The 288,358-nt window shown below is 35.8% G+C and overlaps 8 protein-coding genes across 8 annotated transcripts; 4 read left to right on the forward strand and 4 right to left on the reverse strand.

Moving 5' to 3' along the window:
* Positions 1-16,233: 16,233 nt before the first annotated feature.
* On the reverse strand, positions 16,234-22,744 carry LOC128990853 (uncharacterized). The gene is made up of 4 exons (XM_054413470.1): positions 22,191-22,744; positions 21,462-21,599; positions 18,330-18,591; positions 16,234-16,503 (listed from the first exon to the last, which is right to left on the reverse strand). Exons 1-4 carry the CDS (start codon positions 22,731-22,733, stop codon positions 16,301-16,303), a joined length of 1,146 nt encoding a protein of 381 aa, XP_054269445.1. The 5' UTR covers positions 22,734-22,744; the 3' UTR covers positions 16,234-16,300.
* A 13,148-nt stretch (positions 22,745-35,892) lies between these two features.
* Positions 35,893-68,493, forward strand: LOC128988809 (uncharacterized). The gene is made up of 11 exons (XM_054410469.1): positions 35,893-35,993; positions 42,190-42,228; positions 44,601-46,430; positions 47,529-47,639; positions 50,524-50,630; positions 51,140-51,254; positions 52,550-52,729; positions 56,492-56,619; positions 64,906-65,083; positions 66,794-66,974; positions 68,153-68,493. Exons 2-11 carry the CDS (start codon positions 42,214-42,216, stop codon positions 68,335-68,337), a joined length of 3,030 nt encoding a protein of 1,009 aa, XP_054266444.1. The 5' UTR covers positions 35,893-35,993; positions 42,190-42,213; the 3' UTR covers positions 68,338-68,493.
* Positions 68,494-70,387: 1,894 nt separating this feature from the next.
* On the reverse strand, positions 70,388-93,811 carry LOC128990112 (uncharacterized). Its single transcript, XM_054412366.1, has 6 exons — positions 93,726-93,811; positions 88,105-88,302; positions 80,226-80,678; positions 77,971-78,027; positions 76,556-76,683; positions 70,388-73,794 (listed from the first exon to the last, which is right to left on the reverse strand). The coding sequence occupies exons 2-6, from the start codon at positions 88,283-88,285 to the stop codon at positions 73,513-73,515; spliced, it is 1,101 nt and encodes a 366-aa protein (XP_054268341.1). The 5' UTR covers positions 88,286-88,302; positions 93,726-93,811; the 3' UTR covers positions 70,388-73,512.
* A 3,981-nt stretch (positions 93,812-97,792) lies between these two features.
* LOC128990545 (ubiquitin-conjugating enzyme E2 J1-like) lies at positions 97,793-128,981 on the forward strand. Its single transcript, XM_054412954.1, has 5 exons — positions 97,793-98,004; positions 101,694-101,899; positions 112,808-112,998; positions 119,813-119,930; positions 127,785-128,981. Exons 1-5 carry the CDS (start codon positions 97,968-97,970, stop codon positions 127,989-127,991), a joined length of 759 nt encoding a protein of 252 aa, XP_054268929.1. The 5' UTR covers positions 97,793-97,967; the 3' UTR covers positions 127,992-128,981.
* Positions 128,982-133,105: 4,124 nt separating this feature from the next.
* On the forward strand, positions 133,106-143,683 carry LOC128990267 (uncharacterized). The gene is made up of 3 exons (XM_054412583.1): positions 133,106-133,194; positions 135,604-135,679; positions 141,796-143,683. The coding sequence occupies exons 2-3, from the start codon at positions 135,668-135,670 to the stop codon at positions 142,576-142,578; spliced, it is 795 nt and encodes a 264-aa protein (XP_054268558.1). The 5' UTR covers positions 133,106-133,194; positions 135,604-135,667; the 3' UTR covers positions 142,579-143,683.
* A 17,309-nt stretch (positions 143,684-160,992) lies between these two features.
* On the forward strand, positions 160,993-193,398 carry LOC128990894 (CDK5RAP1-like protein). Its single transcript, XM_054413537.1, has 9 exons — positions 160,993-161,407; positions 168,395-168,643; positions 174,469-174,679; positions 183,514-183,659; positions 186,935-187,143; positions 188,620-188,904; positions 189,306-189,455; positions 189,710-189,847; positions 193,219-193,398. The coding sequence occupies exons 1-9, from the start codon at positions 161,107-161,109 to the stop codon at positions 193,327-193,329; spliced, it is 1,800 nt and encodes a 599-aa protein (XP_054269512.1). The 5' UTR covers positions 160,993-161,106; the 3' UTR covers positions 193,330-193,398.
* Positions 193,399-194,504: 1,106 nt separating this feature from the next.
* On the reverse strand, positions 194,505-238,699 carry LOC128988539 (homogentisate 1,2-dioxygenase). The gene is made up of 10 exons (XM_054409914.1): positions 238,576-238,699; positions 213,253-213,388; positions 201,228-201,358; positions 200,428-200,608; positions 199,283-199,362; positions 198,914-199,013; positions 197,908-198,131; positions 197,248-197,374; positions 195,924-196,105; positions 194,505-195,638 (listed from the first exon to the last, which is right to left on the reverse strand). The coding sequence occupies exons 1-10, from the start codon at positions 238,585-238,587 to the stop codon at positions 195,510-195,512; spliced, it is 1,302 nt and encodes a 433-aa protein (XP_054265889.1). The 5' UTR covers positions 238,588-238,699; the 3' UTR covers positions 194,505-195,509.
* A 4,150-nt stretch (positions 238,700-242,849) lies between these two features.
* LOC128988920 (macoilin) lies at positions 242,850-278,354 on the reverse strand. The gene is made up of 14 exons (XM_054410701.1): positions 278,161-278,354; positions 272,702-272,843; positions 268,436-268,562; positions 265,774-265,903; positions 262,792-262,858; positions 257,957-258,074; positions 255,125-255,335; positions 253,416-253,610; positions 252,600-252,758; positions 251,903-252,058; positions 248,733-248,853; positions 247,947-248,121; positions 247,116-247,333; positions 242,850-245,041 (listed from the first exon to the last, which is right to left on the reverse strand). The coding sequence occupies exons 1-13, from the start codon at positions 278,238-278,240 to the stop codon at positions 247,119-247,121; spliced, it is 1,896 nt and encodes a 631-aa protein (XP_054266676.1). The 5' UTR covers positions 278,241-278,354; the 3' UTR covers positions 242,850-245,041; positions 247,116-247,118.
* Positions 278,355-288,358: the final 10,004 nt, after the last annotated feature.

A 288,358-nucleotide genomic window follows, 5' to 3' on the forward strand; every position in this document is an offset into this window, starting at 1 on the left:
CTGGCTAAAAGTAAACCAAATGCGTGTATTGATCACTGTTTTCAAATCTCTGGCACAGCTGTTTTAATTTCAAAAGATGTAAACAAATTAAACCCCATGTTGTTTTAATGGGAAAAGTTTTATTCTGTTGCGAATTTATGGTAAAAAAATAAGAAAAATGAATAGTTTTCCCTCAAAATTCACGTCAAGACCTTTAAAATAAGACCCCTCCCATCCTTCTACGGCCATCCAGTCACTCACAATTTCTTTACAAAAATTTGACTTACGGAATTATATATATATATAGATTTAGAAATTTTCTTCTGGCAGAATTCACATTTAAGGAAAATGTTGGCACGTAACGTTACAAATCTGGGCATATTGTTGTTTCGTTATTACTCTATACCTTATGGTTATAGAGATCCATAATGGTGTTACATTTTTAACCTTAACAAATTGTTTTATTCTTTTTCTGTTTTAAAATCAAGAGTTTTTTAAGATTAATATTGTCTACTATAGTTCTATCCTATCCTATATTATAATACGATCAATGTATGTCTGTCTGTCTGTCTGTCAGTAATATCATAGATAAAAGTAGTAGACACACAATCCTTTATTTAATTTAAAAGTAGGCCTAAATATTTAAAGTTTATCAGTCATATATTTACTTTATTGTTTATATCTCTAAATCCAACGGATGGATTTTGAATTTGGAATTTGGGACTTATAGCCCTAAAAACGTGATAGGCAACAGTCACTACCTCAGGAAAAATCATATTTTGATACACAACTTATTTTTATTTTGTTGCATAATTTTACATTACAGAGTTGTTATTATTTCAGCAATCAAATGTCAATGGATTGTAATGAAAATATTTTTCGTAAATTATGAAATGTGTAGTCAAATATAAATGTGTTTAATATATTGTATTAACGATTACACCGAATTCACCACAACCGAGCAAAGCTCGGTCCCCCTGTTCTGGGTGTATAATTGTTGCTATAGTCAGTTTATACAATATGTTATTTTAGAGATTAAAAGCCTTTTTTAACCTTTAAATGCCATTATATCCGGCCATATGCGTCATCAAAAGCCTGTGCGTGTTATGTATCATGCAAAGAAAGTATTAAGTATTGAGCAAGTGCATTACTATAGGAACACACTAAACCGTACTATTGTTATTCCTGATACCAGGACGCGAACCCAGGACATATTGCAGCGTCATTCTTTCGCAGTTTGTCGCGTAACACCGCCTAGGCCGGGGCCACACTTGTAACTTTTAACCAGCGAGACTGTTTCTTCCGTTTTCACGTGCGACGCACGCCACATGCCACACTGGCAATTAAAAACATCCGTGTCCGTCTTCCGCCTCCCCCCCTCCACGTACTAAATCAGTCAGGTTAAAGCTAGAAACGTCCGTGGAAAAAATTCATTGAGATAAGATGAGTGTGTTCACTCCCATAAGCCGCAATGCCCCGCGACTAGTTTTACGTGCAACGCCCGTGGGATGTTAGTAGGGAATACACGTGCAATTCCGTTTGTCAGTCTCGCTGGTAAAACCAGCGAGACTGACAAACGCGTTCACGGACGTTTTTACTCTAGTGTGGCCTGCCCCATATACCGTAATGTATCTCTCAAACCCACGGGTAACGCCCGTGGAAAAAATTCAGCGAGATAAGATGAGTGTGGCCCCGGCCTGTCACCACTGACTCTCCGTAGTCAAGTCACCAAAACTTTAGATAGATACTACAAAACCCAGTATGGTAACACTCGGTAGACTGTCAAACGATAAATGTTCATAAACCCGCATATTGTACGGATGTGCGAAATGTTATCTGTTTATGCACCATTTATTCCGTAATTTCAGTAATTAAATTGAAAGGAATGTTGGGGGCATTCATTTGTAATGGCATGCATCTGTTGGAACCAACTGTTATTGCATACCGGATAAACTCCGTTGGCAATTTAAATTAAGTTTATTTTCTCTTGGAAGCTGGACTAATTAGTTTTTTTTATATTTATGATTAGATTTATACCGCTATATTACAAACACATTACCCATTACATCATTAAATTGATTGTTGTTTTTCAAATAAATTAGGAATTATTCTACAAAGATATTTGCGTTGGTATTGTTTTAACATCTTACTGTGTATTGTATTATTTTTATTGTCATTGTTTTATTTATTTAGTTGGTGTACATGTATATAATATATACCCCCGCCACAGTAAACCTGCAGACTAAGCGAATTTCCATTAGCCTGATTGGACTTACACTAAAATGTCTCCTTAAAAATATCAAATGTATTCCCTATTTGAATAGAATTAGTTTAACGAGTACTTAGGTTTGCTGCAACAGTGAGGGCGAAAGAGTGTTTTATTTATTTTTTATGTTAATAGTTTAGTAAGATGTAGGCATTTTCCAAATTAGATCGAAATATCTTCATAAACAAGCAAACTACAACGGTAAACTTAGTCTTCAAATAAATAACATAACAATTTTAAGTTTAATTTTTTTTATTTTCTCCAATATACTTTTATACTTTTTTTAAAGCTCTACATAACGGTTTGGAAAGGAATTGCTAAACGTTTTTGGGTAAAAAATGGGATAACCCAGTTATCACCCCATAAAATTCCCCATAAGTGTCCGATCTGTTCCCATAGTCCGATCATTCTGGTTCGTGAACTCATTCGAATAAATAACGAATAAATAAATGTTTAGACGTTTATACCGAATTTCGTCAAAATCGGATCATTTTTGCTCAAGTTATCGTGCTATACTGTATATGTGTGTGTGTGTGTGTGTGAATTTGATCGGATTGTGTTTTTGGCCTCTAGGGACCTCAACATGGAAAAGAAAATCGGTCCCGGGTCTAGGTCTTACCATGAGTACTACGGTAATGGCTTATTCCATATATGGGAAGTTCGCTAGTATATAATTTGAAGAATGGTTAAGAGTGTAGTAAAGTGCTAGTGACTGAGTATTTGTGGGGTTACTTTTTTCAATGTAGAACCTAATCTACATAGAAAGATTGTTGTAGAAAGAAGGTTGTAGATAAAGCCTTACAAAGCTTGTACAGCAAATGTAAATAAATTATTAATTTTAAAACTAGCTGTTTGAGTTTCCGTAATAAGATAAATATCTCAACTTTAGTTCTTATGGCGGTTTAAAGTATTGCCATAATAACATTATCTATGTCCAACCTATATACAATGTGTAGTTCCAAAGGATACGTTTCTAGTTTTTTACTCATGAATCAGTTCTATTTTATCAAACTAATTTACCTAACAATTTATGTATTTACTTCAAACATAAAAGGTAACCACAGTGGCACTGGGGCGGAGCCCGAAAGGATTTTTGAGATAAGAATATGCCTATATGTTAATGGGAATGTAAGCTATCATCATGCCAAATTTCAGCCCAACCTGTCCAGTAGTTAATACGTGATTGAAATTCAAACATATAAACTAACAAACACAAACTTTCGCATCTATTTTCTATACTATTATGAAGAAGAGGTGGTGTCTGTTTGGGTGTTTTTTTGTATGAGCTAAACTCAAAAACTACTGAACCGACTGGGCTCAATTGGACAAAAAAAAAACTAAGATTTAAAAGCAAACTAGTGTCCCTGTTGTTTGAATTCGAGCAATTGCTAAGTATTACAGACGTTATTTTAAATCGAATAACAGTCATAATTTCTTATGACTTTAAAATTTTTGACTCAAATATGTGCATAACAGATCGATATAATCAACATTTCTTGTAAATATCTAATCATTTTTCTAAAGCTGATCTTATTTTTAGTGTTTTCTACTAATAGCCGTACTCAACTCATAGCCGCATTAGGTTGTCCATAATAACGATTTTAAATATAAAAAACCCCTTATTTATATTTCTTATACACTAATTGGTGGTGTTTTATGACTTTCCTATGTTCCCACATATGACCCCTTCATGTCCAGCATTTCTAATGAATGGTATATTCTATAATTTTAGCCCATAAATCTGTATTTAATATATATATAATATACAATATATAAAATATAATATAATGTATATAATCCAATGCCTTATTTCGGTACTCTACCCATCTAAGTTTTTATTCAAACCATTTAAGGTACCGTAGTGCTTTATCCATGAAAGTCTTACTTACGTCCGTTAAGTTAGCATTAAAGACACATTAAGTTTTGTATATTCAAGTAATTATTCAAGCAAATTAAGCAGGTACTTGGGTTATTAAACTGTTACCAAGCCACTTAAGTTAGTACTCTAGTCAGATAAGTGTGAATTCAAGTAATTCAGGTTCTAACCACGATGAAGAACGTTACCTCGGAATCTACATACACTTCATTTCCATGCTTAACTAAAAGCGCTTCGCTGGTAAACGAGTGATAGCGTATTTACTTTGGTATGTAGGAGGAGTCTAAAATGTCTCCAAAACTCACACTGGACGGTTATTTAAGATGAACTTGAGTCATAATGAAAACACAACATGTTTTTTCTTGAATTGTAATCATTTTGAAAATGATGCAAGCACGACCAAGATACCCCCGCCGCAGCAAACCTGAAGACTAAGCGAATTTCCATTTGCATTTACACTAAAATGTCTCCTTAAAAATATCACATTTATTCCCTTTTTAAATAACATTAGTTTAACGAGTACTTAGGTTTGCTGCAACAGGGAGGGTAAAAAGGTGTTTTTTTTTTTTTTGTAAAATGTTAATAGTTTAGTATAAAATGATTGCATTTTCCAAATTTGATCAAAATATGTTCACAAACAAGCAAACTACGACAGTTTACTTATTCTCCATAAGAATAACATGCGAATTTTGAATTTAAATTTTTTTGGAATTTTCTCTGTAACCATTAGGCGCATAATAACGCTTCAATATACTAAATTATTTGTTTTTTTAAGCTCTGAAAAATGGTTTAGAAAGAAATTTAAAAATCTTTTGTTTTTAGGGTCAAAAATGGGAAAACCCCATTTTTACCCCGTAAAACCCCCCATAAACCCCCGTTCCCATTGTCCGATTATTCTGGATCGGGAACTCGTTCGAATAATAGTAGGTTTACACGTTTGTACCAAATTTCATCAAAATCGGATGATTTTTGCTCGAGTTATCGCGCTAACGGACACATATATAAATATATATATATATGAATATGAACAGATGGTGTTTTTGGCCTCTAGGTACCTCAAAACGAAAAAGTAAATTGGTCCTGGGTCCAGGTCTTACCATGAGTACTACGGTAATAGCTTATTCACTATATGAGAAATTCGCTTAAAAAGCCTATCATTGAACAGCTGATTATAAAACTTGGAAACATGCTTTTTAAGAACATGTTTCATATGTTAATGTGGGACAAGAATTGGCTGAGATACATGCTATTAAAACATGATGATTCTTTTATAAACGCCCTGTACTTTATAGCCGTATTGAAATCTTCATAAGTGTAAGGGCTTGGACCAATAAAAGCGGTGGTTTATTTCGTTCAAAATGGCACGGACGTATGACGTACACACAAACCAATACAGGGTGAATAAAAAGTCAAGACCCCCTCATCTAATATTTTTCCAAGTAAATATACAGAGTTATCCTTTTGGTGGTCGAGCAATCTTAGCAGGAAGTTTCATTTTATCATTTTGAAATTTTTGAGTGTCCCCCAAAAAGGGGGATTTGGGGGGCAACTCAAATATTTTAAATGTAAACCCCCTTCAAGTGACACCTCATTTTGAAGTGTTTACAAAAACTTAAAGAATGGTGAAAACTAGAGGTCGCTAACTCTTCTCTATCCAAAATGGTAGCCCGTCAAATGTTGTGGAAAATCAACGGTAAAATTGTTAATATTGGCTGCCATTTTGGATAGAGAAGAGATAGCGAGCTCTGGTTTTCACCATTCTTTAAGTTTTTGTAAACACTTCAAAATGAGGTGTCACTTGAAGGGGGTTTACATGTAAAGTTTTTGAGTGTCCCCCCAAAAGGGGGGATTCGGGGGACAACTAAAAATGTTTCAATAGAAACCCCTATCAAGTGACACATCATTTTGAAGTGTTTAAAAAAAACTTTAAGAATGGTGAACACCAGAGCTCGCTATCTCTTCTTTATCCAAAATGGCAGCCAGTATTAACAATTTAAAATTGATTTTCCACAACATTTGACGGGCTACCATTTTGGATAGAGAAGAGATAGCGACCACTAGTTTTCACCATTCTTTAAGTTTTTGTAAACACTTCAAAATGAGGTGTCACTTGAAGGGGGTTTACATTTAAAATATTTGAGTTGCCCCCCAAATCCCCCCTTTTGGGAGGACACTCAACAATTTAAAAATGATTAAATGAAACTTCCTGGTAAGAGTGCTTGACCACCAAAAGGATATCTCTGTATATTTACTTGGAAAAATATTAGAGGGGGGGGGGGGTCTTGACTTTTTATTCACCCTGTATAAAATATTACATCATAATCGCAGGTACAAATTACAATTAAAAACAATTTGTATTTGTCTAAATTTTGTTAAGTTAGATGAAAGTCCATGGGCGAAATAAAATTTCAATTGCAATCCCTGTACTTTGGGGTTGAAAAGGACACAACTGTTATACAATAGTAATACTGTATCGAGTTTTTATAATGCTACATCTAAACTCTATCAACTTTAATTGATCGCTGTAGGTGAATGACGACAGTTGAATTAATTGACTTGGCTTTTCAACAAATCTGCCAATCTGTGAAATTGTGTAGTTTGGCTCGTAACTGATGTAATACCATTACATTGATATAAACATTTACTTTAATTACATAGATGGTGAAATGATCATAACATTGTAATGGTGATTACGTTTACTTTTCATTACAATTTGAAATGTAGTTTTTTGCATAATTATTATGATAGTCAAGTTGTAATTTATTTGTATTTCACGTTGACTTAAAATAAATAACAAATTATATTTATAAATTATAAACTGTTTAACCAACTTCCCCAACAGCTGAAGCTAGAGACTGATTTACTTAAATTCAGAAAACAACTGAAAAGCATATTAGTTGAAAAGGCTTGCTACAGCGTCCGCGATTTCTCAGCTGACATGTAGTCAGTCATTCCTGTTAGATTAAAGATTAAACAAGAATCAAATTGTTAGTCTTTGTACATATTATTTAGCCTACCTTGATAAGAATTTTTCAGTTTTTACTATTGTTTATTTTTATGACTTTTCCAATACAATGTGTTTTTTGTTATTTTGGAATAAAGAACTTATGACTTATGACTTATATTTAATTCATTATATACAATGGTAACGACAAATACACAACGGGAGGGGAAATATAAAAATAAACAAAACAAATCAAAACCCATCAACAGTACAACAGATATAGTTTTGTTACACTTTGAAAGACAACAGACTGAGCCCAAGAAATAAAACTTCTTAGTCACTAATCTAGATATCAATATATTGCATTCATACCAAACTAGCTGACCCAGCAAATTGTTTTTGTCATATAAATTAAATAGTTCTAGTGAATATTTTGAAAATTCAAATTTTAAAAATGCGTAGATGTAAAATATAAAGTAACTGAAATATATATGAAGCGCTGTGAACAATGATGGTGCACAACTTCTGTTAAGTAAATGTTAAGTATCGTTACGTTAAATCATTGACTAAGGAAATAAAATTTTGTTTCCCTTGTCTGTGGTTGAATGTAAGTATCGTAGTCGTTCGCTCTCTATATTCACCATATTCACTTACTTCTCAAACGTGAATCGTAGGCAAAGGAGCTTGGCACAGTTGGGTGACGTTATCACTTTTGAGTATAATCAATTTGTATCATTAGTTTTTTAGTTAGTTTTAGTTATTTTTATTATTAGTTTTTTAACCACATTTTTACTTTCTTCCCCTATACATATATGGAGAAAATATTGTTTTCGTCAAAATGTTGAGTTTATGACCCGAAACGATCGTTTCGGGTCCCCCTGAACAGAAAAAAATGTTTCGAAGTGATGTCTGGGTGTGTGTCCGTGTGTGTGTGAATGTGTACAGAGCTACAGACCACACCTGTTGAGCGATTTTAATGAAATTTGGTATATAGGTACTAATCCATGGTACCTCCAGGCATTTTTTTCTTTTCTCAACATTTTTATTTTTAATGGCCATTTCTCTATAAAATAACGGAAAAATCAGATTTTCTCGATAATGGTCCTAACCATTTTTATTAAAAAAAAAATGTACGTTATGGTCCTTTAAATTTTGAACAAAATTTTACAAATACCATTCACATAAGAATTAAATTTCCAAAGTAATTGTAACTTGTGTTATTTTCCCATAAAAACCCATCAAAATAAATAAATAGGATTTTAGGAAAAAAGTCGGTTTGGATTCAAAATTAGTATGCTATGTTGATATGTTGAACAAAATGGTAGAAATACCATTTCCGTAAAAAATACGGTTCATAGGTTACTGAAACTTATGTTAGTTTCCCATAAAAAAAAAACCCCATAAGATACCAAAAATCGGATTTTAGGGATAAACCCGGTTTTGATTAAAATAAATGTGTTATGTTCCTTATACTGTAATTCTAAATCAAAATAGTGCAACCCACCATTGCTGTAGTGTATTCTTGCTTCATTGCGAAGCACAGTCAGAGACACTTCTGTAGTTAGATAATAAAATTTCTTACAGAAATTAATCTTAGAATTTTTTTCAATAATGCAGAGCAGGCTATCTGGTCGTAATGCCGTATAAAACCAAACCTCATTGCGCATTATAAATGTTATTTTATGTGTTTATCTATTAAAATCTGTGTAAATGGGTTAGAATCTGTTAATTGCTTAACAATTAAATTAACTTGCAAATCAACTAATTCATTACAAAACATAACACTTTTTTGTATGGTCATAATCATTTTTATCAAGAGCAAATGACGCAGTGAGGTAGGACATTTCACAAACTGCACATATAGTAGATATTAACTGTCACTTGATACCTAATACTGTTTGTTTGATTAACACGTTCGCTACTGAGCGTCGCATATATGCGACGCCGCGGTCATTGCCACAGACCGAGGTATACAGTTGAATCTTACACATAGACCGACTGTCACTTGGATAACAGTACACACAGACCACGGGCGAAAAACCTGTAAAACAGCGACCATTTACATTTTAATACGCTACAATGGTGTTTGTAAATAAATTATTCTTGTTTATTTGTATTTTTTATAACCTTTTGTAATGTCGCATATTTGCGACGCCCGGTCTACAGCGAAGACAATAATAAAAATTATCATAGTTTTCTTGAAATAGACTAAACGTCGCATATATGCGACAGTTCATTTTTTTGTGTTTTAAGGTGAAAGTAAGTAAAGAAATAAACAGATTATTCAAGAACAGTTTATAACTGAACAAATATAAAAGCTACATAGGATAATGCAGCATACATACTGCATACATACATACAGTGATGCAGAAAAGTAAAGACCAGTTTTTCCAACTATTATATGACGTCACCAATCATCATATCCACAGACCAAGCGACGCAGTTGTGCGTCAGACATCTCTGTAGACCACTGTAGGGAATTCAGTGCCTTCAAATAGACCACTACAAAGATATAAGCATTTTAATAACATTAGAACCCCGACGCAAATATGCGTCGGCAGTCTATTTTAATGTGACTAGCCGACGCATATATGCGACGGCAGTCCATGGGTGGAAACCGGCCGTCGCATATGTGCGTCACTGGTCCATGTGAATGGAAAATTTCGTACTATTGCAGTAGCAAACGTGTTAATTATAGTCAAAGCCTTTTTTAATTCATTTAAAACATTATTTGTTGATTTCTTTTGATTACACTATAAGCTATTTTAAATAGATTTAAATTATTATACACACTAGAACTCAAGTGTGTAAAAACACACACTTTGAAAATAATAAAACATTCTTAAACCAACAGCAAGAGGGTGGACAATCCCAGGAATGTGGCCAATTGTTGTCATCTGTATTGTTAGAAGCGTTGCTGTTGGGTTTCTGGCTGTCACATTGGAACGTGCTTTTGAAAATTTATAGGGGACTATCTACTGTAGCAGGGACAATAATAATCATACAGTATTAAAATTAAATTTGTGTAACTTGTTCAAAACTGTACTGTTGCACGAGTTTAAGTTCGGCATTGAAAGGTTTTTTGTGTAAAATAAACTTTTTTCGGTTAAGTTTTCTATAACGTTGTGAGCTTGTTATTTAAAAACATCAGGAATCAGTTTAGTTAAACCTCTAAAACAGTAGTGTAATTACTTGTTAGAGATTCTTATTTTGTTTTATGTCTGATATCATACTAATATTATAAATGTGAAAGTTTGTGTGTTTGTTTGTTTATTTGTTTGTTTGAAGTTCAATCACGCATTAACACTGTCGGATTGTGTTAAAATTTGGCATGATGATAGCTCACATTCCTGATTAGCATATAGACATATTCTTATCTCAAAAATCCTTTCGGGCTCCGCCCCAGTGGCTCTAGAGTTTCCCATGTTAACCTTATAAGTATTCATGTTTAAAAGGAATTAAATAATTTTGTCAGCTGTTTCAACCACACAATTTGTTTCTATGATATTCAATAGCATTAAAAGGTTATAAGGTTTACCAACAGGGTGCAGCACCATTAGTTCTTTATACATTTATGACAACAGCTAATTTGAACCAAGCAGCAACAAAAACCTGAGTGTGAGAACTTTACTTCTTTCTATTGTTTAGGTGAAGGGGTAGAACATTATGGCTTGGTAAATGTTCTATATACTATATAGTATACCGTAGATTATAGTAAACCAAATTTTCTCAAAACGTGTCCTCTCTCATTGCAAATGCAAAGCACGAGTAGGCCTATTTAACTACAATAAACATTGTATACCAACCCGTATGAAGGACGGGTACTTAGCTAGTCCAACACCTATCCAATCCAACACCTAAAATATCTAGGGTGATATTTTTTGTCATATAATACTAGCAGAATACCCGTTCTTCGTACGGGGTTGGCGTATAAGTATAAAACTAGTGTACATGTTGCTCGAAATCGAGCAATCGCAAAGAAGTAAAGGAGTTCTATGAAAACAAATAACTTATTTAAGAACAAATAAATCATAAATTCCGAGTTTAAAAGAGTCAACTCAAAGATTACGCAACTAATGACAATACTCACAATGTACTTAACAGTTCAATATAAGTTAATCAACATTTCTTGTAAATATTTTATCATTTTTCAAAAGCTGATCTGGTTTTTGGTGTATTGTAGAAATGTTTCCCACTTATAGCCGCAATGGGTTGTCCATGTTGGTCTTTGTCAATGATAATGTAGTCTGCATGGTATCACTCATTGTCGCCAGTACGTTTACAAATTTCAGTCTTTATTTTGATAGCACCAAATAACCATTAACTACCTGATTTTCTGCATAACCTCTCTGTCACAATTTTACAATTAACATATGTTCTTCTTCTCACTGTTAATTTCTGACAACAGCTGGAGTTTCATAACAATGTTTGTTTCCCATGTTAATCTTATGGAGGAATACGCAACTTTAAAGGGCTCCAGGGCCTCACTCTCTAATTATTTCCCTAAAAAGAAAGTGTTCTGCTCAACTTCACGTTACGCTCTTTCCAATGACACCAAAACATGTCAATCGGTTCAGTAGTTTCGGAGGAGTAATTGTCACAAAAACCCTGCTTGCGTATTAAATAAGTACTAGTGTACCTGTTGCTCGAATTCGAGCAATTGCTAAGTATTAAAGGAGTTATTTTGAAACGAATAACAGTCATAATATCTGATGACTTTTAAAAATAATATCACTCAAAGATTATGGAAATACTCAAGATGTACATAATAGATCGATATAATCAAATTAAATATCTGATCATTTTTTGGTGTTTTTTTAGTGTTCTCTACAAATAGCCTTACTCATAGCCGAATTAAGATGTCCATAATAACGATTATAAATTCTAAAAAAATAACATTATTTCTATTTCTTCTCCTTGGCAGTGTTCTATGACTTTCCTATGTTTCCATAGTTTGCAAATGGGCTCTCTCAAAGATTGCAACACAGTGTAAATTCAGTTTTTTTTATTATATAAAATTATCCAGGCTTCAAAAATATAATAGTGCTGCGGTTGGTATACCTTATAACCTTTTCATGCTATTGCCTATCATAGAAACAACTTGTTTGGTCGAATCAGCTGACAAAATTATTTAATTCCTTTTAAATGTGAATACCCAAAAGGTTAACACGGGAATCTCCAGAGCCACTGGGGCGGAGCCTGAAAGGAGTTTTTAGACAACAATATGCTTATATTTTAATCGGGAATGTGAGCTATCATCACTCCAAATTTCAGCCCAATCCGACCAGTATTTTTCGAGTTTACTTGTCACAAACATCCATACATACGTAAAATCTATAATATTAGTAAGATTAAACCAGGCATGTAAAAGCTATACAAAATATAAAATGAAGTAACTTACTGATGAAAAAATATCTTGGTACCTTTAAATGCGAACTGATAAACTTTCTTTTCACATATAGTAGTAATTAGTAAACATTCTCGACAGTCGTAAAACACTGTTTGTAGTACTGTATATTACTTTGTTTGTATTGGGTTTATTTGTTTCTGTAAAACAAATGCCTGTCCCGAAACTGATATTTCGATACATTGAAGGACGTAATGTACGTCAGTCTGATCATAACATAAACCATTCCAAGTTACGGTCATGTGGTATGGTAAATCTTTCGGTCGTGAGGACTCAAGAACACTCGGCCGATCTCGTTCGCCTACTAGTTTTTACTATTTTCTTGCCGTGTACATCAAATAACCAAAATGCAGCAAACCAGCAATCAAAAAAGGTGTGTCTCGTTAAACATTCAATTTAAAATCATTGGACGAAATTCTAAAACTCAAATAAATTATATTGCCAACAATATATTTTGATAGTGATTTCATAAGCCATTTAAATTTTATAAAGTGCCTCAGAGTGCATTTTAAATCCCTAAATGTTTTTTAAGTGATATAGTTTCCTTATGATTTATCACCAACTAGCCATCATACCCGTGCTTTGCAACGGGAAGAGAACGCTTAAGAGAATAATTGTTTTTCCATAGATCTGCTGTATGTAGATAAACTTTTAGTAATCCACTAAAGTACTAACAACATTAACTGGCTACTTTCGTTTCCCGGATATTATTTTTTGGAAATAAAAAATACAAATACAATAGGTTTTTATTAACATTTTTGAAACAAGAATGTCAATAAGTTAATGAATTACGCAGTTAAAAATAAAACTCCTTATTCACACACTATCAAAAATTATTTATTAAATTAAAAATATAAACATAACTGTAAAAGATCCTACTTTGACGGTTCTAATTTTGTATCACAGCTGCTTGGTTGAAATTAGCAACTTTACTGTTGTCATAAATTTAAACAATTAATAGTGCTGCACCCTGTTAGTACATCTTGTAACCTTTTAATGCTATTGATAATCAAAGAATCAAACTATTTAGATGAAACCACTGTTAAGATTCTTTAATTCCATTTAAATATCAGTACTCATAAGGTTAACTTGGGAAACTCCAGAGCCACTGGGGTGGAGCCCTTTGACGGATTTGCATTAAACTTCACACAAACCATCCTTGAATAATTCTTAATTATAGCTGAAAATTCCATTGCAATCTATTGAGTGATTTCAGAGTCCATAGAGTACATACATACTTCCTCTTTTATATATGTAGAAGATAATTTGTTAAGATTTTTATGCATACAGTAGTTAAAAATGTTCTTCTGATGTTTCGTACGTCGTTAATGACAAGGTATTAAAGCAGATGGCTGAGATGGTATCCTTGGTAAAGAACACGTGATAGGACAGGGTAATGTGAAGAAAACCACAGCGAAGAAATCTATGGGATTCATCCTCCGTTGGTCAGGTTGAGGTAATACTCCAATCATTAGGAAATATGTTATAAAAACTACATTTACCTACGACCGTTTTTTAAAGTAGCCATTTCAGTCCAGTTCTTAGAATTGAAAAGTTTCACTTTACAGCTGTTTACTTTCATATCAGCATAGTTTCATTTCATATCAGCATAGTTTTTCTCATATCCACACAGGTAACGGACCAATGAGGTTCAAGTATTGAGAGAAAAGAATTAAAATTGTAATGCTTCGAACGTCAACTAATCAGCTGATCAGTTGACCAATTTAATTGTTGATCCGACTTGTTCATGTTGATACTCGCGTATTCTTAATTAAGTTGGCGGAAGTCCAAAAATAAATTAAATATTTGCCGAATTGTACCTGATACAATATTATTTATGGTAATAATGCTGCTAGCAATGTAATATTTAACGAAGTTTAACAAACACGTAATTACAGGAAATCAGCTGATTATACAACAAGTCGTTGCATCACTTTCAGTGGAAATGACAATACACGAAAACATAACCTCTCTAAAAAGTTATCAGTAGTGATTGTTAGTAATTAAATCCAGATTGATAGTAATTAAAAAACGGTCGTAGGTAAAGTAGTGTACGCAACTCGCGTTAATAGTCTTTACGACACTCGTAGAAGTTTTTAAGGCACTCGCCAAGGCTCGTGCCTTAAATTTTCTACTCGTGTCGTAAAGACTCACTTAACGCAATCGTTGCGTAAACTACTATTTTGTGTGCAGCAAATCGACCCCTAAATATTTATTTTATAGGCATATTGGGTATTAGCTCTTATCCTGGATATGTGCCTTTTGCGGGTTTGTATGATATCCCATGAAAGCCCTCGTCCAATAGGATTTTAAAATTTCATAATTAATCATAGTTAAAATTATGTTGTCAATCATCTGAACTTTTTCAAGTTTACATTTATTTACATTAAAACAGATGGCCATAATACAATTTTTTTACATCCATACGAAAATGGGGTTATATTTTTTAGTTGGTGATGTTTCAGTGAATTCAAGTAAAATGTTGTAATGTTATTTGTATTATAATTATATGTAAAGAAGACAATCACTTACGTTAGAGGTTGTGAGAGGTTTTTTTATAGTATGTTTTATTGATGTTTTAGATAATTCAAGTAAAATATTTTAATTCTAAGTCACAAAGTGACGCAGGTTGCTAGTTTCGTTTTAAATAACTTCTTGCTAAAAACACGTAGAAAGATGTCTAAAACAAATTGTATTTACTAAAAATGTCAGCCTCAGCAATTTACATTATCGTATGTCAAAGTATATGTATAGATTACCTTTATTAAAATCTTGGCGTATCAACCTTTTCAACAGTATATTTGCTGAACTCAAATTGAACAGTAAACCGTTTTAAAAATATTAATACAAAATAATAATGAAAAACTTATTATAAATAAATATTACAGAAACAAATCTTCTGGGGATAAAGATTCCATTAACCTATCCACTTAAATATGTTGATCTGTTTGGTTTTTAACCCTTTTTAAATATTTGCCTACATGGACGCTGTATCTTTAATAAGGGGTTTACCTATATAATCTACCCTAAAATATCCAAACATGTAAAGGATCAAAATATTAAACCGTCGTAGTTATTTATATTTAAAAATGTTGAGCGTCGAACAAAGAATTAAATGCCAGGTCATGCCATATGCTTGCTTAGCGTGGCCGATTTTATTGATTTAAGTCCATCAGTAGAGCAATAGCATATTTCATAACATAAGTAGAAAGTGAGTCATTACATATTTGAGACCATGTTTGAAGTGTGAGATTTATCGAGCACTTTAAATGGTCGAGAATATGTATAGACCCACTTTCATTCGTGTTTTGGATGTTACTTTTCGCTACACTACAAAAACTAATTATTTTCTTAATTACAAAAGACGTTGGATATTTCTTTATTTATTTAGTTAGAAACACTATAAAACTCATAGCATTTTTTAGGTCATGTCTTCAATTTAAAGTTAATATTTACTTTGGTTGTAGAGTTTTTGTTGTTAAAATTTGAAACAGTTGACAAAACAATAAAAAATCTTGTTCTGTTTACGTCGGCAAAATGGAAAAAAGATAGTGAACATTACTTTTGCATAATAAACATTCTTTTTCCGTAGTAAACAGTGTAATGCTGAATTTTCGCAGGTGATAAACATGTAACGAAAACAGGTCATTTCATAGTAGTGTAGCGAAAATAATTATTAAGTGGTAACACGATATTTCCAAATCTTTAGCAGCGTCTGTCTACTTTCCCGTTAATTCTATTAATCATAAATAAAAACTCAATTTTTAAATGCCAAATTTCCCATTATTCTAAATCATATAAATGTACAAAAGCATGCTCTCCTATATGCTAATACCAGTTCCGACGTGTCGATGTTAGGTATGGAGCGTTATAAAATACTAGGTACTTTGGTAGAAACTCGTTGTCGTAGAACTTAACGAATACAAACCCCCTGTTGCCAAGAGCTGTGTCGACGTCACCAGATGGTGTATATATTCCGTCTTCTCCTCGACAATATAATACGGAAGCTACGATAAACACTCGACGATCTCCTGTAAAATATTATGTACATATAAATACATACTATACATAAAGTATATATACATCCCTGTATATAATATATATATATATGGTGGCTGAAAAGTATGTACCTTAAACAAAACTCTTGGCTTTAGAAAGCTAATTCGATGCTATTGTAGGTAGTTCTTAATGTTAAATTGATTGAAGCTTTTAAATCTGCTCTTATGGCTGGTGTTTTAAGTATTGAGGAAAGGACAAAAATGGACTCTCAATGAAGTTTAGCAGTCTATTGTTCAGGTCCAGAGGTGGTGTAGTACAGAATGGAACGCAAGAAGTATAAAATAGTTGTAATAAACTGATTGAAAGTGGCAATGTGAATAATGAAAATATTGTTCGCGAATGGCTCAATAAACATACCCCGATAAATGGATTTGACGAGGTAGTCCACATCACTGGCCTGAGTGTGATTTCTTTTTATGGGGAGTGTCAAAAGAAGAGGTTTGCAGAAGGAATCCAAAACTCTAAATTAATTGGACATTTCCAGTTTAGATGTTGTGGTAATGTTCCACAAGACTTTATTCAAAAGTCTGTTCAAAATGTATCTGTTACATTAAGAAAATTTGTAGACAATGCCGGTGCATATGTCGAGGCTAAACGTGTTTCATAATAAATGGCATTAATCAATGTTACATCAATGTTACATAGTACATGTTTATTTGTTCTTTAGCACAGTCATGACGATTATTGATTAAAATAGGTAGTGACTTTTCAGCCACCCTGTATATAAAACCAAATCAACCCTATGTACAAGTGAACAAATCTAACTTTTTAACTAACATATAATTGAGATATGAGTATATTTTAGTAAAGATGCCTTGTGCTGTTTTGTTATTATCTAAAATCCAGTGCCAGATTATTTCAAGCTACTGGACGGTAGTGTGCCATTGCCTATAAGTCGAATGGAAAATAAGAAAATTCCTCTTGCATTGATACAAGTCGAACACTCCGTTTAGATCATCCACCGCAGTCATGTAACCGTAGTGGTCTCACGCGATCACGATAGCAACCGTGAATAGCCATTATTTGATTGTTTTAATTTCCCAATCCCAAAAAAAAGCTATCACTTACAGAGTTTTGCCGGTAATAAAAACTCCAAGTATAATCCTTGGAATTCCTGGTCGGCTGGACACCATGATTATTGGAATTTATAACTTATAAATTGTGTGAAAAACTATATTATTCCCTGTCCAGTTAGCAGCGTTTCTTAAGTTTATAAAATAAATGTCCTAGGTATACTGACTCCCGACTTTTGTTAACACATTTTACACTAATCTTCATACTCCTAAACGGGTTTATGCCCAAATGTATCCCATCTCAATGATTGGAAAGCAATAAAAATCAGCTAAGCTTTTAGTGAATATGAAAATGCAACAGCTGGAATAGGCTTTCTAAACTTAAAGCAAACTAGTTTACAAATATTATGCTTTTCAAGTTGTATAAATCGAAAAATCTAGCTTGCAGCATTGACTAGTGGACCTTGACGTTGCTATAGCCTTTGACTATTAATACAATATAGATCTCAATAAGTAGTCCCATCAGTTCAACTTGGTAAAAAAAGTTCGTGAATGGAACACAATTTGTAATTTATATCAGCTCTATTTGTCGGTGGCTCACATCAACTACAGTACGACCATTTTGATTTTAAAACTGGTGACAACTTTAACAAGTGGATACAATGCTAAGCCAAAGTGTCAGCCAAAGTTAAAATAGTGTAAGCCAGTTTGCACATCAGCCCAGCTATACAAGTGCTTTAATGAGATATGGATCTTAAAACAGAAAATGTCACTGTTATACTCACCGTTTCTCCGGTTGCAGTAGAAATTGCAGTAGTCGGGGCTCCACGAGAAACTGACCCCGTCTCCATATTTACTCCGTTGCACCCTCCTCCAGTCCAGGTTGTCTCTTACGATAGAGTTGACCTTGTCTACGCCTGTGGCGTGGATCAGTGTCTTCTCCTTTACATTCCCGGGCCCATATCGAGACTTGTACTCGGCCTTCTTTAGTTCGTACATTCCGAGTAAAAATATGTTCTTAACTTCGCTTACTCCTGTAAGTTCTACCTGTAATGTGTTTTAATCTTACTAATATTATAAATGTGAAAGTTTGTGTGTTTGTGTGTTTGTTTGTTTGTGTGTTTGAAGTTCAATCAGGCATAAACCACTGGACGGTTTAGGCTGAAATTTGGCATGGTGATAGCTTACATTCCCGATTAACATATAGGCATATTCTTATCTCAAAAATCCTTTCGGGCTCCGCCCCAGTGGCTCTGTAATTCCCCATGTTAACCTTATGAGTATTCATATTTAAAGGGAATTAAAGAATTTAGTCAGCTGTTTCAACTAAAAACGTTGGTTCTATGATATGGAAAAGCATTACAAAGTTATAAGATTTACCAACAGGGTGCAGCACTATATTTTTTTGCATTTATGAAAACAGCTAATTTGAACTAAGCAGCACCAAAAAAATGTGATTCGCAATGAGAACTGTCAAAGTAGGATTGTTTACAGTTATGTTTATGTTTTTCATTTCATGAATAATTTGTGATATTTTGCGAATTGTTGATCATTTATTTTTCTCTATTGTTTAGGTGAAGTGGTAGAACATTATGGCTATGGTAGATGTGTAGCATATGTAATCTTTGGTAATACTATAGAATACTGTAAATTTAAAAAAGCAAATGTTATCACACTGTGTTCCCTTATTGCAAACGCGAAGCTTGAGTATAACTGTAATAAGCATTTTATACTTATATTCCAACCCCGTACGAAGGACGGGTACTCTGCTAGTAGTAGTATAACTTTGTTCTTAGCAAGTTTCCATTTAGGAAAATATTCAAACCGCTTTATAGATGCTGCAAATGGACTTCTTATCCGGTTGTAAAATCCTAAGCCTGTAATTTACAGTTCCTTGTTGGTAATATTACGAGTGCGCAGACAATGACTATTTTTTTGTACTTTGTTTGGATTAATGCCAAAGGACAAGCATTTTAGCGAATTTCCCATATAGGGAATAAGCTATTACCGTAGTACTCATGGTAAGACCTGGACGCAGGACCGATTTTTAGCGAATTTCCCATATAGGGAATAAGCTATTACCGTAGGTCTCATGGTAAGACCTAGACCCGGGACCGATTTACTTTTTCGTTTTGAGGTCCCCAGAGGCCAAAAACACCATCCGTTCAAATTCATATATATATATATATATATATATATATATATATTTATATATGTGTCCGTTAGCGCGATAACTCGAGCAAAATTGATCCGATTTTGATGAAATTTAGTACAAATGTGTAAACCTGCATTTATTCGAACGAGTTCGCGAACCAGCATAATCGGACCATGGGATCAGGGGTTTATGGGGGGTTTTATGGGGTAAAAATGGGGTTTTCTCATTTTTGACCCTAAAAACTTTAAATTTCTAAATTTCTCTCTAGACCATTTTGAAGAGCTTAAAAAAACAAATAATTTAGTATATTGAAGTTTTTTTTAATGTTCATTGACTACGGAGAAAATTTAAAAAATTGTAAATTTAAAATTCCCATGTCATTCTTTAGGAGAATAAATAAACTGTTCTAGTTTGCTTGTTTATGGATAAATTTTAATCAAATTTGGCAATTTGGTTTATTTCATACTAAGCTATCACTATTTCAATTCAAAAAAACACACCTCAACATCTTCCCCGTAGCAGCAAACCTAACTACTCACTAAAATTAATGTTATTTAAATAGGAAATAAATCTGAAAATTTATAGGGAATATTTTAGTAGAAACCAAGCCGGGTAAATGGAAATTCGCTTAGTATGCAGGTTTGCTGCGACGGGGGTATATTTTTTTCATTTTGAGGTCCCTAGAGGCCAAAAACACCATCCGTTCAAATTCATATATATATATATATATATTTATATATTTATATTTTTATATATTTATATATTTATATATATATATATATATATGTGTGTGTCCGTTAGCACGATAACTCGAGCAAAAATGATCCGATTTCGATGAAATTTGGTACAAACGTGTAAACCTACGTTTATTCGAACGAGTTCGTGATCCAGCATGATCGGACCATGGGAACGGGGGTTTACGGGGGGTTTTATGGGGTAAAAATAGGGTTTTCCCATTTTTGACCCAATAAACATAAAATTTAGCAATTTTTTTCCAAACCATTTTGTAGAGCTTAAAAAACAAATAATTTAGTATATTGAAGCGTTATTATGCGCCTAATGGTTACGGAGAAAATTCCAAAAAATTGTAAATTTAAAATTCCTATGTTATTCTTATGGAGAATAAGTAAATTGTTGTAGTTTGTTTATGAACATATTTCGATCAAATTTGGAAAATGTTTTTATTTCTTACTAACTATTAACGTTTTACAAAAAAAAACAGTTTTACCCTCCCTGATGCAGCAAACCTAAGTACTAGTTAAACTAACTTATTTAAATAGAGAATAAATGTTATATTTTTAAGTAGAAATTTCAGTGTAAATCCAATTAGTCAAATGGAAATTCGCTTAGTCTGCAGGTTTGCTGCGGCGGGGGTATGTTTATATTTAGGTTTTGTTTGGTTAACAATAGTTTAAAATAAGTTAAATATAATAGGTTAAAAATAATATAATAAAAAATAGGCAAAAAACTGCCTTTTTAAATAAATGGTCAAAACTAACCTTAACACGTAAGGAAGTAAGATTTATAAATCTAGAGAGGATATTTAATCCATGGTAGCTATTATTGCTAAATCTAAGTCCGGCAACTACACTTTGATTCAATGTGATGTCTGAACTAAAGTTTGTGGTCGTCTCTAAAGGGTAACTGACAGTAAAGAATGTTAACAATTTATGGTGATACTGCTATTAAAGAAATAGTGCTAGTATTATAGTCGACTAGATATAGTACAATTATTAATTTAAAATACAGAATTCATGCTTACGTTCGTTGAAATTGTTTTCTGCCAATGTTCGTGAATAAAATCCTCCATTCGTTCTCTATCAGCATATGTTGCGTTGACATATGTTTCCTTCAAACTCTCATTTTTTGAATTCAACTGACTAATAAAACTTTGCATGTTCTGAAAAAGTAGTTATCAAATGAAATTTTGTTTAGTAACATTCAAAAGGGGTATTGCATACAATCTAGTAACGTGATTTTGCATACGAATTTATTCCAGGAGACGTATTATAGTTGAAACCACAGAGGGCTCAAAAGTAACATGTATAATTAAATAAATGTAACTGAAAAATCCAGAAGCTACGAAAAATCTCAGGCTAGCTGTCATAAGCTTAATTTTGGCTCTATGTTAAATATACATAAGACAAGTTTATTTTTACATTGGTTCCTAAAGGTCTTTGACCAAAAAATATGTAGTGTACAGACTTCTCTATTTTCACCCCACCCTGTAAATAAAACATGTGATTGGAATTTGTTTAGATTTTCTGTTTATATTTTGTTGTTATTTTGTCACCATAACCCAAGTTAATTTTTTTTTAATTTCAAATTCATTTTGGTGCTTATTTTTGAGCCTATTTTAACTAATAAAGGGATTCTGCACATCTACAGGAAAATATCTTTCATTTGATACCAACCGCATGTAATTCAGTCATAAGTTTAAAAGTTTTTTAGTAAATAAGATTACCATGAATACGCTATAAGCAAAACTCACAGCGGAAGAGTACAAAGTAGTGGACGTCCTCGAAGCGCTCCCAGTTGTCATGACGTACACAGCGACTTCTTGAGTGAATATTGGAGCAGCTTTGGATTGAGCTTGGATTGGGTTGTGTGTTGGAGCATCGGGGAGTGATGGCACGATCTGTAGTGACAGGTCTGGTGGTCTGCATGGTAGTGGTTGCCCCACAGACTGCACTGGACGGTGTGTTGGAGGATTGGGCAATGATGGCACAGACTGTACTGGACGGTGTGTTGGAGGATTGGGCAATGATGGCACAGACTGTACTGGATGGTGTGTTGGAGGATCGGGCAATGATGGCACGGTCTGTAGTGACAGGTCTGGTGGTCTGCATGGTAGTGGTTGCCCCACAGACTGTACTGGAAGGTGTGTTGGAGGATCGGGCAATGATGGCACAGACTGTGCCGATTGGTGTGGTAAATCTACTGTGTTTGTCGGGGCATCAGTGATATGTTCCGAGGACAGATCAGGAGTTGGTGGAGTTCTTCTGCCAATACAATGACTCAAAGTCTGCCCCATTCTTGCTAATATTTCGGAGATATCTTTAACACATTAAAGCCATACTATAAACCCCTTGTGAAATGCGTTCTAGTTCGGGTTTCCCATAAGTACTCACCAAACGGTCAACGGATGTTCTCGTTGTCTTGTATTAATGGTCATACATTTAAGGTACGTTTACCAAACAGAGACAGGGACATTTAAAAATTTCCTATTGTTATTTTCTCGTTTAAGCACTTTATTCAATACTGTACCCAACGGAAGTTAGATTTTAAGTTTGTTGTTTAGCTTTTGTGTGGGTTAAGTAGTTTGCTTTTGATATAAAACCGTCCGAGGATTCCATCCTCGATTTTAACAAACTTGTTTTGAATCATCAAGTTTGTTATTTTATAAATATAAATTACCTTAAACGAACGGACAATTTATCATGACAAAAATGATAGCTACGTATCTGTTGAGAAATTAGTAAATTTATTTCTGTAATATTACACAAATTAATATTGTGCTCTTAATTAATATTGTGTTAATAACTTATTACAGTCTAACTTAATAATAAATATAAATTAATATCGAAAATCCGAAACTACCTACCACATGAAAACCCCCATTTACCGACTATAGATTTTACTTGAGTGTTGTGAAACTTAAATTTTTTATCCTAACTAGGTAGCAAAAAGTAGCATAGCAACCGGTAACCAAAAGTTACTAAGTATTGGTTAGTGTTCACATGCATTCTGAGTTATTTTACATAGTTTAAAGCTGGGTTTTCCCAGGCGAGGAAGCGGAGCGGTGAAAGCGGAATGCTATGTGCGGAGAGCGGAGAAGCGATTTTCCGCTCGTCTAGTGGCGGTACGCTCCGCTTCTAGGAAAACAGTACCATTAAAATTACTTTAAGTTAGGGTTTCACCACTAGACGAGCGGAAAATCGCTTTTCTGCAATGTAGTACGACGAAGTGATTTTCCACTTGTCCAGTCTTAGGTAATTTAATAGTCCTGTTTTCCTAGAAGAGGAGGAGACCATATTGAATTCGCTTCTCCACACTCCTGTGCCACGCAAAAAGGATGTTTACTATATTTTTCTGATTTTAATGACATAAACAAACAAACATTTGTTTTTGTTTCATCAAATGTTTAAATTTTCAACAACCAAAACTGCACAGTCAACGTAAATTTAAACTAAAATATAAGGCCTAAAACCTAAAAAATGCTATTTATTTTGAAATATTCCTGTATAAATATAACTGTAATCAAGAAATATTTTTGTGTCTAAGATTAGTAAAAAAATTAGGGTAGCAAAAAATAACCTTCAAAAATTCTTACATATTCTTGACCATATCTATATATTAATAGGCAAGCATGTTTCTTTAAAAACTTTTTTCTCAGCTCGTGCGCATCGCAAGGAAAATCTACGCATACTATTAGAAAGATATTTACCTGTAGATGTGCAGAATCCCTTTATAAATTAAAATAGGTTCGAAAATAAGCACAAAAAACTCATTTGAAATTTAAAAAATTTAACATGGGTCTTATGGGTTGCCATGTTGGTGACGAAATAACAACAAAATATAAACAGAAATTCAAAACAAATGGAAGAAATGACAATCACATGTTTTATTTACAGTATGCTCGGTTTGGTATTCCGCTCTGCTAGACATGGTTTGAGCAACCATGCCTGTATTATCCTATTCAAGTCTCTCATCCTGCAGCTTCTTGAGTATGCTTCCTTGGTTTGGTCACCATACCATCTTGGCCATATTTACCATCTTCAGTCGGTACAGAGACGCTTCATCAGGTTCCTGTGATGTCGTGCTGGACTTGACTTTCGTGACGTCCGGGTAGATGAGCTCTCTAATATCTATGACATTCCGAGTCTTGAAAACAGAAGGCGAGTGGCTGATGTGACCTTTCTCTACAAACTGATAAATAACCAAGTCAACTGCCCCTTCTTGCTGGAAAGGATAAACTTCCATGTTCCTTCGAGAATCACGAGACATCAGCGTGTATTTGAACTGGACCATACTGGGACCAACTACGCCAGATCTAGTACCATTCCCCGGATCATGCGCCTCGGGAATGTGATAAGCAGCTCTGTGGACCTTTTAACTGCCTCCTTGGGGGTGGTTCGGCGTTCTGCGGCTGACAGCATCCTTGAGGGTACACCATAAAAGCATCGTTGTTGTTATTCCTTTGTTGTTGATTTTTTCCCATGTTAATATTTGTGATCTATTTTGTTTGTATTCTTGTTATTGATATATTCATTGTTATGTTTTGTTATTGTTATATTTTTTATACATTGTTATATTTTTTTATGCATTGTTACTCCTCTGTTAATTATTATATCTTTATAATATTTTTTGTAACTACTTAATGTAAAATGGTGTTTGCCGTTGGTGTTTAATAAATAAATAAATACAGCTTGGGTGAAAATAGAGAAGCCTGTACATTGGATATTTTTGGTCGATTTTCAACCACTGGACGACCACTAGTTTAAAGTTAATAAATAAATCTCGCACCTTAAACATAATGTTCTGAAATATGTAATGACTCACTTACTACTCTTGTTATGAAATAACTATTTCCTACAGTCACCTGACAAAGTTGGCTTCCTTGTACTGTTTATAGTACAGAAAGCTGCTAATTGCTGCATATTTATACTTTGCCGTACGGTTTATACTTTGCCGTACGGTTTATACTTTGCCGCACATCAGGATTCCAACGAAACAACACAAAACAGCGTGGTTCTATTATGCACGTAATCCGTGTACACTTGGAAATAGGTTGGCAACACTTTAAAAATAATAATACTATGACCAGCTGATTGACATTATAACTACGATTTAACCTGTCATTTCGTGTTTATAGTTTCGGTATTTCTGAACTTTCTGGACTTTTCTTTTAAACGCTTTTAAAATATTCCTACGATCTTAACAAACAAGAAAATACCTTTAAAGCATTTTTTTAAGGAACGGAAACTACTTCAAATTACAAAAACATACGGAACTATATTCTCAAAACGCGGAGCATATTTCTTGCCGAGGAAAAATAGCGGAGTGATACGGACCGCGCGGTACTACTTTCTCTAGGGCACCATTTGTGTTGCCAGCTGAACCTAAAAACGTGTTGTATAGTGTTTGAAAGACTAATTATTTATATGCTTTATAGTGACTGTAGGAAAAATATAATGTGTAACACGAGTGAAAAAGGCCTTTGCTGCACTCGAGATCATTCCGCACTCGCCTGCGGCTCGTGCGTAAACCTCGTGTGCAGCAAAGTGCCACTTTCACCACTAGTTACACAAATAACTATTTTGGTTTCTGCGGGGCCCAAAATGGATATACTTTATTCTTTACTTATACTTTTAAATTAAATGGCGACCATACAAAGTAGGTATTTTAAGCCAAGTATGAATGAAGATGAGTGTAGGATGAGTGGCGGTAGTTGTAGTGAATTCTATATATTAATAGGCAAGCATGTTTCTTTAACCCCTTTTCCGCAGCTCGTGTGCATCGCAGGTAAAATCTGCTCATAATAGAAAGATATGTTCCTGTAGATGTGCAGAATCCCTTTAAACATTAAAATTGGCTCAAAAATAAGCACAAAAAATGAATTTTAAAACTTCAAAAATTAACGTGGGCCTTATGGTTTACCATAATGGTGACAAAATAACAACGAAATATAAACAAGAAAGTCAAAAGAAATTCCAATCACATGTTTTATTTACAGTGTGGGCTTTACACTGTACATTACATAGTGTAAAAAAAGCTATGTGGCCCTAACTTTGCCTGAATAAATCATGCATTTTTCCATTTCATTTCAACTACATACTTTTGATCGAGTTTTCGACCACTGGACGACCACTAGTTAGTTTTAATAGGCTATACGCTAATTGCAATAATCAATTTTGGTCTGATTTATTTAACAAGGGTGTAAAATTTTAAATCAGAAAGCCTTTCTCATAGCCTTTCCACAGCAAGATGCCGAACAATCCCAGGAATTTGGCCAATTGTTGTCATCTGTATTGTTAGCAACTGTTGTTAGGTCTTTGCCTGTCAGGGTGGAATGTCCTACTGGCAATTTACAGAGAACGATTTATCGTAGCAAAGACAAATTATGTATTGCAAAAAAATTACATTTACACTTTATTTCCATATCGATAAGTTTTTGCGGAATTTTGATATACAGTATACAGGGTGTCCCACGTAAGGTGTCTCAAATTGATTACGGGAAAACTGCTTAACGTACAAGGATGAAATCAAACTATTTCCCACTAAATTGGCCACAAGGAATAACGTAAAAATATTTTCAACTTTTTTCAGATACATTTTTTATGTTAGTGTGCCAAAACTTAGGGTCACCAGTTCGAATCTCGGAATTTTCCAATCTAAACAAATATCATGTTATACATAATTTTAAAGGTATTTAATAGATAAGCATGTTGGCAAAAACATAAATTAGTTATCTTCATCAGTTGCAAAATGGTGTCAGTTTTTATTTGGGGGGGAAATCAATATGTTTTTAATTAATACTCTGTGTTTCCTATACCAACGCACTTCACCTTTCTCCGGTTGCATTTTTTAACTAGTTATAAAATAAGCTTTACTGTGATATGCTACAAGTAACGGTTCTGATAGAATAAACATTCCAAAAGATTTAATTTTTGAAAATTAATTTGCAAATACCCATTGTTCAAAATTTTAAAATGCTAACATATGTCACGTGGCACATCATTTTTTAGGGGTTTTAATTCTTAACTAGTGTCCCTGTTGCTCGAATTCGAGCAATTGCAAAGTATTACAGGCATTATTTTAAAACGAATTTCAACCAAGTCAGCAAATGTTTGTAGCAAACTGTTAATTTAGCAAACTTATTGACTGTTTACAATCAACATATGCTCTTCTTCTTACTTTTGATTTCTGACAACAGCTGGAGTTTCATAACAGTTTTTGTTTCCAACGTTATTCTTATGGAGAAATTCAAAACTTTAAAGGGCTCCAGGGCCTCACTCTCTCATTATTTCCTTAAAAAGAAAGTTTCCTGCACAACTTCACGTTACGCTCTTTCCAATGACACCAAAAACATGACAATCGGTTCAGTAGTTTCGGAGGAGTAATTGTCACAAAAAATCTGCTTGCGTATTAAATAAGTACTAGTGTCCCTGTTGCTCGAATTCGAGCAATTTATAAGTATTACAGGCGTTATTTTAAAAACGAATTTCAACCAAGTCAGCAAATATTTTTAGCAAACTGTTAAATTAGCAAACTTATTCACTGTTACAATTAACATATGCTCTTCTTCTCACTTTTGATTTCTGACAACAGCTGGAGTTTCATAACAATTTTTGTTTCCCATGTTAATCTTATGGAGAAATACGAAACTTTAAAGGGCCTTAGGGCCTCACTCTCTAATTATTTCCCTATAAAAAAAGTTTCCTGCACAATTTCACGTTACGCTCTTTCCAATCACACCAAAAACATGTCAATCGGTTCAGTAGTTTCGGAGGAGTAATTGTCACAAAAAATCTGCTTGCGTATTAAATAAGTATAGACTAGTGTCCCTGTTGCTCGAATTCGAGCAATTTCTAAGTATTAGAGTCGTTATTTTAAAAGGAATAACGTTCATAATTTCTGATGACTTTAAAAGATTTGTCCCAAAGATTATGGAAATATTCAAGAATGATAACAGAATTAGCATCTTTCCATTTTAAAAGGTAACTTTGTTTCAGACGGGCAAATTTGTTATCCTCGAAATCAAAATATGTCCTTACTCACTTGTTCCATGTTAGGACTTTAGATTCTACTTTACATTGTTGTTAACCGTTCTGATCACATGAAGCCTTGTGCCATTAATAAGGCCCTTTTTGATGTATTAATATCAATAAAACCACTGCCTCCTTTTATTTGTATAATCTGTGTCTTGGCTATCCACTGACCTCTATATTTAAAAACTCAGTTGGATTTTCTAGATGGGTGCCTCTGCCTTCGACTGTTTTCAAGGACCCACTCTTCCCCTTGGCATACTGACAATTAATTACCTAACTTGTAAAGTTCATGTAGTGATTCACTGTTAGTTTATAAAGAAAATTAGATAAAAGGTACTTGGCTTGGTGTTTTCATAACTGCAAACTCAAAATACACCCACAAGTAAAAAATAATCAAGTTATTGGTTAAAAAAAAAACTATGTGTAAAAACATTCACATGAAGTAGCTGATTTGTTTGATTTCTCGATCAGCTGTTTCGTTTCTAATGAATTAATAATGTCAAAGATTTGTGATTATAAATACATCAATAATTATTATAGTAAAATTTTCTAAATATCGTAACTTATTCTCAACTAAATTTTACTATTCCCAGCATGAAAATAAAGTAGTGAGATCCATTCTGAGTAAAGTTTAAGGCACACAATCCTTGATTGAAATGTAGTATACATTAACAGTCATAATACACAGTAATTATTATGTAGTAGACTTTGACTATTTTCAAGTAACAAACATATGTTTATGTAAATAAAAATTATCTCCCTTGTTATCCTTATGGAGAAATACGAAACTTTAAAGGGCCCCAGGGCCTCACTCTCTAATTATTTCCTTAAAAAGAAGGTTTCCTGCACAACTTCACGTTACGCTCTTTCCAATGACACCAAAAACATGTCAATCGGTTCAGTAGTTTCGGAGGAGTAATTGTCACAAAAATCGTGCTTGCGTATTAAATAAGTACTAGTGTACATGTTGCTCGAAATCGAGCAATTGCAAAGCAGTACAGGAGTTATTTATAAACGTTTAAAACTAATAACAGTCATCATTTTTGATGATTTTAAAAGAGTCGACTAAAAGATTATTAACTAATGGAAATACTCACAATTTACATAACAGTCCTATTCCAGTTTAAAGGGTTAAATTTTAACTATCAAACTGCCCATGTATGGGGAAGGGCAAGCTTACAATTTAAGTCAACGTAAAAAAGCTTTCAGCTTTTATAATGTACCAATTTGTAGACAATAAGGTGTAGGCTACAAAAGCACTTCCATGAATACTACGATTTTAGTCTTAAAGTTACCTTCAGGAAGATTACCCTCAAAATTTCCCATAATGAATATGTGTAACCTATTAAAATATAGTTGCCCATGACCGAAATTGGTCTGGGTAAGAACAGTGCTAATCTTTAATTAAAGTGCTTAAGTTACTTGGCTTGGTGCTTTCATAACTGCAAATTCAAAATACACCCACAAGTAAAAAAGAATCAAGTTATTGGTTGTGTAACAGTGTTATGTTTGTGTAACAACATTACTCACATGAAGAAGATGATTTGTTTGATTTGTCAATCAGCTGTTGTGTTTCAAATGAATTAATAATGTCAAAGATTTGTGATTTTAAATACATACATTATTATAGTAAAGTTTTCTAAATCTTGGTAATTTATTCTTAACTAAATTTTACCATTCCCAGTATTAATATAAAGTAGTAAGATCCATTATGAGTAAACTTTAAAGATATACAATGCTTGATTGAAATGCAGTATACATTAACAGCCATAATACACACCAATTATTATGTAGTAGACTTTGACTATATGTTCAAGTAAAAAACATATGCTTCTGTAAATAAAAATTATCTCCCATGTTATCCTTATGGAGAAATACGAAACTTTAAAGGGCTCCAGGGCCTCACCCTCCAATTATTTCCTTAAAAAGAAAGTTTCCTGCACAACTTCACGTTACGCTCTTTCCAATGACACCAAAAACATGTCAATCGGTTCAGTAGTTTCGGAGGAGTAATTGTCACAAAAAACCTGCTTGCGTATTAAATAAGTATAGACTAGTGATCGTCCTGTGGTCGAAACTCGACCAAAAATAATTAATGTACAGACTTCTCTATTTTCTCCCCACACTGTAAATAAAACATGTGATTGGAATTTCTTCCATTTGTTTTGATTTTCTGTTTACATTTTGTTGTTATTTCGTCACCATCATGGCAACCCATATGGTCCATGTTAATTTTTTTTAAGTTTTCAAATTAATTTTTTGTGCTTATTTGTTAGCCTATTTTAACTTTTAAAGGCATTCTGCACATCTACAGGAAAATATCTTTCCAACAGTATGCGTAGATTTTCCCTGCGATGCACACGAGCTGAGAAAAAAGGTTTTAAAGAAACATGCTTGCCTATTAATATATAGATAGATATATATAGATATAGATAGATAACTTTCTTTTAGTTTTGGTGTAAATAAAAATACCCCCCGCCGCAGCAAACCTGCAGACTAAGCGAATTTCCATTTGACTTATTAGATTTACACTGAAATTTCTACTTAAAAATATAACATTTATTCCCAGAATTAGTTTAACAAGTACTTAGGTTTGCTGCATCAGGGAGGGTAAAACAGTTTTTTTTATGTTAATAGTTAGTAAGAAATAAAAACATTTTCCAAATTTGATCAAAATATGTTCATAAACAAGCAAACTACAACAGTTTACTTATTCTCCATAAGAATAACATGGGAATTTTAAATTAAATTTTTTTTGGAATTTTCTCCGTAACCATCAGGCGCATTATAACGCTTCAATATACTAAATTATTTGTTTTTTTAAGCTCTACAAAATGGTTTGGAAATAAATTGCTAAATTTTATTTTTTTTTTGTCAAAAAATGGGAAAAACCTATTTTACCCCATAAAACCCCCCGTAAGCCCCCGTTCCCTTGGTCCGATCATGCTGGATCGCGAACTCGTTCGAATAAACGTATGTTTACACGTTAGTACCAAATTTCATCAAAATCTGATCATTTTTGCTCGAGTTATCGTGCTAACAGACATATATATATATATATGAATTTGAACGGATGGTGTTTTTGGCCTCTAGGGACCTCTAACGAAAAAAAAATCGGTCCCGCGTCCAGGTCTTACCATGAGTACTACGGTAATAGCTTATTCCCTATATGGGAAATTCGCTAAAACCCTAATTTTCCTATATCATATCATCAAATGCATGTTATTTGGGTTTAACACTCCCTCTCCTCTGTAACGTAAAGCTGTTAGATACTTTCAACAAGTTTGTAAGGTATGAAATGTACGTACAATTTTCTCTTGAAGTTAGAAAATGGTTTCAAATTAGTTATGAAGGATTTTTTTTTTATAAAAAACAATTATTAAAAGAAAAAACTTTGTTTATTTTAAGACAATATCTAAACAGACTAACGTAAACAATACAACATCATTTCATTCCAAACAAAATACCCCCGCGACAGCAAACCTGCAGACTTTCCGAATTTCCAATTGTCTGATTTGATTTACACTTAAATACATTTAAATAACATTTAGGTTTAATGAGTACCTAGGTTTGCTGCTAAATAGAGCTAAAAAGTGAATGTTTTTGTAAAATATAATAGGTTAGTGTAAAATGAATAAGTTTGTCAAGTTTGATTAAAATATATCCACAAAAGAGCAAACTACAACAGTTTACTTATTCTCCATAAGAATAACATGGGAATTGAAGAATAAAAGAACCTCTTTTATATGAATATAAAATAGATTACACAGAAGTACGTTTTATTTTAACTATGTGAAGGTAAAGGTCATTCAGGTAATACGCTATCACCGTAATTTATCTCCTGTGACGTCTATGAACGGCCGCCTTTAACTCCAGGCCGCGGCCTTCGAAGTGGCAACGTCACACAAGTAGGGTTGTAAAAACAGCTGTTTTGTTTGGAAGCAGCTAATAAATGGCATTTGTATATTTACCAAAGCTTGGTTATGGTTACTGGACTATGAAAATATTGACTCCGCTTAAAATGTACAGATATATTTTCAATTCATAATTGTTTGGTTTTCAATACTGTATGTTTTAATTTCAATATTTTAATAAATTTATGTTCATAATTTTAATTTAAATCAATAAAGTGCGAATTAACGTCTATGACCATTGATCAGAATGTCTGGTTGGAGAAGCTAGGTAAAAATAAAAATCTATTTACAATTAGCCAGCAACGACGGCGTTTTCGTATTTACTTTCTATCCAAAAGCTATGCCATACCTTTGCGATGCGTGATTGTTTGTAAAAAATAAACTACTATTGATACTATTGAGCGGAGCGAAAGCAAAGCTCTTTGGGATCAACTTTTTTAAATTTTAACATTGGTCTTATGGGTTGCCATGATGGTTAAAAAACAACGACGTAAATGTAAACAAAACAAAGAATCATAGCATATGTTAAAATCAAGCCGCGACCTAAACCCAGTACTATGGGGAAAGATTGGGATGATGATGATGACAACATAAAAATACCTCCGCCGCAGCAAACCTGCAGATTAAGCGAATTTCAACTTGTCTGATTACATTTTTACTCAAATATTTCCATAAATAAAACATATTTATTCCCTATTTAAATAACATTATATTTAACGAGTGCTTAGGTTTGCTGCTACGGGGAAGGTAAAAAGTGTTTTTTGACCAAACGTCAATAGTATAGGATGAAATAAATAAATTTGCCAAATTTTATCAATATATCCATAAACAAGTAAACTAAAAAAAAAATGAATTTTCTCCATAAGAATAACATGGGAATTTTAAATCATACTATTTTTGAATTTTCTCCGTGACAGTTAGGCAAACAACAGCGCTTCAATATAATAAATAATTTCTTTTTTTAAGCTCTACAAAACGGTATAAAAAGAAATTGCAATTTTTTTTTGTTTTTAGGGTCAAAAATGGGGAAACCCCATTTTTTTGTTTGTACCAAATTTAATCAAAATCAGATAGTTTTTGATCGAGTTATTGCGCTAACGGACACATAAATATATATATATGTGAATTTTAACGGATGGTGTTTTCGGTCTCTAGGGACCTCAAAACAAAAAAGTAAATCGGTTCCGGGTCCAGGTCTTACTATGAGTACTACGGTAATAGCTTATTCCCTATAGGGGAAATTCGCTAAAATAATACAGAAAAAGTCTTAGGTATACATTTAAAGTCGCAATTTGGTAACGACCACTGATCGAATACAGTCATAGACAAAACATACTTCAAATTCAAATTCAAATTCAAACAATTTTATTCATGCAATTTTTAAATTAAGTACATAATCCCATGTGCCATGCAAAGCACGCGCGGCATGAAAAACACATTTTTATTAATACATTTAATTTTCTGGCAGCAAACAGTTCATTTTTTTCTTCTTTGTCACTTTAACAGAACAGTGAGTAGACATTTCCTATTGCAACAGTTTTAATCATATAAATAACACTTATGCTTTAAATAAACAAATTAGAATAATTTAATAAGAACACGGTTTTTAGAAAGACAATAAATTCTACATGCAAATATAAATAGTTATTCATCTAAAACTAAGCTAAAAATAAGTTACAGATTATTTATGCTATATTATGATTTGATAGAAAACAACAAAGCTTTTGACTTTATCACAGACCTCTTATCATTATAAACTTCATTACCGAACATTTTTACAAACGCATTAAAAAAATTTGGACCAAGACAACAAAACTGATGCCTACTAGTTTCCTTTTTAAAAAAGCATTCTGCTAACAAGTAATATTGTGCTGATCGAGATATTCTATTGACAGGTTTCATACTAAACATGTACATTTAAAAACAAACATAATCAAACAGTATACGTGCAATTGATTGAAGGTTAAAAGCTTTTCTTGTTCAAAAATATAACTTACTCTATCATATTTTTTTAATCCAAAAACTGTCCTCAGTGCATGTCTTTGGTTCGTGATGACAGATTGTAATATGGTAGGATAAGTACCTCCATAATGTACTATTCCATATCTCATCACACTTTCAAACCAGGAGATGTATACCTTTTTTAAATGCTCACTCCTAATGTTCTCTTAAGTGATATAAAGCATAATTTATTTTCCTTAATTTAATTGAAAGTTGTTTTACATGCTGCTCCCACTTTAAATGATGATCAACAAACAATCCTAGATATTTAACATATTCTACTACTACCTTACCCTTATTTGACTTACAGGAAGAACACTTCCATTCTCCACGCCTGGTGCTCCCCATCTGATTCCATGTTCTTTCAAGGATTTCAGCACACTCAAAATGCAATAAAGATAGGCACACCGAACATTAAGCACATTCATTAGTGTCCGGCAAAGGGTCCGAGCACGAGGAACAGTCGGTCATGTTGGTTATCACTTCACGAGATAAGAGAACGAGGAAAATGCGTCCACTCACCACGGCTGCCAGCCAACTACTACAGTCTTTAACAGATTTGATTTACTGATTAACGTATCTAAATACTAAAATCAAAATGCTATGGGAAGGAAGGGAAACGGATCCATGACGTAGGAAGTGGTAAAGGAAGCAGTAAAGGCTGGCAGTGCGGTGTATGGGGACCGTCTGTGGCAGTTAGATTGATGTATCTGCAATCTTAAAATGCTTTAAGAAGGGAGGGAAACAGGTCCACGACGTTGGAAGTGGTGAAGAAAGTAGTAAAGGATAGCAGTACAGAGTGTGGGAACATTTAGTATTTTGTATTATATCTATAAACATTTGTCCATTTATTGCTTTATTAAAAACCATGAAATATGATTGCTCCGCTCAACTAGCTTTCACTGCTATGAAAGCAATCCTAGTTACAATTACATTAAAAATAACATGAGTTTGTTAATTCAATATTCGGGTCATACGTATATGCTCCTAGGCACATTTTCATAAAAAAATCTTAAGCTTTGTGACTGGTTTTAGACCAATAATAGTCCACAGTGGATAATCAAGCAATCTAGGCTTCACAAAAATGAGGTCCGATTGGCGATTACCTAAGAGCAAGCCGCTATTACAGTACTGTACTTGGTCAAAATATTGCAATCAGGACCGGGATTGCAATTGTCATTACATACAACAACCAAGTTAACAAAAAATGTAGGTTTATAATGGACCAGCTTGTCTACTATGTTACTTTGGAGCAACGGGTTAACTTTCAATAATAAATTATTAATTTAAATTTGTGTTGTGTGGTGCACAATTATTATCGAGGTTTGAGGTCGAAAGCATAAAGTATGTTTATTCGATACGGACAGAATCGGATTCACTTAGTGTACTTATCTCAATCTGCCATATGTGCACTGTGCAGTGCATGCAGGGTGTGTGTGTAGGTGAAGCAGACGAGAAAACGTCACTGCACTTTGGATTGTTTTCAGTATTTTTTTTTGTAAATAAAAAGTCACCGCACCAGCAGAGGAGAGAGGACTAGAGATCGTAGGATGGAAAAATAGAATCGCGACGCGATACCAATACCATACCAAGTTGAAAAGAGAAAAGGTTAGTAGTTGCATTGCATGTTGCATGATCTTTGAAGTTGGAAATTTCCATATGGATGCATGAGTTCTATGAATTACTTCTTTATAATTTTATTTAATAATTGATTGATAGGTACTTCAGTCAGAGTGACATTGCTTTTCCTGTTATTGCTGGATAACTAGGCCTATACTTTAGGTAATGTTTAAAAGCGAACTATTGAGTGCAAGGGATATGAATAATAATTATCCTTAGTCCTAACTACGGGTACATAGGTCCTAGTCTGAATAGGTGTCATAAAAAATACCTGATGAGGCTACTCGAATAAAGTATCATTTTTTAGTTTAGAAACAACTAGGCTAATTGTATATTAAAACTTAGCCTAGCCTACTTGCATCATGATAAATAAATGTAGACCAAATCCTTGGTCCCATCAGTTAACTTAACCCTAAGTTATTTTAATTCAAGTAAGTTAGGCTAGGACTAATTTCTTCTTCAGTCTATTCCCTAGTCAAGTAACTTTTGGTGTAGGGTTTGGCTAAGAAGTTGGTCTAAGTTAATTCTTATCTTGTAGGACATAAGTTAGTTTGCTGGTTATCGATACTGACATGTTTCAACTTTTAAGTAATTGATGGTTCGTAACTTATACGATCCTTAAGTTAAGCCTAATACCAACTTGGTAGACCTAGGCCTACTAGGCCTAGTGAAACTTTTCTAGGAAAAACAGACATAGGCCTACAAATTAGTGGAGCAGTTTATTCATATTTAACAATTTGGTTCATGAGACTTATTTTATCTTACTTTTAAGTTAGCCTAACTTAAATGTAGACACAATAACTTAGGTGTGTCTGCATTGGCATAGCCAGGTTTGTAGCACCCTGGAGCATAAGTACTGTAGCTCAATCCCCCTCCTCCAATATTGAACAATACCTTTCTTTACTCATAAATATCTTCTTGATTAACATGCACACATATTGTAAGTATTCAGCAAAATTGCAACCATAGGTAGCCTACTTAAAAAAGTTACTTAAAAAAAGTGAAAATCTTGAATCTTGAACTTAACTTATATGTAATAACTTAAGTTATCATAGAATCCTTCTTAACTTATAAATAGTTTTGTGGTAAAAAAAATGAGTCTCGGCACCCTATAAGTTAGTGCCATCTTCAGACCGACTGCGTTTTAATCTCTAGGATGGCCAGAAACATCAAGAAATATATGAAATGTGCAGAAGCAAAGTCGCAAAAGTCGAATGTAAAGTAGGGTACGAGTATGATGCCCTGGGGTAACTTAGTTACGGTACCGATGACACCATGAGACTGTGGGATAGGCTGCGGCGTCTTGGCTCAGTGAAAGACATGAACAACAAATATTTGCCTATTATTTCTTCCGAAGAGTAGGTATTTCTTCCCCGAATCCCTTAGGCCTACCCTGGAGCAACTGCTCTTCTGTCGCTACTGATTGACAGAGCCGCCAAGTTTCATTGGGCTTTATCAAAGTTTAGGGCCTACAATGTTAAGTTTGTTGTGAGAAAGACTTAGTAAACCAAAATGGCTTTTATTCATTCAAAATTACAACCATGTTTTAGTTAAGAACAAATACAATATTTACAAACAAATCAAATAATAAATATTATCAGGTGATAATGTTCACATCACCACATTCTCCCCCACTATTTTTCAAGGTAGGTATAGCATATGTAATCCTTTAGATATGACGGAGGCTTGACATTCCTCTTTGGACGTAGTTCCCCCACAGCCGTCTCTGAAGTTGGGGTCTGAGATACCGTTTGTTGAGTTTCATTTTGAACTTCATTGTGGTCAATGTCTGAATTTATATTTTCAACAATCTTTCTCTCAGTAGTGTTGTCTTCATGAGGTAGATCACCAGGAGGTAGGCCAGCGGGTGCAAGATGTCTCAGGGATACTTGTGATTCTGACCCATCTCTTCTTCTGACGAGAGCGTACTGTGGATTTGATTCCAAAAGTTGAACTGGCTCCACAAAGTCATCATATTTATTAGATCTTACAAACTTTCTAAGCAGGACAGGACCAGGAGCGGATAGCCAAGATGGTAAGGAGTCTCCATTGGTAGTTCTTCTGCTATGTATAAAGAATCTTTCGTGCGGTGTGCAGTTTGTCGCAGTGCATAAAAGAGATCTGACTGAGTGAAGAGCCTCCTGTAATACTTCTTCCCATGCAGCAACTGGCAGGTTGTGGTTTTTCAAAGTTAGTAGGATGGTTCGCCATATTGTTCCATTGAAGCGTTCAATCTGAGAGTTCCCTCTAGGGTTATAAGGTGTCGTATGACTTGTAGCTATTCCGTACTTGTGAAGAAAGTCCGTCAGCTCTCGCGACATGAAAGATGAACCTCTATCTGAATGTACAAAGGACGGGGCTCCAAACATAAAAAATAGATCTGAAAAACATCTGATAACTGTTGCTGAACTAATGTCCTTACAGGGGTAAGCAAATACAAAACGAGAATACTCATCCGCCATGGTTAAAAGGTAACGGTTTCTGGTTGTTGATGGAAGAGGGCCCTTAAAGTCAATATTTAGACGTTCGAAGGGGGTGGTTGCCTTTATCAATTTGCCTTGGAATTGGTGAAATCTTGGCTTCACTTCTGCTCATATTTGACAAGCTGACGTCATCCTTTTTACATAATCCAGAGTACGTAGTTTAGATTTTTAGTTCTAATCCAATGAAACATTCGAGTGACTCCCGGATGGCAGAGAGATTTGTGTAATTCAAACAACTTGGCATTATCCCAGCGAACCGCACATGCCCGAGAGAGCGTATCTGCTTTTACATTCTCCCTACCAGGTCGGTACACTATTTCATATTGATAAGGTGTTAGCTCTAGTCGCCATCTCATAACTTTATCGTTCTTGATTTTGCTTGTATGCCTCTTGTCAGAAGATAAATGATAAAGCTTGCTGATCCGTGTATAATCTGAAGTCTCTTCCGATATGAAATGATTTCCATTTTCGAAGGGCTTCGACAATGGCAACGGCTTCTTTTTCAACAGCTGAATACAGCTTCTCAGATTTGTTTAGAGTCCGTGAGAAAAAAGTAATTGGCCGATTATCTTGACTCAAAGTTGCTGCCACGGCTATGTCAGATGCGTCAGTCTCCACTACTAGTGGCTCTTGTCCATTCCTAGGAGTAATTACTGAGTTTGCAATGTCAAGTTTGAGGGCTTCAAAATCTGCAACCGCTTCCTGTGACAAAGGAAAAGAATTTACTTGTGTCAGGTTTCTTATTTTATCAGAAAACCGATGTATCCATTTTGAATAGTGAGCGAAAAATCCTAGGACTCGCTTTAGTGAAACTTGGTCTTTGGGCACAGGAAGTGACAGTAGAGATTCTAGCCGATCTGGATCAGGTCGAATAGAGTTATGGGAAACTAAATGTCCCAACAAGGTTATTGAAGACTGGTTGAACTTGCTCTTTTCGTTGTTGATTACAAGTCCATACTTAGTAGTTACAGCATCTAAAAATGTTCTTAGATTCCCATCATGATCCTTTTGATCCTTTCCACATACGGTCAAATCATCCAGATAGGCATACACTCCATTCAGTTTTTCTTTTCAACTTTGGCACAGGAGCACACCAACAGAGGAGGTTTCTTACCTCCAAACCAAACCTGTATATTTGAGTGGAGTTTCATGATATCATGTCCGATAAGCACGTCAGTACAAAGATCTTCAAGAACAGTCAACTTAAAATTGTTGTAATTGTGATTCAACAGATTTAGGTTGATTTTAACAAACCCGTGGACGTTTGATTTCATATTAGAAGCAGCTAGTGATACTTGTCCACTTTCATTTTAACTAAACAAACTTCAAGTTTACAAAGCTTGATGTACTCCCGGTGTCTATTAAGCAATTTGCTTTCAGGCCATTCACTTTAGCTTCAACTGTAGAGTCCTTCAATACAGATGTATTATGTGTTGTTGCTATTAGTGCAGCTGATGTACTAGATGTCTTCTGTTTTACTTTAAAATGTTGAGTTGGATTACTTTTACAGACTCTCGCATAATGCCCTGTCTTGTTACATTTCCCACAAGTTGCTTCTCTGGCTGGACAGCGATCTCTAGAGTGTCTGTCATGCCCACAAAAATAACACTTGCCATCAACATTTTTAATAGCGGAAACAGTCGCTTCTTCCTTTTGTTGTAGTGGGAATTTGTACTGACAAGCTTGCTTTGCCAATTCATTCGTTGCACAAGTTTGCATTCCGTACATAGATTTTGGATAGCTCTCGACTTGAGCTTGAGCCATTTCAAGAGCTCTAGACTGCTTCAGCTAGGTCTAAAGTTTTATTTTCAAATAAGTTAGTCTCTGGCGTATGTATGACGAGGCTAAGCCATTGATAAAAGCATCACGAATGTAGTGATCCCTGTATTGAATCGCATTAACAGCTTCAAAAACGCAATCTTGGCTCAAAAGTTTCAGTTCCGACACATATTTGTCAATAGTCTCACCTTGTTGCTGTTTTCTAGTCATTACTAAATATCTTGAGAATATTTCATTCTTTTGTTTGATGTAAATTGAGTTAAGAACTCTCAAAGCGTCTTGGTAAGTTTCAGATTCCTTGATAAGTCTATAAGTAGTAAAAGATAATCGATTAGTTTGTAGTTTCAGTTTGTCCTTGTCTTCAACGAATTCTGTTATGGTTAGAAAGTCTTCGAATGTTTGTAACCAGTGCGTCCATTCCTCTGAGGCAGTTGGAGATTCCGGGTCAATTTGCAATTTGTCTGGTCTAAGGAATTTCTCCATTGTAATGTAGCACTAACTGAGTTTATCAATGAATGAATAAAATTGTTGTAAGAAAGACTTAGTAAACCAAAAGTATGGCTTTTATTCATTCAAAATTACAACCATGTTTTAGTTAAGAACAAACCTATGTCTGACCTACTTTCTTCTAAATGGATAGAATATATTTCTCATCCATATCAGCAGGCCCTTTTGTAATAAGTTGTACTAAGTGATACTTAGTGGGTACCTCCTCAAACATTTTCTATGATTCTGCTTAGGTAGTTATTGAGGTGTGATCATATTCTCTTAGCTTGTTCCAACCGTTTGGATTACAAGCATACTTTTTGCAGTGTGAATGGTAATTTATACCCTACTGTTCCAGGTAGTTACCTATGGTTTTATTAGCAAAGGCTTATTAAAAGTGAGGCAAGTGTAACCATAACCTGAAGAACTCAATTTACCATGATAAAGCATAAACTTGTTCAATGTTTGGGCATGTTTTAAAATTACATGCTTGTATGATACATAGGGTAGTTGATTAATTAATTTTCTGCGGGCTAACTCACATTTGTTGCCTGTTTAACCAAACTTGTTAAGTAAATATAAAATATAGCAGGCCTACATGAAAAACGAGCAAAACCCATAATTGATTTAAACACTCAGAAAAAGCAGATAACTTTTGTCTGGGTCCTGAAACTTTATATCCTAAACCATTGTGTGGTGGTATATTGTAAGCCGTCGTATATGGCTGACAAGTCCTTGATTTACATAAAAAGCTGTTAGGCCTATGTTTTGTTAAGTTGAGTTAGATATTGCTTCAATTTAATATGACAATCAATCTTTTAGTGTAGGGGTTGGTTAAAATTAAGTTTTTTAATATTAAGTACAAATAAAAGCGAATGGTTCTTTCACATCAAACAATTCTAATTTTAATTTAAGTTAAATTCCAATCATTATTTTCCCATTTAATAAACCATAGTTTTGGTCCATGAATGTCAACCTCAAAAAAATACCTTTCTCAGTAAGATGCTGCTTATCAATTGATAATTTTTAGAGCAGTGGAATCTTCAATGTTTTTTATCTTACACATCAATAATTAGGCCTAACTCTTTGTTACTTAAACAATAATTACCAATGTGCCATAAGTCAAACACGGGTGGTTAATTTATGAAAGAGTAAAGTCCCTTGCTAATTGTACAAAAGTTATCTTCTTGCTGTAACACAAAATTAACTATCAAAAATGCTACAACAGACAAAGCCACGTTTGCGGCTTCATAAGGCCCATATCAGACACCATGAGTAGGCCTACTTTTTTTAATAATCAAGAATTTTCTTTTGCTCTGTCAAATGAATATTTTTAGATGCTTTTTTTACTTAAACTGTTGAAGCTGAATCGATTATCAATTGTTTAACTTACATTTAAATGATGTATGTTATATTTTAACTCCATTTTGTTTTAGTTGCCTTTGGAAATCGTGGGTTCCATGGCATCAGAACAGGTTAGACACTTTAATTAGTAAGTGATGTGTTGTATAGGTACAAAATACACCTCTTCTTGTTGCCTGTCAACCGTTTTTCTTTTGTACCATACTTTCCTTTCTAGCACATAACTTTGTCCGCTGGCTTTTATTACCTTACATTATTTTTGTTTATGTCTTCCTTACAAAATGCCCGATGGATATTTTACAATTTCCAATTACTAAACCTAACATTATTTCTGATCCAATAATGAATTCCAGTTTATGTTATGTTTATGTTATTGTTGAGTGTTTTAGAATGGATGGTTTTCGAACCAACAGTTTCTTAGGTGGGTAGTTTGATTATGATTATGCAATAGATTTTTATACAAAAATGAGAATCGTTAAGTTACTTTAAATCTTTAAAACATAAGATTTATTATACCCTAACTGTGAATTTTCCAAGATTGTAAATACCAAGATGTTATGTACAAAATGTTCTTTGTCTTTACCTTCAGACAATACTAACAGAGGCTGTTTCTTGTTTCCCTATTCACTTCTTTGTTTTAGTAGACCTGGACTAACAAACTGTAGGTGTTATCATACTTTTCTATTTCAAGATTATGGTGGTTGGTTTCCTTTAAAACTTTCTGTTTTCTTTATTTTATAGGAAATTTACATATTAATAAACATCTGAGAACAATAGTGATAGGTAGAAATATAATCAAACTAACATTCAAATTGTAGAACTAACCATCTGCATTTATCATAAAAGATATTGAGAAAACCACATTTATTTAAAACCAGCATTACGGAATCGAAATTAATGTGTGTCCCTTGCATATTGTTAATATTCATTTTAGTATGAAAAAAATGTTTGCAATAACAATGTGTTATTGACAACATGGTAATTTTTATTCATTCCTTAATATTGAAATGGACTTTAAAATCTGCGGTCATGGAAAATTCGTAAGAGGCGATTGGAGATGCCAGGCTGCAGCTAGCGCAACCTTCTCCCAAAACAGACTAAGTACATACAGAAGTTATACAGAAAGACCGCTCATTGTCGTCAGCCCATGGCCAACAAGCGCAGTCGGCAAAACCCGCAACTATATGGCAGTAGAAAACGTCTTGAATATAAAAGCATTAGAAACAATCAATTTTAAAATATTTAACCACGTGTCTTATATTTCTTATAGAGTATTAGAATCATACAATAAAGTTTAATGTTCGTAGATTTAGGTTTGTCAATTTTGATTTTGATTTGTAAATTTTGAGTTGGCCTACATTTAAAGCATAAAAATTTTGGAAAAATTGTAGGCCTATCTTGTAAAGCAATGATTTATTTTATTTTACCATATTCTCTGAATCGTATATAGCGGAAAACAATCAGGAAAAGATTTCTCGTGATAAAATACCAGTACGGTACAGTATATTAATCTGTTCAAAAGTCCCGCCTGCCACTCTTTTACGGTGTGCTGCAGACCTTAGGTTAGTTTAGTTTCGTTTCATTTGTCAAACTCTTGAAAAAGGCATAACTTACCAATAGGCCTACATACAAATTGTCTTTATTTAATTTATCACCTTACACAAAATATATGTTCTTATAAATGTTACCTACATACAGTATAGCCTACTAAACTAAGCCAAACTGAACTATAGTAACTTAACCTAACTGCTGAAGTGCAGTGTGAAAAATAAAGCTTCATAAAATTTTGAAAAACATTCTGTTAACATTTACATTTTTTGCGCGCAATTTTAATTTTACACCGCACTTTGAATTATTAGAGCCTATTCAGTACCGGTACATGCGCCCTGCCAGCATTAGTTGCAGCCTGGCCTCTGTGACTGCCTCTTAAAATCCATCCTTAGTTTATTCATGTTAAATTACGGTGTGTTCAATCTAGGATAGACCTACCATAATAAAAAACTGGGTTTACAATCCATAAAAAATAAAAATATGTGTTTTAGATTATTTTACTGTTTAATTTACTAAGCCCTTGGACATATACCTACTTTAAAGCCTACTTTAAATATACATTATTATAGTCCCTTCTAATCTTAATCAAAAAATATCTGTTCTTACACAAAGTTGTATAAAAAACTACTTCTAATTTATTCTTGTAATATTGCATCTTGATATTTAGGTAAAGCTTGGGCCGGTCATGGAAATGGCTTGTTGCTCCACCAGTTGTCAGAAAAATTCCTGTTGTATAATGTGTTTGCTTTGGTAAAAGTCAAATTTGATTCAATTACTATGAATATATTCAATCAATTTTACACTACTTAACTGCTATGTTTGATCAAACAATTACACATGCCATCAAATATATTGTATATAAGCATGCACTTAAAACAAAGCAAAAAAATATATATAAATAAATGTTTTTGTAACTAATGTTTAATTTTTACAGGTTAGCTCTCGTAAAAAGCAGTCAAGAAGTGTTCCAAAAGAAGAACTGAGACATCCAGTCCTCTACAGACATCAAGACTGCATCCCTAACCCCAAGTTGCTCCAGAGTTGTGAAAGGAATGTGCTTTTAGGTTTAAAAAACAATCAGAGTCAAAACAACATTCGGAGCAAAGTAGTTGGACAAGAAACCAATGAAAGTAAAAGCAATTCCAAAAAGTGTAACCACGTCAAAAGTAAAAATGATGATAAAACTGATAAAGCAGGGCAAGAGACAAAAGTAAATTTGTCTCAACCGAACGGTACTTTAGGGAACAATGAAGAGTTGAGTAAGTCAAGGAGAAGACGACTGAGGAAACGTAGACTGCTTGTGGCCTTAGCACCGACTTTGACTAAAAGTAATCTTTCTCCTCCACCTACAGTGGTTAATAATCAAGGGGTGAAAGTGATACCACGTCCAGTTGCTCAATCTAGCCTCTCGACTGACGTGCCTCCAAACCCCACAGCACCGAGCAGAAGCGAACTTGGGAAACCTTCAGTGAAAGAGTCGAGGAAAAGATCTGAAAAAAGCATTAGCTCTAGAAGCAAGAGCTTGAAAAGTAAGTCATTAGCAGAAACAACACATCACACTAAAGCTGATATCATAAAGACTTTGGAAGAAAAGACACTTAATTCTTTGCTACAAACCTTAGTGCCCTTGACAAATTCATCTCCAAAGAAGGAGAAACCTTCTTTGCCGCTATTCTCTTTTCCAGAAAAAAGATTTACTACTTCTGAATCCAAAGTGGACAAAGACGGAGTGTTTTATTTTGGAGAGACGAAGCATCAGTTGGAAAAGTTGTCTTCTTCGTTTAGTAACTACAGCACGAGTCCTTTTTCTGATAAGTTTGACGCTGCACAAAGCAAGGAGCTGAACCGAAACTGTTTTTCAGCAAGTAAAATAAGTAGCTTGGAAAATATTGTCCCTAGTTTCAACTTTTCTCAGACTGCCTCTGCTAGACCAAATTGTTCTACAGCTATTAGACAAAACTTATTCAATTCTGAAACTGTTGCGCCAAACAAAAGGCTTGTGGGGAATAACATTTATCCTTTTCCATCAGCTTATACAAAAGATTCATTTCCAAGTCCTGTTTTGAAAGATCTATACCAGTTTAGAAGTGAATGTTTTACCAGTCCATCTGCAACCCCTACTTCTCCATCCAATTACGTAAATAGACCAAATAATATCCCTACAAATACCGCTGAGGTTTTAAATTCAGCAACCAATCTGATAAAACCCCTGCATAACACCCCTGTAACCGTCTCTGGACCAAAGACACAGGTTGCATCTCAAAAACTATTTGATTTCCCACAATCACTTGTTCCTAATACAGCTGTTGGAAAATCTCCAGTGGGAATTGAAATCAGTAATCCAGAAACAAATATTAAACCTGCTGTAACAATGAAACCGACTGAAGATATTAAAAAAAGCAACAAAAGTAGAGAAGAAATTTTACTTGAACGAGAAGCAAAAAAAGCAGCTAAGTTAGCTGCTAAAGCTAAAAAATCTACGACCGAAAAAGGAAGTGTTCCTATTACTGATGCAAAGACTGAAACTGAGAGTATAAATCAAAATAGCATTAAGAATAAAGTAGCCTCTGTGCCTCAGCCAGTAAACCTTGAGAAAGGACCTTCTAAGGATACATCTACTACAGGGAACAATGATGTTCCTGTTATGCTAATAAAAGATTTAGAAGTTGACAGTAAAAAGCAAGGACCACCAAAAACTGCCTCATCTGAGGATGCTCCTGTAAAAAGTAAAGCCGAACTGAAAGCTGAAAGGAGGGCCAAACAAGTAAGTAGTAATTGCATAGATATGTTTTTGTCATATTTTGAGGTCAGGACGTATGGCCAAGATTTATGGAAAATGATTCATAGATCAACAAATTTAGTGATTAGATTTCTATATCCCTTACAAACATGGATCAAAAATATGAGAGTCGATAAATGCCCAAGCTTAATACCCAACTATTTTAAATAGCTGTTTAATTCATAAAAAATGTGTAGAGAACCACTTTGGGTAAGTGATTAAGAGAGGGTGGTGGAATAAGTTAAGTAGTTTTCCAGCCGAGTAGTTTAACTTGGTAATTAGACACGCCAGATATTAGGTAAATTATTGGTGATATTTTGACTACCCACATTTCTCTAACTGTAAGTTTGTTTTTTGCTAATCCCTACTATCGATGCCCTGCAATGAAACTCAGTAATATTTAAAATCCCATAGGCTATTTACACTTGTGTAGAAATGGTTGAAGCCAGAAATTTTGAATCTCAAAATCAAAACTAAAAATTGACTCTCCAAACCTAAACGTTAAACATTTTTAATACGTTATACAATCAAAGCTTAAAAAGAAATGTCAGTCCTGATCCTGACATAACAACATGAATATGTGACCAAATACGCTTTGAACAAAAAAAAAAAAATGCTATTACGAACTACAAAAATTAAAATAAATTGAACTTACTTCTAACCATAAATATAAGATCAATTCAATCATTTAGTAATAATATTTATTTGTGTTTAATAAGCATTATGCAATTATGATTCAATCATTGAAATGATGATTGATTGAATGTGTTGAAAATGTCTGTTTACAATAATGCCTCTTGTGGTTTAAGTTCTTATTTTTTTACCGAGCAGTGCTATTGTTTTGAACAAAAGCTTAACACTACTAATCATTCATATGAAATTTAGTGTACAGTGGGTTGTTTGTGCATTATGTTTGTTGATTGCTAATTCAATGTAGTGAAATAATTAAACTACATGAAGCTCTTCAGAAACTGTAATTTTAAATTTGTACTTCGGTTTATTGGGTCACAGTTTTAGGTTTGCCAATTAATGAAGACGACTGTCTAACATTCCTAATTACTTGAATTTTTTTATTATTCACAGGAAGCCCAGCGAGCGGCCAAAGCAGCTGGTAAAACCCCACAGTCTCAACCGCAAGAGAAAGTTCCAAAAGCAAAAACGGAACAGTCAAAACCTGTTGTAAGCACCCCAGTGGTAAGTTGTTCTTGAACCAAATATAGGTTAGTCTACTAATAATGGTTTGTATTGAGACTTAAAATCAGTAAGGCATTCCTACTACACAACTAATTGTGTGTCTGTCTTACCTTGTGATACTTGTAAACTGTAGTTAAATTGTGTTAAAATTACATAGGATTGTTCAAACATTTCTCTTGGTTCTCAGTAGACTGAGTGTGGCTTTTTTTGTTATTATTACCAAAGAAATAAACGGTATCAGCAATCTGACACATACTTTCTCCCATTAGCTTGTCAACAACCTTTAACATGGGTAAGCGGTGGGAGTAACAATATTTTATAGGAAAAACTAGCTGACCCGGCGAACTTCGTATCGCCTAAGTTATAGCAAAGATTACTTGCGTTAGCATATGTAATCTTTGGTTATAGGTTTCCCCTAAGACAGACCGATGGAAAGAAAGTACCGTTACGTTTAATTTTCAAGATGATCTCGTTCGCATCGCTCAATCACGTCCTGGTTGAAGTTCGTTCGCTACGCTCACTCACCTTTGGGTTGGAGCTCGTTCGCTACGCTCACTCACCTTTAGGTTGGAGCTCGTTCGCTGCGCTCACTTGCCTTCAGGTTAGCTCGTTCGCTACGCTCACTCGCCTCCAGGTTGAAGTTCGTTCGCTACGCTCACTCACCTTTTGGTTGCAAATTAGCTGTTGTCATAAATGTAAAAGAAATAATAGTGCTGCACCCTGTTGGTAATCCTTGTAACTTTAATGCTATTGAACATCATAGAACAGAACCAACTTGTTTAATTGAAACAGCTGTTAAGATTCATTAATTCCATTTCTCATAAGGTTAACATGGGAAACTCCAGAGCCACTGGGGCGGAGCCCTTTTAAGAATTTCGAAACGGGAAATAGCTTACGTCCGATTCGCATACCTACAGAATTTACACACCAAATTTCATAACGATCGGTGAAGTCGTTCCGGAGGAGTTTGCAGACAAACACTGTGACACGAGAATTTTATATATTAGATTACAAAAGTTGCATTAACTTTTGAATCACAATTGTTTTAGCAACGGAGGGTTGCACTATTTTGATTAGAATTATAAGGACCATAACACATCAACTTTAATCAAAACTGGATGTTTTCCTCAAATCCTACTTTATTTTATTTTATGGGTTTTTCATTGGAAAATAACATAAGTTACAATAACTTTTGAACCGTAATTTTTTACAGAAATGGGATTTGTACCATTTTGTTCAGAATATAACGGACCAAAACATACTGATTTTAATCAAAACCGGCTTTTTTCCTAAATTCCTATTTGTTGTTACTTTCTGGGAGTTTTTATGGGAAAATAACATAAGCTACAATAGCTTTTGAACCTTATTTTTTACAGAAATGGGATTTCTACCATTCTGTCCAGGATTTAAAGGACCATTAATCAAAACTGGATTTTTCTAAAATCCGATTTTTTGTTATATGAGGGGTTTTATGGGAAAATAACAATAATTTTTGAATCATATTTTTTACGGAAATTGGAAGTTTTAAAGTAGGGCTGATGAAAACACAGGATGACCAGTGCCGGATTTACCACTCTAGGGCCGCAAACAAAAGGGGGCCGCAGAGGATTGACAAAAATATTTTTTCAGTACAAACAAATTTTAATTTTTTGACCATCAGGTTTTGTTGCGACCCCGTGGTAGAGGAATATGTCCATTATTTTCCGCAGCCACGGGAATCGATAATGATGTCCCCATGATTGCGGCTCGCGGGAGAAGTTCACAATTTTGCCGCAGTTTTGGGTGTCAGTGACAATAATATTGTCTCCTTTGTTTAAGGGTAAGTGTTCAAGATTATTCCGCGATCGTGGGGGACAATGATGATTTACCCGTGATTGTGGCCCGCGGGAGATGTTCTCGATTTTATTCGCGATCGCTGGTGAGGATTATGATGATGACTGTGGGAGATTCTTATGATTTCACCACTATTAGAGGGAATTCCTTTACAGGGTTGGGGGCCACTCAATTAATTTGGCCTAGGGCCGCAAGTACCTTAAATCCGGCACTGAGGATGCACGGGACCAAATATTTTCAATGTACCACTAAGTTTACTTGATTGAACATTTTTGTAATGACGATACAAATAATTGACAATGAGTTTATAAGGAGTGTAAAGCTAAAATTAACAGCAATTTTTAGGGAGAATTTTGTAATTTTCCACTTAAAGGTAAGAAAAATCAGGGTTAAAGTTTGTTGTCCTGATCCTGAAGGATTGTTTTAAATTCAAAGGATCACCTAGCTTAGTTATCTGTATTAAGATAGCTCAATCTCTTGGCACATGCTTGCAGCTAATTTTCTCTTGTTGGGTGAAGTGAACGTTGAGATTAAACTAAACGGCGATATAGCCGAGACTGCAAAATATGCTCGCGTGTTGCCGCGATCACGAATGACGATCACGTTATTGCTGAGACCGCAACATTTACTTAAGGTTAGGCCTATTGCCGCGACCAAGATTGACGATCACGGTATCACTACCGAGTTGCCGCGATCGTTATTGACAATCTCGATATCACAGAGACTGAAACATTTACTTACGGGCGTTGCCGCAACTCTGACGATCAATGACTTTACTAATTATATAAAAGTTTATTTCCCATTGCATTGTGGGCCGGATAATATCTGTTTGCTAATTGGTAAGTTGTAGAGTAATAAGACAACTTTTAATAATTGGTTTTTCATATAGAACTATTTTATTTAGCTTTACGATTTTAAAAAAGAAGGAAAAGGGGAAAATAATATATTAAAATACTATGTAAATGTAGAGCCAGAACCCTGAACTTTAAATAGGCTTAATTCACTTAATTTACTTACCTAATAGAAAGTTGACAACAAAATTTGTTTCCAGGTACAGACTGAAAAAAAAATTGAGGTGTTGAAAACACTAACTCAACCAAAACCCAAACTGTTTAGTCATCTGTATCGGGAAAAAACAAATATATCTACTGAAAAGCTGTAAGTGTTCTTATGTATTTCGTGTTACATTAGAATCTTCTATTACTGCACAGTTAAAAAAGGGCAGTGCAAAATAACAACTATCCATAGACCTAATCAGTAAAAGAACAATTTTTATGTAAGTGTGTGCTCCTGTTAGTAACATACTTTGGTACACATAATTATTGTATTCTGCACTCATTCACTGCAAAGATAATCGCTGAACACTGTTAGGTATATTAGTGTATCTTTATAAAATTTTTAAAAACCCTTAATAAATCATTGGTTTTTGGAATGTAACAACATAACACATTTGTGATTTCATCATTGCAGGCGACCTTTCAATACTCTTACAATGTTATTTATATTTTAATTAGTATTTAATTTCTTAATATAAAAGTGAAATGTATCATCTTGGATCTAAATTGTCTACAGGTTTGCTGCAACAGAACTCCAATTTGTACAGTTTATTTTAATCATTCATTTAAAGTTAGTTACTCGCATTATAAATCACTGTTTCTGTATTGTAGATTGAAAGTTTCCAGTCTTCACCCAGCAGTAGTTAGATTAGGTGTTCAGTATGCTACAAGGGTAGTGGTTGGCTCCAATGCTCGCTGTGTGGCCTTACTGCGTGCATTGATTCAGGTGGGCCAATGAAATGGTTACTTATATTGTCAACTGATAGCCTATATTGTAAATTGTTAATAGTATAGTTCAAAGTAGGCCTTATAGCCATAACACACTCAAACACCATGACCCAACACCGTGACTCAAACATGACCACTCAAAGTCCAGTTTGTTGTTTTATTAGTTGTACTTTACACATACTGTGTCTATTCTTCATTTTCTAAACTTATTTTTCGTTTTGTCAGGTTACTGTAGGTTAAGCCATAGATAAATCATACTCCCTTAAAGCAGATTTCCCATCCTTTTGGAACAGCTGAGGCCAATTTTATTGTTAGTTCTGTCCTGTGTACTGTAGAGTCTTGTTTTTTTACAATTTGTTTCTATTATTTTAGGGTTAGTTTCTCATGATTTGTGCCTCACTGTTTGGTTATATAGCTAGTGGACAAGTTATTGTTTATGATTAGATAGTTTTAGGTTTTAAATTACTAAAATAGCAAGAATCGAATTGTAAACAAAACACGACTCTACAGTAAACCGGACAGAACTAACAGTAAAATTGGCTTCAGATGTTCCATAAGGATGGGAAATCTACTAAGGGAGTATGTTTTATATATGGTTAAGCCTGTAGTTTTTTTAAATATTAGTAGTAAAACATCCTCACAAAGTCTTACAAAATACCACTTTAGATAACCATGTGTAATTAGTCAATTTTTTTAGTTTATTAGTAATAATGTGGTTTGAGGGCTTCATTAAGAATTTGTTGGAACATTATACAGCCAATTTATTGGGAGTGTGATCAAAATATTTGAAGAAAACGAAAACCAAAGTTGAAGCTGAGGAAGACAAAATCTTAATTTAATAATAAATGATAAATCTAGATTGTTTTTTTTTTATATAATTTGTTTCACTAGATAAAAAAACAAAAGTTAGGTCTACTTATTAGATTTACTAGTAGTACTAGTAGGTGGCCTACCCGTTAATTTCACTATAATTTGGATATAATCTTTTAAACCTCCAAAAAACATAGTTTTGTGTATTTTTGCAGGTTTTTATTGTGCCGATTGGCATTCAAGTTAAATAAAGTGTTCGTACCTAACTCTTTTTTTATTCTCATCACTCATTATTCACAATCATTGCCAAGACCTTTTCCATGCACAATCAGCAAAGCTTCTCTAATACGCAAACTCGGTTAAAACTGTAAAAAGAAAGGAGGATAAAGATATGTGAGAAACAAGACGGATGTTAGTTTGTAGTTCCAGCTCCTCTGTTTATACTGTTTACCACTATCAATAAGTACAAGTTTGTCACGTCAGATGGTGAATGACTACACGACGCCGTCAGAGAAAGATTTCTCGCGAGGCTTGGAGGAAGAGTTGGGTCCGGTGGTGAGATACCTGGACCAGTGCCGACCTCTGGCAGTGTCTATGACCAATGCTTTGAGACATCTCAGCAGAACTCTCACTCAGCTGCCCAACAGTATGACTGACGCAGAGGTGACAAACTTATATTTTACTGTTAATAATACAATTAAAGGAAGGCTAAGCATGACCAATGAAACTATGATAAAGAAACTGAATAACCTATTTTAGAATGTTTTTATTAGCTCGCTTTCTTGTCCGGTACAAATTTTGCAATCAATTTTATACTAACTTCCCAATGGGCTAGAGACTTAAAACTTGAAACATAGCTCACAAATGCAAGACAATGCAATATTATATAATTTAATTTTCATTTTCATATTTCCCTTGGGCTACGCCCCATGGGCTTGTTTTTATTTATAACTTCATACTCTTACAACAATAAGTGTATGCTAAATTAAATTAATCATTAGCTAAGACTAGCTGTTACCCACGGGCTCCACCCCATTTTACTACATTAGTATTAATAAAACTATTGATTGGTTAAGTTAAGATGAAATAAACAAAGCAGAATACAAACAAATAATAACAGCTGAGGTATTTTTAACATCAGGTAAATGGAAAGTTCCCTTTGGAAAGCAATTACGACCTTATAGGGCAACTTATGAAATAATGGATAATTTTGCGCAAGGTTTCTCGTCATGACGAACATTTTAAGTATATGGTTTATTGCGACTTGTAGTTTTCTCAAAAGTTCATGGGTACTTTTGGCTTTATATATAGATAACAGCTTTAAAATTTAAAAAGTGGCAGCAACAACCCGTGTTTAATAGGTTTTAGTACGGTACGGTACAGAATATAATCTAAAACCAAATGATTTTTATATAAAAATCCATACCATAATCCCCAAAGTTTCATGCAGATTACAGCTGTGTGAATTAATTGAAAATAGAGCAACTGTGAAAGAGATATAGTGTCTTTTGTGAGCGCAAACACGGACACACCATAAGACATAATGAGTAAGGAAGAGACAGCTCAGGTGAAGGAGAGCCGAGAGGCCGGACTGAAAACCCAGCACATAGTGCGCGATCCAGTTGAAGTAATAGAGATCGATGGATCCAACTCAAAATTTCAAAATGGCAGCCATTTTAATTCTTTAGATTTGAATTACAAAAAAATTAATGATTTTATTAAAAATGCTTCGAACACTTTTAATTAGTATTTAAGATTTTATATCTAACATGAAGATACCAAGTTCAATAAACTGTATGAGCAATCTGACACATACTTTCTGCCATTAGCGTGTCAACATATCGTTTATCATGGAAACGGGAACCGTAATTTTTACAACAATGGAGGGTTGCACTGTTTTGTTTAGAATTCTAAGGACCATGACAATACTTATTTTAATCAAAACCGGTTTTTATTAAAAACCCCTTCTTACCGTTACTTTATAGGTTTTTTTTTTGAAAATAACATTAGTTGCATTAACTGCTGAATTGTAATTTGTACAGTAATGGGAATTGTACCATTTTGTTCAGGACTATAACTTACTAAATTTTTATCAAACCATTTGAGCCATTTTTGAGGAAATTCCATTTTTCCGTTTTTTATGGGTTTTTATGGGAAAATCACCATTAAAAATCAAAATTTAAATAAAGTGAAAAAACGCCTGGATATACCATGGATTAGTACCTACATACCAAATGTCATTAATATCGGATTACAGGGTGTGGTCTGTAGTTCTGATGCATCCACACATACAGATAGACAGACACACACACATAACCACGCACACAGATGGACATCACTTTGAAAACCACTTTTTTGGGTTCAAGGAGACCCAAAACGGATATATCCACTCAAATTCTAAAATTTTGTCGAAAACAATACTTTCTCCATATACAATGTATAGGGGGAGAAAGTAAAAATATTAAATAAAAATCGTTATATTTTATCTATTTTGATTTGTTAAACAAATTTTCATACCTACTCCAGAAAATTCTGCCGTTGGCTCAATTCAACTATGTTCATTGTATTCTAAAACCGACTACAATTTAAGATGGGACTGGAATGTCGAGTTTTAAAGGTTGTTAGGTGAAATCTTTTAGTAAAACAAAAGGAATTTCCTCATTACAGGGTCTGACTTAGGGGAGGTACGAATGAGGCATTAGTTCAAAATTCCTCCGTGAACAGCGCTGTAGTAGAGAGCACTTTGGCAATGAAGGTTTACTAATCGCAAAAATAGTTCTGTTCATAAAATAAAATTATAAATGCCTCAAATTCAATTTTATAATTTTTTTATTATAAAATTAAACTATCTAACCGAACTAACCAAACTTGCTGATAATGAAATAATATAACAAAAGTAGGGATGGTCAAGTCTCGAAATTTCGGGAAATTTTCGGGAAATTTTCAATCTCGTTACACGAGACGAGATTACTTTTTGGCCGAGATTTTTATCGAGACGAGAATAAAAAAAAAAAAAAAAAAAATTAAAAACGCCTGCAGAAAGTCAATGCAATACCCGCAATACAGGAGCGTGTTGTAGTTGCGTTTCCTTTTCGAAGGCGTTCTTATTTAATTAATTCTTTTAATGTAAATATTACTTTAATTCTTTTAATGTAAATATTACTTTCATTATTTTAATAATATTACTTTAATAACATTTGAGAAGTTTTGTTAAGTGTAAGCAGTGTGAGGAATGTTTTATTACTATAAAAAAAGTCAAAACAAGTAACTATTTTATAAAAATTAATATTGCTTTTATTTTATGATTTATTTTATTTTAGGATAAGTTGAACTCTATCCTAACTGATATCACCATGTTTCCTAATCGTAGGCATTTTTAATAAGTTAGGCGTGATTAATAAAAAAATGTTATGCTGATGTTATTTAATGAAAGATTGTAAATATTCTTGCCTATTATCATTATTTTAGTATTTAAACAGTCATCTAACAATGTTACAAAATCAGGTAAAAATTTCGAACGTGCATTTCCCGTTGTGTATGAGAAGAGAAATCTCGTCTCGATCTCGTCTCGAAATTTTATGAGAAATAAAAAATCTCGTCTCGAACTAAAAATCCAATCTCGTCCATCCCTAAACAAAAGTTTAGTAATAAAAAAATAATTTTGTTTATTAAATAAAACTAGAAATTGCTCAATTAAAATTTTTTAATGACTTAATAATAAAATTAAACTGTCATAACCGAACCAAACCAACCAAACTTGCTGATAATGAAAAAATCTTGGACAAAAAGTTAATGCTACCAGCGGGATTCGAACCCGGGACCTTCAGCATATCAGCCCGGCATGCTGACCACTAGACCACTGATGCCGATGGCCACAGACCGTATTGTTACGGTAATGGCGTTCCTTCAGCTAATAAGAAGTCCACAGCTGTCATCGTAGGCTCTTCTATACCTCCCCTGAGTAAATACCCTCATTACACCACATAGATTAAAAAAACTCTGTTATAGATTTATTATCTTTATGGATCAGCTGAAGACCAAAATTAAGGTTTGGTTAGTTCTACCCGGTTTATCTGTTTAAGGTTTTGTTGTTTATTTGGTGGTATTGTTTCTCACTAGTCATTATTTAACAAAAATTTAACACTATTTTAACTGAATATAACAATCCATTTGTAAAATATTGCTTGTTGTAGTAAACTTTCTTACCACATTTTGTGGTTGTTATTACATAATCCTGGGTTGTAACACATTCCTTTTCTTTATCATATTGTAGTTCTTTGTATCCTTAATTGTATCCTTTACAAATAGGTTTTACTGTAAAACACCCATCCAACCACATGAAAACACTATTATGATGTTGTTTGACTTGTAGAAAGATAACCCAATTTAATACTATTGAAGTAAACCCTTTATTTTTTGTTTCAGGCCAAGCGGAAAATTTGTGATGTACTAGAAACTTATATACATGAGCAAATCAACATGGCCGGTAAATCAATATGTGAAACAGTGCAGAAGAAAATCGTCAACGGAGATGTGATCTTAATTTTTGGCTGGTAAGTTCTTGTTTTTCTGTCTTGATTTCTCTCTTCTTTCAGTTATTATGAGTTTTTTTTTTTTTTAAACTAATTAGAAAGAACTAATTTATTATTTCATCAGGTTCATACTATTGCAAATAATTAGGGTTGGTAGATTCCATCTTCAATTCTCGATTCCACTGTTTCTTGGAATCGGGAATTGATCGCCTAAAGTCGATTCCGATTCCTTCGATTCCAGGTGGTAATTTTTCCGCCGACTAGTACATTATCTTATATGGATTATTGTGTAGGGCCTAATAAAGTTTATAGTAAGCTTGTATTTATTCCCTGATTCATTCTCCTTAACTGTAAGAAAATGCTGATTAAGAAACATTTCACATAACACCTCATTCCGCACTGTCATACTTGTTCTCAATAAGCGGACGAAAGACTGAGGCATGACGACACGACACGGGCGTGGCAGCTCAGATGAGTCGAATCCGAATCTCCTAAGAAATCCTAAGAAAAGATTCGGATTCAAGATTCGATTAACAAGATTTGAGTATCGCTGACAGAATACGCCGACTCGCCGACACCCGCCAGCTCTATCTATCTAAAATGTGTAGCAGCACAGTAGTAGCAGTGTCAATCTGGAATAACATAGCTGGAACAAAGCCAAACTCGGCCTCAAAACTTTAAGGCTTGAATTACGTGTCTTAGTCTAATATTAATTGTATTGCAGGTAACAGAATTTCTCGATTCGACACCAGTTCAGAAATATTACTTACAATTCTCGATACCAATTCCATATAGAAACTCATATGTTTAAGGAAGTTGCCATGGTCAATGTTTTGTTGTTCGTTTAAATTCTGAATCAGACAACCGGCTTAGTTCATGCCGGCCCAAAATTGTCGTGCGCTATCAGTTATTTATCGTATCTAAGTGTGATAAGAGAACGGAATCATGGAACCGCTCTTGCTTTTTACGAAACAAAATAGCCGTAGACAGAAAACATCCAAATGGAGGTATCACTGGCACGGCAACTCTGCTAGAAAATCGAGACGCTGTAAAACGTTGTTATGTTGGTACCACTAGAAGAATCAATCAGCTCATTGGCTGTTGGCATTTGCAATGCCGTAGTTCCAAAGTACTATTCCCCTAGTAAATATGGCCGCCAAAGTCTCAATTCTCGCATTCAGTGCTACATTTGGTTGTAGCTCTAGTTCAGTGCGAGCAACTATTGCCGGTATCGACTTAACCTTGATCGCAATAAGTAATTGTCTGTGTTCGTGTTTGTGTAGACAGAAAGTGAAAGTTTAGCATTTAATACGTTATTTAAAATTGTATTAACAGATTATACTACTGTATCGATCAACGAATTTATAATTAACAAGTGTACCTACAACCATGAACTAGACACAACAAACGAGCTTCATAATTTACAATGGGATGAGAAGGCTACTTGTGTTGTTTAGTCAATGGTTCAACCAGCTTACTTGGCAAATAAAACAACTGTGTAAAACCCTATTTTGTTTGCTTTAACCCCTTCGCTTACAACGACGGCGATCCGCCGTCGCGCTCCCGTTAGCCATTGTGTGAAGCGACGGCGAATCGCCGTCCGCTATTAAAACCTGTTTGTGCCGAGTTAGTTCCCCAGAAATCCAATAGATCGCATATGCTTCTTGTTCTATGATTTCCAGGCTTTCTTTTGGTTATATTTTCGTCATCTCAGTCCAGTCCAATCGGCAAAAAAACTGAAGTTGAAATGGTGCAACTTAGCAGCTGACGACGTCTACACTGGTTTCACAGCTGATACGTTGTTGTGTTTACTTCGACGATGTAAACATTGTGTTAGAGCCTTGTTTTACTTTATTATTTTATTGAAAAGTGTAGTTATCTTATAAAATAAGTTATGGAATTTACTTAGTGTAAGTTTTTATCAGTATTTTACTTTTTCGTCGTTATAATGACTGAGTTATTAGGCCTATCATGTCGTGTTTCTCTTCGTCGTGATAAAGATTGAGCTACAGTATCTTGTTTTACTATATTATTCAATTGAAAAGCTTTTGTATAATACGATGAGTCTTCAAAATAACTTGGTATTCGTGGATGAATGTGGAAAAGAGTTAGATGAAAGTGACATCATAAAACTTATAGGGGATTGTGACAGTGACAGTGATTGTGACTTGTTTGAGGAGAGTGGTTGGAGTGATGATGATGATTTGGAAGGGAGCAGAATTCAAGTGAGTAATAAGTCTAATACGCCTATTGATTATGAGACCACAGTTTCCCCAGAACATAATACTAATTGTGTTAGGCCTAGGCCATTAGAAAGTGACCAGTTGTTGCTTGAACAGCCTTCTTGCAGCTATGCTAGGCCTATGACCCCTCCAGATGCCCTTACTGTCCAATATAATTCAGATTTGTCTAGTAGGCCTGAAATATTTGATCAGCATGTATCTTCTCCATCACGTGATGAAGAATTGCCTAAATCAGTCCAGTTTCTTGATCGGTTATACCGCGGTAGTATGAGCGCGCCTTCTCTCTCGCCTACACCGAGTGAGGAAGCTGACGACCCTGGTTTCCCTGACTCTAGGCCTATAAATGATATAGATAGTGGCAGGCATAGGCCTATGACCCCTCCAAATGTCCAATCTGATTTAGATTTGCCTATTAGGCCTGAATTATTTGACAGGCTTGCATCTTCAATCGTGCCTGCCCTCTCACCTACACCGAGTGAGGAAGCTGACGACCCTAGCTTTCCTGACCCTAGGCCTAAAAGTAAACCTGTTAGGGGCAGGTCTAGAGGAAGAGGTAGGCCTATAGGAAAAAAAGCTATTTCACAACCATCTAAGCCTACTAAAAGGTCCAAAACTCAAACTAGTAACGATACAGCTCCACCAAAAAAGAAGAAAAAGGAGGGTTGGCAGTGGACCAGTACCATAGAAAGTAATATAATAAATAAAATCCCTTTTACTGGTTGTCCTGGTGTTAGAGCAAGTTTGGCTAGAAGTTTAGGCTCAGCTCCCTCTGAATTAGATGTTTTCAATGCGTTTCTTGATAATGACTTTTGGCAACATGTTGCAACAGAGACTAATAATTATGCCAAAGAAACAATTAAGAAAAAGAACGAAGCAGGCGGGGTAGGAAAAACTATATACTCAGAATGGTTTGACACAACTGCAGATGAGATGGCTTGTTTTTATACACTTTGTGTCCTTATGTCGCTAGTAAAAAAAAGAACCATACAATCATACTGGTCGCCTAATGCTGTAACTGAGACCCCTTTTTTTCGTAAAGTGATGCCATTCCGCCGTTTTTTGCTACTGTCCACATTTTTCCACCTTACAGACAATAATAGGAAACCTGTGAATGATAAACTGTGGAAGTTAAGATATGTTATTGAGTACATGAACAGGAAGTTTTCCCATCTGTACATACCTGATGAAAACATAGCTGTCGATGAGAGTCTTATGAAGTTCCGAGGGAGGTTGGGCTATGTCCAATTTAATCCCAAGAAGAGAGCCAGATTTGGCATAAAGTTTTACAAGTGTTGTGAATCTGGAAGTGGTTATTGTTCTAAATTTAAGATCTATACTGGAGCTGAAGTCAAAGAAAATGTACCGGTTGAAGAAGGAAGTGGGGATTCTACACAGGAGGAAAAGCTGTTAACGAGTGAGGCGATAGTCGTTGAAATGACAAAAGATTTGGCAGGAAAAGGACATAATCTGACAATTGATAATTGGTATTCCTCACCTCTTCTCTTCTATAGACTTAAGCAAATAGGTTTCAATGTAATTGGAACAGCTAACTGGTGGAGATCAAACATGCCAGAGAGCTTCAAAGAGGGTAAACTTAAGTTGGGCGACTACGAGACAGCCTATAGCCACGATATGTTAGCAGTAAGGTGGCAGGACAAGAAGCAAGTTTGCATTTTGTCTACCTTTCATCAAAAAGCTGACAAAAGATCAACTGGCAAGAAAGACAGAGTTACCCAAGAAATTATAACAAAGCCAGAACCAGTGATCTACTATAATCGTTCAATGGGTGGAATTGACCGCGAGGATCAGCAATTAGCGTCGTTTCCTAGTATGAGGAGGTATGCTAAGGGATACAAGAAGATCTTCTTTTACATAATGGACATTGGCCTTTTTAACTCTTATGTAGTGTTCAAAAAATTAACCAGAAAAAAATTGGGGTTTAGTGAGTTCAAGGAGAGGTTTGTCAAGCAAATGTTTGAGTCGCGACAACTGCCACCGTACAATCGAAGAGGACGATCATCCAACTCAGAAACACCTCTGAGGCTCCAGGCAGCAACTTGGGGACATTTTCCTAGGCCTATTCCTCCAAATGAAGTCAAACAAACACCTTCAAGAAGATGTAAGGTGTGTAGTGCCCAGGGAAAGCGCAGTGACAGCCGATGGGAGTGTGAGCTCTGCCTTGTCGCACTTCACATGCCAGAGTGTTTCAAGGCATACCACACGAAAATGAACTTTGCTTGACATTTGGTGAGTTTTTATAAGTGTCATACAGTATTATAGACTAGTTCCAAAACATATATGAGCCCTATGTAGCTAAAAATGACCAATAAAAAAGTTTTTTTAATTTTTTAATTTTTTTATTTTATTTTTATATGGTATAATAAAAAATTATAGTTATATTTTTTTGGGAAATATTTATATATTTTGAATCTACATTTAATTTTGAATAAGAAAATAATAATATCTTGCATATAAATAGTAAATGTTGCCTGAAAAAAAATTAAATCAGAAATGAATGAAACTAGCCACAACAAATTTGTTTGTTTTGGCCTAGGCGGGTAAAAAAAAAATCATAAGTGAATGGGTTAAATAAAATTTTACTTTAAAAAAAAGCTAAGCATATATTTTTGTCGTGGTAAAAAGTAGGCCTACCGACACCATTTTTTTGTCACACCGTCGGTACTTTCGTCTTGAGCTTACTCAAAACTTAGCTATATTTCAACATCTGTGATATTTTTTCTTTTTCCTTCACTCATCAAAATAATATACTATTTCTTAACGCACGTTTTTGGACTCAAACGACTTGGTTTTGGCGTTGGTATAGCGCAATTAAGTAGGTGCCTATTACCTAACATAAAATGATGGTTGAGGAAGTTTAATTGGTTTAAATCGACAAAAATATTATTTTCATTTTAGGCTATGGAGGTTGGGATTTTTTTTTTACTTGATTTACGGTAGGGAAATCTGTTCCACAGTTAATGACAGATCATTATTTAATTTGATTATTTATTTTTCAGAATACAGAATTTTAACAGAAAATTTAAAAAACACCAATTAAAAATCTTGCTATACCAAGGCCTTAGTCATGAATGATACATTATTAATGGTAGGTGAAAAAGGAATCAGTAAGATAAATAAGTAAATACAATCATATAACTTTTTATTTTTGATTACATAAATTATAGTTTTTGTAGGCTTGATTGGCCTGTTGAATTGTTGCCTGTTTATTTTTATAATAATAAAATGAAAAATCTCAGTTATCAGAATTAAATTATAGAGTTTAAAAAGTCATAAATAAATAACATACTTTTTTAATGGTGAGTTGGGAAAATCTGAAAAAAAATTTTGTTATTCAATTAGGCTACTTCTATGGTATTTTACTCATTAGGATTTTTTTACTCATTAGGAATCTATGGAATCGATTTGCAAGAATCGGTATCAGAATCAAAAATACCCCCGCCGCAGCAAACCTGCTGACTAAGCGAATTTCCATTTGTCTTAATTGATTTTCAATTAAATATATTTTAATAACATTAAGTTTAACGAGTACCTAGGTTTGCTGCTACAAGAAAACTAATAAAGTGTGTTTTTTTGTAAAATATTGATAGCTTAGTACAAAATAAATAAATTTGATCAAAATACAAAATATATCCATAAACAAGCAAACTACAACATTTGACAATATTCTTAGTAAGAATAACATGGGAATTTTAAATTTACAATTTTTTTAATTTTCTCAGTTACTATTAACCGAACAAAAATACTTTTATATACTAAATTAATTGTTTTTTTAAGCTCTTTAAAAAGGTCTAAAGAGAAATTGGGAAATTTTGTGTTTTGAGGGTCAAAAGTGAGAAAAACCAATTTTTACCCCATAAAACCCCCCGTAAAGCCCCGTTCCCATGGTCCGATCATGCTGGTTCGCGAACTCATTCAAGTTTATCCCGCTTTACACTTTTAAACCAAATTTCATCAAAATCGGACAAAAATTACTCAAGTTATCGCGTTCACAGACGTATATATATAAGTCTATATGTATATACATATATAAAAATTTGAACGAATGGTGTTTTTGGCCTCTGGGGACATCAAAATGAAAAAGTAAATCGGTCCCGGGTCTAGGTCTTACCGTGCCACCTACGGTAATAGCTACTTCCCTATAGGGAAATTCGCTAAAAGAGGAATCGACCCATCCCTACAAATTACCCTCTGGCGCTACAGCCCACGATGAAATTTGGCCTCCATCACAATTTGTTTCCAATCTTCTCCAATTCCTAATTCTAAAAATTCTTAATTCTTCTTACACTTCACTCTTCTCCTTGGACAACCTCTCTTTCTTGGATTAAAATAAATAGAATTAGAGGTTAATGGCAAATACTACTTTCTATGTTATGATACCCAGTGTATTCCTTACTTATTCATTTGATAGTTGAATCTGTCTCTGGACTCTGCATTCTGCTCAGGAATTCTTTTGTTCTAGCTTATCTGTTGTGGTAAATTATTTTAAGCTTATGGCAGTTTTCCTTACAGCTGAACAACGCAACACTTTTACATCCAACCATTGCCCAGAGACTTTGTGGCTGGGGTACCATTTAAAACTGTATGTTTTGCTGGTAACACTACTTTTTTTAATGCTGGTTCTGATAAAAAAAACTGTTAATTTGAATTCTGTAAGTGCCCTTAAAAGTGTATCAAACTGGTTTAGTACCAATGGTTTCATACTTAACAATGAAAATACTACAACCATATTTTTTACTTTTTAGTAGGCTAATAAGAATTTCAAGGCTAGTGATTCTCCATTCTGTGATCAACTGTTGTAACAAATGGACTTGTAAATCACCAACTTTATTCTGTTCATGAATTTTTACATTTGAGTGCTACTGATTTTGATTTTATAGATTTTAAGTAACATGCATTGTTATTCAACTATTTTTTATTTTATGATATTTATTCTCAATTGACAACTGTGATCTCTTCTGTGATATAGGCTAAGTAGTATATGTATGTTACATAAGGTCCATTATGATAATGTTCATGACTCTTGTTACATTTTTTTGTTTATAGCTTTGACAATGTCTATTGCACAACTTTGTCTGATAACAATAAAGGATTCTTATTCTTATTCTTATTGACTTTTAGATGCTGAAGCAGACATTTCATCAAAAGATTACCAGCTGGAGCAAATTTTTTCTTTAAAAAGTAAAAATAACATTGTTGATTGAGCCACTAACAGAGTGCGCTGAAATAAAGTGTTATTTTCTAGTCTCCCTTAGGCCGGGGCCACACTTGTAATTTTCAACCAGCGAGACTGTTTTTCCGTTTGTCCGTGGCCACACTCGTCTCACGAGATAGGTTTTTCGGGCAAACCAGCGAGACTGATAGAGCATGCCACACTGGCAATAAAAATCGTCCGTGTCCGTGATACGCACTCTGTACAGGTTAAAACCAGAAACGTCCGTGGAAAAAGTTCAGCGAGATAAGATGAGTGTGTTCACTCCCATAAGCCGCAATGCCCCGCGACTAGTTTTACGTGCAACGCCCAAGGAATGTTAGTAGAGAATACACGTGCAATTCTGTTTAATTCTGCTGGTAAAACCAGTGAGACTGACAAACGCGTTCACGGACGTTTTTACTCTAGTGTGGCCTGCCCCATATACCGTAATGTATCTCTTAACCCACGGGTAACGCCCGTGGAAAAAATTCAGCGAGATAAGATGAGTGTGGCCCCGGCCTTATAGGGTAGTTTTTGATGCTGAGATATTGTAGTTGATATGACATAAAAGATGATACATATTGTACAAGAACTTGTCCAATCGGTTTGACTGTAATGAGTTCACAGAATAATAAATAATTGACAGAAGAAATTATTTAAATCAGGGCACTCTGTTGGTAGCTCAATTCAACTACATCCTGTTTGATTTAAAAACTGACCACTTTTAACATGAGATGAGATGGAATATCTAGTTCCATCAACAATCAAAGATTCAACACACATAGTTTGAGAAGCGGCACCAGGTATCGGTAGGTTCCTTGCTGTTTCTGAGCTAGAGTATGTATGTTCCAGTTCTTCGCTGTTGTACCAAATCCTAGTAGAGAGCCATGCTAGTGGTGTCAAGTTCAGAGTGGTCGTGGTGGACGGACTGCCTTGGCTGGAAGGTCGTGAAATGCTTCGTCGGCTCGTGGAGAAAGGCTTGTCTTGCACATATGTACTGATCACAGCTGCCAGCTTTATCATGCGAGAGGTAAGACAATTGTTGAAATTGTAACATTTTTTACTCATTCAATGTAGTATTATGCTATGCAAGTAAGAAAAACAACTAAAACACAAGCCAGTGTAGAGATGATTCAGGATGAGATGTGAACAACCTTGATATACTCTTGGTAAATTGTGTGTGATACATTTCCATGTTCTAGAATACAGTAGACCCCCTCTTAACCGACCTCGTATTAACCGATAATCGGATTATCCGCCTTCGATCGTAAAATAATACAGTTTGTTTTAACCGACCTTGATTTGAGAGCAGCTCGGTTTAACCGCCGCTTTCTAGGAATCTCGGCAATTCCGCTCCCACGCTTGGCGATGAGAACTGAACCATACGCTTATCTCCACAGGATATGACTAACAATAAGCTATTTTGTGTTGAGCACAAAAAATATAGCATAGCCTATTGTCAGTTTGTCATCATCGTTCGTAGCTCGAGCACATCTGATCTGATTTGTTATCTGTGCGGCAAATTTATAACATCATAAAGTGCGTTATGATTTTGAGAACTGATTATCTTATCGCCGGTGTAAACAAACAACGCAACTTGTAAGGAAGGCAGGGAAAGGGGGTTATCAACTCCAAGGTCAAGATAGTTTTTGTGCTTCGAGCCTCCAGTGAGAGGCTATAAATAAACGTCCTGTTTTGTAACAAAATGGTCGCTTGTAGCTTTAATGTCGACAAAAGGTTCTGTACTGTATTACGATGTATTTGGAAAGCATCAATTAATACATTAAAGTATTAAAGTTATTAAAATAGGAATTTTATTGACTCTTGCCTAGTATTATAATAATATATTCCATTGAAAGTAGGCCTATTTGACTTAACTGTGTTTTGTGTTTATTTGTGACTTTTCTATCAATATGAAAAAGGAGATAAGAATAGTTTATTTTATAAATAATGCAAGTATGACTTCAAAATAATGATTATATAATTCCAAATGAATAGCACTTCATTATGTTATGATTTTAGGGATTACCTGTTTTATCCGACCTTTTGAGTTATCCGACCTAGGTCCGGTCCCATTAGGGTCGGTTAAGAGGGGGTCTAATGTAATATGATTATATACGGGAACTACATTTCTATTTTATACTTTTATTGACTTCAACTTTTAAGAGGTTGATGGATAACAATAAAAAGTATGTATTGAATTTTATTCTTTTATTAGATCTCTTGACTCTTGTTGACAATTTGAGTGTATTATCAAAATAAATTTCCTACATCCTGTACTATAAGTTTTTTTAAGGCACAATATACCAATATATCTAAGTATACTTTACAACTCTAATCAAAAAACCTGCAGTTTTAAGTTATCAAGGCTCTAGGGTGTATATTGATAATATTAATATCAACTAGTTAAAATATCAAATTTTAAATGTTCAACATGTGATTAACATGTTCAATACAGAAAGTAAATAAAAGAAAACGTCTTATAACACTTAAAAAAATATATATTTACGCTTATACTGTTACTCGCAAGATGGTAAAAAATATACAAAAAAGATGGTAAGTGGTGATCGATTTTGATTGGACACTCCAATCATCATCAGACCCAATAGGCAAATGACCTTAATATCAATTATTAAGGTCAATTATTAATATCATTATCATTCTCTTTTATTTACTTTCTGTAAATTTAATAACACGTACAATTCTGATCAAGAAGTTATTTATATGTCATAATGTCCAGGCCACCAAAGTTCTACTTGGTGCCCATGCATTGCTGGCTAACGGCTACGTCATATCGCGAGCAGGCAGCTCCCAAGTTGCACTCCTTGCTCACTGCTGCAATGTTCCTGTCCTCGTCTGCTGTGAAAATCACAAGTTCTGCGAGCGAGCACAGACAGATGCCTTTGTCTACAATGAAATTGGTGAGTCGTGTTTTTATCTTTACCCATTACTTAGAGTGGGCTCAGCACATTAAACCTGTTTCTTGGCTTGTTTCCGAAAAGTAAATGAGTGTTGAATGTGTATAACTTTGGGACCTTTTAAGTTCAGGCAGTCCAGTGCAGTGGTGATCTAACGGTTTTGTAAAGGCAACAGGATTTATTGGAAACCCTAAAGATAACCGTGTAAAATTTCAACCGAGTAGATTTTGTAGTTTACTTGGTTGGTTAATACACACAGATTAATGTACAGGGTGCGGCAAAAAACCCAATCTATTTTCTTCAGCGCACTGTTCAGCGGGAGGCCGTTTGAGGGTGGTGGGAGTAGACTCGTTGGAAAGCCTATACAATGCCATTTTTTGTAGTCATAGAGCAGTGGTCGTATGAGCTACATCCAGTTGTTATCGAGCCATTTAAAAAAAGTTATTATTCAGTCATTACAACTCAGTGGCAGTTCCGTGCTTTTATTCTATTAGGTCGACATGGAGAGGTTCTGTCTTGATTATCTGTATGGATAATTAACCAAATTAAGCAGATTATTATTCTAATTAATCTTTAGGGATGAAAAATAACCTCAAAAAAAACCTTACCTCTAAAGTTAGTAACCCACCCCATTATTGTGCTACGCAACGGAACTTCTCCATGTCGCCTTAATTGAAAGAATGAATGAAACTGCCGCTGAGAATGAATTGAATACTTTTTTTAAAACGACTCTCCATAACAACTGGACGTAGCTCAGGCGACCACTGCTCTATGACTACAAAAAATAAAATGGCATTGTGTAGGCTTTCCAACGAGCCTACTCCCACCACTCTCAGACGACCTGTCGCTGAACAGTGCTCTGCAGAAAATAGATCGGTTTTTTGCCGCACCCTGTATAATATCCGTGCATGTTGGTATGTTTTATGTCCCATGTCTCATGTCCGCCTAAGATATATCTGTTTTAGTTTGCCCTCAAAGTTTTTTTTTTCATAAATGGAAAATGTATGCTATTACCCATTACTTAGAGTGGGCTTGACAGTTCAGTTACTCATTACATGCTTGACAGTTCAGATAAGTTCTAATATATCAAAACCAAACCAAAAAAATTTGAAGAATCAGTAAAAAGTATGTGGGCTATTAAACATGGAAAATGTTAAGCTTACGAGTCAATATTTTTACAGGAGAGTTACATTGTTCGAAAATGAAAGAGAAGGGGAAGACATTGACGAATCTTACGCCTCTGAGTTTAGCGTACGACATCACACCCCCTGACCTGGTTACGGCTGTGGTGACGGAACTGGCTGTCCTGCCTTGTACGAGTGTTCCGGTCATCTTGCGCATCCGACCTTCCGAGCTTGCGATGTAACTCACGGTGTGCTAGTGGAGACAATAATTCAAGCTTTAAACATTGCTATACATATGTATTTTGTAAATATTTAATCTCGCTCATTCTAACACTGGTCAAGTGTCTGCATGTTGCGCATGTGCGGTTATTGTTAAAGGTGTAATAAACGAGAATTGATTTGGCTATTGTGTTTTGTATGCCTTTTCCAATTTGTAAGGGTACTCACAGTTAGTGATGAGGAAGGTTCAGAATTATTGGCCAGTTCCCTTACTACCTTAATTGTCTTTGGGTTTGTACATCAACTATGGAAATTCGCTTAGTCTGCAGGTTTGCTGCGGCGGGGGTATTAAATTTCATAATAGTGATGATTTTACTTTCTCCCCCTATACCATAGTATATGGAGAAGGTATTGTTTTCGTCAACATTTTCGAGTTTGAGTTTTCAGTGGATATATACGTTTTGGGTAAGTATTATTCAAATTCATGGTATTCTATTACCCCCTCACTACGAAATCACTTTGAAAATTGATTAGAAATCCCTTAGTTGGTAATCCTGACCGTGCGGCGCAGTGCTGAGTATAAATAGGCCTTTGGCTTGATGCCCATTCTACTCCATACTATTTGCTCATGTCAAAACACCAACTGTAACTAACTGTCCATGATTGTTTGTGCTGTATATTACAATGATTACAAAACTGGCTCTTTAATGTAACAATACGTCTTAAGAGCCGACATACATGGCCATGAAATGATGAAATTGATCAAATATAATCTCTTACTTGCAGAAAGCCTCAAGTTTTTCATAGTCACTCGTAGGGGTGTGTGATGCACCAAAATTCCGATTCGATTCGATGCATCGAATCACGATTCAATTCATGAGGGAGTCAGTATCCATTGACGAAAAACGCCTGCAGAAAGTCAACGCAATACAGGAGCGTGTTGATGTTGCGTTTCCTTTGCGGAGGCATTCTTATTTAGTTAATTCTTTGCTTGTAAATATTTCTTTAACTGTTTTATAATTTTTTGTTTTGATATTGCAAATGATTATAATTTTTGTTAAGTGTAAGCAGTGTGAGACATGTTTAACTGCTGTAATAGCCAAAACAAGTCGCTCCAAAAGCATTCTAAAAATAACAGATTGTCTGAAAAATTGTTACTTGATACTTTACTATAGTCGGGGCCACATAAGTTTGCAGTTGGTGGCAGCCAATCACAAGACAAGGGTAGTGCGACGTTGCCACATCGTCCGTTGACGACACTAATTAAAATACTAAACAATATTTTCAAATCAGCTGGTATTATTAGATTTTTCAACACCGCACCGTTCTCATTGGTCATTCAATCCTCCCTCAACTGCAAACTTACGTGGTCCCGACTATAGTAATTGATGTTTAGACTTCTAAATTTGGTATTTTTTTCTGCTATGTATTCCTTGTACTTTGTAGGTCTGATTCTATCCTCTCATTTATCAATTTGAACCAATTGAAAGTTTCAGTATAAATCTTGCAATTTTTTTTTTTTATATGTTTACACTAAAACATATCTTTATTTGTAAAATCAATATTATAAAATAGGTAACATGCTTAACAATATGATTCTGCAAGTAAAAATTATGAAAGTAATTTAGGCAAGTAAAGCAGCTCACTGATATTTCCAGCAATACAGGTTCTTCTTATTTATTGAAAATAAATATTTTTTCACCTAAAATTCATATTATGTCATAAGTGTATGAATAGGCCTAGTAACACATCAACAAAAATTTGCACTACACTAATGTGGTAATTTTTAATTAGCCTTTTGTTACTTCACTCCATTGACAAGATATGAATAGAAAAACGACATATTGCTTCAAATCGAGTTGCATCGATTCAAATCGAAAATTTTTTGAATTGAATCGTTCCTTCAAATCAAAAATTGTTTGCTGCTTCGCACACCCCTCCTTAGTGTGCAAGAAGCGTCATGCAGCCAGATTTACTGTGATATTTTTGTGACTGAGACTGAATCCACAAACAATTGTAAAATACTGAAACAGAGTTTTAAAACACCAACTATAATGAGAATAAAATGCAAAATTCTATTAAAAACAGTTTATTTTGTACAAAACATGGTTTTTATAAGCAACCTACATAACAGTTTAATTACTCTTAAGATCAATGGAACAAAAGATTTGAGCAATAAATCAATAACACAATTTATTATTTATAAAGTAATTCTTAACAAGTCCTTAAACGTAAGTAATGGAATTTGTAACCGATATGGATAAAAATAAATCAATAACACAATTTCTTATTTATAAATTAATTCTTAACAAGTCCTTAAACGTAAGTAATGGAATTTGTAACCGATATGGATAAAAATAAATCAATAACACAATTTCTTATTTATAAATTAATTCTTAACAAGTCCTTAAACACAAGTAATGGAATTTGTAACCGATATGGATAAAAATACATTAGTTTGGATCAGTAAATCTTGGATTAGCAAAAAGTTATTATCTCTGTCAATATATTTTATTTAGTCCCAAAATCGGTTGAATATATAATATGACCGTACTTACACATTTTCTAAAAAAATTGTTAATTCACCATACAACTTTAATTAGAGAGGCAATTTAAGATATTTTATCAAAAGTATGCTTATTAATAATTATTTTAAGGATTCAAAAGTCAATTGAAATTCCTCCAAATAGCTCAATGATCTTCCCTTTATTTTTCTGCATCAGTAAAAAGAACTGCTATCATATCTTGGTAGCTGTAGCTAGCTATGTTGAAAAACAAGTGCATATTTCAGGGGAAATGAACAGAAGACGATAAAACAAGGTATAAACGATATGCAATTTTGGGTAAATAAATATTATTTAACCTTACATGAATCCAATCTAAAGTACTAGATATTTAAATGTATTTTTCAAAATATGTTATAGGCCTAACTAAGTCTACTATTAATGTTACTGTACTTCAAAATTTAAAAATCAGTTTCATTGAAGGTCGCATATTATCAATGATGATTAAGATAAAATATTTTGTAATAACTTAAAATCAAACAAAACTTTTGGTTAAAATTTGTAAAATACAGGGTGGCGCAAAAAGGATGGTCGGATTTGAACTGCGTAGTACTATTAGGAGGGGATGGGTCGAGTCCAATGCCGGCCGTCTGTAAGTCGACCATGGTATCCAATTTGCCACGAGACGGCACAGTGGATGGTCGAGCACCGCGTTTTTGCTGTGGAACAGTTTCTTCAGAAACAGTGACAATTTAACAGTGCGCAACGGTACATGTTGTCTATAACATTTTGATGTAGCCTGTAATGGACTGGTTCCTGATCACAGATCAATGGTTGGGTGACTGCATTTTGGACAACAGGGTCCATTATGAGTGGTAAATCTACTGGACTTCACGAACGGCAGTTACTCCAAAAAACATAGAGACCGTAAGAGCGTCGGTGGTTCAAAATCTGCTACGTTCTTTTTATGGTTATTTTTTTTATTTTTATGGTTTGATTGACATAGCCTACTAGCAACTTTCTAACTAAAAACATTATTTTTTGTAAGGTTATTGTGTAGGTAGGTACTCTTAATGGGGCATTAAGAAGCATTTGCTTCTGGATGGGACCACATTATTGACATTGTATTTTTAAATTCCCTTAAGAGTCTAGTTTTTATTTTCTGATTTAATACAAGGTTAAGTAAAAATTTAAAGTTTAATTGGAATTGTATTTAACATTTTAAATTCAAAACTAATTCCCAACCATCTTACCTGAGAAACTAATTGAGACCAAAATATATCTTTTGGGAACCATTTGTAACTTGGGTTTTAAACCTTTCCAGATTACTTGTCCTTATCAGTGAAAAACAAAACCATCACATTTTCATAAATTTAAGTGAAGTGTTTAGATTGTTGTCTTCAAATGTCACTTAATGTATTAGTTTTAAACAATTTTCACATTCTTACTCTAAAAAAGTTTATTTATATGCAAGTTATTAATATGTCTCGGAGTTACCTTTTCTAAAACACCTTAAATCAAAGCCTGTTAAAGAAAATATTGACACACTTACATTTAAGGAAAATTATTCAACTTAAATACAATACAAGTCCCAACAAAATGGTAAAACCTCATTACTAGATATGAGGTATATTCTTAACTAATAAATTCAATAAAATTAACAATTAGTCTTTTTGAGCACACACTATTTCTTAGTTCGTAACAAATCCCAATAAACAAATTGTGTCATTAGCACCAAAAGCAAATGAGTTAATACTGAGGAATACATTTATAATTTACCCTTTTAAGTATGTTGTTATCACACAAGGATCACAAGTCTTAAAACTACGAATTTACAATACAAGTACTTCAAACAAAATTAGAACATTTTGAGACTGATTCAAAATTGATCATAGAACTGTAAAAAGAAATAATTTCCATTTGTCACACTCTACACAATCTATTTTTATTGTGTCTGAAAGTGTAAAAAATTGTTTGATGCAACATTTTACATTATCTTAATTACTCATTAATTAAAATATACTTATATTCTATTCATGAATCAGTCTCTAAATTGTTCAAAATTTTAATAAAATAGTTCTTTACACTAAGTAAATGCATTTCTCTTTACAAACCACAAAACAAAATCTACATAAACCAACTTGTACTTAATGAGTATTGCAATATCAAATAACTTTAAAAGGCACTAGGGAATTTTAGGCACAATAAATGCACTTGAGAATTGCAGGCACAATAAAGGCACATGATTAAAATTGCAAACAACCATTGCCTTCTGAGAGCCAATTAAATTAAAAGTTACTTGCACACACTAAGTAGTAATACAAGTAGTGTATTTTGAAACCTAAAACAACTTTAATGTTCAGGGGGTATGAGTTTTGCATTTATACTATGTAATATGCTACATTTTTATTCCAACCTGGTTCATAACACTATAAATTTACAAAAAGAATACCACAGAATCATCTTGGAAACAAAAATAACCGAAAGCAATAAATTTATCTCAAATATACAACAACAACAAATTTTACCACAGCAAATTAGTGTAATACAAAATTTTGTTTTATTTCCTTAAAAACCCAAAATTATCTTTTACTTTTCTACTTCAACAATAACATCATACGATCCTCAGTATTAAAATTTAGAAACTAATTGGCTCTCAGTAAAACTATGGTAGATGGTAAAATTAAACCCTCCTCAATTATTGACGTGGTGGGAGTTCAACAAAACTAAGCCCAAAAAGCTCTGATTGTCACGGAAGATGATTCTGCGATTCCTCTCCCTCTGGGTGACGTAGAGACGGTCGCCGCGTCGCAAGTAACGTACGGTGGATGTGAAGCAGCTCAGTTCGGACATCTTAGTTACAGCAGCCTCCGCACTACACACAGAGATCACAGTGTCCTCCCTCTGTCCTCTACTGTCGCCTAGCTGGACACTGATAGCGTAACTGTTCAGTGAGCTGGACGTTAGATAGTAGATCTGCAAAATCAGGTTTTATTTAACCACTAGCAATAAGACCAACATGTTTTTTTCCACACAAACAATTGGAAAAAAAATTGAAATTATAATTAGTTTAAGAAGTGTTTGCGTAAAATAATCATAGAACCCTGCTAATATGAACAAGTAGTGTAATTCAATTCTCAAGTATAGGTACATCCAGTGTACAGTGAAGGGGTTTAGAAATAAGAAATTTAAAATAAAATTATAGTTTACATTTAATAGAAGATAAAATCTATTAATGTAAACAAACAAAAGTTTAGCTAACATAACACAATAAGACTCTAAGGTTGCAAAAGGTCTCTAAGGTTGAAATTGTGACGCAAGCCATGCATGTATATATTATGTTAACTGGCAATAAAGGAATATTCGATTTGATTTGATTTGAAGGTCACCTATTGAACATATGGTATATTAATTATCCTTATGTCCACTTGCTGAGTTGTCATACGAATCTCTGAATTGTTACTACTCGTCTTTATTTCACCAATTTCAATAAGACAACCCAGTTAACAAAGATATGTTCGCACTTAAAAACAACCATTTGAATAGTCAGAAAATTTTGGTAACTTAAATCAGATCTGGTACCAGTTGATAGTGACAAGAAAACTTCCATAAAATTCTAGAATCTAGAGTTTTAAGCACTTTAATTAGTGATGGGTCGGAACCATTTTTTCAATGTCAGTACCAGTACCGGTTCCTAACCAAAATCGATTCTCGGTTCCGATACCATCGGTACCTCATTTTAAATTAGGCTACTTGAAAATCGTTTTATTTTTAAAACAAAATATCCCTACTAAAATTTTTAAAACTTATTATTTTTCATTAGTGCAGGTTGATCATATTAAGGGATTAAGAAAATAAAACTTAATCCTATTAAAAAAGAAAAAAATTAACCAAACACATTCAAATCAAAACAATACCGTATATACCATACCAGATGTGTTAAATATAGGCCTATTTGTTGAAATGATTCACTGCTAAACCAATAAATTTAACATTAACTACTAATAATGTAAATTTAATTACACATTTCATTATTAACTACTAACCTTGGAATGAAAAGTGGCTCTGAAAATTTTTTAACTAAGTTAACTATGTGATAACTTCTAAATATTTAGAAGGAAGTAATTTTGAGTCATTTTGTACCTATTAAGTTAATTTTAGGCTCCAGTATTAAGGGAAATATAGAACAAAAGTATTTATGGAAAGGAAGTTTTGAACAAAACCTTTTATAAAATAGACCTACATATTCATTTAAGGTTACAGTTTAACACTAATACCGAAACCCCACATAGGCTGACGTTAACCGAAACCCCCGGTCTGTGAGACCCCATTTGAAAAATAATTGACTTTGCTTAGAAACACACAAACCGAAACCCTCGGTCTGTGAGACCCCGCTTTAAAATACACTAACGTTGGGATTCTGAGACGGTCATGTTATGAACAGACGACCTGTCAAGGTCACGGCACCCATGCAAAATGAACAAACGATATATCAATAGGTAGGGGAGGAAAAGGGGGGAAGGTATTGGGGGAATGGAATCTACCAAGTAAAGTGTTGCCAACATGCGTTTTTGAAAATTCCTGTGGGCCTGTCAGACCGGGGTTTCGGTATTAGTGTTAAGATGCAGGTGCAGATTTTAGAAAGGCTTAGTTTGGTGACTGAGATCGGTTTTTTTTTTGGGCCTAGTGCTGTACTCTAGGTTTTAGCGAATTTCCCATATAGGGAATAAGCTATTACCGTAGTACTCATGGTAAGACCTGGACCCGGGACCGATTTACTTTTTCGTTTTGAGGCCAAAAACACCATCCGTTCAAATTCATATATATGTGTCCGTTAGCACGATAACTCGAGCAAAAATGATCCGATTTTGATGACATTTGGCACAAACATGTATACCTACATTTATTCAAACGAGTTCGCTAACCAGCATGATCGGACTATGGGAACGGGGGTTTATGGGGGGTTTTATGGGGTAAAAAAAGGTTTTTGTCGTTTTCAACCCTAAAAACATAAAATTTCACAATTTCTTTCCAAACCATTTTGTAGAGCTTAAAAAAAAAACAAATAATTTAGTATATTGAAGCGTTATTAGCCTAATGGTTACGGAGAAAATTCCAAACAAATTTAAATTAAAAATTTTCATGTTATTCTTGGAGAATAAGTCAACTGTTATAGTTTGCTTGTTTATGAACATATTTTGATCAAATTTTGAAAATGCATTAATTTCTTACTAAACTACAGTATTACCGGTAGGCCTACCGTTTTACAACAAAAACAATTTTTGTCCTCCCTTTCGCAGCAAACCTAAGTACTCGTTAAACTAATTATATTTAAATATTTTTTTAGAAAAATAAATTATTTCATGATTTTTAGTGACTGTTATACTGTATATTAAATATTACTTAAGGTCTTTTGATAAGCAAAATTGTTTGAAACAATGAAACAATCAATAGTGCTACAGAACAATCATTATTTTTAAAACTGCTTGAGTCACCTGTTCAGGTTACATAATCAATGGTTATAAAAATTAACATTTTTAGATTTTCCTTAAAAAACAAAGAGTTATCCATAACATTAGGCCAAATGAAAAACTGAATGTCTTTCCTAGAGACATTGAAATGCCAGGCATCATCGTTTCCTGCAATCGGTATACTTCTACATTTGATGGAAGATGCTGTCCAAACTAATAAATCACTCATTAAACTTATGGATTCTGCAGTGATGAGGTTAGTTTACCTGGGCATAGATATAGTAGAGACCCTCTTCAACCACTTCCAAAACTCCTTTCCTCTCTCCGATGATTCCGTCTGCCAGGAGGAAGCCACCAGAGGATGATTTATCAACGTACCACGGGGATATGACTCCTAAAATCACATTATATTATTCTTATGATTATGCTTATTATATTGCTTTAAATATAACAGTTTTGGAAAAAAAGAAATCAGCTGAGTTTTTTAACAGTAGTCTTGTGAAAATTAAATCAGAAAACTGTACTTTTACTTTCTCTCTCTCTATACATACTATATGGAAAAAGTATTTTTTTTGTCAAAATTAAATTAACCAAAAAAAGTAGTTTTTGAAGTGATGTCTGTCTGTCTGTGTGTGTGTGTGTGTGTGTGTTAGTGGATGTGTACAGAGCCAGAGACTATAGGTTGGCCGCTTAGAAAGCGTCCTCCTCGTAGCATTGGTGAGAGAGAGAGATACTGAGCTGTGGGAGTGAGACAGACTATGGCTCTTCCCCCACCCCGCTGCCGCCCCACCCCCGCCCTTTTATAAATACTAACAGCAATTAAATTATACAGCTGATCAAAATGTAAACAATTACGTTCTTCATAACTTGAGAAAAATAGGTCCTGCAAAAAATATTGTATAGCCTAAATCGCATCAATATTTGAGCATCATGAAATGTTATTATATCATTGTGTAAGCAGTTCCATTTGGTAACACAGGATTCCAACTCCCACGACACCGGGGCGGCGCCGTGTTGGTGTCGGGTCGTGCAGTGTGAAAACAGCCATTGGCGGAGAGGGGGAACATACCCTCCCTCGCCGTTACCTCCCTTACATGCGCTAAAAATTTCGCGCAGGTCGTTTTCTAAGCGGCCGACCTATACACATGTGATCCGATTTTGATTAAATTAAGTGTATGGGTACTAATCCATGGCATCTCCAGGCAGTTTTTCATTTTTTGGTAATTTTGATTTTCAATTATGACTTTCTCATTAAATAACAGAAAAATAGAATTTCACAAAAATGGCTCCAAAATTTTTATTGAAATTTATAACATTTTAGTCATTTTAACTCTGAACAAAATGGCACGGCCCCACAGTGCAGTTGAAATAATGGTTTAAAAATTATGCAGTTTGTGTGATTTTTCCCATAAAAATTCATAATTACTCCCTCTGTTTACCCAACAATTTAACATCAGCTAATAAGTAAAGTATGTGTCAATTTGCTGATACTGTTTATTTGTTAACAGTTAAGGGGTTTTTCTCTTCTATTAGTCAGGATTCGGGCAGTCAGTTTCAATTGGAGAAGTTTTATTAGTTAAGTTATTCTTTGCCTTAAATCACCAATTGTTTTCTGTGGCATTCATGAGAGGATGCGAAAACTTAATTTGTTTAAGCATCTTAGAAACTTTCAACAACTTACCTCCATCCCTAACAGTTATCTCAGGCAGAGCTCCTCTCAAATGCAAAGCAAGGGGTCCTGCAAAGAATAACTCATGACAAAATCTATTTGTGACACAAAAATAGTCAAACTTAATAAAACGGTAAAACACAGAGTGAGAAATATTAAAAAAAATAGCAACCAAAATTGGTAGTGGAATATCCACAGCATAATTTTAATTGAAGCTGTTGTCGTTAGTAGTATGTAGTTAGTATTCTATAGTGGTGTATTGGACATGTTGATGCATCATACCATAGCAATGCTATTGTTCTTACTTTGGCATTGAGCTACCTGCAGCCCTGAAATGGCAAGCAGGAAGAGAAAACTAACATTCTTGCAGTAGTAAACATTGCAAAAAAATTTAGATGTTTTCTGAACCTTATACATTAAATTCTACAAGATTTGTGAAATACTTATTGTCATCACCTACTCTTGATTACTTAATTAGAACAACTTTGATAGTCTTTGGTGCTATAAATTTTGCTAAAAACTTGTCAGAAGCTCTAATATAATTTGTGTCTTCATCAAAAAAGTTTATTTTTTCAAGTAGGTAGTCAAAAATCAGAAGTAGCAATAAGTACATAACAACAACAACAAATATAAAGGATGACAAAAGAGTCCCAGAGCGGCAAACTATTTCAAAAAAGTAATAAAGATGGAGCTACAAAACTTGGAACAAAGTCACTGGATATAAAAATCATTTTTACCTACAACCGTTTTTTAAAGTAGCCGTTTCAGTTCAGTTCTTAGAATTGAAAAGTTTCACATAGGCTAAAACAGCATTGTTTACTTTCATAACAGCATGGTTTACTCATAACAACACAGGTAATGTACCAATGAGTTTCAAGGATTGAGAGAGAAGAAGTGAAATTGTAATGATTCCAAATTCAACTAATCAGCTGTTCAGGCCAATTTAATTGTTGAGTGGTTCAATTAGTGTTTGGTACAATGTTTCATTGCATCACTGTCACTGGCAATGAGAGGTTATAAACAAAAACATAACCTCTCTTATAAGTTATGAGTAGTGATTTTTAGTGATTAAAACACTGTCATAGGTAAAGTAGTGTACGTAACTCGCGTAAATAGTGTCATGTACCTTAAATTTTCTACTCAAATCGTTAACACTATCTTTATGCAATCGTTACGTAAACTACTATAACACATTATTCAGTGATATGCTACCTTTCAGGGCAAAAAACACAAACCTCCCCTCCCCCAGTGGCTTCTAGAAGTCAGAAGAAAATCATAAATCTAACCATAGCTTGATATGCACATCAAATCAAAGGTCTTTATTTCAGGAATACAATATCAAAAACCCAAACTCAAACGAATAACCGAGTCAAAAATTAGAGCCGTTCATAGATTTAAAATTGCAAATTTAAGAAATCTTTCAACGGCTGCCATTTTTGACTAAGTTGTCCGTTTGGGTTTGTGACATTGCATTCCACTAACAAAGACCTTTAATTTGATGTGCATCAACCTATACTTATGTTAAATATTTTCTTATGACTTCTAAGCTCCTTGTTCTTTTAAGGAGGTAGCGTATTAAATAATGAGTTCAAATGATTTTTATATCAAGTGACTTTGTTCTAAGTTTTGTAGCTCTGTCGTTATTATTTTTTGAAAATTTTAGCAGACTTTTTGGCCTTTCAGTTTGAAAAGTATAGTCTTAATTAATAGTGAAAGAAGAATTTTAGTAATTAGTCTGTGTAATAGATAATAATAGGCTACCGTATGTTAAATAGGTTACACTTATTTATAGATCAGATTTGAAACTACAAAGGTCATTCCATACATGAGATTTACAAACACTAGCTTTCCTTATTAAAGAGCAAGTCAAGAGATTTTAAGAAGCACCAATAATATATAGAAAACTAACTTCATGATAATAAAACAAAAAATGGAGAAGCTTGGATGCTTTTGAAAATGTTTCCCAATTATTAAACATGTTGTATCGACTTGAAACCAAAAATAATAATTTAAAAGGTAATGGTTAAAAATTGCCTTGGATGGATGTCAGAGCAGCCTATTCAGTATCCACACAAAATTATCTGGGCCCATAACTAAGTAACTTATGCAAGTAACTAATAATAAATAAATAGATTCAACTTTGAAAGTGCACAGTGAAATAATTTCTAACAGAGCATGTAAAGAAGAATGATCTGTTCAAAACTCAAGCTAGTATCATGCTTTCACGAGCAGCATTCGTCATGCATCTAATTGACATTTGAAATTACCAGATGTACGGAAACATCTGCCGTGAGATCCGTTTCTGTTCTTGGAATGTGTGTGTTTACCTCTGCTAACAGACCGAGCCACTCTCCAAATGCTGGAACAATTTGAACAAGGTCTCCCGTCTTCTGCACTATCAGCTTCACGCTTCTCCACTGAATGTCTTGACATTTCATTTTCCTCAATGATATCCTCTTTGTTCTGCTCAATGGACTTGATTAGTGTGTTCATCACTTCCAAGTTAAGCTTAATTGGATCCTCCACTGCCCTCATTTGTAATTTTAGTATTTCTACATCCTCCTTTAACCTCTGGATTTCTAAGTAGCAGAAGATTCCAAAAACGCAGAGGATGAGAATGACTAGCTCATTGAACAGGTGCACTAAGTTGTAGCGCGCCTTTTGTTTCAAATGCACACTAGTATTTAAATTCAGTCCTATTTTCTGGGGCACGGACATGTCTGGAAAAGAAGTGATTGTTAAGCATTTAAAATACAGGCAGATTATTTAGGTGGTGAAGTGTTTTGTCATAAACACAAATGATGAAACAGGTCAGTGTATTGGTAACTCTATCTAATATAAATTGTAGCTTAGGCCTATGTACAATATTTCTTCCCTTTTTAAACATAGTAATATGTGAATAGATTGGGTGGTTTGTCACAGTGTATCGACAGACTAAATAAGCAATTAATTGCAGTGGTCTTGAGGTAGCTTTGAATCAGCACATGCTTTGAACTAATAAATGCACTGTGAATTGGATTACTGTACTTTATTTGATTTAATTAAGATTTTCATTAGTTAAATAATATCTCAAAATATCCTCATAAACAAATATATAAAACAAAAAAATGTTGCTACCTAGAACTACATAAACGTTTCAACAAAACAATTACTAAAACAAAAATGTCTGACCAAATTAGCAATTCGATGTATTAGGCCTATAGCAAGTACGCAAAGAAGATTCTAGTAACTGCGAAGGTTTAGGTAATACAGTTCAGCAAATATTTCTGAAGGTATAAACTGTACTAGATAAGTCAGCGTAAACATTCAAATCCGCAGCGTTCGGAACTAAACATAGGTCAGGGCCCCGTATCGGCGCAATTGCACTCAATTGATTACTGTGCAGTACTAAATTGGTAAACAAAGATCATACGATGTGGATAGAATCCATTACATAAGGCAATTTTTAACTTCACTGCAGAAAGTCAAATTTCCTTCACTTTTGATTTAATTACAGGCTTTTAGGGACTTCTCTAGTACAGAGAAAGTCATCTGAGAGGTACTGGCAGCAAAGTCCAGAATGTACTTGCCCCGGGAATTGGTGAGGGTCATTCCCCACTCGACAGCATACTTGTCCTTTGTTTTAGTGGGAAGTAGCTATTACCTGTAGGTGTAATATTAATACATAGAACTAGGACCGATTTACTTTTTTATTTTGATATCCATAGAGGCCAAATCACCATTTGTTGAAATTTGTATGTATTTATATATGAACAAGTAATTAAGGTCAGATTATGATGAAATTTGGCTTAAAGGTGTAGGGTTTGATCAACTTAAATGAGTTCAGGAACCAGCAAGTCATGGGACCATAACTGGGGGATGGGGACATAGTAACAGGGTATGATAAGGTTTTGAAATTTTCAAAAATTGTTTTTTCCAAATTTTTACCCTTTAACATGAAAATGCCTAATTTTTATTACAGTCATCTTGTAGAGCTTAAAAAAACTATTTTTGTACATAGAAGCATTGTTGTAAAACTAAACGCTACGGATAAAATTACTAAAATAATGTATATTTAAGATTCTCATTTTATTCTTATGGAGAAAAAGAACTGTTGTAGTTTGCTTGTTTATGGATATGTATACTGTATTGATAAAATTTGGCACTATTCCTATATTATTAACATTTGGTGGAAAAAACCCCTTCCCCGTAGCAGCAAACCTTGGTACTGATTAAACCTAATATTATTTAAATGGGGAATAGATATATGTCTTGTTTATGGAAAACGTTTAGTAAAAATCTTATCATACAAATTTATATTCACTTAGTCTGCTTAGTTGTGGCCGGGGTATTATAAATATATATGGTGTCTTTACCTAAAGCTTAAGGTGAACACCTGCTCCACAGACTGGTGGAATTATTAAAAAGCTAAAATCCATTGATGAAAAATCCGGCCTCTAGGGGAAAAAGTCCTACATCAAACCATTAGACCAACCACGCTACTTCAAAAATGTGTACCCTATATCAATGGTAGCCATATTTGCAGTCATGATTTGTTTTTTGTGAAATAGCTCACCAATTTGCTAATGCTTTCATATTGGGCTCGATACTGGGCTTCTTTAGGCTATATTTAATAAGGCGTATTATTCTAAACATAATGATAATTATTGCTGATTTACTTAAAAATGTACTACATTATAAGATATTTAACCATGTTTCCTTTGATTTTAGATTCCCAAAACTGATGTTATTTGATTCTTAAAATTTAAAAGAATCTGAAAATTGGATATTTTTCAATATGGTAAATAGTATACAAATTATTACAAATCATTGAGGTTTAAACTAATAATTTTAATTTATTACATAATAGCCTACGGTAGTTTAATAGTTTGCTTTCAAAATGTTATTCTGGTTTGTTTGCTAATTTTGCTCCAAAAATTAATTTACAAAACTATTAAAGAGAAAATTTAAATGAATTTAAACTTATTTCAACCCTCAATCAAATTCTTATTCACTCTCTTTGTGCAATCGCCAAAAATTTTATTTTCCATCACAATCGGGAGTTAACATCTCAGCTATCTCAAACAAAGAGAACCGTGATCATTTCAGTACTAGGAAATCAGTACATAACAATTATTTGGTTTGCTGAATCAGGGTATTAAGTTTCGGTGATGTGAGACAAAGCTCTCCCTAGGAGTGAGTCATCTTAATACGTCAGAGCTGCGTCAACTAGGTCGTGTCACCTGAGAAGAGGCTGTTGAACTTTCCATTCATACTGATAGCCTTAGTAATCAACAAACTGTTTACACATGCCTGCATTTAAAACATATTATATAAATATAATTGTTTTCCGAAGGAAATTTGTCAAAAACAGAGTTGACACACGTTTTTTAAATAAAATTTACAGAAGTCTTAGAATATGTAGCCTATTTAAGAATTCTTCTATAAGTTGTACCAGTTAAGCATACAGTTTACAAGATTGATTCTTTAGATCGACAGGACTTGCAATAATTTTAGGTTTGTTGTTATTTTAAAAGTAAACCTGCTCAAAGTTACTGTTTTGTAAGTAAGAACTGTGTATCAATTTGGTTTTGATTTTTCTTGTATTGGCAATTACAATGTAGGCCTAATGCCGCTGTTAAAAACATTATAAAAGTTTTATAACAACTCGTTTATCACCTATTTACAATTAACTTTAATTAAATGCAGATCATAATATACTTCAACACTCTTTATTAGAATTGTACATTTTTAGATTAATTAAAAATTAATATTTTTATATACTTTATTAGGCTTATTTATATTGATGATAACACACCTACTTAAGAAGACAACAGTTTGTTTATACAGGGTGCTCAAAAAAGGTGGGGACATAAGTGATTCCATGGGTCAAAATAAAGAGAAAATCAAGAATACAACATTTTTTCAAAAATTGCTTTGTTAACCAGATATTTTGTATTTTTTACATAAACATTTTTATTTTTGGATTTTTTTCAACCGATCTTTATGAAACTTGGTATGTATTTTAAGGTAGAAAAGACACATGTTAGAAAAAAATGTATCTGGATTCAACTAAAAATTTCAAAATGGCGGCCATTTTTATTTTTTAAACTTAAATTACTCAAAAACTTTTATTTAGCATTTTTAATTCCCTATCAAACCATACCCAGTTTAAAAAGATTAAATGAGAAATAGCTTAAATATTAAGATTTTTAGTTGTAAAATGGAGTAGAATAAGGCAGAAAGCTAGTAGTCATGTTTACCCAATTTTACAACTAAAAATCGTAATGTTTCAGCTTTTCTTATTTTATCTTTTTGAACTGCTATCGTTTGATAGGGAATTAAAATGCTAAATAAAAGTGTTCTTGGTATTTTTCTTTTTTCATAAAATTAGCTGTTTTTGAGTAGGTAATTTAAGTTTAAACAATTAAAATGGCCGCCATTTTGAAATTTTAAGTTGAATCAAGATACATTTTTTTCTAACATGGGTCTCTTCTACCTTTACATACATACCAAGTTTCATGAAGATCGGTTGAAAAAATCCAAAAATATAAATGTTTATTTAAAAAATACAAAATATCTGGTTAACGAAGTGATTTTTGAAAAAATGTAATTCTTGATTTTCTTTATTTTACCCAAGGAATCACTACGTAAATTATGTCCCCCACCTTTTTTGAACACTCTGTAGGCTATAACAACTTTGTGTACATATTAAATCATATTGTGTAAAAAAAATTAAGTAACACTGATGCATTGAGAGTAAGAGTGGTTTGCAATCATATTTGATAAGAATGATAACCCGTTCCTTCCGCTGACATTAAACAAATATAAGAGTTACGACATTGTACAAAAATAGAGTTCACTGCATATACAACATATACGTTGGCTGGAAATATGTGCACTTTAAATCTAAAAATATTGTACAGAACTCCTCTCCTTCCTTCACCCTAATTTCATAAAAAGTTGTTGGCAATGTAAGAACTATTTAAAGGATTTTTAAGAAACCTCTAATATAAAACATTTGTTTAATAACTAGCCTATAAACGGTGGCTAATAATTTGAATAAAGTATATAGATATGGGTTCCAACAAATAGAAAATGTTTTAACTGCGTACAATCCAGACCTCAATGTTGCGTTTTAGACTTTTTTCTGGCAGGTTAATTAATTTATGTAATTAATTTAGTACGCCTATGCTAAATTAATTTCAACTTGTTTTACCTTTAGGGCTTCTTTGTAAATAATATAACTTACTTATTTCAAATAGGGACTCTTTTCATTAAGAAATTTAGTGTGTAATTTTCATAGGCGTACTATTATAGTATATTAAAAACTAGTCCAGAAAATGAGTGTTTACCAGACGGGTTTTGTTTCTATGCAAGACGAAGTCGGATGAAAAATTACTATACCAGTACAGTAAACACTTTTTGGACAAGTGACTTACAATATTTTTTGACATACTACTTTTAACCAAACATTAAAAAGCTGTTGAAATCTGCCATGTTCCTATGGACCTAAGGACGTAACAATATGTTTTTGTATCCACTCACTGCCGTTTCAGACTACTTAGTTTCAAAATTGTTTTATGATTTTATCTTCAGAATTAAATTGAATGTACATTTTGTTATGTTTATAATTATTTATATTTACAAAATATAGCCACTTGTGAAGTTTTCAATAAATAAAAATATTTTTTTTCAGCTGATGTCCGGCCAAATTTATTACCCTACAGATAGTGATGTGGGCCGGGAATATTCCCAGTGGGAGGGAACTTATAAAATGGGAATATTGCCGGGAATATTTCTTTGGCCCAAAACTGGGAATATTCCCAAAAATTGGGAATTTATAATTTGTTTTAAATTCTGAACGTTTTAACACATATTGACGGTTAAAGAACCTTAAAACTATGTTACCTATAGTAAAAATTCTTACATTTAAATCTAAGAGTTGTCGTTCCATGTACATTCCTGTAATTTTTTTTTAATTTATGAAACTGAATGGATTTTAATTATTGCATTCCAAGAAAAGAAACAGACTTTTATCTGAGCGAGCAGCAAAACTGACATTTCTTTGTTATAACTGGAAACTCATAAATGCTCAACCTCTAAGAGAGAGTAAGCAAGCAGAAGACAACCCAGAGGAAACAGGACAGGAAGAAAATGAAGACATCCTTGAGATCGAAAAGGGATGAGGATGAGATTGACTTGTCAAGTAACAATGAAGACGATTTTTGTGGATTTGGAGATGTAGATGACGAGAAGGACGAAGGAAATATAATTGACATAAAAAGTGACAGTGAATAGGAAACTAAAAAAAAAAATAATACAGAAAGCAAATATGTCATTTCAGTATTTCCCATCTAACCTTTTCGTTTTTAATATGTAGTCTTGATTTAATACGTTAAATTAACAATTTTTTCAAATAATATTTTTATTTCCTGGATATTTACAAGGTTATGTTTGTTTCTGATTATCTATATATCTATCTATCTATATATTAATAGGCAAGCATGTTTCTTTAAAACCTTTTTTCTCAGCTCGTGTGCATCGTGGGGTAAATCTACGCATACCGTTTGACAGCTATTTTCCTGTAGGTGTGCAGACTCCCTTTATAAATTTAAATAGGCTCAAAGATAAGCACAAAAAATTAGTTTAAAAATTTGAAAAAATTAACATGGATCTTATGCGTTGCCATGCTGGTGACGAAATAACAACGAAATATAAACAGAAAATCAAAACAAATGGATGAAACTCCAATCACATGTTTTATTTACAGTGTGGGGTGAAAGTAGAGAAGTGAGTAAGTTTACATTACATATTTTTGGTCGAGTTTCGACCACTGGACGACCTCTCGTACTTATTTAATACGCAAGCAGGTTTTTTGTGACAATTACTCCTCCGAAACTACTGTACTGATTGACATGTTTTTGGTGTCATTGGAAAGAGCGTAACGTGAAGTTGTGCAGGAAACTTTCTTTTTAGGAAAATAATTAGGGAGTGAGGCCCTGAGGCCCTTTAAAGTTTTGTATATTTCTCCATAAGATTAACATGGGAAACAAACAACTAAAATATTACTAAATAACTAAATAACTAAATATTATTGTTATGAAACTCCAGCTGTTGTCAGAAATTAAAAGTGAGAAGAATAACATATGTTAATTATAAACAGTCAATAAGTTTGCTAATTTAACAGTTTGCTACAAACATTTACTGACTTGGATTAAATGAAATGTTTTCTAGGCCTATTTGAATTTGGGTTGGCGTAAATATTACAATGGGAAAAAGCGAGAGAGCCTGGATAATTTGATATACTAAAGAGAAAACTGAATTAACACTGTGCTGCATTTCTTACTAATCATTGAAAGAGCTAATTTGCAAACTATGGAAACATAGGAAAGTCATAGAACACCACCAAGAAGAAGAAATAGAAAAAATGGTTTTTTTTTAGAATTTATAATCGTTATTATGGACAACCTAATGGGGCTATGAGTAAGGCTATTTGTAGAAAATGCTAAAAACAATATCAGTTTTTGAAAAATTATAAGATATTTAAAAGAAATGTTGATTATATCGATCTGTTATGTACATCTTGAGTAATTCCATAATTATTGAGTCGAATCTTTTAAAGTCATCAGAAATTATGACTGTTATAAAATAACGTTTACCTTGTTTTAAAATAACGCCTGTAATAGCTCGAATTCAAGCAACAGGTACACTAGTTGTATTAAATCAACACTTTAGGAACATAGATTGTTTGTGTTTTATTTAAAACAATCTACCACAGTGACTGATTTGAGCAATTTAGCATATAAAATTATAAATTCCCAGTTATTTATTTCAATTCAAACTCTGTATTATAATATATTTCAGTTTTTGTGGTTGATTTAACCTTATAATTATGGCTTTTAACTATTAAGTAACAATTTTTAAACCTACCTTACTAATTAAAAATAAATTCCCGGGAATTTATGAATTTTGGGAATATTGCCGGCAATATTCCCTGGGAATATTTCCTCGATATTAAATTCCCGGGAATTTTACATCACTACCTACAGAGGTACGTAATGATATTTCAAGCAGGCTGCAAACTGCTATTTTCCAGACTAAAATCCATCTGGTGAAAAGACCGTTGGAACAGGTAAAGGAGGCCAACATTAATTTAAAACTTACCAGTTTTAATAAGAAGTCGTGTTTGCTTGCTCTTGTGAACTGGTGACAACAATATCTTGGTTGAAGTCTCATTGGCACTATCACAGCTGTTATTTGGAGGAGATACATTTGGTGTTGAGGCAGAGTTGATTAGATGGGTTTTTACCCAACTGTTTTTTATTCGTCCATCAAAAGCCACCATTTCGATGACAAGGCAACCTGAAAAGATTGAACAGGAAATTTATTTTTTAATTGTGATTTTAAACATAGTTAATTAAAAACAACTTCATAGTGACTTCAACAGTTATGTATCTTAAGTTATTTTATTATTATTATTTTTTTCCCAGTCTTAATAGGCTACTCTTTAATACTATGAAAAGGGCGGAGTAGAAGCCATTTCAGTAACTCCCTCTTGAACCTGCCAGGGTCAGGACTTAGGCCCTCTTCAAAAGTATTAAAGAGTCTTGCGCTGGCGTAAGTTGGATTCCGCTGAAATCTTGTGGAGTGATTGAGTTGGGAGGTTGAAGTCCTGGGCGTGTCTGATGTTATGGGTATGAACATCTGACATTCCGTTGTAGGCTCATTGAGGTGACAGTGCAGATGACCTCCAAAATATACAGATTTACAACGGTTAAAATTTCCAGGTCTCTAAAGGCACCTCTTCAGTTCTCCCTCCCATCAATTCCAGCAAGCACTCGAACAGCCTTTTCTTGTATTACAAGAACACGCTGTAGGTTGTTATGTGACTTGGCGCCCCAAAGTACGATTTCATATCGTAGATGGCTTTCAAATATTGAACTGTAGGTGGTCTTGACTGCTTCAGAGTTGCTGATCCTTTTTACTCTTCGAAGAGCGAAAATAGCACTATTTAGCTTGTTACATAATCTGTCCAGGTGATCTTTCCATGTCAGTGTGGTGTCTATTATTACCCCTAAAAGTTTAGTGGCTTCAACATAATCAAGATTGGGGAAGGTCGACATCTCTTCCCGCAATGTTCCCACGTTGAGCTGTTGTGTCTTTGATTTGTTGGAAACCAGTGTCGTTCATGTTGCAAAACACCATAGCTATGTTTAGAGCAATAGGCTATATGATTTGATTTATAATGCTTCTTTGTCTTTGTCGGATGTGATGATGACTGTGTCGTCAGCATACATGATCGAGTTGAAGAAGGGCCTAGTGTATGCAGGGAAGTAATAACACAGGACCCAAAACCGATCCCTGCAGATCGCCTCTGTTCACCGTTGGAAGGAAGTTAAATCTCACGGGTATTTATATTTATACAGAAAATATTTATCTCTTGTGTAGATTAGCATGTACTACTTTCACTACATCCTATTTATTATATATTATCGAATATTAAGAAACTGAACCCTCCACTTTTTTGGCAAATACCTAAATTAACTTATTTTCTGCTGAAAAACGCAACTGAAAATTGTAAAATGCATTTAAAATCACTAAATATTGGCACATTTGACTAGTAAATGTGTCAATAACTTAATACTAACCAAACTTAACTTAACCTTGGTTTACCCAAAATCAGTAATTTTTGACACACTTTGTTAACCTAAGGTTGGGTTAGGTTAAGCCCCAAAAATCATTGATTTCTAGCGCTTTTTGCAATTTTCAAACACGATTTCCAGGATAAAAATAACTTAGTCATTTCCCCCAAAAGTGCCAAAGGTAAAAAGTGCTTAAGTTAAATTTAGTCTAATTTTGATAGATATGGCAAAAAATGCAATAGGTATAACACACGATTACTAGAAAAACACCGGTATGGATCATAAACATAAACAAATGACGTTTTTGGTCCGAAAATAAACATTATTTAACATTGCTTAAATGGAACTGCCAAAACATATGTTCAATGCTATTAGGCCTAGTTAGGATTCGGGCCAACGTCATTTTGTTTATGTTTATGATCCATACCGGTATTTTTCTAGTAATCGTGGTACAACATAAGTAGTAGGCCTAAGTTATATAAGTTCAATTTAAGTTTTTGTTCAATTTAAAGAGGCAATGAAATATGTTCTTAGCTTGGGTAAAAAAGTAATAGTCTGTGGGGATTTCAATATTGAAATGGCAAAACTAGATGAGCAAATCTCAATTGATTTCAAGAATTTACTGCGGTCACTTGACCTGGTAGGTAGCAATAAACTCCCAACAAGAAACTATGCCTGTTTAGATAATGTTCTAGTCAATTTTACTCAAGATCTATATACAATTTCAGTTCTGCAAGGTGCTTTGGCTGATCATGACCCGTTGCTTTTTAAATATTGTAAACCATCATCCACAAATACTCAAAATGCAAATCGACCTACATTGTTTGTCAGAAAACAAAATAAACACAATCTTAATCTTTTTTGTGAGGCCTTACAAAATGAGTCCTGGCAAAACATTGTGGACAATGAGAATAGCTCAGAAGCTTTATTCAATAGTTTTTTTAATCAATTTGTTGACCTTTGGTATTATTGCTCCCCACTTGTAAAAAAGAAACCTAGATCTGATGGTAGGACTCTTATAAAGAAAAATAGATTTAATTGGTACAATGATAGTTTAAGGAAAAGTAGGGAAACCATGCTAGCTTATAATTCCTTGTACAAGAATCTTTTAAAAAATAATTCTGTAAAGGCTCAGGCAGCTTACAATATTTATAATAACTTGAAAAAACAATATAGGAAGGACTTAACCCTTGCTAAAAAATCAGCCTGTGAAAAATATATTAACAATTCCAAAAACAAATGTAAGGCAGCCTGGGATATAATAACACAAGAAAATACCACCACACGCACATCTCATGTAACACTTGACCCTAATGAACTAAACACATATTTTACAGATTCTGTTGAGGAACTGGTCAACCAAGTTGGCCAAACCCAAACCACACCCAGTGATCTGCTGGAATCCAATAAACAATTGGACAACATTTCCAAATTTAAATGGACATCAATCACACCAGACGAGGTAATAAAAACAGTTTCAAAATTTTCAAATTCAAAAACCATGGACCATTTTTGGCTTTCAAATTATATAATCAAGAATACTATACACTACATTTCTACACCCCTCTCTACTGTATTCAATAGTTGCCTCCGTAATGGTTATTTTCCTGATTTACTTAAAATTTCAAAAGTAACTCCAATCTATAAAAAGGGCGATAAGAACCTTTGTCAAAATTATCGTCCAATCTCAATAGTTCCAATTTTATCTAAAGTTTTTGAAGCTCTCATGTTGAAACAACTCAATAATTTTTTTGATTCCAATAAGTTGATGTCTGACTCTCAATTTGGTTTTAGAGCTGGTAGATCAACCACTATGGCAGTCTCTCACATTTCCAATTACATTATTAATGCTTTTGAAAATAAAAATACTGTGTCCATGCTTCTTTTTGACTTAACAAAAGCTTTTGATTGCATTCCGTTTGACATTTTGCTGACAAAACTCAAATTTTATGGACTTAATAAAAACTCAATAGACATAATTGAATCATATCTGACCAACAGGAGGCAATTTGTTAGTGTGGAGGGTAAAAACTCAACATTGACAGCAATTAAAGCAGGAGTTCCGCAGGGCTCGGTCCTGGTCCCTTTTCTTTTCATTGTCGCAGTTAATGATCTTCCATGTAACATCCCTATTGACAGTGTTATATATATACAGACGACACCACAATTTTTACTTCTGATAAAGATCTTATAAAGCTCTCAGAAACACTTTCTAATGCAGAAAACAGTGTTTTAAACTGGTTTTCTACAAATAAACTCATCTGTAACCAATCCAAAACCCAGAAAATAGAATTTTCACTCTCTTCAAACAAATTAGACCATTCAGTCAAACTTCTTGGCATTCACCTTGATAGTAAATTAAATTGGAAAATTCACATCACAAATTTAAGCAAAAAACTATCGAGAGTTTCATGTCTATTCTGGAAACTCAAGTCTTTTGTTGACATTGAATATCTCAAACTAGCCTACTTTGGACTGTTTCAATCCCACATTCAATATGGAATACAACTTTGGGGCCATTCCCCCCATGTTCATGAGCTTCTACTAATACAAAAAGAAGTCATCCGCACTATGTCGGGGGCTGGCCCTGCGGAGCACTGCAAGCCACTTTTTGTCAGACTAAACATTTGCACAATCATTAACTTATACATCTACAATGTACTTATATATACACTAAAGCTAATCTCAATGAGTTTTCCACCAGGCAGAATTACCATTTCCACCATACACGAAACAAGGAACAACTGGATATACCACATCACAGGCTGGCCATCACAGGTAATTCTTTTAAACTTAATTGTGTGAAATTTTATAATAAGCTGCCCGAGCCTCTTCAGGCAGACAGCCTTTCTCTTCCTCTTTTTAAGTCAAAAATTCATAACTGGCTCATAGCTAACCCATTTTACTCAGTTAAGGACTTCATGAATTATAAAATTAAAGCCGAATCTTTCATACTGTAAATCAAAACTCTCAATCGTTATTCTTAATCTTTGTTATCTATAGATATGAATATGTTTAGTGATATTTTATTTAATGTAATTTGACAATGCCTATTCCTATGTACAACTTGGTCAATGGCAATAAACTTTCTTATTCTTATTCTTATTCAGTAGGCCTACCATAACTTGTGTGAACCTAGCAATAACTCCAGCAATGAGTAGTGCGCGCGTCCGATAAAATCTATTGCTGGCCATTTAGCCGAAAAATACGGCCGCATATTACCAGAATTTGTGGGCAGACTTCCATAGGCTATCTGTTGGCACTAATATCGAATGAGTACTTTTATCGATATATCGATAAAAAGTACTCATTCGATAGTTTGGTTAGTTAGGTTAGGTTATATATCGATTAATCGATATACTGTATCGATAAAAAGTACTCATTCGATATAAAAAGTACTCATTCGATATTAGTGCCAACAGATATGGAAGTGTCCCCGAATTTGTGACTGAATTAACTTGAGTCATTTGAAGGTGGTATATTTTATCCAAACGTTAAGATAACAAGCTTAAATCGTGTTAGGCCTAAGTTACCTGCTGTCATAAATTAAGTCATAAAGTCATTACTTAATTCATTAAGTCATAATTTAGCCAATTGTGGACTTAACCTCAATGTATTTCAAGAATGATAGGCCTACCTTTAGAGGGAGAGGTCTAAGTTAAATTAGGATAAAATAAGAGCCTATAGGCCTATTGTTGAGCGAGTTGGGTGATGTAAATTTTTACCATAGTTTAAGTTAACTTCACAAACAGCTTCCCTCATCCCTACCTAGCCTAATGTAAGAAAATAACTTAAATGATTCTGTGATGAATGAATGAATAGTTTAGCTCGGTAATAGGCTAAATTTTTTTAAATATAACCGTCTTACCAAAGGAATTGAGAAGATTATGCCTATAGGCCTAGATAGGATTTAGGGCTAGGCCCTAACCATGCAAATTTGATAAGGAAAATTTAAAAAAATAAGGCTAAGTTAACTCATCACTATTTTGGTAACCAAACTGAAGTTAGCCTATATTTTTAACTGAGTTAAATTATTCAAATATATTCCCACTGGAAGCTAGTTGATACTGCTGTCGAAAGTAAATTAATGAAGACCGAAGTTTTAAGAGATAAAATAGAAGTTAAGATTGATGATGGACCGACCTTTCCTTTGCTTTGTCTTCCACTTGAGGTTATTGTGCGGTTCGGTTGCGGCTTTATGTTTTGTTTTCTGTCTGCTGTCCGCTGTTCGTTCGTTCTTCGTGACCCCTCTTCTTGGTTCTTGGTTCCTTCCTTCGTTTCGTAGGTTAGGTATTGTACTCTTATTTCCTATTGTACACTGCTTATACTGAATTGTTTTTGTTCATTTGAGTTCGCGCGTGAGGCCTTAGACAGACAATGTAGCCAACGTTCAGAAAGACAGAACGTAAAATACCCCCGCCGCAGCAAACCTGCAGACTAAGCGAATTTCCATTTGCCTGATTTGATTTTCAATTAAATCTATTCAAATAAAATTAGTTTTAACGAGTACCTAGGTTTGCTGCCTACAGGGTAATAAAGTGTGTTTTTAATAAAATAATAATAGCTTGGTATAAAATAGATTGGCTAAGTTTGATCCAAATATATGCACAAACAAGCAAACTACAACAGTTTATTCTTATTCTCCATAAGAATAACATGGGAATTTTTAATTTACAATTGAATTTGAACGGATGGTATTTTTGGCTTCTAGGGACATCAAAATGAAAAAGTAAATCGGTCCCGGGACTAAGTTTAACCATGAGACCTACGGTAATAGCTTATTCCCTAGGGAAATTCGCTAAAAGTGAATCATAAAGTTCATGGTAGCTCCATTGATGTGTAACTAACTAACTTGTAGTACAATTTTGTTCTTTACTTTGACACTGGTAAACCACATAGTGCAGCTATTTTTTAATTTACTAAATACATTAACTACTAAATACCTACATTACTAATTACGTATACGCATCCATGGGAAAGAATATTTTTCCCAAAAGGGGAGGAACACCCGATAAACCATAGATAAAGTATAATTTTTAATGTATTTAGTATATTAAAAAATAGTTTACACTATGTGGTTTACCAGTGTCAAAGTAAAGAACAAAATTGTACTAAGCCCCACAAAAGTTATTTTTAAGGATGTTGCTCAATGTCAGACGCTTGTGCCACGGCCGCAAAGGCGGCCGTGCTTGTGCTCCACCTTTTCAAGTGAAACTGTCAAAACAAAGTATCCCGACCTATATCAATATGACAAGGGATCGTACACAAAAAGAGCGAGCGCGTCTAATGAAACTTCGGGATGAACTTGATGAAAGAGTTAAAAAAAAGGGGGAGAAATACCTACTATCAAGTACAGAAATGGAGTCCCCACCTTATTTAAGACCAGCCAAAAACGCCTAAACTTCCACGGTACCTAACACTCGAAAACGTCCTTTTGTACTTTCAAAAATGTTAATGGTCTTAGAACCAAACTTGAAGAATTTAAGGTAACCATGAATACTTACTTTTACAATATTATCTGTCTGTGTGAGACTAATTTGCACGACGCCATCTCATCTTCTGAACTTGAACTTTACAACTACGGGCAAGATGGTCCATAGCTATACGGTGATAAGCAATCTGGTGGAGGATGTTTGCTAGCTGTTAAAAACAAATTTTCTTCGTGGTGGCTTTGTACTTCATAGGCCTATATTTAATCCGTTGAATGTGTTTTGTTGGTGTGAAGATTTCTGCAAGATCTTACCTAATTTGTTCTGCTTACATTCCGCCAAATGCAAATGTTCTGGCTTACGAGGAATTTTCTTTGGCAGTTGAAGAGATACTTTCTAACCACTTTCTTCTTTGAAGGAATAATCATCACTGGTGACTTCAACCAACCCAAAACTGACTGAACCTCACTTGAAAGGATGCGTGTGAATAAATCGTCTCAAGCGTTGATTGACCTTGCTTCAACTTTCAATCTCAACTAACTTAATGCTACGTCTAACAAACGAGGTGTTACTCGTCTTGATTTGATATTTTCATCTGTATCATACTGTACTCTGTTGAGCAGGATCTTGACACTCTAATCCCCCAGGATGAAGCACACTATCCTACACTATGCATGGCTATATATATATCCAAGACCATGCCTCATCTACTGGTATCCAGCTCGTCACAGACACTAAACGTTGCGACTATTTTTATGGTATACGATTGGCTTTCTAATCTGGACATCCCGAGATGCAGGCTAGTTAAAACTTCAAAGCACTTCCCGGATTTGGCGTTGAAGATGTTCAACAGGCTTCCAACTAAAGTTAGGCTGCTTGAGGGCGCTTTGAGCGTGTCTTGGTGCGGTGGCTAAAGGACATGGCTTTCTACTCAATTGATGAGTTTTTTGCCGATTCGGATTCACTAACCTCCCTGCTCGCCATTTGTGCTCTGTAAATATATTAATGTTAAATGTTTTCATATTCAATGTTATGTATGAAGTGTTGTTTTAATTTTTATTGACATGAACAATCCAGTTCTCTCTGGCAAAAGTGTAAAAGCTCTCATATCCTACGACTTATAGAGTGTGCTGAAGTGGATATTCAAGTTTTTTGTTCTGATCTTGCTAGTGCTGTATCTACATGTGGTCCCTTGATGAAGCTTGGCAGATCTCCGTTTCCTCGATGGTGCTCGGCGGACTTGAAGCGCCTAACTATTTTAAAGAAAAATCCATCAAATGTACAAGATTACATCCAGCCAATCTCACCTAAGGAATTTCAATTTAATTCGTGCCCAATGTTCCAGTATGGTCGAATGGATACTTCAATTAGAAACAACCCTAAATGTTTCTGGAATTTGGTCAATGAGCAGAGGAATACTTCGTCTAGTCCTAAATTCAATCCTTGTAAATGATTCTGTTGTTGTGGAGCCTGTAAAAATCTCACACGCCTTTGCTGACTACTTTTCGTCGATTTTTACTGAGTCATATAAGATCCTCCAAACCTTGAATTCACTAATTTCAAGACAATATCATCACGGCGCATCTCTGCCGAAGCAATTGAAGATAAATTCTCAAAGCTGGATCCTAACAAAGGGGCTAGTCCGGACAGTATTCCCCCATCAAGACTGAAGTCTTGCAGCACTATTATTTCTCCTCATATCGATATCTTCTTCAACATTTTCTTTTCTAATGGAATATTTCCTCAATCCTTAAAATCTGGCTTTATTGAGTCTTTTTTCAAATCTGGCAACCATTCAAAACCAGAAAATTACCGGCCGGTCATTATTTGAAATGCTGTAGCTAAGGGGTTTCAGAGCTTAGTATTTGATGGCCTCGATTTTGAATTTAAGCCCCTGATCTCGCCTCGTCAACATGGCTTCCGCACTGGAAGATCTACAACTATCAATTTGGTCTTTTTCCAAAACTATATTACTTCAACCTTCTCAAGAGGCAACTGTTTGGCCAAAAATCTGGTTTCAGCAATGTGTCAGCACAGCTCACAGGAACACCCACTTTATACGATTTGTATGACTTGAATATAGTGTTCAGCTCCGTACAGTCAATTTTGTTTATTCCTTTAACTCCAAGGAAACTCTCCAGGATGTCGTTTGTGGTACTCGGAGAGTTTAATTCTAGACACAAAGAGTTGACTTTGTTTACAAACTGTTTTCAGGCCATAATTTCTTTCGCAAACGCCAATTATGGGGTTTACTCTTGTTTGCTAGCTTCGTCAGATAACGTTAGTTTGAGTCATCAACACGTGAATTACGTACAACTGGTTTTGGTTTTAAACACACAGATAGAATAGGTTTTTGCCGGAGTATCATACTTAGACACTTTGTTATCTGCTGGGGACGATCGCAGATCTTAACAGATTTTTCACCATGACAGTTTGATTCTTTCTTTTGTTCCATTTCCCTCCCTTGTTTTGCCTGGCCTGGAGGTGACTGTTCCTGTTCCGTGGCCCACCATGTTAAACAGCACGTATATTATAATCAATACTTAGAATGAATAAGTAGGATCAAAGATTACATATGCTACGCAAAGTTTTGATCTTTGGTAGGATTAACCATTTACATCGAATAGCGGTATCTTTAATCAATGGTATATTTAACTTTTAAGTGCATGCTGCAATCAATTGCAGTCTAGCTAGAGAAACATTGAAAAAACTTAACTTGATATTTTGTTTTGTATGACAGCTGGAGCTTAAAGGCTGAGTCAGTGAAAGGAAAGAGTAAAATTAAAATAAATATTAAAATGTCAAATCAAATCGCTTGTTAGTCATTGAATGATTTCGATTTGAATGTAACTTAGGCCTAAATATTTGTCTTACCTTTGTAGGCTGATTCGAAAATTTAAGAATAACTGAAGGCAGTGTACTCATTGGCTGATCATATTGAAATTAGGGTATTAAAATGGACTTTGAAGGGAAATACAACACAAAAAGCCCTGGTAAGTTAAGTTATAAACTTAATTTCTGTAAAAAATGATTGCAAGGCCTAATTTCAGAGTAAAACATAGTCTATGAGCCTAGAGCTGTTCTGCAGGCTTTGTCTCTTTTAATGATCAAGGGATGAAGGGTGAGAAAATAATAGTGGTCTATAGAAGGAGGGGTGTATGTGAAAAAAGTCAATATTTACTAAATAGGCAATTTTTACTGCCGGCTGCACTTTACTTGACGTCCTACACTCATTCGATTGTTTTTTCGATTCGATATTTTCATTCGATATATCGTTTGGTTAGTTAGGTTAGGTTAACCTTACCTAACTAACCAAACGATATATCGCAATGAAGCAATCGATTAATCGATATATCGATCAATATTTTCATTCGAATGAGTGTAGGACGTCAAGTAAAGTGCAGCCTTTACTGCCTACTAGGCCAAACATATTATTTAATAGCAGAAATATAATTTAATAAGCCTAACATTAAGTTATTGGTGGAGTGAAACCTGATAAATGAAACGTAGGGTTCAACTCAAGAAAATTTTCAGCGTTCAAAAAACAAGTTGCCTTATCAATTCAAACTAACTTAAACTTAGTCCTTCCTATAGGCTATAGTGCACACATTTTTGATATTGTCATTTCATTGTGTTTCACCCACTATTTCAATTGTGCAAAAACAGTCTGGAAGTTGCATAAATTAATGAGTCGGTTCATTATAACCTAACCTTTACCTTCCTAATCTAACCTCACTTCAAAACACTTAATACAGTCACAAATCCGCATGAAACCCGACCTACCTACCTTCCTCACATGCCTAAATAAGAACTGATTAGGCCTATTTGGTTTCAAAACAAATTGATTTAATTCCACATTAAATCGAGTATGAACAGCTGTTTGCTTTCCTCCTCACTCAGTCCACAGTCCACATACGGATCCGTCCAGACCACGCCATATTACCATCAGTATAGCTCAAAGAACCTTAGATTCGTAATTTTAACCTTCGTTTTACGGCCACTTATGAATCCCTCCGACAATAACTTATTGCATTTTTAGATTCAGCGTGAAAAATACTGTAAGTACACATCTAAAAATTACATGATATCGCATTGTAGATATATCAAATATTTGCCAAAATGTGGTTCGGATTCCACTATGAGTGTGATCCCTTAGTTGCCATTAGCTGTATGGGCTCTTAATTAACAGCTAGTCCTATGTCTAAGGAATATGTCAGCCTTAGTCACTAACAACAGAGAATATTTTAAATGATTTCCACTGGGTGAAAGTGGCGCCGGACTTACCGGGGGGTCTGAAATAAAAAAGGATGGTCTGAGGGTTTCCCCCCCCCCAAATTTTTGCATTGATTAAAGTGAAAATCACACATTTCTATGTATCTTTTATGAATTATTCAATTATATCTTATCTAACAGGGGCAGGTCGAGACCTTAAACCACTTCATCCTAAATCGAATTATTGCGCACCCCCAGACAATTGCTTTCTTGTTGACCTACAAGTTAAGGCGCCCAATGAATGCCTGTAGCTTCCCAATTAGTTCATCCTCAGGAAGGTACCTCTAGCCATATTTCCAAGAGTTATCAATCTAGCGTCAGAGAGCTCGTTACAATCAAAGAGTAAGTGATCAGCTGTCTCTTCTGACTTATCACAGTACCTACAGATCGGTTCGCCATCATATTAGCCCATCCGTTGTAAATGTTTCCTGAATCTTCCATGACCAGTTATCAGTTCAACAGTTAATTTAATTCTATGTCTGTCTAGTCTCAAGAGGTCAGAGGCGACCTTTTTAGAAGGTCAATTATATTTGCTTATAAATGGTCCATATAAACTCACTTAAATATGTGTTCTAGACGTTGTAATAAGGCCAAGGCTGCCTTCACAACCTCTTGGGCCAAAATCAAAGCTCAATACTCTAGAATATTTACATAATGCTATTTTTTTTAAAATTCCGATAGGCTACATCTAAAATGTGAATCACTAAAAAAATATTCCGGCACCACCCATAGTCACTGGGCGACAAAATCTCAGCACTGTGTCAGCACAAGTGTCGCCCAGTTAACATGTTATTTTATGCCCTGACTAACAAGACTACAAGATCGCGCCACTCATCCCACACTCATCTCCATTCATACTTGGCTGAAAATACCTACCGGTACCACCTTTGTATGGTCGCCATTTCAAAGAAAAGTATTAAAGTACGGGTATGCCAAAAAATTAATAATATAGTATAGCCTACTTAACTTAAGCACATAGGCCTAAAACACACTTGTATAAAGAAACACAACAAAAATACTCTTGTCAGAATGAGAATATAGTCGATAATCACAAGCCTCTTATTGATGGCCACACCATGTTTGTGGAGAACATGCAATTTAAAAACTTTTTTATTCCTGACTTTTTGTCCTTAAACCCACTCGTTTAGGAGTTACCTACACAGCCTATTAAAAAATGACTTCCGGTGTACATTTAACATCATGTGGCATCTAAAGGAGTAAGTTTAGAGCAAAAATGTGAATAGTAGGCCTAAATAAGTCTTGAAATTGCATCTAAATTCCAAAAAGACCATAAAACACAGTTTTCCACTTTTCAAGTTTGCTGCCATTTTGGAAAATGGCCGCAATTTTTGAAATAAAAGAATAAATATTTTTTATGAGCTATCATGCAAGGGATGGTGTTTTTGGCCTCTGGGTACCTCATAACAAAAAAGAGAATTGGTGCCGGGTCCAGGTCTTACCATGAGACCTACGGTAATACTAGCTTATTCCCTATATGGGAATTTTGCTAAAAATATCTCCTAGGGTTTTTTTGAGTTATTAATTATAAAAAAAATACAAAATGGCGGATTATGGCTAAACTAAGCCGAAATCGAAAAAAAGTTATTCAACATTTTCGACTTAGGTACTTTAGCATGTAGAATCTGAATCTGCATAGCCCGCTACGCTTTACTGAAACACCATGGATATATATAAATTTGAACGAATTGTGTTTTTGGTCTTATGGGGACATCAAAAAAAGTAAATTGGTCCTGGGCCTAGGTCTTACCATGACCTACGGTACGGTACCTATGGCTACAGTAATAGTAATAGCTACTTCCTTATAGGGAAATTTGCTAAAAGAAAATGTCTGCAAAAATGGCAATTTGGCTTGGCCACTATGGTAACTACCTGAGGCCACTCGACTCGGAGGGTTAAAACACAGTAGGATTTTGTTAGTAGCCCCATGGACTCGATTTGTTGGACGCATCAAATCTACATACAATTTTTAGGACTAGTTTTTGTAGAATTTTGCTTAAATTTCTTGCTTTGAAACAGGTTATTTTTAATTTTCACCCAATGTTGTTTTTGTTTTAAATAATATTCATTGTTCATTTGCATTTTTTTTACGGTAATCGTTCATTGGAAAATTTTGTTGATGACCAGGTGCCTCACCACTGTAAATATTGTAGATTATGATACTATACCTAGTGTAGGAATACAATGGGTCTGCAAGTTTGCTGTGACTAGGGTGTTAAGTTTCAATAGTCGTCTTAAATGATTTAAATACTAATAGGCCTACTATATTCTGGTAAATGTATTGATTTTGATAATACTGTAGTAATTAAATCCTGGCAAACGCATTAGGCCTACAATTAGAGTTTAATTCCTTTAAAAAAATTCGTGCTAATACCTAAATATGTGATTTTAGCTGTTAAAAGACTTATGCGAGAAGCATTTGAACTGAAGGATCCCACTGAAGAATACTGCGCACACCCAGTAGATGATAACTTGTTTGAGTGGCACTTCACAGTTCAGGGACCTTCAGGAACTGAGTTTGAAGGTGGCTTGTATCATGGAAGGATACTTCTTCCAACTGAATATCCTATGAAACCTCCAAACATCATCCTGCTTACGGTACTCTCTACTACGGTACTCTTAGTTTTACTGTTAGAAGTTGAACTAGGTTGAGTTTACAAAGGTCAATGGCTGAAGACAACACTGAGTATGTAGGGCCTAATATATACTCAACGTTAAGTTACCGTACCAAATTACTTTTAGCGAATTTCCCATATAGGGACCTAGGCCTAGGGAGTAGACCTAGACCCGGGACCAGTGGCGGCGATAGCGAGCCCGCAGGGCCCGCGGTGCAGGGGGGCCCATGAGCTAGGGGAGCCCGTGAGCCTTGACCGGGATTTTCGGTAAATTTTACCGGGACACGGGCCCGCAATTGTGTGACAGGCTCAGCCACACGGGTCCCCTATCACTATCAGAGAATTACCATATGATTTTTTATAACGAAAATTTGTTCAAACCAGCAAGAGCACTAGGACAAGTAGTTTACAACAGCTAAACTGACACTATTACTTGACCAATCAATATAAATTCTCTACCAACCTATAAAAGAATTATCAACAGCCATGCACGTTGCATCGACTATCCTCGTGGACTGTGTGAAGGCGCTATAATAGGGCCGTATTTATAATATGCCTCCAGCCTAGAATCCTCCTAGCCCCCGGCGGGTCACACCAGAGAGGGCCCTCTATGCTGATTCAACTAAATGAACTTGAAATTTGTTTACGATCAAATTCGCAAATTATCCTAGGTGGCTAGGGCTCCAGCGGCACCAGCTAATAATTCCATTCTCTCATTGATGCTTGTTAGAAGTACTATGTATACTATCAACTGCCTGCCATTTGAGGATGAAATCATATGTTATTAATTGTTATGATCTATTTACTTTTTTGTTTACTTTTTATCAGTTTTGTTCTCAACCATGTTAATAAACCATCAATTGTTTTTCATCTCTTTTATTTTGTAAAAACTAATCACTCATACTATCTATCATTAACATTATTGGTCCTAAATCGAGCCGGAACAGCAACATATCAAAACACTTGTATCTATATCACTGAAATTTTATTCATCAAAATTTATTTTATGTCTACCAAAATTTGAAAATTCATTATCATTATGGCATCACTGGAATCAAAAATAAAACTCCAAAAATCAAGATTACAACACCTGGAAAATGCTTCAGCCTTTTTCAAAAACAAAGATACATCTACTATAACTAAGGCTCAAGGTCAAGACAAACAAGACTTGAAGTTTTGGAAGCAGACTGGAAAAAGTTTGACAAAGATCACGAAAGGATCTGTGAGTCAAAGACCGAATTGCTAGAAAATCTCGACTATCTAAATGAAGACCACTACAGCCGCGGAAAAGAAGCTTACGTCATCAACAAATCGGAAATGCTGGACCTCCTTGACTTAGTCTCAACGTCATCTCTCCAAAATGCAAGTATTACAGAAAGTAGTAAATCCAACTCTATTCTCAGACCAAAATTGCCTCAAATATCTTTGCCACAGTTTGCAGGAGATTATCAATCCTGGAAACCGTTTAGCGATCTTTTCGATTCTTTAGTAATTTCTAATCCTGATTTAACTGATGTAACAAGATTACATTACCTCAAAAATAGCTTGGTAGGCGAGGCTGCTCAGTTGATATCTAGTTTTCAAATCACTGAGGAAAACTTTATTCCAGCTTGGGAAAAACTAGTAGCTAGATTTGAAAACAAATGGGTCTTGATTAAAAAACATCTAGATGACATTTTCAATATCCAACCTTTAAAACAAAAATCTGCCAAAGGTCTTAATCATCTGATCTCAACTGTAAATGAGAGTTTGGGCTCACTTAAATCTCTTGGCTCGCCGACCGATCAATGGGATCACATCTTAGTATATCTGACTGTTCATCGTCTAGATCCTGATACACACGAGGCATGGGAGCTTCACCAAGGCGTATCGACAGAACCATCATCGCTGCAAGACCTACAGACCTTCATCGAGGGACGTGTACGGGCTTTGGAAAACATCGAAGCCAGGGAAGTGTCTCACTCGAATGGAATGGTGAATCAATCAAAACATCAAGGTAAACCTCAGCACAATCCTAAGATAAATGCAGCTTTGGTAGCAGAATCTAAAGAAAAAGGTATGTGTAAACTTTGTAGTCATGCTCATTACATAGTATATTGCAAAGAGTTTCTCGCTAAAACACCTGTTCAACGTAAGGACTTCTTATCAAGTAAAAGGTTATGTTTCAACTGTCTTGGTCCTCACTTGCTCAAAGAATGCCGATCTCAAAAATCATGTGTGAAATGTGGTAATCGCCACCATACATTGATTCATGACGCTGTCAGTAAACCTTTTGATACATCTAGTCAAATCAAATCCACTTATCAAACACCAAATCCACTAAATACGGAAAGAAAATCATCAAACACACCACAAGTTTCCTCAAATCACTCTCTTCCCACTGTAAATCGACACACAGTTCTTTTAGCTACTGCTCAAGTTAGAGTAATCAGCCCGAAAGGTAACAACATTGTATGTAGAGCTCTAATAGACCAAGGCTCCGAAATTTCCTTTATCAGCGAGCATCTAGTGCAGACTCTTCATATTGAACGCTCCTCATCATCACTCTCTCTTATCGGTATCGGAGGAAATCAATCATCAACTACTCGTGGATTAGTGTCCATTAACATTGGGAGTACATCTAACGACAAAGTCATCTGTCCGTTAACAGCACATATTCTGCCAAAACTCACGGCTAACTTACCTACTATGACACCAGGTAAATCTAACTGGCATCATATCAAGGAGCTTCAACTAGCTGATCAAGATTTCATGACCCCTGGATCTGTAGATTTGATACTTGGAGCTGATGTTTATGGAAGTATCATTCTTCCTGGACTTATCAAGGGTCCGCCTCTATCTCCTATCGCTCAATCAACCATCTTTGGTTGGGTGTTATCTGGGCCGTGTGGACTTTTCATCAATGACAATAAATCATCAATGTATCATTGCCTACTGGAGAACAAAGTAGATGATTTACTTCAGAAGTTTTGGGAACAGGAGGATTTTGCTAAAGATCCAGTTCAGGTTTTATCTCCTGAAAATCAAACGTGTGAAGAACACTTTCAATCAACGCACTCTAGGACTGAAACTGGAAGGTATGTTGTTAAACTTCCTCTAAAAGAGTCTGCTGAAAATCTAGGGAATTCTCGAACATCTGCTCTCAATGTATTGAACTCAATGAAAAAACGTTTTGTTACTGATCCTAACTATCACAAACTGTATTCTAACTTCATCTCAGAATATGAATCACTTGATCATATGTCAAAAGTAGGAAGTGATTCTGTAGTAAATACTCCAACATTTTACTTACCTCATCATGGCGTCCTTCGGGATACCAGTTCAACCACAAAACTAAGGGTGGTTTTCAATGGATCACAGCGTTCTTCTACGGGTAAATCTCTAAACGATATCCTTCATACTGGGGAAAAGTTGCAAACTAATTTATCTGATGTCTTAATTTGGTTCAGACAATTCAAGTACGTCTTCTCTGGAGACATTGAAAAAATGTATCGGCAGATTATGGTTCATCCAGATGACTGGGACTTACAAAGAATCTTATGGTACGACAATGAACAACTTTGTACATATCAGTTGAAAACCGTAACTTATGGTTTATCATGTGCTCCCTTTCTAGCATTGAGAACAATGAATCAACTTGTAATCGACCATGGGAATCAATATCCTTTAGGGGCATCTGTTCTTTCAAAAGGAAGATATGTTGATGACATATTTGGGGGTGCTGACACTATTGACGAATGTCAAGAGGTCATAACACAAGTCGATAAACTTTGCATGGAAGGATGTTTTCCATTACAAAAGTGGATAAGCAACAACCTTTCAACACTAACTTCAATATCTCCCGAACGGTATGTAAAAGAAGCTTCAATTTCAATCAAAGAATCAACAGCTGTAAGAACCCTAGGATTAACTTGGAAACCAGCAAGTGACGATTTTCAGTTCCAGATTGATTTCCAAACTCCAGTTCCGATAACTAAGCGAAGTGTTCTATCTCATATTGCAAAACTATTTGATCCCTTAGGATTTATCGCTCCTGTAATAATTCAAGCTAAAATATTTTTGCAGCAACTATGGTTGATTAAGTTAAACTGGGATGATTTTCTTCCTCCCTACCTGTTGGCACACTGGCAAAATCTTGAAGCTCAACTAAAAGACTTGTCTATTATATCAATTCCAAGATTTTTAGGTCTCACCAAATCATCTTCCTGCTGTGTGGAACTTCACGGGTTTTCAGATGCATCGCAGTCTGCAATGGCTGCTGTTGTGTATATTAAAGTAAGGTCTGAGTCAGGTATTTTTGTAAACATTGTTTGTGCTAAAACCAGAGTTGCATCTCTTAAGAAAATGAGTATCCCCAGACTAGAGCTTACAGCAGCATTAATGTTGGTGCGTCTTGCAAAATATGTTAGAGAAATTCTAGATATCAAATCTGCTCCATTGTGGTTGTGGACAGATTCTCGTGTAACTCTTACTTGGATTCAGAACCACCCATCCAAGTGGAAAGACTTTGTTTGTAATCGAGTTAGCATTATACAGGAAACAGAGCCATTAGCTCGTTGGAGGTATGTTCCTGGCAAAGAGAATCCAGCCGATTGCGCTTCACGTGGGTTATCTCCTAAAGCTCTCGTGGACCACAAGTTGTGGTGGTCAGGACCCTCGTGGCTCGCGGAAGATTCTGTAAATTGGCCCATGAGTTCCGACGAACTTGCAGAGGAAGCCACTCTGAGCAGCGCAGTCAGAAATCAACATATTTATCTAGTGATGTGGGCCGGGTAAATACCCAGTGGGTAGGTAAATATAAATTGGGTATTTACCCGGGAATTTACCCCAGGCCCGGGTAAATACCCAAAAAGTGGGTATTTATAATTTTTATTAAAGTTAGAGAAGATTGAGATGTTTTTTTGCAACTATCACCCTGTAAGGATAGTAAAATGATGATAAAATGTGTTAAACAAAATTTCATATGGTCACTACTAGCATTTTACTTCTGGGTACAATCGCCATAAATACCCAGGTCTGAGCATTAAGCATAATCGGCATAAATACCCTGGTCGCATGGTTGCACTGGTCCTGACTACTTATGATTTTTTAATTTCTATGATGGATAGATGAATTTATTTTATTGAAAGTGAAAAAAAATAATTTGCGAAGTAATAATTATTATTTATAAATACATGAAAATTTAACCAAGTAGTGGCCTAGGCGTGTAAACAACTTAAGAAAATACTTAAAATTCAATCTGTAGGATGGCAGGATTTAATAATATTTTTGTTCTAGATCTTTTGTTGATATCAATGGTATCAAAATAAAAAAAAACTAATTTCATAAACTTGTGATAGGTACAAAACATTTAAATCTATAGCACAATAAATCTTTCAAAACTATATTAAGTTAGACCAAAAACAGGAGATAAATTTTTTTAGTAGGTTTATCCAAATATTCCAAATATATTATTTTTTCCAACCAAGCGGTAACACAGAAAATTGTAATTACTTTTAGTATTCCGCCATTCTGCCTTAGGTCTGTCTAGCCTTCCAAGCCATTTATACGATCAATTTTTTTAACTATCATAATTTAATAACAGTAGAAGTAGGTGAAGTTCACTATTTCTCTGATGAGGTGTTGCCTTGATAAAAAACAAAACCCCATTCTTATTTAAAAACTTTGTTTTATTTTTTTTAAAGTGCTAAATTATTAAATAAAAGGTACTAGTAAAGCTTCAAGTTACTGTAAAAGGTGTGACTATCCTAATTTTTCATGTAATGATAACAATAACATATTTAGGGGTGAATATAAATTAATTTCAATCGATTTCATAAATACCCAAAATACCCGGGTATTTATGGATTTTGGGTATTTACCCGGGTAAATACCCAGGGTATTTACCCTGAGTTTTAAATACCCGGGTATTTTACATCACTATATTTATCCCAATCTAAATCAGAACCTGACTTACTTTCTCGCTACTCTGATCTCAATAAGCTACTTCGGATCACAGCATGGTGTCGAAGATTTATCAATCGTCTCAAGAAAATTAACAGTATAGAACACACTCCCTATCTGACACCCAAAGAATTAAATGATTCTTTACTACTTTGGACAGGTATTGTTCAGCTAGAAGCCTTCAATGAAGATCTAAAACAACTCACTAATCAGAAACCAATCAATAAGTTGAGTAAACTCCGCAATTTCACTCCGTTTCTTGATCAAAATAAACTTATCAGAGTTGGAGGTAGACTCAACCAATCCACTCTTGAGTATGACTCAAAACACCCACTTCTCCTCCCAAAAGATTCTAATCTTTCAAAATTAATAATATCTGATTCCCACCTTCGTACACTACACGGTAGTACAAGCATTACATTATCAACCATTAGACAACGTTTTTGGATTCTCGGTGGTCGCCCAGCTATTAAGAAAGAACTACTACGGTGTGTCACTTGTGCTCGATACAGAGCTGAACGAGCTCAGCAACTTATGGGACAGCTTCCTACATCTCGAGTCACCCCTTCACGACCATTTCTCCACTCTGGTGTGGACTACGCAGGTCCATTCGTTATCAAGACTTGGCGAGGTAAAGCAGCAAAAACATACAAGGGATATATTGTAGTATTCATCTGCTCGTCAACATCTGCACTCCACCTCGAATTAGTCACCGATTACTCTGCAGAAGCATTCATTGCAGCATATAAGAGATTCACAGCTCGCCGTGGAATTTCTTCCACTCTGTCCAGTGATTGTGGTACTACATTTATCGGTGCTGATGCAGAACTAAAACGTCTATTCACGGCTTCAACAACGACAAGTACCAAACTAAGAGATCTTCTAACTAAAGATGGTCAAGGGAATATCTTCAGCAACTGCAGACAATTTATAAATGGAGATTTCCAAACACACAACTTAAAGTAGGATCAGTAGTCCTTATTATTGACGAACAATATCCTCCATCAAAATGGCCTTTAGCTAAGGTCATAGAAGTTCATCCTGGGCTTGACAATCTCATTCGCGTGGTAACACTGAAGACAGCTACTGGAATACTCAAAAGACCAACAGCAAAATTGTGCTCTCTTCCTGTCAGAGAATAAAATTGCCCAGTTCCCTGTTGCAATTTGGGGGGGAGTATGTTAGAAGTACTATGTATACTATCAACTGCCTGCCATTTGAGGATGAAATCATATGTTATTAATTGTTATGATCTATTTACTTTTTTGTTTACTTTTTATCAGTTTTGTTCTCAACCATGTTAATAAACCATCAATTGTTTTTCATCTCTTTTATTTTGTAAAAACTAATCACTCATACTATCTATCATTAACAATGCTAAAGAAGGATTTTCATTTCATTTCATTTTTTACTATTAGGAGGATGCCCTTTAGACTGGTTTACTTCGCACTTTAGATTTGTTTACTTTGAATCAGGTAAAAAAATGCTACTTTATGGGCCCCAGGTTAAATCAGATCGGTTTAAAATCGGTTTGCTTTGAAAACGGTTAATTTTTATAACATAATGTCGATTTTCGAGCCAAGCAGGGCCTACAAGCTTGAGAGGTGAAACACAAAGTCAGAAAATCGAGCTCGAGCCGATTTTCTCAGTACTCAATACAATAATGCCCAATTAAAAGTAAAAGCTTTTATATCTGCGAGGATCACGCTCACGAAATTGAATTCCCTGTCACCACCGACAGGTTGCGGGAGATATTAGGCCGTGATATTAGATTGGGCCATGAACGCGGGAGACGATGATGTTGCTATCTGATGATGTCATAGGTTTGGTTACATTTGCAATGTCAGTAGACTATGATAATGTTTCTTCCATGACTACGGGAAGTATTCACGATTTCACCGCGATCATGGAAGACGATGATGATGCCTCGGGGCCTCAGGAGACGCCTTGTGAAGTTTATTGCAAAAAATGCAACTTTAGGCGGTAATACTTTGAACATGTTTTTAAAGATTATTGAGATAGGGGGGCCCGGCGAACAAACTTGCAGGGAGGGGGCCTGCGGGCTCTTATCGCCGCCACTGCCCGGGACCGATTTACTTTTTCATTTTGAGGTCCCCAGAGGCCAAAAACACCCTCCGTTCAAATTCATATGTATATGTGTCCGTTAGGGCAATAACTCGAGCCAAAATGATTGAACGAGTTCGCGAACCAGCATGATCAGTCCATGGGAACGGGGATTTATGGGGGGTTTTATGGGGTAAAAATTGGGTTTACTCATTTTTGACTCTAAAATCATAAAATTTTGCAATTTCTTTCCAGACCAATTTGTAGAGCTTAAAAAAATATAAAAATTTTTATATTGAAGCGTTGTTGTATGCCTAATGGTTATGGAGGTAATTAAAAAAAAACTTTAAAATAAAAAAACCCATGTTATTCTTTTGGAGAATTAATAACTGTTGTAGTTTGCTTGTTTATGAACATATTCAAATCAAATTTGGCAATTTCGTTTATTTCATACTAAGCTATCAACATTTCAATCAAAAACACACCTCAATACCTTCCCTGTAGCAACAAACCTCGGTTCCGGTACTCATTAAAATTCATGTTATTTAAATAGAAAAAAAATCTGTCAATTTTCGGGTAATATTTTAGTAGAAATCCAGCCAGGTAAATGGAAATTCGCTTAATCTGCAGGTTTGTGCGGCGGGGGTATTTTTATCAATCAAAGGTAAATTTGATAAGATTAAGGTAGTCATTAGTGTTTAAGCGTGTAACAATGTATGATTCCTCCGACAACTAACGCACTATGGAAGTTTCCAAGCCAACGAAAAGTATACCTCAAAAGTCTAATTTTTGCTAAAGTAAAAATTAGTCTCTGTTCTTTTTAAAAAGGGAGTGCCTATTATGGTCTAATTTATTGCATATGTTTCATTGTTCGTTTAAATATCTTTTTCATATTTTAGAATTAATTGACTGCTTCCTAAACAGCAATAGTACCTATGCTTGATGTGAATAGTAAAGATCTTTTCTATTGGAGTTTAACTACCCCAAAGAAGGATAGGCCTAATTAATAGGCGGTTAATTTTTACACAGTCAATACTACCACCCTTGACTATTAATACAAATACAAATAGACATTGAATCCCCATGTTAAAGTTATCGCTAGTTTTAGCAAATTTCCCTATAGGGAAGTAAGCTATTACCGTAGGTGGCACGGTAAGACTTAAACCCAGGACCGATTTACTTTATCATTTTGATGTCCCTAGAGGCCAAACACGCTATTCGTTGAAATTTATATATGTATATACAAAATATAGGATTATATATGTGTCCATGAACGTAAAAACTCAAGTAATTTTTGTCCAACTTTGAAAAAAATTTGGTTCAAAGGTGTAAGGCGGGATAAACTTGAATGAATTTGCGAACCAGCATGATCGAACCATGGGAACTGGATTTTAAGGGGGGTGAAAACAGTTTTTTCTCATTTTTGTCCCTCTCTAGACCTTTTTAAGGAGCTTAAAAAAGCAAACAACTTTCAAAGTGTTTTTGCGGTTAACTTATTGGTAACGGAGAAAATTCAAAAAATTGTAAAATAAAAATTCCCATGTTATTCTTATGGAGAATATTGTAAAATGTTGTAGTTTGCTAGTTTATGAATGTATTTTGATCAAAATTGGCAATTTTTTTATTTTATACAAAGCAATTAATATTTGACCAAAAACCACACTTTATTAGTTTCCTTGGGGCAGCAAACCTAGGTACTCGTTAAACTGTATTCAACTTTTATTTTGACTTAGCCAATACAACTTGTATACATTGTTAATTCTGGCTCAATAAATGATTTGATTTGAAACCTAATGTTATTTAGCCTAAATAGACTGAATTGAAAATAAATTAAGAAAAATGGAAATTCGCTTAGTCGGTAGGTTTGCTGCGGCGGGGGTATTTTTATCAAAATCGTCGTAGTTGATGTGAGCCACCTACTGATTGCGCTGATCTAAAACACTAATTTCTGTTGAATACATGGACTTTTTTAACCAAGTCAAACTAATGGAATGACTTATTGTGAGCTATAGCAACTGTTATGGCCCATCGACTTGGTCAGCAATAACAAATATGATAGAAAATAGAATTTTAGACACAATTTGTGACTGGCTCACAAAACTATGTTATTTTTAATTTAAAAATTGGCGACAGCTGGTCCATATAGATAGGATATCTACTTTAGTATCCAATGGTCAATACTACCACCCACAGTCAAATATGATAGCCTAAATAATAATATTTTTCAACAAGACTGCCATATTGATTTTGTTCATAAAGTAACTATTGCTTTTTCATTGAATATCATCCATTGACATTTATACAACTAGAAATTCCACCCCATATAAAGTTATTGCCTTTTTTTAATCAAAATTGTCGTAGTTGATACGAGCCACTGATAGATTGTGTTGATCTAAATTACCAATTTATATCAAATACACAGAATATTTTACCAAATCAAACTAACTTAATTATGAGTTGACTTCTTCAACTAACAAGCTGTCATCCTTTAGAAGGAAATCCCCTGGCCTTATCTCTGTTACAGTATGCTTGTTTCATAGCATGCAGTTACCTTCCAGTCAGTTGCTTCATGCAGTTTGTTATTTTTGTTTTTTCCCTAAAATCTAATATATTCTTGTTATAATGTAGGAATGTATGGATGAGCTATAGCAACTCTTTTATGATCTATCAACTATGTGAGCAACAAAAAATATGGTAGAATAAAGGATTTTAGACACTAGCGCATTCTATGACTGGCTCACATAACTATGTTCTTTTTAACAACAAATTGGCAATAGTTGGTCCATATAGATGGAATGTCTACTTTAGTAAGCCTATCCAATAGTCAACGATACCATCAACATTATAAATAACAACAGTATCATAAATTTAACTTTGCTTCCAGCCTAACGGAAGGTTTGAGGTTCAAAAGAAGATATGCCTGAGTATCTCGGGTCATCACCCAGAGACTTGGCAACCATCATGGTCCATACGGACAGCTTTGTTGGCTCTCATAGCTTTCATGCCTACGCCTGCCAATGGGACTATAGGAGCCATCGACTACACCCCTGAGGAACGCCAGAAACTTGCTCGCAAGTAAGAAACCATAGTCAATAATATGTTGAATGAAAGTATTACGAAAACCTACAAAATGTTTTTTAAATGTAAAATTTCTTTTATCATAGTGTACAGTATTTAACTCAGCAATGTATGTATTAGAGGCCTAATCTATGTAGAGTTGGGATAGTTTCTAGTTTATATTTGGAGTTAGTTGATCAATTAATTTGGATTATCTTGATTGCCTATCAGTTAAATACATTTGTCATAGTAATTTTTTTTTGTCTCGGAATGAATTCTGAGTGTAACGTGGAAATGTAGATCAATTATTATATGTAGATCAATTGTTATATTGAGGGTCTACTAACATGCAATATGTTTTTAAAATATGGAGCGTTTCACTAGCCCCATCACCATGAAAAAATGAAGATTGCCTTAACGCTCCATTCACACTATATGGTTTCTGTTGTCCGGTTAAAAACAGAACGATCTTGAGCCATTTCTATGTTTATTTCACATTACACGGTTTCTGAACGCAGGTCAAGATGAATTTGTTTACAATGTCACTATCAACATAAACAACTAAGACACTGGATAACTAAGATTGTAAAATTTATAATAAAACAGTGCAACAGCTGATCTAATTTGCACTGACTGGTGGGTTTTTTGACAAAAAACAATGCAAAATTGAAGCTTGTGTTTTACTACATGTACCACTGTCACACCGCTTTGGCGCGACAGCCATCCGGTTCAGTGGCAATGGATGGCTGCAAGACAGCACGGTTTTCTGCCGTCGCCGTAACCATATAGCTTGAAAGCTCCCATGCTCTTCTTTACACTGTCTCTAAAAATAAATGGTATCAGCAATCTGACACATACTTTCTCCCATTAGCTTGTCAACAACCTTTATCATGGGTAAGCGATGAGAGTAATTATGTATGATATATATAGAAATTTTAATATTATGAAATTATTTGCTTCACAATCTTAAGAACAATGGAAAGCGTTCGCTGACTCTAGTCAAAGGAATTTGAAAGTTAAATGCAAGATAGCACGTTTCCCACAGGCAAAGACCTGGCTGAGAACAAGCCAGACAGATATTGAATTTCTATCTCGACTGCATAGTCGAAGAAATCAGAACCGTTGGGAAGAATCAACCAGAGAAACAATATTGTTTCCAGCGTTTCTAAGAATTGTTACATGCATACAACAATAAATTTACTTACCGTCAGCACCACGCTCTCTGTAGGCTGGTCACAAGAAAAGAAGCCAATGGGGACGCTTATGGGAAATATTCCACGGATGATTAGAGGGTAGGTGTTTCCCGAAGACATTGGGGGAAGAATGACGTATCGAAGAGGGGAAAGGAGGTCTTAGAGACAAAAATATTTCGTCAGTCTTGGAGTAAGCTCAAGAGGTCGAACATCTTAGAAGAAACCTTTGTGAGTTCCGGATCGAGTAGGGACAGTGACTGAACCGGATAGTCTGAAGCACCTGTTAAGATCCCGACCAGACTCAAGATCGTGAGGCCACATCAACCCCACGGCTACTTGTTTTTTTTTTACTAACACCAAGGACCACTACCCACTACCATTGGCGTCGTCAGCATCAGAACATTGAGGGGGACAAAGGTGTGTCCTTCCCCAAGGGGGTTTGGGGGGTATGGAATTTTTTGAAAAATTTTATGAAAAATTTTATGAAAAATTTTTGAAAATACTGCCCCTAAAAACACTGTTTTTAAGCATGGATTTAAAGAAAATACATAGTATTTCCTCTCAAAAATATGTCTATATAATTAATATTTGTAACTATTTTGTCATATAAAAACATGTGTAAAGTTGTTACGTGACAAAAACAAAACACTGAGAGAGGTTAGGTAAAACCTTGTAAAACTTAGGTTAAATCGAAACAAAGCAACATACAGCACAGCTGCAAACGAGTGCAGAGACCAGAGAGGAAGAAAACATAGAGGAAACACAAAGAGGACGAAATTGCTCGCCTTTATGCCATTCAATTACTATACAACGTTGGATTGTTATTTTTATGATTATAATACCGTAGGCACACTTATTTATTCTAATAGTTATAACGGTTTAAGAGGACCTTAATGATATGTGAAATCTTTGTCAGTTTGACGTACATTAAGTAAAGGAAATCTTTTGAAAAATTGTGACCATAAAATTACGTTTGAACACAAATATTTAAACCCACAATCCTTCATTTTTACAAGCAGGTTTTTTATTTAAAACTATTGTTTTTGGCCTCAAAACATATTTAAACATAGAATTAAAACTGATACTAAATAAAAAGTTTACACAGGTATTAGGTAAAATCTTATTATCAGGTTTAATATGCTTTATTTAACACACTCACTACTGATATTAAATGCAGTCTCTCATATTACATTATAAACATTAACTTTTCTTTATTTCTTTATTTACTATCCTTGATGGAACCAAAAACGTTTCTCCTAGTTTCTCATTTTGAAATGAACAGTTTTGCAACCCGTTTTTCGTCCACCTTGTCTAATACGTCTTTGTGGACGTAACCAAGAGCAACATGATTCAATCTTTTTTGAGTCATGGTGGATCTGAGGTACGTCTTCAGTTTCTGCAGAGCACTAAAGCTTCGCTCTGCTTCACAACTTGAGGCTGGACACACAAGCATTAACCTCACCAGAACTTCAACATTGGAGAATAGCTCCCTCACCTCTTTTGTCATAGAGGTCAGAACATCCTTGGCGTCTTTTAAATTCAGCACCTTGTTTCTTAGGTGGAAAAGCTCAAGTTCTGACTTCAACGTTTGAACGTTGATTTCCGGATATGGCGCTAGCACACTGAAATCATAACTGTCTCTTCTTAGCAGGACTTTCTCGAGCTGAATCTGTTTTTTCATACCAGCCTGTTCAAGTATGCGAGTTTTGAGACCATGTACAGCCGTGTCAATGACTTCAAAGTACTCCCGTCTGAAATGTTCTTCTGTTGAAGTAAACTCGTAGCCGTAGTCATTAGCATTTCCCTCAGATATCTTTTTAGGCACTTTCTTTCGTCTTGGGAGCCTTAATTCTTCTAGGCCTAGCTCAGCTATGGACTTGGCACACTCTTCGTAGACAGAAGAAAACTGCTGGTTGGTTCTGAGGTTTTGCAGACCATCAACAATGAGTTTAACAGATTCATATAATCCAACCACTGTTTTCTTCTCGCCTTGAAAACTTTTGTTTAGTAGTTCCAAAAGTTCAACAACTTTTCTACCCATAATCAGGCCTAAGTACGTGGTCCCATCTTCAAACACACTCAACAAACCACTGGCTCCTTCGTACTTACGTTCTGTGAGTTCATTCAAAGTTTTCAAAATTAATGGATACTTTTGCAAAATTTCATTGATTTGCCCTTTCCGGTATATCCATCTTGTGGGACACAGAGGTTTTATTTTTGCAATATTACTGACTGGACCTTGAGCTGCATCTTTAACTATATGTTTGTATTCATCTTTAGCTTTTGTGTTCGAAAACAATACTCCTAACTGATGAGCCCAATCCATTGCGTTTTTGACGGTTCTTGAAGTCTCACAGCTTGCTTTCATTACTAGATTGACACAGTGAGCACCACAGTGAATGTAGTCAGCAAGTGGTTGTTTCTCTATTACTACCTACTGAGTTCCTTTATGGATACCACTCATGTTACCAGCTCCATCGTAAGTTTGACCACGAAGATTGGACAAAGGGAGCTCCAATCTAAGCAACACGTCAAAAATAAGAGCTGCTATATCTTTTCCACAGGTATTTGCCGATTCATAAAAGCCTAAAAAACTTTCATGAGGTTCGAGATCAGCATCAGCCCACCTGACACAAACACTGACCTGTTCATTGCCAGCAATATCTCGCGTCCCATCACAAATGACAGAGTACATCAAAGGGTTGCTTAATTTAACGCTCTGAACTATACTGGATATGATTTCATTTCCCAATATCTGTATGATTTCGTTTTTTATAGTAGGGTGAGTATAGGTAATATCTTTTTCTAGCCACCGTTTCAAAGACGACTTGTCCTCACAGCGAACCTTCAATAGTTCCATTAGATTTCCTTCATCATTTTTGTGTCCTCTTACTGCCATACCTTGTCTAACGAGATACTTTACACTACTTATTATAGTCATAAGAGATTCTGAAGCAAGTTTTTGTTGTTCGAGTTTAATATGTGAGAGTTGTGACTCAATAGGTGCTTGTAACTGAGAGTAGCTTAAAACAGCTTGGCAATGAGCATCACTCGTTTGGTGGTTTCCAAACTTTTCAATAGCTTTTTTCCAGTTACTGAACCCTTTTTCACTAAAAGCCTTATCTGCTTTGGTAGCCAGCGTTTTTGCTGGGCACAACTGAGCATATCTTGTACAGTAAAAACAGCTTACCCCTTCAGCTCCAGCCACATGTAGCCAAGGAAATCTCTCATACCAACTGGTCTGGAATTTCAGCACTCTACCTGAAAGTTTTTGCACCGGAAAATCCCCTGGTAGGATTTGAGGCTGATGAGGAGAAGTGTGACGAATAGAGCAGTCAACTGATGACACTACGTCTTGGTTGTTTCCTCCATCTTGCTGTGCTTCAACTGATGGAGAGCAAACAAACGATGATACAGCTCCAGAATTTGATGGCGACAATATTTTCTTCTGTTCAGGTGTAATATGTTCTTCGTCAGTTTCTTGATCTATAACAAAGTTACATTTTTAATAAGACTTCCGAACTACCTGTTAGAATAACAAATGACACCAAGATCACTTTTAAAATATTTTCTTCTGATTTAGTTCTGATTAATTTTTTTTAATTCCGTAACATGAAATCAATAACTATCTACGGAAAAGTTCTTGTTATCTTTTACAAAAATATATAATACTGTATTTACTTACCATTGTCCTTTTTTTGTTTTTTAAAAAATGATAACAAATTTTGTTGTCCTTCTGCTCGTTTCATTTTTCATTTGTCAAGAACCAGTTCAATGTACCTACTTCCAAAAAGTTTAAATTAAAATAACTATATAACCGATACTACACATAAAACACACAAGGAGAAAAAGGTTAGCTTAACGTACATCCAAATACTGTAGTATCAACAACTGCCGACTGAAACGCGAGAAGAAGAAGCAACGTCTAGACAAGCGTCTAGGTATCCAGTGCAACTCGAGGATCGTGAATCGGTACAGCCCCCCACCACCGCACCACGTCGTACGCTTCCGCATCATACAGCGGAGCGAGCACCTTGCTTGCTGGCAGGGATCGATCAGGTGAACACGCATTCTGTATGATTTTTTTAATTCCTTTTAAAATTTGCGACAGGGGGGACAAAACTGGCTTTTCAAATATTGGGGGGGACGCGTCCCCCATGTCCCCTATGGCGGCGACGCCCGTGCCCACTACCAAGGACCACAACCGGACTACCAAGGATCTATCTAGTTTTGCCTAGCAACCGACAATGTTAGCATTTTATTTCTAAGCAACATTATACAAACCTGTAGTTAAGCATAAATAATACTGAATAAGTTTTAACTCTCAGGTTTATGCTTGTTTTATCATAGGTATTCAAACAGTAAAAATATTTTATAATTCATTGATCGGAAAATTTGTCTGATTTTTATAATGTAATAGTGTTATGTCTAAACACATAATTCGTTGTAAACATGATATGATACATTTTACAGTAATAGCATAGGTCTGAAAACATAATTTAGTTGTTTGCAAGTGTGTTGCCTGTGCAAACATTAATGACAGTTTGACTAAAGTAAACAACATGTGTTTACTATCTTATTGATCAAGAACAGTGCTGTAAATTCACTACCGTAAAATAACGTTAAACATTCAGACTTGAAAGCTTTTATTTAAAAAGCTACTGGGGATACTGTTCTATTTGGGACATTTGTTATTAAAGCTGAGTTTTGACACAATGTGGTTGGACAAAAGTCTACCTTGTACCAATCTACTTAATCTTTTTATGAATAAAATTCTTTGTAGTGAGCAGTGTTTAAACATTGTTGTCTTTATATTTTTTGGGGGAGAAATGTTTGTGATGTGAGAACAGAAAAAATGATAGGAGAATAGTTGGCCGTGAATATCTTGAGTTGAATTTACAGTAAAAGCTAATCCGGCATCGGTCTAAAGGGCTGAAATGTTTTTTTTTTTATTATTATTCCATTTTAGCGTCATCAACAGACATTGGGAGGAGTAGGGGCCCAATCACGAGGCTTTAATCCTATCCTGGGATTTGATCAAGACAATCTTGGAATCTTGGAATTTTATGATTCTCACTTTTTAACCAATTCTTATGAGCGAGAATCGCCCCTTTGTTGAGTCCTCTAATGTATAACAGTCCTCACAAACAATAGACTGCAAAAATACTACCATACAAAACGTTCATCACATGTCCCTCTTATTTCAAGTAAATAAATTTTGATTAGCCACTCTAGATTATGAAATACACGACACAAAAGAAAACATGATCAGTTAACGTAATTATAAATGATTTTAGGCTTTCGATATCATTAAGAAAATAAATGCCTTGTTCCATTGTCACACTATATTTGTCTAACCTTACCTTAGATGTTGTTTGGATATAGACTGATCGATTTTCTAGTTGCTTTATTTAGGTTTTATTCAATCTGGTTTATAATAAAAAGAATTTTACATTTAAGATCCATGTCCAGTATAACAAACAAACCAAAAGAAAATATTATAATCGCCTTGGGCATTGGTGTAAATAAATATTACATTGATAGCTAACTCCTCTTTTAGGGAAGTTCACTGAACAAGCACTACGCAACAGTGTTAGTCTATACTCTCAGAATTATTAATTATATTTTTTACTTCCTAGGTCACAGTCTTGGGAATGTCCTTCATGTGGCAAACTGAGTGAGATTCTGAGCAAAGATCCTACTGGAAAACCTGTCACTCAAGACGAGTCCACAATGATCCAGAATGTTGTTTTTAAGGTAAATAATACATTAATGCTAACACAGGGTGTATACCAACCGGGAAAACCGGGAGAACCGGGAAATAACCTTGAATTTTAAGGGACCTGGAAAAAACCGGGAAAAAGCTGGGAATTTTGGACCGAATCCGGGATTTTTATTTTAGCCCCGGTAGAAGATTGTAGTCGTAAAATGCGTCTTGCCGCGGTTGCGGGCGACGACGATGACGTTTTCGTGGCCGCGGGAGACGACGATGACGTTTCGTGACCGCGGGAGACGACGATAACGTTTCCGTGAACGCGGGAGACGACGATGACGTTTACATGGCTGCGGTAAATATTCATGATTTTACCGCGATAGCGTACTTCGACGATTACGTTTCCCTAAAAGCTGGAGTCAATGATGATGTCTACACGGCCGTGGAAGATTTTCATGATTTGCCGTGACCGCGAAAGATGACGATGATGATTTCTACACGGCCGCGTGAAATACTCATGATTTTGCCGCGATTGCGACCTACGACGATGACGTTTCCGTGACCGCGGGATACGACGATGACGTTTCCGTGACCGCGGGATCAACGATGATTTCTACACGGCCGCGTGAAATACTCATGATTTTGCCGCGATTGCGACCTACGACGATGACGTTTCCGTGACCGCGGGAGACTACGATGACGTTTCCGTGACCGCGGGAGACTACGATGACGTTTCCGTGACCACGGGAGACGACGATGACGTTTCCGTGACCGCGGGAGACGACGATGACGTTTCCGTGACCGCGGGAGACGACGATGACGTTTCCGTGACCGCGGGAGACGACGATGACGTTTCCGTGACCGCGGGGTCAACGATGATGTATACACTGCCACGGGAAATATTCATGATTTTGCCGAGATCGCGGACGACGACGATGACGTTTCCGTGACCGCGGGAGTCGACGATGACGTTTCCGTGACCGCGGGAGTCGACGATGACGTTTCCGTGACCGCGGACGACGACGATGACGTTTCCGTGACCGCGGGAGACGACGATGATTATGTCTACACGGCCGCAGATGTTTATGATTTTGCCGAGATCGCGGACGACGGCGATGACGTTTTCATATCTGCGAGAGGCAATGATGATGTCTACACGGCCGCGGAAGATTTTCGTGATTTGCCGTGACCGCGAAAGATGACGATGATGATTTCTACACGGCCGCGTGATATGCTCATGATTTTGCCGTGATTGCGACCGACGACGATGTCGTTTCCGTGACCGCGGGAAATGACGATGACGTTTCCGTGACCGCGGGAGACGACGATGATGTAGACACGGCCGCGGGAAATATTCATGATTTTACCGAGATCGCGGACGATGACGACGATGACGTTTCCGTGACTGCGGGAGGCTATGATGATGTCCACACGGCCGCGGAAGATATTCGTGATTTGCCGTGACCGCGAAAGACGACGATGATTTTGTCTTCACGGCCGCAGATGTTTATGATTTAGCCGCGATCGCGGACAACGACGATGACGTTTACGTGACCGCAGGATCAACGATGGTGTTTACACTGCCGCGGGAAACATTCATGATTTTGCCGAGATCGTGCACGACAACGATGACGTTCCCGTGACCGTGGGAGTCAATGATGGTGTCTACACGGCATCGGAACATTTTCGTTATTTTGCCGTAATCGCGGTCGATGAAGATGACGTTTACGTGACCGTGGGAGTCAATGATGATGCATACGGCCGCGGAAGATTTTCGTGATTTTGCCGCGATTGTGGATGACGATGATTACGTTTTCGTGATCGCGAGAGATGGCGATAATGTATACATACCGCGGGAGATGTCCAGGATTTTTCTATGGTAACGTAAGACTGTGATGACGTTTACCTTACCGTGGGAAGCGACCGCACGACCGCAGGAAATATTCAGGATTTAGCCGCCGTTGATAATATTGTGTTCATAAAAAATGAAGATAATATTCATGATTTTGCTGCATCGAGAGAGACGATGTTTCCGTGGACTTAAGTAATGATGATAATGAAAATTATTACTATAATATGGATTATTACTTTTTCAACACTAGCTCACTGGACTTTGAAACAAATTTAATGTAAATTTATATTGTATACTTAGGCTGCAAGTCTTAAATTGATTATAGTTTAAGTGGAACCAAACAAATACGCGGGAACCTGGAAAAACTTGGAAAAACCAGGAAAAAACCTGGAAAAAACCTGGAATTTCACTTTAATAAAATAGTATACACCCTGTAACAGATGTGTTTCGTCTTTGACTATTAATACAACGTTTGTATCCAATAGTCAATGGTTTCGTTTAAGAAATGTGAGTGTGAATCTGTTGTGTTGAGATTTAATTTTTTTTTATCTTTTGACAACTATGGATATTGTAGTAGGCTAATTCTTATGTTCTAAACCAAAGTGTTTTTTTTTTTTCTTAATAGTGTTGGTTTTTTTGGATCATGGTAGATTAAACAAATCTCAATTTATAATGCCTACGCAATTTAAATCTAATTTAAAACTTTAATTTTTAACATTTAGGCTTATGGGTGGTTGTCATGGTGGTTACCAAGTAACAAGGTAAATGTAAATAAATAATCATAGCATAAATAGACATTCCATCCCCATGTTATAGTTTTTTTATTTTTTTTATTTTTTTTTTATCACAATTTTATTTACAATTTGTTCATTTTTAGAACATTTAGCAAATACAATAACAGCTTTTAATAAAACGTTAGTTAATCTCTGTCCATTGACAGAGCTAACTTAAAAATATTTCAATGAAAAAATAAATATGTAAATAAACAAGAGAAAATTAAATTGTTTAAACAAAACGTGTGCTTGGATCCAAAACATGAATCCTTTTTAGCCTGTATATACTGGTACTGTTGTCCAAGAGGTTTAGAGCCAGGTGATTAGGGTGATTTTCAAGTTTCTTTAGATATTTTGTACTAAATTTGGTTATTTCCTCTTCAACCGTAGGAATTCCACTGTCCTTGTGAAGGATATTGTTATTAACATACCACGGGACTTGCAGAATGAACCTTAAAACTTTTGACTGAAATCGTTGGATGATGTTTATGTTCGACATACTGGACGTTCCCCACAGTTGGATTCCATAAGTCCAAATTGGCTTCAGGATCACTTTGTATAGTAATAATTTATTTGCAATGGTCAATTTTGATTTACTATTTAGGAGCCAGGAAAGATTTTTAAATTTTAAATTTAGGTACATTCTTTTATTCCATATATGGTTTTTCCATGTTAATCTTTTGTCAATCGTCATGCCGAGATATTTCACTTCGTGGGATTGCGAAATTTGGACATTATTTAAGGTTACAGGAGGACAAGTACCTAATCTGGTAGTGAAGGTCACATGAGTAGATTTGCTCTCATTCACTTTTATTTTCCACGTTTGCAACCATTCTTCTAAGTCATCTAGGGAATTTTGAAGATTAAGTGAAGCTACCACTGGATAGCTAGGATGGGACGCTAAAATAGCTGTATCGTCAGCAAAAGTGGCCACAGAAGTATTCACATTTTCAGGTAGATCGGCTGTAAACAGCGTATATAGTACAGGTCTGAGAACACTTCCTTGGGGAACGCCAGCTTGAATTGGGTACAATTTTGTAATGCTATCTCCAAATTTAACTCTGAAATATCTGTCGGTTAGGTATGATTTAATTGTCATATAAAATGTATGAGGAAGATTAAGTTTGAGTTTATAAAGTAGGCCTGTGTGCCAAACATTGTCAAAGGCTTGACTTACATCGATAAAGACAGCTGTACAATAGTTCTTTTTCTCAAGGTCTTCTTTAATTGTATTAACCAATCTATGTACTTGTTCAACTGTGGAATGCTCCCGTCGAAACCCAAACTGATGATTTGGAATCAAGTTTCTGTCCTCTACTTCTTCAAGTAGACGATTCAAGAAGAGCCTCTCAAACAATTTGGATGTTATTGGAAGTAGACTGATAGGTCGATATGAACTTGCTTGTTGGGGTGGTTTTCCTGGCTTTGCTATCATGATTATTTCTGAAACTTTCCATTGTGACGGGAAATACTCAGTCCGTATAATTGAATTAAAAATGAGTGTCAGGTATATAAATGCTTTTCTAGGAAGCTCTTTCATTACTTTTCCCGTGATTAAGTCGTATCCAGGGGCTTTAAACAGTTTTAATTTGTTTACAAGTTTACAGACTTCTGAGGGAGTAAAGGGCTTTATTGGAGGTGATAACTGATTTGGTGAGTCAATGAACTCAAGAATTTTGTCAAGATTATTAAAATTATTATTTTGATTTTGATTGGGAGTAAACACTGCGGCCAAGTGGTTTACAAACACTTCAGATTTTTCAATATCGTTTCTTGCCCAAGTTCCATCGGACTTAGAGATAGGCGGTATCAGGATATTTGGACGGTTCATCCCTCTAGTAGCTTTCCATAAAGAGTAGTTTGTTGTTTTATCAGGTGACAAATTACCTGTATATTCAGAAAACCATTCATTTTTTAAATTTTTCAGATCCCTCAGTTGTCGCCAGGTTTTTAATCAAATTTGTTTTAGTTGATGTGACCCCCTACAGATTGCGCTGATCTAATTTACTGATTTCTGTCGAATACACAATGGTTTTTACCAAGTTAAACTGATTGAACGACTTATTATGAGCTATAGCAACTGTTATGACCCATCAATGATGTGAGTAACAAAAAATAAGGTAGACAATTGAATTTTAGATACTAGCGCATTCTGTAACTGGCTCACACAACTACAGTCCCGGCCATATAAAGAGAGAAAATGTCCAGGTAGACCCAGTCAGGCCTAATGCGCTGTTGTCAAAACATAGCTATTGTTGTGAAACCGAGGGGGCACGCCACCCCATCCCAGCGGTCATTGCTACTGCCTGCTTTTAATTCTTAGAAATAACTAGACCCAGTACAAATTCTATAAATCGAATGGGTGATTGCCTATAATTAAGTGACAGGTCATTTTATTCACAAAGTGAAGACAAATATCACAAAATTTGAATCATAATTATACGTTGCTTCGTTGATTGGCTAGTCGATGTTGAGAAGCAGCAGGCTTGCCGCTCACGTTTATAAAGTAATCTGTTCTCCATAAAAATACAAACAGCTCACTCTATATGTTAAGCGGCCAAAGCCTTTGTCAACTATATTTTCAATATACAATAATATATTATTTCTAAAACTTTTTATGATGATGTCTTTGGTCTACTGCTGCACAGCTACACAGTCACGTGGCGTTTGTGGAAGGGGGGAAGTATGCAGACCCGAGTTAGTCATCGAAGACTCCGCATGGAATGTTATTTCGGAATTTCCAATGGAATTCCTGGGATGGAAATCTGTCAGACCTTTTCAGTTGGTGCTGTTTATTCAATAAGTTAGGATGTGGTGACGGTGGTCTGATTCAGCCAGTGCTGAGGGTGATGGATCGACAAGTGTGGGAAATGGATCTCAACAATCGAAATTAGCAGGACGTGGAATACCGCTAACAAAAGGACAATCAATGAAGCGACGTAGAATTGTGATTCAAATTTTGTGATATTTGTCTTCACTTTGTGAATAAAATGACCTGTCACTTAATTATAGGCGATCACCAAAATCAAAATCTTTTCTTTATAAGAAATACATTGAGATTTTGATGGCCTGTGGGTAAAGCCCGAGGACTTTAATTACAGGAATTGGTGAAAGGGGTCGTCTACACAAAAATATACTTATTTTGACACATTATTTGTAAAAATCCGTCCATTATTAACGGAGGAGTAGTGTTTCGTAGAAATCGCCTGTCACGTATTATATATGAGGATTATATTACCAAATCAATGTTACAATCATAATTATGAACAATACATGGACAGTGAAGAAAAAGGAGATTGAAAGACACGAGGAGATCGCTTGTAACAACAGGTTTAAAATAAATTGGATTCTCATTTGATAAAGTATTGTATTGATTATTTAAAGTTTTATTAAGTTGTTCTGTTGTAACCTATAATATACACCGTGTCCCAAAAAAAACTGAACAATTTTAAATTGTTATATAATACGTCCAGGCATACCTAGTCTACTTTGAAGGTGATCATATGATAACTGAGCTCATGAAGTTTTGTTCAATATCAATTGTAAGTATCAGCTGATTCATTGTTGTCGCTTGAAACTTGAAATTTAAAAACATTGCCCTGTCATTAAGCAGGCACTATGAACGCACGAGAGAAAGCGGAATGTGTTGAGTGGTACATTCAAAGTAAGTCAGATATTGCAAAGAACATTTAGAAGACGCTATGGTCGACGTCCTCCATCACGGAACAGCATTCGAGCCTGGTATGACAAATTTATGTTAACTGGAAGCTTACAACATTTGAAAGGTAAAGAGGTAGGCCGAAAATCCAAAATGAATTGATTGAAAAAGTGCAACAATTATTTCTTCACGACCCTCGAAAGTCTGTTTGCTGTGCAGCATGTGAGTTAAATTTGTCAAAATTATAAGTTTATAAGACAGAAGTTTCCGATGTCCGAGAATTGACGAAAAGAATAAATGCAGCCTTTAACATTACTGACGAAATGCGCCATAGAGTGTGGGCTGAATTGGACAGCCGTATTGACTATCTTTTTGCCAACAATGGTAACCATGTTGAAAATCATTAACACATATGATATCAAACAAACCTTAGGAATATTTGTGTCAGTTAAAATGTAATTAGTTTATCGTGTGTTTGTTGACAAACTTTTTATAAGTAAATAAAATTGTTCAGTTTTTTTTGGGACACGGTATATATTTTTAGCAAATTTCCCTACTGGGAAGTAGCTATTACCGAAGGTGGCACAGTAAGACCTAGGCCCGGGACCGATTTACTTATTCATTTTGATGTCCCCAGAAGCCAAAAACACAATTTGTTCAAATTTTTGTATACGTATATATATATATGGTATTTTTTATAATAATTCTATTTACAACTAAGATTATTTTTGTTCTACATCTTTGTTAGCTCTGCTCAATTTGCAGACCTGAGGCCGCATACCTAGTACATTGTATTGACTGACTTGACACACTCTAGTTCATATTCTAGAGGCTGTAGCTGCTAAACGGGCCTATCTCGAAAACCGTTGTTTTGAGATAATCGCTGTTAAAGTTTAGAGGTTACTATATCTGCGTTGGCAGTCGTCTATGCCTAAAGGGCCTGGTGACACCAGCTGACTTAAAGAGTCATACAAACAAACAAAACTGAAATACACCATTCCAAGTGATCAACGATTAGATTATACTAGAAGACATAAGGAAGCGAAATAGCGAATCTCATCTATAAGGGCCCATCTCGACTTAGGCCCCTTTAGCAGCTACAGCCTCAAAGCTTGATTATATGCATGCCTAGTTTATAGTGTGCTGAAAGTATTTAAGGCGAGAGATAACTTAATAGAACAGTGTAGTTTAAAAAATAGTAAATATGTTTTTTATGAGAAATTCAGTAAAATAGGTACCTGTAAAGATTGATGAAAATTATGATATAAGAAATTATAAGGTTTGCCTGTCACATACTGTGGAACCAGTGAGTTATTGGGCATTGCATGCATAATAGCCTACTGCAAACGTAAAGCTGACATGAGTTGGCCAATGATATCATATTTTAGACAAATAAATAGGTTATTCATAATCTACATAGGATAATTCAGTGGTAGCCAGGGTAGCCTAGTGTTTTGGATTTTGGTGGGAGATTAACGATATCAGCCCTTAGCATAGTCTATTAATAATAAATTAGTTTTGGACAAGGAATTTCTATAAACGTGTTTTGATGATCCTGCATAGCAAATCCGACAAAAGATCAAAACATGACCATGCCATATTTAATTTGTTACAGGCCGATGAAACAACTGAGAGTGGTCAGGTCACCAACACTGGAAATGCTGACTCAGAGAGAATCATGAATGAAAATGCAAACCAAACAACAATACAAGAGAACCAACCTTCCAGCTCCCCAGTGTTTGATTCCCTGAGCAATATTTTAATAGGGCTTATATTTGCAGTAATAGGCTTCATTGTGTACAGGAGAGTATTCTGGTTGTAATAATCCAATTTCACTCAACGAGTCTTTCATTATTGTTTGATTACCATGATTCATAGAGTAAATATTAAGTTTTTTATTGTTAATGCTATATGTTATGATTTGTATTGTAACAGAGTGTAAATTTGCTTTGGTTTTTGCGTCCTCAAAAGTGACAAAATCTGCAAACTGGTCAATTCAAATTGAAAGTCATAAATTCTAAAACAAACGATACTTTGAAAACACCAGTTTGGGTTAAATCTTCCTTATAGTAGCTTTCTACTATGTTTTCATCTTTAAAAAATGTTTATTTATTAAAATGACGACTTAGAATTGAATTTTCCTAGATTACAGAAACTATCGTAGGCCCCTACATTTCGATAGTATTATATCATAATCATTTCCAACGCCAACATTTGTAAAAAATAAGTGTTGGATTGTAAAAAAATAAATAGAATCCATGTTTGATAGTTTGCACTGAGGTTATGTTATTTACGTGTTGGAGATTATTTAAGAACATCGGCACTGATTGTTCCATGGCCTACCTGAGCTTCTTTTAAGGTAAGCTAGCTGCTATCCCTTCATTATACAATCTTAGTCACTTGAGATTTTATAGCAGTCTAAAAGTGAGTTAAATTTATTTAATTGAAACCCAACTTGACAATGTTTTGTCACTGAATCTTTAGGACATCAAAACAGTCACAGTGGGTTCATAAGTGGAATTCCAGGAGTCAGTATTAACCAGGAAATGGATAACAATGACAGATCATAAAGTATTTTGACAATCATTGGAACTGTAAGTTATAAACATAGACCAAAGAATTCAAGTAATTGCATAAGATGCAAACATATATGTTAATGGTAAAGAAAACAACTCTTTATGTATATATTTAGGCTGTTAATATATGTAAATTCATGATATATGAATAAGGTAATAGTTTTGACCAGATAAGCTTTGTAGAGTAAATTACATAAAATTAACACTAATAACAAATTATTGTTATACATCTAAAGAATAAAAGAAAATTGTAAAAAAAAATCTTAACACCCTACAGTTTATTACCTATTCTTTCCATATGGCCAAGCACCAAAGTAATATTTAAAGGTAAGTCCTGCTTAGAGCGACAGGTATGACAGTCGCTCAGCGACTATCGCCGAGCGACTGTCACGGGACACTGGTCTTGGGGGTTTTGCATAGTCCTGTTTTGCTTGGAGCTACTGTCGCTAGAGCCGACTAATCATAAAAATGTACTACTCCACGACCAGTCAGGAGCGACAGTAGCTCAGCGACAATTACTTTTCTGATTGTTTTCATATACTATTTTGACAACTTTTCATTTTTGCTATGGCGTCATTGGCTATCCACACAACGTCTGGGATGAAGTTAGGTTTTAGTGCAGATGAAGACGACCGATTAATAGAAGTGACAGAACTTTATGATATTTTTTATTTTTTTTTTATTTAATTTACAATCTGTTCAAGTTGAACAATAAGCAAATGATATAAATAATAATACAACATTAACTTTAAGAACATGAGCTAGTGATTGACCACTGTCAACACTAGCTAACAAAGAGAATTTTGATAACACTTAGCCGAATCTGAATGGGAGGTCCAATATCGTATGTCGTTTCAGTCTGTAAATGGTGTTGTGATTGTCCAATAAATTAAGTGCAAGATGATTTGAATGATTTTCCAATTTTATAATGTATTTTTCACTAGATTTTGTAATTTCTTCTTTGACTGATCGAATTTGAAGATCATTGTGAAGTGTTCTGTTGGTAACAAACCAAGGAGCGTTGACAATTTTACGTAATAATTTTGATTGGTAACGTTGAATAATTTCAATGTTTGAGGTACTTGCTGATCCCCAAAGCTGAATACCATAAGTCCAAATTGGTTTTAGAACTGTTTTGTACAGTAACAATTTATTTTGTGTACTGAGTTTTGATTTAGATCCAAGAAGCCAATTAAGTTTAGTTGTTTTTAAATTTAGATGTTGTCTTTTAGTCCAGATATGTGCCTTCCAATTAAGCTTTGCATCTAAGTGCATGCCCAAGTATTTTATTTCTGTTACTTGAGGGAGGTGAATATTGTTCATGGATACTGGAGGACATGTAGCCTGATTTAAGGTAAAAGTAATGTGTGCTGATTTATTTTCATTAATTTTGAACCTCCATGTTTTAAACCAATGTGAAATTTCATCCAAGTTTAGCTGTAAATTTGCTGTAGCTTGAGTTGGATTGTCGTGGACAGATAAAATCGCCGTGTCATCCGCAAATGTAGCAAACATAGTGTTTACACTTTCTGGTAGGTCCGATGTATAGAGAATATACAAGTATGGTCCAAGCTCGCTTCCTTGGGGGATTCCTGATTCTATAGGGTAAAGGTCAGTTAAGTAATTTTGATGTTTAATTTGGAAAGTTCTGTTGATAAGATATGATTTTAAAATAGGAAAAACTGAATGGGGTAGTAACTTCTTAATTTTGAATAGTAAGCCAGAGTGCCATCTTTGTCAAATGCCTGACTGACATCAAGGAAAGCAGCAGAACAAAATTGTTTGTTTTCCAAACAGTTTCAAATTGTATGAACAACCCTATGGACCTGTTCCACGGTGCCATGTCTCCGTCTAAACCCGAATTGGTGTCCTGGAATGACGTCTTCTTCTTCAAAAAGAGCTTGTAGTCTTTTGAGGAACAATTTCTCAAACAACTTAGACACTATAGGTAAGAGACTTATAGGTCTGTAGGAAGTGATTTCATGAGGAGGTTTTCCTGGTTTTGGTATGACAATTAATTGGGCTTTCTTAAATTGAGTTGGTATGTGGTCTAGTCTCAATATATAATTAAAGAGAAATGTAATAAAAATAATTCCTTTCCTTGGCAGTTCTTTTAACATTTTCCCAGTGATAGAATCGTAACCAGGAGATTTTTTCGGATTTAGCGATTTGTCAATGGTTGCCTTAACTTCTGTAGGTCTGAATTTTTCCAGAGGAAAGTCAAGTTGAAGTGGAGAGTCCAATAATTCTATTATTTCTTCTTCATTGTTGACCACACCTACATTTGGCTTGAATACATTGGAAAAGTAATCCCCGAAAGCTTCAGATTTTTCTATGTCACTCTTAGCCCAGCTTCCATCCGGTTTACGAATTGGCGGGATTGAAATTTGGGGTTGCTTCAGCCTTTTTGTGACTTTCCATAACAAGTAATCTGTAGCTTCCGTAGCCGACAAAGATTGAGTATATTCTTCAAACCATCGGTTTTTTGTGTCTTACAATAATCTTTTCAAATTCCGTGCTGCTCGGTTAAAGTTGGCTTTATCATTTGGGTTTCTTGAGTTTTGCCAAATTCTTCTGAGTCGTCTCTTTTTTGCTATCTTTTTCTTGATATGAATTGGGTAGCCTAGGACTATTTTCTCTGATTTTTCATGATTAGTTAGAGGTGTGGATTCTTTGGCAGAATTTTGAATACAGTCAACAAAGTGATCAACAGCAGCTTCTACATTTTCAGGACTACGTAGCTGTATGTGTAAATTTAAGTTTTGATTTATAAAATTTCAAAATTGATTCCAGTCCACGTCCCCTGGTTCTTTGTGAAATATTTCGGTACTTAAATTTAACATAACTGGTGAATGGTCAGAAGATAGGTCAAGACAAGATTTTACTTCAGTGTAATTTTGGTTACCTTTTGAAATAAAAAAGTCTAACAGATCAGGGATTTTTCGCATATCAGTGGGCCAATAGGTAGGTTCACCAGTTGAAAAATGGGTGAACTGATTGTCATTCATTAATCTTAAAAGCTGTCTGCCTCTGGGTGTAGCCAAGACCCCCATTCTTGATGCTTTGCATTAAAATCACCCCCTGCAATAAATCTATTACCAAGAGTGTTGAAATACTGTTCAAATTGATTGTAAGTTATAACATGCCTTAATTCTAGACCAGCATAGCCACGACTCCCGGGGGGGGGGGGGGGGGGTTCGGGGGGTATTTCATAGAGTTGAGAAGGTTGAGAGAATGTATGTTTGAGTAAAAAAGAGAGAGGTTCATACGACCCGACCCGCCGGCCTCAGTATCCCACGCTTTCGAATGGTGGTGCCGGCCGCTGAATTTTTATTTCAGGATTAATTTTGCCAACAGCGTCATTTGTAGGCTTCTGATTGGCTGAGGGAACACCATTACCGCAACGATACAAATTGCCATCATCGGCCTCAATGGTATAGTGGATAGAGTGCTGGGCTGATATGCGGGAGCGCCGGATTCGAATCCTTCCAATTTCACTAACTTTTTGTCTAGGATTTTTTTCATTATCAGCAAGTTTGGTTGGGTTATGACATTTTAATTTTATAATTAAAACGTTAAAAAATTGAATTTTAGCCATTTATATTTTTATTTTATGAACAGAACAGTTTTTTCTAATTAAACCTTCATTCGATTTTTCATTATCAGCAAGTCTGGTTTGGTTAGGTTATGACAGTTTAATTTCATAATAAAAAAATATAAAATTGAATTTGAGGCATTTATAATTTTATTTAATGACCAGAACTAATTTTTACCGATTAGTATAACCCTTCATTATAGTCAGAAGCCTCCAAATGACACTGTTGGCAAAATTAATCCTGAAAAACAAATCGTAATTGAGCGTCCGGTAGAAAATCCATGCTGCAGTGGAGAGATATACGGCTTGATGGCGAAATTCAGTCTTAGACTGAAACTTTTTTCTAGTGGGGCCTTGATTCAACCCAACTCAACCACCAACTTAACGGTCAACAACACCTGAAATACATATAAAACAAAGTGATATTTAATCAACGCAGTCAGTCTGCCGTCTGCCTCCAAGGTTTTTTCCACCAGTTTCCGGCCGGCGTTTCGAGTTCGACCGCCGGTCCGGTCCGGCCTCGCCGCTCGCCTCTCTCTCTCTCTCTCTCGCCTCTGTTGAATCTTTGAATCGGAATTCTGAATCTGTGTGCTGCTGCTCGTGCTCTCGATCTGACTCTCTCATCTCTTCTTTTGTCCTTGTCTTGACTGATCTTCTTACGTGCTTACTTTACTTTGTGTTGTCTTCTGTCTTGTCCTGTCCTGATTACTGAAACGACGTAGGCAGTGAGTGAAGATTAGTTCATTCTTCTTGATGAGAATGTAGGTATATCTCTCAACCTAGTAGCTGTGATCAGTTTTTATCAACTAACAACCCACCTTGTGTTGTGATAAGTAGGCCCCATTTCAGAATAGGTGAGTTATAGCATAACTTAGACTAAGCAACACCAAGGGAGTATTATGTGTTTTCTGACAAAGTCTGCCTTATTATGCTAGGCTAACCAAACTTAGCCCACCTTGTGATAAGCAGACCCTCTTCCCTAAATAAGTTGGTAAGTGGTAGCCTATGTTACGCTTTCTCCAACGTTTTAAAGTTACGTCTACGCCTAAGTTATGTGTTTTCTGGGCTGCACTTTAGTTTAAACGTCCCACATTTAGGCCTACTCACATAAAAGTACAGCATGTTTGTTAAGGTTTGGCCTAGGTTACTTTAGAACAGTTTCATTAGGTTATCAGTTGGTAATAGTGTATAATGGTAAATGAGGGGCGCAAACTAAAGTGTATCCGACAAATTCTGTGAGAATTACTGAGCGCGTTCTGGGAACATGCACCGGTGCACCGGTGTTGCCCCGGTGCAAAAAATGTGTCGTTCTGGGAGACCGGTGAGTTAACCTAGCAGACAGCTATTTCCTCTTTTTCCTCCACCGGTGCAAGATTTATGCACCGGAGAAATTGTACGGTGCATAATACACCGGCGTCCTCTGATTGGTCTGTTTCTTGGACAACAGCATGCAGCTACGGCAAGATGGCGGGTCCATCGAATAATGTTCATCAGTTTTATAGGTTATGTTGCGTAATGAGTGAATAATTTATTCTATGAGGGGGTTAAATTACGTATTAAGTGAATAATTTTCAAATAATTTATTCTGTGAGGACAAGTTTGTTTGGTTTAAATATTATTTTTTATAAAGTAAATAATAGGTGAATGTGTAAATTATAATCAGATGTGTACCGTAAACCGGTGAATAACCGTTCTGGGAGACCAAGACTCTTGCCCCGGGGCGGTACCGGTGAATAAGTCACCGGTTAATCTGCACCGGTGCACCGGTACATGTTCCCTGAACGCGCCCACTAAGTTAGCCAAACCAACTTGACGCAGACACAAAAAATTAGCCTATAACCTTCCATCGGGCGATGTCACTACTTTTTTCGTTGTGAAAACCATAGCCTTTAAGTTAGTAAAATTTTAAAAAATACGGCCACGAACAGTATTACCGACAGTGGCGGTTCCAAGGGGGGGGGGGGCGGGCTACAGGGGCTAAAGCCCCCCCTTGGACCCTGGAAAAATAAATTTAAACGTACATTTCGTCCTTAAAAAACACGCAATGTCAAAACAGACATCAATGTAGTTTTTATTGTCCCGACAATGAGGACCCGGGAATTGAACTATGTGTCGCCTCAGATGGATTGGTAATTGGGTGAAGTGGTGTAGGCCTAGACCTAGTGTTGGAACATTCATTCTTAATCAACTCATGAAGTTTTGTTGTAAGATTTAAATACTTGTCCTCCACATTACACCTACATTCTATTTCATGGTGGAAGTTTTCTTCATCGGTTAATGTATCAATTTGGTCTTGAATAGTTTTGTAACGTTCCCACTGGTCATCAATTGCTTTGAGTTTAATACTCACCTCAGTCACTGTAATACTACCTTGAGACTGGAACTGTGTAAAGCAGTTCACCTAGGCCATAACTTGGGATGGAAGGTCAATCTTGATCGGTCTTAGCTTTTGGAGGAAATAGGAGAAGGAAAGCCCTAGTGGCATAGTTTAAAAGGGCTGCTCGAAATAATGTGCTAACCCGTTCCAGGCTAGTGTCTTAGGAGATGATTGGGTTTTTTAGCCGTTAGTCCATCAGGGATATTGGGCCCACGGGAGTCTGGCACTACTGATAGGCCTTTGAGCATCTCAGTGTGCGTAAATGCACAGTGTTCATTTTTGCTCCTCCCCACAAGAAAAAAAACTCAAAAATGTGCGTTCCATAGCTTACATAAGAAAACATAGGTGTGCAGTCCCACACACCATAACTTGAGGTACGCTGCTAGCGGGGGTTCCAGGACAAAACCTCGCAGACACACATTCGTTAAATCAGAGGTGTTTGCATATAAACAGTCATTTGATTATTGATTGCCAGTGTTTTAAGAACCCTTGTTGCAATGCCTGCATGTATACATAGCCTAAAGAGATACTTATCTTTACAGCAGCTTAAGAATTGTGTAGAATTATTCAATACTACAATCAACATGATCATCTACACACAGACAAAAACATATGTGATAATTTTACTATTTATATTTTGTATAATGCTGCTTTATTAGATGCCACAAAAAAGGTTGATATGATTCGGACAACATAAGCACTGGCACTCATCCCCCCGAGCAATGAGGTCAGTCAGCAGTTTATAAAAATTGTTTGCGGTGGTTAAAACTCATAGTTTTTGTTCATTCTGAAATATTTTTTAAAATTATGCAGTCTGTTGGTTCAGTTGTTGAGTCACTACAAACTGACTTTATATATCCACTTTCAAACAATCTTTTGCTTTCAGGTGTTCTTTGCAAAGAAAACCGATATTTCACAATCCAGCCTACTGGAAGAAATACAATTAAATTATGGCAGAGTCGGTGAGTTTATTTCTGATAAGGTTAATACATTTGTGGGTTTTGCTGTTTTAAGCACTGTTCTTAAATCATTTTATGACTTTCTTCAGACTTTGAGGTGCTATCCTTGTTAATGTTAAAAAGAAAATTGAATAATCTTATGGTTACAACAAAAGTGGGATTCAACACTTGTTAGTAACCCGAAATTACAAAGATATCCATGTTTTTCGCTTATTTAGTATGTATTGTAAGCAAACAATATTGATAGATTAAGTAAAGAAAAGTTTGTTGACATGTTCAAAATTTTGGTGTTAAGTTACAGCATTGACTTTTGTCAAAGGTGTAACATTGACATTCACGCGTGTACATTGACGTTGGCAGGACTGGAAGTAAACTGAATCAGGTTCAGGTTATGACGGAACGACGTGGTCTCTGGATTGTCATCTGCGTTTTCAACAGCTGATATTGGACTGAGAAGAGTGAGTGAGAAGAGTGTTGGAAATATAATGAGATTCATGAATTTATATATTTCAAACTCTTCCAAAGTATTTAATAAATTTCCTTTCCCGCAGTAATGTAGAATTTCGAGACCATAATTTATCCAGCATATAAATTGGTTATTATTGTCAATAATTTTGAATGGAAAGCTCAATTATAAATCCCATTATATATTTTGCAGAGCATAAAAAAACAAATAATTTAGTATGGTATATTGAAGCGTTATAATGCGCCTAATGGCTACGGAGAAAATTAAAAAAATTGTAAATTTAAAATTCCCATGTTATTCTTATGGAGAAAATTGTAAAATGTAGTAGTTTGCATGTTTATGAAATACTAGCTGTGTGCCCGATCTACACACGGGAATCTTGTAGCAATTTGAAAACTTCTTATATTTAGAACAGGAGTTGGTTTGCATTTAGTGTGCATTTTTCCAGATATGCTGGCAAAACTATTACTGTATAGGAATACATATAAACCTTCGCAAATAGAATATCTGACAGGTTCAAGCCAAAACGAATGCTTCGCAATTCAATGTCGTGTTAGTCCATATTTTATATCTAATGATAAAAGGAATTGCTTTATAGATCTATGAGGCATAGCACTGAGGTAGGCTTGTAATTGAAAGTTACTTTTCACACTAGTTAAAAGTAGTTAAAATACTACCTCAACCTCACTACTGCACACTTTATTCGGGTTGAAATTCTCATTAACAAAGGTGTTCTTGTCTTTTCCAAGAATCACTGAGAAATAAGGACATTATGTGTTACCAACAGACATACACTCAAACAAATACAGAATTGAATTAGGGGATTTGCTATGCTTTAACCCAAGCAAAATACAAACAATAATTATTTGAAAGTTTTGATAGTGTCATCAAATTTTATGATAATCGCATTTAGGCCTAATCCAACTGTAAAATTGGTGTAAATCCATTGGCAATATATAAATAAGTAAATAAATACACAAGCTTTAAAAATTCATGATGGTTTGCTAAAAATATCTTTCACTAATGTTTTATTATTTTCATAGCTAAACTAATATTTTGGAGTCCAGAGAGAAAATGCAAAAATCATACAGTAAGACATCAATTAAACTTAATAAGCAATAAGGTGCAGCACTAACGATAACTAAGTTGTAAATAGTGATGTGTTTTTACGTATAAATGATTCTTACTACTACCACCGGCTCTAAGGAAAAGTACCAGTACCAAAAACCAACGTTTACAGTTAAGAAAATAACTATAGTACTTACGACCAATTAAACTGTCCTTGTAATCAAACTGTATTATTGGTGTTAATCCGTTGGCAAATACAGTATATAAATAAACAAATACACAGGACACAAAATATTGATACGTCAACAACGTAAAGCTATGATGGTTTGTAAATTCATGATGGTTTGCTCAAAAAATCTTTCACTTGATGTGGTATCAGTAGGCCTACTGAAGTTATTAATCTCCCTTAGTTTCGGATTTTTTTAAGTTTTCGAAAATCAAAGTTATTCCCCATTAATACCATTATTTGTAAGCAAATTCTAATCTTACTAATATTATAAATGTGAAAGTTTGTGTGTTTGTTTGTTTGTGTGTTTGAAGTTCAATCACGCATAAACCACTGGACTGATTGGGCTGAAATTTGGCATGATAATAGCTTACATTCCCGATTAACATATAGGCTTATTCTTATCTCAAAAATCCTTTCGGGCTCCGCCGCAGTGGCTCTGTAATTTCCCATGTTAACCTTATGAGTATTTTTATATTTAAAGGGAATTAAAGATTTTAGTCAGCTGTTTCAACTAAAATACCCCCGCCGCAGCAAACCTGCAGACTAAGCGAATTTCCATTTCCCTGAATGGATTTACACTAAAATGTCTCCTTAAAATTTTCACATTTATTCCCTATTTAAATAGAATCAGTTTAAAACATACTTAGGTTTGCTGCAACAGGGAGGGTAAAAGTGTTTTTTATGTAAAATGTTAATAGTTAGTAAGAAATAAAAACCTTTTCCAAATTTGGGCAAAATATGTTTATAAACAAGCAAACTACAACAGTTTACTTATTCTCCATAAGAATAACATAGGAATTTTAAATTTACAATTTTTTGGAATTTTCTCCGTTACCATTAGGCGCATTATAACGCTTCAATATACTAAATTATTTGTTTTTTTAAGCTCTACAAAATAGTTTAGAAAGAAATTGCAAAATTTTATGTTTTTTGGGCCAAAAATGGGAAAAACCCATTTTTACCCCATAACAGCCCCCATAAACCCCCGTTCCCATGGTCCGATCATGCTGGTTCGCGAACTCGTTCGAATAAACGTAGGTTTACACGTTTGTACCAAATTTCATCAAAATCGGATCATTTTTGCTCGAGTTATCGCGCTAACGGACACATATATATATATAAATATATATATATATATATATATATATAAATATATATATATATATATGAATTTGAACGGATGGTGTTTTTGACCTCTAGGGACCTCAAAACGAAAAAAAAAATCGGTCCCGGGTCCAGGTCTTACCGTGAGTACTACGGTAATAGCTTATTCCCTATGGGAAATTCGCTAAAAGTTGGTTCTATGATAATATGGAAAAGCATTAAAAAGTTATAAGATTTACCAACAGGGTGCAGCACTATATTTTTTTTTTTTTTTGCATTTATGAAAGCAACTAATTTGAACTAAGCAGCAACAAAAAACTGTGATTCGCAATGAGAACTGTCAAAGTAGGATTGTTTACAGTTATGTTTATGTATTTCATTTCATGAATAATTTGTGATATTTTGCGAATTGTTGATAATTTATTTTTCTCTATTGTTTAGGTGAAGTGGTAGAACATTATGGCTATGGTAAATGTGTAATACTACAGAATACTGTAAATTTAAAAAAGCTAATTTTATCAAACTGTGTCCTTCCTTCTTGCAAACGTAAAGCTTGAGTATAAATGCAAAAAAGCATTTTATACTTATATTCCAACCCCGTTACGAAGGACGGGTACTCTGCTAGTGTTAACATATTAATGACAGTTTGAAGAAACCACCTTTATCTGAAGAAAAAAGTTTCTTATTTAAAAGATAACGTAATCTCTGAGCCTATTTTAATTTATAAAGGGATCCTGCATATCTACAGGAAAATATCTTTCATTTGGTACCAACCGTGTGTAATTCGGTCCATTATTATGGTTAGGCCAGCTTTCATAAGTTTTGCAAAAGTTTTTTAGTATGTAAAAATGACTTATTGTGAGCAATGACAACTATTACGGTCCATCAAGATCAACCTATGCCAGCAACAAAAAATAAGGTAGAAAATGGAATTTATAACATTACTAGCTGTTGAACCCGTGCTTTGCAACGGGAAGAGGACACAAAATAGAAACATTTCAATCTTTACATCTGTTGCATATAATAGTTACACATCCGCCAACGCTTTTAGAGACAAAATTCAACTTTTATGGCCTTAATAGAAACGTTTAAGTTATGACTTTTAAACCTGGTAAGTAGTGGATACCAACATTTTGGTTTTGATTATTTTAAATCTTGTGTAGGCTGATATGAGAAAAACTGACCAAATCATCGAATAAAACTTCGACATACATGATTTACCTTCATCTCCCTTGATTACATATCTTTTTATTTATTATTGACATTTTAAATTTCAATTTTGAAGTTGCACAAATACTAATTAATTATTAAATTTAAATGAACATTTTTTTAAATTTCCCTCTTCTTCGTATTAAATCACAAATTCTTCCATCTTCAGTTTCTTCACTCACAATAAATCATTAGCAAAACTATGTCAGCTGTTATAAACTTTTGAAATATTGTTGTGCCTTATCAATACAGTATTTTGAAATATTAAAGAAACTATATCTATACTATAAAAAATGTTAAACAAATAATTTAGCATTAAAGACAGCAGACAAAACTAATATGATTATCAAAGCATCAAGGACTAAAAAATGTAATAGCAAATATAGTATATGTTTCATTGCATCTCTGATTCTACTCTACAAAAATATCAACAAACAACTTAATATACAAATCAGTTCTTTTAATCAGTTTCATCGTCCATTGCCTTTAAATTTTCACACATACCATTAAGTAAACATAGTTACAGATATTACATTGATTTTAGAAACAAAAGAACACTGTGTACTGCTTAGTTTTATGATATTTTCCTTGGTTTAATTTAATCAGTGGTGTGGCAAAAGACAAATAATAAATTTATCAAATAAAGTAAATGTAAAACAGAAATCAAGGACATACAATTTAGTAATCGATGATATTCTTCAGTTTAATTTAAGCATAGGTTTAGCAAAACACAATAGGCCTAACTTAATTTACCTAAATATACATATAAAAAACAATGTGATGTGCAAGTTATGTTAATCTAACACATATTTAGCAGTTCAAATGTTTTAAAGTAGCCTTCAAATTCATACAAAACAGCTATACATTGTAATTTTCATACTGTTTCCATGAAAACATATCAATAACATTATTTTCATAACTTAGACGCTTAAAAAAATCCAAAGCAGATCCGGAGTTGATACAGCAACTGTTATAGAATCTTTTTTTTCTATAATCATTGACATAGTTTTAGAACAAATAATCCATGATAAAACGTTAGATTAAAATAAACCTATCTCAGAATTATGGAAAACATTATATTTAATTTCTTTGTATCAGCTGTCTGAAATTATAAAATATGCAATTTAGCAGTTCTTTTTGTTTACATTAAACTGTCAAAGCAAATGTAAACAAACATTGTTAGTGTTCTCATTGCAGCCATGGAGACCAATCAATATTTACTTTTAAAATCTTCATCTCAGAACTTTTAAAGCCAAAGGGGCAAAGCCTACGGTCCGTATCGAAATGTGAATAGTCCTATAATGGTCCTTGGTAAGGTAGATATATTTTTACAAAATTTAAGCCCAGTTGGTTCAGTATTTTTTGCACCTATTAGTAATACACATACAGAAAGACACCATTAGATTTTTATATAATAGTATAGATAGCAAATTCTATAACTGGCTCATACAACAGTATTTTTTATGCAAAATTGGTGACAGCTGGTTCATATAAATGGGATGTCTACTTCAGTATCTAATAGTCCCAAATATCTACTTCAGTATTCAATCAATCAATCAATCTTTATTAAACAAAAAAATACTCTTACAGGCCAAATATTACAATTAACATTCAACTCCATTCACATTCTTAACTGAAATTAAAACCAAACTAAAGGACAATTTCTCCCAGTTTAAAATAATCATCTAGACTATAAAAAGGGTTCTGAAGTAGATAATTATAAAACATGGCCCTAAATTTGTTAATTGAATGAAAATTTATATTATTTTTTACTGAATTATACACTTTAATTGATAAAGTAAAATTGTTCCGCCAATGCAATAATGAATTAAAATTTTTTTTTTGTTGCTGTATTATTGGAGGAAAACTACTTAACTCCCAAGGAATGCAGGCCTGTATAATAAAAACAACCTCTTTCTTTGCAATAAAAGGTTTTTTGTGTTTAAAAATATTAAAAATATAATAAAAGTCGTGCATTTCTTAGAATGACTAATTAAAGTAAAATATATGATTATAATACCTTAATTTCCATTTGATTTTTAGGAAAACACTGAATCTAAATTGAAGAACATCACATCATCTCTGCAAAAGATTGTAGAGTGTCCAGTATGTCTGGACACAATCCAAATTCCATTTAAGACATGCAGCAGAGGCCATGGGGTTTGCAACAGCTGCTGCGAGAAGTTAAATGACTGCCCGACATGCGAAGGTCCATTTACAACAGAGAATCCTGTGTGTTTAAAAAATATTCTGGAAGCCATACCTCGTCAGTGCAAGTACCATGGAGATGGTTGCGAATACATTATGGAGGCCGGGAGCGACCATGAAGAATTTTGTGGTTTTAGACCTGCAGAGTGTAGGGACAGCGATTGCATCGCTGTGATTCCTTTGATAAAATTGGTGGATCACTATCAGAAAGAGCATTGTGACTCGCTCTTTAAGTATGAAGGAAATTCACCTCGTTCTTGGATTTGGGAACATTATAATCTTAAGAAACACAATTGGGATCATTCACTTATCTTCATGTTTGACAATATATTCTGGTTTTCTGATAGATTAAATAAGAAAAATTTAGAACTTACCTTTGAAGCAACTCCAATTGGGAGGTTGAAAAATGAATATTTTTTAAGAGTACAGTTTGAAAACGATAAGTTTTTATATGCATCTACATTAAAGGCTTCTGTGGTGAAATGCTATGAAAAAGGGGAGAAAAGTAACACAGTTGATAAAAATAATTGCATGATTATTCCACAGAGTGCCTTACATGATATCATTAATGAAAGAAGTCTTGAATGTAAGACAACGTTTTTTGAACGCCAAAAATAAAATCTGCACATAAAATTTATTTAAATTGTGTTGCAATGTTTAAGTTTTGTGTATGAATGTTTGATATTTTAGGTTTTCCTCCCTCAGCTGTGTAGAATACCAGCCTATTCAATCAGGATAAAACTTGAACAATCTATTATGCTTTATTTTATTATATTTACAGTATAAGGGTTAGGTTAAAGTGTAAGCTTTGTAAACTTAATAGTCAATGCTTATACTTAAATATCCTGTCATCATCAAGGAATCTAATATAGTCCAGTACAAATAGCAACAAAAAATGACCTAACGATATCCATAGTGAAAGCTAATTTTTTACTTGTTCAATATTCACTAGTCCTAATATTTCATAGTACAAAGTTACACTAATGTAAGCATTGGGGGGTTAAAAAATCAGTAGTTTTCTTTTAAATGTCTTGATAACTTTGCGGTTAAGCGCAAATCACTTTAAGTTACTTACAAAAAATAATTTAGGATAAATTATCGTTCACTGTAATAGTTATTTAGATATTTCATAAAATGCAAAAAACTGCAGATTTTTAACTTTTTAACCCTTACCCCGGAACATAATATGGGATGGGAACTGTATTGAACGGTTTTGAGTCAAAAGTTAGCTTTCACTTTGGATCTTCAGGTTTCGGTCCAACTGCACCTAATATCAAAGACTAGCATGATGTGCAAATGTGTACCATGATATGACTTTACAGTGCCTTTAACTAAATGATTTTGTTGCTGTGAAGAGTAATACGATAGTGACATATAATAGAGGAAACTTGGACAATATGTTTTAAGATTTGTATGTGTATGGTTTAAAATGTCAATTAATTTAGCTCATGAGATACGGTACAATGAATATCTGTAATATGCAGATAGTAGGGCTGGGCAAAATGATTTGTGATGTTATCATTTTAAAAGTGATCTAAACTACGTCATTATTTTGTATTTTGCCACACAATGATGCAAATGATGGTGTTTCTTGGTAGGTCTACTTTTTTATTTATTTTCTATTAAAGCTATTTATTTTCTATTTTAAAGATATTATGCTAGTTTAAGTATTTTGATAAGCTTATGTAATCTAAAAAAGCCAGACTCAATGAAACTTAACTTGATTGTGTAAGAAATATTTTTTGCCTGATTGATTTCACCTAAGGATTGTTCTTATCCGAACAATGAGAATAGCAGCTGCATATAGGCCTACAATAATACTGGCTAACTATAACTTATAATATGTATCGTACTCCCTATGAGGTTACTAGCCAAGTCTATCTCAAATTTGTCACATATTTAATAATTAATAAAGAAGTAAAACAAAAGAATTTGTTAAAGAATGCTGTATCCAAATATTTAACTTGGTAGTTTTGGCATGCAAGCACAATGTGAATTTAAATTAGTGATGGGCGATACGGACGGGTATCGCGATACGATACGTATCGGAAAAAAATATCGTATCGCCGTATTGCATCGAGCATCTGTATCGCGATACGCGAATTGTATCGTCAAAAATATTGAAAAACGATACGTATTGTATGGTTCCCCCCTCCCCTACCTAACCTAGAAACGAAACGACCAATTTATATAATTAATAAGGAATGTCAAACTAACATAAAGCTAACTTGATATCTAGACACTAAAATTATTTAATGATGAAAAAATCTAGCCTACATTAAACTCACTCTCTGGTTATCTCTTGTTATGATTTGAGAAATTACAGTACATTAAGGAGCTTAATAGGCATATATGAAATACTTGTGATATCTACTGTACCGGTACACTAAGAAATTACTTTAGCTCCACCCAGCCACTCTCTCCTCCATACAATCTTGGGCTTTACCCTTAATTACGTTAGGTTGGGTTATCATCTACAGCAAAACTCTTATTTATTAACAGATTTTGATGATTGATGTGTCAAATTAAAGGGAATTATCTGCAGAAGTCATGGAACAATTTTTGTCACGCTCAGTTCAATGTGCTTTGCCCCATTGGACTTAAAAGTTGCCATGTATTTTGAAATATAAGCGAAAATTTAGTTAAGTTTATCAAACATGATTCATTTCTTTTAAAAAAACATCTGTCTTCATAAAAATAACCTCTTTCCCTTATGTCATTTAAATATTTACTTTTTCTATTTCCAATACAAGGATGACTGATGAAATGGGATAGTTTATTTGTGCAGTTTCATTCAGAGTGTTAGGGAGATTTATATCAGGAATTGTAAAGAAATATTATGGGATGAAGCTCCTATGTCTAATAAAGTATGCTTTATCGTCTCCGTCTGTAGAAAGATTACCGTACTGCGAGATATTGCCAAAAGAGAAGACAAAGAAAAGCCTTTTGGTGGAAAGGTGATTGATTGTTTTGGGAGGTGATTTTCGGCAATATGCTCCCATAGTACCTGGTGCAAGTCGCTGTGCAATAGTAGACAATTCAATAATTAGGTAATCACCTTTATGGCCAATGTTTAAAAAGATTTTACTTGCTAAAAACATGAGAGCCAATCCAAGTGCATCAATATTTGCTGAATATCTTTTATGAATAGGGAATGGCCAAGAGAGCTACCATAATGATCTTGGTGAGTCATTGATACGTCTTCCGCCACAATGTATTGTGAATTAAAATATTATTGACAAAATCTTCAGTTAAGGATTCCCTGAAGATGCTTTAAAAAGGCAAAAAAATCATGCAAAATACTTTCACCAAAGAATGAACTTTGTGACGAAATAAATAATGAAATGAGTTTACTACTCAGTGGACACTTTGATTCAAGAAGAGGGAGACCAGTTACATGTATACTCTGATTATCGAAAGAATGTACCTTGCGGAGCGGCCGTGTGTCGACCGAGTCCAACTACAAACATTCTATTTCACAAACTTGTGGAAACGTGGTGTTCAAATACGAAATACATTTTCAGCGCATGTTTTAAATATTTTTTATCTTATTCCGATGAATTAATATTTATAGATATATTTGTAAAAACACAAATTTGCAAAATTTTAATTCCGATTCTTGTTTTTACAAATATAACTACAAATATTACTTCATCGGAATAAGTTACAAAATATTTAAAACATGTGCTTAACTGATTAATTAAACACCGTTTATTAGAAATTTCTAATCTTCTGTGTTACGTTCCCACAAGTTTGTGAAACAGAATGTTTATACTAAAACTCGCTCACCGCACGGCACATTCTTTCGATAATCAGAGTATACCTGATGAATGTCTTCACACTTTAGCACCAAGTGGTTTACCTCCTCACAAGTTATGCCTAAAAAAAGGTGCAATTGTAATTTTACTAAGAAATTTAAATCCTAAAATTTTACCATGTTTCTTATTTAACATTTTAAAAGTAAGATGAAGATTTTAACTGGTCTGTCAGACAGTATTCTAAGCCTGTTCTGTTAGAACCTTTATGAAAACAGTATTGAGCTTAAGATTTTTATTTATGGTTAATTAAAAGTTAAGCTCTTAAAGTTCTTCATTTTTTTAGTATTGATAAGTTAAAAGATTATTTAAATTTTTTAATGATATTTGAATATAGTTAATATTATTAACTGGAAACAACTAGTATTTATTTACAAATTAAGTAAGTCGTTAAACTCTCTATTAAAATCATATTCTCACAACCCGACAACCCTGGTTTCCCAGCTTGTAGGAATTACAGGGGGAGGGACTGGTACATTATCAAGTAAAAACCAAAAATACAGACGTCACAAACTCTTTTCAATCTACACATCCACAGAGTACAGATTTTGCAGTTCGCTCGGCTTGCGCAAAAAAAGCTTAAAAATATCGTTATGGCATGAATCGTATCGCTCTATGTGCCGATATAAATATAAATATCGTTTTAGTCAATACGATACGTCTCCCAGAGGGGAGGTAATTGCCCGGTGTTTGACCCGGCACTTCAGGTAGGCCACAGTTATGGACGACTGGTAAGCGCCAGCCCCTTAGGGGGAGCCTCCAGTGACACTCCCTCCATTCAGGGTGGGGGGGTGTTTAGCTCTCAGTGACGCCGTTAATTCCGCCTCTCCTCACCTACCTGTAACTGTGGTTGTGACTTGAGTTCTTCGGGCTCGTCCTACCTGTTGTGTTCGACTGACATTTTGTGAGGCATATCCTCGACTTTGGAAGTAGCCTCGTCCTGGGAGGTGAAAAACCTAGCCCCCAAAGGGGAGGTAACTGCTCGGTGTTGGTATCGGCATTTCAAGTAGGCCACAGACATGGACGACTGGGCATTGGGTCCCAGTGACATTCCTTCATCCAGGATGGAGGGGTGTTTAGCTCTAGGAGAGATGGAAGTGCATCATAATCTCTAACCTACCTGTGTCTGTGGTTCTTTGGGTTTCGGCCTGCTTGTTGTGTGCGACCAGCATTCAGTGTGGCAAATCCTCGACTTTGGAAGTAGCCTTTCCTGGAGGTGAAAACGGGCAAGTACCCGTAGCTCACGGGGACACTCAAGGGAAACGTAACTTTCCGCAGTGTGAGGGTAACGGTTTGTAGGCACTTATGCAAACCAATCCCTGTCTCTGATCACGGACGGTATGGTTATCTTGAGTGTGGGGGGTTCTTCCCGGAACCTCAATTGAGTCAAGGGTGTCGCCACCTCTGGTGGATAGGTTCATCCAGGTGGGTCCCACTTCTATACCTGCCTCCTTTTGGGAAACCCTGATGGCCTGGCAGTGATGTTGGGTCTGACGGGCAAACGAAGTAGATCGGGTGCTGGGTCCGAGCCCGCCAGGGGTATCTGGGGATCTATCGCTCTGGTTATCTCTGGTTTCCCAGCAACTGGGTAAGGCCTCGATCGGGTAGTGGTGTAAATGGGAGGTTGGGGTTCCCCCGTCAGCGTGCTGACGGTCCCCTTCCTTCTGGCTATGATGGCGGGTTCTGCCTGTCAGGGATTAGATAGGTCCCGAGTGTTGCTTGCACTAAATGCGTCGGGGCGCTCCATTATGGTCCTCTAGGGCTCTGTACCTGGTGGAACCCAGGTGGAGTGACGCTTAAACAAGTAGCCAGAATCCCTGGTTAGGATTGAGGGGCAACCCTCTTTCCGAAGGGTCTGCTTCGGCAGCCGGTGAGCCTGATGACCTTAAGTCATCCGCCCATGATATGCTAAAGGTTGATGCGTAAGCTTCGGCCTACATCATGGGGCCCGGGTATGTCTCACGATAGGTACCGGGTATGTAGTCAGGGGGCTTCGGCTCTCATGACAAAGAATAATAATAATAATAATACGATACGTATCGTTTTGTGTAGTTTTTAACTATGTATTGCCATAGATAAAACACACTTGCAAAATCTTACAATTATTTATTTAATCTTAATCATAACTGAATGTTATTATTGTAAATTGCATTGCATAGAAAATAAAACAAAAAATAAAAAGTGGTTAATGCGAGTTGCCGTGGTGGCACTTGTTGGGGTGGCGACTTCATGGTAATCTCACGTCCCACGTCTTCTTTAGAACATGACCATATCACATTGCGTACCAACACTTGACTGTATGCACATCATCTCGAGTTTTGCAATCATAATTAATGATTAACAACTACAGTTTATCGTTATGACTAGCTTGGTTATATGGCTAAAATAGTATTTAGACGAGGACAATAACAGAGAAATAACAATTATATCAAAACACACATGGTTCTTCTAGAAAAGATCGCTGATTTAGACATGGGCGTCCAACAATATGAGTAAGGGGGAACCAGGGTCACACTATGTGTTAGAGCCAGACTTAATTTAATTTAATTTAATTTCTGAAATCCCAGAGACATTTTAATTTATCCTTTTTCATTCCTGTTGCAACATCACAAACCACCCTCATTCAGGTTTCATTTAAACATTTAAATTTCCCGCCTATCCCTACTACAAGAAGAAGAAGTAGTGAAGGAAAAAGCAGCAGCAAGATGGCCATCTACAGAGAAGTCAACCCAAATATGTGAGGTATCTTAATTTTACTCATTTTCCTATTTTTCTACCTTACAATTTCTACGTTAACCAAATGATTACAAATTTTAAAAATTATGCAAAAAAACAATACATAAAGAGTACAAGAAGCCAACTAAAAACAAATTTGAAAAATAAAAATTTTTTTAATACATTATTTTTAACTTTGAGGCCCAAGAAGAATAGTTGGATAAGGAGCTGGATGATCTTCGACCTGAAGACGTGAGTTGAAACGCCAAAAAAGTTGACATCAGCTCCAACTTTTACTTGTCAAATTAGAGGATAGATCAAGATGGCATCATGCTACATCATCCTGTTGTTTTGTTGGTTGAAAACCAAAATATGTCAACATTATGATTAATTATTTATTTTACGAGCAAGAGCAGCCCATTTTAACAAGATCATAAACCGATGGCCGTTCCTTAATCAAATGCCTTAGGGCTAAGCTAAACCCAAGGCTAAACTAATACTAGGTGGCGTTCGCAGAGGCATCCACAAAATTGAGCGGAGTCATCGAGGGTTCATATTATATTGTTTTTGTCATACTGCAGTAAAAACAGTCGTTTTTAATGCATGCATTGCGGGTCTAAAGTACCATTTTTACTCTTTAGGGAGTAAAAATCGTTTTTAGCCTATATAGAGTAAAAATCTGCTGTTGTCAACTCAGTTGTAAATTTCTATTGTAAACGATTTCATGTATCGAAATGTGTATCGATTCGTACTTCGTAATCATTTCGACCTACATTCTACAGTCTCTTCCCATAGCATTTTTAGCATTGCAGATACATTAATCCATTCCCACACTCAACACTGCCCACCTTTACTACTTCCTTCACCACTACCTACGTCTCGGACCTGTTTCCCTCTCTTCCCATAGCATTTTAGGATTGCAGATACATTAATTAAACACAGTTCCCACACTCTGCACTGCAAGCCTTACTACTTCCTTATCCATTTCCTACGTCATATACCTGTTTCCTTGACTTCTCATAGCATTTAAGTATTAGATACATTTATCTAACTGCCCAACGGTTCCCCCACTCTGCACTGCCAGCCTTTACTACTTCCTACACCACTTCCTTCGTCGTGGGGCCTGTTTCCTTCTCTTTTCATAGCATTTTAGGATTACAGGTACATTAATCTAACTGCCACAGACGGTTCTCACACTTTGCTCATACTTTACTAGTTCCTAAAACACTTCCTACATCGTGTACCTGTTTTCATCACTTTCCATAGCATTTAAGTATTTTAGATAAATTAATCTAATTGCCACAAACATTCTCCGCACTCTGCGCTGCTAGCATTTACTACTTCTTTCACCTTTTTCTATGTCGTGGGGATGCCTCCATCCATTCTCATAGCATTTCAGCATTGCAGATACATTAATCTAACTGCTACGGTTTACAGTTCCCACACTCCACACTGCTCACCTTACTACTTCCTTCACCTCTTACGTCGACCTGTTTTCCTCTCTTCCCATGGAATTTCTTTAGATCGTAGATGAAATGAAATGAAAATCGTCTTTATTCTTGAGCGTTTTTCATATTACAACATATGTTTTTCAAAACAACTCACGTCAACATAAATAAATAATATAAAACAAAAGCAACTCTCAAATCTTAAGTTAGGCTAATTAAAAATTAAAATATGTTCTCTATTCCTAATTATTTTACCATTCTTCAAACCATTTGTTATATATTTTTTAAATGACTTTTCACTGTCCAACACCCCTGGCTCAGTCCTGGATGACAATTTATTCCAGATTTTAGGGGCAAAATAAGAAAACCCACAACGGTCGGACTCACAGCGCACACGGGGCATCTCCAGCATGTCATCCTGCCGTGTGCATTGGGATCGCATCTCAGAGCGAGCTCTCAGTCTTACCTTCAGGTACTGAGGTCTCTCCTCTGACAGTACCCTCCGGATGATGCAGGAAGTGCGTAAAAGGCACAGGTCAGCCATAGGCAATAAGCCAAGAGATGTGAGGTCTGATGAAATTCGATCAAATTTTCGCAGATCGCAGACGTACCTGACGCACATGTTTTGCACCCTCTGCATCCGACTCATGTCTCCCAGTGATATAACATTACCATACACCGGAAGACAGTAATCAAACACAGACAGTACAAGTGCCTGCACAAGCCGAAATTTGGTGGGTTTGGGGAACAAGTCACGATGCCTGTACAGCATTCTCAGACGACCTATTGCTCTCTGGCATGCGTAACTCACATGATCAGAAAAGGAGAGCTCAGGATCGAAATGAAGCCCAAGAAGCTTGGGAGCTTTACACTCTTTGAGCGGAATTCCGCCAAGGCATACTCCAGACAGGGGCTCGGACCGAACAACCCTGCTGACAGAAAAAGTCACCAATGAACATTTGTCTCTGTTCAGCTTGATGCCATGGGACATAGACCATGCAAAGACAGAATCCAAATCAGAATTGAAATCAGAGACTGCCTGATTTGCTGGGTCAGCGTCATGCTGAAAAACCAGCTGAGCATCATCAGCGTATGAATACAACCGACAATGACGCAAATCTCTTCCCATAGATGCGGCAAACAAAGTAAACAGGACAGGTCCAAGACAGCTGCCCTGTGGGACTCCTTTGGACTTTTGCATGGGGGCGGAGATCTCAGATCCAACTTTGGTCTTTTGGCATCTTCCGTTCAAGTAGGAGTGAAACCACGACACTACCTGCTGGTCAAATCTGTAGTGATACATCATGGCCAACAGTAGATCGTGATCAATAGAGTCGAAGGCTTGCGAAAAATCCAGCATTGCCAGAGAAGTACACCTCTTTTCAGCTCTAGCTTTTATGACATCATCACAAAGCAGTAACAGAGCAGTTGAAGTACTGTACCCCCTACGAAAGCCAGATTGTGTTGCTGGAATTATTGACTCCAACTCCAGGAACTCAACCAACTGAGAGACAACAATAGTCTCCAAGACCTTGGAGAGGGCGGGTAACACAGAGATGGGGCGAAGATCGGCCAAAGAAGAGGGAGCACCAACTTTGGCCAGAGGAATGACAATGGCTTCCTTCCAGTCATCCGGAAACACCCCCGTAGCCTTTGAACGTAGCACTTTATTACTGACTTTAATAAGCATTGTTACAGATGGCCCTACAAATAACACATCGTTACAGAACTTAGCTACTTCATCATCTAATAAACTAAAATGTGTTGTCAGAAACTCATCGGAAATGTATTTACTTTTGTCATTGATAGTAGATTCCAGATTACTTAGTTTGTTTGACAACTCTGAGTTTTGAATTTTTAACCCACTACAAGCTAAATCTAATTTATTACAAGACTTTTTTAAAGTACTGTTTTCGATAATCAACTTTTTGTTAGCACCCTGTAAACTCTCATACTCGCTTACAAGTCTATCATTCTCTGACTGTAACTTCCTCAGAGTTAACTGTCCATTGTTTGCCTTAGAAAGACTATTAGTTAAATCCCGTACTTGGTTCTCCAGCACACATTTTTCGTCGAACAAACAGTCACTCTTAACGATTGATTCATTGAGTTCTATCCTATGAGAGTTCTTGACAGACTCCCAGCGCGCATTCAGGTCCGTAAGTTCAGCCACAGCGTCCCCCAGTTTGGAATTAGACAGGGACAGATCAACACAAACAGAATTAAATTTGATAACAACATTACCGGTACTCGCTGAGTTAACAAATTCTTGACAGTTACTAATTTCACAATTAGCCAGTATTTTACTTAACTGTAGACAAAAATCAGATATAAGATGTTCATTTTCTTCAGAGAAAATAGTACACCCAAATAAAAAATCTTCAAAATTGTCCATTGCATATAAATAGAACAATATACAAAAATCAGATGCAGTCCAAAAGTTCACTCGTGCCAAATATGCCAAAACATTTATAATATGAAACAATGATTTATTTCAATAGTCAAATATTTTACAAATTAAGGCCTACCAATAAGTCGTGCCATGCATACATATACAGCGCCAGCATGTCTTGAACGCAGGCACAACTTAGGTGCGTGTAGAAGTTGCGTTGCCGGAGATGCAGGCTCAGCAAAAATCCAGTAGCCAGCAATCAGTGCAACTGCGGCCGACACAGCGGTGGGAATATGACAGGGAAAACTTCCCGGCGGCGAACAACCTGGATGTAGTTGCGCGTCGGCCGATGCGCAGACGTAGAGAACACGAGATCACAGCTCACACTCAGTCTAATTATAGAATTTTACGAGCAGTGGTTCAACAATAATAAAGCTACTTACAACGTCGTCCATACATCAATGTAAACGGCAATCTTCATAGAAAACAAACATAACCAATGAAATTTGAGTAACACTCTATGAACTTAAAAATTGTAAAGTTCAAAATCCACAAGTAAACAACTCTGCCACACAATGCAAGCCAGGCTTGCCAACCTTGATCTAATAGTCATAAACAGTTCCCACACTCCGGACTGCTCGCATTTACTACTTCCTTCACCACTTCCTACGTCACGGACCTGTTCCCCAGATAGCTTAATCTAATCGTCATAAACAGTTCCCACACTCCGGACAGCTCACCTTGACTACTTCCTTCACCACTTCCTACATCGCGGAACTGTTTTCCTCCCTTCCCATAGCATTTTAGGATTGCAGATACATTAATCTAATGGTCACAAACAGTTCCCACAGTCCGGACTGCTTGCCTTTACTACTTCCTTCACCACTTCCTACGTCACGGACCTGTTTCCCTCCCTTCCCATAGCATCATAGGATTGCAAATACCTTAATCTAATGGTCACAAACAGATCCCACACCCCGAACAGCTCGCCTTAACTACTTCCTTCACCACTTCCTACGTCGCGGACCTGTTTCCTTCTCTTCCAATAGCATTTTAGGATTGCAGATGCCTTAATCTAATCGTCATAAACAGTTTCCACCCTCCAGACTGCTCGCCTTTACTACTTCCTTCACCACTTCATACGTCACGGACCTCAAGCTAGTTTCATCATTTGATTATATTTATGATCCATACCGTTTCTGTTCTAATATCTGTGGAATAATGCTATCAGCTATTTCTTTATCTACTGCATTCAAAAGTCAACAGCTGATCTCATGTCTTTGTTTATGTGTCAAATACTGCTTCCATAAGGATTACATTGAAACTTTGAGACCCAGTGGGGCGGATTCCTGAGAGACTTTTTTAACGCCATATAGATGTTGGCACTCACCGATATGGTCATTATCACCATGCAAAGTTTGAAAACGATTGATTCAGCCGTCCAGGAGGAGTTTGCGTATTACGAAATGCATAAGAGTCGACGTATAAGAAATTCGCTCAATAAACTAGGTGGCGTTCGCAGAGGCATCCACAAAATTGAGCGGAGTCATCAAAGGTTCATATTATATTGTTTTTGTAATACTGCAGTAAAAACAATCGTATGTAGCAGTAAAAGTAGCATTTTAACTCTTTAGGGAGTAAAAATCGTTTTTAGCCTCTACGGAGTAAAAATCAGCTGTTGACAACTCATTTGTAAATTTCTATTGTAAACGATTGCATGTATCGAAATATGTATCGATTCGTGCTTCGTAATAGTTTTAACCTACAGTCTACAGTCTCTTCCCAAAGCATTTTAGAATTGCAGATAAATTAATCCATTCCCACACTCAACACTGCTCACGTTTACTACTTCCTTCACCACCCCCTACGTCGTAGACCTGTTTTCCCCTCTTCCCATAGCCTTTAAGGATTGCAGATACATTAATGTAATTGTCAAAGACAGTTCCCACACTCTGCACTGCAAGCTTTACTAATTCATTCGCCATTTTTTTTTGTTTTTGTTTTTTTTTTTAGAGGTTGGCAGCCTCTTTTAACCTTGCATTTGCCCGTCCACATAGACCAAGCGCACGTGCGTGGATCGTTTACAGCAAAGCAAGGAGTGAGCCGGTGCAGTACAAAGGTGAACTGTACTGATAAAATGTTATTGGCAGTGACCAGGATCCGAACCCACGACACTACTGCCTTTGGCCCGAAGTCCGCGACGCTACCGACTGAGCCACCGACTCACTAATATGTTGAAAACAACTAATTCACAACTTAGGCACTATTGTACGATAGGCATACGGCCTGATTGTTAATCGCTCCGTAACATTGGGTTCGGATCACCCACCTCACGTCGCAGCTACTATACGCCTTCACTGCAGGCTGGGCGTCCCTCGTGGCCCCAATCGAGACTACAGCCGGTAGGAGATACCCTTAGCATTTCCAACGTCATAGACCTGTTTCCTTCCCTTCTCATATCATTTAAGTATTAGATACATTTATCTAACTGCCCAAACGGTTCCCCCACTCTGCACTGTCAGCCTTTACTACTTCCTTCACCACTTCCTACATCGTGCACCTGTTTTCATCACTTTCCATAGCATTTTAGTAGTTTAGATACGTTAATCTAATTGTCGCAAACATTGACCACACTCCGCACTGCTAGCCTTTACTACTTCTTTACACTATTTTATATGTCGTGGACATGTTTCAATCCCTTCTCATAGCATTTTAGCATTGCAGGTACATTAATCTAACTGCTACAAACAAACGGTTTCCAGTTCCCAAACTCCACACTGCTCACCTTACTACTTCCTTCACCTCTTCTTACGTCGCGGACCTGTTTCCCTCTCTTTCCATAGAATATTAAGATTGTAGATACCTTAATCTAATCGTCATAAACAGTTCCCACAACCCCGGACAGCTCGCCTTGACTACTTGCTTCACCACTTCCTACGTCACGGACCTGTTTCCCTCCCTTTCCGTAGCATTTTAGGATTGCAGATAACTTAATCTAATCGTCATAAACACTTCCCAAATCTGGACAGCTCGCCTTTACTACTTCCTTCACCACTTCCTACGTCACGGACCTGTTTCCCTCCCTTCCCTTAGCATTATTGGATTGCAAATACCTTAATCTAAACGTCATAAACAGATCCCACACTCCGGACAACTCGCCTCTACTACTTCCTTCACCACTTCCTACGTCACGGACCAGTTTCCCTCCCTTTCCATAGCATTTTAGGATTGCAGATACCTTAATCTCATCGTCATAATCAGTTCCCACACTCTGGACAACTCGTCTCTACTACTTCCTTCACCACTTCCTACGTCACCGACCTGTTTCCCTCCCTTTCCATAGCATTTTAGGATTGCAGATACCTTAATCTAATCGTCATAAACAGTTCCCACAGTCCGGAGTGCTTGCCTATACTACTTCCTTCACCACTTCCTACGTCACGGACCTCTGTTTCCTTCCATTGCCATAGCATGATAGGATTGCAAATACCTTAATTTAATGGTCATATACAGATCCCATACCCCGGACAACTCGCCTATACTACTTCCTTCACCACTTCCTACGTCACGGACCTGTTTCCCTCCATTGCCATAGCATCATAGGATTGCAAATACCTTAATTTAATGGTCATATACAGATCCCATACCCCGGACAACTCGCCTATACTACTTCCTTCACCACTTCCTACGTCACGGACCTGTTTCCCTCCATTGCCATAGCATCATAGGATTGCAAATCCCTTAATCTAATCGTCATAAACAGTTCCCACACTCCGAAAAACTCGCCTTTACTACTTCCCTCGCCACTTCCTACGTCACGGACCTGTTTCCCTCCCTTCCCTTAGCATTATTGGATTGCAAATACCTTAATCTAAACGTCATAAACAGATCCCACACTCCGACCAACTCGCTTTTACTACTTCCTTCACCACTTCCTACGTCACCGACCTGTTTCCCTCCCTTTCCATAGCATTTTAGGATTGCAGATACCTTAATCTAATCGTCATAAACAGTTCCCACAGTCCGGAGTGCTTGCCTATACTACTTCCTTCACCACTTCCTACGTCACGGACCTCTGTTTCCTTCCATTCCCATAGCATGATAGGATTGCAAATACCTTAATTTAATGGTCATATACAGATCCCATACCCCGGACAACTCGCCTCTACTACTTCCTTCACCACTTCCTACGTCACGGACCTGTTTCCCTCCCTTTCCATAGCATTTTAGGATTGCAGATACCTTAATCTAATCGTCATAATCAGTTCCCACACTCCGGACAACTCGCCTCTACTACTTCCTTCACCACTTCCTACGTCACCGACCTGTTTCCCTCCCTTTCCATAGCATTTTAGGATTGCAGATACCTTAATCTAATCGTCATAAACAGTTCCCACAGTCCGGAGTGCTTGCCTATACTACTTCCTTCACCACTTCCTACGTCACGGACCTCTGTTTCCTTCCATTGCCATAGCATCATAGGATTGCAAATACCTTAATTTAATGGTCATATACAGATCCCATACCCCGGACAACTCGCCTATACTACTTCCTTCACCACTTCCTACGTCACGGACCTGTTTCCCTCCATTGCCATAGCATCATAGGATTGCAAATACCTTAATTTAATGGTCATATACAGATCCCATACCCCGGACAACTCGCCTATACTACTTCCTTCACCACTTCCTACGTCACGGACCTGTTTCCCTCCATTGCCATAGCATCATAGGATTGCAAATCCCTTAATCTAATCGTCATAAACAGTTCCCACACTCCGAAAAACTCGCCTTTACTACTTCCTTCACCACTTCCTACGTCACAGACCTGTTTTCCTCCCTTCCCATAGCATTTTAGGATTGCAAATACCTTTATCTAATGCGGTCATAAACAGATCCCATACATCGAACAGCTCGACTTTACTACTTCCTTCATCAATTCCTACGTCACGGACCTGTTTCCTTCCCTTTTCATAGCATTTTAGGATTGCAGATACCTAAATCTAATCGTCATAAACAGTTTCCACACTCCAGACTGCTTACCTTTACTACTTCCTTCACCACTTCCTACGTCACGGACCTCAAGCTAGTGACGTCATTTGATTATATTTATGATCCATACCGTTTCTGTTCTAATATCTGTGGACTAATGCTATCAGCTATTTCTATATCTACTGCATTCAAAAGTCAACAGCTGATCATATGTTTTTGTTTATGTGTCAAATACTGCTTCCATAAGGATTACATTGAAACTTTGAGACCCAGTGGGGCGGATTCCTGAGAGATTTTTTTAACGCCATATAGATGTTGGCACTCACCGATATGGTCTTTATCACCATGCAAAATTTTAAAACGATTGATTCAGCCGTCTAGGAGGAGTTTGCGTATTACGAAATGCATAAGAGTCGACGTATAAGAGCTTCGCTCGCTTCGCTCGCTCCGCTCAACTAGGAAACTTGACTAGCCTATTTTCACCACATAGCTTGAAAAGGGGTAAATAAGTTAGTATTTATTTACTATAAAAAAAATTTTATAATGTTTCAAAATAACTTTAAATACACGGATTTTAACGGGCAACAACTTAAATAAGTTTTTGATATAAATCCTAGAAATAACGAATAATCCCAAATAGGCCTAAATAGTATGGTTGGATTAGAATGAATTGGAATTTTACAGCATCCCACAAACCAATCACACGGCCAACCTAACAACACAAAACACCGAAAACAAACCAGCAAAAACAGTGGCACGTTTTTCTCTAATGTTTTACAGAGTAGTGACTCCAGTTATAATCTATACCTAATGTAATTGATTGTGCACATTCATGTTCAATTAATAACAACTTGTGTACCTGTTGCTCGAATTCGAGCAATTGCGAAGCATTACAGGCGACTCAAAGATTATGGAGATTCTCACGATCTACACAACAGTTAGATATAATCAAAATCTTTTGTAGATGTCTTATCATTTTTCAAAAAGTTGATCTTGTTTTTTAGTGTTATTAGTGTGAAATAGTATATTACGTTACTAGTCCTGAAAATAAGTGTTTGCCGGACGAGTGTGGTCGTTCCCGTGCGAGACGAAGTCGAGTACGGGATTACCATACGAGTCCGGTAAACATATTTTGGACGAGTGACGTACGATAGTTTACGCCATACTACTAAATCTGTACAAATCCTTATATATTACCACCAACTAAAGAACTAACAATCACTAGTCATAACCTCTAAGAGAGGTTATTTTTTTGTTTATAACTACTCATTGCCAGTGCCACCCAAATACAGTATAATCAGCTGATTGGTGTCCGGTAAAACTCATTACAGTACAGTAGTACGCAATGAAACCCCATTTGAATAAGCTGGCGGCAAACAGCTGTTTTCTGGACTAAATCCTTGCGTGGGAAGGTCGTCAAAATAATGTAGTGTGGCGTAATAGTTATTTGTGTAACTAGTGGTGAAAGTGGCACTTTGCTGCACACGAGAGCAATGTTTACGCACGAGCCGCAGGCGAGTGTGGAATGATCTCGAGTGCAGCAAAGGCCTTTTTCACTCGTGTTACACATTATATTTTTCCTACAGTCACTATAAAGCATATAAATAATTAGTCTTTCAAACACTATGCAACACGTTTTTAGGTTCAGCTGGCAACACAAATGGTGGCCTAGAGAAGGTAGTACCCGCGGTCCATATCACTCCGCTATTTTTCCTCGGCAAGAAATGTGCTCCGCGTTTTGAGAATATAGTTCCGTATGTTTTTGTAATTTGAAATGGTTTCCGCGCCTAAAAAAAATGCTTAAAAGGTATTTTCTTGTTTATTAAGATCGTAGGAAGGTTTTAAAAACGTTTAAAAGAAAAGTCCAGAAAGTTCAGAAATACCGAAACTATAAACACGAAATGACAGGTTAAATCGTAGTTATAATAGTCAATCAGCTGCTCATAGTATAATTATCTTTAAGTGTTGCCAACCTATTTCCAAGCGTACACGGATTACGTGCATAATGGAACCACGCTGTTTTGTGTTGTTTCGTTGGAATCCTGATGTGCGGCAAAGTATAAACCGTACGGCAAAGTATAAATATGCAGCAATTAGCAGCTTTCTGTACTATAAACAGTACAAGGAAGCCAACTTTGTCGGGTGACTGTAGGAAAAAACATTATTTCTAATTCTTTTACTTGGTTGTGTTCTATGACTTTTTCTATGTTTCCATTGTTTGCAAATCGGGTTTTTAAATGATTGCTCAAGAAATGTAGCACAGTGTTAATTCAGTTTTATTTTTAGCCTATATCAATTTGTCCAAGATTTCTCGCTCTTTTCCATTGTAATTGTAATAATTACACCAACCCAAGTTTCGTCTACAGATGCAATATGCCAAAGTATATCATAAGCATCTAGACTGCCAGTGCAACTCCTAGGATCGGTAGGATCGTGGATCAGATCGAAAAACCCCCCACCACCGCTCAGTGCCGATGGCGTGACGTTAACGATTACTGCAACGATACGGAACTGAGTTATGAGCCTTTGTGGTGTAGTGGATAACGTGTCGGGCTGATAATCTGAAGGTGCCAGGTTCGAATCCCATCGGGAGCACTAACTTTTTGTCAACAATTTTGTCATATCAGCAAGTTTGGTTGGATTGGTTAGGTTATGACAGTTTAATTTTATAATTAAAAGATTGTAAAATTGAATTTGAGACATTTATAATTTTATTTTTAGAACAGAGCTATTTTTCGATTAGTAAACCTTCATTCGAGTTTATCATTATCAGCAAGTTTGGTTAGGTTATGATAGTTTAATTATATTTAATTCAAATTTAATCTACAAACTATACGTTTTGACAGCGACAGTGATACAGATAACAATTTTCCGCGAACAGTTAGATAAGCTATGCTGATGCGCCGGCCGGTATGATTCGGAAGCGTACGACATGGTGCGGTGGTGGGGGGTGATCTCCTGATCTGATCCACGATCCTCCGATCCTCGGACTTGCACTGGCAGTCTAGACGCTAGTAAGAATATCACCTACGTACAATCTCCAAGAAGTGGTAAAAAAGGCAGAAACCAACCCATACAATAGATATAAGTTAACTCCATAAGAAATAATTTTAAAAGTTACTGTGATATTAGGATTTTCCACTGATTTAAAGGCTTCTGGGATAGAGCCCCAAGGGAATTTACCTCTTTCCTCTTTTGATGGCTCATCTACAGACCAAGACCTTTCTTTAGAGACCCCTGCCAAGTTTCTACGCCCAGCCGTTCTCTCAAATTAGCTGTGACAAAAACCCCGTTTCCCTCCATAAGAATAACATGGGATGGGAATAAGGCCACGGGGGCAGAGCCCTTAAGTGAATTCGCCATGTTTGTTTCTCTTTTGATGGCTCATCTACGGACCAAGACCTTTCTTTAGACACCTCTACCGAGTTTCTACGCCCGGCCGTTCTCTCAAAATAGCTGTGACAAAGTAAAACAGTTTCAAATTAATATATAGATTTGTAAACTAACAAATAACCTTAATTGCAGGATGAACTGGAAGCAACCACAACTCAGTGTACATCGAGGCTGCCTGGTCTATTAAAACGAAGCCTGCTAAAAATCGGCAAACTAGATAAAAAAAATGTAACTTATCCTTTCAATTCAATTCAATGTCATTTGTCAATGTCTCAGTTCGTTCAATGCTTTTTTAGGTTATGGATGTTTTATCCTGTAGTTGCCCATCATTTTATTAGAAACGAAAGTAGTAAATAAAAAATAAGTTATATTTTGAATCATTACAATACACTATGAAATACTGGAATTTTCAGGGAATCATTTGTGATTTTTGCTTTAAAAACTTCGCACGACCAAGTAAAATGCCAACAGTGACTAATAGGCCTAGGCCTTGGTCAATGGTGTTATCAAATAAATACTACTGTGTTGACACAAAAAATATTAAATCTAAGTTAGATCTGAGCAAAGGACCTTCATTAAACGAATTCATTAGACTTGGCTCGTGGAACAATAAAGTAGGCCTAATAACCAAACCAATTCCAGAAACAATTCCCTACACAAATAGTTCAGACTTTCACAACATCAGCCTAAAAGGTGAGTTAACTTTGCTTGTGTAAACTTTACCGATAGGAAGGCTATAGTTCCGCAGAGAACCTGTAACAGGCTATAGGCCTATTATCGGTATAGGAAATATCAATTTTGATTTTGTTCGATATCTACCATGAAGTTTGTCAACATTTTTTAAAATAGGCTAGGCCTACCGAAACCATGTTTTAACTTAAATTGATTCAAGAAGGTTTGGTTCAGCAGACTCCTAAATGTTAAGCGTGTAACGACGAAATGAAAGTGAAAATTAGAGGTAGGCCTAACTTAAACTGGTAGGTGTATTGGTAGGTGTACTGATAGGTAGGCCTATGTTTTTGTTGGATTGATCGTGCATACGATGAGGAAGAGTTTCTAGGTGGTGGAGGTGTGGTACCCTTGTTAAAATCAATGTATGTAAGGTAGGATAAAGAGAAAATATAATAGGGGAGATTAGTTGTGAGATATGACTGATTGAGTGTACGTTCCTATATTGGTGTGATCCTGGCAATAACTCCAGCCATAAGTAGTGTGCGCGCCCGAAAAAATCTATTGCTGGCCGATTTGCGGCAAAATACGACCGCGTAACATATCACCGATGATGTCACCAGATAGAGGAGACTTTAACGGAAACGACCGTATCAATATCATGTACCTGGGGGATAAGAAAGGAGGGGTAAAGTCAGCCAAAAGTAGTGCGCGCGCCCGAAAAAATCTATTGATGGCCGATTTGCGGCAAAATACGGCCGCGTAACATATCACCGATGATGTCACCAGATAGAGGAGACTTTAAAGGACACGACAGTATCAATAACATGTACCTGGGGGATAAGAAAGGGGGGGTAAAAGTCAGCCATAAGTAGTGCGCGCGCCCGAAAAAATCTATTGCCGGCCGTTATTTGGCAAAATACGACCGCGTAACATGAAACCGATAGTGTCACCAGATAGAGGACACTTTAACGGAAACGACCGTATCAATATCATGTACCTGGGGGATAAGAAAGGGGGGGTAAAGTCAGCCAAAAGTAGTGCGCGCGCCCGAAAAAATCTATTGATGGCCGATTTGCGGCAAAATACGGCCGCGTAACATATCACCGATGATGTCACCAGATAGAGGAGACTTTAAAGGACACGACAGTATCAATAACATGTACCTGGGGGATAAGAAAGGGGGGGTAAAAGTCAGCCATAAGTAGTGCGCGCGCCCGAAAAAATCTATTGCCGGCCGTTATTTGGCAAAATACGACCGCGTAACATGAAACCGATAGTGTCACCAGATAGAGGACACTTTAACGGAAACGACCGTATCAATATCATGTACCTGGGAGATAAGAAAGGGGGGGTAAAGTCAGCCAAAAGTAGTGCGAGCGCCCGAAAAAAACTATTGATGGCCGATTTGCGGCAAAATACGGCCGCGTAACATATCACCGATGATGTCACCAGATAGAGGAGACTTTAAAGGACACGACAGTATCAATAACATGTACCTGGGGGATAAGAAAGGGGGGGTAAAAGTCAGCCATAAGTAGTGCGCGCGCCCGAAAAAATCTATTGCCGGCCGTTATTTGGCAAAATACGACCGCGTAACATGAAACCGATAGTGTCACCAGATAGAGGACACTTTAACGGAAACGACTGTATCAATATCATGTACCTGGGGGATAAGAAAGGGGGGGGTAAAGTCAGCCAAAAGTAGTGCGCGCGCCCGAAAAAATCTATTGATGGCCGATTTGCGGCAAAATACGGCCGCGTAACATATCACCGATGATGTCACCAGATAGAGGAGACTTTAAAGGACACGACAGTATCAATAACATGTACCTGGGGGATAAGAAAGGGGGGGTAAAAGTCAGCCATAAGTAGTGCGCGCGCCCGAAAAAATCTATTGCCGGCCGTTATTTGGCAAAATACGACCGCGTAACATGAAACCGATAGTGTCACCAGATTGAGGACACTTTAACGGAAACGACCGTATCAATATCATGTACCTGGGGGATAAGAAAGGGGGGGTAAAGTCAGCCAAAAGTAGTGCGCGCGCCCGAAAAAATCTATTGATGGCCGATTTGCGGCAAAATACGGCCGCGTAACATAATACCGATGATGTCACCAGATAGAGGACACTTTAACGGACACGACAGTATCAATATCATGTACCTGGCGGATAAGAAAGAGGGGGTAAAATCAACAATAAGTAGTGCGCGCGCCCTCAAAAATCTATTGCTGGCCGAATTGCGGCAAAATACAGCCGCGTAACATAATACCGATGATGTCACCAGATAGAGGACACTTTAAAGGACATGTCAGTATGAATATCATGTACCTGGGGGATAAGAAAGGGGGGGTAAAGTCAGCAATAAGTAGTGGGCTTGCCCGAAAAAATCTATTGCCGGCCGTTTTGCGGCAAAATACGACCGCGTAACATGAAACCGATAATGTCACCAGATAGAAGACACTTTAACGGACACTACAGTATAAATATCATGTACCTGGGGGATAAGAAAGGGGGGTAAAGTCAGCCATAAGTAGTGCACGCGCCCTCAAAAAATCTATTGCTGGACATTTTACGAAAATATACGGCCGCGTATCATAATACCGATTATGTCACCAGATAGAGGACACTTTAACGGACACGACAGTATCAATATCATGTACCTGGGGGATAAGAAAGGGGGGGTAAAGTCAGCCATAAGTGGTGCGGGCGCCCGAAAAAATCTACTGCTGGCCGATTTGCGGCAAAATACGGCCGCGTATCATAATACCGATTATGTCACCAGATAGAGGACACTTTAACGGACACGACAGTATCAATATCATGTACCTGGGGGATAAGGAAGGGGGGGGGGGTAAAGTCAGCAATAAGTAGAGGGCGCGCCCGAAAAATCTACTGCTGGCCGATTTGCGGCAAAATACGGCCGCGTAACATAATACCGATGATGTCACCAGATAGAGGACACTTTAACGGACACGACAGTATCAATATCATGTACCTGGCGGATAAGAAAGAGGGGGTAAAATCAACAATAAGTAGTGCGCGCGGCCGAAAAAATCTATTGCTGGCCGATTTGCAGCAAAATACGGCCGCGTATCATAATACCGATTATGTCACCAGATAGAGGATTCAAAGCCGTGACAACTGACAACTTACGACTAGACTGGTTGACGATCCTTTTGTATCACCAACTTTTACCATTAAGTATTAGGCCTATAATCCTAATATGCGCAGCCACTCAAGTCGCGCAGATTTTTTCGGGCGCGCGCACTACTTATTGCTGACTTTACCCCCCCCCCTTTCTTATCCCCCAGGTACATGATATTGATACTGTCGTGTCCGTTAAAGTGTCCTCTATCTGGTGACATTATCGGTTTCATGTTACGCGGTCGTATTTTGCCGCAAAACGGCCGGCAATAGGTTTTTTCGGGCAAGCCCACTACTTATTGTTGACTTTACCCCCCTTTCTTATCCCCCAGGTACATGATATTCATACTGACGTGTCCTTTAAAGTGTCCTCTATCTGGTGACATCATCGGTATTATGTTACGCGGCCGTATTTTGCCGCAAATCGGCCAGCAATAGATTTTTCCGGCGCGCCCTCTACTTATTGCTGACTTTACCCCCCCTTCCTTATTCCCCAGGTACATGATACTGATACTGTCGTGTCCGTTAAAGTGTCCTCTATCTGGTGACATCATCGGTATTATGTTACGCGGCCGTATTTTGCAGCAATTCAGCCAGCAATAGACTTTTAGGGCGCGCGCATTACTTATTGCTGATTTTACCCCCTCTTTCTTATCCGTTAGGTACATGATATTGATACTGTCGTGTCCGTTAAAGTGTCCTCTATCTGGTGACATCATCGGTATTATGTTACGCGGCCGTATTTTGCCGCAATTCGGCCAGCAATAGATTTTTTAGGGCGCGCGCACTACTTATTGCTGATTTTACCCCCTCTTTCTTATCCGCCAGGTACATGATATTGATACTATCGTGTCCGTTAAAGTGTCCTCTATCTGGTGATATCATCGGTATTATGATACGCGGCCGTATTTGGCTGCAAATCGGTCATTAATAGATTTTTGAGGGCGCCCGCACTACTTATTGCTGATTTTACCCCCTCTTTCTTATCCGCCAGGTACATGATATTGATACTATCGTGTCCGTTAAAGTGTCCTCTATCTGGTGACATTATCGGTTTCATGTTACGCGGTCGTATTTTGCCGCAAAACGGCCGGCAATGGATTTTTTCGGGCAAGCCCACTACTTATTGCTAACTTTACCCCCTCTTTCTTATCCGCCAGGTACATGATATTGATACTGTCGTGTCCGTTAAAGTGTCCTCTATCTGGTGACATTATCGGTTTCATGTTACGCGGTCGTATTTTGCCGCAAAACGGCCGGCAATAGGTTTTTTCGGGCAAGCCCACTACTTATTGCCGACTTTACTCCCCCTTTCTTATCCCCCAGATACATGATATTTATACTGTCGTGTCCGTTAAAGTGTCCTCTATCTGGTGACATTATCGGTTTCATGTTACTCGGTCGTATTTTGCCGCAAAACGGCCGGCAATAGGTTTTTTCGGGCAAGCCCACTACTTATTGCTGACTTTACCCCCCTTTCTTATCCCCCAGGTACATGATATTCATACTGACCTGTCCTTAAAAGTGTCCTCTATCTGGTGACATCATCGGTATTATGTTACGCGGCCGTATTTTGCCGCAAATCGGCCAGCAATAGATTTTTCGGGCGCGCCCTCTACTTATTGCTGACTTTACCCCCCCTTCCTTATTCCCCAGGTACATGATACTGATACTGTCGTGTCCGTTAAAGTGTCCTCTATCTGGTGACATCATCGGTATTATGTTACGCGGCCGTATTTTGCCGCAATTCGGCCAGCAATAGATTTTTTAGGGCGCGCGCACTACTTATTGCTGATTTTACCCCCTCTTTCTTATCCGCCAGGTACATGATATTGATACTGTCGTGTCCGTTAAATTTCCTCTATCTGGTGACATCATCGGTATTATGTTACGCGGCCGTATTTTGCCGCAATTCGGCCAGCAATAGATTTTTTAGGGCGCGCGCACTACTTATTGCTGATTTTACCCCCTCTTTCTTATCCGCCAGGTACATGATATTGATACTGTCGTGTCCGTTAAATTGACCTCTATCTGGTGACATTATCGGTTTCATGTTACGCGGTCGTATTTCGCCGCAAAACGGCCGGCAATAGATATTTTCGGGCAAGCCCACTATTTATTGCTGACTTTACCCCCTCTTTCTTATCCGCCAGGTACATGATATTGATACTGTCGTGTCCGTTAAAGTGTCCTCTATCTGGTGACATCATCGGTATTATGTTACGTGGCCGTATTTTGCCGCAAATCGGCCAGCAATAGATTTTTCGGGCGCGCGCACTACTTATGGCTGGAGTTATTGCCAGGTTCACACAAGTCGTTCCTATTACAAGCTTAACATCTTCGATGACAATGATAAAAGGCCACCAATTACCGAAAAGCTACATGAGGAATGTTCCTGATTATTATTGCTTACCGGTAGTCAGGGTAGCCTATTTACCCATCTCTACAGCATAGGGCCTAGGCCCTGAAGCCGATTTTTGGTTCCACTAAAGTCCTTTCCACGCCTCTTGATAAATATAAGGGGACCCGTGTGCAAATTTCACAGTTTAATTGGGTCTAAAACTTGTTTCCGAGGCAAAATGAAACCAGTGCAATACCCATTTACCTTTTAAGATTATGTTTGTTAATAGGTGAAACAATTATAATATAACTAGCACCTAATTTTACAATAAATATTTTTTCTTTTTTTTATCTGGGCTACACTATAGGCCACAGAGTTATATACCTTGGCTATCTCGAAAACAGAGTTAAAAAAAAAATCAGCCCATTTAAAATATACTCTCATAAACGGTTTAGTCTCTTGTTAATAATCTGACTGTGGTTAAACATTTACCTGAAAGAATATACAGTTCACGTTTAAGTTGGTCAGCATAACTGGATCTTTGAAAATGGACTTTATAAATAAATTAAACGTAAGGAGGCGAAGCCTTATAGGAAATTACATTTCTAATTTTACCATTTGCAGGTGCGCTTGATCGTAAGCTTTTAAATGACACCACAATTTTATCAGTTAAGTAGGACGGCTGGAAAGGAATGTTACAGGAAAACACCTATTGTATTAAGTTTATATAGATTATTTTATTAAACCAATTACGTATGACTTAACTTTAGTTTCTATGCTTCTTGGCAGTTAGCGGCTTTAGTGAATATCTCTTAGGGAATAAGGAATAAGCTATCAAGTTACTGTAGGTCTCACGGTAAGACCTAGACTCGGAACCACTTAACGTTTTTGTTTTGATGTTCCAAAGACCAAAAACACCATCCTTTCAATGTTTTATATAATATAGAAATTCAGTATAAAAGTGTAGACTTATATTTGCTCAAACGAGTTTGACACCACTATGATCACTATGATAAATATTTCTCAGTGAAATACCAAGCTTAGTATGGAACATAGTACAGTAAATACATTTGACTAATGTCATTTAAATACTCCTATATACTGCAAACTACAACGAATAAATTCCATTCTCCATTAAGGATAATATGTGATCCAATGTAGCCTTCAGTAATATATTTGCCACTTACGGCAATATATGGCGGTACGGGGGGTGAACTATTACCACACCTAAATTTCTGACAATACAGCAAAGCTGTATCACACGATTGCATCTTCTGCTCGGGCGTTCCTGATGACACGGAACATACCCGCTGCCAGCGTTGGGAAAGGCTCCGCCTGTAGGCTTAATGGTGTGTAGGACCTGAATGTCACATTTCATCCAGAGTATTCTCCGTGCCAAGAAGCTAAACCTTTACTGGGATGCGGTGTAGGTCATAATGAATCTGAATGCAAGAAACGGCTGAGGGCACAGTGCATGCCTATAAATATCCATAATTCCTGTACCATATAATGTTTGTTTCAGTTTATTTCGATGTCCACGGATGTCAGATGAATGTGAGCGACACGGAAATTGTCTGGTCGATATTGAAGTCAGCTGGTTTCATTAAAACCGAAGTGCTGAATGAAGCAGATGTAGTGTTAATTATGACATGTGCTATTAGAGAAGGAGCAGAGAACAAAATATGGAACAAACTTGTGAATAATTTAAAATATTTGAAAAAAGATCGCCAAAAACAACCTGAAAAGCCTTCTCTCAAAATTGGAGTCTTGGGTAAGCATCTACCATAAATAGCCTACATGGAAATAAAACAACTTTGAACTTATTGTTGTTTTTTATAGCCTCTGTGACAACCCTATGAGTGATTGTAAAAATAAAATATGAATATTTAAATAGTTTTATCTATATAAATAAAATTATGGTTTTGTCTGTACATTGTTCAGATCAGAATATAAATTTTTTGTTATTTTACGTTTTAGCGAATTTCCTATATAGGGAATAAGCTATTACCGTAGGTCTCATGGTAAGACCTTGACCCGGGACCGATTTACTTTTTCGTTTTGATGTCCCCAGAGGCTAAAAACACCATCCGTTCAAGTACCGTACCCTTTTTAAAACTCATTTTATTGAACAAAGACTATTTTCAACAACAATGTCATAGTCATGTCTTAAAAATAACAATAAACATGTTTGTTAATAAATAAATACAAATCATCTGACTAAGATTTTGATGAATTTAATTTAACTGAACCGCAGGATTTTTTTCAAATATTGGATTAGGTTTGTTAATGTTCAAAGTAAATTTTCTGGGTGTTGGTTGTATTTCTTGTATATGTAAAAATCTTCTTTAACATGTAATTTTGATTCGTCTTTTTCATATTCAAGATGTTTTAAATTTTCTAGTATGCTTTTGTATTCATGATCCAATATTTAAAAAAATTGTGCTGTTCATAGGGTTGGTACGGCCAGGGTAAACCTGGAAAAGTCAGGGAATTGTGAAAAAATTCTGGAACTTCTCCTGAAAGACTACCTTTTTACAGATATGCTACGTTTTGCTCTAAACATGTTTTGTCAGGGTGATGACTATGGAAAAAAACGACACAAGAACTGATGCTTATTTTTATATTGATAGTTATCAGTACGGGGGAAGGTATCGATATTTATATAGTTTGAAACAAGTTTTGTATTTGGGAGTGATTAAGTAAGTTAAATATTTACATTTTTTATAATATTTCTTGATTTTGATTAGTCGATATTGACATACCGTACACCTGGAAAAAGTATAATATCTGGTTGGAAAACCTGGAAGAGTCAGGGAATTTTTTTCACCAAATTTAGTACCAATCCTGAAAGAAAGAAAGTTATTATACAGGGTGGCTGAAAAATAACTTACACCCCATCTTACCTTTTCAACCATTTGAGGTATTTGAAATCTGTTTGCAGCAACCTTCTTAGATGAGGGGCTACAACAATTATGGTCAATTTAGAAAATTTTGTCCTTAGACTAGGGGTAGTAGGGGTAGGGGGTAGCTCACAATTTTTAAATGACAAGTATAGTCGAGTTTGGTATCATTTTACAGGTCTTGACAAAACATAACAATTGACATAAAGAAAACCAAAATCGGCCCACTAATAACAAAATGGCGCCCTAAAACATTTCAAATCCAAATAACCATGAGGGTGGCTGAAAATTAACTTGCACCTCCTTTAATGTTGTTCAAAGGTTTATTGCGGACATTTTCCATCATGATGGTAAAAAACAATACACAACGTTTCGGGATCTGGAATCTGGTCCCGTCTTCAGAAGTAAAAAACTTAACTAACACATTACAACTAACAATACACAAACGCCCAACCTAAGTTGGAATACACTACAGAAGGTAGCAGTTAGCAGTCAAACAATATGCACTGTATTGTAGTCAAGTTATGATACAACATGCAAATAATAACTAATCACAAAACACTATAGTCTATAAAAGGTGTAGTGTGAAACATCTCACACAATGGAACACTAATAGCACCGTTCGCAATGACTCCACCAATGAGACTGAAGCAACATGGCCGACCAATCGGAAACACGAAGACAACAGAAATGGCGTTCGGTTCCTGGAAAAGTAAAACCAACAAAATGGCGGAGCGATGTAAGAAGCCGCAAAAAGGGTGTTAATTCTGTTTATATTCCTATCACGAGTTTTACTACGAGTTAACATAGCGTGCGAATTTTGAGGAAAACTCGGTATTTCCCTATTTATTGAACAATTAAGTTCCCTATCCTTTAGTTCCTTGTTCGAAATGGGTAGCCGCAACGGCCTGATTTCAACCGAGTTCAGGCCACTGTGGCTGATGTTATTTAACACGTTGACTGCTGAAAACAACGTACAGCCGCTTCCCAGTGGCAGGCGAAGCCCCGTCTTGCAACCGAATCAGCGAACGCAATAGGCATTCAAATATTTCAGTCTGACGAATCACTAAAGAGCAGTGGTGACTGTGCTGCATTTCCCCGAGAGTGGACGTAGTTCACTGAAACAGCCAAAGGTAGCTGCACTGCCTGAATCTATAGCCAGTGTCTGTGTAATGTGGGTCAAAGAGAGAAAATCTCCGAAACCGGGACTAAAGCATTGCCAAACGGGATTTTACGGGAAATTTTTATACCAACCTACACCAAAGTAAGGCTCGCTATTAAGCTACAGGCTGGCAACGATTATAACGTCCTCTGTCTGAGGCTAAGCTCACACACTGACTCAATATATTTCAGTTGGTCTGGTGCCGACTTTTGTCGGCGCGCCCCACAATGAAGCGCTAGCGACGTCGTCTAAAGTTGGTGTTAGCAGTCATTGTGTTAAATAGGATTTAATTGTATATCAATTCAGGTAAATAGAAATTTGCTTAGTCTACAGGTTTGCTGCGTCGGGGTATTGTATAACATTAAAGAAGCCGAAACAAGTCTCATCTCAATTTCTGTCAGTCTGTCACAGCCTAGAAGTCATTTTACGCAGCCTACTCCAAAAAACTAGAGTAGGCGCCCAGGCTAGAGTAGGCGCGTATAATCAAATACTGATTATAATTTTTTAATTGTATTCACAGGATAGGGGAGAGTGTATTTAACCATTAAAATATGGCCTCACTATTTTGGAAATAAAATAACTGACGATCAAAAACCCAATTTTGTGTGATGTTTGTCAAGTTTTCTCCCTATGTTTACTACTTACGTCATTTATGAAATACTAATTATTTTCATTATTGATGTTAGCCTCCGGATTACGTTGAATATAAAAATTTGAATAAATACCTGCTTCGTAATCCAAAATGTTGCTGCTATGACGCAACTAGTTTCAACTTCTCATGAAGTCATCTTCGGGCGTCCAGGGGGTGTCAAATCACTTCATCAGAAGGTCGTCAAGACACACATTATACGTTCATACACGAACATGGTCACAGTTACGAACACAAACACAGACACGAACATTGAAACGAAAAAATACAATTTAACGAGTGAAAGCTAAAAATGGTAACACCGGTGAGGCAGTCTAGCAGTCTAGACGCTACATCCATCCGGTCGTGACGCATCATCTGCACTGGTGTTACCATTTTTAGCTTTCATTCGTTAAATTGTACTTTTTTGTTTCAATGTTCGTGTTCGTAACCCTGACCATGTTCAAGTATGAACGTATAATGTGTGTATTGACGACCTTCTGATGAAGTGATTTGACATCCCCTGGGCGCCCGAAGATGACTTCGTGAGAAGTTGAAACTAGTTGCGTCATAGCAGCAACATTTTGGATTACAAGAAGCAGGTATTTACACCAATCTTTTACTAATTATTTGTTAGGAGAATACGTCATCCATGAAATTGCGAACAGCTGTTTAAAGATTATTTTTCCTAGCTGTCACTTATACGTTTAGGAAGTGAAAGCCTACTATTCACTTGACAAATTTTTTGAGAACCCTATAGTGTAGATAAACATTCTCTGATATCCTACATGAGTTTATTTTAATTATTTTAACTATTAATTTTACTATAAAATACATCACTATGACGAAACACCTGTTCTTATGTATGAAATGTACTTTATAAAGAACGTTTTGTGTCAATAAAATATGTCTATGTCTATGTTTACATTAAATGTTGTTAACGAATATTGATATATATGATACAGGATATCGATGATCATTCCTGTGTCGGGTGTTATATTGATGAGTGTAATTTTTCAACATAAATTCCTTATAATTTCTTTTTACAAAGGTACACAGTTGAAATATATAAACTGCATAAATTGTCAAGAGTTTCATCTGAATGAAAAGGGGGCGGCAAGAGGAACGTGGTCTGGTATCAGCTAAAATTCTAACGGCAATTTTTTATAAAATAAAAATATTCTTGGTAATGGGGGAGCTGCCCCATGAGATGATACCATAAGAATGATACACAGCAAGAGCTGCATGCAAACCCGAAGACTTAAAAATCACCCTTAGACCAAACAATGCTTTCGCTAGATCGCACAATGCTTTTGTTATATACAGTTGACTCTCGATAGTCCGGATTTTTCGTAATCTGGCCCGGACGTCCGCCACATTAGACCGAATGAGCGAGAGTCTAGTGTACTATGTAACCATTTCCGATCACGTTTGTAAGCAAATCCAAAACCAAGTGAGATTAATAACCGTGTGGCTTACATAACGGGTATGATTAATCGCAAGTGCAAGTACAATAATATGTAACTGTAAATTAAATGAAATAACTAGCCATCATCCAGGTCGGGAACCGGAGATTCAGTTTGTATCAAGTTGTACTTGAGTTTTGATAACCAGAGACCAGAGAATCAGTGTTGTACAGGACTGGGAAACTTAAATTGTTTAAATCATTTTTTAAAAATGGTACCAAAAGCATACAATTGAGGTTTCCACTCATTAACGGTGTTTCGAATGTTGTTGTGTCAAGTAAAAAATCACAACTACATTGGGTGATCTTTGATTTGTGTGAACAACATCGCGGATGTTGATCTCAACTGATCTGTTGATCTTCGCTGTGATCTCAGAAGATCTTTGCAATGTAGTTTTGATTGTATCAATCACTTTTCCAATTTGTCACTTTCTGTTTCGACTTGCGCTGCTATCGCTGGACCTTACCGCCAATAGGCCTGTGGTCCATATCCTATTGGTACGTAGGCCTACCCAATCATCCTCAACAAAATTTAGACAACGACTATCGGTACCGTTACTTTTCCCAAGTACCATTTTAATATTATGTTAATCATTGATTATTAAATAGAACAACAAATATTTATATCCGGGTGATAATTAATTGCAAAGCATTTGAAACTGTCAGATATTATGTTTTTAAATATTGTGAGTATTCCTATAATAGGTTTCAACTGACTACAAGATCCTCGTCCGTAGAACGGTCACACAGCTAGTTAAACAGTAAAAATAAAAAATATGAGAGGCTCCATTAACCAGGGGCGCATCCAGGGTATGATTTTGGGGGGCGGGGCAAGTTGGATTATGAGGGTAGCCTTCCGGGGGGGCGGGGTCTGAAATTGATCGACATGGAAAGTTTTTAAAGAATCCAGAGGTACAAAAACATGATAATCTTTTGTAATTTAAATCTACAGTTTTTATTAGATTTATTTACCAAAGTCTCAGGGGGGAGGGACAATTGGCCACTTTTCCCCACCCCCCCCCCTCTAGATCCACCACTGCCTTTCATGCTATAGACCCACACCCCTACAGTGTTCTTGTTTATAAAAAACTGCCTGTGCAGCTCAGCTAGTTTGTGGCACAGCCTTCATATTTCTTTTAAATCCTCTCTGGTACTATTAAGTCAATTTCAACATTTGAAGTTTAAAAGGAATTGTCCTAAAACATCTCATTTGGTCATATAAATTTCCCTAATATCTATACTCAGAAGAGTGTGAGCCTTCCTAAAAATGTTTAAGGTTGGTGCTTTTATCAATCCAGACTATGTGGTCCGGGTCCTCTTCGCCGTGTATACACAGTTTTGTTAACATTGTCTTACAACTGAATATATAGTAAGTTAACGTTAAGTGAACAGTCTATTCTAGTAAGTCAGTTATTAGTTATTAATGTTTACCATATTTAAGGTTGTATGGCGGAAAGGCTGAAGCACACATTGCTAGAAAAAGAGCAATCAGTAGACCTTGTTGCTGGGCCAGACAGCTATAAAGACTTGCCTCGACTCTTGGCCTTGACCTACAATGATCAGACTGCAGTCAACGTACTCCTCTCTCTGGATGAAACATATGCTGATGTGATGCCAGTCAGACTGAACGAGGGGGCCAAGTCTGCCTTTGTGTAAGTTTTTAAGTTTTGAGGTCTCAGTTTGCTGCAGTTTTAAAAGTGCTCTCTAACTTAGTTTGACAATTAATTGACTTCTAAGAAAAAACTTTACATAAATTCAAGGTTGCCCATCACAGCAAAGCCCACATCTTAGAATCCGCTCAAATTTGTTGTTTAACCCATACCGGGTCATCAGCTCCCCAGGTAAAATGCGGGTGCCCTAATATTCTTTTCGACTGCACTGCAAAATTATAGGACTTTCAGCTTATGAATTGAACTAGTACGTCCCGGTGACGCATGATTGTGTGAGTTTATCAAACTACGTAGAAAAGTTTCCAAATGTAGCTGTTTCAACATACTGAAAGACGGCATTGCCTAGTTAAACACACAAAATTTTTGAAATTGTAGTGTATTTCATATAGTATACTCTGCTGAGTATGATCACTGTAAAAGTTATATCATGATGGCAATGTTTGACCGAATAAACGTTGCCGTGGTCCGATCATCACGCCACCCTCAACCAACCAATCAGAACACAGCCTGACCACGCTACTCTTTTCCCGGCTATTCCTCTTGGTCTACCATGAGCTCCTGTGATGACACCTAATCCCTGTTCTACTTCCGTCAGTATCGGCCGCGGCATTTTAACATTAATATGTGTTCTTATTTAATCCCAATGTCACTACAAACATTACATTTGGCGACGAGTAAATTGAATTCACGTAACCAGCAAGCAGAAGAGCTGTCGCGTGTGTGCAAAGAAGATTGTTACCGGCAAGCGAAAGGGCTGTCACATGTGAAAAATTAACTGTGCAACAATTAACAATTAACCGTCTTTGAGGAACTGTTGTTTGAAGTGAGAAAGAAAAAGTGCAAACTGGACATTAATAGGACAGTAACGGGAGGTAAGAGTTTGCAGTGTAACGAGAAATTCGGTGAGTCGCAATATAGTTTATACTCGTATGTCAGGAGTTTCACCAGTTTTTATAGAGAGACTATTTAACAAGTAAAAAATGGCGGGTCTTATAGGGTTTATGAATGCGTTTCATGCGGCTGAAGAAACGAGGTCTTCATACAGGGTGTCTCAGACCACCCGGCCGGCTTGTATAGCTCCAATATGTACAAAAGAGCTTTTTAGCAATGGAAACCTAATTGCAACTGGAACCCCCTATTTTGACCCCAAGGAATTCAGCTAAATTATTTTCAACCCCAAAAAAGCACCCCAAAGTGCAGATTTTGGGGGGTGGGGGTGGTTTTTGGGAAATTTTCAAATGTAAAGGGGGGTCGTGTTATACCAAATACAAAATTATCAGTGTTAACCTTTAATATTTTAAGATTCTACTTGCTTTTGCTAGAAGGTATCAAATGTAGTCATTGTTCATGCTGTACATGTTTAGAGCTACTTACAGCTCACCTTCACCAGCATTCTTGTACAGTACACTCCCGATTAAACGAGGTTGTTGGGACTGAGGTTGTTGGGTTGCCGAGAATCTCGAATAACACGGAGGACTCTTAGATTTTGAGGATAGGGGTTACAGTACCACATTACGAAGTCAAGACTAGAAAATATATGTTTTAATAGTGAATACAAAATTATCAATAAAATAATATTTTCATGGACATTTTTTTTTAACACATATACTGCGGGCGTATCCAATCGGATACAGGCCGAGCGGTCTTCAGGTGCTACCGTAACCGATCGGATACGCTCGGCAATGCCTTTCGTATATCTTCGTTTTTGCTCTAACGTCGGTCGAATGCGGACCTATACCACGTAAGCATGTAGTGGGTGACTTGCTTTCTTCACTAAATTGTACATTTTTAAACCCATAACCATTAACAAAGTAGACACTTTTTTCTCGTTCTTAATATCATTAGCGTTATTAAAAATTAACAACCTTTCTATATACAGGGTGTCTCAGACCACCCGGCCGGCTTGTATAGCTCCAATATGAAAGCAAATGGAAACCTAATTGCAACTGGAACCCCCTATTTTGACCCCAAGGAATTCAGCTAAATTATTTTCAACCCCAAAAAAGCACCCCAAAGGGCAGATTTTGGGGGGTGGGGGTGGTTTTTGGGAAATTTTCAAATGTAAAGGGGGGTCGTGTTATCCCTCTTTTTAAAGGTCCTTTAGTCCTGAGTATTTTAGTGGAAAAAGATTTAAATTATCTTCATCCCTATTTACAGGGTGTTCAAAAACGTACAAAAAATAGACCTTTGAACTACTTTTCACTGTAAAGAGGTGGAATTTCGTGGGGGGTTCAAATTTTGATAACACTTTAATTAATAAATGAGCTTTCAAAAAACTCTGGTTTCAACCCTTTTGCTATCTTTTTACTTATGTTACGCATTTTCAAACTTTTTGAAGTTTCAAAAGCTGTTATCTCAAAAATTTCAAATGGCAACATGGGTTTCATTACAAACCACATTGTAGCCCTTAAAATTTGCTATAACTTTTGTATTTAATGTTTTTTGGTATCTTCATTGGTTAAAGAGCTATAACGAAATTAGTGTATTTTTGTTGAAATATGATTTGTGTGAACAGTTTAATTTGGTATCACATGTGTTCTGAATAAGTTGTTGTCATGGATACCAGATGTGTTTTGTGAAAAGCTATGATATGGTTTTGTATTGAGTAAATCTTGTACCTAAAACACCTTTCTCTTTATCATTCTACATAATTTAAGTCCATTTACAACAGGTTATGGGCCCAGGATATTTTATTCAGTGCTTCATTTAAAGAATACCAACTTCATAAGTTTGTAACAGCAATATGACTCAAAATTCATTACCAATTGAAAGGCTTAAAGGTCGTGAGAATTTTGATACATGGAAGTTTGCAGTACAAGCTTACCTGGAAGATTTGGATTTGTGGGACTGTGTATCTGGTGTAGAACAGGATAAGAAAAAGGACACTAAATGTCGATCAAAGCTGATCTTATTGGTTGATCCGGTGAATTATGTACATATTCAAAACACAACCACCGCAAAGGCAGCTTGGGACAATTTAACGAAGGCTTTTCAAGATGATGGATTAAGCAGGAGAGTTGGACTTCTCCGTATTCTAATAACTACAAAGCTGGAAGATTGTAGTTCTGTTGAGGAATACGTGAACCGCATAGTCACAACTGCTCACAAGCTTACAAATGTGGGTCTGCAGGTAACCGATGAATGGGTTGGAACAATCTTACTAGCTGGTTTACCCATCCGGTATGAACCAATGATAATGGGAATTGAATCTTCCGGCAATAAAGTCACGGCGGATGCGATAAAAACGAAGTTATTGCAAGATGTGTCTCCAGTACAACGTGATATGACTTTTGCAGGAACTGATTCTGCACTGTATGGTTCCAGTTCAAGAGGGACAGTTCACAAAGTGTATCAAAAGAACAGAAACAGGAGTAGTTCGGACAAAAATGTGAAGAAAGGTCCGAGATGTTATAAATGCAATGTTTACGGTCACATCTCAAAAAACTGTACATCTACGAGAGTAGTGGGCAAAAATAACGTAAACTCTGGCAAATCTAATACGTTACTCTTTGCTGCATTTTCAATGCAATTGGGCGTTAGTAATGAGTTCTTTTTAGACAGCGGTGCATCTTGTCATTTATGTGTTGACGTTAACATGCTTCTGAACGCAAGAAAAGGCCAAGCACTAACGATCACCACAGCAAATAATGAGACAATGGTGACTGATACCGTCGGTGATTTGAAGCTTCCAATATGTATTTCTGGTGAGGTCTCGGAAGCAAATGTAAGTAATGTACATTATGTGCCTAATTTAAAAGTTAATCTTTTATCAGTGAGTCAAATTGTAAATAAAGGAAACTCTGTGGTATTCAATAGTGATGGAGCCAAAGTTTTCAATTCAACAGGACAGCTCATTGCTTCTGCTAGTTTAATAAACAATCTGTTTAAGTTGGATATGCCTACAAACACATCTGCATTATCCATGCAAAGCAGTGGCTTAACGCTCTGGCATCAGCGTATGGGACATTTGAATTTTGATAGTCTTACAAGATTAGTTAATGGCTTGGCTGATGATATCAACCTTTCTGGTAGTAAGCCAGAAACTATTTGTGATATCTGTATGTTAGGAAAAAGCCATCGTTTACCCTTTCCTAAGAGTGAGTCTAAAAGCAGTCATTATCTGGAGCTAGTGCATTCTGACTTGGTAGGTCCTATGGAAGTGAATAGTCTTGGAGGGTCTAGGTATATTTTGACCTTTTTAGATGACTACAGTCACATGTGTTTTGTTTATTTTTTAAAATCAAAGGACGAAGTCAATGGTCACTTTAAAACGTTCAAAGAGTATGCTGAAAAACAAACTGACAAGAAGATAAAAGTGTTGCGTACAGATAATGGTACGGAGTACTGTAATCGCAACTTAACTGAGTTTTTTAAGTCATCAGGTATTGTGCATCAAACTACATGTCCTTACACACCTCAGCAAAACGGAAAGGCAGAGCGTCTCAACCGTTCCCTCCTAGAACGAGCAAGATGTTTGCTGATAGAGTCTGGGCTTCCGTCTAGTTTTTGGGCTGAAGCTGTGAATACTGCTGCTTACCTTCTGAACAGATCACCATGCAGGTCCGTGGAATCAACTCCAATACAAGTGTGGTCAGGTAACAAGCTTACTCTACAACATCTCAGAATTTTCGGTTGTAAGGCATTTGCTCACATTCCTGCTGAGAAACGTAAAAAACTTAGTCCACGATCTACTCCTTGTATATTTGTCGGTTATTGTCAGTTTAGTAAAGGGTACAGGTTGTATGATCCTCAGAAGAAAATAACTTTCATATCTAGAGACGTTACCTTTTCTGAAAATCAATGGGGAAGTTCTCTATTGAAAAATGTGAGGAAAGACTTAGATTTTTACGTGTTTCCCGAACCTACAGGAAATGTGTCTGATAGTCAGGACAGTACTAGTGGTCAGACACAAACCGGTCCAAGTGTGTCCAATAATGATGATGTGCTTCCAACAGGATCTGGTGTAAACCGAAGTAACAACGATGTTACTGATGTTACTGACATGAACATTATTCCGGACACAACAACTCGACCGCAGCGCGTCAGAAACCTCCCAGCTGCGTTGAACGATTATGTTACTTATTTCTCTGGTGAGCTATCCTATCCAATAACTCGCGAAGAAGCATTAAAAAGTGAGTTCAAAGACTCTTGGAAGAATGCTATGGACCGTGAGTTTAAGTCTCAAATCGAAAATAAGACTTGGGAATTGGTCGAACCCCCAGCCTTGAGGAAACCTTTAAACTGTAAATGGGTTTTCAAATCAAAGGAAAATGAGAAGGGCCAGGTGACTTGTCATAAGGCACGGCTAGTTGTTAAAGGATTTGACCAAAGGAGGGGAATAGACTATGATGAAACATTTTCACCTGTTGTGCGTTACAGTTCGATTCGGTTTCTATTAGCCCTTGCTGCTGAACACGACTTAGACATCGATCAAATGGATGCTGTTTCTGCTTTTCTGCAGGGAGAACTGGAAGAGGAGATATACATGTGCCAGCCGCCTGGATATGAAGACGGAACTTCTAGAGTTTGCCGCCTTCATAAAAGTATATATGGCCTCAAGCAAGCCAGCAGGGTGTGGAACCAAAAACTTGATTCTTGTTTACAAGGTCTGGGACTGAAACAATCAAAATTCGACCGTTGTGTTTATTATCGAATTGAAGAAGGTGTAGTGTTTTTGCTTGCAGTTTGGGTTGATGATATTTTAATATTCTCCAACAATCAGAAACTTAAACAGGAGATGAAAACTCAGATGATGAAGTCTTTTAAAATGAAAGATTTTGGTGAAGCTAAGTCTGTCTTGGGATTTCAACTGACCAGAGACAGAAAGGAGAAGAAGATATGGTTAAGCCAAGAAACGTACATCAACAAGATGCTGACACGTTTCAGAATGGACCAGTGCCACCCAGTATCAACTCCAATGAACTGCAGTGATAAATTTAGTAAAGCTCAGATGCCGAAAAATGAAGTTGAAAAGGAGAAGATGAGAAAAATTCCTTATCAAGAAGCTATTGGTAGTCTGTTGTTTGCAGCCCAAGTTTCAAGACCTGATATCGCATATGCTGTCAGTAATTTGAGTAGATTTAACAACAATCCTGGGATGGAGCATTGGACTGGCATAAAACGAATCTTCAGGTACTTAAAGGGAACTTCGTCGTGGAAGTTACAGTATGATGGTTTTAAGGGTGGAAACTTGTTTGGATACTGTGACGCTGATTGGGCAAGTGATCCAGACGAAAGAAGATCCGTCACGGGGTACCTATTTATGAAGTGCGGTGGTCCGAGTTCATGGTGTACCAAACGACAACCTACTGTGGCACTCTCGACAACAGAAGCCGAGTATATGGCAATGTCTTCAGCTGCTCAAGAAGCATTATGGCTAAGAGGTTTAGCTGAAGAAATTGACCCGTCTTCAAAGAGTCTGATCCAGATATATTGTGACAACCAGGGAGCCAGGAACTTAGCCTTGAATGGAACGTACCAAGCCAGGACGAAGCATATTGATGTGAGGCATCATTTCTTGAGGGAGAAGATTCAATCCAAACAGCTTTCCTTCATTTATGTTCCTACTAAAGAGATGGTTGCTGATTCTCTAACAAAGGCGCTTAACAGTGAAAAATTCAGAGACTGCATTAAGTTCCAGGGATTCCACAAATAAGGAGGGTGTTGAAATATGATTTGTGTGAACAGTTTAATTTGGTATCACATGTGTTCTGAATAAGTTGTTGTCATGGATACCAGATGTGTTTTGTGAAAAGCTATGATATGGTTTTGTATTGAGTAAATCTTGTACCTAAAACACCTTTCTCTTTATCATTCTACATAATTTAAGTCCATTTACAACAATTTTAATGTTTTATTAAATGGTATTCAAAGTGATTGCTGTTGCAAATGTACACCACTAGGTCTCAATTAAAACAAAATCTTTTCTAAAAAAATAAAATAATACTCAGATTGTTGATCTTGGAAGATTGATAAAGGAAAGAACACAACTGCAAATATTCTTAGTTATTTTACAATTTAATGGCTCTAATAGTGCTTTGAATGAATAATTTGTTTGAATCAGCATTAATAGCTTACATACCGATGGACAAATGCTACAAATGCTTAAATTGCCTTCCATTTTGTTCCATGCAAACCCCAACTCTGTTTATGCACGTAGTACTTCTTCTCCACTATTATGGTACTGTATTGCTATTTTACCACCGCAGGTGCATTCACCTCTTTTACAGATCCAGTAAGTTCCTTATAATTTGTTTTATCTTATCAAACGTGACCAGTTTCACGCACACGCTCATTGATTTCGTGATGATTTTTTTAATTTACCAGTAGCATTTATAGACAGTATTCATTCAAAGCAATTAGATCTTTGTAATTGTAAAATAACTAAGAATATTTGCAGTTGTGTTTTTTCCTTTATTAATCCTTCAAAGTTTAACAATCTGGGTAGTATTTTAATTTTTTAACATAATTAGTTTTAATTGAGACCTAGACGTGTAAATTTACTACAGCAAACACTTTGAATACCATTTAATAAAACATTAAAATACACTAATTTTGCTATATCTCTTTAACCAATGAAGATACCAAAAAACATTTAATACAAAAATTATAGCAAATTTTAAGGGCTACAATGTGGTTTGTAATGAAACCCATGTTGCCATTTGAAATTTTTGAGATAACAGCTTTTGAAACTTCAAAAAGTTTGAAAATGAGTAACATAAGTAAAAAGATAGCAAAAGGGTTAAAACCAGAATTTTTTGAAATCTCATTTATTAATTAAAGTGTTATCAAAATTTGAACCCCCCACGAAATTCCACCTCTTTACAGTGAAAAGTAGTTTACACCCTGTAAATAGGGATGAAGATAATTTAAATCTTTTTCCACTAAAATACTCAGGACTAAAGGACCTTTAAAAAGAGGTATAACACGACCCCCCTTTACATTTGAAAATTTCCCAAAAACCACCCCCACCCCCCAAAATCTGCCCTTTGGGGTGCTTTTTTGGGGTTGAAAATAATTTAGCTGAATTCCTTGGGGTCAAAATAGGGGGTTCCAGTTGCAATTAGGTTTCCATTTGCTTTCATATTGGAGCTATACAAGCCGGCCGGGTGGTCTGAGACACCCTGTATATAGAAAGGTTGTTAATTTTTAATAACGCTAATGATATTAAGAACGAGAAAAAAGTGTCTACTTTGTTAATGGTTATGGGTTTAAAAATGTACAATTTAGTGAAGAAAGCAAGTCACCCACTACATGCTTACGTGGTATAGGTCCGCATTCGACCGACGTTAGAGCAAAAACGAAGATATACGAAAGGCATTGCCGAGCGTATCCGATCGGTTACGGTAGCACCTGAAGACCGCTCGGCCTGTATCCGATTGGATACGCCCGCAGTATATGTGTAAAAAAAAAATGTCCATGAAAATATTATTTTATTGATAATTTTGTATTCACTATTAAAACATATATTTTCTAGTCTTGACTTCGTAATGTGGTACTGTAACCCCTATCCTCAAAATCTAAGAGTCCTCCGTGTTATTCGAGATTCTCGGCAACCCAACAACCTCAGTCCCAACAACCTCGTTTAATCGGGAGTGTACTGTACAAGAATGCTGCTGAAGGTGAGCTGTAAGTAGCTCTAAACATGTACAGCATGAACAATGACTACATTTGATACCTTCTAGCAAAAGCAAGTAGAATCTTAAAATATTAAAGGTTAACACTGATAATTTTGAAAGTAATTGGTAGATTATGCAAGTGTAATGAAAATGAGTTTCTGGAGTGACTTTTAGGATATTTTGTTGTTCGTTTACCAGGTCTATCATGCGAGGATGTGACAACATGTGCACCTACTGCATTGTACCATTCACTAGAGGTAGGGAGAGGTCCAGACCTGTGCAGTCCATTGTCAATGAAGTTGCTCATCTTGTGCAGCAAGGTGTTAGAGAAGTAACTCTCCTCGGTAAGTAATCATCTGTTTACAAATCAATTTCCCTGGGGTCCGAGTCATGGCTCGGTGTAGTTTATTTCCATTTTAAAAGCAATATAAAGGAAACTGAGTTTTTATTTACAACTAATTTTAGCTTTTATTATTTCAGTTTCAGTGGTTTTTCAATTTATTATGATGGGAATTTTAACCTGACAATTTACAACACATTAATTTATTTTACAGTCGATGGTAAAAATCACTAGTTTATAATAGCACTAGATGTTATACCCGTGCTTTGCAACGGGAAGGGGACAAAAAATATGAACATTTTGATCCTTACATCTTTTGTATGAAATAGTTACACATCCGCTAACTCTTTTAGAAACAAAATTCAACCTTTATGGCCTTTATGGGAACTCTTTATCTTTAGGTTTATTGCTTTTAAATTTGGTAAGTAGTGGAAACCGCCATTTTGGTTTTGATTATATTTAAATCTTGTGTAGAAAAACTTTTCTACACAAATTTTTTAATAACATTTTCACATAGGTACCTACATTGGACCTCAGTAAAGCTTTTGATTCCATTTCTCATGAGTTGTTACCATGAATGTGTTGTTGTCATGAGTTGTTGTGTTTTAAAGCACAGTAGTAGTGGACTAAATAGCACTGCATTAAACTTGTTTTAAGTCCTATCTTTTTGATAGAAAACAATACGTAGAACTGAGTCACTATAGTGATAAATACCCCCGTCGCAGCAAACCTGCCGTCTAAGCGAATTTCCATTTGCCTGAATTGATTTTCAATAAATCTATTTTTATTAACATTAGGTTTAACGAGTACCTAGGTTTGCTGCTGCAAGGAAACAAAAAAGTGTGTTTTTAAGTAAAATAATTATAGCTTAGTATAAAATCAATAAATTTGCCAAGTTTGATCAAAATATATCCATAAACTAGCAAACTACAAAATTATACAATATTCTCCATAAGAATAACATGGGAATTTTAAATTTAAATTTTTTAGAGTTTTCTCCGTAACCAATAACCATACAAAAACACTTTGATATACTTAATTATTTGTTTTTTTAAGCTCTTTAAGAAGGTCTATAGAGAAATTGGGAAATTTTTTGTTTTGAGTGTCAAAAATGAGAAAAACCAATTTTTACCCCAGTTAAACCCCGTTCCCATGGTCCGATCATGCTGGTTCGCGAACTCGTTCAAGTTTATCCCGCCTTACACCTTCAAACCAAATTTCATCACAATCGGACAAAAATTGCTCAAGTTATCGTCCGGACGGACACAGATGTTTTTTGATAAACAAATATAAAAATTTGAACAAATGGTGTTTTTGGCCTGTGGGGACATCAAAATGAAAAAGTAAATCGGTCCCGGGCCTAGGTCTTACCATGAGACCTACGGTAATAGCTACTTCCCTATAAGGAAATTCGCTAAAATTATAACATTTACAATTCTTGTACTCGGGAAGTTAAATATGGAGTTCCCCAAGGATCTATCCTAGGCCCCTTTTTATTCATCTTTTACTTGAGAAATTTTCCGCAACTAAGTGCTTTTAGCAAATTTTGCTTATATGCTGATGCTGCAAATTTAAAAGTAGCCGCAGAAACGTATGCTGAACTTGAAGTCACGGCCAATTCTGATATATTATTACTTAACAGTTTTTTTACTCAAATAATTTGCGTTTGAACACAGATAAAACTAATTTTATGTGTTTCCAAGCAGGAAAAACTAAACTGCGAAATATGCCAAAAATTGTAGTTAAGAAAAATATTAAAATCTATTCTTAAAAAGCAAAAAAAAAACTATTAGAATTTTATGCAATCTAAAACGTAGAACTTCAGTCAAGGAACTTTTTAAAACTGAAAATATTATAACTTTATGGAATGTATGTCTATGAAACAGTATTATCAGTAAAGGACAGATCTGATGAATTACAACTTGTTGGAGACTATCACAGTTACTAGAAATCGAGAAAACCTGGCCTTCATACTCTGCAACTTTTCACAAAGGCACCTAAATATGTCGCTTCCAAATTTTATAATAAACTTCCTAAAGAAATCAAATTTGAAACATCCAAAAATAAATTTAAATGAAAATTGAAATAGTTTCTTATCAACAAGACTATCTACTCCTTTGAAGAGTTTTAGTTCCATAAGTTATACTGCTTTATTTCATATTTCATATAAGTAGAAACTTTTGGTTTTAAAATAATTTTATCTATTATTTTAATTTTGATATTTTCATGTGTAAACTTTTATATTGCACTGCTTGTTTTACTTTATTTGAGTTGAAAACCTATTAGTATTGAAGATATTTTTTTATGCCAAGCATGATAATGACGAGTATTTTAGTTAAGTTAGTTTTATTAATTACTAGCAGAGTACCCGTCCTTCATACAGGGTTTGCGTAGAAGTATAAAATGCTTATAGCAGTTATATTTGGCTTTGTGTTTGCAATGGGAGAGGACACGGCTTAAGACATTTTGATTCTTTTAATTTATGGCATGCTATAGTGTAGCACATCTACCATAGCCATAATGTTCTACCACTGCACCTAAAAAATAGAAAAATGTAAAGTTCTCATTGTATGTCACAGCTTTTTGTTGCTAGTTGGTAATTAGCTGTCATAAATGCAAAAAATATTAATTACATTTAATATCGTGTAGTACCAACTTGTGTGGTTGAAACAGCTGACAAAATTCCTTAACCCTTTGGGTGCCAGAAATTTATTTCGATACTTTCCGAAAAGTGCCAGAGTTTTTTTACTAGATATGTCTGAAAAGTGCCAGGCTTTCCGTGGGGGCGAAGCGTAGTGCGCAAGAATAAAAATCGGTAAAATTATAAATTTTCATCCCAAAAGGGCCATGGAACGATATGTGCCTCGATCGTATGAGAAATCGATTGAAATCATCATTGTTTTATAATAACAACCGAGTCAACCGATATGCCCATTAAAACTCACATGATCGAAAGTCGTGCCGTCCCGATATATCGTTGCAATGTATTTTTCAGTAAGACTAGCGACGGTGATATATTGATGTGAAGTATTTTTCAGATGTGTTGTGCAAAACGATATATCGTTGCGTGGCACTCAAAGGGTTAATTCCTTTTAAATATCAATACTTATAAGGTTAACATGGGGAACTCCAGAGCCACTGGGGTGGAGCCTGAAAGGATTTACCAAATTTCAGCTCAATCCAACCAGTAGTTAATGCGTGATTGAACTTCAGTGCAGGTAAATAAAGGTATACTGTTTTGTGGTGACTTTTAAAACTAAAAACTGTTGTTAAATTCAGGTCAGAATGTGAACAGTTACCAAGATCTATCTCAAGACTCGTACTACATGAGTGATCAAACTGCTGAGACAGTGAAAGGGTTTAAAACTGTCTACAAACCTAAGAAACGGGGCCTCAACTTCGCTCAACTGTTAGACCGAGTTTCAGCCATTGATCCAAACCTGAGGGTCAGATTTACTTCTCCTCATCCGAAGGATTTTCCTGATGAAGTAAGAGTTTGAACTTTTCAACGACCCTTTTCTGTTTTTAAAATATACTAGTTAACCGCCCTTGCTCTGCCGCAGGAATAATGTCAGCAATAAAAGACATAATAATTAACAAATACTGTTTATCTTTGTATTTTATTTAGGGGCTGCTTTATTTTGTTCATAAAATAAAACTGATAGTTGGCCTGCATAAACTATTTATGTTAATCAAACCGATATATTAGTTTAAAAAGTGAATGTTTTATATCAATTTGAGTTACTTTCGATAAATAAATAGTGTACGAACTGTGCAATGCCGATAACCTAAATGAAATTAAATGAATAATGAAATGAAAATGTGTCTTTATTGTACAATTTAGAAAATACATACATTTTTTGCACAGACACATAAAAACAATGGTTAATAAACAGTCTGTTTTTTTTGGCACTAGAGTTGTTCAAATTAATTAAGATTACAATAGTATTGAGCACTAAAAAGATGAATACATATTTGTGAAACAAAAACAATCAAAAAATATAAGAGAGAGAGAGAGAGAGAGAGAGAGAGATTACTTTATTGTAGAGTTAAATTAAGGAGGAGAAAAAACAAAAACAAACTGCTCTTAACTTATCTATAGACGAGTTTCATATGGCAGTTTAAAGTTAATTTATGTTAAAAAGTTAAATTCTGTCATTATCTCCCATCTATACTTCCAAGCGTTTTCCAGATAACTAGCTAAAGCTTGCCAATTTCTCCCATTCATAAATTGGTGATATTCTATTTTATTTAAAAAATAACTTTCCAGCCAGAAATGTCTTATGTGTTTTAAAATTGGACAAATTGCAATAAAATGGATAGACTGTTGTTTCATTTTCATTTAGGTTGGTAACATAAGGAACATCTGTAATTTTGATCAAGCCAAGGTGAATATTTGAACGCCTTCAATCTGAGAGACGCAATAGTTCATACTTTTGGATTTTTCCGATCTCACATATTGTTTTTTGGATCAATCGACCCAGCTACGATCAAATGGTCCAAAGCTAAACGGACAGTCTATTTCATAAGTTTACTTCACAAAGGAAAATTGTACTTCTGGTTATGTCTGTACTTTTGAATCTACCGATCTTTGGGTCATCCAATCTGCAATATAAACATTGGATCTTTCGATTTTGGATCAAACTGTGGGCTATTTAACTATTGGATCTTCCAATTTTAGATCAACAGATCGGCAATATAAACTTTGGATTTTGGATCATTTGAAGATGGTCCAGTGGTAGACTGTTTCATTGGACCCCCACTCCTCCAAACTACTGTTTGGTACTAATGCAATTTAGTTGTATCCTTCTGCCCTAGATTGTGACTATTGCATATACAAAGAAAATACCTTGTAAACACGTCTTATAATCTGTTATTCTCTGTAGTTTCAATTGGAATGATCTACTTAGTATCCACCTGACATGACCCATTCATTAGTTATATCCCATTTATTCTAATTTTAGGTTCTACAAATAATCCGTGAGAGACGCAACATCTGCAGGAGTCTTCACATTCCCGCACAGTCTGGAAATTCCTCAGTCCTCGAGCGTATGAGAAGGGGATACTCCCGGGAAAGCTACCTGGATCTGATCCTGCATATCCGGGAAGTCCTCCCCGGAGTCGCTATATCCTCCGACTTCATCTGTGGATTTTGTGGTGAAACAGAAGAGGAGTTTGAGGACACCCTCAGCTTAGTGAAACTAGTCAAATACAACTTTGCATACATATTTCCCTACAGCATGCGAGAGGTATTGTAAAAGTGTTTTATTGGATAGAAAATTGTTAAACATCTTGTATGTTATAACAATAAAAATATTTTCTTATAAATTTTTTAAAAATAGCATTAAGTAGTTTCATAGTTTTCTGTTAAAATTGATCAGTTTGTTCTGTTTGGCTTTTGTTAAAAAATGAAGTGAATCACCGTTTGTTATTCACTGCTTCACTATTCAATGAAAAGAGTCAATTTTTGTAAGTTTAAGAATAATAACAAGTGATCAGATATTTCAAGCCTTGGTGGAATTATCACATTTCTAACTGGTGAACACTTTTCAGGTTGTATTAAAATTATCTGTCATGTTAACATTGTTACTGTTTAGTATACTATAACAATTTATAAACCATCAATATAACAAAATTTAAATTTTTGCAGAAAACCACTGCCCACAGAAGATTCAAGGATGATGTTCCGCAAGAAATTAAGACCTTAAGAGTAGACAGATTAGTTTCACAGTTCCGGAAAGATGCTGAACAACTGAATAAAGCACAGATTGGAAGTGTGCAACTTATTTTAGTTGAGGGGGTAAGTTACAAATGAATATTTCCATGCTAATAAAATCCCTTTTTAGCGGAACATTATTTGGCTTTTTATCTCTTTGAATAACTATGAAACCATGACCTACAGTACTGTACTATAGAGGTACGTTGTAGTCTAAAGGTGTATTAGTATAGTGGGACTTTATATTAATCTAAGAATTTTAATTAATTTATTTATTTTTATTTTAAATTGAAACCCAGTACCGTACAGAGTTTTTTTTTTTTTTTTTTTTGTCTCAGGACAGTAAAAGATCCAAAGAGCACTTGGCAGGGAGAAACGATGGTAACACCAAAGTTATTGTTCCAAAGGTCGACATCCCAGAAGACTCATCGGGCCCAACTAAACCTATCAGTTCTGGCGACTATGTGGCTGTCAAGGTAAAACTCATTGTAACTCTAGTAACAGGTTCATCTTAACATAAGACACATCTCTTTTGTGAAATTACTTGCGGGTTCACGCACCTCCCGTCTTACAACATCAGTAAAGTCTCTGCATTCATCTCTGCAATTTTGTCAGTTGCTAAACTTGCATTAGGTATCTAGATTTTTAGTTTGAGTCGGGATTTTTAGTTTGTCATAAAATTTCGAGATGAGATCGAGACAGGATTTCCCTTCTCATACCTTACGGCAAATGCACGTTCTACATTTTAACCTGATTTTGTAACCCTACCTACTAATTTTTTACAGACTGGTTAAATACAAAAATTATAATAATTATAGGTAATAAATAAATTAAATTCATCTTTAATTAAAAAACATCAATAAAAAGTTGTTTATGAAAAAAAATATTAATTAGGCCTACCTTATAAAAAATAACTCTTAACTTGGTGATACCAGTTATAGTACAGGGTGTCTCAGACCACCCGGCCGGCTTGTATAGCTCCAATATGAAAGCAAATGGAAACCTAATTGCAACTGGAACCCCCTATTTTGACCCCAAGGAATTCAGCTAAATTATTTTCAACCCCAAAAAAGCACCCCAAAGGGCAGTTTTTGGGGGGTGGGGGTGGTTTTTGGGAAATTTTCAAATATAAAGGGGGGTCTTGTTATACCTCTTGTTAAAGGTCCTTTAGTCCTGAGTATTTTAGTGGAAAAAGATTTAAATTATCTTCATCCCTATTTACAGGGTGTTCAAAAACGTACAAAAAATAGACCTTTGAACTACTTTTCACTGTAAAGAGGTGGAATTTCGTGGGGGGTTCAAATTTTGACAACACTTTAATTAATAAATGAGCTTTCAAAAAACTCTGGTTTTAACCCTTTTGCTATCTTTTTACTTATGTTACGCATTTTCAAACTTTTTGAAGTTTCAAAAGCTGTTATCTCAAAAATTTCAAATGGCAACATGGGTTTCATTACAAACCACATTGTAGCCCTTGAAATTTGCTATAATTTTTGTATTTAATGTTTTTTGGTATCTTTATTGGTTGAAGAGATATAGCGAAATTAGTGTATTTTAATGTTTTATTAAATGGTATTCAAAGTGTTTGCTGTTGTAAATGTACACGTCTAGGTCTCAATTAAAACTAATTATGTTAAAAAATTAAAATACTACCCAGATTGTTAAGCTTGGAGGATTAATCAAGGAAAAAACACAACTGCAAATATTCTTAGTTATTTTACAATTTACAAAATTCTAATAGTGCTTTGAATGAATACTGTCTATAAATGCTACTGGTAAATTTTAAAAAAATCATCATGAAATCAATGAGCGTGTGCGTGAAACTGGTCACGTTTGATCAGATAAAACAAAGTATAAGGAAATACTGGATCTGTACGATAGGTGCATGCACCTGCGGTAGTAAAATAGCAATACAGTACCATAATAGTGGAGAAGAAGTACTACGTGCGTAAACAGAGTTGGGGTTTGCATGGAACAAAATGGAAGGCAATTTAAGCATTTGTAGAAGTCCATCGGTATGTAGGCTATTAATGCTGATTGAAACAAATTATTCATTCAAAGCACTATTAGAGCCATGGAATTGTAAAATAACTAAGAATATTTGCAGTTGTGTTCTTACCTTTATCAATCTTCCAAGATCAACAATCTGAGTACTATTTTATTTTTTTAGACAATATTTGTTTTAATTGAGACCTAGAGGTGTACATTTGCAACAGCAAACACTTTGAATACCATTTAATAAAACATTAAAATACACTAATTTCGTTATATCTCTTTAACCAATGAAGATACCAAAAAACATTAAATACAAAAATTATAGCAAATTTCAAGGGCTACAATGTGGTTTGTAATGAAACCCATGTTGCCATTTGAAATTTTTGAGATAACAGCTTTTGAAACTTCAAAAAGTTTGAAAATGCGTAACATAAGTAAAAAGATAGCAAAAGGGTTGAAACCAGAGTTTTTTGAAAGCTCATTTAGCGATTAAAGTGTTGTCAAAATTTGAACCCCCCACGAAATTCCACCTCTTTACAGTGAAAAGTAGTTCAAAGGTCTATTTTTTGTACGTTTTTGAACACCCTGTAAATAGGGATGAAGATAATTTAAATCTTTTTCCACTAAAATACTCACGACTAAAGGACCTTTAACAAGAGGTATAACACAACCCCCCTTTATATTTGAAAATTTCCCAAAAACCACCCCCACCCCCCAAAAACTGCCCTTTGGAGTGCTTTTTTGGGGTTGAAAATAATTTAGTTGAATTCCTTGGGGTCAAAATAGGGGGTTCCAGTTGCAATTAGGTTTCCATTTGCTTTCATATTAGAGCTATACAAGCCGGCCGGGTGGTCTGAGACACCCTGTATATAGTTCAACTTAGAAAAATACAAAATTTATCAGTCTGAAACATTAGTTTTACTAATTAAATATTAAATTATAATAGTATAACTTAGAAAATTACGAAATTTATCAGTTTAAAACATCAGTCTTACTAGGTAGTTAAGTATCAAAATGGTATCAAGTAACTATATTTCAATCATTGTATTTGTTTAGAATGATTTTGGAGTGACTTGTTTTGGCTATGTTTACTGTAGTAAAACATGTCTCACACTGCTTACACTTAACAAAACTTCTCATCATTTGCAATGTCAAAACAAAAAATTATAAAACAATTAAAGCAATATTTACATATGAAGAATGTATAAAATATCAACGCCTTCGCAAAGGAAACGCAACAAGAACACGCTCCTGTATTGCGGGTATTGCATTGACTTTCTGCAGGCGTTAAAAATTTTTTTTTTTTTATAATCTCGTTTTGAAAAAATCTCAATCAAAATAAAATGAGAGTCTCAATCAAAGAACGAGATTAAAAATTTCCCAAAATTAGATTGCCAAAGTTGCCTAAAAGCATATCTTGTTGATTTTCAAAATGTGGCGTTGTTATAATTTAAACCTCCAAAAGTTGAACTATTTTAAATACTGTTCAAAAGTCCTACAACCACCAGTTAATATAAGTGAGAAATCAAGGTAGTCTTTGTTTAAGTCTTTGCAATTTAAAAATTTTTATGAATGTAAAGTTTTATGTTTTAGCTTTGGCTATTTAAGATAATAAATTAAGGTTTAATCACTTTCTTGAGAAAATCTGGTATTTGTTTTGAATTAGAGAATAAAACTAAATTGGTATCTTTTCACATTTTTCTTTTAGGTTAATTTGGCGATTTTGTGGGTCGCGGTTATTCAAAGTCGGTGTGGGTTTTGTTAGGGGTGTTTTGCTTGCCCAAAACAAGCTTGGAAAAATAAATTTAAAAAGGGCTATATTTTTCCAAAGTTAATAATTCCTGTCCTTCAGATTACAGATGCTTCGTCCCAAGTTCTCAAAGGCGTACCTCTTTACCACTCGACTTTGGAAAGATTCAACCAAAGTTCAGAAGCATTCAAATCATCAACAATATATGGATAGTTTGTATAGCATTAACGTACAGTATTAAAATGTAGATATTGTAATTAATAAGAGTGTTTGTTTTATTTATTCATTTATTTTTACTAAGATACCTAGTTTTTCCATTAACTATAAAACCCTTTGTGCTCTACTGGTCAGTAACACTGGCCAGTAAAGCGGCAGGGATATAATTTACCTAAGCTGTGGTGCAAAATACTATGGTCAGTATAGTTGACCTCTGAATTTTTTAAGGCAACCTAAAAATAGTCTTTTGAGCTGTAAAGGATCAAATTATTGAAATAGGATTGACAGTCACTTTTTTAGCGAATTTCCCTATAGGGAAGTAGCTATTACCGTAGGTCTCATGGTAAGACTTAGGCCCGGGACCGATTTACTTTTTCATTTTGATGTCCCCAGAGGCCAAAAACACCATTCGTAAAAATTTTTATATATGTATATATATATATATATATAGATTTATATATATATGTGTCCGTGAACACGATAACTTGAGTAATTTTTATCCGATTTTGATGAAATTTGGTTTGAAGGTGTAAGGCGGGATTAACTTGAATGAGTTCGCGATCCAGCATGATCGGACCATGGGAACAGGGTTTTATGGGGGGTTTTATGGGGTAAAAATTGGTTTTTCTCACTTTTGACCCTCAAAACACAAAATTTCCCAATTTTTCTCTAAACCTTCTTAAAGAGCTTAAAAAAACAAACAATTCAGTATATCAAAGTGTTTTTGTACGGTTATTGGTTACGGAGAAAACTAAAAAAATGTAAATTTAAAATTCCCATGTTATTCATATGGAGAATATTGTAAAATGTTGTAGTTTGCTTGTTTATGGATATCTTTTGATCAAACTTGGCAAATATATTCATTTTCTACTAAGCAATAATTATTTTACTTAAAATACACACTTTATTAGTTTCCTTGTAGCAGCAAACCTAGGTACTCGTTAAACCTAATGTTATCTAAATAGATCGATTGAAAATCAATTCAGCCAAATGGAAATTCGCTTAGACGGCAGGTTTGCTGCGGCGGGGGTATTTATCTTTTCATTTTCCTGTCCTTCATCTTTGCATTTTCCAGTCCAATTGGGCTTCAGGAATCATACCAAGGGAAAGATGGGATGAGCAATAAACATTAAATGATGGTTAAACCCTAACTAAAAAAATGATTTACAAGGAATTCAACAAGTTTATTATACTTTTAAAAATATTATTACACAATTTATTGAATCAGGACTTAAGCCCCTGATCTTTTTATACAAAGCATAATAGTCACTTTTACATTAATAATTTATAACTTTAACCCTCCGAGCGTCACTCGTCAAAAAATCGACGCGCGACACACTTTGTGTAGTGTCACGCGTCGATTTTTCGACGCACGAACATCATTTACGGCGAAGGCTCTATGACTGACTGAATCGGATTGAACTGGATTGAGTTAGGTATCGTTATTTTCGTTATATTCTACGCTTTCTCCAGAGGTCTGTCTCTAAGCGCTTTATGTTCTCCGAGCCGATCGTAATTGTAGCAGACAGCTGACGTGCGTATTTGTAAACAGCTAGGTTACCCTCGGACCGATGACTGATGTGTTTTATTACGTTTATCATTGTTTTAGTGTTAAAAATCAAAAGTAGTGATATACGTGGTGCATTATAAGAAGATTTAAGTGATTTTGAAGGGCTGGTTGATGATCCTGAAGAAGTAGGTAGTGATATTGATGTAAATTATCAGCCAGATTCCTAGCTATGGTTAGGCTATGCATTCTTAGCTAAACGCTATGTACTGAAATCTGTTTTTTGCCCATAACTTATTTATTTGCAAATCTACTTCCTTATATTACTATATATTTGTAATCCTCATAAAACTTAGAACAAATATTTATAGGCCTATAATTTATACAATTTCATTGAGCGCAAACTTATTTTTTTTTTGAAAATTTTCCAAAATATTTTTTTTACCTAAAAAATTTTTTTGAAACAAATGTTCCTTATGTTTTATGTATAATATTGAAGCCCATGATTTTCCAAACAAAATGGTACATAGAACAGTAGAATTAACATTGTTTTAAGCTTCTCAGAACCGTTTTAATAAAACCTTGTAAATGCGCCAAAAATAGGCGGACATTAAGGCCTAAACTATGAACACTCGGAGGGTTAACAATCACTTAATTAAACTAACCTAATCTACACAGGTGGCTTAAAGTATTTGATTAGTCCCTGCCAGCATTTCTGGTAATCAGGATCAATCTTCTGACACAGATTTTCTCCCCAGGTAGTTAGTCCAAGTCCCAGAGAACTTTCAAACATGAAAGCCTGAACATCAAATAACATATTAAATCTCAAGCAAATTTAATTATGTTACAGCAAATTTTAAATTTCTTGTGTAATTACAGTGAATCTTAAATTTCTTGTGTAATTAGCATGTTGATTTCTCAACTTCCAAGCTAAATCTCAATTTGCTGTAAACATTCTTGGCTCAAGCATCAAATAAGTCTACAGATGTTTTACAGGGAAAACTGAACCCCACTACATGATTAATGAATTAACATTTAGAGCTAAATACATGTTAAAGCAATATTTAATCAGTCATAGACTTACCATTGTACCATCAGCCACTCTGGTAGGCTGTAGGTTGGCCCGAGAAGCTGTTTCAAAGCACTGAAGGTCAGGTCCGTGAGGGGTCATAATAGAATGCAGACTCGCCCCTCCTGGACAGAACCCCTCCTCCTTCGCCTCGTAGTTACCGTAGATCAACCCCATGAACTCACTCATACAGTTGCCTGTGAAACACAACTGTATGATAAGTTGGTTAAAACAAACTGTAAAAATTAAAATGAGCAAAAATTAAAGTTGAATGACATTTTTCAATTGTCTAGTATGAGGAGTATGGTTTTTGTTAAAAATTTGAGTTTTGGTTAGAGATATCCATTTTGGGCGCCCCACTGAACCCAAAAAATTTGTTTAAGTGATGTCCGTTGTGTAGATGTGTACAGAGCTACAGACTGCACCTATGGATTTTGATGATATTTGGTATGCATTACTTATCTTTGTTATCTCAAATCACCTTCTTATATATAATTCAGTTTTAAAAATCTTTGTACAACTAAATCTAGAGTTCTACTGGACCGATTTGATTAATAAATACATTGAAAAGCTTAATTTGTGTAGATTTGCAAATAATTATGAAAGTTTGTTTTTGTTATGATTTATGGTGAAAAATTTAAAAAACATGTTTTCCATGAAAAATACATGGAAAACAGGGGTTTTCAAATTGTTTATTTTGATGCAACTTTTTGCTGCCTTCTTGAGTATTCTCACGAAATGCATGGTATCAATTTGAAGGAATTACTATCCTCTTTCAGAATATTACCTTCCACTTTAGTCAATTTCCTCACCACTATAAAGTTATTTGCAATAACGGGTCATTGGAAAGCCTAGCTCATGTAGATTCGCAAATAATTCTAAAAGTGTGATTTTATAAAATATTTGAGGTGAAAAAGTAAAAATAACTTAAATACATTAAAAAACTGCTTTTTCAAGTTTTAATTTGTATCCAGGCTGGTTAAAAACTGCCAAAAAAATCACAGAACAAATAGTTATGATTACACCGTTGCTAATTTGGGAAATAATGATCATAGCCAAAGAAACATCAAGTCAGTAACTAGGCTATATACGTCACCTCACTTTGTTTTACGCTCACATTGCATTCATAATTTATTAATTGTTCCCTTAAGAATACGCATACAAGAGTGCTTCGCTGTACTTATTGTTGTCACATAAGTGAATTTCTTGTTACTTGTGAACAAAATGTCTTAACACCATCTCTTATCTAGTGCAAACTCGTTGTGATCTTGCATATTGCACAATCTTGTTAATGTGCTTAATCAACCAAGTTCATGCTTAAAACTGTATAACAACTCACGATGGTAGTAAGGTGGACGGAAGGTATGTTCTTGGACAGCCCATCTTGGAGGGAAGATGACAAAGTCTGCAATAGCAGTTCCTGGTTTGGTGGATGGGCAAGTGAGAACAGTGAATACTGAAGGATCCTGAACATAATCAAACATCAACTATGACACTAGCCTTAAATCAGTGAGGCAGCATACAAGGTGATAAGGAAAGATGGGAATTTTTATGGTAGCATTGAACAGTTGATAGCAGTGGGAGACATTATTGTTGAGCAATTAAACAATGTGCCATTGAAGTAAAAACTATCAGTGAATCAGGTTAACGTTTACATTTACAATAGTCTCGTTTCTCATTTGATACTAAATAAAATGGCTTGAATGCTACAAAGGAAAAGGGAATTGAACTGCAGGATCCCATACCAATTTGTCCGTGTGGTAATTCCAAAACTAAAAGTACATTTCAGGAATAACGATGTTTATATTTCCAATGTAATTTATCTGTACCCCAATAAAGCTGAATAATTATTAATGGAAACGCTGAGATGAGCTATCCCATTCCTTGCAGCTTGATTTTTTACAATCAAGTAGGTTAAAACTCAGAATTTGTAAATTAATTGTTTTCATAAAGCTCCTTAATCCTTTTATATCAGTTTTTTTTATCCTTTTATACTCACACAGTGGTCAAACTGAACTGCATTTATGACCATAAAGTTGGCTAAATTGTACTTGTATGGTACGTAGTTCCCGTGCCATGCAACAACATCGAAAGGACTGTGACTTTGTGTAGCTTGAAAAATACTTCCTTGGTATTTACATATAATCTTGTAATCTCTCTCTACGTCTTCATAATGAGCTACTGGTGTCAGGAAATCTCGAGGATTTGCTAGGCCATTCGCTCCTAAAAATATGATAAACGGTACTGTATTAGAATCACATATACTTTCTCCAAATAAGCCACACTTGAAAAATTTTACATTCTTTTGGGTTTCTTGGAATATTTAAAAAAATAAAAACAAAGTAATGTATTTTGAAGCGTTAACATTTTAAAATTTGTCCATTTTTACTCTGTGACCGTTCACATAAGTAAGATTAGAAAAAAAACATTCTTGACAATTTATCGTAAATTTCTTTTTCTCAGCAAAAAATATTAACATATCATTCTGCATATTTTGCGCCAAATTGCATAGTTTCCAAAATATTTAATGAAAACTAAAAAAAGTACAAATTTTAAAGCTTTTACTTTTACTCCCTCTCCCCCACGCCTGAAACCTAAAATTGCATACAATATGGGTACTATATTGAACAGTTTGGAGTTGTTAGTACTTGTAGTAGTTTTAATTTTGGGATGTTAAGGTTTGGGTCAAATTGCACCATACTAAATTGTAATTTGCTTTGTCATCATGCCATAACTAGGTGGTTCAGATTCAGAACCAACCTCGAGTTGGTCTATTTATCAAGTAGAAACAATATTTTAGATCTCTTAGGCGAGTAGAACAGACTCAGCGATGGCCATTAAGTATCCTTCACAAAATACCATATGATAGTGTAATTTATGAGTACAAACTTGTTCAGTCCATTCTATATACCTTTGATTATATGTATGATTGATATTAAACCCAACTAACTTATATTCTGAAGTAAAGCTAATTTCTATAGCAGTGAAAAAGCCAGCATTATTACCAATCGGCCCCAGATTTGGAAGTTGAAAATGGTTGTCATAGACTTCCAGCACATAGCCTCGAGATGGTCCGTCTACATTGATTGAAAACTTCATCCCTTGCTAAACCAACAAATCTTGTAAAACCACAAATAGCTTTGGTGTATGACAAAAAAATTATTTCAGAAATCTTGAATTTAATGTAGCAAAACAATTATAATTAATTTTAACTGGCAAATGTTTGAATATTATAATAGCACATGTAAAGCATTTTTTAAACTTTGGCTAGTGGCAGATATGTACAGAAAACAAACACAGAATAACAATACAAAATATTTCAAAAGGTGTAGGTTCTGATCATGAAATGTGTTTTCAAATTATTTAGTACTTACTTGTATTACACATATTTCGTTAACTTCGACTCTTAAGATGCCAAATTCAGTTTTTACCACTAGATGGCCTTGTTGAGGAACTAAAACAAATTAACATTTAAAGAACGACAAATCTACTAAGTTAATAAGTTAGAAGAGCTAATATGATTTCAAATTCATTTGACTATAACATTTAATTTGACATCCTCCTTAAAATTTCCACATATCTCCATGTTGTGTTGTTTATTCCGAATCACATTGACAAATAGGGTACTGTAAAAGGGTAAAAATATCTGTAACTGCCTTGTGCTTCTTCTGCTCCTATATTTTACCATGCTTTTCAATGCATATGCATCATCATCAAGTCACAACTTGAAGAAATTAAAACCATTATATTAAATTGATCGCGTCTGAGTTTAAAAAAATCACTCAAAACATTATAAGAGGGAACAGAACAAACGACAGTTGTACACATGGCGGGTGTCGAGTCTTAACTGGTTCAAGAGCTGAACTTTGTTCCCTGGCCCCCTTTATCACGGTTCTTGTCCAGCTTAATCAGTGATTTGAATATATTTGTTTGAAGAGTACTTTTATAATTTAATAAGTCTTTGACAGTGTCCCAGAATTTCATTTTGGGGGGGGGGGGTGACCACCGGAAGGTCGGGGGGGGGGGGGGGTAAGGAATATCCCCTGGGAAAATGTAGAATTTAAAGCCTAAAAACGTATTAGAGCTCTAAAATATGCCCAAGCTAATAATATTCATTTTAGCCAATAAAATATCAAATAATGGGAATTCGCTTAGTCTGCATGTTTGCTGCGGAGGGGAGTACTTAGTTACAGTGTTTTTGTGATTTTTGAAAACGTTGACGTAACCAATTCAAAAATGGTTTAAATTTCTTTAAATTGTGATCTGATGATGATGCATATGCATTGAAACACGTACCGGTAGTAAGTTAAAACCTTTTGTAGTAAGCAGAACCTTTTGCTTGAATTTTTTAATTTTAATATTAATTTAAATTTGTTACTCATTTCAAGTACTGGTCCTATCTGTGCAAGTCAAATATGAAGTGGCTGTTTAAAAAGTTTGATAACCGTATTTGTATTTATTTAAAAATTTAAAACACACACGTAATTTAAAAATAAAAATGGCATCATAACCGGCTTACCAATCAGAAAATCACCATCTGAGTTGTAGAAACACTTGTTGTCCATTGACGAGGTGCAAATGTAGATGTGAATACTGATACCACTTCTCATAGTTGGGTCCCCTGCACCGCACACAGTGTTGAGTCCTTCAACCCAGTCAACGAGCTCGTCCTTAGGTATGTTAAAGGGCAGCCATCTCAGCTAGAAGAAGCCAGAAAATCACAGAATATTTACTGTTAAGATTTGACGTTAAGTGTATAGAATGTATGTATGTGTAGGAACAGGTGATGATGTTACCAAGAGAACCGGAGTATATAAATTATTATCCTGTAACGACTGCAATACATTTTACATAGGCCAAACAGAGTGGTCTTTTGGGAATATTTAAAGAGTACATTGTTACATTGTAGTTGCAAAACAATTTCAAATTTATCCTTGATTTTTTACAAATTAGGCTACAATGTTACTTAGGTAAACAAAACTAGTTTCATTAAAGATATAGATAGCAGTGGTAGATATAAATATTAGATTAATTTGGTTTATAGCCCACAGGTGATGAATACAGGATGTCTATAATAATAACTATCGACTTTTTAAATCCTTTTTGCTGATTTTGTCCTGATAAATCATAATTAAATGACAATCAGTGGTATTTTTTACATATGTATTTACTAAAACTGTAAGGTTTCAATTTCGTAGCGTGTTTGATACATTTGCTACAGCAATTCAAAAAAGAACCCCTTCTTGTGACACCAAAGGGGTCAATTCCATATTAAAATATGTATTACTGATATTTAAAAAAATTACCTTTTACTCTTACCTGGTTGGGGTTTGGTTTTCTATCTTTCCAATCGTTGGAGATGTTGTTAATGTCAACAGCAGCAAAGGGAGAATGCATAACAGAAGGACGTATTCTGTAGAGCCATGACCGCTTGTTCTCAAATCTGGGAACTGGGATGACCGTATAAAACAATTAACATAAAATAAGAATACTAACCTGTCATCAGTCACTCCTATATTTGTCGTAGATGACTATAGTTTCGGAGTTTTAGTCGATGACTGATTGACGGCAGGTTAGTAACCTTATTTTATGACAATAAATCGATCCTGGAGGCAAAACAACTAGTTTTGGAAAATATTTTCATTTTCCCAATATTTAAATGCAATCATGTTTTAAAAATCATAGTGGTTCATAAATAGTTATTTGTGTAGCTACAGTACGGTCCACAAGAGTCTGCAGTTGAGGGAGGAGCCTATTCACCATGTGACTTTGAAGGAGACAATGAGGACCGCACGTTGTTCTAAATATAATAATACCAGCTGATTTGAAAATACAGGTTGATTCAAAAAGGACTTTAAAACTTTGAAAATTCATATAAATCTTATTAAACAAGGTACAGAGCTGGTTTTGGTGTTGTTTTAAAGGAATTAAAACACTTCAAGTTTTTTTACCTTAAACTAAAGATGATCTATGTGACTTCCGTTGGATTTGGGGAAAATAATTATTTAGGTATGAAAAAATAGTGAAAACCGTTAAATATTTGAGAGAATTTTTTGAAAGTAGGGCGTTTTTTGACGGTGAAGGAGTGCGATAGGTACACCCACTTCTGGATGTGCTAGGGAGTTGAAATTTCGCTCACTTGTAGTTCTTGGTCCCAAACCACCCATAAAATTCCAAAAAGTCACATTTTCAAATTTTAACCCCCAAAAAATCCAAAATGGCGGACCTCTGAAAACGACAAAACACGTTTTTTTCAAACGGCTATAGCTCGAAAACGGTAAGAGCTAGAAAAGATTTGAGGAAAAAACGTAGGTTCGGAATTAAATTTCCTACAATACACTGAATATGCGTTTTTCGAAAATCGCACTCCGTCACCGTTAAAAAACGCCCTACTTTCAAAATTGTGTAAAGTTATCTCAAATTTTAACGGTTTTCACTATTTTTTCATACCTAAATAATTATTTTCCCCAAATCCAACGGAAGTCACATAGAACATCTTTAGTTCAAGGTAAAAAAAAAACTTGAAGTGTTTTCCTTCAAAACAACACCAAAACCAGCTCTGTACCTTGTTTAATAAGATTTATATGAATTTTCAAAGTTGTAAAGTCCTTTTTGAATCACTCTGTATTGATTTAGTATATCTTTATTAGTGTCGAAAATTAGGGTACGGGCGATGTCACAACGTCGCGCTAGTCCGGTCTTTTACCAACTGCAGACTCTCGTGGCCCCTAGTGTAGTGCGCGAAGTAGCACTTTGCTGCACACGAGAGAAGTTGGAAAGTTTCTCGAGTGCAGCAAAAGCAATTTTTACTCGTGTTGCACATTATATTTTTTGCACCGTACAGTTACTATAAAGTTTAGAAATAATTAGTCTTTTAAACAGTAAACAACAAGTTTTAGTTAGGTTAAATCCAAGCGTTGATCGAAATGGGAAACAACTGCAACAGCTGATCGTAGTCATAGTATCTTTAAGTGTTGCTAACCTATTTCCAAGCATACACAGATTACGTGCATAATATCATCCTATAATAAAAGCACGCTGTTTTGTGTTGTTTGGTTGGAATACTGGTGTGCGACAAAGTAAAAACTGCACGGCAAAGTAAGTAAATGCAACAATTAGCAGCTTTCTGTAGGCTACTATAATCAGTGTAAGGAAGCCCACTTTGTCGGGTGACTGAAGGAAAATAAGATTTAAATAGCTCCATATATGTTTAATCTAAAATCTGCTACCGATAACTCATATTTCTCATTTGATTGCCCCCTTACACAATACTGAACAGAAAGTGTGGTAGACCTAAAATAACATGATGAAAGATTTTCCTAATAAAAAGTCCACCTGATGGTGATTCCTGTTTCTTGTTAGTTTGTTTGCCTAATCTTGAATAGAACCACTTTAAACCAATACTTGGGAGAATGTGATGAGCCGTGACATGTCCACCAAGCGTCCCACCAATGTCACGCCTCAGTGTTTTTGTATAGTGCGAGTGCTGGCCTTGCGCCGGAACTCGTTCAGTTTGGGTCTGGCAGCAGTCCTGCAGACCCCGGGGCTATTTTTCCGCTGCCGAGCACATTTTTCGGCAGAAGGCGAGCGACTGTCAATTTAACCTGTCAAACTTTGTCGTTTTCTGAAGGCAATATATTTTACTTCAGACAATTGCTTTATTTCCTACGCCAGCGAATTTTGAACATGGTTTAAGTGTTTTGCCAGTCGTCAGATGAGTAAGTTGATTGATTATTATTTGATTTGTTTAGGTTAGAAAGTTTCTGATTTAGTCTTGGCTTTCAGCCACATGTTGAGCAGGCTTTGAGTGGGTTTTGGCTAGTGAAAAACAAGTATTAAGCACCTTCTGTGCATTGGAATTACTTTTAATTACCAATTACTTGTTTTTCAAGGCGCTAGACCCATTTCTGAGGCTGGAATTGAACGGAGTTTTGTTGGGCCTTTGGCCAAGCTTTGTGTGGTCTGACCACAAGTTTTTCTGGTTAGTTTAGTAGTTTTTGTTGTTGTCAAGTTTTCAAAGCTTTCCCGGAGACTCTAGGCCAGATATTACCCAAGAAAACTCACTTTGAAACTCACTTTTGTGCGGGCTATGGTCCGTTTGTTCTGTGTCCCTGTTAATTTATTATTAGGCCTAAGGCCTAGTTTGTGCTCAATTTTGTTTTGTTATTGTGGCCTACATGTTGTTTAATGTAAATTTTGTCCCTTTGTCCCCTGTAAAGGTGTTTTTTTTGTTATTTGTAATGTAGGCCATGTCACTCAGCCTAATTCTTTTTAGTTAAGTAATGGCACCTTCTGGGGGCCAAGCTCGGTCATAATTAGTTAGTTTTAGTGTTCTTACTTGTCCCCTGCAATTTTCATTAAGTTTGGATAATAAATGACCGAGTTATTTAAGTTTTAGTTTAGCGCATTTCTGTTTTCTGAGTGACCGTAGGTAACTGACCCCCTACCTAGCCTCAGGCTAGTTGGTAGGCATGGGTTTGTCTTTTAAAAGCTGCGGGCACTTGTGCCACAACTTTTAAAAGCATTTTGAGCAAATTTGGTTGGTAATAACCGGAGTTATTACCGGTTTTACCTGAAAATGCACCTCCAGCCAAAGAATTTTTAATATTTTGTGAGAACTGTTTTTTGAAGTATTAATTGTAGTATTTATGTAATTGTTTTGTGTTTGATTAATGTGTTTTACCCTTCTGGACCAGATAATTCATATTTTTAATTGTCAACTCCAATCTTTATAAAATTTTACTGTCAGAATGTGTTGTTAAAGTTAGTAAAATTTAAAAGTCTATTTATTGTTATGTTTTTAAAGCTTTATTCATCTGAATTAATTTATTTCTAGTCATTTTTCTTATTGTAACTGTAAAAGACAGTTTAATAAAGGAAAGCCTAATTAAAAAGAAAAGTATTTATAATAAAATCATCTTTATCAATAGTCTGGTCATTGTTCGAGTAGGCCTAATGCGGAAATTGTGTTTTGGACTTTTGGCTTGAAAAGCTGGGTAGGCCTAAGGTTAAACTTCACTTATTTGAACTCTACTAGTTAGACCTGGAAACTGTTTAAAGGGTCCCAGATGGGAGGCTTTTTCCTGCTGCTTCCGGAGAGGGTCGCCCGGGGAAACCTTACACATTCTCCCTCTTCGGGCTGCCAGTCGCCCTGCTTCTGGAACCAGTAGGACACACTCCGCCTTCAAGCCGCCACGCCGCCTACCGCCAAAGGAACTATTGTGCCTTCAGGCCGCAAGTTTTATTTTGTTATACAAATTTTTCGAAGGACTTGATACTAAAAGGGGCCCCCAAATCAATTTATTATTCGTTATTTATGTTTATAGTATTTATTATTTATTTAATTGTTAATTTTTTCAAAGTTTAAAGTAGCCTATATTTACAGTTACCATCTTTAATTTATTCATAGTTAGGCCTAACTTTTCCACATTTAAGTTACCAGTTATGTAAGGTTTAGAAGGGTAAATTTAAAATTCTTTTTTATTAAATTTTTTCAGAAAAGAGATTATTAAAAAGAAATTCTTTGGATGGGTAAAATCATTGTTGTTTGTTGTTATTTGTTGATTTTGATAAATATATAGGCTTTTGTTCACAATTCTTTGTTTTGCTTTGATGTTCACCCACGGCCTTTCACTTTTGTCAGGGTTGTGGGGCGACCACTCGCACTGTCACTATGGGGGGCATGCTTCCTTCAGTTGTTCGTCTGGGGGCGGTGCGAGGGGTCGGCTCAGATGGTAGCAGAGCGTGGTTTTTTGTGCTCTATCCACGAAGGGCCGTGGTTGGATTTGATTTTTGGGTGATGCTGGTCTGGCAGTCTTAGGAATTTTTTGAAGAAATGTTGTCGTGGTGGGGTAAGCACACTGTTGTTGTTTGTTTTTATTAGGAGCTCGCCCTTGGCCGAGTCACCGGGTGGAATCTGGTTAATGACTTGCATCCTTTGGGAGCAAGAGTGTCAAAAGCATGGCCAATCCCAAAATTGAAACTGTGTGTGTGTGTGTTTACCTCATCACACAAATGTTAGGTGTTGTTGTTTAGTGTATGTATGTTGTGTGTATGTCGTGAGTGTACGTCCGTGTTTTTGATTTGGTGGCTTAGGCGGTGTGTATGGGCAGGTTCTTCTGTTTGGGACCTCATCTGACTGTAGGCATTTCAGTCCAGAGCCTTTAGTTAGTTAAGTTTGTGAATTGTTCGTTGTAAAATTTTTTTTGTGTGTTTTGAAGGTAGGTCGACTGACTGAGAGCAAAATGGGTTTGTTTGCTCCACTGCCCAATCCCATTGCTGGGGTTTTGAGCGACATTCGCCCAGTTGATGGTTTAGAGGTAGAAACTTTGTTGGAGTTTTTGGGAAAGGTGTTGCACCTGAAGGAGTTCCCAGGCATGGAGGACTCAGTAGTGTTGGAACTGCTGGTTCCACTCTGCCTGAGACCTCTTGGTGACAAATTATTAGATTGTTTGAAACGGGGAGTAAACTTTGACATTTTTCACAGTGAAGTACTTGAGCTCTTTGTCCCCTTCAGGGTCATGGAGAGATTGAAAGTTGAGAGGGTGTTTCGTCCTCAAAAATTTGATGAAACTCTCAGTCAGTATGTGGGTGACATTCGTGGCGTGTGGCGTGTCCTACGGCTGGGCATCCCTGAAAACCAACTGGTGGACATTGTCTTGCAGGGGTTGAAGCCTGAGGAGCGGTCCAGACTGATTTTTGCTCCGAAGCCTTCTTCTTTTGCAGACCTGGATAGGCTGGTCATCCTTTCACGGAGCGTTCAAGACGCTGATTTTCAGAGGGAGCATGTTTCGGGGCATCTTCCCCAGACTGGTCCCCATCCCGCTGTAGCATCCGTGTGTCGAGGTCCTGAAACACCGCAGAGACAGAGGCATCCTATTGTTTGCTTTCGTTGTGGTCAACCAGGTCACATGAGACGAGAGTGTCGTCAGAGGGTTAATCTTGCGACTTTGTCCAAAAACCTGAGTAGCTCACAAGGGGAAAGTTTGCCTAACCCGCCCTGTGAGAAAGCTGTTTTGGAGAAAGTCAGTAAGAATTTTGTTTCTGTGAGTACTGCCCCTTCTGGGAGTGCTGGTTTTGGGGAGCCTCTGTCGCGGGGTATGAGGGAGCTTGCATGCATGGGAGTGAAAGCGGCGCGCTCAACTTGCCCACGACTCAACATCTTCTTAGGCAAAACGGTGCAGAAGGCCCTTGTGGATTCTGGGTCAGCCCGTTGTCTCATTTCCCTTTCCCTGTTTGAAAATCTAAAATCTTCTGGGCTAATCAAGCAAGTTGAGCAAAGTACCCACATCTGCTGGACTGCCTCGAAATCCCCACTTCCAATCATCTATGAAGCCCGTTTGAAATTCAAAATTGAACATTTTTCTTGGGTGTGGAGTTTTTGGGTAGCCAAGGACCTTTGCATTCCTGTCATTTTGGGAGCGGATTTCATCAAGCATTGTGGCCTGATTTTGGATTTGGGCAGAGGCCAGTGCTTCTTTCGTTTCGCAAGACGGGTGCTCATTCCTTTCGCAGATGAAATTGTGGATGGTGCAGCTGTGGTAGAGCCTGAGACACCCAGCAAGCCAAAAGTTGATCCTTTAGGGCATCTGACTCCTGGTGAGGCTGAAGCAATCAGAACATTGTGTTCTCGTTTTCCTGAGGTGCTAACGCCAAAGCTTGGAGTCACCAATCTTTTGGAGTACGAAATCCGTTTGACTGACACCCGTCCAGTTCGTTCTCATCCTTACAAACTTGCTCCACCCAAAATGGAAACACTCCGTGGAATCATCAATGAGCTTCTTGAAAATGGGGTAATTGAGCCTTCTCGCTCAAGTTACGCAAGTCCAGCTTTTCTAGTTCCAAAGCCAAATGGCAAGTCTCGAATGGTTCTAGATTATCGCAAGTTGAATGCTCAGATTGAAATTGACTCTGTCCCTCTCCCTGATTTGCACTCTGCGTTCGATTGGTTCGGTAAGGCCAAGTATTTTTCCGTCTTTGATTTGAACCAGGCTTACCATCAGATTCCCTTGAAACCTGAATCTCGACCTCTCACTGCCTTCTGCGTTCCGTGGAACTTGTACCAGTTCACACGTGTTCCCATGGGCCTAGCTGTGGGAGCCCAGACCCTCACCAGACTTCTGGACTCCATCTTTCATGACGTCAAGTTCAAATTTGTGTTCAACTATCTTGACGATCTTTTGGTGTACAGTGAGAGCTTTGAAGACCATCTGGTTCATCTTGAGGAAGTCATGAATAGGTTGCTTAGGGCTGGCCTTACCGTAAATCCCGAGAAAGTTAGTTTTGCTCAGGCTGAGATTTCTTTCCTAGGTCATCTGGTATCTTCACGAGGTGTCTGTATCGATCCGGCTAGAACCCAGGCTATCAGGGAGTTTCCTCCTCCCCGAGATGTCAAAGGCATTGCCCGTTTCATCGGCATGGTGGGTTTCTACCGGCGCTTCATCCCCAATGTGGCTGAGTTGGCGGCTCCTCTCAATGAGCTTCGGAAGAAGGGCGCCAAGTTTGTTTGGGGTGAAGCACAACAGATGTCTTTTGATCTTCTGAAAGAAGCTATCATGCAACCCCCGGTTTTGGCGATGCCAGATTTCAGTCAAAAGTTTGTTTTGCAAACCGATGCTTCCTCCGTCGCAATTGCGGCTGTGTTGTCTCAAGAGGTAGATGGTGTTAGGCAGCCAATTGCGTATGCCTCACGCACTTTGAACCCATGCGAAAAGAAAAGCTCTTCTGTGTATGAGTTAGAGTGTTTGGCTGTCGTGTTTGGAGTGAATAAGTTCAGACGTTTTTTGGAACACAAAGAGTTTTTGCTGGAAACCGACAACCAGGCGCTCTCGTGGCTCCTTGCACATCCTCGCCAGCTTGGGAAAATTGGTCGTTGGGTGGTCCAAATATCTTCCCTCAAATTCCAAGTGCAACATGTTCGAGGCACGCAGAATGTGATTGCTGACACTTTATCCAGGATGTACCATTCACCTGACGACCAACCTTCTGATCAGGAGGAGCACACAGGGTGTGCCGTGCTCCTGGAGTTCCCCCTTGCCTTTTCTGAGTTCATCCCACATCAGTTAAAAGATCCCGAGCTGGCTAAGATCATTGGTGAGCTTCAAAATGGGGGAGCCCACCCCCCATATTTTCTGTCCCAGGGTGCCCTTTGTTGTCGAGACCGACAGCGAGGTAAACCTAAGGTTGTGCTGCCTAGTCTTCTTGTACCCATGGTCTTTGCGTACTTTCACTCTTCCCCTGTGGGTGGGCACTTAGGGATTCACAAGACCATTGCGAAGGTTAGGGAAATGTTCATCTGGAAGGGTATGGACAGGGACATTGCGGCACGAGTACGTTCTTGTCAAACATGCTCGCTAAGCAAGCCTGCTCAGAATACCAAGTATGGGTTGTTGTCATCTGAGGTGGCGGAGAGACCTTTGGAGAAGGTTTTCATAGACTATGTAGGGCCTCTCCCACGTAGCAAGTCAGGAAACAAATTCTTACTTGTTTGTGTGGATGCCTTCTCCAAGTTTTGTTGGCTTTTTCCTTTGAGGAACGCCACTGCACAGCTCACCGTGCAGGCACTTCGTACCCATTTGTTTCAACACTTTGGAATACCCGCCACCATTGTTTCCGACAACGGAACTCAGTTCGTGTCTCACCTTTTCAAAAGAATGTGCTTTGGGCACGGTATCCGCCATGTGACCACTTCTCCTTACTATCCACAGCCTTCCCATGCTGAGAGGTTCAACAGAAATCTTCGATCCGCTCTCATAGCTTTTCATGCTGACAAGCAAACCACCTGGGATCAGGAACTTCCTTGGATTCAATTTGCTTTCAATACTGCACACCATGAGAGTCACAAGGCGGTCCCTTTTGAGCTGTTGTTGGGCTATCCACCCAATAATCCTTTGGCAAATGTGTGGAAAATTGGCGACCTTCTGCCACCCCCTGGTGCAGCCAATGTCAAGGCAACTTGGCAGGCGGCTAGGAGGAACTTGATCCGAGCTAGGGAATTGGTACGGAGGAAGCACAATCGAGGTCGGTTGGACAATCCTTTCCAGGTGGGGGATTTGGTTTTCTGTAAGGCTCATCCGGTCAGTTCGGCCGTGGACAAGAGAGCCGCTAAGTTGTCTCATCGGTGGTCAGGTCCCCACCGCATCTTGAAGTTCTTGACTCCTGTCTCCGTGCGGCTTGGAAATCCGCAGACTGGAGAAGTTTTCCGGAGGGCTCACATTTCTCATCTGAAGCCTTCCCGGGGAACAATTCCGTAGGTCATCTTTCTTTACTCTTGTGTCTGAGTGGGAAGTGCACTGGGCCAGAGAGCTTGATCACCTCTTCTGTCCCTTGTGCGCTGCTGAAGATTTTTCCCTAGTACATTTTCCAGCACTGGCCAGTGCAACCCCTGGGGGTGAGTAGTCCCTCCAGTTGAAAGACTTTTGGCGTTCCCCACTTCAGACACTTGAGTTGATCTGTGGTGTTGAGATCTTCTAGAATTGGGAGAGGTTGTTTTCTTTTTTTTGGAGAGGAAGTCCTCCTTTGGGGGGGGAGGTTGAGCCGTGACATGTCCACCAAGCGTCCCACCAATGTCACGCCTCAGTGTTTTTGTATAGTGCGAGTGCTGGCCTTGCGCCGGAACTCGTTCAGTTTGGGTCTGGCAGCAGTCCTGCAGACCCCGGGGCTATTTTTCCGCTGCCGAGCACATTTTTCGGCAGAAGGCGAGCGACTGTCAATTTAACCTGTCAAACTTTGTCGTTTTCTGAAGGCAATATATTTTACTTCAGACAATTGCTTTATTTCCTACGCCAGCGAATTTTGAACATGGTTTAAGTGTTTTGCCAGTCGTCAGATGAGTAAGTTGATTGATTATTATTTGATTTGTTTAGGTTAGAAAGTTTCTGATTTAGTCTTGGCTTTCAGCCACATGTTGAGCAGGCTTTGAGTGGGTTTTGGCTAGTGAAAAACAAGTATTAAGCACCTTCTGTGCATTGGAATTACTTTTAATTACCAATTACTTGTTTTTCAAGGCGCTAGACCCATTTCTGAGGCTGGAATTGAACGGAGTTTTGTTGGGCCTTTGGCCAAGCTTTGTGTGGTCTGACCACAAGTTTTTCTGGTTAGTTTAGTAGTTTTTGTTGTTGTCAAGTTTTCAAAGCTTTCCCGGAGACTCTAGGCCAGATATTACCCAAGAAAACTCACTTTGAAACTCACTTTTGTGCGGGCTATGGTCCGTTTGTTCTGTGTCCCTGTTAATTTATTATTAGGCCTAAGGCCTAGTTTGTGCTCAATTTTGTTTTGTTATTGTGGCCTACATGTTGTTTAATGTAAATTTTGTCCCTTTGTCCCCTGTAAAGGTGTTTTTTTTGTTATTTGTAATGTAGGCCATGTCACTCAGCCTAATTCTTTTTAGTTAAGTAATGGCACCTTCTGGGGGCCAAGCTCGGTCATAATTAGTTAGTTTTAGTGTTCTTACTTGTCCCCTGCAATTTTCATTAAGTTTGGATAATAAATGACCGAGTTATTTAAGTTTTAGTTTAGCGCATTTCTGTTTTCTGAGTGACCGTAGGTAACTGACCCCCTACCTAGCCTCAGGCTAGTTGGTAGGCATGGGTTTGTCTTTTAAAAGCTGCGGGCACTTGTGCCACAACTTTTAAAAGCATTTTGAGCAAATTTGGTTGGTAATAACCGGAGTTATTACCGGTTTTACCTGAAAATGCACCTCCAGCCAAAGAATTTTTAATATTTTGTGAGAACTGTTTTTTGAAGTATTAATTGTAGTATTTATGTAATTGTTTTGTGTTTGATTAATGTGTTTTACCCTTCTGGACCAGATAATTCATATTTTTAATTGTCAACTCCAATCTTTATAAAATTTTACTGTCAGAATGTGTTGTTAAAGTTAGTAAAATTTAAAAGTCTATTTATTGTTATGTTTTTAAAGCTTTATTCATCTGAATTAATTTATTTCTAGTCATTTTTCTTATTGTAACTGTAAAAGACAGTTTAATAAAGGAAAGCCTAATTAAAAAGAAAAGTATTTATAATAAAATCATCTTTATCAATAGTCTGGTCATTGTTCGAGTAGGCCTAATGCGGAAATTGTGTTTTGGACTTTTGGCTTGAAAAGCTGGGTAGGCCTAAGGTTAAACTTCACTTATTTGAACTCTACTAGTTAGACCTGGAAACTGTTTAAAGGGTCCCAGATGGGAGGCTTTTTCCTGCTGCTTCCGGAGAGGGTCGCCCGGGGAAACCTTACACATTCTCCCTCTTCGGGCTGCCAGTCGCCCTGCTTCTGGAACCAGTAGGACACACTCCGCCTTCAAGCCGCCACGCCGCCTACCGCCAAAGGAACTATTGTGCCTTCAGGCCGCAAGTTTTATTTTGTTATACAAATTTTTCGAAGGACTTGATACTAAAAGGGGCCCCCAAATCAATTTATTATTCGTTATTTATGTTTATAGTATTTATTATTTATTTAATTGTTAATTTTTTCAAAGTTTAAAGTAGCCTATATTTACAGTTACCATCTTTAATTTATTCATAGTTAGGCCTAACTTTTCCACATTTAAGTTACCAGTTATGTAAGGTTTAGAAGGGTAAATTTAAAATTCTTTTTTATTAAATTTTTTCAGAAAAGAGATTATTAAAAAGAAATTCTTTGGATGGGTAAAATCATTGTTGTTTGTTGTTATTTGTTGATTTTGATAAATATATAGGCTTTTGTTCACAATTCTTTGTTTTGCTTTGATGTTCACCCACGGCCTTTCACTTTTGTCAGGGTTGTGGGGCGACCACTCGCACTGTCACTATGGGGGGCATGCTTCCTTCAGTTGTTCGTCTGGGGGCGGTGCGAGGGGTCGGCTCAGTGATTATAGCAAAAATGGCAAGGGTATCACATTTTTTTGTTGGATTTGATTTAAAAAAGCACTTCTTACTTTAAGCCATGTTAAGACTGGAGCTGTCAAAAACATGTAATATATTTGTTTAACTCCGGAGTGAAAGAGGCTTTATTTCAATTAGCCAGTGGCTAACTGGGTAGCTGAGTGGTTATAGTGCTCACCTAGTAATCAAAAGGTCGCCGGTTCGATCCTGAGAAAAGTCAGTATAGCTTTTTGATGGTTCGAAACTGGACCCATCTGTTCCTAATCATTGGGCTTTAAATAAATGATCCTGACTAAAGAAACAGCTGATCTTAGTCAGTAACAAAGCTACACAGGTCATCACACACCATTCTTCACTCATATTTGGGTTAAAATACGCACCTAGGTACCCCATAAAAAATATGCACCCCATCTCAATGATTGATAATTGATAGTCACAAAATAACGAATTTCTTAACCCTTGCTATACAAATTATATACATTACCTGTAAATGCTGTTCCAGACAACTGCTCTGCGTAAGTCCCATAAGGGCATTGTTGAGGGCTGTTTTGGTTTTTCGGAAGCGACCCCGGACACCTGGGGTCTTCTGAAGAAAATTCATTCCCAAAACCAGACAAATACTGAAAAATACATCTCCATGATATGGGTTTCCCTGTAATTATTGTTGTATTGTGTATTAAAATGAACCCAATACACCATACAACATACATATATTTCTCTTCTTGTTGATTGAAGTTGATTTTATCAGTACAGTTTACTTGTACTATAAACCCCTTTTTTAGCTGGATTCATTTCAGGTACAGGTCCATAGTCTATGTGCATGGTAACCCTAGATCTGCCAAGTACTTCTGAGAGATTAATTTTTTATAACATCATTGTGAGCTGGTCAATCATCATCTAACAGACAAATTTTACATGCATCATCTAAAGTAAGTGTTTTTACCTTCAAATATTAGTTTGACTTAAAAACTCCATACATTTAGATATGTGAGATACAGTAGACTCCATCTTAACCGACCCTAACGGGACTGCACCTAGTTCATATAACTCAAAAGATCTATTAAAATGGGCCATCCATAAAAACTTAAAAAATGAAGTGCTATGCATTTGGATTTACGAAATCATTCTGAAGTCGTGAGTAGTTTATTTACAAAATAAACTACACTTTTCAATCTCCTTTTTTTCTTAAGCATTGACATTAGAAAAGTCACAAATAAACCCAAAACACGGTATAGTCAAACACTTTCAGTAGAATAAGAGATGTAGGAATTGGCTAACTCTGGAACTCACTAACTCGGTCGTGTGTAGGAACTGGCTAATTGTACCAGTCAGGAATTGGCTAACTGCGGAACCCGCTAAGTCGATTTTGTCCCGTGGCGGAATTCGCTAACTCTGGAAGTCGCTAACCCAGCCGCGCCCATGCACGGAGCGTTGCCAACCTTGTACGAAGAAATAATCGTACACAGACGTATTTTTAAAAATGTCAGTGTCAATAATAAAGATACATTAATTGTTATGTTTTTGTTATCAATTACACTTTTAACAGTACTTTCACAAAGCAATTAAAAAATCATTAAAAATTTATTTTTTTATTTAACTGTACAACATCCAACTAAATGTTTATGATTGTGATCTCAAATATAAATGCCAGTATTATAGGAAAATAACAGAATATGAAACATATTGAAACTCCAGTAGTACCATTAAAACCACTATGAAATTAAGCTAAAATACGGTGTGAGTTCTCAAACACGGATGACAAATTTAATGGAAAAATTAATGGATGTCGTAATAAACCAAAACAATTAATTAATACAGTCATTAACCATCGTGACTTTCATAACTAATTCATAGACTTAAAATTAAAGGCTCGTTGAATCGTGCAAATGTACAAATCGTATTTATGCATAGACAAATTTTTAATACAATCCATATATAGTTCACCACTTTATAATATATTGATTAATATTTATTTAAATTCAATAGCTCTATTTAAAAATATATTTAACACCACTACAATGTATTTCTGTAATGACGTTTTAACGTGTAAATTTTATCTGCAAGTTAACTCTCACAATTTTAGGCATAGTAGGTCTACGGCAATTACTGGGGCTTATGTTTTTATAATGTCTAATTGTAGGTTGCCTCGAATAGGAGAAACTATTACAATACTGCTTCAATTTTTGTAAATAGATTTTATGCTTCCCGATATCATAATATAACAACATTTAAATTCCTTTGGCTAAAGTAAAGACGCATTATTGTAATAATACATTGTCGACGTTTTGGATTTCCGTTATTAATTCAATCATGTACCTATACAAATATCAAAAAGGTTTTATATTTTGTTTACTAACACTATGATTCGGAATTATTTCGGTAATAATACCTACAGAAATAATAAGAAGACCAAAACTATTGTTAACACTATTGTTGTTGCACGACAGATATAAATAGTCCTTTAAAGAATACAAAATACGAACTTAATAATTCTATTTGCAGCAGTTCACAAATGGTAATTTATTAATTAGTTTGAATAAAAAAAAACAAATTACCGACTACGAAAATATTTTTTCATAACCTTTAAAAGATCCAAATTAAATGTACAATTTGTTTACATCCCAATAAACTGCTGTATTTAACTAAGAAGACTATAGAAAAACAAAACATACTCCCTTAGTAGATTTCTCATCCTTATGCACCAGCTGAAGACAATTTTATTATTAGTGGTGCACTGTCTGTAGAGCGTAGAGGCAGTTCTTATACTGAATTAAAAAAATGTAGCACATCAATGTGTGTTGATTTGTTTTTAATACCACAAATCTTTAATTTTGTGTTGGTATCAATATTTTACTCAGATACGAATTTCCAAACTTCCAGTCAATTGGTTTGTCAGGAAAGAAGGATTTGATTAACACGAAGGATTAAAAATGTTTATTTATATTGATCACTGGTAAGACACTGCGCGGTGGTGGGAATTGTTCCTCCAGAGAAGGTCTCGTTGCAGGATAATCAAATTTATGATTTTTGATTGAGTAATACAGTATCTTGAGCTTAAATGATTCAAACAATCAATAGCGCAAATTAAATCCTATAGTTTTCTGATTGATTAGAGACTAAAACATATAGAAAAACATTATAACAATACTGGAGCTATTGATTTTTACACATAGTAAAACCTTATGAAAAATAATTTTTATGTTGGTTGTTCACCTTGCGTTTGCTTGAAACTTGTCCGATTTGAATAACTAATAGCTTAAGAAAGCCAGTATTTCACTGAAGGTTCTTAGATTAATATATATATAGGATTGTAAAATTATAACTGGTGAAGGTACATCTTAAATTGAAGAGTTAGAAAATAAATCACATCATGTGTTTCGGTCGAGTAGTACAGTAGGTAAATATTTGCCGATGCTTTATGTGAAAACTTGGCATGCATGCCTTCAATTTGAGACCTCGATCATGAAAATCGATCGGGTAGAAGAGCCAAACGAACTCGGATAAACCAAATTTAACTCCCATAAGAAATACATGGGGAGCAAATTTTGTTTACGTATATGCTGAGTGGGTTTATAGATAAATATGCTTGATGGCAAATCTGTACGTGCATACCTTCAATTTGAGACCTCAATCATGAAAATCGGTCGGGTAGAAGAGCCAAACGAACTCGGAAAAGAAAAACCAAGTTCTTTTTAATATATAAGATTCACCCCCTCCCCCCTTTTTTCTTTATACCGGAAGAAGCACACAGGGGACGGTAGCGGACTTTTAGGAAATGGTCAAGGATATCATAAAGAAAATCTGTGCCAAAATTCAGCTTTATATCTCCTATTTCCGTGATGTTTTACCTAGATTGACTGGGCTATTCATCGCTGATACGAGAATCGTGTGAACTTCAACCTTTGTTTCCGCCGCAGTTGTGGTTTTGGATTCGGTGAAGATTAAAGGAAATAAACGATCTCGTAGAGGGTTTTCTTTCAGAGGAAATCCTATCTTTCTACAGTGCGTTGTTTCAGATTTTTATCCGATTTTTGAAATCTAATGTTTCTTTTCTCGTGCTCCTTTTCCTACTCTGTTTAAGAATTGGATGGGTAAATGAAACAAACTACATGTATACTTGCGACTAGCACTTGGTGTAACCAAGTTGTGAAATTGAAATTAGTACCCATATAAAATATTTGAAGACCGTGTATGAAATCCATGCTGCGTTACAAACATGGAAATATTAATGAACACAAAGATATCTTGGATAATTTATGTACTTTCCTATCAGATAGTCATGCGGTTGAGCGGAGGCAATTTTAAAGTACTATGTTTCTGTTCGCAGTAATCGCAGTGTCTGGGTTGTGTATAGTTCGTGTAAAGACTATTAAACCAGGAAATATTAGACCTTAAATAATATGGTTTCAAACCAAGCTTCTCAATAATTATTAGAAGCGTAACTTATGTTGAATTAACCCAAAATTTGCAGAAAACGTTTGCCCGACATCAGTAGGTACACTTGAACATACTGAAACGTGCATCAAAACACACATACAATTATAATAGGTTTGTTTTATTAGGTTGGTTATTAGGTTTATAATTTATAATAGGGTTCAGAAGTCACTAGTATCTGAACCCTACTATAATTATTGTTTTCACCATCAATGAGGCGTAGACATAAAATCGTATACCACACCAAGACAACGTACATCTCTTTGTAATCGTTGTTTGTAAAGTAACAATGTTTGCTCTCAATATTGTTTAGTAACGAAAATCATTTCGAGATTCGTTCACTCAAGAGTTTTACTGGCTTTTAACTCATGGAATGGCTCTGGATTTAACTCCCGCGGGTGCAGCTGCAGGTGGAATTATAAACCTTACCCCAGACAGACGTTATGATGACGTCATCTCATCATGTGGTCTCCGGATGTTCCAGAGTTTAGGACAATGAACGAGACATGAACTTCCAGCAAACGTGGTAAGTTCTTTGAATGTAATCAGACACGGTGTTGTATGGTCATCAGGAGATCACAACCATGTAATTTAGACTCAGACAACTGCTATGTCGGTAATTTAAATGCTAATCGATATATGAAACTCTCTCGGTCATGTTTATTCGATTATTCTATGAAACGTTATAATTAACGTTTGTCTACACCTCGATTGTTTAACGTAAGCAAACAGAATGGGTTTAGTATTGTTTACTTGACGATTAGTTGTGTGGTCATCTATAGACTGATACTATCAAACGTGGGTTTTAGTTGATCGGTCCATATTGTTAAAGTACGGTATAATTAGTTTGTAGTATCCTGGTAGTTGTTAACGATGATGAACGATAGATAATCATAAAGATGATGATAAGCGATAAACCAGAGCGATACAAGTTAGATTATTTTCAGGAGGACCGTTTTCAATAGCCAGTTCAAGAAAATTCGATTTTACTATTATTTTTCTCATTCCCTAGAAAACGTTAATTATTTGGGGGCATGGATTCTCCAATATGCCGCCCACTTACAAGCGAGAGGATAGGTCCGGGGAAAAGATTTAAGCAAAGTAAAACAAAGAAAGTAAATTCTGTTGATGTCACTATGCCACTAGGTAATTCAACTATAAACTTTTTATATTTTAAAATTTGTACAAATAATTTAAAACCATGGAAACAATGCATTACCTACATCTTATTTATGGCGATGCAGTATGAATATATTCAACTCAGGGTGAAAAGTGAGTAAAATTCTTAATAATATCTAGTGTAGGTTTCTTATGAGTATGATATCCTAAAAGCCTCATTGTGTAGTAAAGTATGAAGTATTGTACTATTATTGCTACCAATCGTAATTTCATTAAATGAAAATGGTTAAAATAGACGGGCAGTGTAACTGTCAACTATTTTGGAAGCATATTTAATTTATCTTGGTTACAATCAGAATGGCGTTAAAGATTCAACTGAAGGTTCATCTTGTATATTACAATTCAAATTTAAACCGTTATAAAGAAAGTTAGTAAGCAGCACTGGGAGTGTACTTGTTGATAAAATGTTATTTTGGTATCTATTAAGTTAGGGGAAATGCCAGTATCAGTGGTGTAGTCTGTGGACGTTAGTAGGATACGCAGTGTTTCAGGACAAATCCAAGATGGCGGCATCTAACCTTAGGTATACTAACACCCATGTTGTATAACCTCACTTTAGGTGTACCCACGTGATCTAACCTCACTTTTGTCCACATGGTCGTGCTATTGCTCATGAAACTATGCTATTGTTATCTTTTTCGTGAATTTGATGTGTGTTGGTAAGAAGTCATATGAGGTAACTTATGTTTTGTCTTGTTTTGACCTCTTTCCTGTTGTGTTGTATGAGTTTCATTCCCTAGGGGTATCTTTTGTCTGTAATTCCTGTGTAATGTATGTCCTCTTTGTCTTGTTACCTAATTGCGATTGTCGATCATGGTCTTTAATTCCCGACTACGGTTAGTGATCAGTTGGCCGATTACGGCTCTTGATATGGCCTTGTACCTATTACAACCACGGGGTTGGTGGTTATGGCCAAAGGTTACTGTCTGCGACCACCGATTATGTTTCACAAATACCAATTATGTTTCACAAATACCAATTATGGCCTGCGATTACCAATTATGGCCAGCGATAATCGATCAAGGCCTGTGGTTTTGGTCTGCGAACACTGATTACTGCTCCGTTATGGCCTACATTTGTACCTATTATGGCCAGTGGTCACTGTCTGTGACTACCGATTATGGCCTGTGGTTATTGATTATGTCTTTTTTGATTTGCGAGTATGGCCTGGGGTCACTTATTACGGCCTATGATTACCAATTATGCCCTCCGATTGCGGATTATGACCTTCGATTATGTATTACGACCTGTGATTACGGATTACGACCTGCGATTACGACCTGTGATTACGGATTACGGCCCACGTTTACCGATTACGACATGTGATTATGGATTACGGCCTACGTTTACCGATTACGACTTGTGATTACGGATTACGGCCTACGTTTACCGATTACAATCTGTGATTGCGGATTACGAGCTGCGATTGCGGATTACGACCTGCGTTTGTGGATTAACACATTTAATTTTCTATTATGTTTTGATCCACAATCACTTATCTATTATGGTCTGATATTATTTTTTATGTTATTTAACCATCAAATATGGCCTGTTGTTTCCGATTATGGTCTGTGATTACTGATTATGACCTATAATTACCGATTACGCCCATTGATTTTTTATTACGGTAGATCATTTCTTATCATGGAGAGCGTTAACTACTGGACTGTCCGACTTGTAATAATGATCTGTGGTAACTAATTACAGAATCAGACTACATATTGTGACCTTAGTACACCTGAATGGCTTTGAATTGCTGATTATGACCTGTGTTTACCTACTACTGTCTCCAATTACTTATTTTAGTCTGTGATTTCTGGTTGTGTTTTACGACTACTGCCGCCAAACCAAGACCATTCTAGTATGTCATGTCACTACCTTACGATACTTATCAATTAGGAAAACCACTATGGCCTGCATAATTTGATGACATGGAAAGTTATTTTTGGGCATCTACAGTGGTATTAGACATTTAGCAACGCATCTGGAAACGTTTAGTGCATTCAGCTATAGCATGAGTTAATATCTGTTTTGTTAGTGTGGTGTGATTTATCTAACCCTTATTTGTACATTTTATGATAAATTCTGGTGATTTCAATAATATTGTACATGTTTGTTAAACACGTAAGGACTTTAGCTGTTTTCAGAAAAAAAATCATTCTGATGATTTGAAGTTAGCAATATAATGTCCAAACAACTTGAAATTTGTATGAAAACTATAATTTTAACCAATTATCATAGCTACTCTTAACAAATCTATGGTATTTTAAATGATAGTTTAGTGTGATTCCGTTGTCTTCAAATATTTCATCCATCCCGTTGTCTGGGACTGTTGAACATTTTGTTTTAAACTGTTACAAATCTAGTCATACTGTGATCTGGAACTGTTATATGTATGGTCTGGAACTGTTACATGTATGTCACATTCTGAAACTGTTAAACGTATGGCCTGGAACTGTTACATGTATGTCACATTCTGAAACCGTTAAACATATACAACTCTCTGGAGTGTATACCTTTAAACTATTATACGTATACCAAATGTCTGGAACTGTTATATGGTCTGAACCTGTTAAACGTATGGTCTGGAACTGTTACATATACGTCACATTCTCGAACTATTAAATGTATGGTTTTGCACTGAACAAGGTCTGGAGCTGTACTATAAATGTAAATGTATGTCATTTTCTGGGAATGTTTCACATCTTATTTATATAAATTAATGATACATAACAGTTACATGTTCTGTTAAGAGGAATATTGTGATTACTCATTTTCACTAATATTTGGGTTAACACATAGTGGTGTGACTATCTTATAATGTTGATTGATAAAAAATTAACTGAAGGCTACTTAATCGGAAAATAACTCAATAACCTCCGGGTTAAGATAAAACACTAGAATGACTGAAAATGTGTAGTTTTAAAATTTATGTTGTTATCTTTCTTTGTCTAACTTCAGTCGTAAGTCACACATTCTATAGTAGTCTATTGCATAACATCGAAATAAGTTTAGGTGACCCAGTTTCCACACCACGGTAAGCTGTTAGGCTAGGCCGTAGGGTCCCAGCGCGTTCTTTTTGTTAACCCAGAGCTTCACCAAGAGTCCTAACCTCTGGGGGTAGGCTGCTTCAACCATTGTAGCCTATGATGAAAATTATTACAGATTTGCCACATCCCAATTGTTTATCCTTTGACAAATGTAAAGGGTTATTTACTCGGTGAAGCCTTTCAATTAACCCTTTTTGCCACTGACAAAGGATATTTTACTTTCATATGTTGTCTCTGTCAACCCGTTCATTTTAAAAGTCATCAGGCCATTTACTAGGCGAACCGTTCATTTTAGCCTACGACATTTCATTTACTAAGAATGACAGAGATTTTAAATTTTTTGTTAGATTATAGCCCGAGGTGAGAGGGAAATTAGGTGACATGGAGGATAACGCAATGTTTTACGATTTTTAGGGCAACCTCCAGCCGGACTTATGGGTTTTAAGCCAGCCTGTTGGGCATCACACACATAGGGAGGATAACGCAATGTTTTATGATTTTTAGGCCAACCTCCTGCCCCTGGACTTATAGATTTTAAGCCTGCCTGTTAGGCGTGTACACATACTCACACTAGGAAGCACCTCGAACCATAATCCGTTTTTTAATAAAAAACACCTTTAATACATCAAATGATCATTTACAAAATTACTACTTACATCGTGATATGAAATGACATTGCCCTATTTTATTTGTAAAGTTGTGGATTCCAAGAACTTTTAATATTTAAATGCTTCAGCATCCGTCAAAGTTAACAGTCAATTACAGAAGAAAGTATTAGAACAGTTTTTGTCTGTATAAACTATTATAACACACCACAAAAAGCTTCATATTGGATAGGGTTTGAGACTATCCTTTCACTTAGTGAAACCAGGTTAAGCATTATACAGCCTATCCAGATTACCTGGTTGATGCCGTATAAGGCCCTCTCCCTTATTTATGAAGCTTATTTACAAATTTACATCTTGAACTTGCTTTAGGTTTGAACATTTGAGTGCTAGTTACTGAGGCTTTCAAAATGACGCTTACCCCTCCACACATGGTTTACGGGCCTTTTAGTCAGCCGCGCCAGTGACCTTCATACATGGTTTACAGGCTTTTTAGTCAGCCGTGCCAGTGACCTTCACACATGGTTTACGGGCCTTTTAGTCAGCCGCGCCAGTGACCATCATTCACACATGCACAAGGAGTAGTTCAGGTCCTTTAAGATCTGAACGCCTCAATGTACACTCCCACATACACACCATGGAGTAGCGCCAGATCTGAACGCCTCAATGCTGCTTTCTGTCCTTACATTGGCCATCAAGGGAGAGAATAGACTCAATTACATATTTACTCTTTAGGACATGTCATTTTATACCATTAACTGAATGATTATTTTAAAGGATGCTTTACTGGCACTGTTTTTTTTTTTATTAAAGGATATAGAATTTTAAGTACCAAGAAATCTGTTAGTCTCTAGGAGCTTTGCATAGTGACAAGGTTTTGCACTCAGTTTCCAGTTTACTGTACTCTAGGAGCCTTACTATAACCAAATGGTAATGTTCCATACTCTCCTTCAAACTTTCTTTTAGGACCTGTGATTTTAAATACTTTGCATTCTGTTATGGAAATAATATCTCTTTCTTTTGTTCTTCTTATTCTGTTTTCTGCAATTTCCAAAGTCATATTTACCTCACTCAATACCATTTCTTTTAATTTGTCAAAGTTAACTGTTTTTGAGGTTTTCATATTGAGAGTGAGACCTTTAATTTTATAAACGGGAATCAATGTTTGTTTATTGGTTGACCAGACAAGGTATGCATAGGTTTTTGGCCCTCCGGATACAAATTCTGTAATGTATGACCCAGGTCCATACTCGGTCAACTCATCGGTCATTTCACCGAGATAATCTCCTGTGGGAACTCTATACAAACTACCCTTATATACATATAGTACAGAATCAGTATCGTAATACAATACTTGACCACCCAGGGAATCTAGATGCTCATAGAGCTTCAATCTCGCTTGCGCAGTGGTGTAAGCTGCCAACACAACATTTATATTTCTCAATGGCTCGCCAACCTCCTCAATATACTCCCAGCTAACAACAACGACCTCGTCATTGACAATCTGTACCCTATTTACATCAATTTCAGGACTTGAAAACATCTTAAATAGTGTTTTTGGATCCCTGACGATTGTAGCTTTAGTCTGGTTTTCTCGTTGGCCAAATTTTCCCCAGAAACTGTTGAGCATTAGTTTAGCCAACGACCTCAAGCCACCATTTTTTACAATTTTGTCTTTTTCCAGTTGGACACCCTCTTTCTTAAAATAGTCCTCAATGTATTTGTTTTTGTCCTCATCAGTTTCACACCAACTAGGGAACCCAGACGCTTCCTGTTTCATTTTTAGAAATTTATTTATAAAGTCAGTGAACAATCCCCCATTTTCATATGTGGCTACCTTATACTCCCAAAGTTCAAACATTTCCAAGATAATGTAGCCTTTTTCTACTGCTTTACGAATTTCATCCATTGTCCAGGTTCCTGTTATAACTCTTTCCTCTGTTTTACATACACAATTATTTTGATTTTGAGTTTCTCCACAAGTCGCGCACAAAACAAACATTAACTTGTCATTCATTTTGGCCGGGAGCACAGGATGGTAAAGATCGCGTGGTGGGAGTACTTTACACTTTAATAGGCCTTCGACATTAAGACCTCTCTGTCTACACTCTCTGTCTCCTACATAGATCGTTGGATGGCCTACAGGGTACTTGCCGTATTTACATACCCAAGGATAGAGAGAGCATACATCAACGTATTCAATGGTTTCCCCTTCAGCGCATTTGTGATAGGTTTTGGCGTTGCCTGTCCTCCCCCCAAAAAATGCTTGCCTCGGGTTCAGAGGTAAATTGTTGAGTATCGGTAACTTGTCTAAATGTCTTAGGTTTTCCGTCTTTTTTAACTTTCTAAACTCACATTCCCACATTTGTACAACTTTATCATCCAACTTTGCTATTTTGGATTTAGTCCGTTCATACCTCAAATGGAGTGAGTCAGAGGGGTCCTCCTTTAACGCAACATCACGATCATAGGGAACGCATTTAGGGCATCCGTGCCAGTAGCAGCCTTGAAATTCATAAATATTTTGACCGTCAAACCCGTCAACTTTCATTCCATTGATTTTAACCTCTTTTCCACGGCCAGCGTGTTCAATTCTAACTCCACGTTTCTCCTCTTCCCACGATAGCCACTGTAACGCAATGGCTGACTGAGCGTCTGTAAGCCTATACCCGTTCTTTGGGATCAAACCAATTGTATTAGGTTTCAAAAAGTTCCTGCGAAAAGCCAAATTGCATGCGCTGGCGATGGTAACAGCTTCAAGAAACGGGTCCACATTACACTCTTGCAGGAAAATTGAACGAAACTTTAAGCAAGCTTGGGCCAAGATATCAACGTCTGATACACAGTACTCTAGGATTTCTTTTTTAAAGTCAAATGTGAAGTGGTTTGCAACCTGATCATTATACCAATTTTCAAAATCTTTGTGTGATTTTTCAAACATAGATTCTGGACAGTAATACTTTTTTTCCGGCATAGGACCCACATAATTTTGATTCTTAAGGGTGTTGAAAAGGTGGGGAAAGTATCCTTTCTTCTTTTCGGGAGGCAAGTCAAAGGCTTTGGGCAGGGCAGCTAGAGGCATGGGGAAGTAACTTAGTGAATCAATAAACCGTACGTTATCGATCTCCATCAAAATTACCTTAGTTCCCCGCATTACAAGTTTCGGGGTGAACTTGGTCTCCTCCAGAACATACTTGAGCAAAAATTGGAAATCAAAACCCTGCCCATTGTGAGCAATGACACATACATCTTTAAACGTTTTACGAACTTGCATCACATAGTTCATGAACTGATCAACTGGATTGGATTTAAAGACTCTTGTACGGTTTTCACATGTTGTGCAACACTTTCCATCAACACACTCATGGCAAAACTGTTGGGACACACACAAATTTACTTTATGGACCTTAGCGTCTGAATCTGAGGGAAGGGACTCATCTTGACGAGTTTCCAGATCAAAGAAAATAAACAAAAAGTCTTTAGATTTAGGCTTTCTCGTGTCGGGTTTCATGTAGCATTTATGATTTGGGACCTTAAATAAACCACAAGGTTTACAAAATATTTCCCCACACTTGTGTGGTGTTGATCTTTCCCTGATGTGAATAAGCTTTCCACAGTCTAGACACTTTTTTACAGATTTACATTTATCAATTTCATGAGCAATAAAACATTCCTGGTTACGATAGGTCATGTTACATTTAGGGCACAAAATACCACCATGCTCCTCTACACAGGGAGGTGAAATAGTTTGGCACTGCGGGCAGATGTTTGAGCAACGATGGGCTCCTTTATGGTCATAGGGTACATGACATGCTTCACAGAAATAATTGCAAACAAAAGCAGCAGTCAAACTGTTAATTACATTGTAGTGTCCATCGTGAAACAGTAAATTTAGTGTAAATTTTGCATTTTCCACATTTCCCTCAAAGTAGACATCACGTCCTTTCCTGTCATAGTTGTACACAACAATTTTGTAATTTGTTAAGAAACTTTGGAATTTTTCAAGTTCTGGGATTCCTGCACCATTCTTGGGCATTTCTACTCTAGCACGACGTACAAGCTCTTGAGCTCTATCACTTTGTCTCTGTCTACGATCTTTACAAATCAGGTTATATTCAGGATCATTTGTTACTTTAGCCATAGCCACCACCAAAGCTCTAGGGAGACACAGATTGTCTTTATTATTTATAACAACAATTCCCCGTCTTGCTTTACACTCCTCGTCAAAGGTATTGTACAAGCCTGGTCTTACTCTTCCAGATCCCACAGGGAGGTTAATTCGGGTGCATTTCACTTTAAAGGTGTCTGTCGATTTGATTGTTTCAGAGTTTGATTGCACAATACCCCCAAAGATTTGCCACAATACGTCCTCATTAATTTCACTAGCCGGCCGAAAATTTACATAGCCAGGTTCCTTAGATTTCAAGTTAAGACTCTCCAAAGTAAACCCCAGTTGATCATTTTCAAATGCTTGCTCTTTCATTTCCCTAACGATTTGACCAAAACCTTGTCTTAGCCAGTCAATTTCATTAGTCTCCGGAGGCGGATTGGTGAATTTAAATACTGATTTACTTCCATACAATCTAAATTTATTTACATAGGTTTCATCTTTATGTAAGAATGTCACAGGTTTTACTACGTTATCCAAAGTAGCTGTTTTTCCCACCATGTTGCAAGTATTTAAAAAGTAGGTCTAAGAAATAAAGAGTCAACTTACGTATGGTACAAGTAAGCTCCTGACACAACACAAAAGGAACAAGAGCAAAAACACGTCCGTCACGATCAAGCTCCTCAATGAGAATGAGGAAAAATACAGTATACTGTGTATATACACGCCAGGGGTGACACAGGATGTGTGGCATCTATTCTTAGGATGGGGTCCCCCCTAGGTGGCAGATGGGCTCCCTTTAGTAGGGGACACATAGGTATGCGCGCGCATCACTTGTGAAAGCTACAAATAGTATAATGGAAACAGTAGTCGACAATGAGATAGTAATATTTGCTATTTATAACATGATTTTATAGAATATACACAATAATTATTTCCAAAACACTATAAATTGGTAATATTTATTAAATAGTAGTTATTTTAGCTACAAACTGTTTTTATTAACGTTGATAGGTCGAACACACAAAATATCAATACATTCATCAACTTTAGCTTTTAATAGAAATTAACAATCTTAAATATAAAAACTCATTGACTGATGGATAGTGGAAGATGAGCAATTCAGGAACACAGCAATAGTAATTGTAAAATAGCCACTATAAAACATGGTTCTGATGCTTTTTATCTCCATGTATTGAGCAAAATCTATTTTCATATGCAATACAAGACACTATAAGGTCATCATTCTTGTCAAACTAACATTAGATGAATATTTATATAAGGGAAATTTCAATTACTGGTTTTATTTTGTCATAAGGTTTATAATACAGTATTACACTCAATACAAACTCAAGCTTACAGTGACAATACACGAAATGCTGAGTCACATAATTACGCTGAAATATAAAAGTCTGAGCTCTGTTAGTCACAAATACTGTTGTCAGATTTTTGTGCAACGTTGAAGCTGACATAGGTAGATATGTAACGCAACATAACAGTGTTACGTGTGTTAGAACCATAAAGGAAAAATCTGCATAGCTATTACCAAATTAATGATTCAAAAGGAATGTTAAATCTATATATATAAAAGGCAAAGCCCTCACTAACTGACTCACACACTCATCACTAATTCTCCCACTTCCCATTTACCTAGGAGGCTGAAATTTGGTACTCCGATTCTTTAGGCATTAAATAGGAAAACTAAGTTGTTTTTATTCTGATCGGACTCTCGGGCTCCGCCCCAGTGGCTCTGGAGTTTCCTATGTTAACCTTATGAGTACTCATATTTAAATGGAATTAATGAATCTTAACAGCTGTTTCAATTAAACAAATTCGTTCTGTTCTATGATGTTCAATAGCATTAAAGTTACAAGGATTACCAACATGGTGCAGCACTATTATTTTTTTTATTTTATGACAATAGCTAATTTGCAACCAAAATGTGAGTGAGCGTAGCGAACGAACATCAACCTGGAGGCAAGTTAGCGAAGCGAGCGAGCTAACCTGAAAACAAGTGAGCGCAGCAAACGAGCTCCAACCTAAAGGTGAGTGAGCGTAGCGAACGAACTTCAACCGGGACGTGATTGAGCTATGCGAACAAGCTCACTTATGAAGTTGACGGGGCGAAGCCCGCAGGTAGAGCTAGTCACCTATAAATCACTTTTCATGACTCTGTATTCAAAAATAGCCCATTTCCAGCTGATATCTTTGAAAATCTTAATTTCCATACACCAAAAACAGTGATCAGCTGACTATTCCTGACATATAATTACTTTTGCTACATAAAAATTACTTTCACTACACAAACAATACTTTGCCCGACAAAGTTACAATCAGCTGAATTTTATTGTACAGCCGTTTTATGTTTAGATAAGTAAAATGAATGGATTACGAAATATTATATATTTTTTAAAGTTCAATGAAGTAGTTTTTTTTCATCGTGATAAAAAGTATCGTTCAATACTCATCACGAATGTCCCATTTCGAGGCGAGATAGTGTTTTACATGTGAGTTAGAAGTGAAATATACTATAGTTTGCCCGACATGCTTTTCAGTTTTTATTATGAGCCGGTCAAAGTTATGACTTGACTTTTTATATTATTTTTCTGTATAGTAACAGTTATTAGGGAATGGATCCAATCTTATACAGCCTAAGCTAATTAGACATATAGAACTACTGAAGTCAGGGAGAAATTCATCATTTAACAAATTAACTGCCTCTCTACCAAAACCTTTGAACAATATCTCAGGAACAAAATCGGAGTCTATTGTTCTTATTGCAGCTATTAAGGATAGCTAGAGGTTACAAAGATAGATAGATAGAACAGTTTGTTTTGACATGACCAAACATTTAAACATATCATCTGTCGTGATTTTGTCTCTTTTTTTTATCAAAATCTGTTGAGAATCGGGTGAGTGCACAGGTTTGCTTTAATTTCACCTTGTATTCATTTTTGACAAAAACCATCACTATTTAACTTTAGATTGGCTAGTGGTAACAGCAAGAGAATAGGATATTTGCAACGTGTTTATGAAGTTACTGGTTTTATTCGGTCCAGCTGATGTATCCGTGCTTTGCGACAGGGGAAAAATAATAGTGCTGTATTCTGTTACATTCTTTCTGTTATATTCTGTTATATCTGTAAATATTCTTTTCAAAATCCATATGTACCTTTAAGACGGTTCCTGGGCTAAGACTTGAAGGTCATCACAGAACTGATGGACTCCATGACATTCTACATGTATGTTTCGTAGCCATCGGTCCAGTGGTGTCTGAGTTTATCACTGCCAAATAAACAATCCATCTTCCCCTTTTATTACCCCTTTACTATAGGTTGTGGACAGTTTATCATTTTCTTGCACCACACAAGGTTAATCCAACGAGGTAGGTTCAAATTACTAAAATTGATAAAGATATTTTACCTAAATACAACAAAAAGATTTTGAAGAAAGATCACTAACCTATTTGTGATACAATCTATGTGAAATTAGCCAATGTAACAAATTTATATCTAATTCATCAACAATATAAAATCTGATTGGTACTAAGTGAATGCTAACAATTATTATATTGCAGTTTTTTAGTATCCCTATTGTTTTTGCCTAGGTACCTAATTGTAAAACTTATATATTCATAGCCTTAATTTACACATCTCTACATTTTATACTCTTTCAGCATATTTAGGTTGTAATTGGAATTAATTGTATGATCTAGCAGATGAGGGCACAATACCTTAGCTTTTACCCACACTTAAGCATCCACAAGTAAAGTGCATAACTAAAAAAAAGTTCTTTAAAAAAAGTTAGAACAGTTTTTTGTTTTATTAAAAAAGGAAACCAAAAGCAAATTTGTTTATATAGCAGGTGATTTCAACGTTGATGTTCTGAATGATTGTAAAAACAAGCAAGATAAAAACTCTTTTTTAAATGTTATAATAAGTCATGGTTATATGTACTACTCAGATGAACCAACCAGAATTAATCAAAAATCTCAAACGTGTATAGACAACATACTTTTTAATAGAGGAAGAGACCTTTCAAAGTATTGCAATATAGAATTAGGATTATCAGACCATAGAGCCTTGTTTATCTTAACTGATTGTGGGTTAAAAACTGAGCTAAACACTAGCAATAGTTTAAAAAAACGTATATTTAATAAAAGAAACACGCTAAGGTTTTTAGAAGTGCTTAATGAATCCTCATGGAATGTCACTGTACTTAATGATGCCCAAAAAAATTTTGATAATTTCTTGCAAAAATTTAAGTTAGATTTTCAACATTGCTTCCCTTTAAAAAGCATTAAAGCAAATTGTAAAAATAATGTAAAATCAAAAAAGTGGATCACCCAAGGTATTATGGTGTCAAGTGCTAGAAAAAGAGAACTATGCAGGCTAGCTAAACATTCAAATGACCAGCATTTTATTCAATATGTTAAGAGGTATAAAAAGGTGTTCAAATCTGTTTGTAACTCAGCCAAGAAACTATCTCACAGTAATTACATTAAGAACTCTGTAGATAAAAGTAAAGCTGTATGGGCAGTTGTTAACTCGGAGCTAGGTGTCCTTAAAAAGAAATCTAGTTTCAGTAATATTGAAGTCAATAATTGCATAATTGGTAATGGCACAGAAATAGCTGAACACTTTAATAATAAATTTGCCAACATTGCGAAATTTAACTCTGCTCTCTTCAATGAATTAGATGCCCACAAATTTCTTAGCGATACTAATCTCAATAATCATTACATACCTCATTTCAACTTTCAGCCTGTTTCCAGAGAGAATGTTGCAAAAGTAATTTTTACTCTTAAAAACAAAATGTCAGCTGGTTGGGACGAAATTCCTGTTAAACTGATAAAGCAAACTGCCAACATTGTTTCTGGACCTTTAAGTCAGATAATAAACCAGTCTTTTGAAAGTGGAATTTTTCCTTATCAGTTAAAATATGCTGATGTGAAACCGCTTCATAAAAATGGCAGTAAAACAAACTCAGATAACTATCGCCCAATTTCCATCTTACCAGCCTTTTCTAAAGTTTTTGAAAAAATTATTACTGACCAAATTTCTTTTTTCCTTGAACGTAATAACATTTTTGTAAAAGAACAATATGGCTTTAGATCAGGACGTAGTACAACTCAGGCTCTGTCTGACTTCTTGTGGGAGGTCGGCTGCAGCATTGATAAGTCTCAGAATGTTGCTGGAATGTTTTGTGACTTGTCAAAAGCCTTTGACTGTGTTGTACATAATATTTTATTTTCTAAGCTTAAATTTTACAATTTTTCTCCAATTGCTTTGAAGTTTTTGAAATCCTATCTTACAAACCGCTTTCAAAGAACTATTATTTTTAAAGATAACATCTATAACTTTTCAAAATGGAAAATGATCTATTGTGGTGTACCTCAGGGCTCTATATTGGGACCCTTGTTGTTTTTAATCTATATTAACGACCTGCCTTTTAACATAAACTCAAAGCTTGTTCTATACGCAGATGACACAACAGCTATATTAAAATCAAACAGCCCTAACAATTTACAAAATTTGATAAACCAAACTTTTGAAGATTTAAACAAATGGTTCAGAGCAAATGGTCTGAGTCTAAATTGTTCTAAGACTCAAATTGTCAGGTTCAAAACTACTCATGACAGAGAAACCATCGAATTAAATATAAATTTTCAGGGGGAAATTATTAATGAAACGTCATCTACAAAATTTTTAGGTATTCAGGTACAAAACACTTTAAATTGGGATAAATACACATCAGTTTTAGCTAATAAACTAAATACAGTCTGTTTCCAGATGTCTGTCCTGCAGCATGTTACTGACCTCAGAACAAGGATGATTGTTTATTATGCTTTGTTTGTGTCAAACATGTTGTATGGAATAGAGTTCTGGGGCAGCTGCTCAAATGCCGAAACCATTTTCAAAATTCAAAAAAAGATCCTTAGAATTATGACATTTTCAAAGCCTAGGCAATCCTGTAAATTATTATTTAGAGAATTGAAATTATTAACACTTCCGTCTGTTTATATCCTGCAAACATTAATATTTATTAAAAAAAATCTTGAATATTTTATGAATGAAAACCATAACCATAATTACTTAACACGACATCGAAATGATTTACAACTGCCCATTCATAGACTTACCTCACTAGAAACCCTTCCACAATACCTAGGGAAAAAACTGTATAATAAACTTCCTGATAATATTAAATCATTAGAATCTTTTGAAAAATACAAAAAAGAAGTTACCAAATTGCTGCTTAATAAAGGGTATTACAAAGTTGATGATTTTTTAAATGATGTATATATTTGATTTCTTAACATATTGTATAGTTATTATAGTTGTATGTATTTTAATTGTCCATGACCATTTCACCTGTTTCCCAGCTATGCTGGATCTGTAAAACGTTATGTGAAAATAAATGATTGACTTGACTTGACTTGACTTGACTAAATATTGGATATCTATGACAAGATCTAGGGCGATTTGGTATAATCCTGAGGAAAAAACGTAACACATTACACAAACGCCCAATAGTTACATAGGACATACTTGATATCGGTACCAGCACTTACCAACCTGTATGTTACTACACTGTCTATCACGCGAGTTTCACCATTTACCCCATAAACAATTTTTTTCCAAATTATATTTTTTCAGTGTATTAACAGCCAATTTCTTAAGCTTTTCTGCTCGGAAATTTTGTCTTATAACACTATTAACCAATATAGTAGGATTTCTAAACAAACTCATTTGTTTAAATAACCTAATTATAGTAACATTAACTACACGTGAGCAGCTATCAAAAATATGAACAGTGTTATTCAATTTAAAGGTGTAGTCTATCTTTAATAATGTAAGATGTATGGCAAAAAGTGATTGCACTATTTGGGTATCATCAAACAACATACTGCGATTAATTTAGGGAAATTAAATAATTGTTTCATTTTAATAGCAAGTAGGTATCTAATTTACCTAAAACCATACAATATGCATTTAGCATTCTTTTTAATTTTTATAATCGAGGCAAGAGAAAACCACATAAAATTAGGGAAATATACTTTGAAATGTTATTGCAAACATTTATTCATTAGCCAAATATCAACTGATCCCAATGCTACTCCTTGTGTCATCATACAACCCATAGGGTCCAAAAATAGCACCGAGAAGGGTTACGACTTCCTTGGTTGAGGGGAGTATGCAATTATAAACAAACCGCCAACCTTAGCACATGTCTCAAAACTCCGCCTTCTACCATTCATCTCCCCTTCTGTTTTTCTGTGGAGGATGATGCAATACAAACACACAGGATGTTACATGTTGTAAAGTCAAAATGATTAAACAGTCATAGTTGCTGGTGACTTTAAAAGATTCGACTCAAAGATTATGGAAATATTGAGGATGTAATAACAGATCGATGGCTAATTAATATTTCTTGTAAATATATAATCATTTTTCAAAAGCTGATCCTGTTTTTTAGTGTTTTCTACAAACAGCCTTATCCATAGCCACATTAGGTTGTCCATAATAACGATTATAAATTCTAAAAAAAACATTATTTCTATTTCTACTCCTTGGTGGTGGTCTATGACTTTCCTATGTTTCCGTAGTTTGCAAATTGGCTCTTTCAATGATTACTAAGAAATGCAGCACAGTGTTAATTCAGGTTTCTTTATTGTATATCAAGTTATCCAGGCTCTCTCGCTTTTTTCCATTGTAATATTTACGCTAACCAAAATTCAAATAGTAAATATTTCATTTAAACCAAGTCAGTAAAATGGTTGTAGCAAATTGTTGAAGCCGAAGAGACATTGTTCGAGGCAGCTATCACGGTGATCGGAAGTCAGAAGCGGAAGCGATCCATAATTAAAACGCGAAATAAAGCGATGGTAGATTCAAAAACGTTTTACGTATGACCACAACGCCGGTTGTCCACGGAACAGTTCAATTAAAGTTTATAATAGCATCCCGATCCCACGCACTGTCGCTTTACAGACCTTCCATTGTAAACAAAGATCCCCGAGCAAAAACGTCCGTACACAGGAGGCTACAACTGTGAACTTTTGTGAACTGTTGACACTAAATGCTACATATAGCAGATGCTAGACGAAAAATATTTGTATAACATTGCTACATATAGCAATGTTAGATATAGCACGCATTTCTTTTGATCTTTACCGACTCCCGATGGATAGCACAATTTTTGCTATATATAGCAGAATCTGCTACATATAGCAGTGTTATATAGCACTTTTGAAAAGTGACTTTTTCTACTTCTAGCAAATGTTATATAACATTGCTAGATGTTACACAAATCTGCTATATAGCAGGTTTTGCTACATAGTGTAAACCCGGCTTAAATTAGCAAATTTATTGACTGTTTACAATTAACATATGTTCTTATTCTCAATTTAATTTCTGACAACAGCTGAAGTTTCATAACAATGTTTGTTTCCAATGTTAATCTTATGGAGAAGTACGAAACTTTAAAAGTTCCCAGAGCCTCACTCTCTAATTATTTCGAAAAAGACAGTTTCCTGCACAATTTCACGTTACACTCTTTTCAATGACACCAAAAACATGCCAATCGGTTCTGTAGTTTTGGAGAAGTAATTGTCAGAAAAAAACCTGCTTACGTATTATATAAGTATAGATGACACTCCGTAACACAGTTTATCGCTTGGTTACTTCGCACTACTTCGCAACTCTTCATACAACCCTTATCTCGTCATAGGTGAATCAGACAGAGGTGAATGAGAGGCGAGGGTCCTTTCTTGGTGTGCAGAAAAATACATAGAAGAAAACCTTTCTTTTCCTAAATTGAATACGCTGTGGCTACTAAACAAGTAGCTTTAGAGACAACTTTCAACTTTCATAAAAATTTTCTTAAATTTGAATTTACATTCCAAAATAAAGTATTATCGAAATACAAGATGTAACATAAGAAATATTAAACCTAGCCACCAAATAAGAAAATGGTGGCCATTTTTGAAAAAAAGTAGAATGCTCATTTTTTATGTCATGGGAAAATAGTTCAAGTTTATCATTTATGTTTTCTCTAACTCCAATAGTTTCTGAGGATCCAATGGGGACACAGTTAAGTTGTTCACCCAATATACAACACAAATACACACATAGGATGAACAGAAAATATTATGTTATAGCTAAAAAATCAACGAGGATAAGAATTTAAAAATCATGATCGCTTTAAAAGATCACATTTTAGGAGTAAAATTTGCACTTGTTGCAATGTTTAATCTATACAGGTTTTCGAGTTATACGCCTTTTTGTAACGTGTCTTAATACTTCGGCCCAGTAACCATCCAGCTTATATCAACCAAGGAATTGTTGAATGGCACAAAGACAAGAATAATGATTTTTTACAGCTCTCAAAGCCCTCTTAAAATAACTTGAAAGAGCTATCACCTTCTACCAATACACGGACAAGGTAAAAGAACAAATTCTTTTGCCTAGATTTTGCCAATGTGAACATGATTTAAAAAATCTGGATCAATAAATGACTTTGTCTCCACAACCCTGAATAAAGTGCTAGTGTATACGGTTGGGAATGAAAATTATATGGGTTAGGTTAGGTTATAGAAATAGTATACCTCCAAGGAAGACAGTTTCACGTTGTAAATGGCAAGGACCACAAAGATTTTACTTATTTAATGGCCTGCGTTACAACAAATCTCTATCCCTATATCCTATATCCTTATTTTGATACGAGTAATGTTTGCGCAGACAACGATAAAAAACTGCTAAAAGAAACGGTTTCAACGATTTTTAACAATTGAAAATATTCGTTGTTTGGACCTCATTGTTGGTGACAGTGAGTATTGTAGGTAGTTTATTGCCGATATTTCCCATCACAATGGAAAAACTCAATCTATGTTTACATTAAAGATGATCTTTTTACTCCTTGTGGACCGTCCCTAGGAGGAGAGGAAAATTGATAATTACTTAAAAAGGTGGGTTTTTATGATAAATTTCTAGATACAAAACTGAACCACCGTATCTATATTTGTTAAAAAATATTAAGCCGCCCCAGGACTTTTACACGATGTATGTTATATAGCAGTATGTATCAAAAAGATACATTTTTTAGTTTACTGAAAGGGTACATATATTACCACTAAATATAGTACGACGTAGTAACGTACCTCTCATTTTTCGATTTCCCATTTACATAACCACTCAGTACTCAGTTAGGTTTGACAGTTGCTGGCAACAAGTACTCTAACTGACAATAAGTCGATTCTATGTTGAGTCAACGTTGTAACAGCTAGTAGTTTTTGAAGGAACCTAAACAGCACCAAGAGAAGCCTTCTTCCAAAGAACATCAATGATGGCAACGTTCACATTACACTCAAATGTATGGAAAACAAGACTGTTGCTCATAAATAACCGTACTGAACACGCTGTTGCACTTGCTCCTAACAGTAGCTTAATACTTGAAAACAGTTTACCAGCAATTTAGCCGAAAACTTGTATGCACAGTTTGTAGACTACCCTCGAGCCACATGCACAGCACGAGCAATTAGTTCGGGTAATCCCTGAATTATGGGAACAACATGCACAATTCAACATCACCCCCAATACACAACTCTCGGTTTGGTTAGTATATGTGGCAATGACTGAGTTAGCTTAAAACAGTACTAGTACACAGGCCTGTGGCAAAGCAGCCATCAAATGGACTATGGAGCAACACTTCTGACGTTGGTACAATCAATCATTTGGTAGAACTTATACATAGTTCAGGAAAAACAGTTTGGTTAAAGAAAGATCAAGTACTTAATTGCTGTTATTACACAGTCATGTCAGAAAATTTTTCACACTCTAGGAATCGCCCATAAAAAGCTCCGCATCTAGTTCATAAGCCTGCAAAGCACAATGTTCTGGATTGCAAGAGACTTTGTGTGAAAACCAAGCAATGAATCAGACACTACAAAATCTCCTAGATATGTACGGGTTGTCACATTAGTAACATGTGAGGTATGCAAACTATAGCATGTCTAGAGCATAAATCAGCCCCTCCCCATCAAATCTAAAAACTTGGGAATACCTGTAAATATATTGGAATTTATCTGAGTTGTAGGCTCTTGTTTAAAAAAATAGTAAGTATTTACATCTAGGTATAATTCTTAATGAATAATACTCATATTCGTGCCCAAGTTGAGGCAAAATATTTACATAGTACTGAATAAAGATACATAATCCATGTATATTTTATAGGTTTAAACATTGCCAAGTGCCCTGCATTAATAACATGAGAACAAAATTTGAGGTTAGCTTTGAAGTTGGCGTATTACAGTAAATATAAGTTATACATAAGGTCCACCATCACTTTAGTGTAACACAAGAATATGTCTCAAGTATGTGTATAATTTAGAGACATCCATCTTATGGTTTTAGCGAATTTCCCATACAATAAGCTATTACCATATGTCTCATGGTAAAAGACTTGGACCCGGGACCGATTTATGTTTTTCATTTTGATATCCCTAGAGGCCAAAACGATAACTCAAGCAAAAATGATCCGATTTCAATGAAATCTGGTACAAACGTGTAAACCTACGTTTATTCAAACGAGTTCGCAAACCAGCATGATCATGGAAACAGGGCTTTACGGGGAAATTTATGGGGTAGAATTGGGTTTTCTCGTTTTTGACCATAAAAACATAGAATGTCATGATTTCTCTCTAGATCATTTTGAAGAGCATAAAAAACCCAAATAATTGAGTACGGTAAAGTATTTTTGTATGGTTATTGGTTACGGGAAAAATTGTAAATTTAAAACCTCCATGTTATTCATATGGAGAATATTGAAATATTGTAGTTTACTTGTTAATGGATATATTTTGATAAAACTTGGCAAATCTATTTTATACTAAGCTATTGATATTTTACTGTAGCAGCAATCCTGGGTACTCGTTAAATCTAATTTCATTTAAAAGATTAAATTGAAAATCATTCAGAGAAATGGGAACTCGCTTAGTCGGCAGGTTTGCTGAGGCAAGGGTATTTATATAAATATAATTTTAGTTTAATAATGTAGTGGATTTTTCAAAGCTACACCCTATGTATCCAAGAAAAAACTAAATTTAAGAAAGATAATGCATTGCTTTATTAGATTTGTAGCCATCAAACACAAGGACACAAAACGTGCAAAACACACTCCTCAACCCTACGGAAGTGACGTATAACCCCAGTGGGGCTCTGAGCTATAAATATCGCCTTGTCACTGTCTGTTTATAACCCGACTAATTGTTGACGATTGCCATGATGAAATTACCATGATTTACAAGAATGCAAAACTTTTTGTTTTCATTAAGTTTGCCAATTAAATTTATCAATTTGCAGTTGGGAAACTTCCGTTTGGCTCTAGCTATTCTCTCTTATAACTGTTATACCGAGATTTGGTGAACTTACCTTTAGCTCCATTTGAAATCAACTGTTGTTTACAAATTTGTTTCATCAGAAACCAGTCTCCAAGGACGCCATTGGTAAACAGAAGCAAGTTAATTTACCTCTGAATCTTGGCGTAGTGCCATCAAATTCCAGACAACTATATAAGATATGCAGAGTTTGTTTTTTGATAGGAAAATAACACACTCCCTCCTCTCAAGTCTGAAGTGTCCAAGAGGTCAAGGCCTCAGATAAGAGTTGATTAAATTACTTCTAAAAGGGTTTTCAAATATATTGGCATTTGATTTTGATTTTTTATGTGTGATGTGTGAGGGAGGAATAAAGTTTGAGTTCCTATCAGCAGTTTAAGTAAATTAAACTATTAGTACTGTATTTCCAAAATAAAATATTCATAGCAAAAATTATTTTCAAAGATTTAAACAATTCATTGTGCTCAGGATCGGGATTGATAAATGTTGTCAACGTTCGCTTTTTGTAGCATAACTGTTTAACACTCATCATCTTTCAATATTTTCAAATAAAATCAAATGAAGTACCAAATAATTTTGATGCAACAAAAGCAATAAGGTTTTTAAACTCTCAATAGATTAAAATAATAAATCAATAAACTATCAAAGTCTCGGATTAGGAACTAAAATCAAAAAGCAGCTTATTTTTTTATTTGCCGATTGTATTTAAAAAATATGAAAAACACCAATCGTAATTTTTGATGTACCATCTATAAATCAAAAATAAGAAATTTATCAATACTGAATTACATCTAATTCTGAGAACAAAATCTTCTTTTAATTATTTTTTCAAAATAGGTATATTGTATACATGAGCCTGATGATTGGCTGATATTTATGGTCAGATAATTTTTCAACCAAATCTTAACTCTTTAACACGTTCGCTACTGAGCGTCGCATATATGCAACGCCGCGGTGAGGTATACATTTGAATCTTACACATAGACCGGCTGTCACTTGGATAACAGTACACATAGACTACGGGCGAAAACCTGTAAAACAGTGATCATTTACATTGTAATACGCTACAATCGTGTTTATAAATAAATTATTCTTGTTTTTTTGTATTTTTTATAACCTTTTGTAATGTCGCATATTTGCGACGCCCGGTCTACAGCGAAGACAATAGTGAAAATTATCATAGTTTTCTTTAAATAGACTAAACGTCGCATATATGCGACAGTTCATTTTTTTGTGTTTTAAGGTGAAAGTAAGTAAAAAAAATAAACAGATTATTCAAGAACAGTTTATAACTGAACAAATATAAAAGCTACATAGGATAATGCAGCATACATACTGCATATATACATACAGTGATGCAGAAAAGTAAAGACCAGTTTTTCCAACTATTATATGACGTCACCAATCATCATATCCACAGACCAAGCGACGCAGTTGTGCGTCAGACATCTCTGTAGACCACTGCAGGGAATTCAGTGCGTTCAAATAGACCACTACAAAGATATACGCATTTTAATAACATTAGAACCCCGACGCAAATATGCGTCGGCAGTCTATTTTAATGTGACTAGCCGTCGCATATATGCGACGGCAGTCTATGGGTGGAAACCGGCCGTCGCATATGTGCGTCGCTGGTCCATGTGAATGGAAAATTTCGTACTATTGCAGTAGCGAACGTGTTAACTAAAGCCAACAACTGATTGTGATAGAAACAGGTAAAAGTACAAATCAAACCACCAAAGACATTGCACAAATCACTTTAATGGACAACAAAATTTGTCACTTTATTGCAAAAAAAAAAAAACGCGAAATGACATAAACTATTGCTTTAACAATAGACTGTAAGAGATACACTTATTAAGTACAAAGATTGGCTACAAGACGGCAGCTCAGCCCAACTACTACTACAACATTTACTTAGCCAATATCATATTTGTACTAACTTTCTAACTACAAATTTCATTACCGATATTGGCGATTTCAGTTATGACTTTACATGTCATGGTCTGCGTTACACTATAAGATGGGAGAAGGGGAAGTTTACACTGAAAATAAAATCATCACATTAACCTTTACAATACCACAGCCCATGAGGTGGTTAGGTTACAATTTGGGGAAACACAGATTGTACCTAAGGGTTCAGAAAGAACTTGTAGTACAATACGTAGGAGTAACTCTACATACAAATTTGAAAGACTCTTTGCCTCCAAGAAACTTACAAAATGAAAATTCCACTTCCGTAACAAAAATCTTATCATTCATTGTCCTAAACTCCACTTTAAAATACAGGTTTTTCTAGTGAAACTGTTTGTTTTGTACAAGCGAAATATTTCACTATTTCACTAAAATTGTGTAAAAACATCACTTTTGATGGGTAATCTCAATTTAATTGGTGTACCATAGACACAAGTGTTCAAATACTAATAAATGTTTGAAACAGGTTTTTTATCTAAATAAAACAAACCATGCTTTTCTCCATGGTCATGCATTCATTTTTTGTTATTTACCATCTGTACTGTATCTCATCTTCTCAAAACATAAAAAAATTGTTAAAATTTATTTGGATCTACTTATTTTTGGCGTATACAGTAAACAGATCATCTCTGAAGATACATGAAATAGAAGGTGAACATGGAGTAGAGTTAGCAGTAAAGAAAAGTACTTTTCCTACCACTGCATAGAAATTTTCACAATGCCACAGTACAGTACGCAAAAACGCTCATTTCCGCTCTAGAGCGGGTATGACTATTGCCCCTCGCTAAATCAGCGATTTTACAGTTGGCGTTTCTATAAAACGTTAACAACCTGAAAGCAAATAAAATTAATGACCTAAAAAAGCAAAAAGCCTGAATGACATGTAATATACAACTAAAAAGTTAATCTGTATGTTAGTACAAGTTAATTACGGTGGTAGGAAAAATCTTGTATTACGAGCACAAACAGGCATTGCCACTCTCAAAATGTATTGCCGCTCTCAGCTAAAGCCTCTACAGTTATCGAGCAGCAATGACATACTTTGTGCTTTTAATACACAAAAAGCTATTAATACTAGGTAGCAGTTACAATATTCCAGATAATTTTTCAATTAGTTGACAATAACTACAGTCTCCATTTACAGTATATTAAATTAAAGGTATAACCATTATCAGCTAGTATAACCAAGTATTACAAACCAAACAAATAGAATGGCATAAAGGGTCACCAATGTTATCTTTGATTTTAAAACACAATTAGATTGTAACCCTACATAAACATATACAGTAAAACTCTGTTTATCCGAACCCTGTTTAATCCAAACCTGGGTCAACTGAAACAGAATTCATTAATAAATGAATTAGAAAATAAGATGAGCAACGGAGATGACGGCCGTGGCGTGGGTAGCGGGCCCGACATCGGTATGATAGTCACTGCCGTGGCGGCCACTGACCTTCTAAGAAAGTCCAACCATTAAGACTGACCAATCCCTCCCCGCCTGCTCACTCCACTTAAACTTTCCACATTCATTAACGTGGCCATGGCCAGTATTAGATTGTGTACTGCAAACGCTTGAAACTGCTCGTTTTGTCTTGTGAAAAGTGAGTTAAATATAAAACAGTTTCTGCCCATAACGTATAACACTTTTGTAACAAGGGCGACAGGGCAGAAACAGTCCTTATTGTTACAATTAAATTTGTACAATTTGTAAAACTAAAAATATAAACAGTATATCCCTTTTTTAGTTTTACAATTTGTACAATATCAACGAATGACTCTAATCAAAGCCTCCTGACATTCTGCTAACCAAGAGATCTAGAGACAAAACTGCCCAAAACCGTCGTAAAGATAAAGTTCAGAAAAAATTGTCAACTATTTTAAGAAATAAATTTGTGTGTACAGTTGTACAGTTGTTGTTAAGATGGCAATATGTCATTAAAATATCGTTAAAAACATAAACTATTTAGATTTCTTTGTAATGAAATAACATTTACATGACCGACAATTGATTAACCAAAACGGCCTGGCCCCCTTTATTTTGATTAAACAGGGTTTTACTGTATAGAACTAAATTTTTAAAATTGGGAAGTAAAGTGAGCATTTATGTGAGAGTAATGACTGACTTAAATCATTTTGTATTTATAAAAAAGTTTAACCAATCAAAAACATGGAATGATAAATCATTTAGTTTCTTGGTTCTTTTTTAACATAAAACTACCAAGAATTTATGAACCTAAAATTTAAACCTTCTATTTTTGCTATGGTACTCATAGTTTTACTAATGTTTTTTTTTTTTTTTTTTTTTTGCTGCAGTATGACACAAAACTCAATAACTGTCTGCTAATTTTGCCATTTGGATCAGACAGTCTTTGCTTATTCAATTTAAGTCAGTTACCACTAAAATAAACCTGAAAATTGTTGGTTTAAGGAGTAATATGTCTGAGTTTTAAAACAAGTGACAAGTCTGCACAGAAATGAATATTCTTTGTGCACAGTATTTAAAGAGTTTCTCAACCTTCACCAACTATACAATCATACAATATTCACCAAACAGAATACAATTCTAAAGTAATGGTTTTGATTGCATTTTAGTCAGGAACGTAAAGCAGTCAACCAAAATAAACATATTTATCAATGCCAAAAGTAAAGAATTCTAAAATATATAATTGACACTAAATAATTATTTTAACAGTTTCTTTTTACCTCAGGAGAAACAACTGAAGTGCATCTAAAACACACTTCAATGTTATGACAAAACAAGCTTTTAAGATGTTGTTGAGTCAAAAAGATGAAAAGCAAAATACAATTACATAATCCATTTTCACAGGGATGGTAAATAAAGCTAAAACTTACAATCAGAATAAAACAGATGCCGTCCGGTACATCAACTCAAAATGGTAGATGATCACATTAGTTTTCTTTCTCATGTCCAGAATGAATCTTAGTAGTATTCCAGATACAATTATTTACTTTTTACAATAGTATGTGTTACCCATCAATTAGTGAGATATCTTATAGATTTGGAAATTGTAAAACAGATGTTTAAAATAAATTTTTAATGATAAATAAATGTAAATTAAGTGTAAACTATGTACGGTATCTGTACAGTATGTTTATAATTCAAAAGCAATAAAATGTATTTTGTCCACTATTTTGTTGGGTAAAATACAAATTACCTACCTCCTAAATCAAAACCACAGACCTAAAACAATCTTAGCTCATCTAGAAGTGTTTTTAATTTGTTTATTCCAAAACTATGATTAGATTAGCCTAATTTTGATTACCAAATTTATACCAACAACTACTTTCATATTTACAAACATGTCAATAGTTTTTTAAGTTTACTTTTAGAGAAAAGTATATGTTAAAACTTGAGATATTGTTTAAGCTAGTTTGTATAATGGTTCACTTTTAAGTTGGCGATTTTAACCATAATTAAAATGTATTTGAATTGATAAACTAACCTATTTTAAACCAAATTAATATGTTAGCTGTTCTCCAGGGTGTGTCTCATATAAAATTAACACGATAAAACTTATCAAGATGTGATGTTTAATTAATTCTTTGTATGGGAGTTATAGAATAATTTTGAGTTGGTTTAAAATGGATTATCAAGTTATGAAGTGTTAACAACATAATCAATACACAAAAATATATTTTTAAGGGGAAAATTATTAATTCTGTTGTTAACTTTTCCACAAAAAATTTTTTTTTAGTTTTACATTTTAATAGAAGGAAAGGTAACAAAAACACAACTTTATGATTCAGTTAAATTTTATTAAAATAATATTGTGTTTTTACTTTGTTGAGGATAAAATTAAGTTTTTAAGTTTGAGGTAATTTTTTTTGTAATTAGAAATAACATTTAAAAAGATGGGAACAGAAAGAGGTGCTAACGTCTATCATATGAGGAACCCACAGAACACCATTTATTGTAGATGAAATACAGAAACACCTTAAAATAAAGCTATTTAAAATTATATCTAATCACCATAAAGCAATTTTTTATGCCATCAGTTTTAGTCTAGATCGATGGCTTACAACTGAACCACTTAATGGTACAGATCGGATCCAATATCGAGATGTTTTAAACTAAATTACATAAAAACAACTACTTATTAGTATAAAATAAAAGAAATATCACATTCATTAAAATATATCATCAGCCTTTTCAATCTCAGACGATTCTAAGATTTACAACTAATAAAGGTACGTACGCTATAAAATTAACCCGAGTTTTTAAGTCGCTGAATTGTGAATTCACTACAACAAATATCTAAGTCGACTAACTAACTGGGTTCGAGGCTTTTCGAGCAATGCCGTATTGCAGCCACAATCAAGATCAAGTAGAATGCTAAATCACCGCACTCAAGTCGTTCAGAATGACAATGAATTAATCGAAATTTAAATAAATAAATAAATATGAATCGAAGTGTCTATTGGCAGAGCACACCAAACATCCACAGTTAGTGCCAACAATTCACAACAAAACATTGGCTAGTTTGAAATAGGCGATCGGCCACAACCTGTAAAAAATTGAATACGTTGTTATAAATACATCATTATATACTTTCCACTATTGCAGTAAGTTGGGAGTTCCTTTGAGATTTTAATTTAGGGATGGACGGGAGTAGTAATATTAAATCAGGATGAGCTAATGGAAAATTATTAATTCCTACGGAAAGGATGAAAGTTTTGGGTAATATCTTTCGAGGATGTTAACCTCATGGAATATTCAAAAAATTATATACAGTATTGACACTGTAAGGACCTTTTTTTCGTGGGTTTTACTGCTTAAAGTGAAACATGTTTGAAAGAAATTTGAGTTAAATTACTATCCCAACAATATAAACATCTAAATTTTTTTCCTTATATAAAAATCATATAAAGTACACCCCCCACAATTGCAAAGACATCAACTTTGTCTCCTGGGGTCACAGCTAATTCTTAAAACATCTGCTACAGTATGTCATCATCATCATCGCCCGCAATCGCTGCAAAATTTCAAAATTCTCATATGATCCCGCCAAATTGCAGCCAAATCTTGAACATCCACCACAAACATAAAGATATTAACATCATATCCCATAATAGCAGCCAAAATCTTTAACATCCCCCATGATTGTGAAGAAATTATCATCGTATCTAATTTCAGTAAAATCATGAATATGTACCGCGGTCATCTAAACATCATCACCCTCATAAGCAATTGCGTTGGAACCATGAATATTTATAGTCTTGCAGATATCGTCATCATCTTTTGAGATTATGGGGAAACCATGAATATGGACAGTCATGTGGACATCATTATCGTCTTCTGTGATCACAAAAATTATATTATTGCTTCATACTGTAGTTTATTTTCCAAACCACGTTCAGCTAATCAATGAAAGGTTACAGTGCCTGCAGACTGCATTGCAACCTCTGCAGGCACTGCAACTTTTTATTGAATATATTATTACCCCCGTAAGTGTGGCAAAAGCATGAATTTTTGGCTAAGACATCATCATCGTAGCCTAAGACCGTGGGAAAATCTTGTATATTCCTAGGAAGCGAAGAAGAAGTTACAATCAAGCCACGAGATCGTGGCAAGATTGTTGCGCAGCAACCGAAAACCAAAATCAACATTTTAACCAATTCTGTTTTGGTTTTGTTGTGACACATAGCGTCAAGCTATATTTTTATATTGTGTGAGCAATCGCGAACTCGGGTTGCATGGCAAGCTCGCAACCTGCTGTGACTGCAAGAATGTTCTCCCCCCACCTTCCTTACCTACTCTCGCTCTCTTCCGTCAAGGCTCTCGACAAAACAACACCGACCCAGCATCTCCGTTACTACCAATACCGACTAAGTTATAGTTTAAGATGATTAATTAGAAATAGATAAATTAGAATGTCTGGCTAAGTTAGGAAGCAAGCGGGGAACTCAGAAGGGTTTGCCCGACATTTGAGATGTAGGAATTAACGTTTAACTGGTTCGACGTGTCTCACATGGGATCATTACTAACATAAAATTTAGTCACATGTCCATAGATTGTTCTCCACCTTTTCTCAGTTTAAGTTGGAGATATTTTCCTTTCAGCAATTGAATCTCCAACCAATATTCATTCACTCAGCAGTATTAGCAACCAATTCACCATTTTCAGTACTTAGTGATGGAAAGAAAAATATTTAGGTAGTTAGTTCAATTAACATAAATCAAAGCTGGCTAGGAAAGTGTTCTGGTCTGGGTAAAAGATCTACCTTTGTTCCACAGCAACTCTTCCTTTTTAATATAATTATTGGTAGCAGATTCAGCACGCTTAAATTTGGTTTAGACATAGCAACTTCCAACTCCTTTCTTGGTACCCATATTTTCCCTCAATAATTCCCTAATTCCCCCACAATTACCCGAAACTTCACCTTCAGCCCTACATTTAGTACCAGTTAGGTACATAACCCCGAGTTAGGTTTAGTACCCCGATCTACATAACCTTACCCCCCCCCCCTCGTTACAGTTTTTAACAGCCTTTTAAAACCAACCTGTCCCTTGTAATTTTCATGTGTTTAAAAATGTCGGCACAATAGTTTTTGCATGAGGATCATAAGGCTTACAACATACCTGTTAAGCCTCAGCGGCTGGCGCAAGGTGGGAGGATTTGGGAGTGTACGCCGTGGCGTTGGGATCCAGAGTGGACTGAGTAGGACTGTCGGCCAGTCGCAATTTAGAGGTGTTGCAGCTCGGCGCCGGCCCGAATGTCTCTGTAGGCATTACTGCAAGAACCTGTGCCATCTTGCCTTTCAACTCCTCCATCTCACGTTCCTGCTGTCGTATCACATCTGCAACAATTACATCCAATTACAAAACTGAACAAGCAGAACCTCTTTCTTTCTTTTTTTTTAGTTTGAACTTCAAATGGCAAATGTGTTTACTTTGTGTCAAAAAACGCCCAGCTTTCAAAATTTTGTAAATTTCTCTCAAATTTTTAACGGTTTTCACTATTTTTTCATACCTAAATAATTATTTTCCCCAAATCCAACGGAAGTCACATAGAACATCTTTAGTTTATGGTAAAAAAACTTAAAGTGTTTTCCTTTAAAACAACACCAAAACCAGCTCTATACCTTGTTTAATAAGATTTATATGAATTTTCTAAGTTGTAAAGTCCTTTTTGAATCACCCTGTATAACATCTAGTTAAATATAGCCACTGACAGAGAGTGCTGAAGTAAATTACTGATACAATAACTTCTAAGCCAAACCAAATTCAAAGAAAAATCTATTGAAGCCAACTTTTACAACATCAACTATCACATCGCAGTAACCAGAATTAAGGGCAAAATTATAATATTAGACTGAAGCAAACTCTGTAAGTGGCTCATACAAATATGTTCTGTTAAAAAAAGTGATTTGCCCCGACTGGTTCATAGAGAAAGACAATGGTTGCACTCACTTTCTCTGATTTCTAACTGGCGCTTGGCCTCTCCGAGAGCAGAGAAGAGGTCGAGCTTGATGCGGGTCTCTGCGCTGAGACTGTTCTCCAGATGTGCGTTTTTGTCTTGCATAGCAGACAGAGCGGACATGAGTATCTCTGACTCATTGTGGCTTTCTTTGTACTGCCTCAAACACTGCAACATGTGACACTTCAAACTGTAATGTTTTGAAATTTAACTACTTAAAACATAAAGTGACCCACAGGAGTAAGATATAAATTGTTTTGTTTAAACAATTCAGAACTTCAGAAAAAGTACATTGAAATGAACAAAGAGTCCCTGCTAGGCACAAGCTTACAGTAGAACCAAGCAAACTTTAATGTAAGACATAGCTTGGGGTGTATTTAAACCATAACAAGTGATTAAACTATATATTTCATTTGTATAAAAAATAGACCAACACAAAACAACATTGAAGTATTCTGATTTTAAACCTCGAGACTTTTTAAAATCATTTTCCAATGTTTGCAAGCGTCCGATTGACCCGCTGCATGGTAGGTTTTTTGACACTGGAATCTTCATTAATTAGTTTTGTAGTCATACTAATTAATGGAATTTTGAAGGGCATTCAAAATATTTCTCAAACCATTAGCTACAATGATGGATATGGTAGCTGGTGTTCACTTGAAAATGAGGCAATGCAAGTGATAATTTACAAAAAATAGGCATTATCCTGTGTAGGGACAGAGGAAGACAAATTGAAAATCAATAGAAACTTTATTAAAACAGCAAAAAACCAAGATTACCTGAACTTCCCTTTCAGCAGCTAAGCAACGCTCCTCTTTGACTTTTAGTTCTCGCCTGAGTTGTTTAGCCTCTGCCTCCAAGTCTCGTTTGCGTGCTCGGCAGTTCTCTGTACACTCGCCCCTGCAACAATGACACAAAACTTATTAGTTCTACCACATATTTGTAGTGGATGAAATTTATAGTATTATAACAAATACTACTTAACTTACTAATACTAAAATTCTGTTTATTTAATATGCTGTACTTTTTTTGCAACAAGTTAGATGGGCTTTGATACTATCTCAAGTTCAACACATCAACAATTGAGTGCAAATAACAAAGCACTTCACCAAACTGAACGAAACAAAGATATAGCTTCACAGAATACATAATTCTTAAAATCATATACAGCTACAGCAATGTGGCAAACATTTTCTTATACCGTCATCAAGAGATTGCGTTTACTTATTTAGCTAAACATATCTACAGTGGTATACTACTAAATTATATTTATAGACTTGGTCTAGGGTCTTTAACTTATGGTCTGCAAACAGATTTTATCTGGCCTGCGACAGCCTTCAGGGAAATAATTATTTGTATACAATTGGTATAAATAGATGATCGTCAAAGTTGCAGCAAGAAAGGAATGGGGGTTTAGGGAGTGGGAGAAACTTTTGTGCCGTTCCGGCCAAACCTAGCCACAAAGATGTGGCTGGTCAAGCAAGTACAGGAGCTGAGTCCCTTCGGGGAAATCTCGCTACAGCTTGCCCCAGCCAGAAATCTTGTGAAAGCTGTAAAGGTATCAGCGTTTGTGCCCACCTCAATGGGGGCAATGACCAAGAAGGCCTCAAGCTGCAGAATGACATTGACACAGACCACTGGGCGGTTGTCGGGGGAAACTCAAACCCTGATGGACAATTCCTGGTCATAATAATGGCAACATACAGTCAAAGAGAAGGCTGCAGACATCTACCGGTGCGATAGCGGTAGATGCCCTTAGGCTGAATAGGAAGACCCTGCGGAAGGTGGTTGGCCTTATCAGCGGCCATTGGGTATTCCGCGGACATCTAAACAAGATAGGAATTCAAGTTGAAAGCCTCTTATGTAGGAAATGTGGAAAGGAGGAGGAGGAGACAGCCTTCCACGTGATATTTATGTGCCTCCCTACAAGGTCTGCGTATGAGATCCCTTGGCCTATCGACTGGAGATCAAAGGGAAGAACAACATTACTTCAAACTAGACCTAGGGGTTGCGGCATTGTCACATGGATAAAATCCATTGGTGATTTGGCGGGATTTGAACCCGAGACCTCTGGAACCAAAGTCCCGCGCTCTAACCACTAGACCAGCTCGCTCCCAAACAGTCAAAAAGTTATATGGCAACAAAAATCTGAAAGAAATGTTGAAACTTCATCACTGAGCACTTAATTAGAAAATTACCCCTTTGTTAGTTTGGAGGGGTCTACCTTTCTACACTGAAATGTTGACAGTCTGACCCGCCTTTCCTCCAAAAATTGTCAATGTGGCCCTTGAGTAAAAAAGGTTGGAGACCCCTAGACTAGGTCACAAATAAAAATTGTTTATATTTTAGTTACTAAATAGATTTTTAAAATATTAGATATAATGATTAGAGGAAAATAAAAACAAAAGCAACAACAATTAATTACCTCAAGCCCATTTCCATATATAAATCCATTGAATATTTTATGTCAATGATATCGTGAAGACAAGATTACAGTAGACTCCCTCTTATCCGGACACCTTTAAACGGACATCAGTTTGACCGGACTACACTCAGTAGAAGTGACATCTCTTTATCTGGATAATTTTTATCAGCACATCGGTTTAACCGGATTAGATTGACAGGAAGTGGGCGGTACTGAAACGACTGTTCTCGTGGGAAAGATTTGAGACCAGTGATTACGTGTCTAAATACAATGCTCTCCTAATTTAAGTCAAATATTGTATAGAGTATACATTAAAACGTTCTGTTTTAACGAGATTTTGGGGACGTCGGTTTAACCGGAAAACCCGTTATCCGGACTTGCCTCGGTCCCGAGGAGTCCGGATAAGAGGGAGTCTACTATTTTGTACAGCACTCTTAAATTGATCCGGTGGACAACATCACCATCTTCCATGACCGCGGCATTCTTATCGTCTCCCACAGTCGTGGAGACATCATCATTATCCCCGTAGTCATGGGAACGTTATCGTCGTCACTTGCGATCATAAAAAAGTGGTTTTTAGGCCCAATTCACACCGAACGGACGTCGGACGAAGACGTGGCACGGACGAGGCACAGACGTGGCAGTGACGTGGCGTGTTCAATGCACACCGAAGGGACGGTGAAGGGACGGTACAGTGGCGAGACAACCTGTATGTAGACTAGACGCTTTGGTTTTTGCTTATTTCTATTAATGTCAATAGTGTTAGTTTATTTCTGTCAACTTAATTAGTACAAACAAGGGAATTGTTCTACTTCCTCACAAAATTTGATATTAAATTCAATGTCGTCTCGCATAGTGAAGAAACAACTCACAATCTACACACAAAAACAACTCTACACAACAAGGTTGGTATGTACAAGCACACTATACACAAGAAGGTTGGTAAGTACAGTACAATATTTGCAGTCCGAACAACGGGCGCGCTACGGACATGCCACTTCCGATACGCCACGAGGGACGCCGAAGCGACGTGGCGGTGGCGGGAGGGTGGCCGCCCGCGCCATGTCACTTGTGTGTGCATTGACCAATTTGTTTACAAGGGGAGGCGAGGAACGGACATATGTCCTCGCCACGTCCGTGCCACGTCTCCGCCAGACATCCGTTCGGTGTGAATTGGGCCTTAGGATCACGGTAGTTTGCTATCTTTGCAGATACTTTGGGTATTGGGCATTGCCTTTGACAATTATTCTGGATCCCAATGCCAATGTTCAATTATCGGTGGTATAGATATTGCATACTAATTTTATCAATAGACAATCATAATTGCATCACAAAAAATAGCAAATTTTAACAAAATTCTACACCAACAATAAATAAGGAACAAATGATTTCTGTTTTCCAGGCTTTGTTTTTTTTTTCATCACAAAAATAGGGAATCGGGCTAGATTTTCATGATAATGAACAAATCAGTTTACTTGAAACTTAAGCTGTTAGAAAGCTTGTTCTATTGTTGGTGATACTCACTTAGCGGGTGGAGACGAGATGGCACGTGCAGCCTTGCGCTCAGCAGCCAGTTGAGCCTCTGTGGAGGACCTCAGTCTGCGCTCGTCCTGCACTCGACGCTCCAGCTGCGTAATTGCCTGCTTGTCCATCTGCCTGGCAGACAGCAGCCCGTGAACTCTGTCAAAATAAACCAAACTCATCAGCCTGCAATACTATAGGCAAAACTTAGCTGATATACTACCTGTAGGTCAATGAGCATTAGCCATTTAGTAGGTTTTAATGTTTAAATACTAGACAATTCAATACAACCACCATAATATTTTTTGTTTGTAAATTTCTCCCAGAAAGATTGCAGGCTATAAAGGTTGGAATTCATCACCAGAGATTCAAAGAAAATTCATTGCGAGACTCAAAAATAGCCCTTATTAGGATATATGATTCCCATTCAGATATGTAAGGAGGAACCATTCAGGTATTGGTTTAATCATTCTCTTAAGTACCTTTTTTCAGCAAAAAAAAAAAAAAAACCAGTGAAAAAATTAAAACTAAAAATACTAAAAAAATAAAAACATAATTAAATGTTAAATTGGTAGGCTATATAAATATTTGCCTACATCATAAGAGGAATTATCATTAACAATAAACAGTATTTTGAACAAATTGTTCAAATTTTGAAGTGTTACTAGTGGTGTTGTCATCACTTCCAAATACTACTCACTTTGACTGCAAATCATCATTGTCAAGCTGAAGTTGGCAAAGTTCACTTTTTGCACTCTTCTCACTAACTAGTAGAGAGTTAATTTGACAACGTAGTTCTTGCTCTGTTTGTCGACTTGCCTGAAGATCTATTTTTAAACGCTTTACGTCTGCTTCAAGCCTGTAAAAAATAGTATATTAGTTGTATATGATTAAAGATAAATATATCTCAAGCCCATTTCCATAAAAATCCAATGAATATTTTGTCAATGATATCATGAGGACGAGGATTATTGTACAACACACTTAAGTAGATCCTATCGACATTATCATTATCTTCCATGACCGCGGCATTCTTATCGTCTCCCACATATCTATATAAGTAGCTTAGTATGCAGACTTGCTGTGACGGGGGTTTTTTACTTTCTCCCCCTGGAGAAATTATAGTTTTTGTCAAAATTTTCTAGTTTGAGTTATGAGTGGATATATCCGTTTTGGGCCCCCCTGGACCAAAAAAAGTGGTTTTCGAAGTGATGTCTGTGCCTGTGTGTATGTGGATGTGTACAGGGTAACAGACCACACCTATGGTCTGATTTTGAAGAAATTTGGTACCAGCTGTTTTATTAATCAGGGCCATTTATTAAAAGTCCAATGATCAAGGACAGCTCGGTCCAGTTTTGAACCATCAAAACACTACAAACTTTTCTTAGAAAAAAAAACGAACCAGCGACCTAAGTCGAATTAATTACTAGTCGAGCACTATAACCACTGAGCTGCCCGGCTACACATTACAACTAACAAAAGCCAAAATCTTCATTATACAGGATGGTCCACTTACCTTTGACAATAATCATCTTTCTGTGTCATGTTATGTTCTGCATTCTCCTTGTTTGCTTTGTTTTTTCGTTCCCTCTGACAGTTAACTGCATTTTCCTTTGCTTGGTGGTTGCTCCATTTTGAATTAGATTTAATTTGGTAAGACTTCGAACTTTTATCCTTTTCTGCTTCGTTTTCGTCAAAATCGTTGACTGAGCTGTAATTAAAGAATAAAATAAAAATACAAAGAAAACAACAGTTTTTTTTTCAAACCAGTACAAAAGGAGAAGGAAAAATGCTTTCTCCGGTTTCAGTTTACTGTAGTTATTTAATAGATAAATAAGTTTAATTAGCTACTTTATAGAAAACTGATAATACTTCTATAAACAGAAGTAAATCGTATTAACAATCTAAATAGGGTTAATAACTTACATGTAATATTACTTATATTTAAAAAAAATACCTTTATTAGACAATATATTTCAAGTAATGACTCTAACCATTATTTTAACACCTTGCCCAAAAACAAAACGGTTCACTTGTCTACAAATGTATTACTTATCAAAACTTATATAAAACAAGTTTATTTATGAGCGACTAAGGTCAGAGTTTGATGATTAGATCTTTCACATTTCTTCTATCAAAAATGCCTTCATACAAATTCACTTAATGTTCCTACAACAATGTTCAAACCAAAATCACTTTAAGGTTTTCCAAGCATCGTTTTAAATCAAAATGTACTACAGACTAACCGGGCAATTTATTTACATGCCGCACAAGTGAAGATACATGCTCAACAATGTACAGTATAGCAGTAAAAAAAATGTTTTACCAACAACACAGCAGCTCTTAATACTTCTTACTCTCTTTTGTAAACTGTGTTATGTACAGCTCGTAACATGTAAGCTGGCACTTGGCCGATTGCTACTAGCCTAGTTCAAAAATATTAAGTTAGGCTACGTTCTGCCATGCGGTTTGTGTCAACTTGTCTCTCTGCTAAACCAATTTGCTTTCACTTTATAAAATGTGACTTGTAATTTAACACCTAATTACCTTCAGTTAAATTTTTAACTATGGTCAGTTTGTAAACAAGAAACAAAACTGCTAAAAAAAAATAACTTTAAATAGGTTTGTTTTATCAATAATTGTAGCCTGATTGAGGTAGGTACCTAATCACTCTTTAGTCTTTATGGTGAATGTACAATCTTCATAAATTATACGTATTTCAAAATAGCAGTGTTGTTTTTTTGTTGTTTTTTTTTTAGAGGTTGGCGGCATCTTTTAACCTTCCATTTGCCTGTCGACATAGACTAACCGCCCATGCGTGGATCATATACAGTAAAGCAAGGAGTGAGCTGGTACAGTACAAAGGTGATCTGTACTGATAAAATGTTTTCGGCAGTGACCAGGATCCGAACCCACGACATCACTGCCTTGGGCCCAAGTCTGCGACGCTACCGACTGAGTCACCGACTCACTTATTATATAATAATTATTATATGTTATTATATAATAATTAATTGTCTTAAATAAACTCATACTATTTTCATAGAATAATGTTTTTCTTAAATGTCAATTTTTCAGCTTCAAAGTAATCAAGGAAAAAAGTTAGTTACATTATTCGTTAAGCCTCGGAGATGAGTTCGAAACCTATTACATTATGCAATTTGCGCAGAGGCCATACTCTTGTATAACTGATTTTCAATAGTTTTACTCTGCTAACACACATACCCGATTCTCTCGATGAACTCCAGCTCTGTGTGAATGTCGCCGTTTGTGTGTGAAAACGATTTGTTGTTATTTACAGTTTTGTTTTCAGACTCGGCGCAAGTAGATTTGTCTCTCTCCCCTTTGTCCAGTGACTTTCTGTGATTGTTCTTCACTTGTGCAGAGTTGTTGTGAACGGTACCATTGGACGTCACAACATCATTTGCAGTATTTCCTGAAAAGGTTTGCTCAGTTAACACTTGAGTTCTGAGATGTCCTCCTAAACCTTGGGGTTAGATTCTTATTTTATATATTTACACAATGCCGTGCATAGAGATTGGTACTTATTGATGCTCTGGGATTCACAAGAATGTAAGTGTAGCATTTGTCAGATATATTCTTGTTACTTGTTTTTATAACTTAACTGATATTGTAATTTTATATCTATATTAATAATTAATTAATGACTAGCAGCCTGCGTCACTTCGTGACTTCAAAATCTGTGGTATATTTGATACAGTATATAGTTGATAAGGATGAAAACGATTATGTCTCATATCCCTATTATTTTCATTGCTTATGTGATCCCTTCGAGGCAACTTAGAAAAATTACAAATGCCAAAGAAACATAAAATCTAATGCAAGTGATTTTCTTCTTTACATTTTTCACAAATAAAATTACAATATTTTACTTGAATTCACTGAAACATTAACTACACAGATAACCCAATTTTTGTATGGATGTAAACAAAATTGTCATGGCCATCTTTTTGATGTAAACAAATGTAAACTTGAAAAAGTTCAGATGATTGACGACAGGATTCAGCACAAACTATGACATTTTAAAGGCCAAGGACAAAGGGCTTTCACGGGATATCAAAAACACATCTCGAGGAAAATAGATTTAAATTGATATCCAATATGCCTATAAAAATTAATATTTAGGAGCGATTTGCTGCACACAAAAATCCAAAAATATTTTAATAATATAGATAAGGTACTTCTTTGTGAATAAAAAATTGAAAGAAACATGGTGGGCCGTGACTTAAAAAAATTTTAAACGTTCACATAAAGTAACAGAACATTAGTTGTAACCTGAGGATTACATTGGGTCTCCTTTCTACAGAAATTCAACAGATTAATATTTGACAGTTTATGACCAATATATCCTTGAAGGTATAATGGGTGTTAAGATATAAATATAATGAATTAGATCTGCGCAGTAGTGTTCATTCTCATAATACTAGACATAAGAACAATTTAAACTTAACCCAGCATAGGCTTAGTTTTTTTAAATAAAAAAGCTACTCATTTTGGCTCTAAATGTTTGAATCATTCACCTGAAAGTTTTAATAACAAAAACATTAAGCATTTGGTTAAAAATTAAATTGTTTAAAAAAAAGGTTTTATTAAAAGGAAGAATTGTTTTATTCTAGTTGATTCTTTGAGATGCTCAGAGCTATACATATATGTAAATGTGCATACTGCATACTTCATGTAATTAAACTTATCATGTAAAAATTCTTAAGTATTGTATTTTCCAGTAAGTTAAACCTTTGACTATTAATACAACAACTTGACATTCCATCCCCATGTTGAAGTTGTAGCCAGGTTTTTATTAAAATTTGTCTTAGTTGATATGAGCCACCTACATCTGTATCTTCTGTATCCAATAGTCAATGGTTAAACCTAGTAAGTTTATTAACGTATTATTTCAATTAATCTTTAAATAGCTTTGATGTAATTTACCATAAGATTATCATTATTTTACCTTATTTTGTGACACTATTTATTATGCATGAATACATAACATAAATAAATAAATTTGACTATGACTACAGAGTACTGAATTTTGCACTAGAATTATATTGTTTGAGTTTTTTTTTAGTGATGGGTCGGTACCACGGTTCTTGGCAAATGAACAAGAACCGAGACCTGATGGTGAAATGTTGGTACCGATAATGCTGGAAAATTAGCGATATTGCCGCAATCACGCAAGACGACTATGACATTTCCGTGACCGCGGGAGATGATTTTGCCGCGATCGCGGATGACGACGATAACGTTACCGCGATCCCGGGAGACGATGATGACGTCTACATGGTTGCAAGAGATGTTCTTGATTTTGCCGCAATTGCAGATGACGATGAAGACGTTTCCGTGACTGCAGGAATTCATGATGATGTTTATACGGTCGCGGGAGATGATTTTGCCGCGATAGCAATAGCGGATTACGACGATGACAGTACTGCGATACCGGGAGACGATGATGATGTCTACACGGCCGCAGGAGATTTTCATGATTTTGCCACGATGTTGGGGATGATGATGACGTCTACACAACCATGAGTGATGTTCATGATATTGCCGCAGTCGTGGAAGATGATGATAATGTCTACATGGCTGGGGGAAATTTTCATGATCTTGCCGCCATCACGTAAAACAATGATGATGTCTACATGGCCGCGGAAGATGTTCATTGATCAACAGTTCTTGGAAGTACTTGAATACAACATTTAATTATTGTCATGGGTTATATTATGCTTGTTTCAATAAAAATTTTCAAAACAAAAATTGTGAATAATGTTGATGTTCTTTGTGACTTTTTGTTAGCCAGAAAATACAAAATTGGTAAAAGGATATTTTTAGGTTTGGTCTGAGGATATGTTGAAGAACATATGATAAAATTACCCCAGAAATTTACATAGAAGAAATATATCTGAAATTCAAAATACTAAATAGAGAGAGAAGACAAACATTTATAACATTGCAATAATCTCTTTATTCTGTTAGGAAATGAATGAAAATGAAAATAATGATATTACTGTATTATCAAATAAATTTATTGCAGCTCACCTTTGCTCTTCTCAGGGCTTGTGTTGTGGCATACAGTCTGCTGCTGCTCAATAGGCAGTGCTTGCTGTAAAAGTTGCATGTAAAACTCGTTCTCCTTGGCCACGTCTCTCTGTTTTCGCTGTCAACAAAGTATAAAAGATTTATCAATGGTATCAATACAAACTAACTACTCAATCCTCTTCCTTGATTGCTGTGTAGGCCTACCATATATAAACTACAGCCTATGTACAAATTAATCCCAAGTAATCATACAAGGTGTTTAACAGTTCCTTTATTTACAAATCTGGGACTCTGCAATAACTTTTGGATGTAAAAATGATCTGTGAAATATGAAGGTTTAGAGTCTTTCTAATATAATAGAGAAAATGCCTTGATAATACCCCCACCACAGCAAACCTGCAGACTAAGTGAATTTCCATTTACCTGATTGGATTTTCAATCTTATATTTATATAATACGCTAAGCCGATTTTTGTGAACAGAACTCCTCCCTCATTTTTAAAACGATTTTGATTATTAAAGTGTTCAAAAATGGCCCTAATCTGCTGTTTTGCATAGTGGTTTTCATTTTTTTTCAATTTTTTTATTGATCTTCAAGAAGAACTGGTGATATCGGAATGAATATAAATTTGAAATAAAAACTTCACCAATATTTTAAAATTTTTTAATTTTATGAGGCCTTTCGCCAGCTGTGCTGGCATCATCAGACACATCACAAAACATTTACAGGGTTGCCACCATAGTGGGACGATAAAATTCATGCAGAATTCATGGTTTTCATTGGTAGTTTAAAAAAAAATTCATGGTCGGTGCGCTTATACAATTTCAACACAATTGAGAGTTTTGCTGATTTCATAAACTGACGTTAAAGAGGCAGTTTCTTTGTGTGTTACTTTTGAATAACCTTTCATACCTAATATACAACTTTTTTTGGAGTGATTTATAAACATTCAATACCAAGTTGAAAACAAAACAGGTCCAGCATGTATTATAAATACATGAGATATTGGAGAAGAATTGTAAAATATATCAAGTCTAGGTATAATTCAGTCTTTCCACCGGAATAAAACAAAAATCCCACTCCCCCGGCTAAAAAAGTTCTGTTTCATCCCCCTACATAATTGTCATAAAATGTACATTCTATGGTTTATCTTATTCCACAACATACTAAGATATGATGGTATCCAAAAAGCTAAAATAAATCAGGCGTCAGAGTCGGAAATTTGGTTTTATTGCGCATCCCATATCAATTCAGTGCATGGTCTAAAACTTCTGTTTTTGTGACTTAAGTCCCCATACCCCTTTTTCATACGCAGGGGGGGTAGGCCTACTAATGATTGTTAGAACCATATACAGTCCTCAGGAAGTCTCAGCTGACATCAGCATCTTTGGATGACTTGGAATGAACTAAGCAATGGTTTTTGATCATGGGACTTGGGAAATTTAATGGTACTGGTTGAATAATTGTTCCTGATTTTGAAAATTCATGGTCCATTGGAGAAATCCATGCATAATCCATGCCTTTTTTCATGGTCACAAGAATTCATGCATAATTCAAGCTTTTCAAGGTTTTCATGGCTGGTGGCAACCCTGATTTAAAAATTAAATAATAATAAAAAATAAAAAAATAATTAAATAGTTACAAATTCTTAAAATATTGGTAAAGTTTTTATTTCAAATTTATATTTTTTATTGATGTTTTATAATTAAATATTTGAAATATTCTTGCCTATTATTATTAGTTTTGCATTTAACCAGTCTGTCATAAATCATTAGGTAGGGTTTAGTGATGGGTAGGTACTTAACGTCAAATGTCAGTTCCACCGGTTCTTGGGAAATGTACCGGGACCAAGAATCGATGGTGAAATGTCGGTACCGATACCTTCAGTATTAAGTTAATAGGTTATATTTTTATTTTAATCACTAGCTGAACCCGGCAGACGTTGTCTTGCCTTTGACTATTTATAATCCCGCGGGCTTTGTCCCGTTTAACTTCTTAATTTTCAAGATGATCTCGTTCGCATGGCTCAATCACGTCCTGGTTGAAGTTCGTTCGCTACGCTCACTCACCATTAGGTTGGAGCTCGTTCGCTACGCTCACTCACCTTTAGGTTGCAAATTAGCTGTTGTCATAAATGTAAAAGAAATAATAGTGCTGCCTACCCTGTTGGTAATCCTTGTAACTTTAATGCTATTGAACATCATAGAACAGAACCAACTTGTTTAATTTAAACCGCTGTTAAGATTTATTAATTCCATTTCACATAAGGTTAACATGGGAAACTCCAGAGCCACTGGGGCGGAGCCGATTGGACGGATCACGAAATTGATGGTGTATAAACCTATTCCATGACATTCTACACGTATGTACCAAGTTTCGTGGCAATCGGTTCAGCAGTGTCTGAGTTTATCACTGCCAAACAAACAAATATATATACAAACATCCTCTTTTATACTTATAGATTTAAAAAATTCAACTCTTCATTTAATATTGTCAACCGATTCATGGCCTTGCCATATAAGTTATTTGCACCAAGAGACAAACACTGAGACATCGCCTTGCCATATAACTTATTTGCATCAACAGACAAACACTCAGGGAAAAAACGGTCTTGTACATGGATTCAGACAGCTTTGTGTTAGTAAACAAATCGGGGTTGTACAGTGATACAGACAGCTTTGTGTTAGTAAACAAATCGGGGTTGTACAGTGATACAGACTCTTTGTGTTGGTAAAAAAATCGGGGTTGTACAGTGATACAGACTCCTTTGTGTTAGTAAACGAATCGGGTTGTACAGTGATACAGACAGCTTTGTGTTAGTAAACAAATAGGGGGGAAATCGGTCTCTTACATGGATACATACTCCTTTGTGTTAGGAAAAAAATCGGGGTTGTACAGTGATACAGACTCCTTTGTGTTAGTAAACGAATCGGGGTTGTACAGTGAAACAGACAGCTTTGTGTTAGTAAACAAATAGGGGGGAAATCGGTCTCTTACATGGATACAGACTCCTTTGTGTTAGTAAACGAATCGGGGTTGTACAGTGATACAGACAGCTTTGTGTTAGTAAACAAATAGGGGGGAAATCGGTCTCTTACATGGATACATACTCCTTTGTGTTAGGAAAAAAATCGGGGTTGTACAGTGATACAGACTCCTTTGTGTTAGTAAAAAAATCTGTCTCTTACATGGATACAGACAGCTTTGTGTTAGGAAAAAAAATTAGGAAAAAATTTGAAAAAATCGGATCCATCAAAACCGGATCCAGCCCAAGATACGGAATTTTTAGGATCCGATCCGGTGCCGGTTCTAGCTTGGATCCGGCGGATCCGGTAGTCCGATATCCAGATCCGACCATCACTATAAAAAAACAAATAATTTAGCATATCAAAGTGTTTTTGTACGGTGATTGGTTACGGTGAAAATTCAAAAAATGTTTAACTTAAAATTCCCATGTTATTCTTATGGAGAATATTATAATATGTTGTTGTTGGCTTGTTTATGGATATATTTCGATCAAACTTGGCGGATTTATTTATTTCATACTAAGCTATTTATATTTACATAAAAAAACACACTTTATTAGTTTCCCTGTGGCAGCTAACCTAGGTACTCGTTAAACATAAATGTTAATTTAATAGAATAATTGAAAATCAATCTGGAAAATCAATAATTGAAAATTTGCCTGGAAGGCAAATGGAAATTCGCTAAGTCGGCAGGTTTGCTGCAGCGGGGGTATTGTTTCATCACTCTAGTGTTCATGGTTACCGATAGGGATGGTCAAGTCTCGAAATTTCGGGAAATTTTCGGGAAATTTTAAATCTCTTTACACGAGACGAGATTTCTTTTTGGCCGAGATTTTTATCGAGACGAGAATAAAAAAAAAGAAAAAAAAATTAAAAACGCCTGCAGAAAGTCAATGCAATACCCGCAATACAGGAGCGTGTTGTGGTTGCGTTTCCTTTGCGAAGGCATTCTTATTTAATTAATTCTTTAAATGTAAATATTACTTTTATTATTTTAATAATATTACTTTAATAACATTTGAGAAGTTTTATTAAGTGTAAGCAGTGTGAGGAATGTTTTATTTCTATAAAAAGTCAAAACAAGTTAACTATTTTATAAAAATTAATACTGCTTTTATTTTATGATTTATTTTATTTTAGGATAAGTTGAACTCTATCCTAACTGATATCACTATGTTTCCTAATCGTAGGCATTTTTAATAAGTTAGGCATGATTAATAAAAAAATGTTATGCTGATGTTTTTTAATAAAAGATTGTAAATATTCTTGCCTATTATCATTATTTTTGTATTTAAACAGTCATCTAACAATGTTACAAAATCAGGTAAAAATTTTGAGAAGGGAAATCCCGTCTCGATCTTGTCTCGAAATTTTATGAGAGATAAAAAATCTCGTCTCGTCTCGAACTAAAAATCCAATTTCGTCCAACTCTAGTTTCCGAGTTATGCAAGTTAACGCAAACCCTTACATGAGCAAAAATTTGTGTGTTCCGCAAAACAAAAATGGCCACCGTAGAAGTAACAAAAGAGATAAAAAAAATGTAAAACCACTTTTGAACCCAGAATTGATATAGGTATCTAGGATAAAAATATTATTTATTAAAAAAATGGTCAAGCAACCAATTATTTTATTTCTGGATCACTTGATATGGATAGAACTGTATGTTACTTCGTATATATCCTTAAGCCATTTCCAGTGTACACCAAGAAGAGTTAGGTATTTGTCTTTCATATGAGTCTCTAATTAATTAATGTTGACCAAAATAAATCTACAATTACGTTTCTCGATATAAATGTTTCTTTAACATACCTGTCTCATTCTGTAGCCAACATAGCTCTTGAAACCAAACCCTAGAGTAACGACTGGGTAGCCAATACTGAAAAATGACAGGTTGAATTTTAAAATATACCATTTTGAAAAGCATAACTACTGGACTAATATAAAACTTTGCCAATGAGACTACACTATGCTCTATACCCTTAATAAAACTTCAAATATCAAAACTACTTATTGTCTATGTCCTATGATTTCATGCATGGTTTTTGATAAAAATAAATAAACACTTTCGATTTAACGCTTTAAAATTGTATCTATTGTTTTTATTACTTATTTGTTTTATTACAATGCTGCAAAACAGGATAAACCCAGTTACATTGTAGCATTAATATTCTAACATCAAAATCTTAACATGCATGATAAATAATAAACAGGGTGTCCACCAGGCCAACCAGAAAAAATTCATGAGTAGGCTAATTCATGAGTAAAAAAAAATTTCAGGTAGTTCAGGTCGTACTTTTCATACTAAAATTTCCAAAGTGTTTTCAACTCCCGCAATGCTGTTTCAGCGCTAACACAGCTCGCTATTTTAGTTATTGGAAAAAGCATTCTCAGTTAAGGAAAAATTTAAAGATTAATCCTTAAACCTGCAATTTATTTATAACTTCCTAAAAATAGTGATATGTCGATACCAAAATGTATCGATTCTCTGTACAGACACATGAAAAATAGATTCTTAATACTCTGTACCGGTACTCTTAGATTCTGTTTTGATTACATTGTAAAATAATTTGTTTTTATAGATCTATGTAATTTTATTGTATTACTTGTGGAGAAATAAAGATTTATACTCGCTGACAGCCATGGTAAAGAAATTAACAGATACGTTCAAGAACAAACTTTCCTTTCTGTATCAACAACTGCAAGACCTAACGCAACTTTTGACCAAGTCACACATGATGTGTAAAACTACAAAAACAGGCCATTAGAGTTATTGAAAAATTTATTTAATAAATTTAATTTTTAAGTTATTGAAGTCGGTGAAAAAGTACTTTAAAGAAATGAAAATTTTTACAGTGTATGGTTTATATATTTTTAAAACTATTCAGCATGTTTATAAAGATAAAAACACTGAAGTATCCCATAAATACAATAAAAGGTGGAAAAATCTTACTGTAAAAAGTCATCATCGGCTGAAACTTTCAAAAATGAAGCCTTCGTATATCGGCAATTTATTCATAAGAAGTTTGCCTGCCTTACTAAAAAAAGATCAAAACAAACCCAATTTTTTAAAGAAATTGATATCATTCTTAATTAATCTGGCTCCTTATAGCATAGACGAGTTTCTAAAAGGGTTCTAAAAGGGTCGAGGTTCTATTGTCAAATTGTATGGTTAAGTCTTTTAGATTAAGTTGCATAACCAATTTAGTATGCGTTGACACTATTCATGTATGTAAAATGTATAAAGTGAATAAAGATAATTTGATTTTATCAAAAGCCTTGGATAGATCACATAAAATACCAGATACCCTCTGTGATTCATCCAAGGCTTCCAAGATGTGCTCTACCAACATAGCTCCCTATGTTGATACATGTTGATACCTCTAGGTAGCTCTAACCAAAAGCTACATACAGCATTTAACTTAGTATCCAGCAGAGCTCTCTTCAACTCACCTTCCTTAATTGAAAATTCCCTAAGTGACAGTAAAATATTCTCATGTTTCTGTTAAGAACTGTATTTCTTGTGTTGGTTTGAACTCTTTCCCATTTAGGTAAGCCTGTTATCCTCACTAAAAATAAAATAAAAACCTAGTCTCTTGGGCTATATGTTACACCATTTACTTAGGCTTAGGCATAAACTTAGGCCCAGCGCAGACAGTGTGACTGGTTTACAACTTAACTATCATTGTGAACCAGATGTGTCTGAAACCGGTTGTAATAGAAATAAAACTTCTGCCTGCACACGGGTGTACTGGCCAAGGGCTTGTTGTATATCAGTTGCGTCTATTGTGCAATCAGTGGAGTAGTTTAAAGTGTTAATTTAGTAATATTTTGTTTTACATTACCTTTTATCAATTCCAAAAAATAACCTTTCCACAAGGTGTTACATGTTTGGACAAGCTGCCATTGACAAACACTTCATTACAGGAATATACATTAATACCGCTTGAATAGTTTCATTCTCATTACACGACAAACACATTTAACACACGACACGCACAAGAAATAAATAAATACTTTTAGTTTGATAGGCCACGCGGTATGCAACATTGCCGGTACTTGAACGAGGACAGCGTCAGTGTGCACAGTTAATTTATTGCAGTATGTGTTGTTTTTAGGGCTTTGGCTTAGCCGTGCACATTTACTATGTCAGACTTACACGAAGAAGAAATTGTTAACTATTATCAATACCAAAGACGGTGAAGGGTACAAAGAGAGCATTAGGATTACCCTTATTTGAGCAATAATGTGAATTCTAGGCTATTTTTAGCTGCTAGAAAGCTGTCAAAGTCAGATACAAACAATAAGGCCGTAAAAATACCACCAAAACACCACGTGGTCTCATGCAACTTAAGTCTGCAACGCAACTGCAACCACTGGCCCACAGTTGCATGTGAGTGGTTTTAGACTGGTTTGAGATCGTCAAAAACCGGTCGAGTCGTTTGCGCCTCTCCACTCCAATACATGGCCGATGTCACAGTACAGTTGCACGCGACACTGGATTGCAACGGTAGTTGTAACAGTCACACCGTATGTACTGGGCCTTAGTAGCCTATCCAGTTTAAAGGTTAAGGCTGTAACATGAAGCACATGGGCCTATATTTAAGGATTTTTGCTAAGAAGATACTAAGCTTATGAGCATGGGAAGGAGTATAATCCGGCACAAGAAAAAAATGAACTCAACACTTTCAAACAAAAAATCAGAACGTTTAACTTGACAGCATTTTAACCATGGGAAGCTAGAGTTGCATAGAGATATGTCTTGAGGTAATTGTCTTTCTTATTGTGACATACCAGTGGGCAGCGAATGGGCGACACAGGTCCAGGTGGAACGGAAGATGACGCAAGTCTCGTAGTCTGACTGCTGCCTCCATGTAGACAAACAGTAGCCACAGCACCACTGTGGGAACACACACTCCCTTCTCTGTAAAGAAAACCCAAACATTGTATTCAGATAATTAGCAGTTTGATCCTGTTAATACTTCAAAACTGGGCCCAGTTGTTACTTACTTTATTGTTGGGCCATTAATAAATAACGATCCTGGCTAAAATACCAGCAGATTTTAGTCCGCAACAAAGATATCATCTCATTCATTCAACACTCATCCAGTACCCTGTTTTTTTTCTACACCAGTGACATTTTATATTAAAGTTATTGTTGGATTGAACACTTTTAAGGGAAAGCAGTCCAAACCCATATGTGTTGTGGATATGCCGGAAATTGACCCCTCCCTCTGGCAACCAAAGTCCGAGACACTAATTACTAGGCTAGCAACACACATAATATAAATGAGTATCCAGAAACATTTCATCTGGAGAATTAAACATTTCAGCTCAAGTAAAACTTATCCGATTCACATGAAATTTGGTATATAAGTTTGAACAAGTTCACTAAACCAGTATGATCGGTCTTAGGAATTGAGGTTTAATGGGATAAAAATTGGGTTATCCCATTTTTAACCTCCAAAATATTAAATTTTAAAATGTCTTTCTATACAATTTTGTTGAGCTTTAAAAAATTATATTCTGTGTATTTATATTCTGTGCTGTGGTTACCATAGGTTCTGGCGCACACCACTGGGAGCGCCATGTAGTTACGGCGAACGCGCTACGTATCTCAGCGGCGTAACTACGGGGGCGGATGAGGGGGATAGAACCCTCCCCCCAAGACAAATAAAAAAAGGCTGAATAACCTCCTTCATAATGGTTTAATAATGAACACTGTTCACAAAGGATCAATCTCAAAATTTTGTAGCGAGTGATTTCATAATCTTTGCGAATAAAATTGGGGATTTCCAGTGACGAATACGTGGAAAATCATCATATTAGGTTGGCAACACTACCGCTCATGCCCTGTAATTTTTTACCCTGTTAAAATCAATTTACAATAAAAACTCAGTAGTTATGGCTCTTCACGCGCAGCTCAGAAGGCTACAGTACAACAACTTAATGATAATTTGTTTGTTTGTTGTGTTGTAATTATGATTTAGTTAGGTACTTGCTATTTCCTGATTCTGACCGGCCAGAGACAGCCTCAATTGGATTGATTTTTGGAGTTCTTTTGAAAGTGTGATAACACCTCTGGAATGCCTGAAAACGAGAGTTTAGAGTTCTAATTTTTCAACATTCCATTCCCCCAGGGCTCCTGTTGTTGGGGCTCCACCATCTCCCCCAAACGCCATGTTCTAGTTACGCCACTGTCATAACTACACGACGCTCCCAGCGGTGTGTGCCAAAACCTATGGTAACCATGGTAACCGCAGCACGGCTGACAGTCTATATTTAATTCTTTTTGTCTATGCTACAGATAACCCCATTTTTGTATGGATGTAAACAAAATTGTTTGATAGCCATCTGTTATGATGTAAACAAAACTTGAAAAGCCTATAGGACGAAGGGCTTCCGCGGGATATCATTCAAACCCGCAAAAGGCACATCTAGAGGATAAGACCTTTAAATCTATACCCAATGTGTCTATAAAAATAAGTATTTAGGGGTCGATTTGCTGCATACAAAAATCCAACAAATTCTTTTAATAAAATAGATGACTTAGCTTTTAATGTGATTGATTTGTTTACTGTTATATTTGCCGACAATACAACTTTTTTAAGTATTCCCCAGATTCTGACCTGTTAAGATCAAAGGTAGAACACGTACTCTAGACAGAGCTAAAATGTGGTTTAGCTCAAACAGCCTTCTCTAGAACATTGGCAAGACTCAGAATCTCCTCTTTACACTTAAAACTAGTCATCACAACACCCAAAATAACATTAAAATCCTTGGTATCATAGTTGACAGTACCCTATCTTGGGAGTCTCACATTGAATCTGCTTGTGTAAAATTGTCTAGAGTAATTTTCCTGCTCAAGTCCTTGATGAACATTGTACCTGATTCGTATTTTAGAATAGCTTATTTTACATTTTTCCTCTACATTATGGCCTCTGGGGAAATAGTTGTCATGTTAAGTTTTATCAATCCAAAAAAGGCTATTAGATCTTAGATACATAACATATTAGCCTATTTAGTTCCTTGTTCAACTCAAGATTCAATCTGTACCAAATGTTAACCTGTTAACCGTATAGCTATCAAAAGTTTTTTCATGGTATTAAATTGTATTACTGTTGACAGTTTTGACCAAATTCTTTTACAACCTATTTGGTGCACTGGTAAATGCTGTGAGGACATTCTTCTACTATCCTTTCTGACCTACTACAAAGACAAAACAATATGCTCAGTATTAACTTAATTAGCCTATAATAGTCGAAATAAAAATAGGGTGTTGTAATTTTGTAAGGCTTGTAGATCCTCATATTTTGATACTGCGCTGATTGACTGGAACTTTTAAATGATACACACAATTTGGATCAATATTTTCAATGCTCTTTCAGTTTGTATTTTTATATCTAATTTACACTAAAGCAGCTGGTAGAAGGAAACTATAAAACAACGTTCTTACCTGTGTGCCAAACGTACTGTACCCAGACATAAGTGCTTGCTGCAAAAAACAGCCACTGAACTGGTATGAAGAAAAAACAGATCATGTCGGAGGTAACAGCAATACACACGAAAAACACTGAGAATGCCTGAAAAAAGATAACTTTAATTACTATTATTTTATTTTGCTTTAGGTACTGCAAGTGTAGACTAAGAGGAAGTTGAATCGTCTACAGTTTGGTGATTTGGTGGCTCATTTGGTATCCTAGCGTAGCTAAGAATCTATTTATCGATCGCAGATTTTAAAAGCTTTTACGTCCAAACTTGATTAAATTAAACAAAATACAATATTATTAACATTGTTTATTGTCGGCCAGACCGGAACTAAGCTCGGCTATCTGTCCTGAGGGTAAATTAATAGTGAAAGAAAGTGATAAAGGTCTGCAATGTGATGGATTCTGTGGCAAATGGCATCATATTAGCTGTGTAAATGTGGATGTTAAAAATTACAAAAAATTTAAAGACTTGGGAGATGTTGCCAAGTGGATCTGCGACGTGTGCTCTGGTAAGATAAAGGCCTGGTAAGAAAACAGAAGATAAGTGCTATCCCTGCCGACTACACAAATCTTTCTAATTTAGTAGAAACTGTGGTTAAAAGGGTCAAAGATATTGACCCGTATACAAATAATAGGCTCAAGAAAGTTGAAATGGTTCATGCATTTTATGGCCTGAGAATGGCTCATCCAACAATGTTCTTTTTAATCATAAAAATTGCTATAGCAGGTCCATATGTGGGATGTTTTAATTCAGTGTCCAAAAATCAATTGTGGTACGCAAATCATTCTTGTTTTGCAAAGTGGTACATCATTGAATAAAAGGTTGGGAAACTTTGATCTAGTAGAGCCAAGAGAGTTGACTACTACAGTTGGGTACGCGGAATTGGCTGTCTCCGGAACTCGCTATACCCATGTTAAATGCCGTAATTTCCAAAATTGGTCGACGAGCAGAACTCACTAACTTGTTTGGTTTCGGAATTGGCTAACTCCGGAACCCGCTCTAGATCCGGGTTAGCAAATTCCGTCCTAGTAAAGAACTGGCTAACTCAGACCGTACTAACTACCAATGAGAGGCCTCGCTGGCCGCCCAATGTCACCCAAGCACGAAGAATATTGACCAGTGTTGCCGAAAATGTTGAACCTAGGTTAGTATCAGTAGCATAATGTTTAATTGTTTAAAGAACAGGTTTTAAGGAAGTGAATACTCTTTGACTGATGGTCTTGAATTAGGATCAGCTGGTCTGTAACTTAAAGGACGCAAAACAAGGTCCTCAACATTGAGGTTTTCATTCTTGAACCTGTTGTATAGATACAACATATGTTAAAGATTTATTCAACACCTTTTTACGACGGCCCTGAAGGGACATTCCAGTTTCATTTTGTCTTTCATTCACTTCGACTTTAATCTCGAAGTACTTCGACTTTATTCTCGAAGTACTTCGACATTATTCTCGAAGTACTTCGACATTATTCTCGAAGTACTTCGACTTTATTCTCGAAGTACTTCGATTTTATTCTCGAAGTACTTCGACTTTATTCTCGAAGTACTTCGACTTTATTCTCGAAGTACTTCGACATTATTCTCGAAGCACTTCGACTTTATTCTCGAAGTACTTCGATTTTATTCTCGAAGTACTTCGATTTTATTCTCGAATGTGCTTACAGTATTATAGTTTGTTATAATTTTACGGCAACCACAACCCAACTAACTGTTGATGTAGGGGTGTTTCCAATGTAGACATATTTTTGATAAGAATTGGCAGATAGAAAGAGGTTTGAGCTTTAGGACACATAATGGAATATGACATTAATGAACTGATTGAACAATATTTTAGTTTAGGCCTTCAACAGCCTGAAATACTTGCAATTCTTTTATTGAAGCATAACATTTGCATAAGTGAGCGGACACCATTAAAAGGTATACCAAGAAGCTCGGACTTCATAGAAGAAAACACTTTTCTGATATTGACTCTGTCAAGGATTTTATTAGGTCTGAGTGCGACAGAGACAAGAGACAGTGAGACAGCAGACAGAGAAAGAATCAGAAACAGAATAGAATGAACGTACTCGTATTGAAGTTGAGTTGAAGTAAAACTAGACTAGATAGAAATGTCAAAGTACTTCAAGAAAAAAGTTGAATTACTTCGAGAAAAAAGTCGAAGCAAAATGAAAGACAAAAAGAAACTGAGTGTCCCTTCAGGGCCGTCATACTTTTTTGTATAGGCCTATTTACTTGCATTTTTAATTTGAGATTTATTGTTTAATCAAAATGCTGTATGAAGTGGAATAACCTCAACGGCCACTCTTAGAAAACAACCTCGGAATAAAGATTAAATAGGTTCGTACAGGCAATATTTTTTCATTAAGTAAGTAGCCTACTAGGGCCTATGACAAGTTCCAATGGGTGGAAAAACAATATTGTTTGGAGGATATTTTAACCAGATACTGCCTGTTACTCAAAGCAAAAAAGGTTCAAATAATATAGCCTAGCATGCACGGTGGTAAAGGTAAAATCCATATATAAGGTGGCATCCATATATAATAGTAAAAACTAAAGGTAGTTTCCGTTTCTTAAAACTAGCCAAAAATATGGATGTCGCAATAAGATATTTCGTGATTGGTTTCGTTAACTGGGCAATGGAACCATCCAGTCACAAAATAAGTAGGAATCAGCCGATGATTAGGCCTATTTTGATAGCATATGTAAAGTCAATCGCACCTTTAGGAGGAATACCTCCACGTAAACTTACAGTAGTGTTTTTAATGTTAATCAGAAACAAATCTAGGGTTAAGTTTGGTCAATGGGATGCCTTTACTTTACACTAATTTTGTTAAACCTTAACAAAAGGCGTATAAACTTAGAAATAATAACTGGGATAATTTAGCGGTTTTGACCAAGAAATAAGCTTATCTCGAAACACCTATTAGCCTTTTCATATTTATTTGACGAAGACAATTTCTAAAATTCCAATCAGGGAAGTTTTAAATAAAGCAAACAAAGACAGACAACAAACTGTTTTTTACACAAAAGATATGGTGTACCAGGGATACATCATGACACATAGATAATGTTATTCTGAGTGTGTTTAAATGCCGGAGTTGGAATAAGTTGTTACATTTGAGCTTTTTAGGGACTTATGTCATATAAGCCGCTAGTATATCTTATAGAGTAATCTCCAGTTGAGCCCATAATCCCTCATTTTTTGGGGACACTAAAACTTTTCAAAATTATAAAATGACACTTTGTGCTAAGTTTGCTCGACCACCAAAGGGGTATTTGTGTATATTCTACTATAGTTCGATCTTGAGTATGCTATATCGTGGTTTTTGCATGCAGCATCCAATTTATTTATGCCTGGATCCCCTCTTGTTAATCTCTTCCTTAAATTCGTTTCAGGTCCACAGTACTAATAGCTGGGTATGTGAAGTTCTACAGGTAAAATACCCTGTGTCTGTGTACATGAAGACTATACTGTGTTCTAACTTATAAAAATATTAGATGGGGAGTCTTGACTTTTTATTCACCCTGTATGTACACAGATAATCTTCTTGTACACGTACACAGGATATTTTACCTGTAGAATTTCACATACCCGGCTATCAGTACTGTGGACCTGGAACGAATTTAAAGAAGAGATAGGTAAGGGGTGATCTAGGCATAAATCAATTGGATGCTGCACGCAAAAACCATGATATAGCATAGGTACTCAAGATCGAAGGATAGTAAAATTAGATCAGTGGCTGACAGCTTATTAGCTTGGGAAAGGGTAAAAGCTTCAGACTCTAGTATTGGTGAGAGAGGTAGTAAAAGTAAAAAAAAATTTACTCATAGGAAATAGTTGAAAGACTTCCAGAAAAACCATTAGCCTAAGTAGTTTGGATATAATAAATCTTGCTGCTGATTTAAAGTTGCCTTATTTATAGGAGTCTTCACAGACACAGATAGTCTTCTTCTTGTACACAGTCACAGATAGTCTTGTACATAGATACAGACTGCTTTGTGTTAGTAAAAAAATCGGATCCATCAAAACCGGATCCAGCCCAAGATCCGGAATTTTTTGGATCCGATCGGGTGCCGGTTCTAGCTCGGATCTGGCAGATCCGGTAGTCCGATATCCAGATCCGACCATCACTAGTTGACCCCATAGTTGAATGAAGTTTGAGGTTTGTAGCCTACACATATTCCATGGGTTTACAATGAGTGACTTTATATTGAAATACAATCAACTTACCAGGCCTTGATATTTAAAGGAATCGTAGACACTTCTGAGGAGAAGCCAAAATGGCCAAAGAAATTCAAAGCGGAATTCCAGGATGAAATCAGCCAGTAAGACGACAGCCCATAGTATGAAGAACTTCAAATACAGCAATGTACTGTAAATAAACACGCTGTCAAATACAAAATGATCAGGCTATAAAATAGTTTAGGCATATCCATTTAATAGGCTATTGCACTCTTGTAAATCTGACGCTAGTAAGTTTATTACCGGTGCAACATCAAATTTTAGCTTTTAACTTATTAAACTTATAGGCCTATGAATCGTAAAGCATATTTTTTTCAAACCAAATCCCATTTACAGCTTGCCTAACTTAAACAATAAATAGGCAAATCAAATCAATTAATATATCATCATGGACAGGACTATTGACATTGACAGTGGAACATTACATTTTCAAAGTTCATTTTCAATAGGTACTTTTAACTTTAATAGTTTAAATTGTCCTAAATATACAGACTTTTAAGTATGAGGTGATAAGAGTCTGTTGTAATATTAACACAAATTAATTTAAACTACAAGACTAACTATCAAAATAGACTAGGCTAACTTATTTATACAATTAACAAATAATCAAAACATTGACGAAAACAAAATAGATTAGGGCCTAGGTGATTAACCATTTTAAATGTCAAGTTACAGACTTATCACTGGTTCTCAGGAACTCTTTAATACTGTAAAAAGGATTTCTTAACCCATTGGGAAAGGAATTAATGCGCTACCTGCAGCACCCTCTGGCGGCAATTAATTTTACCGAATTTGTAGACTTTTACTCTAACTGCTATAGAAAGAAAACCTTAGGTAATAAATTAATTATTCTTTCACCATTTTGTTCACAGTAAAATTGTCTACAGAAAAGTGGTAATTGGATAGTCAAAGTTCTAAACTAAAAAAATATATATAGGTACCTATATATAAAGATTATAAAAATAAAATTTTAAAAACAATATTTTGAAAGTAAACTTGATATACAAATTCCAAGATTAATCCAGACACCAAATAACACTACTATTATAAAGTTCAATCGATTCCCTACGTAGAAAAATCAAAAGTTGTGTAGCCTACTTTTATAAGTAATAACATTTTTTTTAAATTGTTTGTTTACCTTACCACAGCTGATTTTTGGTGATATGAGGTTTCCAAGGCAACACAAAATTGTTTGTTATTCGCTAAAATAAATGAGTAAAAACGCAAATCAAGAAGCAAGATATTTATAAACATTATAATAGTAAGAAGAAACAAAAAGGGCGAAAAATAATAATAACTAAATAACTAATGGCGCTGCCTAGCGGTGACACGAGCGGCACTCGTAAGTCGGCCGCCGGGCCTGCAGCGGCCATAGGAGTAACGCTCGTAAGTCGGCGCCAATGGGTTAAGAGCCAGTCACAGATTTTTTTTATCAATATGTTTTGTGGATAGGCCTACTTATTTACCTTATTAACTACCTTATTGTAAACTTTCTTACACATAGAACAACATAGGCCTGTTGAAAGATTTGTTCAAACAGTGGTGTTGCAACATGGAGTCCACAGTCCAGTAATGAAACTGTCCCTATCCCTACTGCGATGTAGAATTGAAGCATGAGTTGTTACAGGTACGCACACAGTTCGCGCCTAGCAGGTAGCCGGTGTGGTAGTAGTGGTATGCTACACAGCAAGAATTGCAAAGTCGATTGTTTGTTAGCTGCAAGCAGGGAGGGCTCAACTGGTGCATGCACAAATAGCACTTTACATATGTCCTTGAGTTTGCATGTTCCACACGAGATCTTTCACTACCTACGCATTCTCTGTAGCCTATATGGCGGATTGTTTGTTTTGGTTGATTTGTTTGGTTGTTGTTTTGTGTACCAGTACCTACATGAATTAAAAAAATGGATGTAGGCCTAGAGAAATTAATAACAGAGGTTTTTGAAACCATGACCCTTTGTGGAACCATGCCACTCCGGACCACTACAACCGCGTTCTCAACGATTTGTGGAATGAAATAGCAAATGAATGGTACTTTCTTGTTGAAGGGAACATTCAAAATTATCAATGAATTTATTTCGATAGCCTATATTGATATTTAACTTTTTGATCAGATAGGCCTAGGCCTATAGGCTATCGATATTAGGCCTAACAGATTAAAACATAGGCTATCAGCTGACAACTACAATAAATAAAATTATTGTGTTCAGTATTAACATGAACAATTAAAAATAAATTATTGAAATGAAACAGTTCTAAACTAACATTCGTAATTAATCCTAACATTAAGGATTCAAACGTCAGTTTAGATTAACACTTTTTAAAACCTAACTTAAGCCCAAGTAGGCCTATAGCTTGTGGTGTTAGTTCGTTGCATCTCACCTGCTTGCACTAAGTTAAATAGCTTGTATTAGTGGCACTTGTCACGTTCTAATCTAAGGTAACTTCAAAACACTTAATGTAGCCACGAATCCTCATAAACCCCGGCCTACCTTCCCCACATGCCTAAATGAGATAATTGTTTATTGATATGTAGGCCTAAAACCTTTTTTACTTACTTACTTACTCCTTCTTCATCTTTTACCCAAAAAAGGGATAGATTGCGTCTCGACAAAAAAATAAAACATTTCTTTTACACTCACAAAAGAAAAATAAGTCCACAACGTGTAAAACCGTTTAGATATAAAAATCAATATATATACAAGTTAAAAAAATGACTTCCAGGGATGATGGAAAAGATGGCTACCGCATGTTAGCTATTTCCTTATCACCCATGAACTCAAAGATGCTGTAGTAGGCTCTCTCTTTAATTAGCGACATTAGCTTGTCCTTGAGATGACCCCTTTTCCAGCCCCTAATGGCCATTGGCAGTTTGTTTAAGAACTTTAGCCCCTGAAATTGGTATGAAGCGGCTGTCTTGGAGAGCCTAACGCGGGGAACATCCAGCATGTTTCTCTGCCTGGTGTTGTAGGGATGGACCATGGCACGGGACGTAAGGTCTCTATGTTTATCCCAAACATGAAGAAGGCACAGGAGAACGTAATGACCGAAGACAGTTTAGGTATTCCTAGTCTCACAAAAAGGGGCCTACTATGAGCCCGTCTGTCACTAAAAGTGATAATTCTTAAGGCCCTTTTCTGGATCTTGAGAATCTCCACTGTGCCTGGAGAATGTCAACACAAAAGCAGTCCATATGTAACGTGGCAATGGAATAAAGCAAAGTAGACCATTTTAAGGTAGTCCTCAGTCACAAATGATCTCAGCTTTAGAAGGAGGGCGCAGACACGAGAGAGTCTATTTATAGTCTGGTCGATGTGCTGATCCCAACCTAGCCTATTGTTCAATACAATTCCCAAGAGCTTAACTTGGCTCTGGTCTACAGGAGGAATGTGAGCCAGACTGCAAACCATCCTCTGGGTCTTGTCAGGGTTCAGCTGGAAACGGTTTGCTACAAACCAGGCTGAAGCGTTTTGCAGTCGAAGCTCCATATCTTCATTTATTTCCTGAAGATTTGAACCAGATGACAGGAGGGTGGTGTCGTCCACAAAAAGAAGGGTACCGCCATCATCATCCAGGTCATTCATCACAATTATGAATAAAAGCGGTCCCAAAATGGATCCTTGAGGGACTCCATGCTCCACAGCTCTGCAAGAGGAGGAAGCACCTGCCAAAGTCACCATCTGTGTACGATCTAGAAGGTAGGATCGAAGAGTAGATAGGACGACTCCGTCCAGCCCGTAGAAGTAGAGCTTCTTTAGGAGCACCTCATGAGACACAGTGTCGAAGGCACGGCTCAGATCGCAGAGAGTAAGTGCAGTTGAGCGATGGTCTTCAAAGGCAGCACTGACTCGTTCTGCCACTGCAGCTACAGCGGCAGCCGTAGATTTTCCACGACGAAAACCAAATTGCATCTCTGTAAGGAGTTTGTTCCCTTACAGAGATGCAATTTGGTTTTCGTCGTTTTAACAATATAAACCCAACTAGGTCTAAAGATCTCGTTCCCTAGATATACAACCAAACAGTTATGTGCACCGTAAATCATTAAACTAAATAACCCTATAATAATTTAAATAACATTTTGTGGATACCAGCGCGCCGAGCGTCACCAATATGAACTACCTAACTGTTTCAAACATGATAAACAAGCTTTAACTTTAACAATGGGATGAGAAGTTTACTTGTGATGGTTAATTTGTAACATTATGTCCGCAGAGAACCAGCGATATAAGTTATTATATTATTAAATAACTTATCGATGTAGATTAGGTTTGATATAGCCTATATATAGTTTCTAAAATACTTTTTTCCAATGTAAGTTAAACAAACATTGAATTAGGCCTAGGTAAATTATGATCTGTTTACAAATTTTAATTGATGTTTTAAATTAAAAAATTAAATTGAGTTATGATAGAGGTTGACATTTTTAATGATGTTTAAAATAAAACTATCAATATTCAACCAAAAGCAGACCGACAACTTAACGGTCTTATGCACAGGGGTGTTTTTAACTTAGTACCTATGCTGGTATGCTGATAAGTTACCTACAGGGAGTATTTTCTTTTAGTAAAAGTTAATAGTTAACTTAGGCCCTAGGCCAAAATAGTTAAGTTAAAGTGACCACCAATGTAGAGGTAGGCCTAGATAATTAATAATTGCTAGTTACACACCATGATACAACATTTTAGGTTAAGATTAAACATTTAAATTGAGTGTGCAAATGATTTGGCTAATAATGAAACATAAGTTGTGCCAAGTTTACGGTACGGTAGGCCTACAGTGTAAGATTTTGTACAACAAATGTAAAGGAACAATAATGTAGACCTATATTCCCCATCTCGACACGGCAGCTGACAAGTGACTGACTGAGCGCCACTGTATATAAGATAACTTATGTCCAGCTACCCGCCAGGTAACCAGTCGGTAAATTTATGCGATGACCAGCGAATATGCGACCTGCCCTGCTCCACTGTGTTTTTACACTAAACAAGACCTAGGCTAGGTCTCTACCTAAAACTTTATAGCCTTCAACTAGGCTTAGGCCTTAGTTAGTTTGACGTTGCAAGCATTGACTAAATACAAGTTATTAGGCTAGCTTTATTTAGGCAGTTTTAAACTATTTTTCTTAGGTAAATCACCCGATTTACAGTTTGGTTTAGGTCAGAAAACGCGCCAAAATTATTTAAGCCAACAGGCCTACAATTAATGCACTTGATATGTTGGAAAAGGAACAGTTCATTGGAAGTTAACTTATTATGAACGATATGATAGGAAATTGTGAATTGACGGAGTAAAGTGATAAAAAGTAATCAGCAAGAAAAAGTAAATGTGTAACTCTGGCTAGTTATATGAAATGTTTGACTGGGAGGAATTTCAAGGCTTTGATATATTTGAAAGGATTATAAAATTTGTGGTTTATTCGTCAAGCAAACACATATGGCGGATGCTTACCTTCCATAGAAACCGTCAGTGATTTTAGTTCGCTTGATCGGCCTCCGTAGTTTGCCAATGTCGGCATTTCTTCTCTTCATATTCCTGGATTTCCTATCCTATAATTTTTTTAATGTGAAATACTTCAAACAAATACAGTTTTCTTCAAGAAAACTAATTCAGTCATTACACTCACTTTAATCTTTTGTTGTCATTCCATACTAGTCAAGTCAAGTTACCACGGTCCAGTGTTGCCACCACGTTGTTGTGATTTTACCCTAAAGACGGGCTAAAATTACCCTAAATTACCCTAAATCTACTTTGAGTTACCCTAAAAATTACCCTAAATGTTAATATTTGCGTTTAATGCTATAAAACATTGTTAAAATCATATAAATCTTACATAAGGTGGTTAATTATACTAAATTAAGTTCCAACATCAATCAATTTATGTAAAATTATACTCGATTCTAAAAAAACATCCCGAAAGAAGAATAAAATGTTGATATGCAGCTTTCTCGTATATACGAAAAATATTGAATCAAGAACAGTATTTTTTTACTGTATCGACCCATTACTACTGTCTTTTGGACAATCATACATATCTTTAAAGTACAGTGCGGTACCACCAAAGCTTTAATCTAGTACTGTAATGTAGTAATTTCTTGACACAATTTGTAAAATAATCCAGTTTAATTCAATTTAATCACATAATTAAATATGAAACCCAGTAGGTAATGAATAATATTTCATATTTTATTAGGCCTATAACGTGTTATAGAATCGAATACATTCTAAATCAGATAATTCACAACTATTGATAAGATCGATTAGGATATAACTTATTATGAAAAATCCATCATAGCAATAGATTTAAACCGGTTGAATCGAATATGATGACTTGGCCATAGTATATAATGAACGTTTTTTGGCAAATTTTGAAGTTTTTTTCATGTTTTTAGTAAAATTTCCATTGTTATGCTAACTTTTAGTTTTACCCTAAAATTACCCTAAATCTACCATTACCCTAAACTTTACCCTAAGACTGGTAAATTACCCTAAAAAAGGGTAATTACCCTAAAAGTGGCAACACTGCCACGGTCATCATGATCAACAAATCAACCATCAGTAATAAAAAACAGCTTTAACCAAAACATTTCTAGATGGCTGTGACAATGAAAACCTTGCCGTGATGAAATTTGCGCATATACTAAAAAGGCGGCCGTGATACTATATACTGTGCTATTATAGCATCCAGTCGATAAAACCTTAATACCATTGACTATTGGATACTGAAGTTCTTACTTATTTATTATTATCATTATTATTATTATTACTTTCCGTGTCCAGAAATCAGACTTTGCTTTTCCAAAAATTAGCTATCGATATGGCTTTGTCATTCGCTTGTAAAAGATCATCTAATGTGCAAGACTGGTCTAGGCGTGGGCAGATCAGCAGATGGCCAGGATCCTGAACAGCACCACACGCGCACAAGATGTTTTCTTCGTCTGGTAAGAGACCCCATTTCTGCATGTTTGTCTTGCATTTTGGTACCTCGACCCTAATTCGATTTAGGGTCGTCCACACCGTGTAATGAAGGCCTCCACCAGGAGCCACTTCCTCCCTGGCTGGTATGGGAGGGTTAGTCAACGTGGCCTCCCACCTTGCCACCCGATTGCTTGAGAGTGATCCATCCAGGACTCGTGTCCGTTATAAAAAACTCTTTCTGGACCGAAGCCGTCGCTCTGCAGGTTGGTGGCCGTGTAATGGGTGACGAGGGTCTGTCTCTTGCTTAGTCCTTTCTGCGTCGGCAGTGACATCACGTCGGATTGATGGAGGGGCGATCCCTATGATTGGTTTCAAACACCCAGTTACAATCCGAGCCATGTCATTGACTGCAATGTCAACCTTTTTTGCATGTGACGATGCATGCCATACTGGTGCATTAGCGTACTCCGCAGCCGACACACTGAGCGCTAAAGCTGAGGTTCTGAGGACATTGGAGTTAGCACCCCAGCATCTGCTGGTGAGCTTCCTGATGATATTATTCCTCGCTGAGACTTTACCTCTTGGCGCAATACAATGCGCCTTAAATGTCAGTGTGCGGTCCAGTATGACACCAAGATATTTGGGTGTAGGACAATGCTGAAGACGGTCTCCCCGCCACCTCACATTCAACTCACGGCCTGCTTCTCTATTGTTTAGGTGAAAGGCACAAACTTGGGTCTTAGCAGGGTTCGGCTTGAGGTGATTTGCGTCATAGTACTGGGAAAGTTCATTTAGAGTCATAGTCAGCTTCTGTTCCACCTCTTCAAAACTCCTACCTTGTGCCGCCACCACCGTATCATCAGCATATATATACTGACGTGTAGCGTTTGGCAACGGTTGGCCATTAGTGTTTAAATGTTATAAAGAGCAGCTGGGGCTAAGACGCTACCCTGAGGCAATCCATTTCTTTGATTCCTCCATCTACTTTTCTTGCCTTGACGGGACACGGAAAACCGCCTGTTATAAAGAAAAGTGCCTATTATTGAAGTCAGCTGATAGTCTTTGGTAATACTGTACACTTTTCCCAAGAGTCTTCGATGGTTTACGGTATCGTAGGCAGCTGTTAAATCTACAACAGCGACACCCGTGATCTGTTTTCTCTCAAACCCATCCTCAATGTGCTGGGTGTCAGGTTTAAAACTTGGCCACAACAAGACTTGCCTGATCGAAAGCCTGCCTGTTGTGGAACGATCTTTTGATCCAGAAAATCGCCGATTCGATTGAGTATCAGACGTTCTAATATGTTATATGTGTGGCATAAGAGAGAAACAGGTCGAAAGTTCTTAGGATCGTTTGGATCTTTCCCAGGTTTGAGCAGTGCAGTCACACGAGCTTTCCTCCATGCCTTTGGTACATGCATTTGGCTTACGCACATGTTCATGAGGCTCAACAACCATTGCATGGCATTTTTACATAGGTTCTTTAGTTGTTCGACTCTGATCTCGTCAATACCTGGAGCTCTATTAGTCTTTAAGCTGGTAATGACTGCAGTTAGCTCGGACATGGTGAATGGTTCTTCCAAGAAGTGATTATTATTATTGATATTATATTATATTATTGATAAAGAAGTGTTGTATTAAAACCAAGGCCACCTAATAGTCAAAGATAATATATACTGTCTGGCTCACGGCCGCTTTTAACTCCAGGGCGCGGCCTTCGAAGTGGCAACGTCGCAAGTGGTGTTGTAACAGCTGTTTTGTTTGAAAGCACAGTGACGTAGCCAGGGGGGAGGTCCTGGGGGTCCGGACACCCCCCTTCTGGTCTTAAATATAATATTTTTTGTTAAATTAAATGTAGAATTATATAATCGTACTGTATTGATGTTGGGGTTGATTATTTTCAATGCCAAGAGAGCTAAAAAAAGACCGTTTTAGGGTCTATATTTTTCAAAATTTTCCCGGACCCCCCCCCCCCCTTCACCCGGACTCCCCGGTCGGTCGACCCCCCCTATTTTGAAAACCTGGCTACGTTACTGGAAAGCAGCTATATTTGTGTATTTAAGAAAGATTGGCTACTGGACTATGACAATATTGACTCCTCTTTAAATGTACAGATATAGATTTCTATTCATATTGTTTCGGTTTTCAATTCTATATGTTTTATTTTCAATATTTTAATAAATTTATGTTCATAAATTTTAATTTTTATGAATAAAGTGCGAATTAATGAGCTGATTTACCTGTCTGCCATGTTATCTTATAGGACATCTGTCAATCACTAAACAACGCCACTTGCGACGTTGCCAATTCTACCAGGCCGCGGCCTGTAGTTAAAGGTGGCCGTGGTCTGGCTGGAGTTGGGTGGAGTGGACAATCGAAAAGTCGTCAAGACTGTTTGGTCGATGGTCATTGACGTTGACTATGGGCATTGACTAAGGAAATAAAACTTTGTTTCCCTTGTCTGTGCTATGGGTGCGCACACGCCACGACTGTTTAGTCGTCTTTCGAGTGTTAAAAAAATGTATATGACAGAAACCATTGGCATATGTGCGTCACTGATCAGATTTCGTGCATGAAAACGTAACAGAAAATACTGGGTGCATCCAATTTACCTCCGAAAACCTTGAAAGGCCAGACTTACCTCTTATACTTGGATTTGAGGAAATATTCAAATCCAAGCTAAACGAGTTAAGCTTAATCTTACAAGAAACAAATGTAAACATTGTTTTTCTAGTAGAACACTGGTTGAATTTAGATCAGGTAACAGTTTTAAATTGCTTGGAAACATTTAGTTTAGCTGCTTTTTATTGCAGACAAAAAGGTAAGCGTGGAGGATCCTGTATACTAGTAAAGTCAAATTTAACAGTAAAAGCAAGATTAGATTTAAATTTATATTTTGAAGACTATGTTTTTGAAGGATGCTGTGTTGAGATACCAATTTTAAAAACAATTATTATCTCAATATATCGAGTGCCTGATGTAAACAATTTTAAGACATTTATAAAAAAGCTAGAATTATTATTGATTTTACTAAAAAAAGAAACAAAAACTAGCTCTGTATATATAACTGGAGACTTCAACATAGATGTATTGGAAAACTGTAAAAACAAAGCTGAAAAAGGCTGTTTTGTAAATATTTTAATATCCTATGGTTATTTGTATTACTCTAAAAGAGCCCGGATAACACCAACATCTCAAACTTGTATTGACAACATTGTTTGTAATAGGAGGAACAGTAGCTCTAAGTTTTTAAATCTAGAATTAGGACTGTCTGATCATAGAGCATTATTTACATTAAATGAATTCAGATTAAACAGTAGAATTAAGAAATGTACCAATATTTTAAGAAAAAGGGTATTTAATGAAAGTAATACTAAAAACTTTGTGGAAACACTTCAAGAATGCTCATTGAATGTATATACAAGTAACAATGTTCAACAAAATTTTGACAATTTCTTAAGCAATTACAAGTTAATTTTCCAACAGAGCTTTCCAGTAAAAAGGATTAAACAAAATTCTAACAATAGCGTAAAAGCAAAAGGGTGGATCACTCAAGGAATTAGAATATCTAGTGCCAGGAAAAGAGAACTAAGCAAGTTGGCTAAAAATTCTAATAACCAGCAATTTATTCAATATTGTAAGATGTATAAAAAGATATTTAAATCGGTGTGCAGACTATTTAAGAAACGTTCTCTCAGTAACTACATTCAAACTTCGGTTGATAAAATTAAGGCTGTCTGGGCAGTTGTAAATTCAGAACTAGGATTGGGCAGAAAGAAATATAGTTTGCCCAATATTGAACATAATAATCAATTGATCAATAATGGTAAAGAAATAGCTGAACACTTTAATAACAAATTTGCTGACATTGCAAAATCAAATTCTGCTAACTTTAACCTTTTCAATGCCCATGTACTGTTAAGAAATTTTAACCTCAATCATAATATACCTATTTTTGATTTTTCACCAATTTCAAAAGAAAAAGTATCTAAAGTAATTTGTTCCCTAAAAAATAAAATGTCAGCCGGTTGGGATGAAATCCCTGTAACGCTAATTAAAAAAACCAACAATGTTATATCGGGTCCATTAAGCGTCATAATAAACCAATGTTTACAGAGTGGAATTTTTCCTTATCAACTAAAATTCGCTGAAATTAAACCACTTTTTAAGAATGGCAGTAAGTCAAATTCTGACAACTACCGTCCAATTTCAATTTTACCAGCTTTCTCGAAAGTATTTGAAAAAGTTATTAGCGACCAAATATCATCTTTTTTTGAAAGCAACAACATTTTTGTGAAAGAACAATATGGTTTTAGATCAGGACGTAGTACAACTCAGGCTCTGTCTGACTTCTTGTGGGAGGTCAGCTGTGGCATTGATAGGTCTCAAAATGTTGCTGGAATGTGTTGTGACTTGTCAAAAGCCTTTGACTGTGTTGTACATAAAATTTTATTTTCTAAGCTTAAATTTTACAATTTCTCTCCACTCTCTTTGAAGTTGTTAAAATCCTATATTTCAAACCGCTTTTAAAGAACTATTATTTTTAAAGATAATATCTATAACTTTTCGAAATGGAATATGAGCTATTGTGGTGTACCTCAGGGCTCTATCTTAGGACCTTTGTTGTTTTTAATCTATATTAACGACCTGCCTTTTAATTTAAACTCAAAGCTTGTTCTATATGCTGATGATACAACAGCTATATTAAAATCAAACAGCCCTAACAATTTACAAAATTTGATAAACCAAACTTTTGAGGATCTAAACAAATGGTTCACAGCAAATGGACTTAAGTCTTAATTGTTCTAAAACTCAAGTTATTAAGTTCAAAACAACTCATGATAGAGAAAACATTGAATTAAATATTAATATTCAGGGAGAAATTATTAATGAAACCTCATCTACAAAATTTTTAGGTATCCAGGTACAAAATACATTAAATTGGGATAAATATACATCAATTCTAGCTAATAAACTTAACACAGTCTGTTTCCAGATGTCTGTCCTGCAGCATGTTACTGACCTCAAGCACATAAAACATACTACTATATTCCTCAAGACAAGGATGATTGTTTATTATGCTTTGTTTGTGTCAAACATGATGTATGAAATTGAGTTCTGGGGCAACTGCTCAAATGCCGTGACCATTTTTAAAATTCAAAAAAGGATCCTTAGAATTATGACATTTTCAAAACCCAGACGATACTGTAAACTATTATTTAGAGAGTTGAAAATATTAACGCTTCCGTCAGTTTATATCCTGCAAACATTAATCTTGATAAAAAAACCTTGGATCTTTTATGAATGAAAACCATACACATGATTATTTAACACGACACCGAAACGATTTACAACTGCCCATTCACAGACTTACCTCACTTGAAACCCTTCCACAATATCTAGGGAAAAAATTTTATAATAAACTGCCTAAAAATATTAAATCACTAGAATCGTTTGAAAAATACAAGAAAGAAGTTGCTAAATTGCTGGTTGACAGAGCGTATTATTAAGTAAATGATTTTTTAGGTGATGTATTTATTTGATTTTGTAGTTATTATAGTTTTATGTATTTTATGTATATGACCATTTCACCTGTTTCCCAGCTATGCTGGATTTGTAAACGTTATGTGAAAATAAATGATTTAATTGAATTGAATTCGGACATATTTTTCACGTACTCACGAATGATATGTGCTCCTAGCGAGCTGGAACTTCGTACCTCAAGAGAAATGGCACTTGTCGCCACTCGCCACAGTCATCACCAATTGTATGAAATCATACAATGAGGGTTAATAGTTTTTAATATTATGTCTGAATACTCCTACAAAGACTATTTATAAAGAGGGCACCGTGCCTCCACTTCATTAATAAGTTTATTACCCTTTTTGTCTCGCATAACACTTGCACTTGACACAGCCACAACGCTCTTACTGTCCTTAGTCGTCACTAGACTTTTTCGTCCTTAGTCGTCAGTGTGCGCGTAAAAACCATCGATCTCTAGATTGATGGTTCGAACTAGTCTCTGCCTTTTCAATATGACACGACAGTTGAGTCGGGGAGCAGTCGGCGGGAATATCGGTCAGCCCAAAATGCCCCCACTGTCTGGCTGCGGTCGGCCCGTGTGTGCGCTCAGATTTACCACTATGGGGCCGACTTTGACTCCCGACTACGACAAAATAGTCGGCCTAACCAACACAAGTAGACTTCTCATACCATTGTAGTTTTGATCAAGCTGGTTTCATTCTTGTGTTTAGTTCATGTCCGGTGACACTTATTGTCGACGAAATTGTGTTTATGTTATTTTAGGGTTAATTTCAAGATTTGTAATTTACTATTTGTATGGTTTTGTAACTAAAGGGCGAAATATTGTTTTAATATGATCGTTTTATTTGGTTAAACGAGGTTTTAAATAACTGAAATAATAAGAAACAAATTGTAAACAAAACACGACTTCTACAGTGCACCGCTAAACTAAACAATAAAATAGGCTTCCCCAGTTGTTCCATAAGGATGCGAAATCTACTAAGGGAGTATGTTGTATCTATGATAAAACAACATCCCATTGTAAAACTGCAGACCAAGCAAATTTTAATTTGCCCGTTTAGATTTTCACTTAAACCATAGATAAATATAAAACAGACTCGCTTGGTTTAGGTTGGTTGGTTTGGTATGCTTAAATCTATTTAAATGACATTAGGTTTAACCATTATGGGGGGATGTACCACGATGTACGTACGTCAACCCACCACCTCGGGTTTTTAATTGTGGTGGCAGGGTACGAGGTATCGTATCGCCTTTGACCGAAACCCCGAGGAGGTGCGTTGTCGTGTTGGCGTCTTGACAGCGGCGGAGTATGTTTTATCTATGCAGCGGCCCGATTAGTAAAGTGTTTAGTGCACTTCGGATACCTTCGGCTTCGCTTTACTCATGCCAGTTGGTGTCCTTACTCGAGTTTACTCAACTCGTCACATCACTCATGCGAATATATCATAAATAAATGCATACTGCAAAAATATACAAGGAAATTACCTGCCAGGCAGTGTGTTTGAGTTTTGATACAACAGCTCCTTTGACACGGGTTAATATTATGCGGGAGTGGGTTAAAGGTTGACCATAGATAGTATGATTTATCTATGGTTTACCAGTGGTATGTCATAGGGCATAATGTCACAGTGCCTAAAAGCAAAATATAATAAGTTCCGATTTTGTTTTACAGTGCCTAATCGGCAAAATTGCTATAGTTAATAACGGAAATGGTAGGGTTCCGATTTTAGTGGAACAGCCAAGGGACAGCTGACTCCAGCAGAAACCAGGAACACCAACTATTGAACCTACACAACAGTACATATGTCTCAGTTCGGGAAAATAACTGTAAATATTGTGTTCTGTGTTTGGTATAAAGTTTAGTGTATCCAACGAATCGTTCTACGAGGATTGGCCCGATGATGTGACCGTCTTCAAGAAACCGGTCGCCATCCAACAAAACCAAAGGGTACTGAACAGGTAACAGTTTATTTAATAAATTAAATCTTCAATATCCAGTAATAGTCCAAGCAAACTAAGAAAACTGACACAGGGATCATTAAAAAATTTCAAGTAAACGTTTTATGGTTTTATTTTGTAGTGTTGGGTTTGCAGAATGACATACTAGAAGTTGCCAAAAATAGGTGCACGAGAAAACCACTAAAATCACAATTTAAAATGGCGGCTTTTCCCAACATTAGACAAATTAAAATAAACTGTATCAGCATTCTGACACATACTTTTTCTCCCATCAGTTTGTCAACAACCTTTTAAGAGTAAATATACGGAAATGGGATTTGTACAATTTTGTTAAGAATTTAAAGGACTATAAAATACTAAATTTCTATCAAAATCGTTCGGGCTATTTTGGGGAAAATCCAATTTTTCCGTTACTTTATGGGGTTTTATGGGAAAATAACATAATTTACAATAACTTTTGAACCGTAATTTTTACAGAAATGGGATTTGTACCATTTTGTTCAGAATATAAAAGACTATAACATACTAAATTGTTATGAAAATCGTTCTGGCCATTTTTGGGAAAATATTATTTTTCCGTTATTTTATGGGAAAATCCCCATTAAAAATCAAAATTTCTAAAAAATGAAAAAAAAACTATCAATATTGTCAATAAATATTATCAATAAGGACCATAACATAATATGTTAAATCAAAACCGGATTTTTTTCTAAAATCCAATTTTTTGTTATTTTATGGGTTTTTTAATGGGAAAATAACATAATTTACAATAACTTTTGAGCCCTAATTTTTACAGAAATGGGATTTGTACCATTTTTTTTTTAATTTAAAGGGCTACAACATACTAAATGTTTACCAAAATCGTCCGGGCCGTTTTTTAGAAAATCCGATTTTTCCTGTTTTTTATGGGTTTTATGGGAAAATTCCCATTAAAAATCAAAATTTCAAAAAATTAAAAAATGCCTGGAGATACCATGAATAAGAACCTACATACAAAATTTCATCAAAATCGGACCACAGGTGTAACCTTAGAACAATATTAAATTTTACTTTTTAGAAATGTATTGTTATTAAAAGATATATAACTCGGGTCTGTAATACGTCACCAAGTTATTGTGGTCTCAAATTACTCAGTAAATGTTTGGCTTTGATTTTATTAATCATTAAACAAAATCTTACAATTTTAAAATGAGTCATGGATCTTAATTTAACATTAAAATGTATTTATT

This window comes from Macrosteles quadrilineatus, unplaced genomic scaffold (assembly GCF_028750875.1).
Source record: "Macrosteles quadrilineatus isolate MER2022 unplaced genomic scaffold, UCM_ALF_1.0 Scaffold_3__2_contigs__length_128488019, whole genome shotgun sequence".
Lineage (NCBI taxonomy): Eukaryota > Metazoa > Arthropoda > Insecta > Hemiptera > Cicadellidae > Macrosteles > Macrosteles quadrilineatus.

What these genes read in the sequence shown, in the direction of transcription:
- LOC128990112 (XM_054412366.1), bottom strand. Translation starts at nt 88,285, where the DNA reads ATGGTGGCTTTTGATGGACGAATAAAAAACAGTTGGGTAAAAACCCAT. An exon ending in ACGACTTCTTATTAAAACTG is followed by an intron (nt 80,679 to 88,104) that starts GTAAGTTTTAAA and finishes CTTCTTTTCCAG; the next exon opens with ACATGTCCGTGCCCCAGAAA. An exon ending in GATAACTGTTAGGGATGGAG is followed by an intron (nt 76,684 to 77,970) that starts GTAAGTTGTTGA and finishes ATGTGATTTTAG; the next exon opens with GAGTCATATCCCCGTGGTAC.
- LOC128988539 (XM_054409914.1), bottom strand. An exon ending in TCCAAATCTGGGGCCGATTG is followed by an intron (nt 198,132 to 198,913) that starts GTAATAATGCTG and finishes TCATATTTTTAG; the next exon opens with GAGCGAATGGCCTAGCAAAT. An exon ending in CAGTTCAGTTTGACCACTGT is followed by an intron (nt 197,375 to 197,907) that starts GTGAGTATAAAA and finishes GATTATGTTCAG; the next exon opens with GATCCTTCAGTATTCACTGT.
- LOC128990545 (XM_054412954.1), top strand. Translation starts at nt 97,968, where the DNA reads ATGGACTTTGAAGGGAAATACAACACAAAAAGCCCTG. An exon ending in ATACAACACAAAAAGCCCTG is followed by an intron (nt 98,005 to 101,693) that starts GTAAGTTAAGTT and finishes ATGTGATTTTAG; the next exon opens with CTGTTAAAAGACTTATGCGA. An exon ending in CAAACATCATCCTGCTTACG is followed by an intron (nt 101,900 to 112,807) that starts GTACTCTCTACT and finishes CTTTGCTTCCAG; the next exon opens with CCTAACGGAAGGTTTGAGGT.
- LOC128990853 (XM_054413470.1), bottom strand. Translation starts at nt 22,733, where the DNA reads ATGGGGCAGACTTTGAGTCATTGTATTGGCAGAAGAACTCCACCAACT. An exon ending in CTACTTTGTACTCTTCCGCT is followed by an intron (nt 21,600 to 22,190) that starts GTGAGTTTTGCT and finishes CTACTTTTTCAG; the next exon opens with AACATGCAAAGTTTTATTAG. An exon ending in AGAAAACAATTTCAACGAAC is followed by an intron (nt 18,592 to 21,461) that starts GTAAGCATGAAT and finishes AACACATTACAG; the next exon opens with GTAGAACTTACAGGAGTAAG.
- LOC128990894 (XM_054413537.1), top strand. Translation starts at nt 161,107, where the DNA reads ATGAAATACTGGAATTTTCAGGGAATCATTTGTGATTTTTGCTTTAAA. An exon ending in TCACAACATCAGCCTAAAAG is followed by an intron (nt 161,408 to 168,394) that starts GTGAGTTAACTT and finishes TGTTTGTTTCAG; the next exon opens with TTTATTTCGATGTCCACGGA. An exon ending in CGAAGGATTTTCCTGATGAA is followed by an intron (nt 187,144 to 188,619) that starts GTAAGAGTTTGA and finishes TTCTAATTTTAG; the next exon opens with GTTCTACAAATAATCCGTGA.
- LOC128988809 (XM_054410469.1), top strand. An exon ending in ACAGTATGACTGACGCAGAG is followed by an intron (nt 52,730 to 56,491) that starts GTGACAAACTTA and finishes TTTTTGTTTCAG; the next exon opens with GCCAAGCGGAAAATTTGTGA. An exon ending in CCAGCTTTATCATGCGAGAG is followed by an intron (nt 65,084 to 66,793) that starts GTAAGACAATTG and finishes CATAATGTCCAG; the next exon opens with GCCACCAAAGTTCTACTTGG.
- LOC128988920 (XM_054410701.1), bottom strand. Translation starts at nt 278,240, where the DNA reads ATGAAGAGAAGAAATGCCGACATTGGCAAACTACGGAGGCCGATCAAG. An exon ending in ACAGTACGTTTGGCACACAG is followed by an intron (nt 265,904 to 268,435) that starts GTAAGAACGTTG and finishes TTTTCTTTACAG; the next exon opens with AGAAGGGAGTGTGTGTTCCC. An exon ending in AAGCCCTGAGAAGAGCAAAG is followed by an intron (nt 255,336 to 257,956) that starts GTGAGCTGCAAT and finishes AAACCTTTTCAG; the next exon opens with GAAATACTGCAAATGATGTT.